The sequence below is a fragment of the Lissotriton vulgaris genome, chromosome 10 (assembly GCF_964263255.1).
Source record: "Lissotriton vulgaris chromosome 10, aLisVul1.2, whole genome shotgun sequence".
In the NCBI taxonomy this organism is placed as follows: domain Eukaryota; kingdom Metazoa; phylum Chordata; class Amphibia; order Caudata; family Salamandridae; genus Lissotriton; species Lissotriton vulgaris.
This window is the reverse complement of record NC_141698.1, coordinates 94,592,058-94,809,124: the sequence shown is the minus strand read 5'-3', so window position 1 is coordinate 94,809,124 and position 217,067 is coordinate 94,592,058. Positions and strand designations below refer to the sequence as shown.

At 44.5% G+C, this 217,067-nt stretch overlaps 1 protein-coding gene across 2 annotated transcripts; it reads left to right on the top strand.

Moving 5' to 3' along the window:
• Positions 1-47,218: 47,218 nt before the first annotated feature.
• On the top strand, positions 47,219-216,595 carry IL21R (interleukin 21 receptor). 2 transcript variants are annotated; one of them, XM_086940590.1, is made up of 10 exons: positions 47,243-47,316; positions 100,661-100,773; positions 104,042-104,127; positions 126,768-126,879; positions 127,887-128,089; positions 149,265-149,416; positions 152,713-152,890; positions 154,267-154,375; positions 162,343-162,427; positions 214,455-216,595. In XM_086940590.1, the coding sequence occupies exons 3-10, from the start codon at positions 104,043-104,045 to the stop codon at positions 215,331-215,333; spliced, it is 1,803 nt and encodes a 600-aa protein (XP_086796716.1). In that variant the 5' UTR covers positions 47,243-47,316; positions 100,661-100,773; position 104,042; the 3' UTR covers positions 215,334-216,595. The 2 variants fall into 2 exon arrangements, with proteins under 2 accessions (XP_086796715.1, XP_086796716.1); XM_086940589.1 differs by lacking the exon at positions 100,661-100,773 and having other exon boundaries at positions 47,219-47,316.
• The last annotated feature ends 472 nt before the right edge of the window (positions 216,596-217,067 follow it).

Here is a 217,067-nt window from a genome sequence, read left to right as displayed (position 1 = left end):
GGTAAAGCATGTGCACTGCTGCTCTGATGTGGTTGAGGGATGTGTGCTGAATATGGTTGTTCTCACGTAAAGAGGAGGAGTGTGTTCTGCAGTCTGTTGTGTGTATGAGGGATGTGTGCCACAGTGCTGCTGCTTCTTTTATGTGTGGGTGATGCATGTGCACTGCTGCTCTGATGTGTTTATGAGGGATGTGTGCCACGGTGCTGCTTCTTTTATGTGTGGGTGATGCATGTGCACTGCTGCTCTGATGTGTTTATGAGTGATGTGTGCCACAGTGCTGCTGCTTCTTGTATGTGTGGGTAAAGCATGTGCACTGCTGCTCTGATGTGTGTATGAGGGGTGTGTGCCACGGTGCTGCTTCTTCTTTTATGTGTAGGATGCATGTGCGCTGCTGCTCTGATGTGTGTATGAGTGATGTGTGCCACAGTGCTGCTGCTTCTTTCATGTGTGGGTGATGCATGTGCGCTGCTGCTCTGATGTGTGTATGAGTGATGTGTGCCACAGTGCTGCTGCTTCCTTTATGTGTGGGTAAAGCATGTGCACTGCTGCTCTTATGTGTGTATGAGTGATGTGTGCCACAGTGCTGCTGCTTCTTTTATGTGTGGGTAAAGCATGTGCACTGCTGCTCTCATGTGTGTATGAGTGATGTGTGCCACAGTGCTGCTGCTTCTTTTATGTGTGGGTAAAGCATGTGCACTGCTGCTCTGATGTGTGTATGAGTGATGTGTGCCACAGTGCTGCTGCTTCTTTTATGTGTGGGTAAATCATGTGCACTGCTGCTCGGATATGTGTATGAGTGATGTGTGCCACAGTGCTGCTGCTTCTTTTATGTGTGGGTAAAGCATGTGCACTGCTGCTCTGATGTGGTTGAGGGATGTGTGCTGAATATGGTTGTTCTCATGTAAAGAGGAGGGGTGTGTTCTGCAGTCTGTTGTGTGTATGAGGGGTGTGTGCCACAGTGCTACTGCTTCTTTTATGTGTGGGTGATGCATGTGCACTGCTGCTCTGATGTGTTTATGAGGGATGTGTGCCACGGTGCTGCTTCTTTTATGTGTGCGTGATGCATGTGCACTGCTGCTCTGATGTGTTTATGAGTGATGTGTGCCACAGTGCTGCTGCTTCTTTTATGTGTGTGTAAAGCATGTGCACTGCTGCTCTTATGTGTGTATGAGTGATGTGTGCCACAGTGCTGCTGCTTCTATTATGTGTGGGTAAAGCATGTTCACTGCTGCTCTGATGTGGTTGAGGGATGTGTGCCACAGTGCTGCTGCTTCTTTTATGTGTGGGTAAAGCACGTGCACTGCTGCTCTGATGTGGTTGACGGATGTGTGCTGAATATGGTTGTTCTCATGTAAAGAGGAGGGGTGTGTTCTGCAGTCTGTTGTGTGTATGAGGGTTGGGTGCCACAGTGCTGCTTCTTCTTTTATGTGTGGGTGATGCATGTGCGCTGCTGCTCTGATATCTGTATGAGGGATGTGTGCCTCGGTGCTGCTTCTTTTATGTGTGGGTGATGCATGTGCGCTGCTGCTCTGATGTGTGTATGAGGGATGTGTGCTGCAGTGCTGCTGCTTCTTTTATGTGTGGTTGATGCATGTGCATTGCTGCTCTGATGTGTTTATGAGTGATGTGTGCCACAGTGCTGCTGCTTCTTTTATGTGTGGGTAAAGCATGTGCACTGCTGCTCTGATGTGTGTATGAGTGATGTTTGCCACAGTGCTGCTGCTTCTTTTATGTGTGGGTAAAGCATGTGCACTACTGCTCTGATGTGGTTGAGGGATGTGTGCCACAGTGCTGCTGCTTCTGTTATGTGTGGGTAAAGCATGTGCACTGCTGCTCTGATGTGGTTGACGGATGTGTGCTGAATATGGTTGTTCTCACGTAAACAGGAGGGGTGTGTTCTGCAGTCTGTTGTGTGTATGAGGGTTGTGTGCCCCAGTGCTGCTTCTTTTATGTGTGCGTGATGCATGTGCACTGCTGCTCTGATGTGTTTATGAGTGATGTGTGCCACAGTGCTGCTGCTTCTTTTATGTGTGCGTGATGCATGTGCACTACTGCTCTGATCTGGTTGAGGGTTGTGTGCCACAGTGCTGCTTCTTCTTTTATGTGTGGGTGATGCATATGCGCTGCTGCTCTGATGTCTGTATGAGGCATGTGTGCCACGGTGCTGCTTCTTTTATGTGTGGGTGATGCATGTGCGCTGCTACTCTGATGTGTTAATGAGGGATGTGTGCCACAGTGCTGCTTCTTTTATGTGTGGGTGATGCATGTGCGCTGCTGCTCTGATGTGTGTATGAGGGATGTGTGCCACGGTGCTGCTGCTTCTGTTTTGTGTGGGTAAAGAATGTGCACTACTGCTCTGATGTGTGTATGAGAGATGTGTGCCACGGTGCTGCTGCTTCTTTTATGTGTGGGTGAGGCATGTGCACTGCTGCTCTGATGTGTGTATGAGTGATGTGTGCCACAGTGCTGCTGCTTCTTTTATGTGTGGGTAAAGCATGTGCACTGCTGCTCTGATGTGCTTGAGGGATGTGTGCTGAATATGGTTGTTCTCATGTAAAGAGGAGGGGTGTATTCTGCAGTCTGTTGTGTGTATGAGGGGTGTGTGCCACAGTGCTGCTGCTTCTTTTATGTGTGGGTGATGCATGTGCACTGCTGCTCTGATGTGTTTATGAGGGATGTGTGCCACGGTGCTGCTTCTTTTATGTGTGCGTGATGTATGTGCACTGCTGCTCTGATGTGTTTATGAGTGATGTGTGCCACAGTGCTGCTGCTTTTATGTGTGGGTAAAGCATGTGCACTGCTGCTCTTATGTGTGTATGAGTGATGTGTGCCACAGTGCTGCTGCTTCTTTTATGTGTGGGTAAAGCATGTGCACTGCTGCTCTGATGTGGTTGAGGGATGTGTGCCACAGTGCTGCTGCTTCTTTTATGTGTGGGTAAAGCACGTGCACTGCTGCTCTGATGTGGTTGACGGATGTGTGCTGAATATGGTTGTTCTCATGTAAAGAGGAGGGGTGTGTTCTTCAGTCTGTTGTGTGAATGAGGGTTGTGTGCCACAGTGCTGCTTCTTCTTTTATGTGTGGGTGATGCATGTGCGCTGCTGCTCTGATATCTGTATGAGGGATGTGTGCCTCGGTGCTGCTTCTTTTATGTGTGGGTGATGCATGTGCGCTGCTGCTCTGATGTGTGTATGAGGGATGTGTGCTGCAGTGCTGCTGCTTCTTTTATGTGTGGGTGATGCATGTGCATTGCTGCTCTGATGTGTTTATGAGTGATGTGTGCCACAGTGCTGCTGCTTCTTTTATGTGTGGGTAAAGCATGTGCACTGCTGCTCTGATGTGTGTATGAGTGATGTTTGCCACAGTGCTGCTGCTTCTTTTATGTGTGGGTAAAGCATGTGCACTACTGCTCTGATGTGGTTGAGGGATGTGTGCCACAGTGCTGCTGCTTCTGTTATGTGTGGGTAAAGCATGTGCACTGCTGCTCTGATGTGGTTGACGGATGTGTGCTGAATATGGCTGTTCTCACGTAAAGAGGAGGGGTGTGTTCTGCAGTCGGTTGTGTGTATGAGGGTTGTGTGCCACAGTGCTGCTTCTTCTTTTATGTGTGGGTGATGCATGTGCGCTGCTGCTCTGATATCTGTATGAGGGATGTGTGCCTCGGTGCTGCTTCTTTTATGTGTGGGTGATGCATGTGCGCTGCTGCTCTGATGTGTGTATGAGGGATGTGTGCCACAGTGCTGCTGCTTCTTTTATGTGTGGTTGATGCATGTGCATTGCTGCTCTGATGTGTTTATGAGTGATGTGTGCCACAGTGCTGCTGCTTCTTTTATGTGTGGGTAAAGCATGTGCACTGCTGCTATGATGTGTGTATGAGTGATGTTTGCCACAGTGCTGCTGCTTCTTTTATGTGTGGGTAAAGCATGTGCACTGCTGCTCTGATGTGGTTGAGGGATGTGTGCCACAGTGCTGCTGCTTCTGTTATGTGTGGGTAAAGCATGTGCACTGCTGCTCTGATGTGGTTGACGGATGTGTGCTGAATATGGTTGTTCTCGCGTAAAGAGGAGGGGTGTGTTCTGCAGTCTGTTGTGTGTATGAGGGTTGTTTGCCACAGTGCTGCTTCTTCTTTTATGTGTGGGTGATGCATATGCGCTGCTGCTCTGATGTCTGTATGAGGCATGTGTGCCACGGTGCTGCTTCTTTTATGTGTGGGTGATGCATGTGCGCTGCTACTCTGATGTGTTAATGAGGGATGTGTGCCACAGTGCTGCTTCTTTTATGTGTGGGTGATGCATGTGCGCTGCTGCTCTGATGTGTGTATGAGGGATGTGTGCCACGGTGCTGCTGCTTCTGTTTTGTGTGGGTAAAGAATGTGCACTGCTGCTCTGATGTGTATATGAGGGATGTGTGCCACAGTGCTGCTGCTTCTTTCATGTGTGGGTAAAGAAAGTGCTCTGCTGCTCTGATGTGTGCATGAGTGATGTGTGCCACAGTGCTGCTGCTTCTTTTATGTGTGGGTAAAGCATGTGCACTGCTGATCTGATGTGTGTATGAGTGATGTGTGCCACAGTGCTGCTGCTTCTTTTATGTGTGGGTAAAGCATGTGCACGGCTGCTCTGATGTGGTTGACGAATGTGTGCTGAATATTGTTGTTCTCACATAAAGAGGAGGGGTGTGTTCTGCAGTCTGTTGTGTGTATGAGGGGTGTGTGCCACAGTGCTGCTGCTTCTTTTATGTGTGGGTGATGCATGTGCGCAGCTGCTCTGATGTGTGCATGAGGGATGTGTGCCACAGTCCTGCTGCTTCTTTTATGTGTGGGTAAAGCATGTGTGCTGCTTCTCTGATGTGTGTATGAGGGGTGTGTGCCACAGTGCTACTTCTTCTTTTATGTGTGGGTGATGCTTGTGCACTGCTGCTCTGATGTGTGCATGAGGGATGTGTGCCACAGTGCTGCAGCTTCTTTTATGTGTGGGTAAAGCAGGTGCACTGCTGCTCTGATGTGTGCATGAGGGATGTGTGCCACAATGCTGCTGCTTCTTTTATGTGTGGGTAAAGCATGTGCACTGCTGCTCTGATGTGTGTATGAGGGATGTGTGCCACAGTGCTGCTTCTTCTTTTATGTGTGGGTAAAGCACGTGCACTGCTGCTCTGATGTGTGTATGAGGGATGTGTGCCACAGTGCTGCTGCTTCTTTTATGTGTGGGTAAAGCATGTGCACTGCTGCTCTGATGTGTGTATGAGTGATGTGTGCCACAGTGCTGCTGCTTCTTTTATGTGTGGGTAAAGCATGTGCACTGCTGCTCTGATGTGTGTATGAGTGATGTGTGCCACAGTGCTGCTGCTTCTATTATGTGTGGGTAAAGCATGTGCACTACTGCTCTGATGTGGTTGACGGATGTGTGCTGAATATGGTTGTTCTCACGTAAAGAGGAGGGGTGTGTTCTGCAGTCTGTTGTGTGTATGAGGGGTGTGTGCCACAGTGCTGCTGCTTCTTTTATGTGTGGGTGATGCATGTGCACTGCTGCTCTGATGTGTTTATGAGGGATGTGTGCCACGGTGCTGCTTCTTTTATGTGTGGGTGATGCATGTGCACTGCTGCTCTGATGTGTTTATGAGTGATGTGTGCCACAGTGCTGCTGCTTCTTTTATGTGTGGGTAAAGCATGTGCACTGCTGCTGTGATGTGTGTATGAGGGGTGTGTGCCACAGTGCTGCTGCTTCTTTTATGTGTGGGTGATGCATGTGCGCTGCTGCTCTGATGTGGTTGAGGGATGTGTGCCACAGTGCTGCTGCTTCTTTTATGTGTGGGTAAAGCATGTGCACTGCTGCTCGTATGTGTGTATGAGTGATGTGTGCCACAGTGCTGCTGCTTTTTTTATGTCTGGGTGATGCATGTGCGCTGCTACTCTGATGTGTGTATGAGGGATGTGTGCCACAGTGCTGCTGCTTCTTTTATGTGTGGGTAAAGCATGTGCACTGCTGCTCTGATGTGTGCATGAGTGATGTGTGCCACGGTGCTGCTGCTTCTTTTATGTGTGGGTAAAGCATGTGCACTGCTGCTCTGATGTGTGTATGAGGGGTGTGTGCCACAGTGCTGCTGCTTCTTTTATGTGTGGGTAAAGCATGTGCACTGCTGCTCTGATGTGGTTGAGGGATGTGTGCTGAATATGGTTGTTCTCACGTAAAGAGGAGGGGTGTGTTCTGCAGTCTGTTGTGTGTATGAGGGTTGTGTGCCACAGTGCTGCTTCTTCTTTTATGTGTGGGTGATGCATATGCGCTGCTGCTCTGATGTCTGTATGAGGCATGTGTGCCACGGTGCTGCTTCTTTTATGTGTGGGTGATGCATGTGCGCTGCTACTCTGATGTGTTAATGAGGGATGTGTGCCACAGTGCTGCTTCTTTTATGTGTGGGTGATGCATGTGCGCTGCTGCTCTGATGTGTGTATGAGGGATGTGTGCCACGGTGCTGCTGCTTCTGTTTTGTGTGGGTAAAGAATGTGCACTACTGCTCTGATGTGTGTATGAGAGATGTGTGCCACGGCGCTGCTGCTTCTTTTATGTGTGGGTGAGGCATGTGCACTGCTGCTCTGATGTGTATATGAGGGATGTGTGCCACAGTGCTGCTGCTTCTTTTATGTGTGGGTAAAGAAAGTGCTCTGCTGCTCTGATGTGTGCATGAGTGATGTGTGCCACAGTGCTGCTGCTTCTTTTATGTGTGGGTAAAGCATGTGCACTGCTGCTCTGATGTGTGTATGAGTGATGTGTGCCACAGTGCTGCTGCTTCTTTTATGTGTGGGTAAAGCATGTGCACTGCTGCTCTGATGTGGTTGACGAATGTGTGCTGAATATTGTTGTTCTCACATAAAGAGGAGGGGTGTGTTCTGCAGTCTGTTGTGTGTATGAGGGGTGTGTGCCACAGTGCTGCTGCTTCTTTTATGTGTGGGTGATGCATGTGCGCAGCTGCTCTGATGTGTGCATGAGGGATGTGTGCCACAGTCCTGCTGCTTCTTTTATGTGTGGGTAAAGCATGTGTGCTGCTTCTCTGATGTGTGTATGAGGGGTGTGTGCCACAGTGCTACTTCTTCTTTTATGTGTGGGTGATGCTTGTGCACTGCTGCTCTGATGTGTGCATGAGGGATGTGTGCCACAGTGCTGCAGCTTCTTTTATGTGTGGGTAAAGCAGGTGCACTGCTGCTCTGATGTGTGCATGAGGGATGTGTGCCACAATGCTGCTGCTTCTTTTATGTGTGGGTAAAGCATGTGCACTGCTGCTCTGATGTGTGTATGAGGGATGTGTGCCACAGTGCTGCTTCTTCTTTTATGTGTGGGTAAAGCACGTGCTCTGCTGCTCTGATGTGTGCATGAGTGATGTGTGCCACAGTGCTGCTGCTTCTTTTATGTGTGGGTAAAGCATGTGCACTGCTGCTCTGATGTGTGTATGAGTGATGTGTGCCACAGTGCTGCTGCTTCTTTTATGTGTGGGTAAAGCATGTGCACTGCTGCTCTGATGTGGTTGACGAATGTGTGCTGAATATTGTTGTTCTCACATAAAGAGGAGGGGTGTGTTCTGCAGTCTGTTGTGTGTATGAGGGGTGTGTGCCACAGTGCTGCTGCTTCTTTTATGTGTGGGTAAAGCATGTGCGCAGCTGCTCTGATGTGTGCATGAGGGATGTGTGCCACAGTCCTGCTGCTTCTTTTATGTGTGGGTAAAGCATGTGTGCTGCTTCTCTGATGTGTGTATGAGGGGTGTGTGCCACAGTGCTACTTCTTCTTTTATGTGTGGGTGATGCTTGTGCACTGCTGCTCTGATGTGTGCATGAGGGATGTGTGCCACAGTGCTGCAGCTTCTTTTATGTGTGGGTAAAGCAGGTGCACTGCTGCTCTGATGTGTGCATGAGGGATGTGTGCCACAATGCTGCTGCTTCTTTTATGTGTGGGTAAAGCATGTGCACTGCTGCTCTGATGTGTGTATGAGGGATGTGTGCCACAGTGCTGCTTCTTCTTTTATGTGTGGGTAAAGCACGTGCACTGCTGCTCTGACGTGTGTATGAGGGATGTGTGCCACAGTGCTGCTGCTTCTTTTATGTGTGGGTAAAGCATGTGCACTGCTGCTCTGATGTGTGTATGAGGGATGTGTGCCACAGTGCTGCTGCTTCTTTTATGTGTGGGTGATGCATGTGCACTGCTGCTCTGATGTGTTTATGAGGGATGTGTGCCACGGTGCTGCTTCTTTTATGTGTGGGTAAAGCATGTGCACTGCTGCTCTGATGTGTGTATGAGGGATGTGTGCCACAGTGCTGCTTCTTCTTTTATGTGTGGGTAAAGCACGTGCACTGCTGCTCTGATGTGTGTATGAGGGATGTGTGCCACAGTGCTGCCGCTTCTTTTATGTGTGGGTAAAGCATGTGCACTGCTGCTCTGATGTGTGTATGAGTGATGTGTGCCACAGTGCTGCTGCTTCTTTTATGTGTGGGTAAATCATGTGCACTGCTGCTCTGATGTGTGTATGAGTGATGTGTGCCACAGTGCTGCTGCTTCTATTATGTGTGGGTAAAGCATGTGCACTGCTGCTCTGATGTGGTTGACGGATGTGTGCTGAATATGGTTGTTCTCACGTAAAGAGGAGGGGTGTGTTCTGCAGTCTGTTGTGTGTATGAGGGGTGTGTGCCACAGTGCTGCTGCTTCTTTTATGTGTGGGTGATGCATGTGCACTGCTGCTCTGATGTGTTTATGAGGGATGTGTGCCACGGTGCTGCTTCTTTTATGTGTGGGTGATGCATGTGCACTGCTGCTCAGATGTGTGTATGAGGGGTGTGTGCCACAGTGCTGCTGCTTCTTTTATGTGTGGGTAAAGCATGTGCACTGCTGCTCTGATGTGTGTATGAGGGGTGTGTGCCACAGTGCTGCTGCTTCTTTTATGTGTGGGTGATGCATGTGCGCTGCTGCTCTGATGTGGTTGAGGGATGTGTGCCACAGTGCTGCTGCTTCTTTTATGTGTGGGTAAAGCATGTGCACTGCTGCTCTGATGTGTGTATGAGTGATGTGTGCCACAGTGCTGCTGCTTCTTTTATGTCTGGGTGATGCATGTGCGCTGCTACTCTGATGTGTGTATGAGGGATGTGTGCCACAGTGCTGCTGCTTCTTTTATGTGTGGGTAAAGCATGTGCACTGCTGCTCTGATGTGTGTATGAGTGATGTGTGCCACAGTGCTGCTGCTTCTTTTATGTCTGGGTGATGCATGTGCTCTGCTACTCTGATGTGTGTATGAGGGATGTGTGCCACAGTGCTGCTGCTTCTTTTATGTGTGGGTAAAGCATGTGCACTGCTGCTCTGATGTGTGTATGAGTGATGTGTGCCACAGTGCTGCTGCTTCTTTTATGTCTGGGTGGTGCATGTGCTCTGCTACTCTGATGTGTGTATGAGGGATGTGTGCCACAGTGCTGCTGCTTCTTTTATGTGTGGGTAAAGCATGTGCACTGCTGCTCTGATGTGTGTATGAGTGGTGTGTGCCACAGTGCTGCTGCTTCTTTTATGTGTGGGTGATGCATGTGTCCGCTGCTGCTCTGATGTGTGTATGAGGGATGTGTGCCACAGTGCTGCTGCTTCTTTTATGTGTGGGTAAAGCATGTGCACTGCTGCTCTGATGTGTGTATGAGTGGTGTGTGCCACAGTGCTGCTGCTTCTTTTATGTGTGGGTGATGCATGTGTGCGCTGCTGCTCTGATGTGTGTATGAGGGATGCGTGCTTAATGCCGTTGTTCTCAAGTAAAGAGGAGGGGTGTGTTCTGCAGTCTGTTGTGTGTATGAGGGATGTGTGCCACAGTGCTGCTGCTTCTTTTATGTCTGGGTGGTGCATGTGCTCTGCTACTCTGATGTGTGTATGAGTGATGTGAGCCACAGTCCTGCTGCTTCTTTTATGTGTGGGTAAAGCATGTGCACTGCTGCTCTGATGTGTGTATGAGGGATGTGTGCCACAGTGCTGCTGCTTCTTTTATGTCTGGGTGATGCATGTGCTCTGCTACTCTGATGTGTGTATGAGGGATGTGTGCCACAGTGCTGCTGCTTCTTTTATGTCTGGGTGATGCATGTGCTCTGCTACTCTGATGTGTGTATGAGGGATGTGTGCCACAGTGCTGCTGCTTCTTTTATGTGTGGGTAAAGCATGTGCACTGCTGCTCTGATGTGTGTATGAGTGGTGTGTGCCACAGTGCTGCTGCTTCTTTTATGTGTGGGTGATGCATGTGTGCGCTGCTGCTCTGAGGTGTGTATGAGGGATGTGTGCTGAATGCCGTTGTTCTCAAGTAAAGAGGAGGGGTGTGTTCTGCAGTCTGTTGTGTGTATGAGTGTAGTGTGCCACAGTGCTGCTGCTTCTTTTATGTGTGGGGGATGCATGTGCGCTGCTGCTCTGATGTGGTTGAGGGATGTGTGCTGAATATGGTTGTTCTCACGTAAAGAGGAGGGGTGTGTTCTGCAGTCTGTTGTGTGTATGAGGGATGTGTGCTGAGTGCTGCTGTTCCTAAGTGCATATGAGTTAAGTCTGCTGCAGGGCTCTGATGTGTGGGTAAGGGTTGTGTCCCACGGTGCTGCTGAATCCTACGCTGCCTTAGTCTGAAGCATTGTTCAAGTCATCTCGATATGAACAGTAAGAGAGCAATGACAATATCTTCTAAATGATTATGTAAAGGTCTTTAACACCTAGTCAGCAGTAGAAAGCGCTGTATAAATGCACAATCAATGCAAAATAATATTCAGGGACACTGGAATACTGCGGCAGGCGATGGGGAAATCATGCAGTAGGGTTCAGCAAATTGTGCAGCAAGAAAAGGCAAATTAGCCAGCATAATGTGGCACAGTTTGTGATAGAATTACTTCTTTATTTTGTCATTACAGAAAAGTGACCAGTCAAGCTTTGCAAAGGGCCTTCCACTGCCCGGCAACACACGTCGCTTTGTTTCTAGTAACTTTGGAACCGTTTGAACTAGACATTTAAAAAAATAAAGCAGATGACGGATTATGGGGCAAAAACGGCAAATATATAATTACGCGAATAACGCCACTGGCGCAGAATCGCATATTTCCAGTGGCCCTGATAAGAATATTCGAAGGACCTGTGTCTTCTAATGTGAATCAATGGATAGCTACCACTATCAGCTAAGAAACAGCCAGAGGAGGGCGCTCTGTGATCATAACTGTAGCTTCCATTGTCAATGATCTTGCATGAGATTGTAATTCATGTTTGTTACTCCGATGGCATCTCGGTGCAGTTCTGCATGCTTTCCGGACGACGGCGCAATGTTATTAACAGTTGCACCAAACTAATATCAAAACAAGCATTGGCATAGCCAATTGGTCTCGCCTTTGGGACCTTGTACATTTAGCCATGCAGCCGTTTATCCCCTATTAGCAGCTCAAACACTCAACATAGCCAATAGCCACATGAGCGCTGCAACTTCAATACATGATTACTGTAGCATGAACCTGCACGTATATTCGTGGTATATAAAGTGGTGACAACATGCTGAACCTTCCGAGGTGAGATGGACCGGGCTGAACCTGAAGCAGGTGGTGGCGGACTGACCAGGATGAGAGTCAGGCTGGGGCAGGTGAGAAGTAAAAGGTGCACTTAGTGGGGATGACAAGTGCAGCACGTTTTGTTTCTGTTGAGTTTCATGACAATCTTTGTCATCCATGATTCAATGGCAGAACAACTTCTAAGCAGGGCTTAATTTGCACCAGTGTTTGAAGGTAGTGGCCACCAAAGCTCAGTTCTGGAGACCAGGAATTATTTTTCAAAATCAGAATTAACCCAGAGTCAGGGCTTTAAGTGGGCTAGGCCCCTCCAGGCCTGAGACCCGGCAGTTATTAAAAACAGACATTTAAACGGGTCCTGTCTGGCTCTAGGTTTATGTCCTTAACTTTTATGCCATCAAACACAAATTAATTTCTGACAAACAATGTAAGAAACATTATGGAAATCCACAGCAGCGATTTAGTTTTGGTTTATATTCTACATGTTTACTTAATGTTGCATTCTTGAAGAGGGTTAACAATTTCCAGGATGTTGGGTTTCTATATGTTTTTTAGTGCAGCATACTACCCTGGGGTAGTGCATACTTTGAACTGAGTCGCCGTCAGGTGTTACAACGAGCCACGATTGAGAGCTCTGGATTTGAGGCTGAAGGCAGTGTGAGCGATTGTCAGTGGGTCAAAAACGTGTCCAGAGTACATGCTTATCCAATCCTTGGCCTCTCTGTAAAGTTCTCAGAGCTACGGTCATGTATTTCGGTTGTAATTGTGAGTCTGAGAAAACGTGTGTGAAAGAGGTACACAGCTATGAAAATATTGACAAGCGATAGAAAATGCAGTGCTTACAGGTTAGTGGGTGTGTGGTGGGTTTGTGGGGGGTGACATAAAGGAGATGGGAGGAAGTGCATTCAGGGGATAGTTTATGTTTTAAGCCGTGCCCTAATTACGTAGGCCACACCCCTTTTAGGGACCCCCTTCCTTTTTTCATACCACTTAAACCCTGTCCAGAGTACGAGAGAGAAAGGCAGAACATAAAGAGGCAAAGAAAGGATGGAACATAACTAGAAAGGGAGGAAACAGGAGTGAGAAAGCACCTGCAAGAGTGAGGGAAAAACACAGGACGAGTGGGTGTTGGAAGGAAGAGGCACGTGAAGGCATCAAGGCTGGGCAGCCTGGGTGCTCGACAAACCTCTCATACATCAGCTCTGGCGTCGGGATCCTAACAAAAAGTCTGGACCTTTCACTTTTTGTTTTACAAATTAAGCACTAGTGCTAAGGTCTGGCAATGGTTTTATTTGTTAGTGAAGTGGTGAGCCCCAAGGGGTTAAAGGTGTCCGCTTGCTTCCAAGGTTTGCATCTTTTGTTAGAAGCATTTTTCCTCTAGTTCGAGTCCCGCTCACGAGCGCCTAGATTACAGAGTGTCATCTGTTCTCCAATCACTGACCAGTGACTTTCAACAGGCCTAAGTCACCAGAGACTTGTAGAGGATCACAAGCGCGCTGGAAGAAGCGAGACTCACGCCGCAAGGCCAAATGCATTTTTCACTGTGGTTAGCGAACCTTGGATCAAGTGCCCTCTTTGCAGGCAACAAGAAAATCAGAAATAGCAAGTGGGCCGGTATGACCCCCTCCCCGCAAATAATGCACAAGTTGTTATGGCGACTGGGCAATTATGTTCTGCTGCTTTAGGGGAAAAAAAGCAAACATTGAGAGTAAAGTTGAATCCCGTTAACCCTTGGGAGAGTGGCATGGGGCTCCTATTGTGAGGAACGCAAATTGGCATGGGGGTGTCGGGGGAGGTGGGACCACACGTGAGTGGATGATTAGGATCCAAACAACTGATGAAGGACTATTGCCATGGAGACAACCGCCAAACGATGCAGATGCGGGAGCTGCTGGTGTGCACGCGCGGTTGCGAGCAGCTGCATATATTTCCAATTATCGCACCTGCGTCTGGGCACGATAATTGGAAACATGCTGCTGCTGTGCGTAACCGCAAGCATTAGGCTGTGGGCGTAAAATTTGGTGGGACAAAAAGAGCCTTTGGGCAATTGCGTGCTGTCTTTGTTAAAAAGTCACACGCAAAGGCCAATAGCCTGGGACAAAAACAAAAGCACAGCACAAGCATGTGCGAGCGTGCGGTGACCTTTCTGAAAGCCCTTACAGAAAGTCGAGCAGAGCAGCAAATGCGCGCTGTGCTAGGCTCGACCTAAACAGAACAACTCTGAAAAGCGACCAACGTTTACTTCTGGGTCGCCAATGGTTGAAGAGCTTATCATGCGCTAACATGATCTACTGGATGAAACTGAAGTAACCCAAAGTCACGCCTCTTGGGATGTTTTGCCTCCTGGGATGTTGTGTGCAGCACATGTTGAGAACCCGCTATTGCAATTAGACGAACCGCTTTGCAGGTGGAGGTGCAGCACCAGGTGCTACCATTCTTATAAAAGGGGGGGACCACGCTGGGTTGGATAGTGGAAAGGTAGAGGAGATCAATGTAAGGAATGGGAGAGGAAAATCGTGATTAAAACCTAAATGCACATTAACCGAGTTATCTAAAAACAAACATTTTGAAACAATTACAGGGTATGGATTGGAGTGCATGAACAGATGAAGACAGAAGAAAGAAGCAATTTTAGCAAAGAGAAATAAGGCAAAGCTTTTCTTAAATACACAGAAAAAGCATCACATTGTCAGAGCCTGTGTTCAGTGGTGCTTACAGAATAGCAAAAGGGGTTTAGAAATGTATACCGAATTGGTGTTTCTTCCAAATTACGACTAAAATGCAACTTCAGCTTCGGTTGCAAATCATTGATAGGTTACCAGCTCCTCAAAGGAGGAGGTAACCTACTTGCAAAGGGTGAAGGGTACCCGTTTGGGATGCCTTCCCCTTTGTGAATGTAAAAAAAAGTTTTGGGAGAGTGGGCAGTGGTTCCACTCCGAAACAGTCATCACTATCAACTCTTAAACAAACTTATCAACTCTTAAACAAACATTTTTTAAAGTATTTTTTTTAAATAGAGCCCTGTTTCTTATAAGAAAAACATACTGAAAAAAAACTTTATTTAAATGCAATTGAAAGCAGGATCGTCTCCTGACCCCATCAGGCTACCATCCCTGTGATGGCATCCAATTTGAGTGAGTTGCAGTTTGCGACCTACTTAATGAATAGTAAAGAAGTAGGCCAACTTGCTATCCACACCAATTGGTGATTTTGTGAACCGGTTAAGAGGACATAAATTGACTTGGAAAATCACGACCAGTTCACAAAAAACTGTTAGACAATTGGTTACTACATTTAACAAATCAAATCTTTGTACATTTTGCCTCCAGATACAATAAGAACTGGCAATGTCAATGGGCTCTGAGTGAAACATAGAAGGGAAAAGATCTTGCAATATTTAAAAGATGCTCCTGCCCAGATCATAATACTACAAGAGACCCATCTAACAAGTGAAGAGATGAAAGATGTGTTTAAATCAAGGAAATGGATACAGAAAGCGGTATTCACTGAGCAACAGCTTACCATTAGAGGGGTGGCGATTCTGGTGAAAACTAACCCCCATATATTAGGAGAGCACAGTAAAATAGATAGGGTGGGTAGATGGGCAATTGCCAAAATAAGATTTTATAATCAGACCTATAAAGTGGTTGGCTATTATGGTCCTAACCTAGATAACCCCACACCGTTCAGAAATTTGCTTTCAGAACGTTTCGATTTCCCTGGCACTGTCATTATGGCAGGGGATTTTAATGTGGTTCTAGATATTAATCAAAGACCAGTCCATAAAAAGTAGAGCTGTATTAAACAATAAAATGTGTTCCCTGATAAAAAAAACTCAATAAAGGATCGAGGTTGGTGTGATATTTGGAGAGAGAGGAAGGGATCCCTTAAGAGTTATACCTTCAACAATAGAAAAATATGGGCTCCAATCAAGAATAGACCTATTTTTAATCAGTCAAAATATAAAAGACCAGGTTGGAGCTGTTAATCATGTGGATCACACCTATCAGATCATTCAGCTATCACGTTAGCTCTCGTCCCCCTAAATAGTGAAATTAAAGAGAGCTGGTTAATGGATCACACTGTATTATTTGATGAGGGTATAGTAGGAACACTAGGGAAGGAAACTCAAGAGTTTTTTTAGAGTCATCTAGAATCAGCATCACTAGGCATAGTCTGGGATGTCTATAAGGCTTTTTTAAGGGGAAAAATAATATCCATTCAATCCTTCAAAAATAATTAACGGAGAGAAGAGATAGCTTGTATTGAGAATAAGATCCGGCTGTTAGAACAGCAGTCGCTAGAGAATGGGATAGAACAAGGAGCCTTGCAAAATTCTATTCTGGCTCTAAAAAATGATCTTGGAGGGGAGATGAAAGGCAGAATACAAGAAAAGTGGCAACCAGTAAACGTGCACATTTTAATTATGGGGAAGGATGTGTCAAACTACTGGCGTAGAAGGTGAAGACTGATCAGGTAAAATGTTTTAGTAAGGAACTAAAGCAAAGAGGTATAGGGAGTCCAATTTTGACAAGAGAAGGTATAGAGGAGGCTTTCTTGAATTATTTGGGAGAAGTCTACTCGGAAGATCTTACTATGAATGAGGGGGAGGCGGAAGAATGGTTGGCTCAAGAGACCCCACATAAAGTTTTGGAAGCCCAGAGGGAAGCAATTAATAGCTTAATAACAGAAGGTGAAATAAGAAACTCCATTAGAGCAGGGAAATCAAACACAGCAGCAGGTCCGGACGATCTTCCAATGGAGATTTATAGGAAGTTAGAGGATTATTTAGCCATGATTATGTCCAGGTTGCTATCAGCTATCGTTGAAAATGGTAGGGAGATTTGACCGTCCTGAGATAAAGCCACTGTGATGTTGATACTAAAACCAGATAAACCACCTAATTACTGTGATTCTTACAGGTCTATCTTGCTACTTAATTCAGATTATAAAATCTTTACGTAAATATTGGCCAATAGGCTAAATAGGGTGGTGGGCGTTCTGCTTCATGAAGATCAGAATGGGTTTGTACGAGGCAGGGGTATTAAAGATCTTACCTATAATTTAATTGAAGCCATACATATAGCCACCACGTACAAAGTACCATTGGCGGTGATCACAGTGGATGCAACTAAGGCCTTTGATAGGGTAAATTGGTCCTATGTACAGAAGATTCTAAAGCTATCTAATCTTGGAGAGAATTTTTGCAGGGCAATTGATCTACTGTATAGAAATACTACTGCTGGAATTTTAGTAAACGGAAATCTCTCAAAATCATTGAACATCTATAGAGGGACAAGGCAAGGATGTCCATTATCTCCCCTCTTATTTAATATATATATATTGAGCCCTTAGCGGAAAAGATAAGAACTGAGAGAAAAAAGTTGGGCTATATGCCGATGACCTGGTGGTTTATTCCTCCGAGGTTGCTACCTCACTACCAGTGGTATATGAATTGGCATCACGGTTTGGTGTTATCTCAGGGTATGAGATAAATGAAAGTAAAACGGTCGTAATGACTTGGAACATTAACTCGCAACTGAATTGTATCAAGGAGGAGATGAGATACCTGGGCATTAAGATTGTTTCAAAAGTAGAATGAATCCCGGAATCCAATTTTTATAAGATTAATAAAGAAGTGGGAAAATTATGACTAAGTTGGGCCCATCTTCCTTTGACATTATACGTCACAATTAACCTTGTGAAAATGTCCATTCTTCCCAAATACACTTTTATGTTTCAGAATATTCCTATAGCTTTTAAGGAAGAATGGCTCAAAAAAGCTCAATCGAAAATTACCAGCTTTATTTGTGCCTCAAATAGGGTCCGTATCACAGGGAAAAAGCTAAGGAGGCAGTATGATAAAGGGGAGCTACGATTGCCGGACTTATTATATTATGCTTGGCTATTTCTTCTAAAAGGAGGGAACATTTTATTTAGTACGTTAGATATTTCTGATGTCGGGAAAATGTTTAAGGCATTGCTCCAGTATGTGGAAGGGGGAAAATATGGTTTCATACATAAATATGGAGATCCGTATTTCTTTAAAAAAGTGATGCTAAAGATCTGACAGTTGTTGGACAGGCCTGCATTGAACTAGGCATTGCTACCATCGGTCTGAGTACGAAAGACGATTTCAAGCACGCCATTGAGTCATGGGCAGAAACCGGGGCCGCCAGACCCCCGGACCAAAATGTTGCAGCATCGGAGAGGAGCACCACGGCTCCCGAGGAGCGAAGAATGGGTCTCTCGCAGGAAGAGATCCAAGAGAGAGAAAAAAACAGACTACATGAGTTAGAAATGGCCCGGCTCAAAATGGACGGTGAACTCAAATTAGCAGAACAAAAATTGAACCTAGAACATCTGCGGCTCCGACAAGAACGAGAAGAAAAACAGAGACAAAGAAAACTCGAAGAAAAGAGACTAGCGTATGAACACGAGCGCAAGCTAGCGGAAATAGACTTACGAAAGCAGAACAAAGAACTGGGGGTGCCCGAGCAACCGCGCACTCCCGGAGCGACAGAAAAGAAAGTACACATCCCCAAGGATGTCGTTCGAGAGTATTTCCGAGATGACGACATACAACAGTGGTTCAAGGCCTACGAGATCGCCATGACCTCCCACAGGATCGATCGAAGTGACTGGGGAGCCGGTCTATGGGGGAGGTTCGTCAATGAGGGCCGCGATGCCCTGTTACAGCTCCCAGACCATCTGATGACCTCCTATGACCACATGAAGGCTGCCCTCCTCACCCGATATGGGCTCACACCCGAAATGTACCGCCAGAGGTTCCGAGACTGCACCCGGATCCTGGGTACAACTTGGGTGGAGTATGTAAACTATTTCAGCCGAGCCTTCGAGGGGTGGATCAAGGGGAGCCAGGTAACAACCTACGAGCAACTTTTTAATCTCATGGTGTGGGAGCACCTCTCCAACAACTGCTTCGTCGAGCTCAGGCAGCACCTCCTCGACAGCAAATTGACAGATCCACGGCAGCTCGCCGCCGAGGCTGACCGGTGGGAGATTACCCAAGTAAGCCGGAATGGGCCGCACGAACAGAACCGGAACCACCAAGGTCAGCACCGTCCCCGAGGAGGAGGCCAGGGACGAGGAAAAGACACCGCCCCGGCCGCTTCCGCGGCCAGCACCCCGCCCCCGGCCAACCGGGGCAACCCCCCGGTGCGTGTCACTGATGCCAGCGAGTCGGCCACTACGCAAATGACCCGAACTGTCCTCAGAATCAGACTCCGAGACCCCGCCAGATGGCTGCCGCCGCCCTGGGGGAAGAACAAATCTCCGAAGAGCAAGAGGAATGCGAGCAAGAACAACAGGAGTGGGAGCCGGCCGCCATGGTTCTAGCGTGCCTAGGGGGAAGGGAAATGGTTCCGCAGGGTCCCCTACCCGCAAACACCAGAAAATATGGTCAGTGGGTGAACATTAATGGGCGCAGGGCCGAAGCCCTACGTGACACAGGGGCCAGTGTGACAGCCGTCCACTGTCACCTGGTGACCCCAGAACAGATACTGCCGAACATTCTCTGCCCCGTCCGTTCAGCCGACAATTCCGAGAGTCTGTGTCGGATGGCCTGCGTCCCCTTCGAATGGGGAGGAGTCTCCGGCATGTTAAAGGTGACGGTCCGAGATGATGCCCCCGTGGACTGTCTCCTGGGGAATGATCTTGAGAGTTCCCCGTGGGCCGCCGTAGAGAGAAGGGAGCGCCTGGGGATGTTGGGCCTCCCGGACTGGGCGTGCGTAACCACCCGGTCCATGGCTGCCCGTACCATCCCCCGACCCGAAGAACCTGAATGGCCAGCACCTCCTCCCCCGGTCGCTCCAGTAGAAGACACCGACCGTGCCGACCCCCCAGGGCAAACCCCCGAAGGGCTCGCTCAGCTCCAGGACCTTCCCAACCTGGCTCAGTGGCGTCAGGAAGGGGGGCCCACCCAGGAACAGTTCCGTCAAGAGCAGAAGACCTGTCCCTCCCTCGAGGGACTCCGCCAGCAAGCCCTCGCCCAGAGCGCAGGGGACACCACCGGAAGCCATTGGATCTATTGGGACAACGACCGGAGTTAGTGGCCAGTCGAGTGCTAGTGGTGCCCCTCCGCTTTAGAGACTTCTTGCTAAACTTGGCCCACGATGTCCCCCTGGCTGGTCACCTGGGCCAAGACAAAACCTACAGTCGCCTGGTGACCCACTTCTTCTGGCCTAAGATGAGAAACGACGTCCTCAACCACTGCCGGTCCTGCCCCACGTGCCAGGCCAGCGGGAAGAGCGGCTGCAAACTTAAAGCACCTCTGCAACCCTTCCCAGTTGTCACCACCCCGTTCGAGAGGGTGGGAATAGACATTGTGGGGCCCCTGGACCTCCGTACAGCACAAGGACATCGGTTCATCCTGGTACTGGTGGACCACGCCACCCGCTACCCCGAGGCTGTTCCCCTGCGAACTGTGACAGCCCCGGTGGTCGGCCGGGCCTTGATGGGGATCTTCTCCCGGGTGGGCTTTCCCCGAGAAGTCGTCAGTGACCGAGGCACAAACTTTATTTCAAAATATATGAAATACCTCTGGCAACAGTGTGGGGTCACCTACCGATTCACGACCCCCTATCACCCTCAAGGAAACGGACTAGTCGAGCGGTTTAACCGCACGCTCAAAGGGATGATTGGGGGGTTGGAAGAGCCCCTCCGTCGCCAGTGGGATGTGCTACTGCCGTGCCTCCTCTTTGCATATCGAGAAGTCCCCCAGAAGTCCCTTGGCTTCAGCCCGTTCAAACTCATATACGGACACCCTGTGCGAGGGCCCCTCAGCCTGGTCAAAGAAGGTTGGGGATGCCCCCTCTGAAGACCCCTCCAGATGTCTTCAAGTACTTCCTGACCCTACGCAATCAGACCAGGCGATTCAGAGAAATGGCGAAAGCGAATCTTGAGGCCAGTCAGGAGGACATGAAGAAGTGGTACGATCAAAATGCCTCCTCCATCGAATTCGAACCTGGCCAACAAGTGTGGGTGATGTCCCCCACCGAACCATGCGCCTTACAGGACAAGTGGACGGGGCCCTTCAAAGTGGTCGAGCGCAAGAGCCCCGTCACCTATCTCATCGATATGGAATCTTCACGGAACCCCCTCCGGGTCCTCCACGCCAATAGACTCAAACCCCACTTTGTGCGCTCGGAGCTCAGCCTCCTGATGGCTACAGACACCGGAACAGAAGAAGACTCCGAGCCCCTCCCTGATCTCCTAAGGACCCGGGAGAAAGATGGTTCCGTAGACGGGGTCCGACTCTCAGAGGCCCTCACCCCGGAACAGCGCCAAGGCTGCCGGGACCTCCTGCTGCAGTTTGCAACTCTGTTTTTCCTCACTCCAGGGGTCACCCCCTGGTGCTTGCACGACGTGGACACTGGGGACAGTCCCCCTATCCGACATCGGGCATACCGCGTACCAGATCGGGTATGGGCCTGCATCCAAGAGGAGGTGTCCAAGATGCTCACGCTCGGGGTCATCGAGCCCTCAGACAGCCCCTGGGCCAGCCCAGTGGTACTGGTCCCCAAAGCTGCCGCCCCCGGCACCACTCCAGAGCTCCAATTCTGCGTCGACTACCGGGGCTTGAACACTGTCACCAGAACCGACGCTCATCCCATCCCCCAAGCAGATGAACTAATCGACCGCATGGGAGCTGCCCGCTACCTCAGCATCTTCGACCTGACAGCGGGCTACTGGCAGATCGGTCTCACACCCAGGGCCCAAGAACGATCCGCCTTTTCCACCCCTGATGGCCACTACCACTTCAAGGTCATGCCATTCGGCATGAAAAATGCCCCAGCTACTTTTCAGCGACTAGTGAACCAGGTCTTGGCGGGACTCGAGGAATTCAGCGCCGCCTACCTGGACGATATCGCTGTGTACAGCCGCCACTGGTCCGACCACCTCCACCACCTCCGAGAGGTCCTGCAGGCTCTCCAACGGGCCGGCCTCATGATCAAGGCCAGCAAATGCCAAATAGGTCAGGGGTCCGTGACCTATCTCGGACACCAAGTAGGAAGCGGTCTGGTGGCCCCTCTTCAACTCAAGATCGCTGCCATCCAGTCTTGGCAGCCCCCCATCACACAGACCGAGGTCCGCGCCTTCTTGGGGCTCACCGGCTACTACCGGCAGTTCGTGAGGGACTATGGCAGCATTGTGGGGCCCCTCACGGAACTCACATCCAAAAATCACCCAAAGAAGTTCAACTGGACCCCAGACTGCCAAGTGGCCTTCGAGAAGCTGAAGGCCGCCATGTGCTCTGCCCCTGTGCTCCAGGCCCCCGACTACAGTCGGGAGTTCATCGTCCAAACGGATGCCTCCGACCACGGCATTGGGGCATTCCTTTCCCAGTTAAACCCCGAAGGACTTGACCAACCAGTGGCCTTCATCAGCAGACGCCTTCTGGCCCGAGAACAACGCTGGAGCACCATCGAGAGAGAGGCCTTCGCAGTGGTGTGGGCCCTCAAGAAGCTCCGGCCTTATCTCTTTGGTTCCCACTTCCGGGTGCAGACAGATCATCGGCCCCTGCAGTGGCTCATGCAGATGCGGGGGGAAAACCCAAAACTATTGCGTTGGTCCATCTCCCAGCAGGGAATGGACTTCACTGTGGAACATCGACCTGGGCAAGACCACGCCAACGCAGATGGCCTGTCACGCTTTTTCCGCCTCGACGAGGAGAGTCCCCAAGAGGATGGGTGACTCTCCCTGCCTTCAGCTGGGGGGGACGCATGTGGGACAGGCCACGTGAAGGGCTTGCTTCCTCCCCGCATGACAGGGCCCGAGCCCGGCCCTCCAGGTGTTACCCACAGAACCAACCCGCACCCCGTCTCATACGGGACTCCTGCCCCGGACATCTCCGCATCATGGGGCCGAATCACTACCAGCTCCCTCGCCCGGCCCGGCCGCCATCTTGGACACTGCACCACGAGGCCGCGTGGCCTCAGATCGACCCTAACCCTGGGCCTGGCCAGGCCCCGACATCCCGGCACCACCATCCACCCAGGAGGTGAGCGGCCCACTTGGCAGGTCAATGGGAGAAAGAAGTGTCGATGGCTCTCCCCCGCCAGGTGCCGATCGCCCCCAGCTCCCCCGGGCGCTGGCTCCACCCCCCTGCTGGGTGTCTGGACTCCCTCATCCCGGACCTCCCGACCTCCAAGTGCGAGGGTCCGGACATCAAAGGATGCCAGACCTATAACTGGGGCAGCTCCAGAGCAGGAAGGCAGTTGTATCCTGGAGTCGAGAGACACCGTGACGAACTCATCCTAGACGGACTACTGGCGCTGCCGTAGCCCGGCCGTGTGAACTACTGTCCTGCCTGCTGGCGCTGCCGCAAACCTTCTGAACCCTTCATCTTCACCGGGACCTGCTGGCGCCGCCGCGGACCGTCGCTACCTACGATCATCTCGGGACCTGCTGGCTCCGCCGCGGCCCGACCATCTAAGAACGCCGAGCTCGAGGATTGTGAGCTATCCATCTTATCATCGCATCTACCAGATTGGTAACAAGACTGTCCCGCTACCCCCTTTCCGCCCAAGAGACTAGAATCGAGGGGACCCCTGAGTCCATACCTCCTTGTACCATTCTACCGTACTTAAAGATTGCTTATAAAGAACGTTAAACCTTATCCTTGTGTGGTGTACGTCTGTGGGGGGGGAAGTTATTCGTCTGTACGATCGCTGGAGACCTCTTCTCTTGTCCCCGGCCGACCCTCCCGGTCCGTCTAACAACAGTCTTTCGCAGAGAAATGGTACAAGATCAGGAAATAATTCAAACTAAATTACTATAGTGGAATGGCTCCCATCTGGAACTCTCCTGGGTCTCCAGAGTGGTCCAAGGATAGCCTGACTCTTCTGTTGAAAAATGCAGGAATAACCACCTGGGGACAACTGACAGTGGAAGGGGCCCTGATTTCCTGGGACGAGGGTCAAGGAATAGCTAACAATCCGCTATCAAAATTTAAATATCTTCAAATTAAAAGTTGGTTCCCCAGGGTCGGTCCTGGTGTGGGAATATCAAATGAACTGGAATCTAAGTTGATGTCGAATGTGACCTGGAAAAATGAGGTGGCGAGCTGGTACTGGCTTTTAATGGATTTTGCAGACTGATGGAAGCTTTATGGTAAGTATTGTGTAACGTTTTATACTCCACGGTTCGTGCTGCAAATTTAAGGTGGAACCACCTTTTTTGTCTACACAGGGTTTATTGGACTCCGTCAAACTGTCTAAATTGGGGAAGGATCCTACGCCGAGATGTCCAAGGTGTGGTAAGGAAAAAAGAGACGATACACACATGTTTCGGGGTTTTTGGCAGGATGTGAGTAATACTATTTCCATAATACTTGGAGAGACACTCCAGGTAAGCAAAATACTTGTTTTCTTTGGGATTCCGGAACATTATGAAGTTTTATCAAATAGCATTAAACAAATTATTTTCTATCTGATACTTGTGGCCCGAAGAGAAATTTGTAAAAAATTGGGTAACATCCACTCTTCCGAACAAAATAGAATGGATGAAGTCAATAATGCATTCTAATCGGCTGAATAGGGTAACTAAGAATAAGTGTAACGAGTTCTGGCTTCCCTATGAGAATTGGGCGAAACTTAAATCCAGTCCGATGATTAGGCCTCTATTCTTTCTTTGCTTAATCACTCCTTTGGTGGCTTCCCAGGTGGCTTTGTGAAACTAAGTTACCTTTGGTTGGAGTAATATAAGCAAGGCGTAGAGTGATCCATTCTTGGTACAGGAATAAAGCTCTCTGGTCGGTGCTACTGCAAGGGAGACCCCGGAGAACAGTTTACCACTTCAAATGAGGAAAAAAAAAATAAGAACTGGCAAAAAAAAGGTCTGGCTTTAATGAGGCAATGCCTGCAATACATTCACAAATGCTTTTTACGTGCATTGTGTGCACATATGCTTTTTATCACATTAAAGCCTGCCCTAGTAGCTTCGCCACTGCCGGAAAAAAGTTACAAAAAAGGACTGCTCTCTGCATTGAAAGCATATGGAAGTAAAGAAACGAATGTGACAAACAGTGAATTGATTTGATTAGTTTTCAGATTTAAAATAGTCCCTCTTGAATTCCAAAGGAAGCACATTCTAGAAGGTAGAATGATACACCAAACTGCAAATAGGATGAGGGTAGAAAGTGATACTCCTCTGGGTGGACCGAGGGCCAATTTTCTAGGTTTGACATTGACCAAGATCTATTGATCTTACTAAAATCATATGTACAAAATACTTATTTCAAGGGGCTTTCAGCCTACTCTTGCCATCCATTCGTCTGTTGTTGGGTCATTGGCATTTTGCACACAGCATGAGACAGTGGGTCAGTCTACTTAGGCCACTGGTTAACTTCACTTTTAGTGACTGCATTTTTCCCACAATGAGCACATCCACACAAAAGGTAGTTCCCTTTAGTGCTGGTGTTTTTGTTTAATCTTTATTATCATTTTAGCATTGCCTTTGTAATTGCAGGATGCTTTCCACCAGTTGTTCATGTGAGCACAGGGCACACTCCAGCTTTTTCAGTTCCTATCCTGCCAATACTGTTTTAAAATCCTTTGGAAGAGGCCTTTATTTATCTGGCTGCTGCTATTTCACAGGATAACATGTTGTGTTACTGGACTACGATTCACCAATGATTCTTTAGTAAACTTTCCTCAGAAAGAAAAACAAACTTCATCATGTTTAATTTGTAGCACATTCGTTACACTTTTATTTCAACATAGGTGGGGTGTAATTTGGGTTTTGGTTTCCAACATGTCATACACTGAACTCTCTTTCCCACCTTCTTTCCATCCTTTTTTTTCTTTGTTTCTTTCCTGCCTTGTTTCTTTCCTTCTTTCTTTCAATTTTGCCTTATTTCTTTTCTGCCTCCTTTCCATCATTCTTGTCTTCTTTCCTTTTTCTTTTTTTTAGCCTTTTCCTACCTTTTTGTCTTCTTTCCGCCAATCTTTCCTATTTTGCCCTTTTCCTTCCTTCTTTCTTTTTTGTCTGCTGTTGTTCCTTCTTTCTGCCATACCTTCTTTCTTACATTCTTTCCTTTCTTTTTGCCTTCTTTCCTTTTCTCTTTCTTTCTTTCCTTCTTTCGTTTTCTGTGGCTTCTTTGTGTTCATTGTGTCCTTTTTCTTTTTTGTCTTCTTTGTTGCCTTCCTTCATTCTTTCCTTTCCTTTCTTCTTCTTTTTTGCCTTCTTTAAATTTATTTCTCTTTGTTCCTTCTTTTTTGTCTTCTTTACTTCTTTCTTTACTTCATTGTTCCTTTTTGTCATTCTTAATTGCTGTTTTACCTTCCTTCCTTCATTGCCTTCCATCCTTCCTTCCTTTTTTGCCTTCTTCCTTCCATTTTTGCCTGCCTTGCTTTCTATTTTGCTTTTCTTCCTTCTCCATTTGCCTGCCTTTCTTCCATCATTGCTGCATTGCTTCCTCTCTTTCTTTCTTCCCTTCTTGCTTCACTTCTTCCGCAAAGGCAAGAGGCTGGTAGCTAATACCAGACTAACTCGCTTTTTACTAGATTTGTGCTAGCCACGACCTTTTGATTTTACTTAAAGTATACATAAACATAGTTACTTACAGGGGTTTTCAGCCAAACTTTATCCATTAGTCCGTGATTGTGGATTGACTCTCGGATGTAGGACACTGAGTACAATTGAGTCTTCACTAGAACCCTCAGAGAGCATCCCAGCATCCTTGTCCTTGTCTAGGCCTTCCCAGGGAGGTGAACAAGCCAACCTATTCTCTACCAAAGTGCTAACTGGGCAGCCCTACTAGGGTTCTTCACTGGAACAAAACAGAGGTTAAAGCCAAAGTGGGGTTCTAGACCTGGATAGACTTGGTTCCAGCAATTTGATATTATTTTGATGCAGGAGACCTGGGCTATGGAGAATGTCTTGTGGGACAACAATGTAACTTTTGCTCAACATGCCCTTCAGTCTTCTTCGGGCAGGCTAGTGCTGGTTTATTAGCCTGGTTTAAGGTCTCCCTTGGCTGTAGTATGACATGTATTGTTACCGGTAGCAGACTCATCCAGGCTTTTTTTAACCTGAAATAGCCTATAAAGGGTGGGCTATTTGTGGTTCATTTTTATAATGATGATTCTTCTGCCAAGGTTAATAGGAACTCTGATGCTTTGTCTTCCTGTATTGATTTATTGGCCTCTCTGTCATGGGGGGGGGGGGGGGGCGGGGGGGGGGGGTAGGGATTTTTAGCCTATTTGTAGCAGGAGATTTTAAATCAAAGCTGGGGGATACACCTGCTCTTATTTAGCTCAAGCCTTCAGAATGGTTTTGTTAACCTTTTAGTAGGGATTGTAATGCTGGAGGTTTATTTATTTTTCCCATTTTAGGTATTAATAATCTTTGTATTGCTTTTGATATTCTTGATTAAGATGTGTTTAATTTTGCCACATTCACTGGAAAAGGACGGTGCTTATGTCTTTGTTTCCAGAGACATGTCTACTAGAGTGGTCGAGGGTGGTGTTATTTCCAATGTCTTTAGTGACCACAATGCTTTACAAATATCTGTTAATTATCCTGTGTTGGTCCAACAGGGCACTTTGGTGGGTAAGTCCCAAATAAAAGTGAAGGATAACTTGAGCACACTAGTATGGAGGCATGCAGATACCAAACTAGTGCTTGCTAAATTAGTGCCAGATAAGAAGATTAATATTCTCAATTGTCGGTCTTTGCAGACTGACAGTTGCTTGGTTACCGATTTATTTGTGGTCATGGGAAATGCAAATAGATGGCTAGGGCCAATGATCAGTGATTGGCTTCCTGGTTTGATAAAACCTGTAGGATGCTAAGTAGGAAATTGCATCAAGCCTTTCGGAAAATCCCTAGGAACAGGGAGGAAATAGCTGGCCGTAGAAGAGATTCCTCAAGGGCACTGAAGAGGAGGAAAGCTGAAATATGCACTGGGATAAGTTGGGTGAAGTCTGCAATTTGAAACATTATAGGGCCTTCTGGAACCTCGTCAACAACAATTTTCTGGCTGATGCAACCAGGCGAGGCCTGCGGTGCAGCATTGCTCCGGAGGACTAGGTAATCCACTTCCCGCGCATTTACACCCTGAAGGCTAATGCTTCTAGGGAGATGCTTCCTGCCCAATCAAACTTCCCTGTGGAAATTTCCGTCTCTCTGGAAGAGTTCATTGCAATCATTCAGCTTAGCCCGGCCAATAAAGCTTCTGGCCCAGATGGCATGCCAGTGGGCCCGTACAAAGCCAATATTACCTTTTGGATTCTGCCATGGTCTGGGGACTATCAAACAATGCATTAATCTCCACCTCATAGTCTATAAATACAAACTGCTTAAGGGAAGTGCCATTCACTTCACTTTTATGGAATTGCCTAGCGTCTTTGATAGCGTTAAAACAGATCCAATTTGTGGGACCTCTTGACTGAAATGGGTGTGGAGAAGGGGTTAGTACGGTTCCTGAGGGAGCTACACTTGAATCTCCAGGCCAGGTTGAGGTATGGAAAAAAAAGGGAATGTTCTGACTCTTTGAGCCTGCAGAGGTGTGTGTTGGAACCAATCCGCTTCCTACTGTACACAAATGAGCTAGACTAAAGGCAGTCCTGGTAGGTTCAAGCCCTCTTGCCCCTCAATCAATCATTTGTAAAGCGCACTACATACCCACGAGGGTCTCAAGGCGCTGGGGGGGGAGGCTACTGATTGAACAGCCAGGTCTTGAGTATCCTCCTGAAGGTCAGCAGGAGGGTAATCCAGGTCTTGGCGGCGAGGTGGGAGAAGGATCTCCCACCGGTGGTTGTTCTTCGGATGCGCGGGACGGTGGTGAGTGAGAGGTCGGCGTAGCGTAGCTGGCAGTTGGGGATGTAGAAGGAGAGCCGTCTGTTGAGGTAGGCTGGGCCGGTCTTGTGGAGTGCCTTGTGTGCGTGGGTGAGGAGCTTGAAGGATATCCTCTTGTTGACGGGGAGCCAGTGCAGGTTTCTCAGGTGGGGGGTGATGTGGCCGTGGCATGGTACGTCGAGGATTAGTCGTGCCGAGGCGTTTTGGATGAGTTGTAGTCGTTTGAGGAGCTTGGTCGGGGCTCCCGTGTAGAGGGTGTTTCCGTAGTCGAGTCTGCTGCTGATGAGGGCCTGGTTGACTGTCTTTCTTGTATCTGTCGGGATCCATCTGTAGATCTTGCGGAGCATGCAGAGGGTGTTGAAGCGGGAGGAGGAGACGGCGTTGACTTGCTCGGTCATTGAGAGCGTTGAGTCGAGGATGATTCCCAGGTTGCGTGCGTGGTCGGTGGGTAACGGGGCTGCCTCCAGTGCCGTCGGCCACCAGGAGTTGTCCCAGGCGGAAAGGTTGGAGCCGAGGATGAGGACCTCCATCTTGTCCAAGTTCAGCTTCAGACAGCTGGTCTTCATCCAGTCGGCGACGACCTTCATTCCATCATGGAGGTTGGCTTTGGCGGTGATGGGGTCCTTGGTCTGGGAGAGGTCAGCTGAGTGTCGTCGGTTTAGGAGATTATGTTGAGGTCGTGCTGTCGGGCTACGTGTGCGAGCGGGGCCATGTCAGGCTGAGGGAGGAGCCCTGGGGTATGCCGCAGATGATCTCGGAGGCTTTGGAATGGAATAGGGGGAGGCGGACGCTCTGGGTTCTGCCGGAGAGGAAGGAGGTGGTCCAGATCTCTGCGACGTGGAGGCGTGCGCGTAGTGTGCGGTGGCAGACGGTGTCGAAGGCGGCAGACAGGTCTAGGAGGATGAGTGCTGCGGTCTCGCCGTTGTCCAGCAGGTTCCTGATGTCGTCGGTGGCGGCGATGAGGGCAGTCTCAGTGCTGTGGTTGCTGCGGAACCCTGACTGGGAAGGGTCCAGGATTCCATTTTCTTCGAGGTATCGGATTAGCTGTCTGTTGACGGTTTTCTCGAAGACCTTGGCCGGGAAGGGGAGCAGAGAGATGGTCCGGAAGTTCTTACGGTCTCTTGGGTCTGCCTTAGGTTTTTTGAGTAGGGCATTGATCTCAGCGTGATTCCAGATCTCTGGGAAGGTAGCGATCTATAGAGAGAGATTGATGACGTTGCGCAGGTGGGGTGCGATGGAGCTGCTTGCTCTGTTGAAGACATGGTGCGGGAATGGGTCTGACGGAGAGCCTGAGTGGATTGTGCGCATGGTCTTGATGGTGTCATCGATGCTCGCCCTGGCTAGCAGGGGGTCGTGGTCGATGGTGTGCGGAGGGTCTGTTGGGGCTGTCTATGTGTTGAAGCTGTCGTGGATGTCTGCTATCTTGTGTTGGAAGAAGGTGGCGAGGGAGTCGCACAGGGCTTGCGATGGTAGGATGTCGTTGATGTTGGAGCTGCGGTTGGAGAGTTCCTTCACGATGTTGAAGAGCTCCTTGCTATTGTGTGTGTTGTTGTTGAGGCGATCTTTGAAGGAGGTCCTCTTGGCCGCCCTGATGAGGTGGTGGTTGTGGATGGCGTCCTTGTGTGCTGCGTGGCTGTCCGGAGTTTGATCATGGTGTCATTTCTTCTCTAGTTTCCGGCAGGCTTGCTTGGAGGCTATGAGTTCTGAGGTGAACCAGCTGGTACTCTTGCTGGTGTCTCTGTTGGGGGTTTCTTCAGCGGGGCGAGGGTGTTAGCTCAGTCCTCGATCCAGCGTCTGAGGCTGTGGGCAGCGTTGTCGGTGTTGGAGGGCCCCTAAAATCAAGAAAAGGATGGCTACTGGCTGAAGACTCTCATTGACGGTTTTGTTGATTTCATAGCTGACCTCAGTTCGAAAACAATAGATCTAAAGCATTTATAATGGTTAGTGGCCACAGGACTGTGAAGGTTCATACTATTTATATTAAGGCCCACTGAGTACAGCAAGTGTGATCCTCCCCTTATTTAGGCATTACCTTTTGAGGAAAATATTAGCTGGATCGCATATTTGGCCAATAGGTGTTCAAGTTTTATACGTGCCACTGAATCGATTTTTAAAGTTTCAGCATGCATAGGTAACAAGCACATTCATCCACTTAATGAGATCTATAAAAACAGATGTGTTCCTGTTTTGACGTATGTTGCCGGGATTTGAAGTGGCACAAATGCGGGTTACCGACAGTTAGAAGAAAACAGGGTGCTGTGTGAGCTTTTTAATGGTTCCCCACCAGTAGTAATATTAAGGGGCGCAGAGAGCTTGGCATAGACTTTGTTAAAGATCATATTAAGTTAGCTCTGTTATTACAGTGGAGTTCCATCTGTTCGAATGCCCTGGCATTCTTTTGTAGAGCTGTAATTAAAGATTGTCTAGAGTGCGCCCATGGCCCTTCTTTGCCATGGTTTCAATACATTCAAACTAACCTCTCCAGTTTTGGCAAACCCAGTTTTTGAACTGGTCCTATATCCATCACAGAGGAGGTCAAGAGGTGGATTAAGCCAAAAATCCTGTTGGACTGGTCCAGGGCAAGGGACAAGGTCCTATCCTCCTCGGATACCTGTAGACATTATGTGATGATTAAAAGGCATCCCTGGTCTGACCCATACCTAGAGTGGGTTAATAGTCACAGGAAATAGTCACGCACAAGATTTTGCTTGGACTCTGTTAGATAGAAACTGTGCTTCCCTCTTGGTCAGTGTGATGTTTCTACTATCTGTCATGGTCCTTGTGACAAATCATCTGACCAGACTTTATTGCACTTCCTGTTTTTTCTGTAGGTTTTATAGAGAACTGAGTATGGGTCTACTCATCCCAGGTCTACGGAAAGCTAAGATAAAAACAAGTAGTGCTGGTCTTTATTATCTTCAGTCAATGCCGTCTCAGGACGTCTGTTTTAGAATGAGCCAGTTCCTATAGTCTGCCGTTGCACTCCGTAATTCCTTGGTGTTTTGACTGCCATTTTATGCATTTTATTAATTTGGTCATGGATCTTGTCTTTTTACCTGTGTATTACGGGTTTAATTTTAATTTTAATTTTATATTATCAAATGTCTATTGTTTATTTTAAGAAAATGAATTTTATCTTTTTTCATCTAAATTTGTAAAATGTATATGTATGCTTTATGGTTGTGACAAACCAAATAAAGTTAATTTTTGACTGACTGACTATTGTTTATAGTTTTTAAGGTGCTTTTATGGTCGATGTCCTTGGCCGAAATGAAGATTATTCTGATTCTGATTCTGTGATTGTGTTATTCACATTTTTCTTCCACCTACTCCAGCATATATCCGGGCGCAAAGCGTCAGCCCACTTCCCTATAACTTACGGCCTACAGCCCTATCAAAAGGAGCACATCCACACACAAAGTAGTTCCTGTCAGTGCCAGGGAATAATATGGTAATGGGTACTATTTTAGAGACCCGAAAACATTTTTGCTTTTAGCTAGTTTTTTTTTATGAGGGCCTGGTAGCTTCAAGAACAATCAAGCTTTGCAAAAACCATGACAAAACAAAACAAGAATTGTCAAAAGGATGGCGGATGACGCCAGACCTATTGGCTTTGCCAGTGCTTGTTAAAGGATTGGTAACAATTGGTCACATGGACAGTGGCACTGTTGTGCTAAACCTAATGTCAGCATAGAAGATTCAACCAGAAATGAAAAGCATGGGAATAAGCAAGGAGGGATTGCTGAATAGTAAAACTGGCCAAATCAACCAGGTGATAAACTGAAAAGTTAAAGCTGAACTGAGGCAAACAAAGGTACCTAAGTTTTGAGCTGAAGGTAGCTGTCCTAGAAAACAACCAATGAAAGGCCTGAACCAGATATCCTCCAGTGGTGCAAGCTCCACCTCCCATCCATAAAGGGCGCCCATAATCTAAAAGCATCATGGCACCGTACTAATGGCAATAGACACTACACAAATGCACACAACATTCCTTGCCTGGTTGCATGCATGCAGATTTGGCCTGGGTAAAATTGTTATTTCCCCTGACACATTTTGGTAATTTAGTTTTACTTTTCTGACACAAAGTTACAGAAAATTAGTTATCACGCCCTCTTACATAATGAAGAGTAATTTGGAGCAAACATCCTACCACAGGAGCGGAGGAGCAACAAATTTAGGGCCCGATGTAGGTAATTCTAATTTACCACTTCTTAAATACCGAATCATATCGATTTGGTATTTAAGAAGTGGTAAATTGGAGGGGGGGGGGGGGAATGTAGGTAATTCAGAATCGGTAAATACCGAATCGGTAAGATTCGGTATTTACCGATTCTGTAAATACCGAATCGGTATCCCCAATTGATTCCTATGGGCTTTGAAGCCCATAGGAATTAATGTGGAATACCGAATCAGTATTTACCGATTCAGTAAATTCCGATTGTTGCAAGGGTGCAGGGGGTGTCACTTTGACACCCTCTAGAACCCCAATTCCGGACTTGTGTGCCATGTGGCACACAGACATGCCCTAGGGGCATGTCTGTGTGTCACATTGCACAGGTGTGCATGCACAGATGTGCATGCACACCTGTATTCGGTATTTTACCACACAATAGGATTGGGTGGTAAAATACCGATTCTTAAAGCCCTGTGGCACGCTGACAAGCTACATCTGCATAAACAGAATCGGTATTTTACAGAGTCTGTATTTACCGATTCGGTAATTTTACCGAATCGGTAAATACAGAATCGGTAAAATACCGATTCTGTAAATGCATACCCTACATCTGAAAAACGTAATACCGGTCGGAAACGGACGAATTCGGCTGTTTCCGACCGGTATTAGGGCGCCTACATCGGGCCCATTGTGAGCAACTGCTGGCTGCTATTTGCGTTCTTATGCATTTAGTGCCATTTTCTTAGTACAAAAGGCATCCTTGAGTCCATTTTGGCCACGAGCATGCATTTTTTGCTTAGCAAATAACTCTAACTGCAGGTTTACACCTTCTCGCATAATTCCGCATAATCTTGCGTAATTCAGCATAATTACACTATGACAAATAATGTGAGTTACGCCCACCCGTAGAACAGATATCCGCAGCTTGGCTGCTGGTCTAGTTTGCAAACAGGCATCCTAAGCAGGGAACCACCTACATATTCAAACGGTCCCATCATGAATTGATTATTGATGCTTATTCTAAGACTAATGCAGGTGCTGTTAATTCTACGTATTTTCCATAGCGCCTTCATCAAAGCGCTTTCCTAAAGAGAATGAGGAGATACAAGAAATAGTGAAACATGACTGAGATTAGGGTAGCAACTCAAAGAATGGGTAGAATATCATGGTCAAAAGGAAGAATGAAACTCTGTTTTGCATAAAGAGGTAACACCTAAGTCAATCTAAATAAAGACATTGATTGCATTTACAGTTTAAGTTTCACAAACCTCTTACTAATGAGGACTGGAGAAAACTAACGTCAGATGCCAAGAATGTGGAACCATCTATGCTAATCCATGTTTCAGTGGTCTACCATGAAGACTAGACAGCAACCAGGAGAATTACTACTTCCATGTTAGGAAAGACATATAATGCTGCAAGGGCGGGGCTAGGGAAAGACACTGGATAGGTAGCCACTGGGTAGGTTAGCGCTGGCTACGGTTCCGACAATTAGGCGATCCCGCATCAGGGGTCGCTCTTTCAGACGTGCGGCGCCCCAACTCTGGAATGCACCGCCTTTGTCTTTGCGGAAGACAGACAGCCTTCTGGCTTTCAGGAAAGATCTTAAAAGTTGGCTGTTTGGCCAACAATTTCATTGAGTCCTCTTGTTCTGTGCCTCCTTGGTCTGATAGCGCCGGGACACTCTGCTTGAGTAGCTGAGCGCTTTATAGAACCCCTTGTAACATAAAATAACATATATGACTAGCTGGCCCCACCACTGTTCCGCAATCCCCGGAAACCGAGAATCGGAGGGTGCAGAAGGATCCCACTTAACAAGACTATAGATACCAACAACATGGAACCTTTTGTCAAACTATCACCGGAAGGAGACAACTTTACTTGCACAAGAGCAGGTCGGCAATAGAGGAAAACCGCCCCACACTGTGCCACCGACCAACACTGTGCTGTTCAATCAGGAAAGTAGCTATCACTGGGGAAGCAGGTACAGTAACACGGGGGCACAAGGGTCAGAAGGGTTCAGTGCACTCCCAGTTATGACTGTCCTTTAGGTTTAAAGTATTTTATTGAAGCAGGGTGGGGTAGGACACAAAGGGGCAAAAACAAGTGACCCACAAGATCCACGCATCAGTGCGCATCATACAGCCAATACAACAGTACAGTTACGATTTTGTAAGAGGCTCTGTCCGACTCGGGAGCCTAGCTTCAGCACCTGTGGGCACGGACAAACAGCGAGGGGGGAGGGGAGGGGGGGGGGGAAGGGGAGGGGAGGGGAGGGGAGGGATGAGGAGAGGAAAAAGAAAAAACCAGGAGGGAGGGAACAAAAGAAAGAACGAATGGGGAAGGAAAAAAAGAAAAAAAAAGAGGGGGGGGGGGTGAAGGGAGGAGAAACAACCCCGCTCCAAAAAACCTACCTAACCAAACTAAACCCCCAACTATCATACCCCGACCCACCCCCTGTACTGTGCCAGCATCTACAGTCTCCGCCACTGCGAACTCTCCATGAATCTCCACCATGCAACACCAACCCCACCCACTTAGGCAGGCGGGTCCGGCGGCGGCGTCAGCCTCAACAACCGAAGATATCTAGGGCAGGTAATCTCTCGAAACTCGGAACATAACAGGCTGTGAAAGGGCTCCCACAACTCCTCAAAGGTATCAGTATCCCCCAGGGCCACTAAGGACATCTTTTCCATTCCAAGAACATGCCATAATCTGTGCAACCAACCAACTACAGAGGGAAGTGTTGTAGTGCGCCAGTGTATGAGAATATTCTGTACCGCTGATCCCAGCGCAATTGCGATCTGCCTACCCCTTTTGGACCTAAGGGGGTACATCAACCCATTCGGCAACCCCAACAGGACATAGGCCGGGAACCTAGGCAGTTCTATCCCAAAGCATTTGTCCACCTCGCTCAGGACCTCTTCCCAGTACGGAGCCAGCAGGGGGCAATCCCACAGTATGTGTGTTAGTGTACCAGTGTGGCCACAGTTGCGCCAGCACGTCCCTGGTATCGCCCTGTCCATCTCGTGCAGTTTCTCCGGAGTGCGGTACCAGTAGGTCGAGATTTTAGTGAAGGTCTCTGTGAGACCCGTGTGGTAGGCCGAGTGGCGCGCGCGGAAGGAGATGTGGTCCCATTCTTTATGACTCAGCTCGCGCCCAAGCTCTCGCTCCCATCGTTCCCGACCAGGGTTGTGAATGTGAAATGAGGGGGGTTGCAGCATTCTATACAGGTCCGAGATCAGTTTGGCGTCCGACGTGCGAGTAATCAACCAACGCTCATACTCCGTGATTTCCCTGTGTGCCGCGTCGCGCACTTGTGGTTGTAACGCCCAGTGGCGCGCCTGCAGGTATCGCATGCGTTCCGTCTCGGGGAGGCCATAATCCCTCTGCAAGTCCTGGAAGGAGACAACTCCCTCGGGGGAGTACAAGTGGTACAGAGTGCAGCAGCGGGCCACCCGCCAGCGCTCATAGGCTCCCTGTTCCAGCCCCGGGCCGAAGTCCGGGTTGCCAATGAGCGGCGTGAAGGGAGAGGGGAAGGTAGTTAACTCGCATCTGGCAGCCACCGAGTCCCACGTCTGGAGCGGGACCCGCGTCACCAAAGACGCGTAAAGATTGGGGGGCCGATGGGCTCGCCTCAAGAATGGTACTTCCTGCAGCGTCCTACCCGCCACCGCCTGATCTTGGAACAACCAGTGTTTATCAGATTCCCACCGGCTCCATTCCACGAGGTATCGGAGCTGAGCGGCCTGAAAATATTTCCGTAAATCCGGTATCCCCAGCCCTCCGGATTCCGGTGAGAGCATAGCGATGCCCCTCTTGATCCTCGGCCTACGGCCCTGCCACACGAATCGTGCAATGGCAGTCTGAGTTTCCGCGAGCCACCCCGCAGGAGGGTGGAGCGGCAATGCTCTGAAGAGGTAAAGCACCTGAGGTAGAAGGGTCATCTTCACTGCGGCCACCCTACCCAGTAGCGACAGCGTGCCCTTATCCCACCGGCCCAGTTCCTCCTTGATTTTCGTGCCTAGAGCTGCGTAATTGGCCTTAACCATCTCCGGGAGGGAGGGCGCCAGCAGGATCCCCAAATACGGGATCCGGTCCTTGGACCAGCTCAGAGGGTAAAGCCTCTGCAGTTCCACTCTAGTGGCAGCAGATAGCGAGATGTCCAGGGCGGCCGACTTACCCAGGTTCACCTTAAAGCCCGCCACGTCAGCGAATAAGTTCAGTTCCTCCACACAGGCCGGTAGTGACCTCCGCGGGTCATCCAGTGTCAGAATGACATCGTCCGCGTACAGACTAATCGCGTGGCGAAACCCGCCCATCTGGACACCGATAATGTCAGGGTTCTGCCTAACCCTCTGGGCAAATGGCTCCATGTACAAGGCAAAGAGCAGAGGGGAGAGTGGGCATCCCTGTCTCGTGCCCCGTTCAATGGGGAAGGGTCGAGAGCTGCCGCCGTTCACCCGGACCACCGCAGATGGGAACCTGTAGCAGTTAAAGATCAGGTGACGAAACTTCTCCCCTATCCCAAATTTGCTCAGGACTTTCTCAAGGTAGGGCCAGTGCACCCTGTCAAAAGCCTTCTCCGCGTCTATGGACAGGAGCATCCTCTCACCAGGGATCCTAGAAGCCTTCTCGAGAATGTGCGTCACCCTCTTCGTGTTATCTACCGTTTGCCTACCGGGCACGAATCCCGCTTGGTCCGAGTCAACCATGCCGGGGAGATGCAACGCCAGGCGTGCCGCTAAGATACTGGTGAACACCTTCAAATCGGTGTTCAGCAGCGAAATGGGACGATAGGACCCACAGGCGGTCCTGTCCTTGCCTGGCTTAGGGATCACTGAGACCGTGGCCTGGAGAAATTCGGAGGGGATGGCTCCGGGTTCCGCGAAGGAGTTAAAGAGGTGAGTCAGTAGAGGTGCCAGTTCCTGACAGAAGGTTTTGTAAAACAGCGGGATGAAGCCGTCCGGACCCGGGGCCTTGCCCAATTTGAGCCGGGATATCGCCGTGACCACCTCCTCGATACGTATGTCACGTTCCAAATACTGAGCCTGATCCTGTGTCAGCGACGGGAGCGGAACCGAGTCCAGGTAGTCCCCCTCAGCCTGGGCCGAAGGGGGTTCCCCGGAGTAGAGGTCCGCATAAAAGCCGCGGAAGACATCCGCTATGCGTTCATCGGTCGTGACTCTGCCTCCGGCCGGGTCTAGCAGTTCCTTCACTCGGTGCTGCTGGTGCTGCACCCTGAGTTTGTTAGCCAGGAGCCGCCCACACCGATCGCCTCCTGTGTAATATTTGTGCTTCAGGCGGAGCACCGCGTACTCCGCCCGATCCGTATCTAGGGCTGCCAGGAGCTTCCGCGCCGCCTTCAGCTGCCTCCACACCCTGGGGGCCCCTGTCCTGTGATGAACCTGTTCCAGCTCCCTCACCTGCTGGGTGAGCTCATCTCTCTTAAGTTGCCGGTCCCTATTCTCGGCGGCGGAAATCGCGATAAACTCGCCTCGGAGCACGGCCTTAAGGGCCGCCCACTGTGTCGCGCGGGAGGTATCCCCATTATCGTTCACGGTCTGGAAAGCCAAAATGGCCGCCCTGATCTGATCCACTACCGACCGCCTGTGCAAAAGCGTATCTCGGAGCCTCCAAACCCCCCTCGACCGAGCCACCGGCGGGAGAGCGAAAGCGCCCTCAACTGGGGCGTGGTCAGAAAGAGAGAGGACCCCCATGTCCGCATTCGAAGCCAAACGGAGCAGCGGGCCTGACACTAGAAGGTGGTCTAAGCGCGCATAAGATCTATGGGCGTGTGAGAAATAAGAGTATGCGCGAGTGGTGGGGTGGAGGCAGCGCCACATGTCATGCAGGTCCAGCTCCGCAAGTCGAGTTCGAATCGAGCCCGAAAGCTCACCCAACTGCTGGCGCCGCTGCACAGACCTATCCAGCGCCGCGTCAAAAACCAGATTCAAGTCACCCCCCAACACTATGTGCCTATCAGAGGTGAATGCAACGTCGTCCAAGGCCCTGTGTAAGAATTGGTCCTGACGATCATTGGGGCAGTATACGGAGCCTACAGTCAGGGCTAAGCCCCCCACCTTGATTCTATACACCAGGAGTCTTCCTTTCTGTTCCGCCACCTTGCTCACAACCTCGCCCCTGAACCTTCTAGAAAACAAAATGGCCACCCCTGCCGTCTTGGAAGTGCTAGAGGAGAATAACTGTGTGGGGAACTTGGGGGTTCGCATCCGCGAGCAATCCTTAGCCAGCAAGTGGGTCTCCTGCAACAGGCAGATATCCGCTTGTGAGTTTTCCAGCAGGGATAACACTGCCCGCCGCTTAACCGGGTTATTCAGCCCTTTCACATTGAGAGTAAGCACCTTAAGAGCCATCAAAGAGAGAGTTCAAGGAGCACATATCAAAAGGCAAAGCCCCGTCAGCAGACACGGAAGGCACCCTTCGAGACCTCAAAACAGAGCGACGTTGAATCAACCATTGGCACAGTACAGTCCCCGAACCCCAACACCCCACGACCAAAACCCCCCCCCCCCCGCCCCTACCCCAACGAATCCACACCACCCCCCGCTACTGGTCCCCCCTCTAGGTCCCAAAATCAAAACAACTGCCCGTCCGCCCCGACCCCTTCCCCCGCTTCTCAAACTTTTCAAAAAAAGACATTGTCCCAGTCCGGCCCAAAACGGGCAAGGCCGTGGAAAGTCAACCTAGTGGACGTCCAGCCACCACCTTCTGCACTCGCCCTTCCTCCCGTGCCACCCCCCGAAACCCCGCACCTGCAATAAGAATGAGCTAAAGTAGACTCCCCCCGGAGTAAGTTCAGGCCGTCAAGGCCACTTCGCCATTCGCCGTCACTCTGGAGGCCTCCTGGATGGCAGCCGCCATTTCAGCCCGAACTGCAGGCGAGCCCGGGCGCTCCGCCGAGGGAGAGGCCCCCCCCTCAGCTCGTTGCCAGCCGTTACGAGTGCTGCGCCTCCGTCGCGGGGCCGGGGTATCCGTGTCCGTTGCAGTGAGGCCCAGCACCGCGCAGACATCTTGAAGGGACCGGAGTTGATGTAAGACACCGTTCCACCTGAAAATCAGGCGGAAGGGGTGCCCCCAGGAGTACTGCGTTTCATGCTCGCGAAGGAAGTCCGTAGCGATCTTGAAGGATTTCCTCTTCTGTAACGTGACTGTGGATAAGTCCTGAAACAGTGTCACAGGATGGTCCCGGAATCGATAAGGCTGCTGTCCTCGTGCCTCGCGGAGGATCCGCTCCTTCAAAGGAAAGTCCGGGAGGAAGGCCAGAATGTCCGGAGCGGGCGCCGTGGCTCTGCGGGGGCGACCCACCCGGTGCGCCCGGTCGATGCGAATCCGAAAGTCCTCCGGCTCACCCAGGATCGCTCGGAAGAGGGCCACCAGATATGCCGTCACGTCTTCACCCTCCTCACCAGACGGCACTCCGCGGACCCGTATGTTGTTCCGCCTGGACCGATTTTCAAGGTCCTCGGCGTGGGCCTGTAGCTCAATCTGTTGCTCCCGGAGCCGTAGGACCTCCTGCTGCAGATGGGTGATCTCCTCATCCCTGGAGTGGCCCGCTTCCTCCACTGTGTTCACCCGATCCCCCAGGGAGTCCATCTCTCTCCTCACTTCGCGGACCTCCCCGGCCACTTCATTCTTGAGTGCTTGGAAGTCTTCCCGCAGGGAGCTAAACAGGGACTCGAGAAAGGACCTCGTCACCGGGGGCTCTCTACCTTCTGCCCCCCTGGTCGGTGCCGGGGAAGTCGCGGCCGGTTGAGCGCCTCCGCTGCGCAGGGCGCCCCTTCCCAGCATTTCCGGCAAGGTCCGGTCTCCTCTCCGCTGTCCCCTGACATTCGACATTGTAGAGCAATAACGGACCCTGAGGCTCACTGAACAGCAGAGAAAGCAGCTATATGCCAGCCGGGAGTGATCCACACAAAGAGCACCAGGAGGGACGGGCTGCCCGGCCGAACTCCACAAAATGGCCGCTCAATAGTGTCGTAGGGACAGCGCCCAAGATGGAGACCCTCTCCTTCTCCGATCCGAGAACCAGAAATCCGGCTAGGGGGCTAAGTCCCAATGCAACAGTCACCAGTGTCCGCCACTTCAGGGAGAGATCAGCCTCGGGAGACTCGGTCCCCAATTCCGCACAGATAACCAGCCGAAGCGACCTCCTCCAGCAGGCCTCGTCAAGCCACGGGCTGGCGTAGCGAGGTGGCGCCGACTCCGCCACCGTTCTGCACCTCCGCTCCGCTCCGCTCCGTACAGCCGCTGCTGGACAGCTCCAAGCCGCACGCGGAGCCGTCGCCGGATCCCTCTCCAACAGTACATGCACCACAGCGGGCTTCACACCCCAGAGGCCGGTCGCCCCGTCGCGCACTGAGGGTCGGGAGACTCGCGGCTTCCAGCTCTCACTCGGGTCGTACAGCGGGGTCCGACCTGGGCTATTCCGGCCAAAATCTCGTCCCCGACGGCGCAAACCAGGCTCAGCAGGCTCTCCACACCTCCGCCGCAAGCACCAGGCTCAGTGGCCGCGTGATCCGGGGGGGAATCAGCGGTTCCGAGCGATGCAGGAATTCAGGGGTCCGGGAGCCCTCGGCAAGTGCGACCGCTCAGCCCGCCATCTTGGCCACGCCTCCATGACTGTCCTTTAATACCCAACCCAGGCAGAGGGACACGTTTATTGGGGCCCATTCAACCCTTGGTACACCACTTGGTTCAACCTCAACACGCAAGCATGCTCCCAGGCACTGTGCCCTCAAACATTGGACCCAGCCTGCACAAACTGGTGTCAGCCACTTAGGGTTCAACATCACCCACACCTTGCATCCAAGGTTTGACGGAGTATTATGGACCACTTCATGTCTGCATTCAGGCACTAGAAAGCTTATGGCCAGTACTATAGAGAAACCAAACCAGGATTGATTGATCGATCAGTAATCAGCAGGCCAGCATTGACAAAACACTTTGAAAAATATGATGAGGATGAAAAGAAATGCAACTAGACTTGACCTGCATGTAGTTGGTAGACATCCAGTAGTTATTTTGGCATGCATGTAGTTGTCCAGTAGTTATCTTTTATGTTGTGTTTAAGTAGATGTTATCCTGTGCCAGGTATATGTTATCAGCCCTCACCACTTCACAGCCTGATTTCTGTAATATAATCTGAATAGGACCCCTCATCACATGGTTCCCCGTACAGCATGTCGGTGGCGCTGCTTCGAATAGAGCAGTTTTGTATGAAGTGCTGCACTGCTCCTTCCAGTGATAATTGATCAGTATCGGTTGTCCTTTACCTCAGGTCATATTGCGGCTCTTGTACTATCCTTACCTGTGAATGCACAAATTGGCTTGTATCATGCTTTAATCTGTAGCATGAGTAATAATCTTTAGAGTATCACATATTTTTAATGTTGCTATTTTATCTGTATATATATATATATATATATCACTGAAAAAAGCAAAGGTTACAGGGACGTTATAGTTAGGTTCACGTTTTACCCACTCAAAACCACAGAAATTTGACAGTTATAGTTATACTTATAGTTCTACTTATGCTAAGAAGCTATAACTTGTGACCTAAAGTTACTTAACGGCACGAGTTATAGTTTCTTCAAATAAGTATTACTATAATTATAACTAACGGCTGAATTTCTATGATTTTGTGTAGGCAAATCATGAACCTAACTATTACGTCCCTGTAACCTTTGGGTTTTTCAGTGAATTTCTATGTTTTTTAGCGTAAAGTACTATATAATTACTGTACGTTAATACAATCACCGACATACACAGCCTGTGGCTAGGTCTTACGGCCAACCCCCCTGCCATGCATGCACCCAACCCCACGCTGCACACGGTCTTTGGCTGTGCGTGACAGAGTAGAATGTGTGAGTGGATGAGGGTTGTTTTTTCCATTAGGCTTTGGATCCAAGGGTACCTGCTGATTCCCCATGAAGGATTTCCATCCCTAGATATCTATAAATGTCTTTCTTTGATAACTTCCAAACTACTGAACACATTGATCAGAGCACAATAGAGAAAGGCAGAAAGGGGAGAAAAAAGAAGAAACGAGGTAGGAAACAGTGGCAAAGGAAAACAATGGGAATAAAAAAGAACCTACGCTATTAAAAAAAAGATTGGAAGTGTTGGGAGGTGGAAGTAAGAGGCATGAGTTGGAATTAACACTAGGCAGTCTTAGATTTCAGCTACGCAAAAATTGAGCAGTACTGACTGCGAGTTCCTAAGATAAACTTTGGGCCTTTGCACTGTTATTATTTTATTGATTCATTCATTTTTGACACATTAAACACTGTTTAAAGAGAGTAAAGCCTCTCTATGACTCTGGCTTGCTTCTTCCCGAAATATTATTGGTCTACTTAGTTTGAATTGCCTCTTGGTTGTTAAATCTTTTGAACGCTACCTCAGTGCCCCTCTAAAGTATATTACAATATAACTGTTAAACAAGTATTTTTCCCTTCCACCCACTCAGAGTTTTGCATTTTGTTTTGTTGGCATTATTTAACTTTTTTTTTTTTCCCAAAACCTTTATTGCTCCTTTTAGTCTTACACAGCATCTGGCCTACAACCCAACGGGCCGGCCGCCACATCATTGCTGAACTAGCCTCATTATTGTAAAAGTCTGTATATCTGTTGCTGTTTTCGTGGTCTGGTTACTTCGTACTTAAGTAAAGGAGCATCATTCACAAGTAATGTTCTAATTTGAATAGGTTTGGTTTTTTGTTTTTTCAACAATAAACAACGTGCAAAATCAACAAAGAAATCACAGGTAGGTCGTCATGTGCTGAAGTGAGTCCGCATACACTATGCCGTGCAAAGTTTCTTACTATTTAACTTTTTTTACATTTTCTTTGATCATTGATTTAGCTAGTTTGTTAACAGCTACGTCCAAAGTTTTCGCCATTTTAGACTGCCTATGACGCAAGCAGACATTTTAATGATGAAAGCATAGTTCTCCATTGAAAGAACCAAAGTGAACATTTGATCGACTAATATACTCTTATCAAGAGGAGTCCACACATTTATTAGCCTTTGTGTAAATCCATCCTGAAAATGGTGATCTGGATTACAAAATAATCCTTTGACCCATGTTTTCTGGTTCTGTAGATCATGTATGTCTGGGTTGGAACCAAGCGTCACTGCTCTCTGCTGTGTCCGCTCTTGTACTCTTCGACATATCAAGAGCCGTATTCCACCTCTATGTAAACCCAAGGAGTGGGTTTGGAATGGATCAGAGTAAAAGAAACATCAGGGATCAGATCCTTCCAACCCAGTCAAGGCCAACTAGTCAGTTTTAGAGCCTTTCTATCATTCTGATGTTTTCTACTTGACATATGCATCAGAAAATTGAACCTCTAGATATGTACTGACTCCACCCTAATTTCAGCTGAAAAATGGGCCAGACATCCAGAATAGCATCCCAACATGCCTGAATCACATGTCCCTCTTGGCGAAAGAGCTTATCCTGTCCATCAACAGAGCCAAGGCTAAGGCAGTAGCACTTTCAGGAGTACTCACAAACTAGGTAGCATTCACCATGCGTTCAAATCTCAGTCCACCTCCTTCCACCCGCTTTCATTACCCAATTGAATGTATTGGCAGGCAGCATCAATTTGCAGATCTTCATGCTTCACAAACTGCTTCAGCTTCTCCAGATGAGTTGAGCTGACAAGAGCTGTGGCAATATGTCTTGATTATTGCATCATCATCTGCATTGAATACCTGCTAAAACCTAATTAGTAGACTAGAAAGGCTCCAGAACCAAACTGCTAGAATGTAAATAATATACTATTGGATAGACTACACCTATCCCTCCTGAAAGTGCTCCTCAGGCTCCTGGAACATATGGGAATAGACTTCAAGATTCCCAGCACTGTACATAAAGTTTACTGGTTCCAAACAGATCACTTGAAAAACGTAGAATGGTGCGGCAAAGCAAAAATGATAAGCCACGTTTGCATTCCACTCTACTGTTAATTATGCAAAAAACACCGTTAACAAAGCAAAGCAATACTGCTAAATTACAAAAAACTTTCCTCTTGCAAGATCTGAAGAAAAGCACTATATTTTTAACTGCCAAAAAGGATTCTGACTGACTGCAGCGCCATTTGCTTAGTCAGAGTGTCATGGGCCCCAGTGCAAGGAAGGAAATGGGCATCCTTGCTGTGGTTTAAATTGTAAAAACAGCAATGATGCGGATTCAGTTGGCACAACAGGCCTCAGGACCCCAGTGCCATTGTACCTGCTGCACCATTTAAAGCTACGCCCTTGTGCAGTTCAGTATGTAGTCACTGCTTGTCTACCAATGAACCCCTCTTTGGGCTTTTTGATCTTCAATATATTCAATAACTCGACCTTGCCACAACTATTGGGGAACCGTGGTACCCAACAAACTCTGCCAGACTGTTTCCAAGAGATCTTTAATTCGCCCTCTTCCTCCAGTCCTATGTTAGCTTCCATCCATGATGTTATTGTTCCTTACTCCTCATCTCTCCAGGCAGTGCCAACACAGCGCTTATTTGCTGCTCATTTCATCTGCAGTGCGTTGCATGCCACATGGCCACTCCCTCTAAAGCAGGCGGCCATTATGGAGTGCCGTTGTCAACGGCGTATCATTGGTTTTTTTCAAAAAACAAAATGGAGAGCTAGGACACTAGGACGGCCGTCCTTATCCCTATAATGTATGATATAACCAAAGAATACGGCCAGTAAATTGACTATCTACCAATAGAATGTCTGGCACCTCATAGGTTTGTTAAGAAAACCCTCACACACCAACCTGGTTGGTGTCATTCTTCATCATCGGGTCCAGCCAGGTAGCTGAATGCTACCCGGCTGTGCTTCGACACCTATTTACAGTGGAGCAGGTTTGAGGTGTACGTGAGTGTGATGAAGTGAGTGAAATATATAAAAATACCTCCAGATTTCTACCTGTTGCTTTATTCGTGGTGATCTGGGGTATGATTAACCCTTTCGATGCTCATGACGAGCTCAGCTCGTCATGATGCACAGTTGAGCTGTGCTGATGACGAGCTGAGCTCGTCATGAAAGCAGCAGAAGAGCAATTTTCAGCACGGGGGGGGGGAAACGCCTAGCAGCCAAGGTGTTAAAAAGGACAAGAGAGTGAATAATGGGACTACAGACACTATGTGTAGTTGGTTATTATCCTCAGGTCGACATGTTTCAGCCCATATCAAAAAATATTTGGGCTTTCTTCAAGACCTCTCTGAATAAAGTGGGTGATGTGAAAAATAGTGAGTGGTAGAAAAATTACCATGTGAAAAGCATTTTTAACACTTACACTAAGGAGTGCTCTTTATGCGACGAGGACTCCTTAGTTCCTCATAAAATGCAGAATACATTAATTCTCCTGTGAGCGTTCATATCTGGTCCCGGGTGGGAAGAACACCTCTTTTCGTTCACATATTGTGGTGATGGCGTCTTCCACGAAAAACCTATTGTGGGTCCCTAGGATCAGGATGGTATCATTGTTTTACCATTTTGAGATGACCCGCACATTGGTTCTAAGCGAGGCCACCATGCTGGAACTTTAAAACATCAATAGATTATGTACAATACCTCTGCAAGACTGACACCTGATGCTATGTTTAGTTTAGTTTTTACAAGTATGTGCCCGACATGTTTAGATGGCAGCATGGTGTATTTATTTTTTCTACTTGTGTTCTTTTAATTTATCTTGCATATGTTGTTGAGCCTGAGTGTGTTTTATTGCAGGTGTGTCAGAGGGTGAATGCAAGAATGAGCCTGTGGATGGCTGAACCAATGCATGAGTGCTAAAATGAGTGACAGAGTGGACGTATGATGACTTGTTGAATGCCTAAACCCATCCATGACACAAAACCTTGGGAAACATCCTTTACAACGCAACTTTTACCACGCAGTGCTTTTACATCGCAACTTTTACAACGCAAACCATGCTGCGGGGCGCTCTAGGATAGGGAATAGATTTAATTTACTATCCAACACCTTCCCTACTGTCCACGGGGACTGGAGTTGGAATAGTAAATTAAACTATTCACTATACAGCACCCCTCAACACTATGCGTTGTAAAGGCATGCGTTGTAAAAGTTGCGATGTAAAAGTATGCGATGTAAAAGTATGCGTTGTAATGTCATACATCCCAAAACGTTCCTTCATACGAAAGGCCTCTAGCATCGACAATTCTTGGATGATTGTTTTCCCCCAGCATGTCCTGTTTTTGTTTAAAGAAAGTAAAACAGCGGATTTGCTCGATTTTAATTTATAATTTTTTTTTTTAGCAAATCAGCCACGATAGCAGCCAGCATATCAGACTCTAGGCAGGATGCAAAGGATGAGAATGCTGCCAAGGTTTCCAGTTGATGCCGCTAATAATGAGGGGTTGAAGTGACGGAGATGCTTAGTGAAAAAAAACCTCAAATTAAATCACTATTTCAACTCAATCAGGCCTGCACACAGCAACCACGACAAATAACCTAAAGACGACATTACACCCACTGACGTGGAACAGTTTTAAACAATCAACCCACTCGTTCGAATGGCGCGAGAGCATTCATGCAGAGAGAGGAGAACAAAAATACCCCCGGCACACAAATGTACAATCCCACCGGGGGCGTGGCTAAGAATTCTGCTGCAGGAAAGTGACACCAGCAGCTGACTTACACCTAGTTTCTGTTTGTCGGTTTCAGAATGATCATTCATGTTCGATGTGAAGCAGAGGCTGGATGTCTGCAGATGCACACTTGGTCATCTGGAAAGAGGAATCACTTTTAATGGTAAGATCTCATTTTATCTCTGTTCTTATTTTTGTCATGCATAAGAGAATCCTGCTGAGCTGACGCTGTATGTTACAGACCTTAAATGGCAGCTGGACTAAAATTGAGAGTATGTGACGCATGAGCACCAACTGAGAAACAGGTGTCCCTAACTTGAAGATGAGGAGCTGGGGAAACATTCTTTATTTTATGCAGGTGGGAGGCACCGACACTCATTCACAGGGCCCAGTACTTCATTTCATCGTCAGAATTTCACCCAGAGAAAGGGAAAAACTTTATAGTTTTGGAATATAATAAGGCCACCATCCCTGTGGTTGCAGCTAATCACACAGGACGCAAATTGTGATCTGCCTCATGAATATTAATTAGGCAGGCCCTTCTGCGACTCCCTGCGATTTAGTATTTTGTGAACTGACCTATTGGTACATAGGTTGGTTCGCAAATACCATTTCAATCGCAATAGGTGTGCAATTTGCAACCACTTTTTGCAAATCGAATACTAGTACACCAGGGCCTAAGTTTTGGACACTAAGCAATTTGTGATAGGGATTTCCATATTCTGCTCCACAGTATCAGAATTAGTGAAAGTTTGCTCTTATAAATTGCACTTGCGAATACAGCAGGTGGGCCAGTACGGTGGCTTTTCCGTATTCACACATGCAGGGGTGAGAAAGTTGGTATTCAGGAGCAGGTGGTCCTACAAATTACAGTGAACACCCACAAACTAGTAGGTTTCTAGGCATTCTCAAATAAATTACAGATAGTTTCACACCCCAGAAACGCAAGCAAACCGACTTCTGTGCCAATTAACGCAGCACCTTCCTGTCCTTTCCAGGGTGGGGAAAAACAGAGAAGCCCCCCATGTGTAAATATGTAGGGTAAGACGTATTTCGACAGGGAAAGATATTTTTCCTGTGGAGAAAACAAGTAATCATTTACATCCCATACTAAAGTTGAATTTTACTTCTAAATTAACAATGAATACATCATCAGTCGTGTGTGTCTCATTTAGTACAGATATTAATAATGACCTTTAATTATAGGATAACTTGCACTAAATCATTTCCAAGTGCTTAAACAATAGGGGAAAATGTTACCTAACCGAATGGTACTTGTTTTTAGACTTCTGAAGGATCAACAGTTGAGTCATTCTTGAAAGTTTTAAGTTGTGCAGGCACTTAGCAGATTAAACTACCTCCCCCTTTTACATCAATGGAGAGAATGTGTAGCGACATATACCGTACATGTGCCTTTCTGCATCAACTACACCAAAATCTCACTTTAAATTGTACCTGATAGAAGTGCTCATCCGTGGTGTATCTTTTACAGTGTCTCTGGGCTATCTCATGGCTTTCCTGATGATGACTTACTTAGCTCATAGCCCATCTACCGCAGTGCGTGGAAGAAAAGCTGGTTTTACAATACGTTGGGCAGTTTTAAAATACTTAGAACCAGATTTACCAAGGACCTGCACCAGTGCAAAGTGACGCAACGTGTTGCATGTTACTTATTTTTGCATTTTGCAATGGAAAGGTGTTCTTTTCTCAGTACTTTGCGCTGCTTTGCGTCACTTTGCGTCAAGGGGGCATTATTGGAGCGTTACTGGGGCTGATCGGCACAAACACCATTGGGTTTTGATGCAAAGCCTGATCTAGTCGGATAGCCAGACCATGCTCTGCATCAGAGACTGACACCTCTTTCAAGCAGGCACTAACAAGGAGAAATATTTTCACTTCTCAAAAAAGAAATTCATTGCATGTGTGATGCAGTGCTCTACACACATCCAGTGTGTGGGATCCTTCTATGTTTGTCTACACGTAGAATTTTGACTGGAAGGGTATCCTTTCCCTTCCTGTGAATTCTGTACTTGACAGCACGCATTGACCTCCACAAGGCTATGTTTAATGTTAAGCAGCCTTTTAGAGAACCAGTGTTTTGTATCACAATGGCAGCAGACCAATATTGACTGAACAGTTCAGCACAAAAAATGTGGTTGCTGAGCTGCGTTGCATGAAAAACGTTTAAACTTTAGCCATAACTTTCAAGCCTCCAGCCCAACATAGATGGGATCCAACATGAAACGATAAGCAACACTTTAATTTTCAAGGGATATTCACCATTTCAAAGTGAAAAGCCGGTATACAGTCAAAATATCGAGTTTTTATTATCGATTTGCATTAATATCGATTAAAAAATATAGAATGGACAGAATATAGACTGGGCAGAATATAGACTACAAAAATATCGAATAGGATAGCATTAATATCGAATTAAAAAATATAGAATGGACATAATATCGAATGGACAGAATATAGACTACAAAAATATAGAATGGACAGAATATAGACTACAAAAATATAGAATGGACAGAATATAGAATACAATATTATAGAATGGACAGAATATAGACTACAAAAATATCGAATTTGAAGTAAGTAGGTTAATATCAATTTTTTAAGTGTTTTTTATGATAGTATATGGTTGAAAAGTGTATATTTATTTTGTTATTTATATTAATTATTTATTTTGTGTGGTATTTAATTTTTGCGTAATATAATTCTGTAGCCGGTTGTGGGTTTATAGGGGAATTGGGTGGGAAGTAATTTAATTATAATTAACTAAATATGTTAATTTATGTATTGGTATTTATTTTGAATTAATTGTTAATTAATTATTAATTGGTAATTAATTAAAATATAATTGGTAATTATTTTTAATTAATTGATTAATTGATAATTATGTTAATTTTAGTAATTTATTTTCTGTAGCGGGTTGTGGGTTTATAAGGGAATAGGTTGGGAAGTAATTTAATTATAATTAATTAAATATATTAATTTATTTATTGGTATTTATGTTGACTTACTTAATTATTATTTGTTAATTGGTAATTAATTAAAATATAATTGGTAATTAATTAAAATTAATAGATTAATTGATGAATATGTACATTTTACTAATTTATTTTCAGTACCGGGTTGTGGGTTTATAGGGGAATAGGGTGGGAAGGTATTTATTTATAATTAATTAAATATGTTAATTTATTTATTGTTATTTATTTTGAATTAATTGTTAATTAATTATTAATTGGTATTTAATTAAAATATAATTGGTAATTATTTTTAATTAATTGATTATTTGATAATTATGTTAATTTTAGTAATGCATTTTCTGTAGCGGGTTGTGGGTTTATAGGGGAATAGGGTGGGAATTAATTTAATTATCAATAATTAAATACTTTAATTGATTTATTGGTATTCATTATGAATTAATTATTAATTAATTATTAATTGGTAATTAATTAGAATATAATTGGTAATTAATAAAAATTAATAGATTTATTTATTTTCAGTAGCGGGTTGTGGGTTTATAGGTGAATAGGATGGGAAGGTATTTAATAATAATTAATTAAATATGTTAATTTATTTATTTGTATTCATTTTGAATTAATTATTAATTAATTATTATTTGGTAATTAATTAAAATATAATTGGTAATTAATGAAAATTAATAGATTAATTGATAAATATGTTAATTTTAGTAATTTATTTTCAGTAGCGGGTTGTGGGTTTATAGGGGAATAGGGTGGGATGTTATTTAATTATAAATAATTATGTTAATTTATGTATTGTATTTATTGTGAAATAATAGGTAATTAATGATTAATTGGTAATTAATTAGAATATAATGGGTAAATAATTTTAATTAATTTAGTAATTGATAATTATGTTAATTGTATTAATTTAGTTTATGTAGTGGGTTGTGGGTTTATAGGGGAATAGGGTAGGGAGTAATTTAATTGTAAGTAATTCTATTTTTAAATTATTTTTTTTATTTTATCCAATTTTTTATTATTTTCTAATTGTTAATTAATTTATTGTTAATTGGTAAATATTTTGTATTAGTAGGTAATTATTTTTTATTAATTTTATATTTTTAATTGATTAATTACTATATTATATAAAAAGTGTTAAGTATTTTAATTAATTTGTAATTGATATTATTATTTTTTTTATTTTTATTTATATATGAAGTATTTAATTTCCCTACTGTTGGACTCACTGGAGTGGGAATAGTAATTTTTACCCTCCTGCTATCTAATGCTTTCCCTACTGTTGCACTCACTGGAGTGGAAATAGTAATTTTTACCCCTACTCTATCCAATGATTTCTCTACTGTTGCACTCTCTGGAGTTGGAATAGTAATTTTAACCCCTACGCTATCCAACGCTTTCCCTACTGTTGCACTGTCTGGAGTTGGAATAGTAATTGTTACCCCTACGCTATCCAATGCTTTCCCTACTGTTGCACTCTCTGGAGTGGGAATAGTAATTTTTACCCCTACGCTATCCAACGCTTTCCTTACTGTTGCACTCTCTGAAGTGGAATAGTAATTTTTACCCCTACGCTATCCAACGCTTTCCCTACTGTTGCACTCTCTGGAGATGGAACAGTAATGCTTACCCCTACGCTATCCAATGCTTTCCCTACTGTTGCACTCACTGGAGTGGGAATAGTAATTTTTACCCCTACGCTATCCAATGCTTTCTCTACTGTTGCACTCTCTGGAGTTGGAATAGTAATTTTTACCCCTACGCTATCCAACGCTTTCCCTACTGTTGCACTGTCTGGAGTTGGAATAGTAATTGTTACCCCTATGCTATCCAGTGCTTTCCCTACTGCTGCACTCTCTGGAGTGGGAATAGTAATTTTTACCCCTACGCTATCCAACGCTTTCCTTACTGTTGCACTCTCTGGAGTGGAATAGTAATTTTTACCCCTACGCTATCCAACGCTTTCCCTACTGTTGCACTCTCTGGAGATGGAACAGTAATGCTTACCCCTACGCTATCCAATGCTTTCCCTACTGTTGCACTCTATGGAGTTGGAATAGTAATTTTAACTCTACGCTATCCAATGCTTTCCCTACTGTTGCATTCTCTGGAGTGGGAATAGTAATGTTTACCCCTACGCTATCCAGCGCTTTCCCTACTGTTGCACTCTCTGGAGTTGGAATAGTAATTTTTACTCTAACGCTTTCCCTACTGTTGCACTCTCTGAGTGGGAATAGTAATTTTTACCTCTACGCTATCCAACGCTTTCCCTACTGTTGCACTCTCTGGAGTGGGAATAGTAATTTTTTCCACTACGCTATCCAACGCTTTCCCTACTGTCGCACTCTCTGGAGTGGGAATAGTAATTTTTACCCCTACGCTATCCAATGCTTTCCCTATTGTTGCACTCTCTGGAGTGGGAATAGTATTTTTTACCCCTACGCTATCCAGCGCTTTCCCTACTGTTGCTCTCACTGGAGTGGGAATAGTAATTTTTACCCCTACGCTATCCAACGCTTTCTTTACTGTTGCACTCACTGGAGTGGTCATAGTAAATTTTACCCTTTCCGCTATCCTACGGTAGAAATATTGTAATTTTTTAATTAATATTACGTTTATATATCTATACTACTATTATAAAGAGAGAACTTGCACCTTTTGGCAAGGTAAACTCGGGAACCACAGCGCCAATCTACACACCCGATACATCTATGAAAATGTCAGGGTGTGTAGATGGACATAGGCTATATAAACAAAAAAAACAAGTAAATTAAAAAAATTAAATTTGTAAATAAAGTAGTACCCTGAAAGTTGCGCCGGCCGGGACCTAGCGCTGGCCGTGACGCGACGTGACGACGTGCGTGATGACGACGTGTTGTAGCGGCGGACATGGAGCTGAGGAGCGTAATGTAAACATTGAAATCGGGGCAGACATGGAGCTGAGGAGCGTGGGCGCGTCATGGCGGAGAGGAGCGGAGCGGCAGCTCAGGTAATGTAAACATTGAGAGAGAACTTGCACCTTGGCGCGTCATGGCGAAGAGGAGCGGAGCGATTCAGAAAAGGGGGTGGTGATGGACAGAGTATCTGAATTAAGTCAAGTCAAGTCAAGTCAAAGAATTTATATAGCGCACTACATACCCAGAGGGTCTCAAGGCGCTTAGGGAAGGGGGGAGGATTACTTGTCAAATATCCACGTTTTAAGTTGCTTTCTGAATGCTAGGTGGTTCTGGGTAAGGCGAAGGTAAGTGGGGAGTGAGTTCCATGTTTTAGCTGCCAGGTATGAGAAGGATCTTCCTCCCATAGTGGTCTTGTTAATGCGGGGTACAGTGGCGAGGGCTTGGCTGGAAGAGCGTAGTTGGCGGGAGGGGGTGTAGAAGGACAGTCGAGAGTTGAGGCATTCTGGTCCCATGTCGTAGAGTGATTTGTGTGCGTGGGTCAGCAGTCGGAAAGTGATCCTCTTATCGACGGGCAGCCAGTGGAGGTCTTTCAGGTGGCCAAAGATGTGTTCGTTACGCGGGATGTCTAGTATGATCCTGGCTGAGGCGTTTTGGATTCGTTGGAGTTTCTTCTGGATTTTAGAGGTAGTACCTGCGTAGAGGGTGTTTCCGTAGTCCAGTCGGCTCGTGACCAGAGCATGGGTGACTGTTTTTCTGGTTTCGGTGGGGATCCAGCGAAATGTTTTTTTGAGCATGCGAAGAATGTTGAAGCAGGATGAGGATACGGCACTGACTTGTCTGTTCATTGAGAGTGAAGAATCCAGGATAACGCTTAGGTTCCGTGCGTGGTCTGTCGGGATGGGTGCTTTTCCAAGGGCTTCTGGCCACCAAGAGTCGTCCCATGCAGAGGGGGATGTACCTAAGATGAGGACTTCTGTTTTATCTGAGTTCAGCTTCAGACGGCTGTGTTTCATCCATTCAGCAACTTCTTTCATTCCTTCGTGTAGGTTGGTTTTGGCGGTGCTGGGGTCATTGGTGAGAGAAAGGATCAGTTGGGTGTCATCCGCGTAGGAGATGATGTTGAGATTGTGTTGGCGAGCGATGGCCGCAAGGGGGCTCATGTATACGTTGAAGAGGGTGGGACTGAGTGAGGATCCTTGTGGTACGCCACAGATGACTTCAGTGGCCTCGGACTTGAATGGTGGAAGGCGGACTCTCTGGGTTCTTCCGGTGAGGAACGAGGGGATCCATTCAAGTGCTTTTCCTTGTATTCCGATGTTTCTGAGGCGTTGTAGAAGGGTGCTGTGGCAGACTGTGTCGAAGGCTGCAGAGAGGTCGAGGAGGATGAGGGCGACTGTGTCTCCATTGTCCAGTAGAGTTCGAATGTCGTCTGTTGCTGCGATGAGGGCGGTCTCAGTGCTGTGTTTTGCTCGGAAGCCAGATTGTGAGGAGTCGAGGGATTTGTTGGCTTCGAGGAAAGCGGAGAGTTGGTTGTTGACAGCTTTCTCGATGACTTTGGCCGGGAAAGGAAGGAGCGATATGGGGCGGTAATTTTTGAGTTCGGTGGGGTCCGCTGTGGGTTTTTTCAGAAGGGCGGTGAGTTCAGCGTGTTTCCAGCTCTCCGGGAAGGTGGCGGAGTTGAAGGAGCAGTTGATGACGTCTCGGAGGTGCGGTGCTATGACGGAGTCTGCTTTGTTGAAGATGTGGTGAGGACATGGGTCTGCGGGGGATCCTGAGTGGATGGAGATCATCAGGCGGATGGTGTCCTCAGTGGAGATTGGGTTCCAGTCGTTGAGGGTGTTCAAGGGGGGAGAATGTCCAGCATATGGTTGGGTGGGTTGGTCTCCGGGTTGGTTGTCGAAGCTGTTGTGGATGTCTGCAATTTTGTTGTGGAAGAATAAAGCCAGGGAGTTGCAGAGGGCTTGAGAGGGGGTGATGTCGTTGGAATTGGCCGAGGGGTTGGTAAATTCCTTGACGATGTTGAAAAGTTCCTTGCTGTTGTGGGCGTTGTTGTCTAGTCGATCCTTGAATGCTGTTTTCTTGGCCTTTCGGATTAGTTGGTGGTGTGTGCGGGTGGCGTTTTTGAAGGCGTCCTTGGTGCTAGTGGTTGGGTCTTTTTTCCAGGCCTTCTCAAGGGAGCGGCAGAGTTTTTTGGACTTCTTAAGATCATTGTTGAACCATGAGGCCTTCTTGCTGCCAGGTTTGCTTTGACGTTTTTTCAGTGGTGCTAGGATGTCGGCGGTGTTGGATAACCATAGGGTGAAGTTGGCGGCGGCTTGGTCTGGGTTAGAAGAGTGGGCTGGGGTGTTTAGAAGGAGCGATGAGGAGATCTGGTCGGTGGTGATTTTGTTCCAGTTTCTTTGCAGAGTTGGTTGGAGGTGGTTGGTGAACACTCCTACCCAGTCCAAAGATCAGGGCTTGATACATCACCGTTTTTAGCTCACTGCACCATCCCAGCTCAGAACCTGGCCACATGCAAATTAGTCTGTCCCTGGCCCATGTGCATCATGGGAACAGGGCAGACCAAACTACCAAGCCAATTCTTATACTGGGAAGGACCAAGCTTCCAGGGACCGGTTTCTGGCATTTAAGCCGTCTTCGGCCCGGCTTGCTTGAATCCTGATGGCGCAGTGAGCAAGGGACTCACATCTGAGTATACCCTTCCACACTTATGGTGGACAAAACGATTCAGAAAAGGGGGTGGTGATGGCAGAGTATCTGAATTAAGCAGAACACTCCTACCCAGTCCAAAGATCAGGGCTTGATCCATCACAGTTTTTTAGCTCACTGCACCATCCCAGCTCAGAACCTGGCTACATGTAAATTAGTCTGTCCCTGGCCCAGTACATCATGGGAACAGGGCAGACCAAACTACCAAGCCAATTCTTATACTGGGAAGGAAACAAGCTTCCGGGGACCGGTTTCTGGCATTTCAGCCGTCTTCGGCCCAGCTTGCTTGAATCCTGATGGTGCAGTGAGCAAGGGACTCACATCTAAGTATACCCTTCCACGCTTATGGTGGACAAAACGATACAGAGAAGGGGGTGGTGATGGACAGAGTATCTGAATTAAGCAGAACACTCCTACCCAGTCCAAAGATCAGGGCTTGATCCATCACCGTTTTTTAGCTCACTGCACCATCCCAGCTCAGAACCTGGCTACATGCAAATTAGTCTGTCCCTGGCCCAGTGCATCATGGGAAAAGGGCAGACCAAACTACCTAGCCAATTCTTATACTGGGAAGGAAACAAGCTTCCGGGGACCGGTTTCTGGCATTTCAGCCGTCTTCGGCCCGGCTTGCTTGAATCCTGATGGTGCAGTGAGCAAGGGACTCACATCTGAATATACCCTTGCACGCTTATGGTGGACAAAACGATTCAGAAAAGGGGGTGGTGATGGACAGAGTATCTGAATTAAGCAGAACACTCCTACCCAGTCCAAAGATCAGGGCTTGATCCATCACGTATTTTAGCTCACTGCACCATCCCAGCTCAGAACCTGGCTACATGCAAATTAGTCTGTCCCTGGCCCAGTGCATCATGGGAACAGGGCAGACCAAATTACCAAGCCAATTCTTATACTGGGAAGGAAACAAGTAATGTAAACAAACATTGAAATCAGGGCGGGAGGGAGTCAGGGCGGGAGGGAGTCCGGGCGGGAGGGAGTTGGAGCAGGAGGAAGTCGGGACCGGAGGAAGTCGGGACGGGAGGGGAGCGGGTGTGCACAGAGGGGCAGGCGGGAGGAGTGGGGGCGGGAGGGAGTCGGGACGGGAGGGGGTCGAGTCGGGACGGGAGGGGGTCGGGGCGGGAGTGGGTGTACTGCCCCCAGCCCCTTTCTGCCCCAGGCAACGCTGGGGCGGGCTGCTAGTATATATGCGAGAACTTCATTGGCTGTCGGTCCATCTGCGGGTGCGCTACAAAGCAGCGTGTATCGTGTTCAGGGCTATTCATGGCCTGGGCCCAATTCCTTTGCGGCGAATGTTTGCCTGGTATTGTCCATCTCAAGCTTTACGCTCTTCGTCGTCCAGGCTACTGGTAGTTCCGCGCTTCCAGAGAGTGAGGATGGGCGGACGCTCATTCAGAGTAGCGGCGGCCAAACTCTGGAACTCTCTGCCAATATCCTTGAGAAGCCTTGAAGATCTTTTAGCCTTTAGAAAGGCTTTGAAAACTCACCTTTTTCCCAGGATAGGTTGAGCTACTGTTTTCGCTGGATCATGGGTCAAAAGCGCCAGGATGCCCTTGGTGGTGACAGGTTGCGCTATACAAGTATGCTACAATACAATACAATACAATATATATATATATATATATATATATATATATATATATATATATATATATATATATATATATATATATCCATCACCACCAGTTCCCAAAAGTGAAGGGACCACCAGGAAGATTCTTGAGAAAACACTGGTTTATTAACAGCATGCTCGTGGCAAGGAACAGGTAACCATTCCGCAAAGTTGTTCCAGTAAGTGCTCACGCGGACACTTTTGACAGCGATAAAGCAGCGTGGCATGAAGCAAGTCACCCCCTCTACCCACTTGGGACAAACATTTGTGCCATAACAATTGAACCCTGCACCCACTTGGGATTTATAGTGCAAAAAACTACAACACCCACAATGCCGCAGGAGCGGTCGCGTCCCCGCCCAGGGGCGTGGTGGGCAGCAAGTAACTTAACCAGCAGGTTCACCTGACAAGCACTTTTAGCCACAGAAGAAGGGAGTTGGTTCCTCCCGAAACGCGTCTGGCTGCCACAACTTTGCGGAATGGTTACCTGTTCCTTGCCACGAGCATGCTGTTAATAAACCAGTGTTTTCTCAAGAATCTTCCTGGTGGTCCCTTCACTTTTGGGAACTGGTAGTGATGGATGTTAGCGGCCGCCCTGGTCGCGAAGGTGACCCCCCAGCTTCTGGATTCGAGTCAGCTCCACCCGGATGTCTGACGTCATCGGATGGGAGACGTGTGAGCACAATTCCAGTAAGTGCTCACGCGGACACTTTTGACAGCGATAAAGCAGCGTGGCATGAAGCAAGTCACCCCCTCTACCCACTTGGGACAAACATTTGTGCCATAACAATTGAACCCTGCACCCACTTGGGATTTATAGTGCAAAAAACTACAACACCCACAATGCCGCAGGAGCGGTCGCGTCCCCGCCCAGGGGCGTGGTGGGCAGCAAGTAACTTAACCAGCAGGTTCACCTGACAAGCACTTTTAGCCACAGAAGAAGGGAGTTGGTTCCTCCCGAAACGCGTCTGGCTGCCACAACTTTGCGGAATGGTTACCTGTTCCTTGCCACGAGCATGCTGTTAATAAACCAGTGTTTTCTCAAGAATCTTCCTGGTGGTCCCTTCACTTTTGGGAACTGGTAGTGATGGATGTTAGCGGCCGCCCTGGTCGCGAAGGTGACCCCCCAGCTTCTGGATTCGAGTCAGCTCCACCCGGATGTCTGACGTCATCGGATGGGAGACGTGTGAGCACAATTCCAGTAAGTGCTCACGCGGACACTTTTGACAGCGATAAAGCAGCGTGGCATGAAGCAAGTCACCCCCTCTACCCACTTGGGACAAACATTTGTGCCATAACAATTGAACCCTGCACCCACTTGGGATTTATAGTGCAAAAAACTACAACACCCACAATGCCGCAGGAGCGGTCGCGTCCCCGCCCAGGGGCGTGGTGGGCAGCAAGTAACTTAACCAGCAGGTTCACCTGACAAGCACTTTTAGCCACAGAAGAAGGGAGTTGGTTCCTCCCGAAACGCGTCTGGCTGCCACAACTTTGCGGAATGGTTACCTGTTCCTTGCCACGAGCATGCTGTTAATAAACCAGTGTTTTCTCAAGAATCTTCCTGGTGGTCCCTTCACTTTTGGGAACTGGTAGTGATGGATGTTAGCGGCCGCCCTGGTCGCGAAGGTGACCCCCCAGCTTCTGGATTCGAGTCAGCTCCACCCGGATGTCTGACGTCATCGGATGGGAGACGTGTGAGCACAATTCCAGTAAGTGCTCACGCGGACACTTTTGACAGCGATAAAGCAGCGTGGCATGAAGCAAGTCACCCCCTCTACCCACTTGGGACAAACATTTGTGCCATAACAATTGAACCCTGCACCCACTTGGGATTTATAGTGCAAAAAACTACAACACCCACAATGCCGCAGGAGCGGTCGCGTCCCCGCCCAGGGGCGTGGTGGGCAGCAAGTAACTTAACCAGCAGGTTCACCTGACAAGCACTTTTAGCCACAGAAGAAGGGAGTTGGTTCCTCCCGAAACGCGTCTGGCTGCCACAACTTTGCGGAATGGTTACCTGTTCCTTGCCACGAGCATGCTGTTAATAAACCAGTGTTTTCTCAAGAATCTTCCTGGTGGTCCCTTCACTTTTGGGAACTGGTAGTGATGGATGTTAGCGGCCGCCCTGGTCGCGAAGGTGACCCCCCAGCTTCTGGATTCGAGTCAGCTCCACCCGGATGTCTGACGTCATCGGATGGGAGACGTGTGAGCACAATTCCAGTAAGTGCTCACGCGGACACTTTTGACAGCGATAAAGCAGCGTGGCATGAAGCAAGTCACCCCCTCTACCCACTTGGGACAAACATTTGTGCCATAACAATTGAACCCTGCACCCACTTGGGATTTATAGTGCAAAAAACTACAACACCCACAATGCCGCAGGAGCGGTCGCGTCCCCGCCCAGGGGCGTGGTGGGCAGCAAGTAACTTAACCAGCAGGTTCACCTGACAAGCACTTTTAGCCACAGAAGAAGGGAGTTGGTTCCTCCCGAAACGCGTCTGGCTGCCACAACTTTGCGGAATGGTTACCTGTTCCTTGCCACGAGCATGCTGTTAATAAACCAGTGTTTTCTCAAGAATCTTCCTGGTGGTCCCTTCACTTTTGGGAACTGGTAGTGATGGATGTTAGCGGCCGCCCTGGTCGCGAAGGTGACCCCCCAGCTTCTGGATTCGAGTCAGCTCCACCCGGATGTCTGACGTCATCGGATGGGAGACGTGTGAGCACAATTCCAGTAAGTGCTCACGCGGACACTTTTGACAGCGATAAAGCAGCGTGGCATGAAGCAAGTCACCCCCTCTACCCACTTGGGACAAACATTTGTGCCATAACAATTGAACCCTGCACCCACTTGGGATTTATAGTGCAAAAAACTACAACACCCACAATGCCGCAGGAGCGGTCGCGTCCCCGCCCAGGGGCGTGGTGGGCAGCAAGTAACTTAACCAGCAGGTTCACCTGACAAGCACTTTTAGCCACAGAAGAAGGGAGTTGGTTCCTCCCGAAACGCGTCTGGCTGCCACAACTTTGCGGAATGGTTACCTGTTCCTTGCCACGAGCATGCTGTTAATAAACCAGTGTTTTCTCAAGAATCTTCCTGGTGGTCCCTTCACTTTTGGGAACTGGTAGTGATGGATATATATATATATATATATATATATATATATATATATATATATATATATATCCAAATCCTGGTACCGCAATCCTTTAGGACAAACCAGAGTCGGAGCCCAAGTCAATTTCAAAGTGCTTAAAGATTTATTTTGGCAGAAAAACAACCCTACGCGTTTCGAGGTACGCCTACCTCTTGCTCACGGGTGGAGTGTAAATCACAACGCCAAACTTTTAAAGTGACAGATTCATGTTTGCACATATCACGTGGTAATTGACATGAAGACAGACTAACGTAGCTACTTTGTTGCTACCGCTTTACATTTTGTTACAGCACGTATTGTCAAGTGACATATTTAGCAAATAAACAATGCGTTGATTCATATGTTCACCGCGATGCCTTGAATGTAAATAAACAATCAATTATGCATTTCAACCAAAACTGATGATGTCTCAAAATTGGCGAGTGTGTTAAAGTTAAGATCGAATGTCATTATGATATCTTTGCCAGCCATAAAATAAAGCCTCCAAGATACTAATGCGTATTGCACACAATAGAAATGCGATCAGGCAATATTTTCGCCATGATCCATGGTTGTGACAAAGTTTGTAACGCCCCAGTGGGCATAAACAGTGGGAGTCCGTATTTAACACCTTCTTCATCAAGCCCCAGTGGGCAGGCATTCATAATCTGTAACAAAGAGATAACGTGTATATTTTAGCATTTGTGTCTTTCAATAACAATCATTATTGTGATGTGCATGTGCAGAGAAGTAACTCAGTTAAAAGTTAGCAGATATTGTCAGCAGGTGGTGACAGGTAATTTTCTTAAAAAAACGCACATTAGTATGTTACAATGCAGGCACGATATGCAACATCAGTTCCCAAGGTGAAGAATATATCATTACATTCAATCATACAGATGTATTGCTAACTCTTCCCCGAGGTTGTGGCCCCCCGGTTGGATTGTGTTGTACTTAATTATATATTTGGACTCCAGTTTTCTCAAATCTAGCCATCTGTTGCCACCCCTTTCCTTGCTCTCTACACAATCAATTACTGCGAATGTTAGTAGATTGGGGTTTTGATTATGTTCTAGGGCAAAATGCCTTGCTACTGGGTACTGTTGATTCAAATGTTTTATGGCTCTTAGGTGTTCTATTTTTGATCAATACTTCTTCACCAATTGGGAGATCCTCAGATTAGACAAAGATCTAGAAGAAGTAATAAATGTTACTCCATCAGTTACCTACAAAAAAGCAAGGTCTTTGAAAGACATGCTGAGCACAGCATTGATCAAAAATTACCCCAAACCAAATGCAATACAAGGATTTTATCCTTGTAAAAAGTGCAAAGCTTGTAAAACAAGTAAAAATTGTAAATCAATAAAACTTTCCCCTGATCAAGATGAACACACCATCATTAAGCATCTGAGCTGCTTCACTGATTATGCCATATACGCATTACAATGCCCGTGCAAAAAATCCTATATTGGGTGTACGACAAAACAAGCAAAACTCAGGGTCTTAGAACACCTAAGAGCCATAAAAAACTTGAATCAACAGTACCCAATAGCAAGGCATTTTGCCCTAGAACATAATCAAAACCCTAATCTGCTAACATTCGCAGTAATTGATTGTGTAGAGAGCAAGGAAAGGGGTGGCAACAGATGGCTAGATTTGAGAAAACTGGAGTCCAAATATATAATTAAGTACAACACAATCCAACCGGGGGGCCACAACCTTGGGGAAGAGTTAGCAATACATCTGTATGATTGAATGTAATGATATATTCTTCACCTTGGGAACTGATGTTGCATATTGTGCCTGCATTGTAACATACTAATGTGCGTTTTTTTAAGAAAATTACCTGTCACCACCTGCTGACAATATCTGCTAACTTTTAACTGAGTTACTTCTCTGCACAAGCACATCACAATAATGATTGTTATTGAAAGACACAAATGCTAAAATATACACGTTATCTCTTTGTTACAGATTATGAATGCCTGCCCACTGGGGCTTGATGAAGAAGGTGTTAAATACGGACTCCCACTGTTTATGCCCACTGGGGCGTTACAAACTTTGTCACAACCATGGATCATGGCGAAAATATTGCCTGATCGCATTTCTATTGTGTGCAATACGCATTAGTATCTTGGAGGCTTTATTTTATGGCTGGCAAAGATATCATAATGACATTCGATCTTAACTTTAACACACTCGCCAATTTTGAGACATCATCAGTTTTGGTTGAAATGCATAATTGATTGTTTATTTACATTCAAGGCATCGCGGTGAACATATGAATCAACGCATTGTTTATTTGCTAAATATGTCACTTGACAATACGTGCTGTAACAAAATGTAAAGCGGTAGCAACAAAGTAGCTACGTTAGTCTGTCTTCATGTCAATTACCACGTGATATGTGCAAACATGAACCTGTCACTTTAAAAGTTTGGCGTTGTGATTTACACTCCACCCGTGAGCAAGAGGTAGGCGTACCTCGAAACGCGTAGGGTTGTTTTTCTGCCAAAATAAATCTTTAAGCACTTTGAAATTGACTTGGGCTCCGACTCTGGTTTGTCCTAAAGGATTGCGGTACCAGGATTTGGATACATTATGGGTTTGGCGACCCTGTCGAATGCCCGCTGTACAAGCGGCGGGAGCACGCCATTCTTGCATTTTTATATATATATATATATATATATATATATATATATATATATATATATATATATATATATTAACAAATCAAGTTGTGTGGTTTTTCTTTTTACTTACATTAATTATTTATTAATTTTAAGGTTATTTAAGTATTTTAAGTATGTTTAAGTTCTTTATACTTATTATTTAATTAATTTTTAATTAATTTAAAGCATTTAAAAAAATTCGATATTTTGACTAACTATGTTTTTTACATCGATATTTTTGATTCAATATTTTTGTACTCACCTGTTTGGAGATAGGAGGTCGATATTTTGGCATTCTATATTTTTAACTCGATATTTTGGTAGGTCGATATTTTGGCATTCTATATTATGTCAGTGATCCTGAAAATCAAATGTTAGCGGCACATTCAAGCATCTCGAAACTTTCCTTTTCCTAGCACCCTCCCAAGCGCTCTCCAATGGATTTCTTGCTCAAGCCTTTGCAGTTCCTTGATCTTCTGCCATTCAAACCGCCCCTCAGGCTGGTTTTAGTGACACAAAGGTAAGGTTACAAGATGACTACCTGTCACCAGTGACTCAATACTCCAGCCCTGGGCTTATATTTAACAGCCTAGTGCATTCTGGTAATTGTGGGATTGATTACCATCAATTAATACTATTGCACACAACTGCCAGACTACAATGTTGTGCACAAGGCAGTCCAGGGCTGGGACATCGCGTACTTCATGGCGCCACGTCCTCTGGTTACCTTAAGCACAGGCTGTGTTTGTTCGTGGAAGGTAGTGGAGCCAGTAAAACACAGTGACGAGTTGGGAAGAGGATACACACTAACACAAGGCGATTCACAGACTCACACAAGGGGATTCCCCTTCAACATGTCCATAGGATATAGCCTTGGGGACACTGAGATCGCAACAGATTCAGAAAAGTCCAGGAAGGAGCGTGTTGGGGAGTTTGGAAGGGGATATTAGCTGTTGCCTCTTAACCCCTTCGATGCTCATGACGGAACGGTTCCGTTATGAGCATCGGTTGAGCTGTGCTCATGACGGAACTGTTCCGTCATGACCACGCCCATTTCTATTAGGGGTCAGCACCCGGTGGTAAATCGTACCGCACCAATGTGGTTAATAGAGTTGTTGTGATCAAGGTGAGCTTTAAAACCGTGCAGTTCTCAAGCAGGATTTCAATCAAACAGGATTTATAAAGCGTGGCTAATCACCTGAGGGGGTATCCAGGTGCTGAGAACCTTGCTGCTAAGGGAGGGTTAGTTGAATATCCAGGTCTTAAGTCCTTTCCTGAATTCCAGCAGTGAGGATGAAGTCTGAAGGTGAAGTGGGAGGTTGTACTTTGAGGCAGGGTAGGAGACTACCAATGTTATTTCGGCGGATGCTGGTGCGTTATCAAAGGAGAGGGAGGTGGAGCGCAGGTACCGGGTGAGTTGATGGAAATGTAGGCGGTGGTTGATGTACGCTGCTCCTTGTTTGTGTAGGGCTTTGTAGGTGTGGATCAGCATCTTGAATTGACATCTCCTCAGAATGGAGAGCTAGTGGAGCTTCTTGAGGTGGGGAAGGAACTGCCTTTGGTTTTTCTTTGTTCGTCATAAGTTGGCAGGGTATGCTCAGACGTGAGTCCCTTGCTCACTTTGCCACTGGATTCAAGCAAGCCGGGCTGAAGACGGCTGTAATGCCAGAAACCGGTCGTAGGAAGCTTGTTTCCGGTCCAGGGAAGGCATGGCTTGGCAGTTCGGGCTGGACTGTTCCCATGAGGCACAGGGTCAGACTGATTTGCATATGGCCATGTCTGAACTGGGGTGGCAGAGTGGGCTAAAGAACGGTGATGAATTCAACCCAGATCAGTTGACTGGGGGTGAGTGCTTGTATTGTCAACGCTCCGTTCATCATTTCCTTTGGTTTTACTTTCAAAAATGCACACAATCTGTCCGCAGCCACGCTCTATTAACAAAAAGCATGCAGCAAGCTCAGGGCTTTAAGTGGGCTGGGTCCTGCTGATGATGAGTGTTTAAGCAGGTGCTGTGACAGGTCCCAATCAGGCTCTTTGCTTTTGCCCTCACCCTTGGGGTATAAAAAAATCTCAACTGCTGAAAGCCTTTGGTGTAACTTCAGAGGACTTTTTATAGATCATTTCAGAACGAAGGCATTTTCTATATATTCAACAAAGCTGTAGTTGTTGCTTATTTATCCTATGTAACTAACAACCATTGACCAAGTCAATAGTCCTGGGTTGTTGTAGGTATTTTGTTACTTATTGTATTATATATCTGGATGCAATGACAGGCAGCACAATAACGGTTGGGCGGCACACTGTGCTAAGCAAAGATTTTTAGCTTACGTGTTTTTACATCATGCCTTAATTACATCAGACACGCCCCTTTGAGAGACCCCCCAGTTTTTTCATCTCACTTAAAGCCCTGAGCAAGCCTAAAAACACCAATCGTCCTTTCAGAATCACTAACATATATTAGTGACTCTGAATGCACACATGGTGGACTTCTGTGTACATTCTCCCCCTGCGTATCCAAGAAACCATCTTCAGAGCGGATAATGGAACTCATGATTATCAGTTTTAAAGAGTGGAGTAACCCCCGCCTTAGTAGAGCCAGCTCTGCTCTGCAGAGTCTTGCCCTGATGACCTTGAATAATTCTTAAACATATTATTGCAAATAGCATTCTCTTTTCATTTATTTTTAATCTGGGTAATGTGTGAGATTTTATTATAGACGTTTTTTGACACATGTGGTTTTGTTTCATGCAGCATCCATAAAAATATTTATTTCAGATTTAACCCCTTGTGTGCTCATGACGAGGCCAGGCCATCATGAGTCACAGTTGAGCTGTGCTCATGACGGCCTGGTCTTGTCAAGACCCCGCCGCTACGCCCACACGTGGTTAATTCCCCGCCTGTGCGGGAGAATTAATGAGTGGGCGGGATCGTGACGAGGCCAGGCCATCATGAGCACAGCTCCACCGTGACTCATGACGGCCTGGTCTCGTCACAAGCACTGCGGTGCCGCGCTTACCCCCCGCACCATGGGGGAATTAGCCCCGCAGGGAAGGAGTTAAACAGGATTTCGGATATGAGAAATGGGAGGATGTCACAGTGATTATTTGCAGTAGTATTAGTGGGTTTCTACTGTGTTACAATATTGGAAAAATACATCCCTATCCCTGATTATTAACTATAAACACATTTGGAATTTGAACCAGTGTGTCTGTGCACTGTTTGTGATCTGGCCAAAAGGACACGAGAAAGCTGAAACTGGATCATAAATTCAGAGCTGATCCGCACAGAGGCTCCCAAAATACGTTTGGCCGATGGCGCTCAAAGTCCTTAAGATGTCCGTGAGCCGCCGCTGTGTAGTTAGTTAGTAAATAAGAGGTTCACTGGCACTGTGGAATGAGGCCGGTTGCCCCGTTTTCCTAATATATATATTAGTGTAGCTTTGTCGTGGTTGCAGATGCTCGCACTGCACTTTCTCATTTCAAACATGACACAACCATTGTCACCAATATGAAGGCTACCCCCCTGGCTGAACTGGCCTTAGCAGACATCAGGCATTTGCCTGGAAGACTGGAGGTCAGTTTTGGAGCAGTGGGGGCCAGTTGTGTTACTAGGGGCAGTTTTGCAGCGATGCTGCAATATGGGCCCTCACTAACAAAAGCACCAGTGCTGGGGACCGGGTTTAAGCAGTAGTGCTTGACACCTGCCCCCCTCCACCCCACCTCTGGTGGGTGGGAGCCAGTGTGGCAAAATTGCCAACGCTACTTTGGGTTCCCGGTCCGGCCCTGCCTGCCCTATCAAACAGGCCTCCTCCGTTCCAGTACCTAGGTCATTTATCTGCACAAACAAGCAGGGACCCCGGTGTCAGAATCCCTGTCGCTGCACCCACACACACGGTCAGGTGCTTGGTGCACATTGCCATGGCTGGAGCGCACAGAGACCTCACACTGCTGCACGCAGAGGAAAAGAATTAGAGGGAACATTGCTAGTGACTAATGAATCCTATTCCATCGCAAGCTGTTTTCAGTTTTAGCACAACAAAGCCGCTGTTGCCGACCAAATACACTTGAAATTAAATTTTCATTAACGTAACCAAAACCAAGCAAAACAGGTAAAATAAACTTAATCAATTGAACCTAAAAGGTATCATTTTTAGGAAAGCTCAATCTTGGGCTCAACATGAACTTTTATGGACTAGCAAGATTTTATCTTGATCTAACCTTTCTTTATTTTTGACACAATCTAAAATCATTTGATTAGAAAGCACCCATATACTCCCACATTTTAAATTGGATCAGTTTCTTCGATCAGTCACCCAGCTTTACACTCCCATGAATTTTGAAGGCTCTGCGTCTCCGCAGCGGAGGCACTTCCCACCCACCATAGTCTCACCCGCCAGAAGAGAGCTATCTCTATGAGCTGGCCCTGTGGGCGTGCTGTTGTTGAGGTACCCGCCGCCACAGCCTTTGATCTGCACAGGAAGGCAGACTGCAGTGGCAATGACGCGCCTCCGCTGCTCTGCATACAACATGGTATGGTCACTTGTGTCTGTCACCATCATTGTGGTTCAGCAGAACTCATCTTTGTGTCATGTGCTGCTATAAAGATCCCACTGCAGTGCAGCACTTCGATGTTCTATGGCAGCAGGCACTTCTGCAGCAGGGGTAAAAACACTCCTTGGGTGCAAAATAGACAACTGAAGTGGATCCAGCAGGTAATTTTATTTTTAATTCAAGCTGAACGTTTGACCAGCTGTGAGCTTTTCTCTACCATCTGTGCTTCCTGATCTTCTGTGGAATGTTGGAAAAAATATATAAAAATGCAATTCCACCCAACCTTCCACAAATGCCTGGATGCATTTGCATGTTTGCTGCATAAAGAACTCCTCATATGTTTGATTTAAATAAATGTGCTACTGTTGTATCTCTAAGATGACCACAAATTAGTGGGCAGAATGACTTTATCTAAAGAACATTTGGGGAATAAACTTAAATGTTCCTTAAAACTGAAGAATGCTGCTGTAATTTAGCACTCTGCGTTTCTTGTTTATTTGAGTTTTTCAGAGATTTATAATTTCAGAATAAATGACTCACATTAGTTGCTAACCTGAGTGTCTTCCCAGATAGTTAATGTGATTATGATATACTAAAAATTTAAGGGCCCTATGAACAAAGGTTTTTCTCTTAATCAGTTTAATTTACTCCTAAAAATTGTCGCAAGGCAGGCATGCATTACTTGGATGTGATTGACAAAGCCAAAACATGCTATCTGCGTGTATGGAAATTATTCAAATCGTTGTGCACAGACAGCGCATACATGAAGTTAGGAAGCATAACATCAGGACTGACCAGGGCAAACGATTTGATACAGGGCCCCACATAGCATGAGCGCCTGTTTCTCCTTTCCGGTGAAGAATTGGCTTAGTAGTTTGGTCTGCCCTGTTCCCATGATGCACTGGGCCAGGGACAGACTAATTTGCATATAGCCAGGTTCTAAGCTGGGATGGTGCAGTGAGCTAAATAACGGTGATGGATCAAGCCCTGATCTTTGGACTAGGTAAGAGTGGTCTGCTTAATTCAGACACTCTGCTCATCACCACCCCCTTTTCTGAATCGTTTTTGGCCACTATAGGTGTGGCAGGGTATACTCAGACATGAGTCCCTTGCTCACTGCACCATCAGGATTCAAGCAAGCCGGGCCGACGACGGCTGAAATGCCAGAAACCGGTCCCTGGAAGCTTGTCTCCTTTCCGGTGAAGAATTGGCTTAGTAGTTTGGTCTGCCCTGTTCCCATGATGCACTGGGCCAGGGACAGACTAATTTGCATATAGCCAGGTTCTAAGCTGGGATGGTGCAGTGAGCTAAATAACGGTGATGGATCAAGCCCTGATCTTTGGACTGGGTAAGAGTGGTCTGCTTAATTCAGACACTCTGTTCATCACCACCCCCTTTTCTGAATTGTTTCTAAGTTAACCTCATCACTGCAGCGCGAATTCCGCCGCAGTGCCGAACATTCCTATCGCGGGCGTGGTCATGACGGCTCCCGGCCGTCATCAGCACACACCCACCGTGACTCATGACGGCCGGGAGCCGTCATCAGCATCGATGAGGTTAAAGCAAATATCCCACAGGAAAAGAGAACGCAAGGCAGGTCCATAATCTGGTGTCATTAATGCATAACTGTGTTAGCTGCCTATCACCAATACACTATGTAGGCTTTCTTCAGAACCTATAAATACATTTTGCAGCATCAGCAGAGGGGGATGAAAAAGCGCAGAAACTGGGGAATAATGCCCCCTCTGGTCCCTCTTATTGCCCTTGATCAGGAATGTGTATGGAAATGATGCCAGTTTATGGTATTTTACAGCATGCACAATTGACTAAAGGCTAGGTTGGAACGTTTTGTGAGTAACCCTTAAACTCAGAATTACTACTGTACATAAGGGCTTTCAGGTGAAATGTTTTTTTGAATCTGGTGCCTAGGCGAAAAGATACTTGCGACAATATAAGTACACTATTAAGTTGAAATTTTAACTCCGTTGCATGTAAGGCTTTTCTCAAGTTCCTTGAATCTGAGGAGGATTTTTTATAGGGTGCAAGACAGTGGCATGGGGAGGTCTCTATGCCACTGGTGCACCAGTGTTAATCTGGACACAAAGGGCCAGATGTATCAAGGCTTTTGCGACTTGCAAAGGCCGAAATTCGCAGAATTTCGGCCTTTAAGACTCGCAAACGGCCTTTTAGCATTTTTTCATATGTAAGAAAAAATCGCAATTTAAGGAATCCCAATAATTTGCGATTCCTTATTTTGCCATAGCATTTAAGGAATCGCAAATTTTGCGATTCCTTAAATGATATGTATGTAACATTTTGAAATTGCGATTTTGTGTTAAGAAATCGCAAATTACCACCAACTTGTAGTTGGTGGTAATTTGCGATTTCTTTTAAAAATGCCCTATTTGGCATTTGTAAGGGTGGCATGTGAGGCACATACATGCCCATAGGGCTTGTATGTGCGCCACATGCACACACATGTAAATTTCAGGGGTGCAGCAGGGTGTCTTTGAGACACCCCTGAACCCTTGAAATAATTCTCAAATTGCAATTAGCTAATTGCGAATTCGCAATTTGAGAATTATTGCACTATCATTCCTATGGGCCTCCTGGCCCATAGGAATGCATTGGAAATTATTCTTTATTTGCGAATTCGCAAAATGCGAATTCGCAAATGAAGTATAATAAGGAATCGCTAAAAAATAGCGATTTTGTACATACATTCCATTTTGCGAATTCTAAATAGCGATTCGCAAAAAATCGCTATTTAGAATTTGCAAATCGGAATCTTGATACATCTGGCCCAAAAGGTTATTGGGGCCGGTGTACGTTCTGCACCTTCCGATTGCAGGAGTCTAAACTTCTGTTCAGGGCCGGTCTAGCCGTAGCAGGCACCGGGCGTTTTCCTGGTGGGCTGGAAGGGTGGGGGCCAGTTTTGGAGTGGCGGGGGACGTTTTTTGTTACTGGGTGCAGCAATATCGCCCCCTATAACAAAAGCAGCAGCAGTGTTTCCCACCAGCAAAAACTTCCAAAGTTTTGGGGCATAAAAGGAGTAATCCAGCTGCCATGTACATTACCTGGTGCTCTTTGAACATCTAGCAAATGCTGAGCCTCTAGTTGCGTTGAAGTCCCATCAGATTATCAGTTTGTTTACAAGAAAACTGCATATGTTGATGGGAAAAGCTTTGTGTATGACAAAGAATATGTGAAGTATTTGTGCTGGGTGGTTGGCTTTGTAGCTAAGTTAGGTTGTGTGGTGGGGTGGTGTGATCAGACTTCGTTTGTAATGATCCACGCTTTTCCGCTTTTGGTGGGGTCAGGGTACGTTAAGTGAGATACTGGTTAGCAAAGCATTGCCAACAGTAATGACTGCTGGAGGAGCAGTAATTAATGGGAGCGGGAAAGTCTCAATTTCTTGGAGTTTGCTGAACTGTGACCCGGATATTTGGGATCGCTTTTGACATTATATCTTCATGACATGAAGATATAATTAATGAAACAAGCAACCAGACACCAACAAACAAAGGACTATTCTGGTAGCTGTATTGCTGGTGATTGGTGGCAATGTGAGAGGGTGTGTCTTCTTTATTTCTACATCCGGTGTGATCCAGTAGTGCTCCTTATCCGCTTGCCAACTGCTCTGGAGGAAACATGTCTGTTGCTTTACCATCTTGATTTCCAGTTTGTCTGTTTATTCCAGGTGTGGCATGTGTTTTGCGACCTTGCAATTTCTCTGGTTTCTTATTTTGTTTGTTCATCAGGTAGGAACTTAACTCATCCTGCAGTTTGCTGTTATAACGACTTGCTTTAGGGGGGCATAATGGTGGAGTGGTGTTAGAATTAAAGTCCAACACCTTCCCGGCTGTTGCGCAGACTGGAGTTGGAAGAGTAAATTAAACTATTACAATATCCAGCGCCCCCTAAGGCAAGTCATTAAAACGACTTGCGTGCAGAACAAATGCGTGCTAAAGACGCTTTCGTTCACATGACGGAGTTCCGAAGGCATGCATGAAAAACGCATTCCTAATTATGTCATGCATTCGCCTGGGAAAGCCAGAGGCAGAAGTTGTGGAAGAGGATGATATTATGTAAGAGACTGACAATAAATTTTAATAAGTGACAGATAAAAAAAATTGTAGTACAAAGTACATTTTGTATTTGCTGGTTTAAATTAATCAAAAAATACCATCCCCCTCCCTCCGATTCACCCCCGCAAAAAAAAGCTTTATTTGAGTAACAATATGTTCCCCCTTAACTTCTGACTGTAATGTGTATAGAGAAATTGTTACCTGCAATTTGGCATATTTGGGGATTATGAGCTAGTTTCCCTACAAAAAAGTAGAGTAAGACCTTCTTTTAAGACTAATTTCCTCCTCATTGAACACTAAAACACAGCAGCGCGTTTTCGTGATACTCTTTTATTCAAAATTAGACAAATTGGGAATAGTGGACCATATACATTTGGTTAATCTAGCCTGTTCGAGAAACTCCATGCGCAGAAATAAAAACTCTTGCTTGTTCTAAATCCAGGCCACTAAAGGTCTGTCCATGCTCAATAACAACTCACACTGTTTTAACCAAGGAGCACATCTTCAAAAGTAGGCTGTTACACAGGAATACAGCAACATTTATTTGAAAGCTGAAGGCCATGGAAAGCAGCATCAGCAGGAGGTAAATTACTTAAATAAAAAAAACATACCAGGCTTGGACCAGATTAATTGCTGTTATTCCTTTGTGGGATCTTTGCTCTGCGATGTCAGGATTTATTTATGATGTTATGCTTATGAGTGCTGGGGAGTATAAAAAAATAGATTGTGTGACGTTGGCCTCCATGGCTTGGTATAAACTTTGTTTCAGAAGTGAAAGCATCACTGGGCGGTCAACAATATGACTAAGAGGAATCATTGTCCATAAAAGTAAGAAGAACTCTATTACTTCAAAACATTAGATTTCAATTTGCCAGACGCCCAGGCAGATTCTGGGAAAGGGAACTAGAGGTTGCAAAACAACCAGAAATACAAGAATCAACTCTACTTTAGGAATCCAGGGCAAGATACACATTGGGTGTTAGCCTCCGCAAACCCTCTGAATCAGTAAATCAACAGTTTGCCAGTGCTAAATCCCCTTTTCCCACATACTAACACCTTTCTAAATTCAGAAAAGTGTTTCTGAACCCCAAAATGTGTTTAGAAATGGATACAAATTCAGTACTTGGAAGGGGTCCCTACCAAATCCCAAATCATTATGCTACGTAAGAATGTTTTGCGATCAATAACTGCTCGCAAAACAGTGATATCCTCAAAGGGTCCGCTATGGACCCAATCACCTGTGTGAATTTTCTTTTTGCATGGAACCATTGCCTCCTCTTAAACAAACAAACAAAAAAAGTCACTTTTTTAAAGGCAGTCCTGTTTCCTTTAAAGCAAAGAGGCTGCAGAAAAAAAGACTGCAGGCCACCATCCCAGTGATGGCAGTGAATCATAGTGGGTCGCAGTTTGAGACCTACGTAATTAAAATGTAAGTAGAATTGCGACCCATACTAATCTTTTTTTTGTGAAAGACCTTACTAGTACATAGGTCAATTCACAAAAAAGCACACTGGTCCCCAAAAAACTGCTGCTAGCAAATTACACCAGTACTTTGCAAACAGCGTTGAGTACATCTGCCGCCCAATTCTTTCATCAACATGTATTACTTTTATTTGAAGGCATGAGTAGGGCTAGTGCAATGGTTTTTGCCACCCTGGGAGAACATCTCTTGCCAGTCTTGAGCATATGCAACTGGTGACTGCTTACCATTGCCTGCCCTAGGGACCAATCTTAGGGTACTGATGGCAGGTTGGTCAGAGTATATGCGCCGTACAGTGTTTACTTATGTTTTTGAGGGTGTGGGTTGGATAATTTTTGTTCTTTGTCGATCCCAGACAATCCAGATTTTCGACATTCATTTCAGAGAGACTTGCTGGAATGTCAGAAGAACTTTTGTTTTCATGCTTTTTTTCAACTCAAGCTGTCCACTTCTCCTCCTAGTGATCCATATGAGAGTGGTCTGGCTTCATCTTGTCTATTGCAGAAGATGTGAGGTCAATAACACTTTGGGTTCTATTAGGATGGCGGTCGCCTGTGATCGCAACCCAGAAACGCGCTGGCCCCATTAGCATGGAGGTGACGACCACGGCGGTGCGATTTTCCGCCTGCCACTTTTCTGCCGGTAGCTGTCCGCATGCTTGCCTGGTGGGCGGAGCTGGACCGCTAAAATGGGGCCGGTGCAGGGCCAGGCTCCGCTGGCATGATTATGATGCCGGCAGTAGCCAGCCTTTCTGCAGCGGTGGAACCACCATGGAAAGGCATGCAAAGAATGTCTCTGAGGGCCCATTGCGGGCCCCCAATGAGTTTGGGGGTTGTGGGTGCACTCATGATACCCCACTACATGTCCCTGTACCAGGTGGCAGGCACTGTGCAGTGCCTGCCACGCAGTGTAGGAATATGCAGGACATGCTTTTTTGGACATCCCAGCAGTGCTGCTGGCAGCAGCAACCGCCGCAATGTTAAGTGCTGCGATCCGACCGCCGCGTTTGGATTTCGACTGCGGAGCATACTAATGGGACCGGCAGATATGCTACAGTCCTAGCAGGAGGTGTTTTCCCGCTACCATGGTGGTCGGAGTGATTTTCCGACCCCCCATCCTAATGACCCCCAATGTGTGAGTTTATAGTCAAGCACAGAGGCTCCGTTAAATTTAGGGAGGTTTAGATTTCCTGTATAGACACCTGAGATATTACTGCAGGAAATTTCAATGAAATGCAATGTATGGATTTGAATTGTAAAGCTGTGTTTAATGCATGCTATTCGTGATGCATAACAAATTAGTCTACATTTTAATTTGTATTTAATTGTGATTTGTTTGACACTTTATGTGCTCCTTCCTCATCTTTCATTCAACTTTCTTTTCTGTGTTTCTGATTGGCTTCTGCTGTGGGGAGTGATTGCTTGTAGACAGGACATAAGAGGACTTGAGGAAAGAGAAAAGAAAGTACTTTGAAATTCCTCGGTACATGAAGGTGACATTTCGATTTTATGGCTCAGAGCAATTAATGTTTGTTATAGGCCTTTATTTTTATTTAACAATTTTTTTTTAAAACAATGAAGGTAAAAATACCTGAGAATGTCTATAGATGATCAATAGTGCACTTGTCAATCTACCCATGTACACTGCCCTCTCACTCTTCATGTCACATTTCAAACACAAATTTTTATTGAATGTTATACTCCATGATCATTGGTAAGGCTTTCAATTATACTCCTCCTAGGAAGCCATTCGCTCTAGACTTGAACAACAAATTACCATTTTGGGTCCTTGTACGAACTTTTACCCCATTGCATTTGCCTCTTTCTCTTCCACTTTTATGATTAACAAAGAGCTTGCCACATCCATGACATCCTGACAAATTGTGTCTTTTGTGGTTCTTCATTCTTAGAAACGGACCACAGTTTCTCAAACTTCTTGCTCTTTGCTGCTCGGTATGCTTTACCCATGTCTCATGCTTTGTGTGGTGTCTCATATTTTGGGCTGCTTATCAATCATCTTAAAAGAGTTGAGCATCTTTCATCCATAGAGTGTCCAAAAAAAGCACTCTAGCTCCTATTAATTGTGTCCATCACTTATGTCTTGTCCCTTTCTCTTTTTCGTAGAAGGCAATATATGTGACTGTTTCCGCCACCCAGTGGCTTTTAATATGGGAAAAAGTGACATACCGGTGGCGCGAGGGGCTTGTTATAAGCCCCCCATTTTATAGATTTTCCGCTCTTAGACCAATGAGAAAACATGCATGTGTAAGAAAATGCACCCTTTTCTCTTTGTAAAATAACTGAACACATGTGCGTATCTGTCCATATCCTCGCCAGTTCTAAAAACAAAATACCAAAGCCGGATTTTGTTTTTAAAAATGCAAAAACTAATGATCCTCGCTGAGTTTTTACACATGACGTGGGTGGAGTCATTATTTTTTATGTAAAACCTGGAGGTAAGAGGTAGCAAAAAACTACATAGCACTGTCCACTCTAAATAGGGCAGACTGTTATATGTCCACCTCCGATGGTACTGAGTTGGGCCATCGGAGAGTATGGAGCAACATAGCCGGAGTAGGGTTCGTTGTCGGCATACTTAAGGTCTGCCTGCCTGTAAATCACGCGGACTGACCGAGGGTTTGGCAGAGAGGGTACTCCGTTGTAGTTGTCACTCTTCACCAAACTTTGAATTAGGCCAGTAATTTCCCATCCTCTAATAATATTATTCCCACTCTGCTCTGTCCATTGTTACTTTTACATCTCCTCCCAATACCTCTTTCAGTTTGGAGTTTCCACAATATTTTGCTCTGGTAAATAATGCATTTCCACACTCTGCCGCTCCCTTCATCTGTCCTCAGAATCTCTTTCTAAGGGTGTGCCTCATGTCTACCCCCTTGCAAACAATATGAACAAACTTTTGTAGCCTGAGTTAGTTTTTAGCCTACTTGTGCCACCAACGGATCTTATATCTTTATGTTCAGGTACCTCTAGATTGTCATCTTGGCCCCTAAATTCACTGAATATAGCCTTATAGCTCGACGTAGCTGGCCATACCGGCTATTAAAGGCCCGCTGAATCGTTAAAGGCCCGAGCCGAAGGCGAGGGACTTTAACAAAACAGCGGGACTTTAATAGCCGTATAGCCCTGCTATGAAGGGCTATAATGCTATTAGAACATTCTGCCACTAGAGGGCAGAATGTTCTAACAAATTAAACAAAGGGTTATCGAAGCTCGAGGGGATATAAATCCCCTCGAACTTCGAGAAGCCTTTGTAGAACATTGGAATGTTGCTCTGCGGGCCTTTACCGGCCCGTAGAAGCCGGGAGCACTCCATTGTCTGCAATGGAGCTCCCAACATTCCAATGTTCTAATATCCTAATCCATTCGTTTGAAGTCAAATACCCAAAGAACTTGCCAGTACTGGATTGGTCTCCACAAGTAATGCGCTGATAGGCTTGCAATGAAGGACATCACAAGCCCCCATCACCCCCAACTTTTAGCAGTTTTGCTGCCACCGGAGAGTGTGTGAAATCAAACTTTTAAAAGTTGTTTGACTTTTGTCGGAGATACTGGTCCCCAAACAGAAGCTCATAAATGTCACCACAAGAGAATAGAATGATAAAGCTCTGTGGTGGGGGAATAAATGGATGGATAGATGGATAGGTGAACGGGTGAAGGGATGGAGGAGACAAAGGATGTATTGATGGATGATGTGAGAAAGGATGGATGGATGGAAGAATGAGTGAAAGGCTGAATGGATGAGTGGAAGTGTAAAAGGATGGATGAGTGGAGGAATGGATGGAGTGAAAATATGGATGAATGAGCGAAAGGATGGATGAGTAAAACAATGAATGGAAGAGTTAAGGGCAGGGTAGATAGATGTCTGGATGGAAAGATGGATGGATGGATGGATAAGTGAAAGGTGAAATAATGGATGGATGAATAGATGGATAGATGGATGTGTTAGTGAAAGAATGGATGGCTGAGTGAAAGGATAAATGGAGGGATGTATGAGTGGAGGGATAGATGGATGAATGGATGGATGGATGGATGACCAAATTCATTGGGAATTAAGCTGTAAAGAGCCCCATTTGGTAACATTGCCTACAGAATTTCCTCTTGGAAGCAACAGAACGAGTGCTGGGCTCCCTCTACACCGGGTGTGATTGAAAGTGGGGGTATTTCATTGTTATAGGGGCTCCTTTACTTGTAATTTTTTCTCCATGTATATCCAGGTCAGCATTGCTGATTTGTCGCTCAAACGTAGCAAGCTGAGGTAGATGGAACCTCGATGAATCCAGAACTGGAACTGCCTCAACTAACCTCTTACAGGTCTGGCTCTCTGCATAAGCACGACACTGAACCCAGGCAGTAGTGAGTCTGTTACTGAAGACCAGGTCTCATGTATGTGCATGGCTGGGCCAGTGCTATATTCCTGCCCACCCCTTTTAGTGGATGCCACCAAAGATATCCCTTGCCAGAGAGAAGGACATCAATGTCACTTCTTAGTGACATGGAAAAGGTCCCCTTCTGTGTAGACTGAGTCTTTTGTGAATGACAGCACAAGTGTGAGCTTGCTGACTGAATAAAAGGGACCTTCTCAGCTGAAGAGGGTGGGATTACATCTCATGTTTGGGGAAAAGTTGTATTTGAAGCTTGGGTGGCAAAACTTCTGCATCATGTGATCATTTTTATTTTCTACAGATCTGAGGCAAGGGCTGTCCACAAGTAAACCATGCCATCTCCCCCTCAGGCCAAGGCAATGGGATATTCCCTGAAAAAGCAGACTAGAGCCCTTTTTATTAATACTTTTATGCAAACTTTTTAGTGGCTGGATTGTTTTTACTATTGTTTCTGTATTTTTTTTAACGACAATGTTATTATCCAAAAAATCCATACTGAATGATCTATCATCAACTATGCTCACATTTTATGGGTACATTTTTCTAATTGTAGTAATGCAGTTGGATGTCATTTTAGAAATTAATTTACTCCCAAAATAATGTGCTGGCTATGTGCCAGAGCTTGTAGTAAATGTGAAATTATCTGTACTTTTATATTGATCATGCGTATTTGTAACATTTTAGGCTCACTATGGGAGAGTTTTAAACATATGCATTGGCCTTTTGTGCCTTTATGGATTTCTTGCTAAAATCCGAAAAAAGTTATTTAAAGTTAAAATAAAGTTAAAAAAAGATTATTGTAAATGTACTGTGAACCGTAAAACACTCCTGATAGGGTTTGATGACATGTATTTGCAGAGGACAACTTCTGCCAAAGTCCTGCCCATGTACACCAGTGTCCAGATCTCTCAGTGCCTCCCAGTGACTGTTTTACGATTTTACCTTCTGTGTCCCTCACTTCCAGGGCACCCACTGTTCAGATTCGTGTATCAAAGGATCCCTGCTCGACGCTGAACAAGAAGTACAATCAGTGCCGCCTTAACGTATGGGCACGATGGGCAGTTGCCAGGCGCCCACTAGCATAGGAGCCCCATGCAGACCAGAATTTAACACTAAGTGGGTGTGTTGAACTCTTTAGTAGGAAAAAAGTGACAGGACCTGCTTGATGACCTGTGTTTAATTTGAGCCGGTGGTTACAGGTGGTGGGCACCCGCACTCATTTTTTGAAGCTGGTCCAGAAGAAGAGCGAGAATGAAAGAAAAGGAAGAGGAAGGAAGAGAAAGATAGGAACACATCGCAAAAGGGAGAAGGCACAGGTAGAAAAGAACATGCAAGCCTGGGGTAAAGAAACAAGAAGTGTATGGTTGTGGAAGAAAGAGACGTGAGGTGGATTCAAACCTAGACATTCTTGGTACTTGCCTATTACAGACTGATGACTGTTGACTACAAAAAAGAGAGAACAGTTGCTACAAAAAAGAGAAAAGGTGCTCTCTAATTGTTTGGATCGAAAGCAGCATAAAATGTTCACACACATATTTTTAAAGTATACTTTAAAAAAAAAAATGTCGTTCAGGCAGTACAAAAGGGTGACACTAAAAGAAAATGAAACATAGGTGGGCTTAAAAAAGTAGTGAAAATGTTATGTCGTGTATAGCGCACACCTCACCCGCAGGGTATCCTGGGCTTCGTAGGAGCTGCCAAAAAATCCAGACTATAGATAATTCATTAAGACTATTCCGCACTTCAGTATTTTGAAATCTTAAAACCATCATTAAACTGTCCGAAATCGATTCCTTTCACAGTACTAGTGAAAATTACCAAATGTACATATTCGCGTCACTAAAACTGCCCTAATACCCTTCGCCGAATGACGCTCGCTCTAGGGAACACATTCTACTATTTTGAGAGCGCAACCTTTTTTTTTTTGATTTCACAATTTTTTATTGGGAGTTTCCAAAACAGAATCAAAGACATACATGCAAAGAATTTAAAAAAAACAACAAAAAAAAATCAAAGCATAAGTAACTATGCTGTGAGCAGAAAGTATGGTAATGAGAGAGCGCAACCTTTTTTAAGATTAAAATTAAATGTACAGTTACTGTTAAAAAATTACCTAGCTAATAATGAGAATTAATCTCGGCATCGGTCCGCACACCAAGGGACTTTTCGGCAGCTGTGATAATGACTCGTATATCCTTATTTCTGCAAGTCTGGAAACTTTGAAAAATGTTTCATAATTTACAGGACTAGAGTCTAACGGCCAGATTCATCAAGCTTAATTGCGCTGGCAAAGGGCCAGATTCTGAGAATCTGGCCCTTTGCGAGCGCGATTTTTGCACTTGGGATTCATCATCCCAAATGCAAAATTCGCTAATAAAGAATTCGCACATTTGCGAGGAATTGCATTTAAGGAATCTCTATTTGAGATTCCTTAAATGCAAATAATGAACCGTTTCAAAATTGCGAAATCGCAATTTTGGGCCGCTATTTACCGCGAGGTCAAACCTCGTGGTAAATAGCGAAAACTTAGAAAAATGCATTTAAGTGCATTTTTCTAAGTTGCATGTTACACGCACACATGTCCTTTGAACATGTGTGTGCGCAACACCAATGTAGATTTCATTTCAGTGGTGCTACAGGGTGTCCTTTGGACACCCTGGCACCCTTGAAATCCCATCCTTATTTGCGATTAGCAAATTGCTAATCGCAAATAAGGAATAACTCCCCATTCATTCCTATGGGCTTTTAGGCCCATAGGAATGAATGGTGAGTTATTCCTTATTTGCGATTAGCAATTTTCTAATCGCATATAAGGAATGTGTAGGAATCGCAATTTATTTTGCGATTCCTACATGAATCCCGTTTTGCAAGTCTGTAATAGCGATTCCTTAATAATCGCTATTAAGGACTCGCAAAACGGGGACTATGATGAATCTAGCTGTTAGTCACTTGTCCTAGCAAAGTACATATTTGGCACGTAATGAGAAAGTGCTCTTAGTCATGTGCATAGTAATGGTCCGATTTTTACTTACGTCATTTCCGTTAACAGCGAGATGTCTCTTCCTCATGCAGAAATCCTGTCCGCCTGCCATACGGAGTGCAATAGAGTTGCATGGGTGCCAGCAATGGGCCTTAATGTCCCAAGGAAATGCGTCCCCCAACCTCTAATTAGGTAGTAAAGTACAGACTTCATTGGTGTTTCGTGGGCACCTCATCTCCTATGCCCCGGTGCTACTGTACCTGCTTCATTCATGGTAAATACGCCTCAGTTTCGGTGATTGGGGCATACAGAGCTCGCAGGGTTGACTCCGCCATATGGGTGGAGGAGCACCGCCCTATTGCTTTCTCGCAGTGTGAGAAGCAGAAACATAAAATGGTTTTATGAATACGATTTTATGTTTCTGCTTCTCGCACTGCAAAAAAGCAGAAGGCAGGGTTTGGTTGTCGGCGGGCGAGTTGGCGGTCCTGCTCAAGTGTAGGGAAGGAGTGGCTTGCCCACTGTTGTGGACGCTGACGGTTTGGTCGGCCCGAACAAACTAGTCACACTCACTCTGCATTTTCTTTATGTAGGCTAGGAAATTGGCCTCCCCATGGACGCCTGTGGGGTCGGCGTCCCAGCCAATCACAACGCTGCCATTGCAGCGTTCTGATTGGCTTAGGGGAGGGGAGGGAGGCTGCCTGAAGCTGCTTCCTGATGTAGAGAGGACGATGCAGACTGACGACGTGTGATGGGCCAGCAAAGGTAAGTTAACCGGATTTTTTTTTATTAACCCCCCTGAGACCTCCTTCCAGGGGGCCCCCCCACCCCACTCGCGAGTCATACCAGCCCCGACTGAGAGCTTGAGTATCAAGCAAGGAAGGTCTGGGGACTAGTAAACTATCTTAGAGACTCAGGGGCAGAATTATCAAGATTTTGCACCAGTGCAAAGTGACATAAACTTGCACAAAGTCTTGAGAAAGTGTTGAGAAAGTATTTACTCTCCAGGGCAAAACATTTTTATGCTGGAAAGTTGCCCTGGAATGATTGCACATAGTGCGTTCCATTAGTTGCTTTCGATGAGATGTTCCACTGATGGTAGATGGGTGACCTTTAGCTACCACCCATGGGTTCTGAGGCAAAGCTCTATTTACTCAAATCTACTAAGATTGACAAAAAATAACACCTCGGTTGGACAGGTGTTAATAAGGGGAGATTTTTTCATTACTCCTAACTCATACATTTAATGCGTGCTCCATTGTTCAGCACACAGTCAATGTGTGAAACGTTTGAAAGTTAGTCTAAGCTTAGTATTATTACTGGAAGGTTATCCTTCAAGTACAAAGCCTATGCTAGACATCTCAGTAGTGCAAATGTGTTTGCCCGGCGCTAGGCAGCCTGTTTGCGCGCCAGGGAGAAGAGAGCAGCAGCGCCGTATCTTAGTAGATATGGCTCTGTGATGCTCTCTTCCCTTAGGAATAAATTCCCCCAAATTGAACAATGCAGAGAGGAAGATAAAAATCAGTGTAATGGGAATTATTGGAAGATACAGTCATTGCCCCCACCCTCCCACCTCTTTCATTCAGTGTTACCTTCCTTAATTTGGAGAATTAATCAAAGCTATTTGATGTAGGTGGTAACATCATAGGCAGCAAAGACACCAAGTCATCATGATGCAAAATCAGTCTTTTATTATTAAAAAAGCTGTGCATGCAATCACCTAATCAAATACAGAATTCAATGAACAGCGGCTCATTCTACTGCTGTTGTTTTTCCTACTTAGTCAGACAAAAGTGTGTGCAGTTCCCAAGGAAGGGGAACATGAGATCAAATGGGAGGCGGAAGGCCAGGTGAGAGAAGGACTAGGAAGGGGGCAGTGCTCCAATAAGGATCAAAGACCCTCACACGCCCCGAAGGATGTCATGCTTCATCATAGGGCAGCTCCTCGTTGGGCCAGTGCTGCAATGCCCACGGGCCCCACAGGGGAGCTCTTTGCCGGAGGTCCTCCGGGTTTTAAGCCGAGGCCCTATGTGATGGGGTGGTGGGGCAGATGCGTGGTGAGTAGAGTAGGTTTTTCCTACTTAGTCACAAGGGTATTGGGAGATACCCATGTGGCTGCCCCCCAAATGATTGCCAACAGGGTCCTCACTGTTCTGCCCACAAGTCTGCAACCCCAGGAAGATGCATATCCTGTGGACCAAGCCTAAATCAGACAGGGCAGCACTACTATGACAATTCACATGCCCTCTGAATGAATACCCTGTACCACCCACCCAATACTGACATGGCTGGCTTCTGTGCCTTTCTCTGTGGGCAATATTCACAAAGGATGGCCCACAGGTTTGGAACTCTGGTTTTCTAGAGATGTATGCCAAACATTCATAACATTCAAACACTGATATCCCCCTAGAACTCCCACCTGGAAGCTCTACCTCCTGTCACAGACGAAAATGAGATTATATATTGGGTAAACAAATAGATGAACCTGACCAAGGTGTCGGGCGACAGACTCAACTGATATAAGGTCCCAGATCCATCAAATGCCTGCTAGAAATATTGCTAAAAGTTATCCTAATGTGTTAAGAAACCCAGCAAGGTCTCTTCTAGTGCTTTGAAGGTCAACACCCTCATTACTAAGGATAAGTCCCACGAAAAAAACATTGATTTATTTGGAGGTCTTAACAATATGGAGCCCTGAAGATCCTGAGAGACAGCAGGCTTAACATGGGCGTTGGCTGTACCCCCTTTAGCACAGTAGGCATTGGCCGTACCTCCTTTAGCACGGTGGGCATTGGCCATAACCCCTTTAGCACGGTAGGCTTTGGCTGTACCCCCTTTAGCACGATAGTTATCGGCTGTTAGCACTTTAGCACAGTGGACATTGGCCGTACCCCCTTTAGCATGGTAGGCATGGGCATTGGTTGTGTCCCCTTTAGCACGGTAGGTGTGGGCAGTGGTCATACCCCCTTTACCACAGTAATCATAGGCATTGGCGGTACCCCCTTTAGCACGGTAGGCATGGGCATTGGTCGTATCCCCTTTAGCACGGTAGGTGTGGGCAGTGGTCATACCCCCTTTACCATGGTAAGCATAGGCATTGGCGGTACCCCCTTTAGCACGGTAGGCATAGGCATTGGTCATACCCACTTTATCACGGTAAACATGGGACTTGGTCGTACCCCGTTAGCACAGTAAGCATGGGCAGTGGTCATATCCCCTTTAGCACGATGGTTATCGACTGTAAGCACTTTAGCACAGTGGACATTGGCCGTACCCCCTTTAGCATGGTAGGCATGGGCATTGGTCGTATCCCCTTTAGCACGGTAGGTGTGGGAATTGGTTTACCCCCTTTACCACGGTAAGCATGGGCATTGGCCGTACCCCCTTTAGCACGGTAGGCATTGGCATTGGTCGTACCCCCTTTAGCACGGTAGGTATGGACATTGGTCGTACCCCCTTTACCATGGTAAGCATTTGCATTGGTCGTACCCCGTTAGCACAGTAAGCATGGGCGGTGGTCATACCCCCTTTAGCACGGTAGGCATTGGCCATACCCCCTTTAGCACGGTAGGCATGGGCATTGGTCGTACCCCCTTTACCACGGTAAGCATGGGCATTGGTCGTACCCCCTTTAGCAAGGCAGGCATGGGCATTCATCATACCCTGTTAGCACTGTAAGCATGGCCAGTGGTCTTACCCCCTTTAGCAAGGTAGGCAATGGCCGTACCCACTTTAGCACGGTAACTACCAGCCTCTTTAAAATATTCTAAAAAGGGAATTCTACATTGCAGGAGGCAGGACAACGGGCGCAGCCCCTTTGTGCATACCATGGCACAGGTTTACAAAGATGTCATGAAATGCAGTGCAGCAACCAAAGTTGCGACGTTGCGTTGCATGAGAGGGAGCGAGCAGGGAAGCGCGATATCTGCCTGCCCAGTTCTGTTGTATCACTAGCGAAGGTGTACAATCAGGCTGCCTAGAGCCATGCACACACCGTTGCACTGGAGTGCACAGGTGTCTGAGTCATGGCTAGCATAGGCTTTGTACTGGAAAATGTATAGGCAAACTTGAACACTTTTCCCACTTTGGATGTGTGCTGTATAGAGCAGCAATCATGCAGAGTCGGAAAAGAAAGGAGAAATAAAAGCATTTCTCCTTTTTACACCTGCCTCAAAGAGGCATTAATTTTTAGGTTAAAACTCTGTCAACTATTGTTAGTTGACAGGGTTATGCGTCACAAACCGCGGGTGCTTGCATGGAAACGACTACGTGTCAACCATAGAATGCCCCCTTGACGTAACGTACAGCAAACCAGTTTGCATTACCTTCAGGCAACTTTTCAGCGCAAAACATGTTTTGCACTTAAAGGTTAATGACAAATAAACACTTTGCGCCACTTTTATGTCACTTTTGTGATGCAAACCCGGTGCAAAATTATCAAGTAGGGAAGCTGAGATTCTAAGCAGGGATACCAAGTAGCCTTTCAACTGCTTTACATTCTCCTTTCCAACACTGTCATGTCTGTTTAGCAAGTCAAGCAAAAAGAGGCTGGCAAAATAATGCAGTATGTGTGTGTGATGAAGTGGAACTGACCAGGCAAAGGGCCACACCATGAAAGAGTGCTTTTGAGCAGGGCACAGCTATGCACCTGCTGCTATTATGCAATTGCACTGTCTAAAGTGCATACTTTTAACTTGAAGTGCCAATTAGGTGGCAAATGGACTTTTAGGTGCGATATTCGGCCTTGTATAAAATTAAACTTGAAGGGGAAACCCACCAAAGTCCCCTTAGCATGGACAGGCTCTCACACTGCTGCACCTGCCTGCTCAGTCACACTGAGACAGGGGATGTCCCAGATTTGGCTGATAAAAATATGATAACCTTATTAAAAGTGCATGAGCAGCTAATGGGCAGAGACTGTGCAGAAAACTGGGGGAGCATTTCAGATAACGAGGCCACACTAGTTTCAGTTCTGCAGCACAGAGCTTTAGTACAGCCCAGGGCTCACCCCACCCGCCCCAGACCGAAATGCCAAGGGTGGGGGGGAGGAGGGGGGGTGGCAAGCAGCCATTAAGCTGCAGCACCCCCAATTACCTTTGCTATCCCACCTCCCCCAAACCTTTGTCCCCCACAAGGACTGTCCTAAGATCCCAGGTTAGTGAAGCTAAGGGTGCAGGAGTCGACCTTTGTACTGCACAGCCCCCCTTGACCCCCCCCCGTACAGAGTGCCCTGAAACAGCCCATTGAACACATGGGGGCAGAATTACAAGAAAGTGACGCATCTGTATAGATGCATCACTTTCCCTGCGCCAGCATGCAAAATCCTTGCGTCACCATGGATGCGCCCTATTTACAATACGGCGCACCATGGCGCATTGCTGGAGTCGTGTCGCGAGCACGACACAACTCCAGCAGTGCATGTTGCAGCCTATTCCAAATACACTGCGTCACTCAAGCAGGCGTAAGGTTTTGACGCAGTGGTGTCCTAAAAATCACGCAGTGAAATCTTGTAGACTTCACGGCGTCACATTTAAGAGGCTTTCCTCCATGGGAACGCCTACCCTGCATACACTATACCTGACACAGGTATAATGTCATGCAGGGCTTTAGAACGTGACGCATCTCCCTAGATTCCATATATGTACAAACTCCAATTAGCACAGGGATCAGAGTCTTTTCCTCCCGAGCCTAAATAGCTAAGGATTCACAACAAATAAGTCCCCTGTTTTGCGCTCAAGATTAATTATGATCAGAAGCCTGTTGATTAAGAAGGATATTGTTCTAAGCCTAATCGTCTTTGTTCGAAATCTCCAATCAGGAGAGTGCTGTGAAGGTGTAGAACAAGCATGTGTTGTACAAAGAAAGAGGTGTGCCCTGAGGAAGGTCAGCTGTGTACGCCCCACCACTGACTGAAACACGTTTCTCAGAGGAACAAATAAACCACAAAGAGTAGTGTAATGGAAGCGATTGACATAAAAGTGAATCAGTGAACAATGTGGTGAAGATGTTAGAGCAATATGAAGGACTGAGTGAGTATATTTAAACAGTGAAATGAAGACATAATAGTTTCAGTTGATTTTGTTACTCTTTTCTATAATCAAAAGAATGTGTGTGGAATAGTGCATCACAAACAAAAAAGTTCTAAAGGGAGAGACAGGAATGTCTATAAAAAGAGAGAAGGTCTGTGAGATGTACTGTAGGTACAAAGACTGATGTGGTGACAGGCAGTAGGAGGTAAAGAAAATGGGCAGATAAGTGGACAGTAGCAGGGAGAGGGGGAAATAGACGAGAAAGATTGGGGGCAGAATAACGAAGAAAAGGGAGGGAAAGATCTCAGAGACAGGTAGGACAAAATGGCAATTGTCATCAGAAGGGGCCAGAAATGGCTCTGGTGAGAGTGAGAATAGAGGAAAGACAGATGATGGAAGAAATGTACAATAAATAGCTGTAAATGGAGGAGGGGTTGCTGAAGGGAAGAATATGAGGAGGTGGTTAAAGGTAAGCCAGATAAGCAGACCTGGGCTGAGTCAGGCCAATTCTCTGCAGCTTGCACAACTCAGTGTCAATAAGCATTGCTTGTAGCAAGTGTTGCCCCTGTCCCTGGAAATGAAAAAAACGGATATGACTGAGAGCTCACGAGGTGCTGAACACATCCTATTTAGACTTTGACTTTTAGGGAATAGGGGAGCTGAAGTAGAGAGGTTTACTCTTTGAAGATGTTGGTGGGTAGGACATCTAATTCAGACAGCATATATTTTAATGCACAACAAATAGGTTGTCCAAGAAGTTTTATTGTTTGAGAAACAAATATAATACTTTGATTTCTATCAAGCAAATATGCCTTAGTAATTTAATAAGTAATATGGGACCAACAACTACACTTGACAGTGTATCCTGCCTAATGTCTAACTATAGTGGAGAAGTGTGGCTCACTGGTTAGAGGAGGCAGACCCTGATGCAGAGGTCAGACCCGGGACCAGGGTTCAATTCCCGACGCGGCAGGGTCTTGAGCTCAAAATGTCCCCGGACTTGATAATTCTCGCCTCAGTGCCTACTCGAATCATGGGTTCACACTCTGCAACTCTGGGTAATAGCTTGCTTAATCTCCACTACGGCCCCACCGCGATGGGATGCCTGGTCTTCACCTTGGGAATGCCCAGTAGGGGCTATCTCGCAGGAAAAGCCAGGACGGGTTCCCAAAGCAAGCGCTAAGAGACCTGTCGGTGATTTGGCGCTATATAAATCGAAATTAACATAACATATACTAAACACTAGACTTTACACACAAATCAAGGCTTACACACAGGGGCTAGTCCTGATAAGGTAGCCAGACACAGAGCAGGGTCACAAGGGATCTAGTTTGCACAGTTCATTACCTGACAGTCCTAGTTGTCCTTTTAAAGGATATGTCACATGATATTAGGACTTGGGTGGTGGTAGTCTCAGGCCGGTCCACGTGTAAGGACAGGCAGTGATGAAGATGGCTGAATGCACCCACTTGTTGAGCTGGCCATAAGTAGATGGAGGAGGGCAGCACTGGCTGGTGGCAGTGAGTTACACACACACAACAGTCGCTTGAAAAGAAGTGATGGGCGCAGTCAGCCGCAGGCACAAGATATGGCTGGCCATTCCCAAACTTCAGGCACAGAACAAGAGGTGGTGATGCAGGATTGACAGACATGCCTCTTGCAATCATCTGGTGCAGACAAGATGTGATGACAACATCGGCGCCCCCTAAGAATTTTGCGCCCGGGCAACCTCCCCTTTGGATCCATGCTACGTCACTGGATGATACAGGTGGAAGCATACGGATCTCTAATTCTCACTGAGCACAACTGCACTCACACAAATTTTGCAACTGCATGGGGCTTGCAAATTGCCAGGTACACACTTTGCGTCCGATTATTGCAGAAATGTGGAATAACGCGTGTGCAGCGCTTGTTAGCCCACTTTCCAACTTAAGCAAACTGTACTATTTGCTCCAGCAATTTGGGCCAGGACTCACCAGCTGCATATGGTAGTAGAAAGCACTGCAATGTATACATAGATTATCATAATCCTGATCTAGGGGGCCACTTAAGGAGACATGGAAGGAAAGGGGAGACATCCAGCTCTGTCCACCACTATCCTTATGTAGCATACTACAACTTTAAGAGCTACGTACACGCAGGGGTGTCCCCGAAACAAGCACAGCACCTCTCAGGTACCCAGCCCATGCAAGTGCCTTTCACAGAAACCTTTAACATGTTCAGGGGGAATGCAGTAGCATGTTACAGGAATTAATCAGCAAGAACCTGTAAGCGACATTCCCAATGGGGCTTAGGTAAAAAGGTCTATAATTCAGCTGCATCCAACCCTTAGTAGTGTCATGAAATGGTCACAGGGGTGGAAGTCATCCTTGCTAAAAGGCCCTACTTTTGGTGGTTTCCTATTTATTTATAAAGTTTTATATAGCCCGAACTAGACCCTGTAAGGGTATCAGTGCTCTTTACAAATGTTACATTAACAAGAAAGCGGGATAAACTAGAAACAAATGTGAGTCGCTAACAGGAAACATAAATGTTGTTAATACTTGTTGTAGATCCGAAAGATACCCAAGAGTGCGTTAGCCATCCACACTTAGGTCCTCATTAGGATGGTGGGCAGACTTTGCCCGCCCGCCATCCTCATGGTACTTGGGACCGCCCGCCATAAGGGCGGGGGTCCCGTGGGGGGTATTAGGATGCGCCCGCCACAGTAGCAGGCGCATCGTGACTTTTTGACATTGTGGCGGGCGGTGCTCTCAGCACCGCCCGCCACAATGCTAAAAATGCATGCATGCATTTGCATACACAAAGCGTCAGGCACCGCATGGTGCCTGCCGCATTGTGTATGCAAATGCAGGGGGGTACCACAGGTACCCCCCATGTGAACCCCCCAGCTCACCTTCACCATGGGGGCCCACAGGGGGCCCCCGAAGTGAAGACCGCCTGCCTTTCCGTGGCAGCATTGCCGCCACGGAAAGGCATCTGTTTTAGCCCATTGTAATATGGCTGGCGGTGTCTGATAGACACAGCCACCATATTAAACCTTTTCCGCCCCGGTCGCAAGGCGACCTGGGTGGTAAAGCGGTGGACGGTCTTTCCGTCCGCCGCGGTCCCCCCGCCATGGCGGGGGTAAATGGGTGGTGGGCGGACCAGTATATCAGGCGGATCGCCACCGCCCGAATGGCGGTGGCGATCCGACCGATATCCTAATTTGCCCCTAAGATTAAAGTGCAGATCCTTGTTGGTGAACAGCGTCTGATCAGTACCCAGCTAAATTAAGCGTTGAGCTCAGGGTAAAGTTTTGTTCATTAAAAGCAGTTTGACTCCATTTTTGAAGGAAGAGCTTGAAGGATTTATTCTGATTTCTGGGGGCAGGACATTCCAGATCCTAGGTGCTAGTCTGGAGATAATATGGTTGTAGGTTTTCTTTTTCTGAAATTTTTGAGGTTTCTCCCAGAGCCACTGGGATTATGCAGCTGGAGAGGGCCAAATTATGCAGCAGGGAGTGCCTAAATTATGCAGGCAAGTAAAGGGAAATTATGCAGCATAATGTGGCCCATTTTCTGATAGTTTTTCTTGATTATTTTGTCCTTTTCACACTTGTTAACACTGTCTTGGCAAAAGTTACCCCTCCTTAGTACCATTTTAACAAACAAACATAGCAACAAGCAACAGAAATGTGATCAGTCAAACTTTGCAAATGGCCTTTCACTGTGCAGGAAGACATGTTGCTGTGATCTTATGAACTTTTGAACTATTTGAGCTACAAACAAACCCCCCCCCCCAAAGCAGATGATGGATTATGTGGCAAATGCTGCCTGATCCATAACTATGCGAACAACGCCACGGCCACACAATCACATTATTCCAGTGGCTCTTCCTATTCCCCAGCACAGGATAGTACTCTGTTGGTAGCAACATGCTATGATCATGTACGGCGTTGGCTTAGAGACTGGTGAAGTGGTTGTAATTTCTGATGGGTACCCTGTGGCGGGCACTTCTGCTCCTGCGACAGGAAAGATAAAGAAAGCAGGAGGATAGCATAGTGTTTGTTGGGTAAGAGACACAGGAAAGACCTACTCTAAGAATGGGGAGATATTACCAAAAGCAATGGAAGGATCATGGGGGCAGGGAGATATCGAAGGAACAGGAAAGAGATTGGGAGTGGAGGAGATGGAATTCTAGGGGGAGAACCGAGGAGCCGAGGAGAATGCGAAACAAATGAGACATTGTAAGGGCAATGTCGTAAAGTTACCAACGAGGGGCGCCCAAACCAACTGAGTTTACTTCATTAAGTCGATGGATTACAAATGAGTAAGCAACAAGTCAACATTCTCAGGCTAAACATAACAAGTCAACAGCAGACTAGTCTACTCTGAAAGATCTGGAGGAAGGAAGTGGCTACAAAGTAGATGCGTGATTCAAGCCGCCACAATGAGCAAAGGAAACAGACAAAACAGACATAGATGTGTAGCTGCTAATAACACGAGTGACAAAGGGGCTATAGTTGACGCCAACATTCGCCTGCTGATTAACTCATCCTACTGAGTGGCACCTCTGGCAGAAACCAGGTTTGCTTCCTCCTGTTTGGAATTATTTGAAAAAGCAGACGTGAATCCTGCCAGGACCAGCACTTCTCATTGCTGAGCTGGAAGGGTTAAACTTCAGCATGAACATCTGACCATGCTTTTTGAGGAGAGCCAGATTTTATGCCATTTTATCTGATGTATATTTATTTATTTGTAACATTTTGCATAAGCTTTATACCACCTACATGCCTTTGCCAACATGGATTCTTCTCCCTCCAAAAGAGTCCCTGAATCCCACAGCCATCCTCTCACACGCTCCTTTACTCGCCCTTTTTTGGGTGAATGGTACAGCTCCTGTGGGGAGTCAGGCTACCTCAAACAGAAAGTATGGTAATCATGAGATTGGTGTGGAGATTACTACAGTGGTACTTTCCGAGCATCAGATATGAGAGAAATGTTGTCCAATGAAGTGCTGTGTCCTGTACGTCCCCAATCTATTACCAGCCCTCATCACCACTCACCATGAAGCCCTAATAAACTTCTTAGTAAACTTATCCAATCAAAAAATCAAATTCATCAGAGCACTGAAGGCACACCCAGCGATACGTGAAAGTCTATGTCTAAAACAGTTCTATCTACAGACCCAAAGAGTGTCTCACCATCATGCAAGTCTAGATGTCAGGTGTGTGCATAAAACTGAAACAAGTCAGCGTTCATCGTTATTGCTATCGGTTCTAAACACTCCTGCCTCTAGGAGTGGTTCTCCAACAAGTCCTGGAAGAATTCAGATAATCACGTATTGTAAACGCAAAATCACTTGGGTTCATCCCTCACAGCAGCCTCTGTAGGATCCACACCACCAAGAAAACTCACCATCAGACAACCTAGTGCTCCTTTTCAGATAGGATGATACTCCCACACAGCAAACTAAAGATCCACCATACCTTGTCATGGGCAAAGCTTACTAGATGGCATGTCTGAAAATAGGCCTGGTTGCTGCTTCCTGAGTCATCAAAGATATAAAGAAATAAGACAACATTACCCACACACGTTTGCAACTGCAGTGGCTACAACCACTGCTACACACCATCCTCAAGGTCTGCTGTGTTAACCACAGAGCAGTACCAACCAACAGTTCTCAGTTACTCATCAATTAATCTCGATGCAGCATATGCAGGCATGACACTGCCAAGCCGGAAACCAGAAGATACGAAAAGAAAAAGGCTAGAGAGACAAGCCTTTTCAAGCTGTGCAGAACAATATCCACCCACAACAGATCAAACTCCCTTCTTCTGTCCTCCACTTTAGAAAAGGAGTTCAAGATGCTTCTTTTCAAAGATATTCGAATTCTCCCAACCTAAGGATAATCCTGCCTTCTCCCCTCCATTGAACAAAATTATGAATTGTTTCTCACCCTTTCCCTAAAAATATGTACAGAAGACCTTCTTACTGTTTCTGAGTTAGGTTTCGGGATATAAGTTATAGTGCATACAGTTCGTGCATACATAGTGGCTACTTCGGCTTTGCAAAGGTGGTCTGTGAGATCTTATCCACGGTATCAAAAATTGTTAATCCGAATGTGATTTGAGTTTTGTGAGTCAAAAATATCATGGACTAGGAAGAAAAGTAGCCATCATCTCTTGCATCCATGGAAGAGTGAGATTGTGAATGCCTGTGACCTAAACTTCGCGTTAGCAGCTCATATGCCTTGTTCACTGGCAGAAGCCCAACCCAATGACCAAATAAAAGTGTTTGGGAGTGTTGAGGGCAACACTAGCTGGATTCAGTTCTTCTCACCTTTAATTTTTTAATTCATGAGCCCAGGACATTCCTTTCCAGGACAATATCTGGTACCCTGAACTGTTAGGGGATGCTTTTTATTGTGGCTTGTACCACAATCCACTAATACACAAACTCTGAAATGTTGGTGTACCCATACTATTTCCTCACTTCTGATGACAGAAAACATTCAATTTGACATGTCCCGGAACTGCAACTCAAAGTTCCTTAGCTTCCCTTGGCCACGGCGGTTCAGGGAATCAAGGGAGATCGAAGCTTAGTCAGCAAATGCGATTGGTATTTTCGGAGTGGAGCTTTTGCCACTTGCAAATGTTTTAACCCCTTCGATGCTGATGACGATCTCAGCTCGTCATCAGCTACGGTGCTCGTATGCTGATGACGAGCTGAGCTCGTCATGTAACGCGGGTTTTTGAAAAATCCAGCGCACAGCGGGAAAATCGCTAGCGCACAAGGGGTTAAAAATGTGGCCAACACTGCATTTACTTGAAGGTACCCAAGTACATGGGTTAATATTCCTCTGTAGCAGAAACCATCTCTGTTTCTCTCTCTCTCTCTCTCTCAACATCTTGTTCTCACAAAGCAGTAACCAAAGCTTGAGTTTCATTTTTAGACATAAAGTAGGAAAATTCGAGGCCCCAAATTTTGGAAGTCTTTCCACATCTCTGAAGATATAAATAATTTCATGCAGAAACTTTTCGGATTAAAAATATGAAAGTAGTTAGCTTTCAATTTTTAGAGCCAATTGGAAGACATAGCAGCCAATGAGAATCATATGAATCCAAATATGGGCATTGGTCTTGGAAGGAGACGGGCTCCTACTTCGGATTTATTATTGGACCGTCTCCTGTTGTCGCTCTTGTCCTTGGTCCACCATCTTGCGAAACGGCAGACATTCTACTGCGTCCCCCCTCCGACCCCACTTAATGGAACTCTGCTCTCCTGTTTTTTTTGGGTCTTGACCTGAGAAAATCTACTATTTGTGTATATATATATATATATTTATATATATATATATATATATATATATATATATATATATATATATATATATATATAGAGAGAGAGAGAGAGAGAGATAACTCTAACCACTAGTATATGTAGTAGACCTTTGTACTCTCTACCATTCCTATGTGACTCTTAGAGTTTATCCATTTGTATCTCTCCCTTGAGTGACTTTACAACTTGTACATTTGGAATTTTTTTTTTCTGTTTCATCTCTTCCTTGTGTGACTCTACAACTTGTACGTTTGCAATTTTTTTCTGTTTCTAGCTCTTCCTTGTGTGACTTTACAACTTGTACATTTGCAATGTTTTCTGTATGTATCTTTTCTGTAACTCATGTAATCCAAAATCCTTATGTAACGCAACTGGTTCTCAAGTAAAGCGCTCTGACACCTTCGGGTAATGTTTGCGCTATGTAAAGTCGCATTAAATAAAATAAATAAATAAAATAAAAGAACCAAGCTTGGAAGTCATCATTTAAGCATGATGCAAGATAGGTGTGGTATCCGGGAGACTGGCCAATGCAGTGGAACTTTAAATGGAGTGCCAATGCTGGAAGATGCTACTCTAGAATGTAGGGGGTGGTTGGTTTTGATAAAGGATACTTGGAGTTGGCAGTTGCTGTGGATGAGATGCCAATGAAGGTATCTTCTGGAAAAGCTTACAAGTTTGCATAATTTAACCAAGTACCACAGCAAGGAAACATTTATTGGAGTTGTTTTGGGCTTTTCTGGACTTAAAGTCATCCACAAAAGTCTTATCTGAAGCAGTGGCAGTAACTATGTCTTGCAACCATAAGCTTTTTATGTCTTCTTTGTACTATGTACATGGCAGGGACCAGGGTAAAAGTCTGGGGTACACACGGGTACATGGTGTCCTTCCACCCACTATTTTCACAGTGTGGACACGGTCCACCCTGCCAAGACCCTGGACCACTAAAATATGCTGAATTCGTCCCGGGGTAGGTTTCAGACACCGGTACACCTTCAGCAGCACCTGCACGTTGTTTGCTTTCTTTCTGAGTAGCAACCTGCAGGCAGCGAGGGGGCTTTCTTATTTTAAATTCCAGCTGGCCCAAAACGAAGGCTGAAGTTAAGGGGCCATCAGGCCTACGTTTGTTCGAGAATCCCTGATGCGAACTAGCTGGGGCCTCGCACCTAAATGCAAAGGAGGAGAAACTAAGGCACACAGCTTACCACTTCACATATATATTTAAGAGAGGAATGCTTTTGACTTTGTTCAGTCCCTGTATAAAAGAGATATACATTGCAGGAATGTCAGATATGTTGGTCCCTTCCAGTATTTACACAAATAATAATATAAATACCACTATTTTGCTGTATTTCTTTTATAGTGCTACTCATCCCAGTGCAGGGAGTCAGAGCGTGTTACATCATACGTAAACATTATACATTGACTACAAATCATATGCGTGTAAATCAATGTACAGGATGCGTTATATACATTGAGGGTTACAAGGTATAGGAGTCACATATTCTGCATAGCTCACTGTGCGATATTAGAAGCATTACAATTTATGGAATGTGTGACAGAATATCGACAGACAGAAAACTGACCTGCAAAAATATCGACACAGAAATATAGAAGTCAAAAATATCGAAGTCCAATCTACATAAAGGTAAGTACAAAAATATCGAAATAATAGATAGTTATCAAAAATATCTAAGTTAAAAATATGTTTTTTAAATGTTTTAATAATAATGTAAAATGAAGTAAATAATACATATAATTAAAAGAAATATAGTTGCAAATATTAAAAGATATTTAAAAATAATAAATAATACATTAGGGGGCCGATTCCTAATATTCCGTACGACGAATCGAATCCGTAGCCCTTTCCGTACGAATCGTACAAATCAGTCCAAATTGCGTAGTACGATCCGTAGGAAATAAATATGTCCGAATCTGTGCAAACCATACGAAAATTAAGGGAAAATCCATACGATACGGACCCTCATGGTGAACCGTACGAATCGTAAACACGCTGTACGACCAGACAAGTACGATCCGGGCTGGGGAACGAGAATGCGATTCGTACGGAAAACATCGTATGAGCAATTCATACGGAGAGCCACACAATACGCACGTACCCCTGCAATCATGGGGTATACGCACCATACCCCTACGCACCGTACCCCTACGCACCGTAACCCTAAGCACCATACCCCTACGCACCGTACCCCTAAGCACCGTACCCCTAAGCACCGTACCCCTAAGCACCGTACCCCTACGCACCGTACCCCTAAGCAGCGTACCCCTACGCACCGTTCCCCTAAGCACCGTACCCCTATGCACCATACCCCTAATAACCGTACCCCTATACAATGTACCCCTGCAATCATGGGGTGTACTCGCGTAACCTGGGGGGGCCGTTTCGGACACGGTTCGAATCGAAATCTGCTTTTACGAACGTTTTGAGCTCCCGTAACAAGAGAGCCGTACGGAGTGTTGACAAGACGAATCGTACTTGCTGAGTCGGAAAATGCTGCTTCAATCCGTACTGACGTCGCTTACTGCGTGTTCCGAATGCGATTTGTACGGATGTTTGAGTCGTATGGTCTTTCGTATGGAGGTCTGCTTTGGGTTTGAATCGTACTTCATCATACGTACTGGGACGTTTAAGGGTACGATTCGTATGGTAAATATGCTCCGTACGGCTATTCGTAGGGGATTTTACCGAATCGGAATCGGCCCCATTCCAGAGAGTGCAACAGTAGGGAAAGCGCTGGATAGCGTAGGGGTAAACATTTCTATTTCCACTCCAGTGATTGCAACAGTAGGGAAAGCGCTGGATAGCGTAGGGGTAAAAATTACTATTCCCACTCCAGAGAGGGCAACAGTAGGTAAAGCGTTGGATAGCGTAGGGGTAAAAATTACTATTCCCACTCCAGTGAGTGCAACAGTAGGGAAAGCGCTGGATAGCGTAGGTGTAAAAATTACTATTCCGACTCCAGTGAGTGCAACAGTAGGGAAAGCGCTGGATAGCGTAGGGGTAAAAATTACTATTACCACTCCAGAGAGGGCAACAGTAAGTAAAGCGTTGGATAGCGTAGGGGTAAAAATTACTATTCCCACTCCAGAGAGTGCAACAGTAGGGAAAGCGCTGGATAGCGTAGGGGTAAAAAATACTATTCCCACTCCAGTGAGTGCAACAGTAGTTAAAACGCTGGATAGCGTAGGGGTAATAATTACTATTCCCACTCCAGAGAGGGCAACAGTAGGGAAAGCGTTGGATAGCGTAGGGGTAAAAATTACTATTCCCACTCCAGTGAGTGCAACAGTAGGGAAAGGACTGGATAGCGGATGGGTAAAAATTACTATTCCCACTTCAGTGAATGCAACAGTAGAGAAAGCTCTGAATAGCGTAGGGATAAAAATTACTATTCCCACTCCAGTGAGTGCAACAGTAGGGAAAGCGCTTGATAGCATAGGGGTAAAAATTACTATTCCCACTCCAGAGAGTGCAACAGTAGGGAAAGCGCAGGATAGCGTAGGGGTAAAAATTACTATTCCCACTGCAGAGAGTGCAACAGTAGGGAAAGCGCTGGATACCATAGGGGTAAAAATTACTATTCCCACTCCAGTAAGTGCAACAGTAGGGAAAGTGCTGGATAGCGTAGGGGTAAAAATTATTACTCCCACTCCAGAGAGTGCAAACAGTAGGGAAAGCGTTGGATAGCGTAGGGGTAAAAATTACTATTCCCACTCCAATGAGTGCAACAGTAGGGAAAGGACTGGATAGCGGATGGGTAAAAATGACTATTCCCACTCCAGTGAGTGCAACAGTAGAGAAAGCGCTGAATAGCGTAGGGGTAAAAATTACTATTCCCACTCAAGAGAGGGCAAACAGTAGGGAAAGTGTTGGATAGCGTAGGGGTAAAAATTACTATTCCCACTCCAATGAGTGCAACAGTAGGGAAAGGACTGGATAGTGGATGGGTAAAAATTACTATTCCCACTCCAGTGAGTGCAACAGTAGAGAAAGCGCTGAATAGCGTAGGGGTAAAAATTACTATTCCCACTCCAGAGAGGGCAAACAGTAGGGAAAGAGCTTGATAGCGTAGGGGGTAAACATTACTATTCCCACTCCAGAGAGGGCAACAGTAGGGAAAGCGTTGGACAATGTAGATTTTAAAAATAACATACTTATAAATGAAATAAATGTTGTCATTAAATAGTGATTTATTAATAAATGTAGGGAAAAAAATATACAAATATATAAAAAAATTAATAACATTAAATTCTTCCCACCTATTCCCCAATAAACACACACTGCACATAACATTTCTCAGAATTAAATTAATTTTCAATTAATCAATTGATAAAAATTAATTTGCAATTAATAATTAAATTTAAACAAAGTTACTATAAATAATATGTAATAAAAAGTAATAGCCAATTAATAATTAAGTAACAAAAATGATTATCAATACCAATTAATAATCTTTAATAAAAATTAATAACAAATGAATAATTAATTAACAAACAAAAAAGATCAATACCAATACATAATATTTCATCGCAATTAATAACAAATTATTAAAACAGATATCAATACCAAAAATAATATTTAATAAAAATGAATAACAGATTAATAAGTAATTAACAAAAAAAATTCAATTTAATACTCAATTTTTCTTACTTAATAACTTAATTACATATAACTTACTTACCACCTTATTCCCTTAAAACACAGAACCCACTCCAATAATAAATTAATACAAATACAATAAGTATCAATTAATCATTAGTTACCAATTAATAATTAATTAACCATGAAATAATTATTAATAACAAGAATATTAAAAATGTATAATTACTTAATTAAAATTAAATAACTTCCCACCCTATTCCCCTATAAACCCACAACCTGATACAGAAATAAAACACAAAATGTAATTAAAATACATTAATAATGCCTAAAAATTCTTATTTTATTTACTATAGTTAAATTACTTCCCCCCCTATTCCCCTATAAACCCACAACCCGCTACGGTACTAAAAAGCAAAATGTACTTTAAAAAATGTTTACTAATTTCTAACAAATGTATACCTATATTTAAAAAACAGTACAATACTTATCAAAAAATATAGAACACATACATTTTAAATACATACTAAAATACATAACACTCATATAAATATCGATATTATTAACATTGATAATTTATCTATCGATAATACTAGCATCTATATTTGCAGCACCGATATTTCTTACCTTAACTTCGATATTCTGGTTGTAGATATTCTTGACTTCGATATTTTGTCCCTACGATATTTAGAACTCTGTATAACTGTGCTTCGATATTTAAAAATCCATATTTTGACTGTCCACCCAGTTTATGAACTGCACGTAACAAAAGGATATTTGTGGTAAAAGCTGTAACCCACTTATAGGTGCACAAAATAAAAATCTGCCATCTGCATGTTACCTGGCGTGATTTGCAGGAGACATATTACCTCTCTATGCTAATTTGGTTCAAAACTGGGAATAGACAAAACACAGATCTCTCCAGCAAATGAGTTAACCTCTAGAGTTATCTTACCATTATTATTATTATTCCTTGAGCTTTACTGGGCACTCACAGATCTCTGCAGCAGGTGCCTTAACCCCATAAGATATTTTTTAATACAGACTTTGCACCCAATTGAGCAGAACAGGTTTACTGACACACTTCTTGCTGCTAATAAAAAAAGATGTATACTTTGAGGCCCATAGTTTGTGTCAGGGTTGCATCACATTTTTGGTACAACCCGGACGCAACATTTCATCTCGTCCTGTGCAACCACTTGAAATAGTACATTACAGGCAGACTATAGCACTGCAACCATTGCTTAATTTAAGCCAGTGGTTTCCGGTGCTCGGCATACGCACTTAATTGTCAACACTGGCACTTGTGATAGTCTGCAGCAAGGTGGCGCTGTCTGGCTAATTTAGAGATGACCACACAACAACAGTCAGTTATTAATTCTATATATATTTAAACAGTCTTTACCTGCTGCCCAAGTCATTCTTATAAATGTGGGGGCCTGGAATTGTCTGAATTGTCCCCCTTGTAGGAGTGTGATTATCAGTAGTTGTGTTGTTACTATCATTGGCAGCATACCAGAGGCCATGTGTGGTGCAAGCTGCAGTGGACTCCTGACAAGAGCCCTGGCACTTATGTTTTTTTTTTACTAATTAAGCACTGGCTGAAACCTTCCCTCTTTCTACTCTAAAACACCTGTGGCCCTCGCAATATCCACTAAGGACCATCCATATAATTCCAAGGCATTTCCCAGTTGTATGTACACACTTTACAAATAAAGTAACGGCATAGTTAAAATAAAATGTTTTTTTTGTACTTCCCTTGAGTGAAAAGGTTGAGTTGGAAGGTTGTTGGACCAAGCCTAGCTGTGCTATGCTGTTAACAACATGCAAACTCACATATGTAATTGCCTGCTTTTGTACAGAAGATAAAAAATGATGCAGCAGTTATTCAGGAAATGAAGCTATCACAGGTTTATTGTGGGTTGATTTTGACACAGCGACGGTAATGCTTCTTGTAAGGACTACTTATTACTGACAGTTTGCAAATAATTTCCTGGTATCATTTCAGATTGCTAACCACAAAATATGTTAAGCAGCATGACTGTATCTATTAATATGTGGAACCTTTATCATTGCGCACCTCTGGTGAGAAAGATGCCATGGGCAAGGTTATAGGACATGGTAAATATTTATGTTTTTATTCATTTTATGAATAAGCATTCCTTTGTACTTTTGGTTTTTGATCTGTTATTATGTTTTCTGATGTTGGTGAAATATTAGCGTATTATTTATTTATTTATTTTTGAGGTCATAACTAGGCCTGGCCCTAAAGCGGGTGTGGTGGAATTCAGACCTTCCTGTCCAGAGAATTGTTAGAAAACATCTTAGCTATTTTGATTTGTTTTTATGCTCTAAGCGCCTAAAACTGCTTGGGTCAGAGGACAAAAGCACATGTCGGTGGCCTAGGCTAGAAACTTAAGAGGCGTTCTCACCTCTATTCAACTTCTGCCAATGGGTGGAGGAGGAATCACTGACTGACAGGAACCCCGCCCGGCCTCCCTCCCCTTACTTCTGGGGCCAAAGCACCCAAAGTCAGTACGGATTGTCAGTAAGGAGCTCATGAACGGTGTTGGGGCAAGGTGCTAGCTGGGGGTGTGGTGGCTGGGTGGGTGGTGGGTAGGTGTGGGTGTTGGCTGGGGGTGTGGCGGCTGGGTGGGCACTGGTTATGTGGGCACTGGCCAGGTATGCAAAGCCCATAGGGCTAAAAGGGCTTCAGCTACCCCCCTCAATGTGTGTCTCAGCTCGACCTGAGCCCTTCCGACCAAAATCGGAAGCGGCCCCTATATAGGGTTATAATTAAAAAATGATGTATTCATTTGTAATGTGACTTTTCTGTCTTCATTTCTTTCAACCAGTTAAGTGAGCCCGTCGGCCAACGGCCGTCACAAGCTCTACCTTGGTAGTGCTGCGCACGCCTGTTGGCCGACGCGGCCCCGTCCACAAAATAGAATGGCCCGCACTGTGGCGAAATTATCTCTGCGGTAAATGGGTTAATTAGCAGTCATGGATCATTCAAACAGCCCTAGGAGACAATTGAAAGTGCTTTCTATTTATATTTGCTGTTCCAAGTATGCACAGATAAGTGCTGAAAATACAGCTTTAGGTAACTGTTTATTTTTGGGACATCAAAATAATGAGCTGGCAACCCTAATCATAAGACAGGAAGTTTGTTGCAGGATCCGCATATTATTTATTTTCTCCACCCTCAATCCCTGATTAATGCCATAATAGCAATAGTTTTACTTATATCTGAAACCATACACCGCCATCAATAACATGCTGTTACTTCAAGGGGCCGATTCCGATTCGGTAAACTAATCCATACGACGAATCGAATACGTAGCCCTTTCCGTATGAATCATAAAATCCGTCCGAATTGCGTAGTACGATCCGTAGGAAAAAAATTTGTACGAATAGCAAGGGAAAATCCATATGATCCGGACCATCACGGTGAACCGTACGAATCGTAAACATGCCGTACGACCCAACAAGTACGATCCGGATCGGGGAACGAGAACGCGATTCGTACGGAAAATGTCGTATGAGCAATTCGTACGGAGAGCCACACAATCACATACGCACCGTACCCCTGCATTCATGGGGTATACGCACCGTACCCCTACGCACTGTACCCCTAAGCACCATACTCCACCGCACCGTACCCCTGCACACCGTACACCTGCGCACCGTACCCCTAAGCACCGTACCCTATGCACCGTATCCCTAAGCACCGTACCCCTACGCACCGTACCCCTGCAATCATGGGGTGTACTTGCGTACCCAGGGGGGTCCGTTTCGTACGCGCTTCGAGTCGAAATCTGCTATTACGGAAGTTTTGAGCTCCCGTAGCAAAAGAGTCGTACGGAGTGTTGACGAGACGAATCATACTTGCTGGGTCCGAAAATGCTGCTTCAATCCGTACGGACGTCGCGTACTGCGTGTTCTGAATGCGATTAGTACAGATGTTTGAGTCATATGGTCTTTCGTACGATTCGCACGGAGATCTGCTTTGGGTTCGAATCGTACTTCATCGTACGTACGGGGATGTTTAAGGGTGCGATTCGTACAGGAAATATGCTCCGTACGGCTATTCGTAGGAGATTTTACCGAATCGGAATCGGCCCCCAAGTGTCTGGGAATCACCCTGCATTCCGACAAAACACTCCTCATTCTCGCCCTTCACTTTCATGCTCACCCTGCATTCACTGCAATCACAATGCACTCACACTGATCACCATGCACTCACACCATTCACCCGCTCACCCTGCTCTCACAGTGATCACTCTGCACTCACAATGCACTTGAGCTGTTCACCCTGTACCTCACCCTGCAGTCACACTGGCACACTACTAACTCTGCACTTATGTGACACTTCACTCACCTGTCCCCATCGCTGCTCAATCTGTAATTTCATTCAAACAAGCCCATCACTAACCATGCATTCATTCATCCCACATTCCCCTTACATCTGCCAAAAAATTAATATGGCAACCAGACTCACCCTGCAGTCACCCACACAGTGCAGTGGGTTAATGTTTGAAAAAAGGGGAGTGTGTACTCCGTGAAAGGTCAAATATTGTGCTTTTTGGGATGAATATCCGTTCTTTCAGATTTTCTTATAGAAGACACGACTACTTCGAGTTGCAGTATGACATCTTTATTGTTGTGTTATGAAACATAGACAGCCGACACGTGTTTCGACCCCTAATGGCGAGTTGCGCCGGGGCTTTTTCAAGGCTGTGGAGAAAGATAGATGAATTATTTTAAGCACTAAGAGATTGCATTTGACCCCAAGAGACGAAGAGAGACCACCTAGAGTGAAAAAGTGGTTGGTGTATTTTCGACGGAGAAAGGCAATGGGAGCCCAATATTTTTACTATATTTTCACTATATTTGCATCAAGGCTCACTTTTGGGTGTACATTGTATAGTTCGTGGGGGAAAAGTGTGACATACCACAGCGAGCATGGTTATGGTTACAGATTAGCGTATAGTCTTAAATAGGTCCAGTGGGTTAATGTGCCTGCTACAAAGAAAGTGTACCATGCAGATCACAGAGCTGAGTGTGAGTAAACTATGAGTTGCGCTATAAAAAAATGAAATGTTTGTCAGAAAGGTGCTACAGAGAGATGAGATGCATTGTTGGTGAGTGGTAATGAGGGAATTCATGGAGAAGGAAGGAATAGGAGAGGGGGTGCCAAAAAAGACTGTTACACCATGTGTGAAGAGTGCTAGGGCCAGCACAGGCTGGGTGTGTTAGACCCTCACCCCCCGAATTTTGGGTCTAGTTGAAGACAGTGAGTAAGAGGCTTGGTAGATCTGCTACTTTCAGAAACCTGTTCTTGAATAGTTTCAATGTTTCAATAGTTTGTGTTTTTGTTATTTAACAGGATGGCTTTCAGGATCAACATGAGGGGGACCCCAGATTTACTCTCTGTTTTGCTGTTCTGCCTAATTTATGGCTTCATTCAAAAGCGTAAGTGTTTTTTAGAAATGATTCCTATTTTTGGTTTCAATTTATGTTATTAATTTCCACACATACATAAGGATAAAACAATATTACATTTTGAAGTTTAACCATCTAGGACCATTGAAAACATTTAGATTTCCATTAAGAATGCTTGCAATTCATAAAGTAAACTTCATGACAAGAAAGCAACTTCCCAGCTCACCCCCTTCTCCACAAAGCTAGAAGTTTCACATTTTGTATAAGGACCCACCTCTCTGTATTACTTATTAGTTCCAGCTTGTCCAGGTACTTTCAGGGCCGGACTGGGAACTGAAACAGGCCCTGGCAAACAGCACGGCCGTCCTGGGGGGGTGGTGCTAGTTGGAAGCGACACTCCCATCTCACCACTACCGCTTTTGTTAAAGGGGGCCCATATTGTAGCTATGTTGCAAAATCGGCTCCCGGTAACAAAAATGGCCTCCCCTGGGGTCCAAAATAGGCCCCCACCCTTGCGGCCCACAGGGGAAATGGCCGGTGCCTGCTATGGCCAATCCGGCCCTGGGTACTCTGTAGCTCATTAATATAGATCCACAGCAGTCAGCCTTTGAGAACAGGGTATTGCTATATTAGTTCTAGTTGAAGAGGTCTATAGAGGAGGCCATGCTGAATGTATGTCTCTGTTGATGCATTGCATATGTCTGCTTCTCCACTGCTGAAATATTCCAGGGACTGAGTTGTCGTAGTACCCAATTTGGACTTACTCTTTCATTCCATCGTATTGACATCAAGGTCATACCAAACCCCTAAAACTGGGTGAAGATGAGCTTATCAAATATTGGCATATCTGGGCTAGTAATTTCTCCACCACTTGATCTTCTGGAATATTACATCCTGAATTTTATTTTGTGTTTAGCATCTTTTCCAATTATATGATATGAAACCAGATCAAATGTGTTGGGTGGTTTCGCCAAATGAGAGAACGTAGGTGTTAAGAGGCAACTAGGAGCCGGGCCTTGCACATGATGCAGTCATCTCTTCGCATCCTCAGACCTGACCAATGTAAGGCTCAATAAAACATGGGATTGCTGCTCTCTTAATTTTATTCTCAAGTATAGTTACCTGAAAGTAAGCCTTTGATTGCTTGCTGCCCAATATGGATGCTGAAGGAGCTCAGGCAATGGGTGCGTGCTCATTTTTGGATTACCTTATACCAGAGAATCTAGCAAAACCTAGACTTGTGAACGGGAGCAACGCCATAAAGATTTGTGGGATGCAGTTGTTGCTGTTGAAAAGTGCTAGATTCAGGGTACATGACCGGTAAATCCTCCATTATGAATTGATTATGTACAGTGGGCGCTGACTGCACAAGCTTCCTGCGCTCATCTACCCCTCCATCTTGACTGAGCCAAGTGCAAAAGGATGAGAGGGGCAATATTTGCTCATACAACAAGGGGTGGGTAGCTAGGCAGAGCCACTGCTACCCCTATATGGATGGTTTGGTCCACCATTGGCTGCTTTTCCATCACTATGATTTACCCATTTTGAGCACAGAGCTACGAAAAGAATATATGCCATTAGCTTTTGATAGTTCAGTATTTGTATGCTTACTCCAGTTTCAATCAGTATTTATTAACATTGTTCAGCGTTCAGTTTTCCGTAAAAAATGTTTCAACATTTACCCTGGCCAGTCAATGAAGGGAAGGGTCTTGTGTTGTCACTTCCCGTTACTTCCTTGGAAGTTTGTGGGTTTGTGCTTTCACTTTGGGAGAAGGGTGGCTCACCGGTTAGAGGAGGCAGTCCCTGATGCAGAGGTCAGACCCAGGACCAGGGTTCAATCCCCGACACGGCAGGGCCTGAGCTCAAAATGTCCACGGACTCGATAATTCTCGTCTCGGTGCCTACTCGAATCGTGGGTTCACACTCGGCAACTCTGGGCAATAGCTTGCTTAATCTCCACTACGGCCCGACCACGATGGGATGCCTGGTCTTCACCTTGGGGATGCCCAGTAGGGGTAAGCTCGCAGGGAAAGGCCAGGACGGGTTCCCAAAGCAAGCGCCTTGAGACCTATATAAGAACGTATGATTTACGATTTATTTACGATTTACTTCTCACCTCCATTATTGTATTGAATTTGATTAAAAGAGGCCACTGCCCACTGTCCTTGGCATCCATGCATAGTCTCTTTAGTGATGTAAGCACCTGCCCCAACTTCTTCCTTACACTTCCCATGCAGTAAACAAGCGTCGTCTGAAACTATTGTTGCCCCTTGACTGGTATTTTACCGGCTTGGCTGGTATTTAATGTCAAGACAGCTAAAAACATCACTTAATTGTATTCATTGTCCTACTTTGGAAATATAAATTTAAAAGCAACAAATAAAAGATGAACAGACATCAGAACAGAGGTAATGCACACTCTGATTTACACAAATGGATTTTAAGGCAAGTAGAGGCAACCTTACTGTGTTAAGAAAGAATGCTGAGGGTTTACACAACTGCTATCCAGGTTACACAACCTGACAATACACTCAAACGGGGAACATCCATTACGACACGGATTTTACTCCGCAGTACTTTTACAACGCGTCCGTTACAACGCAAGTCGTAACCACGACTTGCGCTGGAGGGCGCTAGAGGATAAAGAATAGTATATTTACTATTCCAACACCTTCCCTAGTATCCACGGGGACTGGTGTTAGAATAGTAAATTATACTATTCACTATCAGCGCCCCCCAACGCAAGTCGTTGTAACGACTTGCGTTGTTAAAGACGCGTTGTAAAAGCACGCGTTGTGACGGTACGCGTCGTACCGTCATACATCCCACTCAAACAGTCGGTACCAACGTGAGCAGGATTTGGGTCTATCTCTGCGAGTGAAGGCTTCCAACCCTAGTACAAAAGGAGAGTCCAATGGCGGTCGACGAGGCTTTTTACATTTTTTATAATTATTATTACCAGCCTTATTATTGTTGTTGATATCGTTATTATCCGCGTCTCTACAGCCCCCAAACGCAACACAAAGCTGCCTCAAGGCACTCTACGGACGCTGGGCCAGTTTTATGTAGAAGTCACGCAACGCAGCGTCGCAAGTAAAGTCACTGTGTTTCATGAACTGGAGAGAGCTGAACTCCACCATACCTACAAAGAAGGGATACAGTTCTGCTCTCTCCTTGCGCTGGCCCTCTTTTCGCAGCCGGGAACTAACGAAGGCCCTCTTTCTCCATAGTGCAAGGGTGTCTGTGTTGTGATCAGCATAGTTTTTTATAGGCAAGGATCCCATTCCTGTATAAAAACTGTGCTTCGAGACGTTTCCCACTTTGCATGTGTGCTGTACAATGCATCACACATGCAAAGTGGAAAAAAACGAGGCCGCGGAACAAAAGCATTTCTCCACGTTACGCCTGCCTCAGGAAGGCACAGGATGTGGTGCATATACCTGTGTACAGTTCTTTGAAGGTAGGGATTTGAGCCAAATTCCATGGGTGGCTGTAAGGGAACACCCATGAAGTACCCATGGAACACCCCCTTGACACAAAGTATCATAAGGCAGCGAATTGTGCTGCTTTGTGTAACTTTGGATTATCTAAGGCAAATCCCAATTTGTGTTGGATTGAATTGTAAATCCCACCATTAGACTTGCATTGGGTCTGCATTAACAAAGTATCACAAACCGAGGAAAAGTCTTTGTAATTCTGGGCTGGTCTTTCAATGCATTTTCAACTGCAGGTTCCATAATGTGCTGGGTCAATCAGTGGACATGTTCACCCGAGAGAACAGATTACACTGATCAAAACTGCACTGGGGGAGTGTAATGGCTGGATTTTCTGTTTAGATGGGATCAGCCCCCAGGGGCCCCTGTGACCCAGCCAAAACGTACTCACCTTCCGTCCTCAGGACTCCTCTATATCCAGGCACCTGGTACCTACCTGAGGATAGGGAACTCGCAATATACAAGCTCATATTATTAAGAACACCACTAAATCTATAGGGATACTAAGAATACTCACTGATTACTAGGGATATCCATACCCTACACCACACTTATTCACATCAGTTGGTCTCGCGGCCACCCTGACCCAGACCGTTCTACCCTAGGGCAGATCTGACACACAATCCGGTGTGTCTACACACGGGCCTGCAGAACCCAATGCTCCCTTTTCCAAATTGTTCGCGATCCTGCGAACCTACACGTCAGTGTCCCTCCTGACGCTCTCACTTATTTAAGCCACAATCTGGTGGATTTACACACTGGTCTCCCACCCAGTGTTCTCATTAACGCCGCATATCAACGACGACCACATTCCTATGAACACCTATACATATATATATATATATTGGGATATTATCTCAGCTGTCTACTCGGGATGAAACTACAATAATAACTTTGAATATGGGTCCGGATTGTATAGTGTACTCTCTGCTCTTGGCATCAAAGGTTCACTCACTCCCTATTTATGTGATCACCACTTACCTGATTGGGATTACTCATCCATTCACGTGCCTAGTACTCACCTAGAAGCTTCATTTACCTTCAGTGAACAAGAATAGGGGCTACACACCAGTTTGTTATAAACTGGGGTTCATTTATTTTAGTAATATAAACATTTATGCAAATCTAACAAAGGCTATAGGTAGAACACACCACTTAAAAGAGAAGGATTACACATAACAGGAACACTCCGCTGAAAGGGAAAAGATTAAGTGTAGCTAATGTGATGAAAACAATATCACCTGATTAGTGTGAAGTCTTGTTCTAGCTGTCATCTGGGTTCCTCTCTCGTCTGTGCCTTGGCTCATCTCATGCTCTCTCTCTCTCCTGCACTCTTGGGTACACCTCTGCGCTGATCGCTCTGTCTCTGGACTCCTCTCCCCCACACGAACTGTCTCTCCACCTTGCGTCTTCAATCTTAATGGTTCCTGCCGCTCTGATCACCGTTCATTCCACTATCTTATTCACTCTGTCTCTGCGCCAATGTCCAATTCCATCTGCTCCCATAGGTTAATCCACGAGCTCTCCTCTATCTCTTCTAAAAGGCATTACTTCAGACTCCAGCTATTCACACCTCCTCCTGATAAGCAACTGCTTCTGACTGCTTCCTTCAGTTCCAGCTCACTATTCAACTCAGCTCTTCTCCAGATTGAACCCTCTCTCTCTCTCTCTGCCAACTCCACTCCACTGCTCTCCTCTCTGCTGGACTCTCTCCTCGACTCTCTCCTCGACTCCCCTCTGCTTGACTGACTGACTCCGCCTCTGCACTTCACAAATATAGAATGCTGTTTCCTCATGGAAAGTTCCAGCCAGCAGCTTCTTCCCACCAATCCCATGCACCAGGCTCCTTGCGCTAGACGCTCCCACAGTGACCAGTCTGCTTGTTTCGTCTAGAGACCTGAGCCCGGGAACAATTCCTGATTAGATTCAGCTCTGGCCGGTTCTCTCCGGTCCGCTTAGGGCGAACAACAGTTATAACTATAAACATTGCTTTTGCCCTAAAAAGCCTCTCTGCTTCCATCAAGATGCAGTCTCTCTAGCTTTAGGCCTGAAAGGGGTGAAATGCTCCTTAGCTCTGTCAGAATACCTACATAAACCATACCAATATGTCTAATATGTCAAAGCCAATAGGCAATAGACAGGTTAAAGTCAAGAATAAAGGCACATTAAGCAGCTATCCTCTTCTAGGTCTGGAAAAAGGGCTTAAAAGGGCCAACACAGGCTAAGAATACCTATACTAGATGCGAGCAAGAATAATGATCTATATCACTGCTAAATAAAGCCAAAAACACTGCCATTACACTGCACCCTAGATCCTTATCTTGCGAGCATCTTATAAACAACAACAACCATCTAAACAAACATCAACATAATCTATCCAACATAGGCTAAGAATACCTATCCTAGATGTGAGCAAGATTAAGATCTATATCACTGCTCAATATCTCTGCCATCCACCCTTAGATCCTTATCTTGCGAACATCTGACAAACAATAACATCTAAATAAACAAACATCAACACAATCTATCAACAAATCAAAACCTAAAAAACTCCCTAAAAACAATGACAACTCAAGGAAATTCCACCTGAAACTCAATTGTAGGGAATAAAAACCTAAAAACAAATCAAAGCACCCTTGACTTGAATGCTGAAAATATCTGAGATTGGATCTGATAACAAAAGAAACTAACCAAAGCATCCTCAAACTAAATGTTCCTCAACTTCTAATGATAACTGGTGAAATCTAGTGATGTAGGGACTTATGTGTTGAATGAAAACAGCAAGGGGCCTAAATGGGCCTACTTCGGACAACTTAAGGCTAAATGAGGCCTACCTACTAATGTCAAGTTAAAAACTAAATGTGCTTCAACTCCTAATGAGAAAACAAAAAAGGGCCTAAATGAGCCTTACGTACTATAGGCAACTTAAGCTAATGATGACACATGAAAATATTGGTGTAGGTGCTAGTATGTGAGATGAAAATAACAATAGGCCTAAATGAGGCCTACCTGCTGACATTTGTCAATTTAAAGTGAAATCTGAGAAATACAATTGCAAGGTCTGGGCAAACATTAATACATAATCATACTAAAAGACACTCTACCCAGAACAATCCAAATTTTAAGGTAACCACCCATTGATCAATCAAGGTGAAAATATAAGAACAGTAAAAATACCCCATGTCTATAAGATAGCTAATATAACATCAAGCTTAAAACAACAAAAAACATTTTAAATCGCACGGTGAAACACATGTGCGCACCATCATTGAAAAAAGTCCTTCATTTGGAAAAACAATAATAGGTGACATATTTTTTTTAAAAGTGGGGCCTGCTTGTAGTGATGTCAAAAGTGCAGGCCAGGGAATTAAATAACTTAGTCATAATAGGTGACAACGTTTTTTTGCTTTAAAAGTGGGGCCTGATTGTCCAAGGGATTATTTAATGTCCAAATTCTTCAGTGTAGGCCACCACCCTGCATCCTCGGTACTTCCTCCAATGCGGCCATCCATCACCCGGTCTGGTCTGGTCTGGTCTGGTCTGGTTCCATCATATAAAACAATAAACTAAAATAATAACATGAAAATAAAAAGCTAAAACAAATAAAGGGAGTGGGCAGACGCACGCACGCACCCCAACTGCAGCAATCCTAGAAACAAGAGAAGAAGTATCATTATTCTTGTAAAATAAAATTTTCCATTTAAAAAGCACCCCGGGTGCCTTTCATTATTGAAAAGAAAATATCCTAATTAATTAAAAACATTCAAGATTTAACTTTTAATAACTTTCATCGCAGGGCCTAACATACCCTAATCCTAACTAAGCCAGTCCCACCCTTCAGGGCAAGAGCCATGCTTACAATGTGAAAAAAATTTTTTGGAGTACCGCCCAAATGGTGACAGCATCAGCAGGGCACTGCAAGCCTCCCATTTTCCCAGGTCTGAGAAGCCCGCCCAGGCCCATCAACTAACTAACTCCAAGGGAAGAGCCAGGCCACCCCGCCCTTAAATAAACAAGCCGTGCGCGGAAGAAAATTGAACTGTAGCCAATCATAACACACTGGGACGTGATCGAAACTTGCAGAATGAAAAAGCTCGTCTGCACAGACCAGCTGGTCTGCCAAGGTCAAAAAACAAATTTCACATGCCTTATTTTGTAACTAACAGAAGCTCGAATTTAACAAAAACAATTCTGTTACAGTGCATTGCCAATTAAAAAAGCTCCAGTTTTTTTTTTAAAAAGACGTTTGTCCAACTAATTAAACTAAAGGCAAGACATTTAAAGGGGAAACTACCTTTGGCATACAATATTATACATGCTGCATTTGAGAAACGAATTAACATGGTCCATTTGTCAAAGAGAAATAATTTGTAAAACAACATAAAATGCAGATACATTTCAACATTGTATTTAAGTTCACATTTATAAAAACATACATTTTCATTTTAACATTTTTCATTTCAAAGGCAAATAATTGCCTGTCACTAATTAAAAGCACATGTTACCATGCACAGTCGGGCAAGATTTATTATTCTTAGACTAACACATTCCTGTCTAGATGGAAACCCCTCACAGAAATAATTAATGAAAACAGCTCGTAGCGTGCACTCTAACGGGCTATCTTTTTAACATTTCACTCATTTTAAAAGAACACAGCTTTCTCCGTAAACAGGCTGGTTGATTTATAACCACTTCAGTTCCAAGGTGAACCCACACAAATACGTAGACGCATTTCAAAAGGAATGTGAAATGAACAAAACCCTTCTCAAAACACAAGATGTTACCTTTCCGTCAAGAAACTGACAAAGCACGTAGGCTGACCAAGGAACCAAAAAGAAAAAAAAAAAAAAAAGTCAAAATCAAACCATCAAAAAATCCACTGACTTTTATAGTCAGGTCAGATAACCATGCATGTTGACAGCATGTAAAAAATAAAGGCTGCCATCTCAACTCAAGATATTAACCCTTTGGCAGCTCAAATAGAAACATTTCCCAACGTCCATTTATACATGGGAAAATCATTAGCACTTTTCTTCACGTTTACAAATGACACGTACATATTTTCAAAAACGTTATCCCCAAGCACCCGAGAAAGATCCAGCTCTCTCCTGCCAAACGTAATGATAACATGCCCTGTCCAAGCCATGACCACATGGCGCTATTCACAAGCCATATTTACAAGACAAGCCTTTCACAAACAACATTTCCAAGGCGCAATGCACAAGGAACACAATAAATCAACATGAGAACATGCACCTCACAAATCACAAAAATATGGCGCTATTCACAAGTCATATTTACAAGACAAGCTTTTCACAAACAATGTATCCAAGGCGCAATGCACAAGGAACACAATAAATCAACATGAGAACCTGCACCTCACAAGTCACATTAATATGGCGCTATTCACAAGTCATATTTACAAGGAGCTATATTCACAGAACTCCACAGATCATAGAACAATGAACACATTTCACATTGCACAGCATAAGCAGATGCAGCAAGCAATTGAATGGGCAATTTAAAAGCATTTTTTACACACATTTATACAATTGGACCATCACATAGATGTAACTGGCTTCCTCATGTAATGTCATCCTTCCACTCTGACAGTTTAAACACCTAGGGCCTCATTTATGAAAAGTGACGCATCGCTGCGTGAAAACAGCGATGCGTCACTTTTCAGTGCGCACTCCTTGCGACACCAATGATGCGTCATATTTAATGTATGACCCATCATGTCGCAAGGACTTACAGATACGTCAGTATTTCTGACGCATCTGTAAGCGCAAAAGTGACGCATTGCTGGAGTGTGTCACAAAAGTGACGCATCTCCAGCAATGCGTCCTTTCACATGGGGAGAGCCCCATGTGAAAGTGCTTGCATCAGTCTTACGCCTGCTGTGAGGCAGGCGCAAGATTTTGACGCAACCGCATCCTAAAAGTGACGCAGTGAAATCTCATAGATTTCACTGCGTCACTATTACGAGGCTTTTTGCGGGGGAACGCCCCCTCTGCATACATTATACCTGACGCAGGTATAATGTGGCGCAGGGGTTTAAAAAGTGACGCATCTACCTAGATGCGTCACTTTTTAAATATGGCGCAACAAGGCGCATGTTTTACGCCGCAGATGCGTCACAAAAAGTGACGCATCCGCAGCGCAAAACTGACGCAAGGCCTCATAAATGAGGCCCCAAGATGAAAACCATTCCTTCCACCCTGAATAAACCAAATACCATGATGTAATACAATCTCCTCACGCTGCAACTGTTCAAGCCAATAGGTCTAACAGGCTACATAAACTGCAACATTACGCCAGATGGAACTAGCGTTCAGGGCACTCCCTCAGAACACATAGGCAACTCTCTAAGCACATGGCCAGGCACACAGAGTTTGTAAACTGTCCGACTACGCCAAAATGTAATGGCTGGATTTTCTGTTTAGATGGGATCAGCCCCCAGGGGCCCCTGTGACCCAGCCAAAACGTACTCACCTTCCGTCCTCAGGACTCCTCTATATCCAGGCACCTGGTACCTACCTGAGGATAGGGAACTCGCAATATACAAGCTCATATTATTAAGAACACCACTAAATCTATAGGGATACTAAGAATACTCACTGATTACTAGGGATATCCATACCCTACACCACACTTATTCACATCAGTTGGTCTCGCGGCCACCCTGACCCAGACCGTTCTACCCTAGGGCAGATCTGACACACAATCCGGTGTGTCTACACACGGGCCTGCAGAACCCAATGCTCCCTTTTCCAAATTGTTCGCGATCCTGCGAACCTACACGTCAGTGTCCCTCCTGACGCTCTCACTTATTTAAGCCACAATCTGGTGGATTTACACACTGGTCTCCCACCCAGTGTTCTCATTAACGCCGCATATCAACGACGACCACATTCCTATGAACACCTATACATATATATATATATATTGGGATATTATCTCAGCTGTCTACTCGGGATGAAACTACAATAATAACTTTGAATATGGGTCCGGATTGTATAGTGTACTCTCTGCTCTTGGCATCAAAGGTTCACTCACTCCCTATTTATGTGATCACCACTTACCTGATTGGGATTACTCATCCATTCACGTGCCTAGTACTCACCTAGAAGCTTCATTTACCTTCAGTGAACAAGAATAGGGGCTACACACCAGTTTGTTATAAACTGGGGTTCATTTATTTTAGTAATATAAACATTTATGCAAATCTAACAAAGGCTATAGGTAGAACACACCACTTAAAAGAGAAGGATTACACATAACAGGAACACTCCGCTGAAAGGGAAAAGATTAAGTGTAGCTAATGTGATGAAAACAATATCACCTGATTAGTGTGAAGTCTTGTTCTAGCTGTCATCTGGGTTCCTCTCTCGTCTGTGCCTTGGCTCATCTCATGCTCTCTCTCTCTCCTGCACTCTTGGGTACACCTCTGCGCTGATCGCTCTGTCTCTGGACTCCTCTCCCCCACACGAACTGTCTCTCCACCTTGCGTCTTCAATCTTAATGGTTCCTGCCGCTCTGATCACCGTTCATTCCACTATCTTATTCACTCTGTCTCTGCACCAATGTCCAATTCCATCTGCTCCCATAGGTTAATCCACGAGCTCTCCTCTATCTCTTCTAAAAGGCATTACTTCAGACTCCAGCTATTCACACCTCCTCCTGATAAGCAACTGCTTCTGACTGCTTCCTTCAGTTCCAGCTCACTATTCAACTCAGCTCTTCTCCAGATTGAACCCTCTCTCTCTCTCTCTGCCAACTCCACTCCACTGCTCTCCTCTCTGCTGGACTCTCTCCTCGACTCTCTCCTCGACTCCCCTCTGCTTGACTGACTGACTCCGCCTCTGCACTTCACAAATATAGAATGCTGTTTCCTCATGGAAAGTTCCAGCCAGCAGCTTCTTCCCACCAATCCCATGCACCAGGCTCCTTGCGCTAGACGCTCCCACAGTGACCAGTCTGCTTGTTTCGTCTAGAGACCTGAGCCCGGGAACAATTCCTGATTAGATTCAGCTCTGGCCGGTTCTCTCCGGTCCGCTTAGGGCGAACAACAGTTATAACTATAAACATTGCTTTTGCCCTAAAAAGCCTCTCTGCTTCCATCAAGATGGAGTCTCTCTAGCTTTAGGCCTGAAAGGGGTGAAATGCTCCTTAGCTCTGTCAGAATACCTACATAAACCATACCAATATGTCTAATATGTCAAAGCCAATAGGCAATAGACAGGTTAAAGTCAAGAATAAAGGCACATTAAGCAGCTATCCTCTTCTAGGTCTGGAAAAAGGGCTTAAAAGGGCCAACACAGGCTAAGAATACCTATACTAGATGCGAGCAAGAATAATGATCTATATCACTGCTAAATAAAGCCAAAAACACTGCCATTACAGGGAGTCAATAGGTTACTTTATAAAGGTTGAAGACGCGCTTTACATGGCTTCTTCGTGTAAAGGAGACCTTGGTTTTCCTGACTCATGCTTTGGTTACAGAAGGCAGAGAGCATGGTAGACACCCTCATCCTGTCTGCTGTGTCTTGGGTTGAGGCTTACCTCAGTGAAGATGCAGCAATAGAGACAGGAAGAAGGGGTGAGCATTGACATTGTGAGATCGCATGCACCGGATGCCATCTGCCAAAGCAGGCCTTGTAAGGCACCAGCCAACCTGACATCTGGAAATAGGCCCTGAGGATTGTGTTTTTGGTGCAGACAAACTTCCAAGCCCAAACAAGTCACAAATCGGGGTGCCAGATTACCTGATCTTTAAAGCGGTGTAGTTCAATTCTGCACTGAATATCAAGTTATAAAACAAGCCTTACTGCATCCCAGTGCTTGATTTGAGACAGTGGTTTCCAGTGCTCGGCACCAGCACTTAATTGGTTTCCGGGGCTGGCACACTAAATTGTTAACACCGTACTTAGCACAGTCTGCCACATGGTGGCGCTACTCATCTAATTTAGAGATGAGCAGAACAACCGTTGTATATGAATACAATGTAGATTACAAATTACTAATACCTGCCTCCCCAGCCATTCCTTTAGTTTTGGGGACCTGGAATAATCTGAACTGTCGCACTTGCAAGCGAGAGAGATGGTTAGTAGCTGTTTTGGCAGTGATGATAAGGTAATGGGTGGTGCAAGCTGCAGTGGGCTCCTGGTCAGGGGCCTGGCACTTATTATTTTGCAAATTAAGCAAATATATGGCGTATATACTATTTGCTCTATGCAAAAATGGCATTTTGGAACTTTCTCACAGACGCACCCTCATAAATGCTTCATTTGCAAGGAATACTGGTGCAAAAATTCAAATTGTGCAAAAATGGTGACTTTGCAATGATTCAAAGGAAGGAAGCTGCACTACATCCCTGCAACATCCCACATTCCATTCCCTCGCGTGCAGCACAGAAACCTACCAATGCGATGAAATGAAATGAAATGAAATTAGATTTCTTAAGCGCATGGCTGCCCAAGAGCGTCCCAGCGCTGATACACACAGCTAGCTTCCTAGATCCTCAGACAACGGACTCATACTCCTCGTGGAAAAAGGAATGTCTTTAAAGATTTCCGAAACTTCTGGAGACAGGGTTCCAGACGGAGAGCGGCAGGAAGATCATTCCAGGTCTTGGCTACATTCACAGAGAACCTCCTACCTCCTGAGCGAGCTCTCTTTACTCTGGGGATACGAGATGAGCATACAGCATCCTAGTTTCAGCTGGTTAAGGAGTGGACATGCTAATGTTCAGCCAAAAATCTGACGTCATCCGGATTGAAATGATCCTTATGACATATTAGAAATGTTTATAAGGTAACTTGGGCTTCTGCTGAGAGACTCAGGAAACGTAGTGCTTTTTCAAAAATGTGGACCGTCAGATTATTTTCGGGGATAGCTTGCTTTCTTATTTGCTCACCTGGGGGTGTCACACGAATATCATGGTCCTCCTCTGTAAGCCTGAGTCTGATCTGACAGTCCTTGACTACCCTGCACACCCCATCATCCTTGCTTTGAACAGTGTTTATTGCCACATTTTGAGGACGTGTGCCCGAATCTGCACAATAAATGGCTACATGCACCTCAGTTAAAGGCCTAGCATGCTCCAACCTGTGCTGTTGCCCTCTGTCAGGGTAGACCACTCATGGACGGTTGATAAAGCAGAGGAATTCTGCTTGGCAGGTATGTGGTTGGGGCTGGCCTAGTAGAACCAATTCATTGCAACCGTAAGTCTTGTTCTTGCTCCCTTCACTTCCCTACAGCACCTTCTACTAGTCTTGCCCTAAATCCTGCATCATACAGTTCTCAGGCTTAACAGCCAAAGGTTATTTGGGCCTTATGAATTACATCCATGTACATGAAAAGTGCCCAACTGTGCTCCCGGAACCTCTCAAAGTATACGCTTGAATTGATTAAAAATGCAACCGTCCATTTTTCAATCTTAACCTGCACTCTAGGCCCTCCAAAAAGATTCCATTCCTTCTCCTGTGACACGTCCTTTGATCTCATTTCCCTATGGAGTAACTACAAAATGTTTACATACTCATCTTTCCATATCTTTCTTTTGTTGGCTCATTACATGATCTCTGAGTACTCTTTCCCCCCCATCTTTGGCAATTTCCTGTGCTTTACCTCTTTACTCTCCTTTTTCTGCACATCATCAGTGTTATTCATTGCTCGGGCACAAATTCTGTCTTTACACTCCTTTTTAGAGTCGCTTACCACATGTTGTATGATACAACCATGCTTGCCCTTACCATGCATGTCTTTACAACGAATTTCATTGTAAAGGCATGATTGCTAAAGTGATATGCGTGGTAAATTGCATATTCCATCCCACCTGCCCTGCGCCCTAACACCCGATACCCCAGCCCTATAATCTACCTTGCCCCAGCCCTTAAAACTACCCTGACCCCTAACCCTAAGCTCTAACACTGGGTTACAGCCCCAAAAACTATCTATTCCCTTCCCCCTGTCCTGAGGCCTAAAACCCTGCCCCTGCCGAAAGCAGAAACCAGAAGCAGACGTACCCGTGGTCGGATTATATCGAACAAACGCGAAGAACGGACATATCCACGTCCAAGCCACCTACCACTATCCAGAGGTATATGGGGAACGCATGAAAGAAAGAATACCACGGGGAGGAGGCATCCCCCCACGCCAGTAGGGGCCCCAGCTACAGAACTTTCGTATCCTGAGGATTGTTCTTCATATTCTTTAAAAAGGCGACCCTATAAATCAGGATCCCATCCCTAAAACAGATGCAACTCCTATATCCGAAGGATCGTCCATCTACCCGACAGGGCACCTATTTGAACCTGAGAATATAAAAGAGCAGGGGATCTGACTAAAACGACCGCGGATACTCCAACGGTCGAATTTAAATATCCAGGATAACGTGAGGTCCTGACTTCATCCATAAGACAAGGAACCTTATTTTTAAAGGAAGGACACATGAGGTTAACCCCAACTATTCCAAAATTGTCCTGAGGAAGGTGTGCTATTATCGAAAGGCAGAGACACTGAAACGTGAGGACGCTCTTTCTTGTTCCTTAGAATTCAAGCCCAGGAAATCTCTGTTACCAGGTCTATTTGTGAAGTGGAGATGTGTTCCAAAATATAACAAGGGCTTTTGAATCTTGAAATCAGTATCATTTATAGATGTTTTTCTCTTTTGGGGTCTTGTTTCCAATTACAAATGTCATGTGCTTTATTTGAAATCTAGCTTTGATGAACTTAGACAGGATGTGTTAAATGTGTGCTTCCTTTTCTGTGGATATTTTTATACATTGATGAATTATTTTTAACATTGTTATTATTGTATTAATAAGTTGTCTCTCTTATGAGTATCAGAATTTATTATGTAATGAACTGTGTTTTATTTATATGTGACAATGTTTTTTTAATAAAAAGTCTGTGAACGGCATAAATTAGTTTGTGACCAGTGATTATGAATGAGGTTCAGAATATCTAGTGTGAGTGAGTGAATACTCTTCTCCAGGGATTCTTCTTGACTTTTTTTTCCTGCCGAAAAATACCCCGACCCCAGTCTCCTAGCCTGAGCCCTAAAAATGTCCCCCTCTCTGCACTTAAAACTACTCGGACCCTTGCTCTGAGGACTAAAACCCTGACCCTGCCAAAAAACGACCCCAATCCCAGTCCCCCTGCACTGAGCTCTAAAACTGCCCCCACCCCTGAAGACTACCCCCACAAACCCGGCCCCAGCTCCACTTACCTGTCTGCGACAGGAGCTTCCTGTCTCTACCCATCCAGACCTCTAGCCCATTCTAGTGCATATGCGTAGTTAAGGCAAATGCGTGGTTCAGGCAAGCGTTGTTCCGCTTGCAAGGAAACAGCACACATGGCTCAGCCCACGTTGAAAGGCCATTTCCCCTTACCACCTTCACATCCTCCATGCCATTCCTTTATCAATGAGATATTTTCCGTTTTGATAACTGTGTGTTTCAGCTTCAGCAACTGCCATTACTCCCTGACCCCAAAATGTCAAGTTTAACATTTTTTGACATACCTGGTTTAAAGACAAGGCGGCCCTGACGCCTGCCACTCTGTAGCCACTTTCTGCACAAACTTCTCGCCCATTTTAGGCAACAAACCTGAGTGCTCCTGAAAAATCCCAACTTCGCTTTTCACATTAGACCCAACCTGCCACTGACAGTCCTTCACGTTTGTCGACCACAGTGCCTTTTATCTTTTTTATATATTTTTCACATTCACCACCCCACAATTTCGCCTTCTTCCAACTCCAAATACTCGTCATTTTGATCCAGATCTGTCTCTCCATTACTGTCCTCCCAATTCAAACCAACACCGCTTGTGCCAGAAATTACCCATAACCAACACTACCTTCTAAACAGCAAAGAGACCTTATCAACAGATATCCAGTCTTCTGCTGGGGGCTTATAACTGATGTTCATTGCCATCCCAGGCCTGACACACATGACAAGCCCCTTCTTGAGGTTGAAGTTGTGAGGCCACATGAGTTCCACCCGGCTGCAACCAATATGCTACTATCCCACTTGTTAACACAATATTCATAGGCTATTCTGTTTTAGGTTTAAACCTATAATAACTGATTAAACCCCACCAAAAGGAAAAATAGCCCTCACCACTGTAAACATATAAACACAGAAAAACACCTTCCCAACCACAAACTAAATGCCATTCAAAGAAAGGAAAAGGTGAGTGAAAGAGTCATTTTTATTTCTTCTTGAAGGGAAAATATAATGTAACTTTGTTATACTAGACAGCAGAAAGCAAGACTGTGCTAACATTATTCTGCTTGGGTTCTGTTGTTTACAGATGTTACTAAAATATTGTTTCCTCTTCCTTTTTTCAGTTTTGTGGTCATTGGTATAAAGGTTTAGAAGCCAGCTTTAGGTCTCATTTAATTATTTTATAAACTGTAGAGAATCAGGAAATATCAAAATCATATTTGATATTTTGGCTACGTTTGATTCTTTCACTGATAGGTAATTTGGCTGGTTTCATGGAATCTTTCCCAATATGTACCATTGAATGTACCCACAGACAGAGAATGGGTGAAACCCTTTGATACATCAACCCCCGTTCCACTGAGTCAGTATTGATAGTAGGTGAATTGCCAAACAGCCCAGGCCTTAAACACTCAATGCAAGGTGTAGTGACAGGGATATGTGAAAAGAATGCTGTCACCAGGCATCTGGGATACTGGTGAAAACATGACACCAGACGTTTGGAAAACATGGAATGCAGTGTCACTTGGAATGCTGCAGCATAAAGTTCTTACCGAATTCTACAAAGATTGGAGTGATATTGTTTGTATTTGCAGTAATTTAACTATGTATATGAAAAAGTTGTGTGATGACCTGTCAAAATCGATACCTGAGCTGAAGTGCTTCCCTGTAAGAGAGTCTTGCCACTTGCTGGATGCTATGTTGAAAGCATCTTTACAATCTTAAAGTTAAGGAAGAATGCTATTGACTCTGTAGTCCATATTTCTCATTTTGTGCTTTTTGTGGCATCAAAGAAAGAGTCATCCCACTGTGCCATTTAGCCAAGGGTTCTCGGTCCTAGAGGACGTGATTGCTTTATTATCCATGTGGTGACCGTTTACAGAGGTTTTGCTTAGTGATGATGCCAAAGGCAAGAAATGTGAGGATCTTTGGTCACATACTGATAGTGACGTGAAAAAAGTGCGCTCTACTGCATTCTTTGATTTTTCAGGAAAACATGACTAATGTAGTGGACATTTTAAAAAAACTAGAGCTTGAAAACACCCTTGCCTACCAAGTACTTTGTGTAATTGGTGTAGATGTGAAACATCTCCTTGAGAGTAGACTAGGTTATGTTATGTTATTGTTATTTATCTAGCGCCAAATCACCAACGGTCTCTAAGCGCTTGTGAGAAACGTGAACCCCTACCAGAGCTACATGGCCCCAAACTCGGTCAGTCTAAGTAGGTTTAACCAAAAACCTGAATAAACAAAAACTTCCCAATGCAAACTTTCCGATAGCTTGTTCCAAAGCTGAGGCATCATCACAGAAAAAGCTCGACCCCCCAAGGTGGCTTTATCAAACCGGGGATAGGCCAACAGACTTGCCTCGGATGAACGGAGGCATCGCCCTGGCACATAGCTCTTCAGTCGTTCCTTGATGTATTCAGGTGCCGTTCCTTGCAGGGTTTTATGTGCAATACACAGGCCCTTGAACTTAGCCCTCTGCTTGATTGGAAGCCAGTGAAGTTGTTGCAGCAGTGGTGTAAGATGTGCTCTCCTAGGGAGTTTAAAGATTCATCTCGCTGCATCGTTCATAACCACCTGAAGATTACCTGAGAGTTTATCAGATAGCCCAATATCAAGTGCGTTGCCGAAGTCCAGTCGTGACACAATTAGTACTGATACTATGGGGCACATGGTGGAAAAGGACAGGAGGGGTACAAGTTTCTGGATTTGCCTCATAAGGCCCACACAGCTCCCCACCACAGCGGTCACCTGATTGGTCACTGTTAGCTTATCATCCAACCTGATGCTCAAGCTCTTCACAATTGGCATCGGTATTGGAGTAGTACCTAGCTCTTGAGGCCAGAAGGAGTTGGACCAGGGGTCGCCCCCTGTGGTAATAGCTAATACCTCCGTCTTGTCCGGTTTTACTTTTATTGAATTGGTGGTCATCCAGTTCATAGTGAACCGGAGGATATTCCGGTGACACTTTTAGTGATCTTGGCACTGCGACATGTTCCATGGTAGAATTCTTGTCACTTAGTAAGCAAAGAAATTTTGAGGGGCAATTCAGAACATTTTGTTTTACAGTGCATGAGAAATGGCTTGCAATTATGCATAGAACTGTCCCTTCACCAACCATGGCATTTAAAGTCAGTGAAGCCTCACTAAGGTACTCTGCACAAGTTCTAGATTCCTTCCATAAAGGGGAATTTTCTCCATCCAATTCAACACATCTGTTGGAGAACCTGTCCCAGAGAATCGCAATACTCAGGTGCACCCATATTGGCATGGAATGCTATGTCAGTGGCCAGAGTCAGCAAATTATGTACTGGCTGTTTTAGTTTTGCCCTTCACAAATGCAAATTTTGCGAGGGACTTATCACAGATAAAAGTTTACATGGGAAGGAAAGAGCAGGCGCACATGACCAAATACTCACTAAAGTATTGTATGGTGTACTACAATAAGTTTGATTTGTAAAAATGTATTTGGACCTCATATACCCTGTGTGCACACTGTCTATACACATGCTCTATCAGTGCGGAAATCATGCAATAATAAAAGCAAAACATTCCATAAACACCAGAAAAACACTGTTTCTGTTGTTTTTAATGGCGTGAAAATGTGTAGCCACTGATAACCACTGATTTTTTAAGGTATTGAAAACACTGGAAAAAACCCACCAAAATGTACCCAAAATAAAAACGGGAAATAGAAAAGCTTAAATATTGCTAAGAACTCGCACTTACCTGATAGGCTCACCTGCTCCTTCTCTACCATAGAAGACAGAAGCCTACTCTCCTCTTTTGCTAAAACTCACATCCATTTTACCATCACTGCCCTTTTCGCTGACTCTTCCCAGCCTTTGGCACCTCAAATACTTCTCTTGCCCCAAAGATGCAGTTCCTGTTCCTGTTGCAGGCCCAACAGGTAAAATGCCCCACCCAGCAACTTCAACTACACCACTGTTCAGTCGTATTGTGCCTCTTAACAATGTGCTGATCCCCCCAATACTTTACCTAAGGTATTGGCCTGAGCGGGCTTGTTTTCTGCTCCAAAGGGGACTGGGAGAATACGAAGCACAGAAAGAGTGAGGAGAGGGTCCAAGGGAAAAGTTTAGAGACCTGCGAGAAGGGATTCCCTAAATACAATAACCATAGCACAATACTTCTCGGGTCTAACATGGAGTGAGGTGAAAATGTGTCTCTCAGTAAAGCCCCTCTGGGGAGCAATACCTTTCAGGATGAATGCCCTCACCCACCATAGGTGGCATGCTTCATCAGATGGGCTTCTCCTCCCAGTGGGAAAACCTAGTCCCACTGAGGGCTACAACTCCCTCACTGTGAGGTAGGAGCTCTGGGATGTGTTCTTGAATGTCCTAAGATGTTAAGGATGGTAAGATCCCATTTGTGAGTACTCGGCATTGTGAGGGTGCAGCGCTGGATGTGATTGAAGAGATAAATGTGATTCTAAAACTACCTAGTGAGGACAAAAAAACTTTTTATTGGCTTGTCCAAACTGGCAGGATTAAAAAGCAGTGCAAAGCAGTGTGAATTAGACTGCTAAGATGGTAACGTCGGTCGACATGTTTCAGCCTATCTGGTCTTTAACAGTGTCCAGGCTTTCATCAGGACCATAAAAAATAAACAATGCTGCTGCATACATTAGGAAAGTATAGAAAAACTAATAAATATAGTGATACCAAACCAGTAATCCAATGTTAAGCTCGATATTACTGGAACTTATCCAAATCAGTGGATAGGTAGACCCACCTTTACCTGGTAACAACTCAGGGAAGGGGCCCAGCTCTCTCCGTCGGTACCCCGTTCCGGCTGCAGCTCATATACCACAACGAGAAGTGCTGAACCGAGAGATGACTCATTGTATCCAATGCCTCAGAGTCATGAACCAGAATGAAGAAGAGGTTCATGGTGAAGGCTGAGTTGGAAGTATCAGACTCAAGGAAAAGGAACATGGACATCTTTCAGCCGAAGACCAGGTGGCGGGCTGATACAAATAATCCCCAGGGAAACTGAAACCATAGTAAAACAGTAACCAACCACTAAGCAGCCTGCTGGAAGCCACCTGGTGATTGACCAATGTGTTTTCGGTCCTGTGTCCTCAATGGAATTGGCATGTGTGAGCACAGGTCTTCATTTAAAGCACTGACAGAGAGGATTTGGCCTAATAGCTAGAGCTGTCGACCTCGAAGCTGGGGAACCGGGTCCGAGTCTCAGCAGGGACGCTCAACATCCTGTGATGAATAGGACACTTAAGTTCGTAGGCATTTACAAAGCGTGCCATTACCCCGCATTTTTTACTCCACAAAATCTTTTACAACGCAGGGCTTTACAACGCAATCCATTTAAATGCATTCCCCAATACAATGCAATTTACTATTCTAACTCCACCGGGGCCTTGCTTTGGGGAATGCGTTGTAATAGCTTGCGGTGTAAAGTCTTACATTGTAAAAGATTTTGCGGAGTAAAACATCCGTGGTAAAGGATGTGTACCGGTCATGTAAAGTGCTCTGATACCTTCGGGTCGAGTTCAGGCTATATAATACTCACCCCCAAAATTTTAGATTTACATTCTCTTTGTCCGAACAGTGTCAACATATGTTTAAATACGTACATCTGCATACTAATCTGATAGGAGCATAGTCCCTTTACATACAGTGATAGTTGTTATACAGCTACAAACGCAACCTCCAAAGTCCCCAAGTGACCAGGAGCTATCTGGCTGTCCTGGTAGGTTGTTTCAAACTGTCAGGACTGCAGCACGAGGGGCCTTTTATAAGTCCCCATGCGTAGACTTGGAACATCCGTTCACATAGAACTCATTTTGAAGACACACAAAAAATTATGACAGGAGTTTCCTGTCTCGAGTAAATCAAAGAAAAAATCTTCAATTATAAGACAGAAGAATACTGTCAAGAGTTAATCTAGGCAAAAAACATGCAACTCAACCAGTATGTCATTGTCATCATAAATTCCTCTGAATTGAATCCTATTTAAATATAAATGAAAATGCGCAAAAATCAAGATTATGCAATCAGGTGAGTAAAGATAGTTTTTAAAGAAGCCTCAAGTAAAAAACATAACCCATATCCATAACACAGAGGGAGAAGTGACACAAATGTGTGAACATGAATGGTATATTGGTATTTTACATAAAACAGCCTGTTGAGTTGAATAAAGTTGACCACACCATGGATTATCCCAAATATATAGCTAAACAAGAGGTCTGTCTTTAGGTAAGGGCGCAAAGATGACCGCAAGTCTTGAACCCAGGAAGTAACCTGTATGAAATAACAAGTGTTATAGATGTTGGAAGGGGTTGGGTATCTTCTGATGGCCCCCGATGACCCAGCGACCTACCACTAACCGGAAACCTGTCCGTCTTCAACGTCAGCACAATACACATTGTGTTCTCTCCAGAGCAACTTCTGTCTCAAGAAAGAAAAACTATAATGGAATATATATAAAATATTAACTTGCATACATTTCACAGGAGCCCCATCCAGGTAACGAAAAGAGCTTAAAAGTTAATTCCATGTCCGATGTCTGCTAGAAATGTAATACTTCAAGTGATCCTTCCCTCATAAGATAAAGCATCAAACACTGGAGCCCTCGTTTAGAATTTGACAGATGGGTTACTCCATCACAGATGTGATGAATATCCCGTCCACCGTATTGCAGGTGCATTGAATATAATAGACATGGAATACGTGGATGGTATATCTGTCGTGTTTGTGATGGAGCTACCCTGACCACCACACTCTAATTTAGGCCCTTTGTGTTTTTAGGTATTTTCTCCCTTTAGAATTGGAAATTGAAACATTGACCACCAATAATCAAATATTCACTAGGATGATCCTCATGTCTAACCACCACATCATGGCCTTCTTGTCCAACATTACAAATGATCAAATATTCTGTCCCGTTCTACTGACAGGTGCCCTCTGTGGGGAACTGAGCTGCTATATGGACTTTATTGAAACATTGATATGTACCTATGAAGCGGACGATGGCTCAGAAGATGAGCTGACTGAGCTTTCTGCAACTTGGTAAGCATTCCATCTAGTATCAATATTATTGTGATAACCTACATGCACATTGTTAGTCCTTCTACCATATCATTTATAGATGGCACTTCAATTTGTTTATTTCAAGTTCAACTTTTATCCCTTCCATTAGACCATGGGCTTCAGGGATTAAAGAATTCAAGACCTGATGCAGAACCCTCCATTCGATTGATGTGGCCTTGATGAAAAATAGCCTTGAATTGTGTCCCTAGGTTGAGCAGAATTCCCTGTGGAACATCATCCGGGAGATGATGCAGATTGATGCTCTGGCAACCAAGGGATGGAATCTTCCATCGAGTGCTGCTGGGTGGCATTTTTTATATCAATGGTGCATGAAACAATAATTATAAAATTCTCCCACTATATTTCAGTCACTACCTGGCAGACCTTCATCTACTGAAATTAAGGCCTAGACAAAAACTCATAAATAACAGAAGACAATTACTATAACCGACCAAAGTGAATCTATACTGCAAGGTAGAGAATCTTTTGAGGCCTATGAAGGCATTAGGTACATGCTGTAAGACCACACGTGTTTCCCCTTACCGGCCTTTTGTAACTACCTGCCAGGGTGTTCTCTGAGCAGAAATGAAACCAGTGGAGGTAGACTCATATTGGTCTTGATCATTACCTCCAGTGTGACCTACCTGCATTCCATCTCCCTTGTGCTCATGCTCACCCCGTTTATCCTCAATGAGAGAAAGAGCTTGTGACCATCATAACTTCGTTAATAATGATGAAAATGCTGATGTATCCCTGAAATCTTAAGAGGACATACAACAATTAGATACTGTCAGACAGGTTGTACAGCCCTTTGTACCGTTATGCTCTACTACCCCTCTGAGCCATGAACACGCTTGTTTTGAAGTGGTTTAGAGCGGCATTCAGAAAAGTGCAGATAATGAATAGAATAATGTACTATTGATGGAAAACTGAAAGAACAAATTATTTTGATTTGAAATGCTAAATATGTTTTACTATATTTTAAGGTTTATTGACTACGATGATGACAGCTTTGAACATTGCATTCTAACCAAATCAGCCAAAGAAAATCTCCTCACAACATATGGATGCCAAATGAACATGGGATTATTTTCAGCAGGAGACACGATCAGTATTAATATGACAAAAACTGTAGGTAGACAACCTGAAGAATCAAATGAATGTAAAGTGTTCCATCTAAGTGAAATATGTAAGTTTTCCTAATAATATTATTTATCTTAATTACTGGCAATCATATTTTTTTGGATGCATGTACTGCTCATATTGGTCTGTTGGAAATTCTATAGTTCCTTACAGGTAATTTTAACTAAAAGTTTTTGTCATTTCAAATCTTAACTTTATGAGGTTGACTCCACATCATCCATATTGGCATCCCAGCTCCCCCTTTGAATTTCATTGAAAATTATACGTCCCAACATCTTATTCTCAAGACCTTTATACCCAAAAACCTCACCTAGAAAGCCCTGTTTTCTCTACTTATTCAATATCATATGGTTGATGAACTAGACTGTACAGGAAAGTGGGAGAGAGGGAATCCAAGATCATTATGAGGAAGGGTAGGGCTCTTTTAGGGGGATTATTATTAAGTAATCAGAGATTTACCATATTGTCTTATTTCTTCACCACAAACCATACTTTCATGCACAGTTTGTGTATTTCACATGTTGGTATCTAACATGACATATTACACGAATTGAGCATTATGGAGTTAAGCAGAGAATGACATAGGAGCTGATTCACAGAACTAATCTGAGACAAAATCCTAAACTTACTACTTTTGGTATTCACAGAGGCATTTTATAGTAGTAAAGTTAGGACTATTAACTTTATTACTACTAACTTGAGCCAAAATCCTAAACTTACTACTTTTGGTATTCACAGAAGGCATTTAGTAGTAGTAAAGTTAGGACTACTAACTTTACTACTACTAACTTGTTAATAGTCCTATCTTTACTACTACTAAATGCCTTCTGTGAATACCAAAAGTAGTAAGTTTAGGATTTTGTCACAGATTAGTTCTGTGAATCGGCCCCTTAGACATTTGCAAGACTGATGCTGAGACTGTTCGTAACCAAATATTGTTGACAAGGAAGCCAAGGAACAACAACACAAATAGAGCGGCTTCCAGTCTGCATGAACAGAGATACACAGGGAAACCACTCTGAAGTGAATGAACCATGGGTCCCTCAAGCAAGAACAAACTGAACACAAATAGAAGAAGCAAACTGGCTGGCACCGATCAGGCACGAAATCAGTGGAGACCAAGATCTCCTAACACTTCAAACAGAGAGAAATAGAACCCAAAATACCCTTACTGCCAATTTTCCCATTAGACAATGGTAGCCAGGATGATGATCATCCCACATTCTTTTTTTATTATTATATACATTTTGTTTATTTAACCAAATTCTACATTATACAATCAAAATAGTTCACCATCCAGAGAATTTTTATATGGCAGATAAAACAAGTGTTTACATTAGCAAAAGCAGTAAACTATCAAAGGCTTGATATTTTAGAATCATAAGTGATTCTGAATATTCTGTGACCAAAATCTCAATTTAATGAACATAACTCACTTGCACCAAGACACACGTTACAGATTAATGCACTTTCTTAGATTTCTCATTCAATAAGCCTAAATGTACAACTAAATACTGAAGGGTGGACCCTGAACCAAGTGTGCTCTGCCTACATTTCAAGTTTTTCTACTGTCTGTTAAAGGCATCTTCCTTTTTTCTACATCCGTTTGTTACTCTTTTGATGTTTGCCAGATCGCTCATTTCGGAAATCTTAGATGATATTGTATATTTTTTAAATCGTAGGATTAATCATTTTATTGTGGATAGGGCTTTCTTGACCCACAGTTTGTTATACTGGTGATATCTGTTTGTCTCTCAGATATAAAAATAATAAATATTTCACATTTTTGGTAGTTGCATTCCTGAGACATTTAAGGGGCCAGAAGTATGACCATTTGCTTTCGCGACTCGCAAATTGTGGAAAATTGCAAGTGGCAATTTGCGAGTCGCAAAAGCAAATATACAATAGTGTCAGACCACTCCCTGCCCTTAAAAAATATTTTTGGAGCCAGTCCCATTTGCGACTTCATTACCACCCTCTTGTAGAGGGCGGTAATTTGCGAGTGTTTTGCGACCGCAATTGTGGTAGCAAAACATTCTGACGTAAGGTAGAGACTCGCTATTAGGAAGGGACGCCCTTGGCACGCCCCTTCCTAATAGCGAGTCGCAATTCCCAATTAGCGAGTCGCAAATAAATTGTGACTCGCTAATTCGGAATTGTACATGGCCCTGTAACATTTTGCATGTGCAAACGGGTCGCAAACCTGTTTGCGCATGCAATTTAGGGTCATACATCTGGCCCAAGATTCTTTAGATCATCTCATTCCACCACTCCTCAACAGCTCTGCATGCCGTAATGTAAGCTGTAGGTATATTCCCTCTCTCTTACACTCCTGCGCGGTCTATTTGCATGTATATTTGAGGACCTCAAAAATGTGCATGTCGCTTTGCTAACCATGTTTATATAAATATGAGACACAAACTCTTTTCTCTGTAGCTGAGAACATTTTATCTGAAATGATTTCCTTAATAAGGCATTGACCCGATGCCACATACAATGTAATATAGTAAATAACACATTTTTTAGAAATTCACGAAAGATACTGAATACTGTGCTTAAATAAATTGATCTAATGAGTGATTGTCTTCTCCGGATTGTGAATGTATTTATCACTGCAAATAATTATGTAATTGACTGTGGAATTATTAAATCCCAGTTCTTTGCTAATCTCCCGAAATGGAAGGTTACCAGACTATCATTGACTAATAATTTTTTGGTAAACATATTGTGTCTAAATATCTACAAAAATATTGCCAATTGGAGTTAATATCAAATCTATATCCAATGGCGCTATATTTTTCTAAACGATACTTAGGCTCAAATATTATTGTCAGATACTGTTTAGGCAACGATAGTCTGATATACAAGCTTCAGATATTCTGCATTATTTGCAATCTCTAGGTTCCCCATATGTATATTCTTCCACATTCAAACAGAAAATTAAGAACATCTTGAGAACAAACAGATGATGCAAACTCTAAATGATCCAAGGAGATTCCTGGAAAATTCTTCAGCACAGAGCTTATAAATAAATATGCATTTAGAGATATGCAGCCAACAACAGTCTCAAAAGGCAATCTACACAAAGAGTGACTGCTGCAGCAATTGTTGCCCTATCATGCAAACAAAAAGCAGTTAGTATTGTACACTGAACTGGACCTCCACATCCAGCATTCTGGAACGACTCCAGGCGAAGGCTTTGTTCGAACTTGAACTTATTTTCTGACATCTGTGAACCATGAACAACATACACTGACCTAAAGGAATCCATCCCACAAGAACAAAGGGAGAGATAAAACGTTGGCCTTCCTTTAACAGTGTGTAGTCAGGAAGAAAATAGGCTTTCCCGGGGTGAAGATATCAAAAGAACACCATGCATTCTTGCTACAATACATGAAAAAATACAGAAATCACCTAAAATTCAAAATAGGTATAACAGTATCAGTATTTATGTTAAACCCTTGGCATCTATTGTTGAACAGGCAGGGCTAACCCTGTTTTCCTACGCAGATGACACCCAGATTGTCTTCTCCCTATCAGGGAGAGACGAGAACTACATCTCCGCACTCAAGTCGGGCCTCACTCTTGTGGCCGACAGGATGCGGAGAAACTGTCTCAAACTGAATGGGGAGAAGACTGAGGTGGTCATCTTGGGTCGGAATAAACATCTCTGGGGTCCTCGCCATTGGCCCATCGAACTGGGTAATGCGCCAATACCATCCACTGCGGTTCGTAACCTGGGTGTCATTATTGACGACAGGTTAACTATGAGACAACAGGCCACTAAGGTTGCGGCCATTTGCTTTTCAACGCTGCGGTGGCTTCATAAGATCCTGTGGATGCTCCCACTCTCCTCCCGTAGAACCGTAGTCCAGGCGCTTGTAACATCACGCCTGGACTATGGAAACATTCTCTACTTGGGCGCAGATAAAGCCACCTTACATGTGCTGCAGGTAGTGCAAAATGCGGCTGCGCGCCTGTTAAAAAACATCCCCAGACGCACTTCAGCCAATGCCGCCTTGCGTGACCTTCATTGGCTGAGCATCCCTGAACGTATTAAATTTAAGGCACTCTGCTACATGTTCAAGGTTAAGCAGGGCAGTGCCCCAGCCTACATCCAAGGGCTGATAACACCCTATAGACCCCTACGTCCACTAAGGTCATCGGACATGGGAAACTTCACTATGCCTAGATGGAAGCTGACAAAAATGGGAGGTCGTTCCTTTTCTACTCTGGGCCCTAAATATTGGAACTCCCTCCCACTGGCTCTAAAATCAGAGACCAACCTGTTCCGCTTCCGTAAAGCTTTGAAGACTTTGCTTTTTATTCAACGTGGCCAATAGTCAGCTGTGGCTTCAAGTCAGGTGATATTCCCTCCTTTCTTCTACAGTCTATCCCTAGCGCCGGGAAACCCATTGTGGGTAGCTGTGCGCGATATAAGCTTAAATAAATAAATAAAAAGTATGTATTTATTTGTTGACGTTCGGGAGCTTACAGCCAGCATGGTCCCCGCAGTGGTGGCCACCTAAGTTGGGCTCCCCCCCCCCAACCAGTGGTAAAAGTCCGTAACCTAGGAGTCATCTTTGATAATAAGCTGACTTTCCACCACCACGCCAATGCTGTCGTATCATCCGCCTTTTTCACCCTCAAAAAAATCAAAAAACTTCTTCCTTACCTACCTCAATCAGCCGGCAAAACACTCATCAGCACCTTAGTCTTTTCAAGAATGGACTACTGCAACTCACTCCTTCTGAATGCTCAGGAAGGGGTTCTTAACAAGCTGCAGACCGTGCAAAACGCGGCGGCTAGAACCTTACTTTCCATCCCTAAATTCACTTCCACCTCCCAGCACATCAAAAAGCTCCACTGGCTCCCAATCAGGAGTAGAATCAAATTTAAGGCCCTGTGTATAGCCTATAAGACCCGGAATAACACAGGACCACAGTTCCTAAAAGAAGCTCTTCGCCCAGTGGAGCAACGCAGGACATTACGATCCTCTGCAGCCCTCTTGCTGAACGTCCCTCGGACAAGAAAGGCCACCTGGGGAGACAGATGCTTCACTACAGCCACAGCTAAACTGTGGAACACCCTCCCACTCCATATCAAATCCGCTCCCACGCTTCTTAAATTCCGAAAAAGCCTAAAAACATGGTGTGAGAAGGTGGCCTGATATGCAGTGCTCACTATTCTAGTGAACACTATGTATCAGTCCAGCAACCCTTATTGATGATTGGTTGTAAGTCAACCTTATAGACCAGCTATCCTAGTAGCGTGGATACGAGCAGTCTAAGGCTAAAGACTCGAGAGGGCGTGTTAAGCCAGCTGTTATACCACACATATATCCCTTGAACACCCAGTGAAAGGACACCACACAAGTGTTATGAAAATAAACAGTATATTTATTAAGAATCACAACAGCCCTGTACTCTTTATGAGGACAGGGTACTAAGCACAAAACAAAACTCTTACGAAAATACTTAAGTTACCACAGTATATACAAATGCCCGAGGGGCACGGAAAACCATATACTCTGGAAGTGGAATGCGAAATTACTAGCAGGTAAGTACAGTACTAATAGGCTTTGGAATCGCTAGATCTTGACTATAGAATCTTCAGATTACTTCTACAAGAGCCAGGGGACTCGGGTGCAGAGTGTGCACTCTCACGCGTGATGCGGGACAAAGTCTATGGTAGCTAGATTTCACAGAGTTAGTGTTCTCGGGCGAACCCGACCTGGTGGGAGGAAAACGAAAGTGGATTCTGACCCTTGGATAGTGAGGCTATGCTGGGGCACCGAAATGCCGAAGTTACCTAGCCCAGGGGCTGCAGCTGCATAGGTCTCAAAAGACGTCGGGAATCCTCGTAGACGGACCAGGAGCCTGGAAGAAAGATGCTGGCAGGCGACCAGTGAAGAGAGTTCGAAGTGATCCAAGCCTGGATCTTGAAGATGGACGATACCTGAAAGCAGAGGGGACCAAGTTTGTGACTACTAGCCAGTAGTCAGGTGGCACCAGGAGGGCACCGGATGGTAGTCACCTCGACTAGGTGTGTGGGCGACGCTGTGCTCTGCAGATCTCACGGACCAGGAGGCGTTGTCGGCGACCAGGATGGAGGAGCGAGCTGTCCCACGATGGATGAAGCTGTCGGCGTCGCTGGACCCAGGATTGGGCAACAAAGCCTTGGCAAATTCAAGCCCACGCGGTGGACTCAAAATGGCGTCTGGAGTGGACCAGGAGGGTCCGGGGTGCTTCTCTTGAAGAAGGAAGCAAGGGCCAGTCTGGAGCAACCAGACCAGCAGCAGTGATGTCGTCGGGCGTCGTTAAGAAGGCCACAAGCCAGCCGGCTAGTAGCCAAACAACGTGGTGAGCAGGCAAAAGCAGAAGGGCCCCACGCAGATCGTGGAGATGCTGGAGGGCTGATCTTCGGTGCTGGAGCTGCTCAGGGTTGGGGCTTCTCGGACCCCAAAGCACTCACCAGTTGAACACTCGGTGGGCTTGTTGCAAAGAAGTCGTGCAGTCTTGGCGATCGTCGGTCCCTCAAGGTCTCGTCGCACTCACGGTTCTCAGCTTGGCTGTAGAGGTGAGTAGAGGTCAAGGTGCCAGGGAAGCCGGGTCTCGTCGAGCTGGGCAGTCGGATTCCGGAGGAAGGACTTGCAGCAGACCGCAGTGTTCTTAGGATGGTGCCCGCTTGATGCAGGGTGACTACTCCTTAGCCACAAGGGAGAATCTTGAAGAAGAAATCTTGATGTCCTTTCGCAGAAAGTCGTGTCTTGATTCCAAAGATGATCTAATTTTAACAGGGGGCCCGCTCCTATCTTTATACTAAAAAGGGGGCTGACCCAGTGACTAGGTCCTGCCTATGGGTGGGACTAGGAGGGGGGTGGTTACACCCCTCTCCCATGCCGGACTTTCCCCAGGCCAGGGGCTGGTGCTGTGCCCCTGGAACTGGTTCTGACCGGCCTATGCGTAGTGAGCACCGAGGTGCCACTCAGCAGTCACCTTCCTGTAAAGCCCTGCCTACCCAGGATACACAAAACCCTGTCTGGGACGGTGCTAGCACCGCCCTCGACAGGAAACCCTTTGTCCAGGCTCCCCTCGCTGGAAGGACTCCCAGCTGCAGGGGGTCAGACTCGTGTCTGTGGTGGCAGCATCCATTTTGTGGAGCTGAGGCTTCGTTTAACTTTAACCGGGGTTCACAGTTATATACATGTCGTGTCCCTCTAGAAGGGTGGAATGCTAACCCCGTCGCCAGAATTGGCGAGGGGTTAGTATTCCAATTCGTATGACACCTTACTCGACATGTTTTGATAAAGCAATACCAAAGATAGCATTTAACCGCGAGGATTATAATGCACTTAGGAGTATATGGTATGCAATATCATGGAACAGCTATTAGGACTTGGTTCCGCAAGCTGCAGACAGGCTCAGCTCATGCCAGAGCACCATCTCACACGATTCCAAGCACTCTGCCTTCAGGATTGACAAGGCCTGCCATAGGAGTGACTGATAGGAATCTGTGTGTCCATTTTAGGGTTAGATATAGGTATACTATATCTACAGCAAAGGGTGATTACACGACTTTGCCCCAGCTGTCATGCAGCCAGTTGTGTCAAATTTAGGAGGCCAGCCAGGGGTGGCATAATACATGCTTCAGCCCCTGGTAGGCCCTGGGTACACCTATGCCCTGAGTTACAGGGTCTGATAAGGTGGCCCAGTACCAATTGGTAAATGCACCTAGGGTACATGTTGTAATTTAGAGAGAGAACAGCCAGGCTGTGGGTCTGATTGGCAGGCCCACAGCCAGAGAAAGTCGTAAACCAGTGAAGCAAAAGCAAAAAATCTGGGTGATCATAGGATTGCAGACCCTACTCTCCTACATGACCCCCCCCCCCAAACTTTGGGACAATAAGCTAACCTTGACCAGGTGAGTCTTCTTGTTCTAAGTGGAAATATCTGGAGAGCCCATCGGCATTGCCATGATCAGTACCAGGTCTATGTTCCACTGTAAAGTCCATCCCCTGTAGGGAAATGGACCACCTAAGCAGTTTGGGGTTTTCACCCTTCATCTGATTTAGCCACAAGAGGGGCTTATGGTCGGTCTGAATCTTGAAGTGAGTGCCAAACAAGTATGGCCTCAGCTTCTTCAGGGCCCAAACCACAGCAAAGGCCTCCCTCTCAATAGCTGACCAATTCTTCTCTCTGGGGGTCAGCCTTCTGCTTATAAAAGCAATGGGCTGGTCTTGACTATCAAAATTCAGTTGAGATAGAACAGCTCCCACACCCAACTCAGAAGCATCTGTTTGGACAATGAATGGTTTGGAGTAGTCTGGACTCTTGAGGATAGGTGCTGTGCACATGGCCTGCTTTAGGTCATCGAATGCTTTTTGACAGCCTGCTGTCCACTGAACCTTTTTTGGCATTTTCTTACTTGTCAGTTAATTTAATGGAGTCACAATTGATCCATAGTTCCTGACAAACTTTCTGTAGTAACCAGTCAGGCCCAAGAAAGCTCGAACCTGAGTCTGGGTGGTTGGAGGAGCCCAGTCCCTGATTGACTGTATTTTGCTCTCCAGTGGTTGAACCTGGCCTCCACCTACAAGGTGGCCCAGGTATACAACCTGTGTCTGCCCTATCTGGCACTTGGTGGCCTTGATAGTGAGGCCTGCTGCTTGCAGAGCCTCTAACACTTTCCTCAGGTGGACCAGGTGATCCTCCCAGGTGGAGCTAAAGACAGCAATATCATCAAGATATGCTGCACAGAAGTCATCCAGCCCAGTGAGAACATGATTCACCAACCTTTGGAAGGTGGCAGGTGCATTTTTCAGACCAAAGGGCATTACCACAAATTGATAATGCCCACCAGGGGTTGAAAATGCTGTCTTGGGCTTGGCATCCTCAGCTAACCTGATTTGCCAATACCCAGCTGTCAGGTCAAATGTGCTTAAGTAGTTGGCAGAAGCCAATCTATCTATAAGCTCATATGCCCTTGGTATTGGGTGGGCATCAGTCTTAGTGACTGCATTGAGACCCCTGTAGTCTACGCAGAACCTCATCTCTTTCTTACCACCCTGGGTGTGAGGTTTTGGCACTAGAACTACTGGACTAGCCCAAGGGCTATCTGAGGGTTCAATGACTCCCAACTCCAACATTTTCTGCACTTCAGTTTTGATGCAGTCTCTAACATGATCAGGCTGCCTGTAGATTTTACTCTTGACTGGCAGGCTGTCACCAGTGTCAACCTCATGGGTACACCAATTGGTCTGACTGGGTGTCAGAGAGAACATATGTCTGAAAGACTGAAGAACCTGTTTACAGTCTTTCTGTTGATGCTCAGAGAGGCTGCCACAAAAGACAACACCATCCACTGACCCATCATCAGGATTCTGAGTGAGCAGGTCTGGGAGAGGGTCACTCTCTTCCTCCTGTCCCTCATCTATGGCCATGAGCAAGCTCATGTCCTTCCTGTCGACATATGCTTTGAGCCTGTTGACATGGAGCACCCTGTGGGGGCTCCTGGCAGTTCCAAGGTCCACCAGGTAGGTGACCTCTCCCTTCTGCTCAAGAATTGTGTGAGGCCCAGACCATTTGTCTTTGAGTGCTGCTGGGGCCACTGGCTCCAACACCCACACCTTCTGTCCAGGCTGATAAACAGTCAGGGCAGCCTTTTGGTCATGCCAAGCTTTTTGAAGTTCTTGACTGGCCTTAAGGTTTTCAGATGCCTTCTCCATATACTCAGCCATCCTGGAGCGGAGACCAAGTACATAGTCCACTATGTTGGTTGCAGGCTTTTTGAGAGGTCTCTCCCATCCTCCCTTCACCAAACACAGGGGGCCTCTCACAGGATGCCCATACAAAAGTTCAAAAGGGCTGTAGCCAACCCCCTTTTGTGGGACCTCTCTGTAAGCAAACAGAAGGCAGGGAATCAGGACATCCCATCTACGCCTGAGCTTTTCAGGTAGTCCATGAATCATCCCTTTTAGGGTCCTGTTGAACCTTTCAACAAGCCCATTGCATTGTGGATGATAGGGTGTAGTGAACTTGTAGTTGACACCACATTCCTTCCACATAGCAGTTAAGTAGCTTGACATGAAGTTTGCACCTCTGTCAGAGACAACCTCCTTAGGGAAGCCCACTCTGGAGAACACTCCAACTAGGGCCCTTGCCACTACAGGTGCTGTAGTGGTCCTAAGTGGAATAGCTTCAGGATACCTGGTGGCATGATCCACTACCACCAGTATAAACTTGTGCCCTGATGCTGTCTGGGGTTCCATTGGACCAACAATGTCAATCCCCACTCTTTCAAAGGGCACCCCCACCACAGGCATTGGTATAAGGGGGGCCTTTGTTGTGCCACCTGACTTACCACTGGCTTGGCAAGTGACACAGGAGCGACAAAACTCCCTGGTATCCTCATTCATGTGAGGCCAGTGAAAGTGTGAGACACGCCTGTCCCAAGTCTTTGTCTGGCCTAAGTGACCTGCTAAGGGAATCTCATGGGCCAAGGTAAGGAGGAAACCTCTCTGAGTCAAGGGTACAACCAGCCTCCTGGTCATGCCAGGCTTGGGGTCTCTTGCCTCAGTGTACAGGAGTCCATCTTCCCAGTATACCTTGTGGGTACCTGTGGCGTTCCCAGCAGCCTCAGCAGCAGCCTGCTGTCTGAGGGGTTCAAGGGAAGGGCAGTCTAACTGTTCCTTCCCCAGGTCTTCTCTTGAGGGTCCCCCTGAGCCCAGAAATTCAGCTTGATCAAGCTCAAACTCTTTAGGCTCAGTTTCCCTCAGTTCCTGTAGGTCAGCCTCCTCTGAGACTTGATCCACAACCTGGGGCAAGGGGGAAGGCACAGCCTTAACCCTACTGCTCTTCTTCTTGGAAGGTGTCTGGTCCATTGTTCCAGGATCCAGCACCTGTTCAGTGGGGCATTTCCTGACCTGTGACCTGGTCACAGCAAACACATGTGCTGGCAAGCCTAACATTTCCATGTGAGTCCTCTGCTCCACTTCTGACCATTGTGATGACTCCAAATCATTGCCCAACAAACAATCCACTGGGAGGTCTGAGCTAACTACAACCTTCTTTTGGCCAGTTACCCCTCCCCAGGAGAAAGCTACAATTGCCATACTGTGACTGGTAGTGACATTGCTTGCATTGGTCACCAGGAAATCTGTACCTGGCATGATCTGTCCAGGGTCCACAAAGTTAGGTGTCACCATTGTGACACTGGCACAAGTGTCCCTATAGGCCTGAGCCATTTTTCCATTAATGAAAGGTGTCTGTCTGTATTTGCCCAAAGTATTGGGACTTATATCAGGGGACATATCCACATCCCCTGTACAGACAAGGACAGCCTGAGTGAGTGTGCCAACTAAGTTGTCACACCCCTCAGAACCCAGGGTTAACCGAACTAAACCATTGGGAGGTGCACTACCACTGCTGACTGTACTAGGGGGCACAGGTGCCTTAGGGGCTGCAGTGGCAGGAGTCTGCCCTCCTCCTTTCTTGGTGCACTCACTAAACCAGTGAGTTTTACTTTTGCAGTATTGGCACCACCTTTTAGATTGGCCTTCTTGATTTTTCTTCTTCTGGGGAGCCTGACCCCCACCCTCTTTGGGTTGTTGGGGACCTGTCGAAGACTTCTGGTCATTTTGTTCCCCCTTAGAATCTTTACCCTTCTGGTCTGCTTTCTTCTGACCACCTTGATTCTGGCCCTGGTTCTGCTTAACTCTTGTTCTGACCCATCTGTCTGCCTTCTTTCCCAATTCTTGGGGAGAGGTCAGATCTGAGTCAACAAGATGCTGATGCAACAACTGGTTCTGACAATTGTTTAAAATGTGTTCTCTCATGATCAAATTATACAATCCTGTGTAATCACTAACCTTACTGTCCAGCAACCAGCCCTCCAAAGCCTTAGTGGCACAATCTACAAAATCAGACCAATCCTGAGACTGAATTTTCTGGGTATCCCTGAACAGCAACCTGTACTGCTCAGTGGTTAGGCCAAACCCATCAATCAGTGTATTCTTCAGGACTTGGTAATTGTTAGCATCCTCTACTCTAGTAGTGAGGAGCTTGTCTCTACCTTTACCTTCAAAGGAGAGCCACAAGATAGCTGCCCACTGACTCTGGGGAACACCCTGCACAGTGCAGGCCCTCTCCAAAGCAGTAATCCATTTGTGGATGTCATCCCCTTGCTTAAAGGGGGGCACTATCTTATTCAGGTGCTTTGTATCAAAACTCCTTTCCCTATTGCTAGGTATAATGCTGCCACCAGTGGGGACTACCCCACTTAACTGTTGCTCTCTAGCAAAGGCAAGCCTCTCTTTGGCCAGGGCAAGTTCTTCCCTTTCAATCCTCAGATTGACTGCCCTTTCTTTAGCTTCATACACTCTCCTCTGAGGGGAAGTCATCCCTCTGTGAGAAGAGTTGTGAGAGCCATTGGTTTGAATGGATCTGCCAGAGCCTCTTGATAGAGATCTAGCTCGTCCATTCCCAATGTTAAGCTGGCCTGAGAGTGGCCCCAGGGGTCCCCTAGTACCATTCTCATGTCTGCTTAAGTTGGACCTGGTTAGTCTGCTGACTTCTACCTGTCCCTTATCTGCCTCATCCCCAGATAGATCCTCATCCTCCTCCCCCTCTTCAGTCTCAGCTGAGAGGTGGATTAGGTCAGGGTCTCCTCTGGTTCCCTCTAGGGGAGGCATGTTCCCATCTGGATTAGAAGGGTCTGGGTTACCAGCCCTCCAGGCATCATAAGCCTCTAAGAGACCAATCAGAATGGGAGTTGTAGGGTTAGCCCCTTGTTTTAGTTTCCTGGAGGTACACAACTGTCTCATCTCCTGGAAGCTAAGAGCAGCATATCTGGAAGCAGGGACCTGTGGAGGGTCCACTGACACAAGGGGAGACTCAGAGTTTCCTCCTTTGTCTGACATGCTGATTCTAGTGTGGTGTAAGTGATGCACCTACCTACACTATGTGTTTACCTACTGATCCCTTGCTAAGAGTTGTAGCCAAGGTGTGCTAAGCCTTGAGGAGCTACAACAGCTGGCTCAGTAGAACTCAGAGTATTCTAAGCTAAGTTATATGTACCTGAAGTACTTATGTGATCTTTCAACAAGATATTCTTAGGATACGTGTGGTAGAACAACAGCAAGCTCAAATCCCAACCGCTGCTCACCAATGTGAGAAGGTGGCCTGATATGCAGTGCTCACTATTCTAGTGAACACTATGTATCAGTCCAGCAACCCGTATTGATGATTGGTTGTAAGTCAACCTTATAGACCAGCTATCCTAGTAGCGTGGATACGAGCAGTCTAAGGCTAAAGACTCGAGAGGGCGTGTTAAGCCAGCTGTTATACCACACATATATCCCTTGAACACCCAGTGAAAGGACACCACACAAGTGTTATGAAAATAAACAGTATATTTATTAAGAATCACAACAGCCCTGTACTCTTTATGAGGACAGGGTACTAAGCACAAAACAAAACTCTTACGAAAATACTTAAGTTACCACAGTATATACAAATGCCCGAGGGGCACGGAAAACCATATACTCTGGAAGTGGAATGCGAAATTACTAGCAGGTAAGTACAGTACTAATAGGCTTTGGAATCGCTAGATCTTGACTATAGAATCTTCAGATTACTTCTAGGAGACCCAGGGGACTCGGGTGCAGAGTGTGCACTCTCACGCGTGATGCGGGACAAAGTCTATGGTAGCTAGATTTCACAGAGTTAGTGTTCTCGGGCGAACCCGACCTGGTGGGAGGAAAACGAAAGTGGATTCTGACCCTTGGATAGTGAGGCTATGCTGGGGCACCGAAATGCCGAAGTTACCTAGCCCAGGGGCTGCAGCTGCATAGGTCTCAAAAGACGTCGGGAATCCTCGTAGACGGACCAGGAGCCTGGAAGAAAGATGCTGGCAGGCGACCAGTGAAGAGAGTTCGAAGTGATCCAAGCCTGGATCTTGAAGATGGACGATACCTGAAAGCAGAGGGGACCAAGTTCGTGACTACTAGCCAGTAGTCAGGTGGCACCAGGAGGGCACCGGATGGTAGTCACCTCGACTAGGTGTGTGGGCGACGCTGTGCTCTGCAGATCTCACGGACCAGGAGGCGTTGTCGGCGACCAGGATGGAGGAGCGAGCTGTCCCACGATGGATGAAGCTGTCGGCGTCGCTGGACCCAGGATTGGGCAACAAAGCCTTGGCAAATTCAAGCCCACGCGGTGGACTCAAAATGGCGTCTGGAGTGGACCAGGAGGGTCCGGGGTGCTTCTCTTGAAGAAGGAAGCAAGGGCCATTCTGGAGCAACCAGACCAGCAGCAGTGATGTCGTCGGGCGTCGTTAAGAAGGCCACAAGCCAGCCGGCTAGTAGCCAAACAACGCGGTGAGCAGGCAAAAGCAGAAGGGCCCCACGCAGATCGTGGAGATGCTGGAGGGCTGATCTTCGGTGCTGGAGCTGCTCAGGGTTGGGGCTTCTCGGACCCCAAAGCACTCACCAGTGGAACACTCGGTGGGCTTGTTGCAAAGAGGTCGTGCAGTCTTGGCGATCGTCGGTCCCTCGAGGTCTCGTCGCACTCACGGTTCTCAGCTTGGCTGTAGAGGTGAGTAGAGGTCAGAGGTGCCAGGGAAGCCGGGTCTCGTCGAGCTGGGCAGTCGGATTCCGGAGGAAGGACTTGCAGCAGACCGCAGTGTTCTTAGGATGGTGCCCGCTTGATGCAGGGTGACTACTCCTTAGCCACAAGGGAGAATCTTGAAGAAGAAATCTTGATGTCCTTTCGCAGAAAGTCGTGTCTTGATTCCAAAGATGATCTAATTTTAACAGGGGGCCCGCTCCTATCTTTATACTAAAAAGGGGGCTGACCCGGTGACTAGGTCCTGCCTATGGGTGGGACTAGGAGGGGGGTGGTTACACCCCTCTCCCATGCCGGACTTTCCCCAGGCCAGGGGCTGGTGTGCCCCTGGAACTGGTTCTGACCGGCCTATGCGTAGTGAGCACCGGGGTGCCACTCAGCAGTCACCTTCCTGTAAAGCCCTGCCTACCCAGGATACACAAAACCCTGTCTGGGACGGTGCTAGCACCGCCCTCGACAGGAAACCCTTTGTCCAGGGTCCCCTCGCTGGAAGGACTCCCAGCTGCAGGGGGTCAGACTCGTGTCTGTGGTGGCAGCATCCATTTTGTGGAGCTGAGGCTTCGTTTAACTTTAACCGGGGTTCACAGTTACATACATGTCGTGTCCCTCTAGAAGGGTGGAATGCTAACCCCGTCGCCAGAATTGGCGAGGGGTTAGTATTCCAATTCGTATGACACCTTACTCGACATGTTTTGATAAAGCAATACCAAAGATAGCATTTAACCGCGAGGATTATAATGCACTTAAGAGTATATGGTATGCGATATCATGGAACAGCTATTAGGACTTGGTTCCGCAAGCTGCAGACAGGCTCAGCTCATGCCAGAGCACCATCTCACACGATTCCAAGCACTCTGCCTTCAGGATTGTCAAGGCCTGCCATAGGAGTGACTGATAGGAATCTGTGTGTCCATTTTAGGGTTAGATATAGGTATACTATATCTACAGCAAAGGGTGATTACACGACTTTGCCCCAGCTGTCATGCAGCCAGTTGTGTCAAATTTAGGAGGCCAGCCAGGGGTGGCATAATACATGCTTCAGCCCCTGGTAGGCCCTGGGTACACCTATGCCCTGAGTTACAGGGTCTGATAAGGTGGCCCAGTACCAATTGGTAAATGCACCTAGGGTACATGTTGTAATTTAGAGAGAGAACAGCCAGGCTGTGGGTCTGATTGGCAGGCCCACAGCCAGAGAAAGTCGTAAACCAGTGAAGCAAAAGCAAACAATCTGGGTGATCATAGGATTGCAGACCCTACTCTCCTACACATGGCTCTTCTCCTCTTCCTAACTCCCCCGTCATACTTTAGTGAGCTCTGAGATCACCAGCGCCGAGACACCCATACGGGTATTTGTGCGCTTTAAAAATTGCAAAAAATAAAATAAAATAAAATAAATTGATGATTAATTAAAAGCATTGCAATTTAAAATTTAAATGTAAATGGTGAAGAGTGATCTAAATATTTTATTTTCGATTCTGTATTTATTCACTTTTAACTTATTGTATATCTCATAAAGCTGTGTTTTAATGCATTATATTATACATGTATTAACTCTTTTTAAATACCAATAAAGATATTGGAACAAAATAATAATAGCTTCCTTCTTTGTTCAAAGAGGGCTGGACATGTGGATAAAATGTGGATCACCATTTCTTGTTTATACCCACATCAGCGGTAGCTTAAGCTTGTTGGCTGGCTCTTCCAAGATGGAATATAGGTATAATAGATACATGGCAAGATACTAGAAGTCCCAATGAAACAAAACATGAGCCACCACCAACCCACGCATGATCATAGACTGAACTCATATCAAAATATATCTCTACTGGAATATGTGTGGACCAAGTCAGAGCAGCTCATGCAGAATTCCTCTTTGACAATGATCAAGGCTGATCACACAGTAAGTCCATCTTCAGAGAATTCTCACAGCTGAAATCATAACATGCTAATCCTGACATGAGATCTCAGCAATCTAGGAATAATTCAACCTATACCAGCACAGTACTCAACAGTGTAAATGTTTGACTCCATTCTGAAAAAAAAGTAGGTGCTAGGAAAAGACTGTGCACTGTACCTATCATCTGAACACATGATACACCAAAAATGTCCGGCAATGTCCAAATTCCGACTTCAAAGCGTATTTGCAGTATCTAGATATGATACATTTCTTGGCTAAGGTAGGTAGTGTTGCTCTGAAAGATATATGTTGTGAGAATACAAGTTTGCATTAAGTGTTATGGGGTTCTCTTGGGTGGGGAAAGTTCCTTAGACTTTCATTGCACAACTGCAAACCTGTTGCAGCCATCTCATATCCTGTAAGCAGAGCAAATATTAATTTAGGAACAACTGTGAGAAAGGCATAACTAGAGTCAAATCTGAATAGAATAGGTGGCTGTACTACAGCTTGGAACAGGATGAGAGGGATGACAATTTTCATTTAATCAGCGACATCCCCTGTACTTTGCTAGAGTTGGTCATTGGTAATCTAACATGAAGTTAAGTGAATTTGCTTCACAAAACATTTTAACTCTTGGTAGTTGATGGTGGACATGTTTTGATCCCTGAAGTAACTCTGACTTATAAAGGCAAGTTAAATCATGACAAATTAAGCGAAAACACTAGAATTGATATTAGTAAACCTGGTTTGTGCATATCTAATTGCTGAATATCATGGCTGCTACAAATAAATCTCAGATTTTACACTGTAGCATTTCTGCAACTTTTAATATGTGTATATTTAAATTTATATATATGTCTTTTTGTAGTTTGGCCCACTAAATAGATCCTCAAAACCACAATTTTTACCCACCAAAAAAGAAGAAAAAATGAATAAAAAAAGTTACAAAATATCACCCAATGAAATGCCTTATTAAAATTACAAAGTGGAACAAGCATGGACATCAGTCATTTTGGTATTAATTTGTGGAAAAGCAACTCTTACCAATTTAATAAACACAATCTGGTTAGGCCTAACCAAAAATGCTCAGATAATCTTTGTCCAAAGACTGAAATGTATGGTACAAGCAACAGGTAGTCCACATTGAAGTGTGTGTTAAGTTCAAGCAGTACCAACAACTCTAAAGTTAAAAAAACACATAATAAAATTCACAAACCAATTTAGAAAAATATAGAAAACATGTAAGGAGTTTAGAATAATATAAAAGGAACCAGAGATATGATTGTATATGTTTTGAAGTGAAAAGCACCCAGTTAAGGCATGATTGGAAAATAACAGTTTGCGGTTGACCAAAACGTAGAGGTGACTTCAGGCTGATCATGATGGAGCAGAGTTTGTGTGCATGAGGCAGTTCACTTTGCTCAAAGTTTTTACCTTCTGACGTAATCTTTTTTTTTTTAAGTCAGAGCTTCGAGAGGGGCAAGGTCTAGGGCTCAGGCCAAAGAGTGTCCAACGAACTGTCATCAAGCTCCCATTGATTTTGACGCCAAAAGCTCAAACTGGGATAAAGAGGAATTTTGTAGCCATCAATACTGCTTTGCCACTCGGATGCATTTAAACCTCACCTGATCCAGCGTTTTACCTTCAGGCTTAGTGTTTGTTTGGTTCCCAGAATTTTCCAGCAAGGATGGGATCGAAGCTGTAACAAGGCAGTGGCTCACTCTGCTGGATCCCTTTTCTATGAGGTCCCACTGACCCTATTTTCAGCACGTCAAGAACTCCAAGAGAGACACACCTGATTTTGTTGCCATCATTGAGTGCAACCACCCACAGCAAGCCTCAGTACTGTGTCCAGTTCCTTGGGAGGTGTAATAAATGACTATGCCCACTTTTCTCGACCTGTGGGAACAAAAGTATTTCTGGTCAGACATCAGATCTCTTTCCAGGCAGATCTTCTGCAAGTATCAGTCCTCAGTAGTCAGTTAGGCTCTCTTAGAGTCTGGGAACTTTTGCTTTTAATGTCCTTGGTATATCTCAAAATATATCGGTGTTCATCCAAATTACCCTCCTCAACCTGGGTGAAGTACTCACAAAGGGAAAGAGAAAACAGCTGGAAAGGACAAACAGATATATGTAAATCCATTTCAACATAGGGAACTGTATATTACCCTATTCACAGTACAAAATCCTGTTGTTAGTTCATTGATCTTAGTTCAAAAGAATCACATCCCACAGACACATTTTAGTTATCGTTGTAATGATTGTTTTGTCATCAATATTTCAATATTCTTTTTTCTATTGGATATCAACCTTTTAGACAAACAAATGCATATACACATGTATAAAATACAGAAAAATTACGGAAAAAATACACATCACAAACGCAATTCATAAATTCCTTCTACCCCTTAGATAGAAAAAGCAGTGTTCGCCTATTAGGTAAAGGAGATCCAAAGACAGTCTTTGATATGAGGCTCTGAGTACAATTTATATATTTCTCTAACGAGTGAATGCACATTTCTGAATTACGACTTATAGAGGGGTAATTTCCTCGTGTGCAGGTTTGACTACCTCAAAGTGGATCTCCTTTACCTAATAGGCAAACCTTGCATTTTCTAAGGGGTAGAAGGAATTTACGAATTGTGTTTGTGATATGTATTTTTTCCGTATTTTTTCTGTATTTTGTACTTGTATATATACGTTTGTTTGTCTAAAAGGTTGATATTCAAAAGAAAAAAGAATATCGAAATATTGATAACAAAATAATCATTACAACGATAACTAAAAACGATAACTAAAATTCATAAAAATGTGTCTGTGGGATGTGATTCTTTTGAACTAAGATAAATGAACTAACAACAGGATTTTGTACTGTGAATAGGCTAATATACAGTTCCCTAATTTGAAACAGATTTACGTATTTCTGTTCCTCCTTGCCAGCTGTTTCTCTTTCCCTTTTATGTCCTTGGAGCAGACAAAAAGACAGCCACCTGACATTTTGAGAGGAGTACTAGTCTCTGGTTCCAGTCGGAATCCTCGAGTCTTCTTTCTTCCAGCAGAGACTAATTCTTCTTGCCCTTTGTCCACCTCCTTGTACATCACACACTCTTTGATTTCTTGTCAAAATTCCCTGAAGGCCTAAATCCAAAATGGCTAATCCATCCTTCCAGTAGGAGGTTCTCTTACTCTTTCAAAATTATTTTCCTATTTAGATGAGGTAAGTCCTCTCTGTCAGAGTCAAAATTGGTTCTCCTTCCTCCTTGTGTGGAGCTAGAGGGTTTAGCGGGCCCTGAGAAAGAATCAGAGCAAATCCTTTCAACCACATGTGGCATCTACAAATCAACTGAATCCCCCTTTGTTCTGCCAAATGTACATCTCCCCTCATAGATGGACAATTGAGAATACCCTGCCTTCCAGGGCCTAGAGGCCAATCCGCTGACCTCTAAAAGGCATCATCATTAATTCCTGTTAGGAATGTGTATTGAGCCTCTGGAGGTGAGATGAGTGGCAAATGTGGGACTAAGACGAGGCAGCACAAAGTACATTTTTAGAAAGTTTATTTCACACCACGGGTTTAAAAAATCTGATTTTACCTTAAATTAGATTTTGAAAAGAGGGCGAAAAATACTGTGAATCATTTGGCTAGCATTATCCCATGCAGATTTGAAATGTAAGGATTTTTGTTATATCTGGGCCTGTTTCTCTAGGCTGTAGTAAAATGTTTCAAAGTGAAAACATCTTTTCATACTGTGAGGCTACACTGCTTTTAATATGTTGGATGGTACTTTTCTACATACACTCTCTGCCTGTGGGCTTTTAGAAGTAATTTATTAATATATAAAATAGATTTTCCTGCATGGCAGGCACTTTTCCTTTCCTTGTGTCACTGCAGTGCTCTTAAACTGTCGCCAGAGCTCACTGCTGCTCCTGGTAACTATATATTTTTGTCAGATATGAGGTTAATGTAAATACATACTGCAGTCCACATATGACATGCATCTTCTGTGTCACTGGTGCATTGTCTATGCCATCTACAATGGCTTTGCAGGAAAGTAAACAGTAGTTTACACAGGGATCGAAAAAAAATGGGTGACTTTTAATAAGGACCTTTTCAGGTACAGAGGTTGGAGATCTGAATGTCACTAGTATATTACCACAAAGATGAGACCATGGAGTAACTCAAGCAAACTATGGCTAAACTATGTGTGCTATCCATGCAAATACCACCAGGCGTTCTCTCGCAACCCATTTTCACACTGTGCTGAGCTGTACCTCACTTCTTGTGTACCACAATACATCTGTACTATTCATGGAATGCTATTTCTCCTGTGGTTTAAACATGTTATGCTAAAGGTGTCTATATGGGCTTTGGCTAGCCACTGCTGGATGTAGGGGGTCCTCTGTGCCACTTTTTATTTCAATTTTATTTTTAAATTGTATGTCATATTCCAAAAAGTGAAATTAGTAGAAAAAACTTTAGGAAAAGTATGAATGAAAATTGCATTTAACGGTGTAAGTGTCCAGAACAGGGAGACCTCTCTTGTACAGATGAACTCACACATACCCAGAAACATGTACCTTCACTAAATACCTACTGGACATGCATGTTATAATAATCATATCTTGGGGTTACAATACTTTAAAATTAATAGGAAGCAAATAATTAAAAAGAAAGTAAATAAAATGGTTTATTCCTACAGTCATGCCGTATCCTCCTTTCAACCTGAGTGTATCCCACTCTGACGGTTACAATTTCTCCTGGAATACAAAGTATGAAAGTATCGAGCAATACTTACTGCATGGTGAGCTGCAATATGAGTTGAGCTACAAGAAGAGAGAAGACTCCTGGGAGGTAAGAATGGGAATGGACATATTGTGGATTCTTCTATTGAAACTGCTTTTTACTTGATCCCTTTGATTTGTGTACATTAGTAATTTGATTATGATTCTTTAAAAACCAAGTCTCTACGTAATTACAAAGAATGGATTCACAGAGAAATAGCTTTACAGACAATTCAGTCCTGAGAACCTTCTACATCATTTACTCACCTAACATTAGAGAGATTTTTCCAGAAGACAGTTGGAACAAATTTATGTGCAACAAAATGTATTTTCTTGTGTCATGTCTTAAGCTTACCTTCACCCTACCCCTAGACCTAGCTCTAAATTGAACTCAAGTATTACTCCTGCCCTTAAATTTGCCTTAAATATAAACCTAAATCTTACTCTGCTCCAATTTTTAAATCCAAAACCGTAAAAAATTGAACAATGACATCAGCCTTCACTCTTACCTAATCCTAACCTTGAACTTAAGCATGACTCTATTTATTTCCTCCCACCATAACCTAATGCATTGTACTAACCAGTAGTGTATCCCTTTTTGGCTTACTTATTCATTTATTTGTATTTTTCTGTCCAATTAAATTATTGTTCTGTGGGCAAACGTTTAATTTTAAAATGGCTTTTATTTTGTTGGAACTTCCTAAAATATTTGTTTCTTTTTAATACTGTTTCTTTACTGCATGCTCTGTGTAGGTAATTCTCTGTAAAAACATATTGCTGTAGTATTTTCTCTTTGGACGTATTCCTCTAAACCTGGTTCTCTGTACTGGCTTACTCCCAAAAAAGTACAGCTCATTCAGATTGATACTTAGATGGTCTATTCTGTTACAAACACATTTGACTGTTGATGCTTCCTCTACAGTTAATGGGATTGAAGGTGGTCTCGGAGATTAGGAGTAAGCCAGATTTATATGATATATATGCACGGGAGACATTTTCATATAAATATTGTATATGGCCAGTAAGTATCGAAAAATCTGGCACATATAAGGTCCTTGTGAATCAATGTTGAACGCCCCTGTCCATAGAGTGTTTTGATAGGGTACTTCATGATTTATACTTGAATAATTCTTATTTCTTGCCAAGTTCCCTATAATGTGGCCTTCTGGGCACTCTTTCCCACAATGACATCGGAACATAATAGAAATGTGAGTTCAAAGAGAGGGGTTAAGCACTGGCCAGATGATGTAATAGCCTGGCAATGCAATGGAGTTGATGGACTTTTTTTAGTTAAATTTGAGTTTTTTCATCAAAGTAAAGCTGCAAATATTTTTGCAGATTGGATGGGTAGAGGGTGAGATTGTGGCATACATATGTTATGCTTTAGCCTGGCTCCTGCACACTATTCAGTTATTTCACATGCCCTCTAGGTTTTGGCTGCTTTTCCTTTGAGGAGAGCATGCCCATAATTCTACAGAAATGAATTTAATATAGTGCCATACTTGGATATAAGTATATTGTAGTAATAATAATAAGAAAAAGAATCATAATAAGAATAACAATAAGGTTTAGTAGACTCAGTGTCAGGATTAATTCATAACAAAATAACAAGTGTTACAAAAACATAGAGTTTAACAATTTATAAAGTTATATGTTTCAGTGGCCTGTTCCTAAATCAATGGCATTTATTTAGAATGTTTCTTCAAATTTACATTTCACTTACTTTCATTTTTCCATCTTGCGCCCTGTGGCTGAGAATCCAATGGGAATACTCATGGTAGAATAGCAAAACATGTTTGCAATTCTCACATTATCAGGCCATAGACAACAGAGCCAAACAGAATGTAAAGCCACATAACCCACTGCTATAGTACAGGTTACAGGCAATTAATAGTTTGGACAGCAGACATTTTTCACCAATCTTACAGGCTAATCATGGAATGCAATTCACATATGACAAATCAATGAAAACGTAAAGCACTGAAAAGGGATTAGTGTACAGGTACAGGTTTCATTTTGATTGTAGGATCTGGGATCTGTGTTAGACTTGGGAATAGAGATAGAAATTTTGTTGGAATAACTCAGAGTGCCCTACTGGGCACTTTAAACATAAAGTATTAACATTCATTGTTTTCATCACAAAATAGATCTCAGAAAAAGAGTTTGCAAGGCTATTACTCAATGTATATATTTGTTCTGAAACACAAGTAACAACAACGTTCTGCAATTTAGGTCTCTTTTTGCTTTTAACATAGAGTTTAAAAAGATTTGAATCTTTGTGAAACTCTGGAGAAAACTTATGCAATCAAATTCAACCAAATTTAAACTTGTTTGGTTCTCTTAATCACCCCATGGAACCCAGAGTTTGGTTTGCAGCTGGCTGGCCATGGAAAATCCTCCAATTTATGAGAAGGCGCTGAATCTGAAAAATTCACCAGTAGTAATCTACACCATAGAGCCACTATGGTGGAATAAATTCCACTGGTGGATTCTTCTCCTAAATAAGCAGTTCCTCCAGAAGCTGCAAAGGGTTGTCTGCTACAGCCCACTGATAAATCAGGCTTTAATCTTGCAACATCCCCATATCTCCCTGTATGCAATGCGAATGTAAATATATATGCTTATCTGTCTCACCTGTATGTCTTTATAGTCTCTGCAATCTTTCCCTATGGTCTTGTACTATGGACAGCACACCGCTTCTCTTCAGGGTCCGTAAGTGCCCTTTAAATTTCCTAAATATATATCAATAGAAATAATCATATCAATTACAAATTAATACTGCATGAAGTTCAAGGAGTCTTGATCTGTCTGATTTGGCTGTCCCATTGATATCCAGATGAATGCCCCACTGAATCCTTCAATTCCTTTAATTTTAGTCAGCAGTTACCTTTTGGGTTCAGTCAGTTCAATGTTATAGTTTTTAATTCTTGTTTGATATCATTCAGTGTATTATCTCAACAACACCTGTCATTGCCATGTCATGTGGAGAAGTGTGGCTCACTTGTTAGAGGAGGCAGACCTGGAAGCAGAGGTCAGCCCGGGACCAGGGTTCAATTCCCGGCTCGGCGGGGTCTTGAATCCTAAAAATGTCCATGGACTTGACAATTCTCGCTCTGGTGCCTACTCGATTCACGGGTTCACACTCTGCGACTCTGGGCAATAGCTTGCTTAATCTCTACAACGGCCCCTCGCGACGGGATGCCTGGCTTTCGCCTTGCGGATACCCTGCCGGGGTTATCTCACAGGGGAATACCAGGACGGGTTCCCTAACCAAGCGCTTAGAAACCGCTCGGTGATTTGCGCTATATAAATTCCTGTACATTTACATTTACAAGATTGGCTCTCACCAATCCTTTGTCTTCACAGAACCAAAGAAGTATTGTCACTCAAGTGGACAGGAAGAACTTGCTCCTCGTTCAGACCTTATTTCAAGGTGGCACAGACTATATGTCCCGGGTACGTGCCAAGCCGAGAACCGCCTCTTTTTACAAAGGCCGCTGGAGCGAATGGAGCCCTCCGCTGGTATGGAAAACTGAGGACAATGGTATGCAATGACCCATATATCATAACTTGGAGGAGACAGAATGTTAAAAACTTGATGTATTCTGATTAGCAGATGTAGTAAGGATTGTGCAAATCTGCAGCTCTGGGGTAATATGTACAAATAATATTTACTAAGATTTTTTTTTGCAAAGACTGAAGTCCTGTTTCAATGGGTTGTATGTCAGAGTATAGTACATAGAAAGAATGTCTGACATTAATATGCCCTATCATTTACAAAAAGATTGCCCCATTGGGTATAGATTTTCTATTAGACCTTCGTAATGTTCTTCACTGAAGATAGTAGTGTGGCTCGGAGCCAATAACGTCTTGTACAGACCTTCTGCTCCAACATTCCAATGTTTGTTTTCTGTTTCTCCCGTTTAATTTAGGCCATTCTACCCTCAGGTGGTTGAATGTTCTAATAGCAATATAGCCCTTTTGTAAATTATATTTATGGCCTAATGTTATGTCAGATGATATTGTGATCACTAAGTCCTGATACTATACATTCACAAAGGGTCTATGGGATGCTAAATCCATGATTATAATTTGCAGCTGGTGCTGCAAGGAGCAGGATGTGTGAAAGCCACAGAGCTGTTTCTGCACAGTTTTGGGTCGGCATTCCATTGTTCCAGCTACTGCAGTGTAGAACAGGCTTGTTTGTCAAATAGAGAATAAAACCACAGCTGACCTGATTTCAGGACAAACCGCTGGTTGATCCCTCAAAGTCTCCCCACCGCGCAATTGAATCTGGCTAAGTTGTGTTGAAAAGAATTTGAGAACAAGTTCCAGCTCATAAAAGCTTCCCTTGCTGTTTAAAACATGAGTACAGGAGCTATGAAGATGCTTTACAGGAGTCTTGTGTTGCCTTGTGTATCTCAGTTTGTAAGGAAAATAAGGTGCACAATTATGTTTGGATCTAAACAGCCACACACTAGTTTCTCCAGGGGATAGAACAGACCAGCTTGGTGCTGGGAAAATAGCACTGAATGTCATTATGTATATTTTACACCAACTGGAATACTGTTTCCCAATGCCTGTCAGTAAAACCTTCATCATTGATGCACCAGCTTTTTAGGTCTAGGCTACAGTAGATGTCTGTTGGCCAACCCTATTGCTTCCAATATAGAAAGAGTGTGTTTGGGTCAGCCCTTTGCTCGTGATTGGATGTCTTTGTTGTCTATTACACTTCCTTGCTCCTATTTGATGGCTTTCCTCCTTATTCTTGTGTTTGTCCCACCCGAAGGATTTTGGGATCACATTGTACTGATTTGCTGAGTTGTATCCGTCATTCTATCTTACACAACCATTCAAGCTACCTAGTAATTGCAAAGGTCCCTTGTGCTCAATCCATTCCATTTGGTTTTGAATTTGCAGATGATCTTGCAGGAAAGATGTTGGTATTAAAATCTTGGCTACCTACCACAGCAGTCTGCCTCGTCGTTCTGATAGCACTTATCTTCGCCTACTGTCACGTGCCACAAAGGTAAGCTCGGGGTTTACACGCTGATTGATTTCAAAATAATATTCTGGTACGGTTTCCCTACAAGATCAGGGAATTTGTATGAAGCAGGGATGAGCATTGTTTGGGTTGCACTGAAGGATTCCTAGTTCCTCGCATACAGTTAATATCTGTTATACGCTTTCCCGAAATGTACTGTTGTAAAGAGTTTGTTTGTTTTCTGCAATCTATGGTTTTTAATGGTTCTATTATTGAGACATCTCTGTAAAGCGCTCTGATACCCCTTACAGGGTCATGTTCGCGCTATAAAAAACACGAAATAAATAAATAAATAAAGACTGTTGTCATTCCTCATTCTAAAAGCAGAGCAATGCAGTGGATAGGCAAAATATCCACCTCCATAAACTATTAAGATAGGTTTCCTAATCCTGAAATTGATTCCTAAATTTCATATCCCAATAATTTGGAAGCTGGAACTAGGCCACATTTCACTAGTTGCAGGCACAGTGTGTTATGAGGAATGCATTCAAAATGATGTGTTCCGAAGTGACCATACCCCAACACAGATAATTCCCTTCCGCTGGCAGACTGTACAAAAGGCTTTCAAGTTATACTCCTCCTTGAGGGGATGATATCTAAATAGCCATACTTAATAGTAGAACCACAACAAAGGCGGACTATTGAGGCCGCACTTCACTTTCTGTTTCTTTTTGGTCTATACAAATGTGCACAATTCCTGTTCCCGCCGTCGTTCTATACAACTGCAACGCAGAATAGAAATTTGAGTTTACTTAGGAATGGTGTACCAGTAAGCTTCTTATCCACAACAAACGAGAGTAGACGTAAGTATTCCGATTTTTTATGTCCATACAACACATCCAGTCAAAGCGTTTCGTTCAGTTAACACTTGAACTTCATCAAGGCTATAAACAATACATATAGATTTACATAAATATACACACATAATACAAAATAGACATATAACATGTAAACAAATATAAGGGAAAAGCCTTCCTTACACAACGAACTTAATGAACATTTAACTGGCACAAACAGTTAAGTCAGTGAAACCCATATATGGACAAGACACAAATCTTTACCCAGGTAGTATTAAAAGCAGGCATTCTACATTAAACACAATAATAGCAACTCATAACCTCTTGGACAGTTATAATACACTGAGCCATACCACACTGACCAAAGTGTGTGTAGAATGAACCTGAAGAGTTTTTAAAAAGAAACACAGCAGAGGGTAATACTGAGAGATTAAAACCTTTAACAAGTGTTCCCACAGATAATTGGACAAGGGGCCAAGTTATATTTCTAATATACATTTAAATAGTGCAATAACTCACGTAAAGCCAGGTCATAGTAGTGCAAGCCTCTCTTTTTCTTTTCTTTTTTGGTTGATATCCCAACCCGTAGAGTGACAGCTTATCATATTTTTGGCCACTCTATAAATGGGTTTCTATACATGTACTCAGGATGAGTTGCAATACTGTGACCTCTTAATGTGGGTGCCTTTGACAGATGGCTGGGGGTTTAGTACATACTGTGCACTGGTGCCATTGCATCTGACCATCCTCCTTGGCCACTTTCAAAATGGGCTTTTATATGTGTACTGACGACGTGTTGCATTTTTGTGGCTCCCTAATATGGGCACCACTGCCTAACAGTTGTGGTTCAGTACGCATTTTTCATCGGTGCCGCTACATATGACCGCTTGGGTTGACATTTAATGTGTGCCAGTGATTATTAGCAATTATCATTTTGCCAACACAGGCATGATGAATAGGGCTTCCTCCTCTGATTATATTCTACTATGCCAGGTATGATGGAATATGTTAAATAGCTTAGCCTGCTTTCTCTTGTGCAGCAACCCGCACTCTCATCATGTATGATCTTTCCATCCTGGCCACTGTAGTTTGTCTGGACATCAGTGACATGTCAGCAGTTTTACAAGAAAATTGAGAGGTGCACTCAGTGAAGTCAATAGTACAAAGAGTTCATAGATTTTGTGAATCTTCTGTTCTTTCTTTAATGGGTTCTTTATTTTCTCTTTTTTAAAATACACAGGCACAGCCAACGCGTTTCATTCCCTTTAGTGCCTTGGGAATTTCATCTGGGCATAGAAATGGATCATTTAAATCGATGGTCCAAAATGTGGTCGCACCTTGAAGATCGGTGCTGTAGGAGTATTATCAGTGGTATGACCCTGGTGTTCCTGGATAGTATAGAAGTAACGTTCCAGGAGTTGTTCCTGATCGTCGTATCACAATTAGGCCGCAGTGGTGCGTGGAAAGGAAAACAACAGTTTGTCCTGGCCCCCTTCAAAATTCAGTGTAGAGAGGGGGGGGGGGGGGGGTGGCATGTACTGGTTGTCGGGTAACATCCAAACGGGTTGCCAAATGGATCTTCAGGTGCGGGACCTGTGATAGGGTCTCCGCAGTCTCCTGCTCCTCCCCGTGGAATTTTAGAAGCCTGCTATGGCCCCAATGTAGATACTTCCGAGTTCTTCCCTAGCCTGTGGGGGAAAATACTGAATGTGGGGTCCACTCACATCATCAGGGGGGGGGGGGGGGGGGGGGGGGGGGGATTTTAACGGCGCGCTAAACCCTGCGCAGGACAGGTCCAATACTGCCACGCATCATTATAATAATTCCCAAGAAGTATTGCAGGGCATATTGGAAGAAGGTGGCTTAATAGACAGCTGGCGCCACACGCATCCACAGGTGAAAGAGGGAACACACTTCACATCACGCACCAGGACATGGGCAAGGATTGACTACTGCTTGCTTTTGAGGGGGTTCGGATCTGTTAACACCCTGCCAGCACCTACTCAAATCACTGCCCTGTAAAAATTTCACTGACACCCCCGGGGTAGGGCAAGCCCAGGCCACCTTGGCGATTGCAACTGAATGCCTTGTTAGATATGGTCTTTCAGACCGAACTGGGGGAGGAAATAAAGGACTTTTTTCTTAGAAATAAAGACTCTGTAGACAGTGTGGAAGTTATCTGGGAGGCATTCAAAGTCACTATCAGAGGGTACTATATCTCCAAAAGCGTCGTAGTACTAAGGGACATATAGAGAACAATTAAAAAGTTGGAACAGGACCTGAAGAGGCTGAAGGGTCGGATGGGAGAGGTGGAAACAGGACAGGTAGAGAAGGAATTCAGGGAAAAGCTACCCGAATATGAAGAGACTGCAGCTAGGAAGGTAAAATTCTGCACTGGATGGCTCGTAGGTATGGAGAAGGAGAGCGCCCAGGGAAAGCACTGGCTGAAATTACACGATGCCCACAGTTTAACACTCATATACTAGAACTAGAGGGACTTGACAGAACAGTCTGCCAGGACACACCTGACATACTCGAAGCATTCACCTGACACTATGTTACACTATACTCTACGCAGTGACATGGGCCGGTAGACCTCGCTGCATTCATGGGGGATGTGGCGCTTAGTTGGCTCAGTGATACTCAGAGGGAATTCCTAAGTGCCCCATTTGAGGTTGATGAAATTAGGGACGCAATCATGCAATTGAAGAATGGGAAAGCGCCAGGCCTGGATGGACTACCAGCTGAATTCAATAAGAGCTACATTGACATGATTGCACCGGTCCTCAAGGAAGTATTCAAGGAATCCCTAGAAGTCGGGATACTACCCCCCTTCGATGAGGGAAGCATTGGTAATATCCCACTTGAAACGGGGCAAACCCCCCCGGCTCCTGCGACTACTATAGGCCGTTGTCGCTCATAAATTGCGATACGAAGATCCTGGCCAAGGTATTGGCCAATCGCCTGACTCTCCTAATGGATAAGCTCATCCTCCCCGACCCGTCAGGTTTTCTCCCTGGGAGGGCCACTACCAATAATCTGCGCACTCTGTTCTCCCTGATTCAGACCGTAGCTCCTGAGTTCCCGCTCGTCGCGTTTATTTTGGATGCCACGAAGGCATTCGATTCTGTGGAGTGGGATTATATATTCACCGTGTTAGAACATATGGGCTTCCCGTCATTATTTATTTCATGGATACAACTGCTGTATCGCCAGCCCACAGCCAAGGTATTGATAAACGGGCATACGTCCCCAGCATTCTCTATATCGAGGGGCACCCGACAGGGGTGCCCGCTATCCCCACTACTATCCGCCATAACGATTGAACCATTGGCATCTAGGCTTCGCCAATGTCATCAGGATAAGGCATTCAGGTGTTACTTACGTCATTTTCTGATTTCGTTATAAACTGATGATGTAGCATTATACATTAGAGACCCCCAACAAAACATTAATCCCTTGCTGAGAGAGTTCATAGTCTTTGGCAGACTGTCTGTGGTTAACATAAATTGGGGGAAATCACAAATATTCCCTCTCACGCCAGCGGTCCCCGAATTCCAGCCGGATTTTCCACTCCAGTGGTGTGACTCTGACCTCCGATATTTAGGCATACAAGTGACTAGAAACAGGGAAGAAACAATACGGCTCAATTATGGTACGGCTATCAAACGCCTAGCCAGTAACATCACACACTGGATCTCTTTACCCATATCATTTGCAGGCAGAGCCTCCCTCATAAAAATGATCATACTCCCCCAATTCCTATACCTGTTCCTAAACATTCCCTATCAACCTGGGGCCTACTTCTTTAAAACCCTACGCACTGAATTGATTAGATTACTCTGGGATGGCAAGTAGCCACGGCTCAAATCGTCCACACTTATGAAACCATATGACCAAGGGGGTTTCAATATCCCAGACTTCGAGGTTTATTATGTAAGCGCACAAGCTCATTACGCGTACTATTGGATACAACCCATTGAATATATGCCTTAGGTAGCCACTGAGGAAAGGCTTGCAGACCCTATTCCACTGAACCACTCATACATGGTCCTGCTTATTCCCGGGGGACGCCACCCACAACGGTCACAAGTGCAGTTGATGCATGGAAACACATAACAGATCTTCTTGCGTCACCCCTTTTGTACTCTTCGCGACTCCCATTGACATATCACCCAACTATGGAACTGCTACAGGAAAGAGGCTTCCAGACTCTATGCAAGCGACTTCATGTTGCCACATGGGGGACCTTTTCCACGAAGGTACGTTCCGCTCCTTGGTGCATCTTTTTCAAGGAATACAGCCTACACTGCTGGACGTATTCTTATATGTGCGGTTGAGGCAAGGGATGAGGGCGGTTATCCCTGACTTCCCCCAGGAACCGGAGAATCTTGTCCCACTTCACTTCATGCTCAGTTCCACAGATGGGAAACACTTGGTATCAGGTATATACTGCTGCATACGCACACTGCAAAAGGGCATCACTAGCTCGGCCCGCGCACATTGGAGTGAGGAGTTGGGGCAAAAAGTGACGGATGACCAATGGGCATATTGTTGTACACAAACCTCGCAAATTTCTGCCAGCTGCAGATTAAAGGTGATACATTATAAATTCCCGCAACGTTTATATTACACGCCTGTCAAAAAACACCGATTTAAGCTGACTGATAATGATAGATGCGAGAGGTGCGGAAGACCTGGGGCGGGCTTTCTGCATCTGGCGTGGGAGTGTCCGGCAGTGCAGGAGTTCTGGTTACAGGTACATGAGGCCCTCTGAAAAATGATAGATAGCACACTGGAGAGAGACCCCCTGATGGCACTCTTGGGGTACACTGCGCAAATACCCAAAACATATAGGAAATTCATTGCTACGTCACTATTGTTGGCTAAGCGTAGGGTAGCCTGCAGATGGGGTAGGGGGCGAGTCCCGAAGTTTAAGGATTGGTTGACAGACATCTTATATTGTCAGGAGCAAACAACTACATATGCGGAAACGTTGCCGAGAGCCTCCAGACCAAGGATATCTGGGGTCCTCTGAAGAACTATCTCCTTCAAAGAGATGTGGAGGACACAGATACCTCTCCTGCAAGTGGCACATGCTTGTTCTATGATACATGCTTCTCTCCCTGTAGCCCTGGGAATACTCTACAGGACAGATGTTGATTTGCATTTTGGGAATTGGGATCCGCATCGAATATGCATGAATTGCTATTGACTGACAATGGGCCTCTATGTCTGGCGTTTTTACTGTCTACCAATGTACTGCATCTGGATAATTGTTAATACTAAACATGAGCAATATATAATGAACATTGTAGTAACTGACTCCACGCAGGTTGGTGATGTTCAGATAGATTTATTGAAGATAGATGGGAGACCAGTAGTACATCAGTATATAGCCCCACCAGGAGCACCCAGCTAGGTACTCAGCCCTACTCCAACTGACTGCTTCATAGAACAACATTCCAAATGACATCATACCAGAGTGTTCTACAGATGGAGTAGTGGGAAATATGCATACACACAATATACAGGATATTACAAACATATTCATTGCAATATAAATGCGAGAATTGTATAGAGAGAAAAATAACGATTTCTGAGACTTGCTATGTGGTTGTCAAGCTGTATTGCTATGTTTCGTGATAAAACAATAAATAAAAGTTACACTTTTTTTTTTTAAAGCTGTCTGTGGGTAAGATATAAAACAGGAAATGTGTGTGTGACCGGGGTGGGGGAAAGCTGTCTGACTAGGCAATGGATTTTGCTGCAGGACGGTCCCTGGGTTTGGTTGCTTGAATAGTATAGAGTTGCTGCAGAATCTTTCAGAAACCTTCAACAGAATTTGCTGTGCCTACAGAAGCATCACAATGTAGGCACAGAAGAAAGTTTTTTTAAAATGTATATTGTAATCCAATCATGAATGAGGCTTAGAACAGTAGTTCCCAACCTTTAGTCTTCTGGAGACCCCCACTTAATCATTACTTGAACCTGGGAACACCCACTGAATCATTATTGAATCCCGGAGACCCCCACGAGTCATTACTAGAAGCCGGGGACCCCGTCCTAAGCATTGCCGAAGATTTGAACTGCAAAACAATACACAAAAAATACAGAAAATAGACTTTGTCAAACAAATGCAGACATTATGACACATTATTGAATCTGCAAACACATATATATATATTTTTTAAATCAAAATGTAATTTTATCAGAAAGTTTGGAGCTTTTCTAAATTCAATTGAGACCACTCATCATCCATACTATATTCTGTTTGATGCACCTGCATTGCTCCCACGAATCATATTTGAATTGAATTTTAATTTGAATTTTTAACATATTTGTAGAGCGCTCTTATACCGGGACGGTTTCATGGCGCTAGGTAGCGGTGATTCAGTGGACAAAGACAGAGACTAGACTGCAAGGGATCTGGAGAACAAGAAGGTCTTGAGATGTTTGCGGAATTCCGCATAAGAGGTAGAGGCTCTGAGGGCAGAAGGATATTAATTTAATGTTTAGCTTCCAGTTTCAAATTCCTTCACATTTACAGTACATTTTAAAATGTTCAATTGTACATTCAGCTTCTTTATTTATATACACTTTATTAATCTGTTAATATTATTTTCTTTTATAAGTAGTTGTGGACCCCCAGGGAGGCTTTACCGATACCCAGGGGTCCCCGGACCACAGGTTGGGAACCACTGGCTTGAGAATATTCCTTGTGAGGATGGATGACTTGTTTGATGGGTGGATGAAATTACCAAGGGCACCTGAAGGATACTGGGTCTGTCAAGTCACATGGCAGGCTTGTCCTCTTAGTCAACCCTATTACATCTTGACTCTACTTTCTATCACACCCGGCACAATATGCCCCCTGGATGGTATGCACCAGGGTTTGTGGACGATTCCTGCACATCACGCCTTTAGGCTATTCATCATAAATGTTTCAGATTTTTAAAAATACATTTGCAGACCTTATCTGTGGGTAAAGATTTTCCTAGAGGAAGAGCGTGTCAGTTTTTAATCAAAAAACATACATAAAATATAGATATAAAAGTATGTTTATATTTTCGATGGAAACAGTTGTATTTGCATCATGCTATTTTTTATACGCTGATGAAAAGTTTAAGTATGTCCTATTTTAAAACATTTCAGGCTGTGGAAGAAGATGTCTGTTCTAATACCAGACCCCGCCCCTTTCTTCAAGCCTCTGTACCTGGGACATGACGGAGACTTTAAGGTAAAAAATAAATATGTTAAGGGGGTAAGGGAATGATTCTCTCAAGGGGCCAAGCAGCTCTGCTTCACTTTTTCCAAAGGCGGGACACCAGTGGGAGGACCGGAGCACGCGAGTCCATGACGTCACCAGTATGAATGGCGGTCTCTGAAGCTGCCTGCCTCTGTTACTGTGGTGACGCGGTCTGTGGAAACTACAGAAGCGCGCAGGGTCGAGCAGTGCCGACCACATGTGCAGCTGGCTGCTCTTTTCAAAGTTTCCAGTCACAATGGGTGGCGGGGGTGCTTTAGACGTGAGAAGAGTTAGTTGCTCAAAGGAGAAGGGCCGAGTGGGATTAACAACAGAGACTAAAGTTAGCAAACCCTCGTGTGTTTTCTGTGCATAATAATAGTTGAATGAATTTTCATTTCAGAAGCATTGCCTCATAACTGCATGAAAAATGGTAACCAATATTTCGAAGCCTCCCTGGGTGGTTCACTTTACTTCCTCTTCCCTGTGAATTCAGTAAGGTTTGGCTTCAGATGTGCAAAGTAAATGTGTATATGTCGTTTCTCTTTACAATCTGAAAAAAAATAGCAATGCAATTGGGAAAAAATAGCAGAACTGAGAAGAATGCGGCAAAACATATTTCCTCACCTCAAAGGCACCAAACCAGGTGGTGAACTGACACGAAGAAGAAAAGAGCGCGTGCTTTATTACTGATTTGTTTATCCTGTACATGGCTCAAATCTCGTCTTGTGACCACCTGTAGTGATAAGAATAAGGGGCAGATGTATCAAGATTCCTATTTGCGATTTCTAAATAGCGATTTTTAAGGAATCGCTATTTAGAAATCGCAAAATGGAATGTATGTAGAAAATTGCTATATTTTAGCGATTTCTTACAGCCTGATTCATCACAGTGCCGTTTTGCGAGTTTGAAATAGCGAATCATAAGGAATCGCTATTCCAGACTCGCGAAACGGCATTCATGTAGGAATCACAAAAACAAAAGCGATTCCTACATATTCCTTATTTGCAATTAGCAAATTGCTAATCGCAAATAAGGAATAACTCCCCATTCATTCCTATGGGCCAAAAGGCCCATAGGAATGAATGGGGAGTATTCCTTATTTGCGATTAGCAATTTGCTAATCGCAAATAAGATAGCGATTTAAAGGGTGCCAGGGGTGTCCAAAGGACACCCTGTAGCACCCCTTAAAAGTAAATACGAACAGGTGTTGCGCACACACATGTCCAAAGGACATGTGTGTGTGCAACATGCAACTTAGAAAAATGCTTTTAAAAGCATTTTTCTAAGTTTTCGCTATTTACCAGGTTTGACCTCGCGGTAAATAGCGGGCCGAACTTGCGAATTCGCAATTTTAAAATGGATGATGAATTGCATTTAAGGAATCTCAAATTGAGATTCCTTAAATGTAAATCATCGCAAAATAGCGAAATTACTATTACCGATTTTTGCATTTGGGATGATGAATCCCAAATGCAAAAATAGAGCTCGCAAAGGGCCAGATTCTCAGAATCTGGCCCTTTGCGAGCCCATTTCGGCTTGATGAATCAGGCTGTTAGTCTTCCTTATTTGCGAATTCGCATTTTGCGAATTCGCAATTAAGGAATAATTTCCAATGCATTCCTATGGGCCAGGAGGCCCATAGGAATGATTGAGAAATAATTTTCAAATTGCGAATTCGCAATTTGCTAATCACAATTTGAGAATTATGTCAAGGGTGCAGGGGTGTCCCAAGGACACCCAGCTGCACCCCTGTAAATTACATGTGTGTACATATGGCGCACATACATGCTCAATGGGCATGTATGTGCGTCATATGCCACCCTTACAAATGCACAATTGTGCATATTTACAAGAAATCGCAAATTACCACCAACTACAAGTTGGTGGTAATTTGCGATTTCTAAACCTGAAATCGCAATTTTGTAATGCTTCATACATAGCATTTAAGGAATCGCAAAATTGCGATTCCTTAAATGCTTAAGCAAAATAAGGAATCGCAATTTTTTGCGATTCCTTATTTTGCTAATTTTTAATACATTCCAAAATCGGTGAAAAGGCCTTTTGCGATTCGCTAAGGCCGAAATTCGCAGAATTTCGGCCTTAGCGAATCGCAAAAGGCTTGATACATCTGCCCCTAAGTAGAACGTGAGGACAAATAGACATATTCCATCAATGTTACAGAATGTCTCTTGTGCAGGGCTTAATTTGATCCGGAAGTTTCTGGGGCTCAGCAACAGCACTTAATCATCAACACCAGCGCTTTTTTTTTAAAGTTTCTTTTTACTGTTAATCAAAACACATTGTCACAGTATACACATTGACAGAAAATGCACAAGGCATGGCAGTTTGCGATACAGTTCACATTATCCGGCTAAACAGACAATCTAGTTTGTAATAAACCATTAGGGTAATAAGTCCTCCAGATGCCGCTGTGTCAGTAACGCAGGTGGCTCACAAATGGTATCTCTGTATTCGTTCCATTTCCCCCATATTTGCATCCATTTCCTAGGGTACCCTCTTGTGCCATATACAGTTTTTTCTCGAAACATGGACCAATCCATGTCCCTTTTCCATTCCCCCAGCGTCGGGTTATGTGCACTCCCCACTTCCTAGCAATGTACCTTTTAGCGACTAGTAAGCCTAACGTTACCCAAGTTTGTTCTATACTGTTTGAATCGGTCGGTTCCCATATATTGAGGAGATACCCTTTGGCCTCCATTGTTATTGTTTGCCCCAGAGCTTCCCCCATACATGAGGTGACCCCCCTTCAATATCTCGCTATGCAGGGGCATTCCCACAGAACATGAAAAAGGAGCCCTCCCGGCCACACCGCCTTCTGCAGTTAGGATCTGTTCCATACCCCCTTCTAACCAGAGCTGGGCTGGTAACATATAACATATATCCTGTGGAATATTTTCAGCGGCACCAGTTTGAGCTTCGAGGATATTGCCCCCTCCTGCAGTGATGCCAGCTCTTCCATCCACTCTTCCTCATCCAGATCTGTTAGGTCACTTTCCCACGTTGCACGGAGCCGAAGGAGGGGGTCATGTGAGTGATTTAGGTAGGTCAGGGAGATTGCCTTCTTGGGCATGTAGCCGTCCAGGAGCCTATCCTTGAGATGAGAAGCCTCAGGAGGGGTTCTACTTCGGGATAACAGTGTATAGCGCGTGCCGCACCTGCATGTATCAGAATCTCTCAGTGTCCGTGAGTTCAAACTTTTGTTGGAGGGCTGTAAATCGTATAACCTCTTTTTTCTCCCAGAGATCGGGAGATCACTATCATATCCCATCTATCAAACCCCTTCGTTTTCCAGAGATCCCCCAATCGTTCAGAGTCCCATAGTGGGGTGAGTCACGTTATAGTTGTCGCCCATCCTATCTCTTTCTGGACCTGGTGCCAAACCTGTACCGAGTGCTGTGTGAGGCCCATAAGGGGAAATTTGGCCAGCTTAGAATACAATGCTCTTGTGTAATTCCCCCTGGGGAGGAGCCACCTATCCATGGCGTAGCCAGGATCCATATGGGGTGGGTATATGCAATCGTTAATAGCAGCTAGGTGTGCTGCCCAGTAGTATATTTTAATATTAGGCACACCAATCCCCCCATCATACCAGCTCGGCAATAACCGCGAGAACTCGATACGTGGCCAACCATTCCCCCAAAGCAGCATTCGCGGCGCACTTTCCACCTGCCTGAAATATGATGCGGGAAACAGGGCAGGCGAGTTTTGTAGGACACACAAAAATCCGGGTAGAGACATCATTTCAAACAATGTGGCTCTCCCCAAGAGGAACAAGGGAAAAGATTGCCAATGTGTTACATCAGATTTCAGTTGCTGCAACGGCCGTGTGAGGTTAGTACTGTAAAATTATTTGGGATCCTTGGTGACAAAAATCCCCAAATACTTAAACCCTTCCGTCACTCGCTTGAGTTGATATTCTCTCGGTATGACTGGAGGCTTACCCTGAACCACATGCATTAACAACTTTGACCAGTTAATGGTGTATCCAGAGTACATGCCCAAATTAGTGAAGATGTTAAGGACTCTACGCAGGGATCTGTTGGGGGAAGCCAAGTATAACAAGATATCGTCCGCGTATAGCGATATCTGGTCCTCCCAGACATTAGCCCGGCACAGTCGTCGTATGATAGGGTCACGTCAGATCCGGCAGGCTAAGGGTTTCTGTGTTAGAGCAAACAGCAGGGGGACGGGGGCAGCCTTGTCTAGTTCCCCTGTGGAGTTGGAATATAGCAGATTTTTTTATTGTTGGCCACTACCTGCTCTAATGGGTCAGTGTACAAAAGTCAGACCCAGCTAATAAATTTAGGGCTGAACTCCAACCGTTCCAGAATGGCGAATTGGTATGGCCACTCTATGGTGTCAAACGCCATAGTAGCTTCCAGAGACACCACTACTGCATCTTTCATGATGGTGTCAGCCCTTCCTAGAACACCCTGCACCCTCCTTAAATTCAGGGATGTGTTGCATGATGGCATGAAGCGGGATTGGTCCAGATTGACCAACTCTAGAGGAATACGAGTCAGGCGGGTGGCAAGCAGTTTGGCCAGAATTTTGGCCTTGGCGTTTAATAGCGATATGGATCGATACGACGTACAGCTGTCTCTTGGTTCCCCTCCTTAGATATCACTACCAGGGAAGGCAATCTTTGGTTCTGGAGAAGGGATCCCTTTTCTAGACTTTCCACAAATATGGCTCTAAGGTAGGGGGTTATTTTATCAGGCCTCAATTTGTACAGTTCGATCAAGCCATTAGGGCCCATTGCCTTTCCGGTCTGGAGGGAACGAATAGCCTGTGCTATCTCGTCTGTGGCAATGTCTTCATCCAGTGAAGTGCTATCTGCGTCTACCACTACTGGTAGATGAATTTCTAAAAGTGTAGACCCAGTCATAGTGTCGGCAGAACTCGTCTGCGATATCCTGCGGGTCAGTAAGCTTTTCCCCACCCACTGCCCTGAGTTCTGTGACCAGTCGGCTCACTGCTTCCCTCCTGTCCAACCAGACTAATAATTTCCCGGCCTTGTCCCCTAGCTCGTATACCCTCCCCAGTTTTTGAGCATAGTTTTGGAAGGGCAGCTTCTCGTGCCTTGAACCTATATTCCTCTTGCTTCAAGGGGAGAATGTGTGATACGTCTTGGTCTACGGACACGGGAGGCCTTCTTCCAATCTAAGAATTTCCTCCTCCAGTCGGAGAAGTGTGGAGTGTTTATCTTTTTTTACCCCAGAGATCTGGGACAGGGCGTGTCCTCGTATCACAGTTTTAACCCCTTCGATGCTCATGACGAGCTCAGCTCGTCATGAGGCACGGTTGAGCTGTGCTGATGACGAGCTGAGCTCGTCATGAACAATGGGATTTTCACATCAATCAGCACAGGAGGGGAAAACCATTAGCAGCGATGGTGTTAAAGGCCTCCCAAAGACCTACACCGAGACAATCGTGCAGTCGTTTTTAGTGTTTAATCTCTTGTTCCAGCTTCAATTGAACTGCTGGGTTCCGAAGATACCAGGGGCTAATTGGCGCAGCCCGAGTACAGTCCTCCCTCCCATATACCATGTGTAACCAAACTGGGGAGTGGTCAGATGTTCCCCCTGGCCAGGTGTCGTACTTCTCTGACATAGCCAACCTGTGCCGCAGGGGCGAGGATATAATCCAGGTGGGAAAAGCTTTTGTGGATACCAGAGTGGAACGTGTATTGTGTCTCTGCAGGGCGATACACCCTCCACTTGTCCACCAGCCCCATGGCTTCCTGGAAACGCGGTAGGTGCATTTGTGAGGGAGGCATATCTCTAGGAGGGTGGCAATCCAGAGTCCCCGAAACTACTGAGTTTAAGTCGCCTCCTATTATCATTCTACAGGTGGAAAACGTAAGTAGTGCCCTCCTCAGGTCTCTGAGTGTAGTGTCTTGCAAGCCCGGTGGCAGGTACAATGACAATAACGTCAGCGCATGTTTTTCACTTTTTCACTTGTGTTTTTTAAATCAGTCCGTAGCAATGCCATGTCGATTGAAATGGTGTCCATTTGGTGCTCCAGCAAGGTACGCACCCCCGCTGGGGCCACCATTACGTCCACGAGGATTGGTTCTCCATCTGATGGTGTCAATGATTTCTCAATCTCTCTTTTAGTGGTCCCCTCCTGTTTGCCTCCTTTGGGACTTGTGTATTCATCCAACTTCGTTTGAAGGGAAGACCGCTGCCCCTTCGGTTCTGACATGGCGCAGCGTTGCAAGCAGAGCACCGTTCACCAGCACTGCACACACCTGGTTCACTTGCTACTCACAACACACCAAATCAAACACTGAGGGTGCTGCCAGGGCCGCCAAACATATCACGCACTGACCCCAGTGCTCCAAAAAAAGGGTCACCTTGTCCACTATTTGATGTACCACTAGAGACACCCCTGACAGAACACACCTGGTTCACAGTGTTATATGAGAGTTGTGCCCATGTGCAACTGTGAGATACTCCGCCAACCCCACTTCAGTGTCCTGTTATTACTTGCTGGGAGGCAAGTTCTCAGCAATGGTGAAAACTGCCGGCTTCCTTGCACACAAGGTGAGAGTGGCCCCTGATGCGTCGACGGGAGTGGAGACAGTCCGACGCGCACCTCACACAGCAGCAAAAGAATGGGGCCAGAGTTCACTGCTCCAAAAGAAACTCACGCTGGATTGTCACTGCGTGGCTCCCAGGCATCGGTCTCATTGGCGGTTGGCACCCGGTCTTCCTCTTCGAAGGCCGCCCTCCGCAGAAAGTAGCACACCAAGCCGCAGCCCTGCCCGTTAATCTCCGGCAGGGCCGCTAGGCAGTAGACAGGTCAGGAAACACGGATTAGTGCCACCAACCGCCAATATGCCTCTCGTCCTCACAGCTACCGCACCCGTAAGGCTTCAGCAGGTAGAAGGGGGAATGGGGAGGCCGAGCAAGGTGTTAACAGAGGCCCCCTGTGCATAGTGGAAGTCGGGGCGAGATGTTAGGCACAAACGTCCGGGGCGCCGCCACAACTCAGCATCCGCGGCCGCCTCTCATGGAGATCCCGGTCAGCCACTCTATTACTCGAGCCGGGGGATTCAGGGCCCGATCGTCACTCCTTTCTGTAGAGATGACGCTGCACAGGAAATAGGTTCAGTAGATTTATTCATGAGGAAGACAGCTTAACAACCACAGGTAGGAAGGGATCACCTCAACATCAGATAGGCAGTAACAGACACTGGTCAAGGGAAAACATTCCAAGAACCTAACACTCTACTGAGTGACATAAGAAGGTTCTAGATGACATAGGAATACCACACACCTCCCCCCCTTTAAAAAAAAATAAAAAAGAACAAGGAAAAAAAAAAAAACCAAGATAACCCTTAAAGAGAAAAAAAACACTTAGGATCTAACGTAATCTCTAAACTTTGAAGGAGCATATTTCACACGCTCACTGCGTCTTAATAAGGTATCTTCACATTCTGCATTAGATTGATTGTCTACAGAAATGCATGGAGCAGGTGGAGAATCAGAATTAATAACAACATCAGAATTATTTACAATCTCCCTTTCTAAATTGTCATAAACTTCATGCATACCAGAAAAACCATCTGGATTATGGTCTGAGCCAAAGTCTGAAACCAGCTTGTCTGAGACAAATTTCTCTGGGAAAGTAGTCTTTTGTGAAGAAGAAACACAAGGTTTGCATAAAGAGACCCTTCTGAGATTCCAAATTTTCCCACCTTCGACTCTGACAGCTTTGCTGAAAATTTCAATGACCTTGATAGGATCAGACCATCTAGACACATTCTTATGGAACAACCCACCCATTTTTACACGAACAAGATCGCCAATTTTGACATTGCAGGTATTGTACTTCTTTTTAGAAGAATGTTGAATCATACTACCCTGGTATTTCCCAATTTTATCTCTTAATGCCTTAAAGTCTACTTCATAGGAAGTATCGCCTTTTAACCACCAAGGTAAAAGACGAGAACCTGGTTTCCTCCCTCGCAATAGTTCAAAAGGGGATAGACCAGTGACTGAATTGGGAGATAACCGGTAGGTTAGCAAGGTTGCTTGAAGAGCTTTCTTCCACTTCAGACCGCTTTTGATAGCCAATTGGCAAGATTCCTTAATGACTCTGTTGAACCTTTCAACCTGGCCGTTGGCCTGGGGAAAATAATTAGAGGTCCTTTTGTGGGTAATACCACAATTCCTAAGAAAACACTCAAATTCATTGCTGATGAACTGTGGACCATTGTCTGAAATAAGTTCCTTCCGTAAGCCTTCCCTAGAAAATATCTCGTCAAGAAACTCAATTACATGCTCAGAAGAAACTTTCTCAACAATCTTTAATTCAGGCCACTTAGAGAAGTAGTCAATCAGAACTAATGCAAACATAACCTTACCAGACTGATAGCTAAACGGTCCAATGATGTCAATTGCTAACCTTCGCCAAGGACCATTAGCATACTCAATGGGAGTAGTATCAACGGAAATGCCCTTTGCAGACTTGTCGCTCAAGGAGCACGGAGAACAATTCCTGACCCAACTATCTACCATGGCGTCAATACCAGGCCACCAGTAGTGTTCCCTGATCCTTCTTTTAGTGGTGGACATCCCCATGTGTCCCTCATGTGCCAATTTGCAAATTCTTTCTCTCAAACTAAAAGGAGGTATGATTTTATCTGATCTGACAATAATGTCTCGACATAACATAAGATCATCCTTAACTTTATAAAACGACCCCAACTCTCCAGAAAGTTTCCTTTCTTCAGGCCAACCTCTAATCAAGAATTGCCTAACTTGAGTCAAAACAGAGTCATTCTCCATAGCTTCTTCCCAGTCCTTCTCTGAAAGGATTAAAGAACTTTCCTGATCTGAAATAATGTTGACATCTGCAAGTGAATAAGCAACATCACAATCAACACTGTCACCAACTTCTACGCTAGCTGGAAAACGCGACATGCAATCCGCATGAACGTTCATACGTCCTGGAACGTACACAACCTCGCAACGGTATTCCTGTAATTATGGCTGCTAGTCTCGCTAACCTAGCAGTAAGAACTCTTCCACCACCAGCAGCTAACATAGTGATCAGAGGCTTATGATCAGTTTTCAAAAGGAATTTTGTGCCCCACAAAAATTGTCTGAAGTGCTGGGCAGCCCACGTACAGGCAAGTAACTCTCGCTCAATGGTTGAATAGTTTTTCTCGGCGTCACGTAGAGCTCGAGAGGCATACGAGACAACAAACTCACCAGATTTATCCTTTTGCATTAAAACAGCCCCTAACCCAATGTTGCTTGCATCAACATAAACAATACATTCTTTGCCCACTGAGTAAGGTTTCAAAAATGGGGCCTCAACAATTTTTTGTTTCAAAATTTCAAAAGAATTTTCTTGTTCCTTACCCCAAATAAATTTTGCATTTTTTTTTAAAAGAACCCTCAAAGGATGCACAATATCAGAATAATTTTTAACAAATTTGCCATAAAATTCGGTCAATCCTAAAAAAGAAAGTAACTGTTCTTTTGAGTTGGGAGAGGGTGCATTGACAATGTTTTGAACATGATTAACTTTGGGTTTGATTCCGTAACTAGATATTTCGTGGCCCAGGTACTCCACTTTGTCTTGCCTGAATTTACATTTGTTAAATTTCAAGGTAAGACCCTTGGACCGAACTCTTCCCAAAACCAAAGCTAGATTCTCATCATGTTCAGTATAGTCTTTTCCAAAAATCAAGATGTCGTCTTGGAAAGCTATGGCCCCCTTGCAATCTGTCAATAGTTCTTTCATAAGGCGCTGGAAGACGGAGGCCGCACTTGCCAATCCGAAAGGCATGCGTAAGTACTGAAACATGCCCTCTGGGGTGACAAAAGCAGTAAGTTTCCTTGAGTCTTCATCTAACTCCACCTGGTGGTAGGCACTAGCCAAATCAATTGAGGAGAACACAGTAGCACCTGACAAAGCGGAAATCAACTCGTGTATATTAGGCAAAGGATGTTTGTCTATCCATATTTCCTTATTGAGACTGCGCAAATCTGCACATAAGCGAAGTTCGCCTGAACTTTTAACTGAAATTACAATGGGCGAAACCCAAGGGGAAGATTCAATAGGCTCTATTATACTCCTTTTTACTAAATCGTCTAGAATATCTTTTAATTTGGGTCTGTAAGCCAAAGGAACATTTCTCACTTTATGCCTGACAGGAACAGCATTGTCATTTAAAACTATTTTGTGCTTGAAATCAATGTATTTTCCCAACTTATCATTAAAAATTTCAGGAAAATTCTTGAGTATGCTTTTAGTGAAGTCAGAATCACAAGATGTATTCAAGGTTAAGTTAACTAGAGAATCAGTGATGTGCTTTTCAAACCGGGGCTCCTCAACATAAACTGGTGGAACAGAATTTGGATCTAATTTGATCCCTAGCAAGCGTTGATGAGGCCAACCCAGAATGGAGACACCCTTGGTAGCAACATAAACCTTTGCTCTGACATCCCAGTTCTTAAAAAACAATTTGGTCCAAAAGAAACCCTCTAATGCAATTTTTCGTCCTGTATACCCACCAGGGTATATGTCAGGACTTAAGAGTTCCCTTTTGTGCCAAAGGCGTTCAAAAATATCCTTACCAATAATACTATACCAAGCACACGAGTCAACAAAAATTTCAATAGGTTTGTTGTCCATAAAGATAGTGCAAGAAGGGAAGTTATTTTGAATACATTCATCAATAGACAGTATGCAATTTAGACTATTTAGAACTTCTTCTTCTTCAGGAGAGATATAATTAATTCTTTGACCAGATCTGCACACATTGCCAAAATGCCCTTTCTTTTTGCACTTGATGCAAATCTTATCCCAAGCAGGACAACCTTTATAGTTGCCCACATGGTTAGCACTACCACATCTGTAGCAAACAATAGTACTTCTTTTGGTAAAATTCTTATTATCACTAGTGTTTCTTACATATTCTTTCTTAAAGGCAGGTTTGGGAATAAAAGTGTTTGAAGTGGAATTACTGAAATGAGTTTTAACAACGGCCACTTCAACTTCAGGAACGTTGGTTTTAAGATTTTTCCCTCTGATCTCAGATACAAACATTTCAGAATGTTCTATACCCTTAGCTATATTCACAACTGCGGCAAGAGTGGTCTCAGTATCCAACCAAAGTCTTTCTTGGATCTTTTTGCTTTTTATTTTCATCATGATTTGGTCTCTGAGAACCTGCTCATATGATATAGTTTCGAAAGAACAAGTGCAGGCAAGTGAACGTAAAGCTGCAACGTAATCCTCAATGGTTTCATCAGATTTCTGTTCACGAGAATAAAATTTGAACCGTTCCATAACAGTATTTATCCGTCTGCCAAAACGAATTTTCATTTGCTTAGAAGCTTTGTTAAATACATCCATATCACCTGCGTCTTCTAAGGGTGGTAAATTATCGAATTCTTTTATTCCTGCACCACCAAGACAATGTCTAAGAAGGGCAAGTTTTCTTTTTGCTGAGCAATCCTCTTTTTCTAAAACATCCACATAAGCAATAAACATAGGAAACCACAGATCCCATTCTATAGGAGGATTGCCAGCAACTTGAAGAAAATGAGGTGGTGCTGCAATATTAGACATTAGAAAATGAAGAGAAAAACAATGTAAGCAATTAAACAAGTATGGAACCTGAAAAGGAAAAAATATTAATGTAGAAGGTGTGCAAATCACCGTAGAAAAGGATTTGCTGCAATGAATATTAAAGTTTCAAGTTTCGTTTTTTTTTTCTTTTTGCTGTTCTCTCTTTTTTTTTTTAAATCAGAGGTTAAAATGTCTATTTCACTTAAAGTCGCTTTACACCGCTGTGAAATTGTAAAGGTAGCGCTGTAAACTGTGAAGATAACACACAGAACTGAAATCTTCAAGAATTTTGCTAAAAAGCGAACATTCCGCTTCAACCTTTAGTAAGATGGCCGCCGAGAGCGTCGAAGCTGCGCGATGACGTGCGCAGTGACGCGTGTGACCCAGAATGCAATGCCGTGGAGTCGATTACAATGGAGTGAAGGAGACTCGAGCAATGCCTCGTGAAAGGTTCGGAAGAAGAAGAAACTGCCAGGCGCTCGAGGTGGGTCTTTTCAAATATAAACAAGCAGGAAAGTAGGTTTAAGCTTGTGAACACGCAAAATCAGCAATTTTCGGATTAAAGTTTGTAATGCCCATACACCGCTCGATAATGCGGTCGGAAGGTAAAGGCACAGAGTATAAATACTTAAATCCTTAAAAATAACTCACGTTTAGGCTGAAATGCGGAAAATCCAGTTGATGATGATGAAAAATTAGTTCTGTTGGTTGAAGGTGATTGCAGGAGTTCCTTACGAGTAAGAAGAGAAAAAGCACCTTCTTTTAAATTGGCAAAAACGGGTTTTGCGCGAAACAGGAACAGTAGTAAGCGAGTGAACGCTGTCTTCATGAAAATTCACTGCTCCCAACGTCGCCAGTAATTGTGTAGAGATGACGCTGCACAGGAAATAGGTTCAGTAGATTTATTCATGAGGAAGACAGCTTAACAACCACAGGTAGGAAGGGATCACCTCAACATCAGATAGGCAGTAACAGACACTGGTCAAGGGAAAACATTCCAAGAACCTAACACTCTACTGAGTGACATAAGAAGGTTCTAGATGACATAGGAATACCACACTTTCCACCTCTGCCCAGGATTTTCAGAGAAATCACTTTCTTGTGGTCAGCACCACAGCCGAGGTGTCACACACACCTCTCTGACAGTTTGGGAGGGAGCAAACGGATATGTGACGGATATTCAGGCAGTTTTCGGCCATCGGCATCAGGAGCTTTTCCGCCTCGCAGCCATCGTGCTCGGTGGTAACACCAGCGTTTTTTAGGAGCACCAGTTAAGGATATATTGATTTACAGGAAGATTAAGTGATTTGCCCAGAATCACAGGATGTTGAGCCGAACCTGGTTTCCCAGCTCTGTAGTCAGCAGCTCTGACCATTACGCCACATACTCTCCCCACTTTCTAGTTAGTAGTTGGTCCTGTTTTAGGCGATGCTTACAGGAGTTATGAGCTATTGCAAGCTAATAAGTGCACCAACACTTATTTGTTTTCAAATTAACCGCTGCTCTTTTGTGCCAAGCGTGATCACGGGGTTCACACCGAGGTGAACTGGCCATGGTCCACGTGGTGGGGAGGTGGAATGAAGGTGAGTAGGGTGACCAGACTACCCGTCTGTAATTTTCATGGGTTGTCCATAAATTAGCCTTTACGTCCATTGTGCGTGATTGGAGTGGATGCCATTATTTCGACCCTCTCAGCTCAAGGACAAAAGTTAATTCCCACAATTGAGATTCCCCAGCTGAAGTGGAAGAGAGGGATTCTCCTGTGCTGCACTCCAGAGGGAGGGGCTGATAGCTCAAAATAAACAAGACTTCTTGTCAGGGTGTCTGCTTCTGCAAAGAGATGCAAATGTGTGCAATTTGTTAATCAGCAAATGTAAAGGCTGCTTAGGAGGCCTTAATTGATGGAGTCACTTGAAGCTTCCTGATGGCAAGATATTTTCTTTTTGAGAGGATACAGTAAGGGAGTTCCAAGCTGAGCTGTGGAATGGGAGCTTTTAATGGACAGTTATAACAATTGTTTGCACTAGGTATAACCTGCATATTACTGAAATCTATACTTTAGAAAGAGCACTTTTTATCTTTAACCTAAATGTATATGTGCATATAGTGGCATGTTATATTATACTGTGCAGGATCTCCAGGCACTAAAAATATACAAATCACATTAACCAAACAGGATTCAATTATGTGGGCCTCTGGTTGCACAAGTCACATTAACCAATGGAGGTTTCCTAACATAAAATAGTACATTGCCCTCTGATTAGTTTCACTTTTATTTAATTTTCTGTCAGATTTGCGTTATTTTATATGTAGTCACCATAAGGTGAGAGATCAACAAAATAGATACAGAATATTTTACTCTTTTTAGCCATGCTTTTGATTCCACCTCTGCGCTCACTGACCCTGTCCCAATGGCAGTATCCATACATGTTTTAGTGCACTTCAGCCCCTGCATTGAATAGTTTAGAGATGGGCAAGCCAACAAATTAACAAGGAGAGCCGAGCCAAGGGTCTGGCTCCAATCTAAGAGCCTGTGAATTAGCCAAGCAAGCCCTGATGTGTTTGTTATCTCAATCATATAACAAACATCATGTGAAATATAACATTCAAGAGAAGTTTATTTCTTTGACATGTGAAGCATTGAGGTTAATACGTCACATTAAAGTCTATTGAATAGGTGTTTGTACAAATGATATTCGGAACTCACATATTTGAGAGTGCTTTCATATGCATTAATGAAGAAAAAAGAGTTTGGGTCAGGTAAAAAATTTGCCTATGGTCATACAATTTAATCAGGGAAGCCGCGATTTATCCCAGTTTCTTAATTTAACTTTGTACAAATCAGTCAGGAAATGGGTATTTGTTGTTCCTTATGTTAACCCTTTCGCTGCGGCGGCTATTCCGCCGCAGCGCTAACGGTCGCGGGGGGGCGCACGGGTGAGCTCCGCAGGTGACAGAACCATTCCGTCACGGCTCGCGGGTGAGCTGTGCTCATGACGGAACGGTTCCGTCACGGCCCCGCCTGCTCAATTAAACGTGTCGCGCAGGTGCGAAATCAGCGCAGCGGCGGCCAGGCCGTGACGGAACCGTTCCGTCATGAGCACAGCTCACCCTTGAGCCGTGACGGAACCGTTCCGTCAATAGCCTGGAAGGGGTTAAGGCTTTCTTCTTTGTGCATTTTTCTGCTGCAGTTTTTCCCGATATTGGAGCACTTTCCATGAGCACCATTTACATTACACACGGCCACATTCATTGTTTATAGGCGTGGGCAGATTAAGTCGTTTGCCCAAATTCACATGATGTTGAGCCAATGCTGAGAATCAAACCTGGTTCCCTAGTTTCCAAGTTGGCAGCACTGGCCCTAACACCACATCCTGGCTAGAAGGAAGGAGGCAGGCAGAAGCCACATGAAGGCTCTGCTTGTTTTGAAGCGGAGTCAGAGCCAGGCTTCAGGCTCGAGCCTGGCTCAAACGTTCAATGGCTCACCCACATGTAGAAAAGGTATATAGGGCCATATGTATCAAGCAAATTCGCATTTGCAAAGGCCGAAATTCGGCCTTTGCGAATTCGAATTTGCTAAATGGTATGTATAAACCAAAAATCTGGTGCAAAACAAGGAATCGCAAAATTTACAATTCCTTATTTTGCAATTGCAAATTTTGCAATTTCTTAAATGCAATGTATGAAGCAAAAAAAATTAGCAAAATGTCCCTAAGGAATCGCAAATTACCACCAACTTCTAGTTGGTGGTAAGTTGCGAATTCGATGAAAAATGCAAATGTTTGCATTTATCAAAGTGCCATGTGACACACATGCATGCCCTTAGGGCATGTATGTGCGCCACATGTGCACCCATGCATATTTCAGGGGTGCAACAGGGTATTTTCGACACCCCTGCACCCTTGAAATTATTCTCAATTTGCGATTAGCAAATTGCGATTCACAAATTGAGAATAACTTCCCATTCATTCCTATGGGCCTCCTGGCCCATAGAAATGAATGGGAAAGTATTCCTTAATTGCGATTCGCAATTTGCTAATCGCAATTAAGGAATTTTAAGAAATCGCAAAAAAAAGCGATTTTGTACATACATACCTATTTGCGATTCTCAAATAGCGATTTCTTAAAAATCGCTATTTGAGAATCGCAAAACTGGATGATGATACATATGGCCTATAATGTCTAAAAAGTCAGTGATATTAGCATATGGTGTCCTACCATTCTTTACCTTCATTATAGCCCTTTGTTTTAGATTTTGTGTCAGATTAACCTGCGATCTGTACTCATTTAGCACAGTATACTATTTAGGTAACAGAATTGTACAAAAACACTGTCTTTTGGTTTTAAAGGGGATTGAGAAAAATACATTAAACTGGTTAGTGGCTTAGGTGCACCATGTGTGACTGGGAAGCCTGGGTTCAAATCCCGAATTTCCTGCATGGCTAAATTGTGTGATCTTAGTCAAATCAATTTACATAATGTGTCCAAATTACTTGACAGTGACATTTGAGAGTACTTTCAAATAATTCCGTTTAAGATGGTAAGTGTACCAAAAAATCACTTGTGTGCTTTATTAGCCTGGTATGTTCCACCATCCATAACAATAATATTGTCCATGATGTATGGGGCACGAATGTCTGACTAAATATCGAAATCAAAAATATCGACCTACAAAAATATCGGGACAAAAATATCGAAGTCAAAAATATCGGAATCCTATCCCTAACAAGGTAAGTACAAAAATATCGAAAAAATAATATCGTAGTACAAAAATATCGGAATTAAAAATATCGTTTTTTAAATGTATTAATAATAATGTTAAAATAATTATAAAATACATATAATTTTACAAATATTAAATAAAAATATTAAAACATAATAAAAAAATTAAAACTAATACATATACATTTAAAATAAATTAAAAACGTAATAATTTAATGTAATTTTATATTTTATAATTTCATTTAATTGATTTAATTTAAATTTATTTAATTTTTACCCTGTACGACTGTACCCCAAAAACCCAAAACTGACCCAGAACCCTAAAAATACCCCTTTACCCATGAACTGAAAACTGACCCTGAACCCTAAAAATACCCCTTTACCCATGAACTGAAAACTGACCCTGAACCCTAAAAATACCCCTTTACCCACAAACTGAAAACTGACCCTGAACCCTAAAAATACCCCTTTACCCACAAACTGAAAACTGACCCTGAACCCTAAAAATACCCCTTTACCCATGAACTGAAAACTGACCCAGAACCCTAAAAATACCCCTTTACCCATGAACTGAAAACTGACCCTGAACCCTAAAAATACTCCTTTACCCATGAACTGAAAACTGACCCTGAACCCTAAAAATACCCCTGTACCCATGAACTGAAAACTGACCCTGAACCCTAAAAATAACCCTTTACCCAAAAACTGAAAACTGACCCTGAACCCTAAAAATACCCCTTTACCCATGAACTGAAAACTGACCCTGAACCCTAAAAATACCCCTTTACCCATGAACTGAAAACTGACCCTGAACCCTAAAAATACCCCTTTACCCATGAACTGAAAACTGACCCTGAACCCTAAAAATACCCCTTTACCCATGAACTGAAAACTGACCCTGAACCCTAAAAATACCCCTTTACCCATGAACTGAAAACTGACCCTGAACCCTAAAAATACCCCTGTACCCATGACCTGAAAACTGACCCTGAACCCTAAAAATACCCCTGTACCCACAATTAATTAATATTATTTAATTACCAATTAATTATTAATTAACAATAACAATAAAATAAATATATTAGCACATTTGCTGTAATTAATTTAATTTAATAATTAATATTATTTTGCACAATTAATTAATTAATAACAATAAATAATATATATAAAAATTACTTTAATTAATTTAATTAATTAATTAATAATAATTAATTACCAACTAATTAATAATTATAAATATGATAAAAAATTATAATAATTAATTAACTAATTAATAGAAATTAATTACCAATTAATTATTTAAAATATGTACAAACATATATCAATTAATTAATTATTATTAAATTACTTCCCACCCTATTCCCCTATAAACCCATAACCCGCTACAGAACATATTTATCAATTAATAAATTAATTAAAATAATTTAAAATTAATTCTCAATTAATTTATTAATAATTCCTAATAATTAATAATTAATTTAACATAATTAAATTACTTCCCACCCTATTCCCCTATAAACCCACAACCCGCTACAGTAGTAAAACACAATATTTAATAAAATAACATTAAAAAAAATATTAAAACATAATTAATACAATATAATATACACTAAATTTATTTAAAAATAGATATTAGTAACATCAAAGTTATTAATTTCGATATTATTAACATCGATATTTACAACTTCGATATTACTGATATCATACCAATATCGATATTTAGACTGTCGATATTACTTACCTTCGATATTTCTGTATATCGATATTAAAACTTCGATATTTTTGCTTATCGATATTAAAAAATCGATATTTTGTCTGTGTACCATGGGGCACCAGATAATTGGTTCACTTTATTCACTCCCTGTGTTGTGAAAAGGCAGAGTTAGTGAATGTTTAAAGTTCATGTTTAGAAATGTTCACTTCAAATAAATGTCAATGCAATGTGGTGATTTAATTCACTAAATCTAAACACTACCAAATGTTTTTTTAAAGATGTTATTGTTGTATGACAAAAGAAGTTACATTGCATGATATTAGCCAGGTATGTAGCAATAGATTTCATCCTACAATTAAAGAAGAACAGTGCTGGGCTATTTATGAAGCGTTAGCCTACAATGTAAAAATGTTTCTAAGTAACAAACTAGGGAGTTCATTAGTACAGAGGCCATTGTGGTCGACAGCACCTTGAAAACTCTCTGCCAGTATGAAAGGAGTGTGGGGCAAGACCAAAGCATATGAAGCTAATCGGCATCCGATTACATACAATGAAACATGCAGCTGTAGCTTCCAGGTGTATTTTGATAATACAGGCTGGTGTAAGGTAGGCTCAGTTCAGAATATTAAACTGAATATACTTAAAACGGGAGTCGTGGGATACTTTGTGGGGATATTTCAACATTTTAGTCCAGTCTGTATTGTGCAGACGTTTGGCCATGCCAGTCTCCCAGTTAGTATAGATAGAAGCCCTTTAGTGGTCCCCATGTTGCAGGAAAGCTCTGTACACTCATCTTATTAGTTTGTCACATGTCCCTATCGTGAGAGTGTCTGGTACGCTTCATGTGGGGTTGGTGCTAGGTGGCGGACATGAAATAGGGCATTGAATGATTGTTTAAGGTGTTCGTAAGATAGGAATTGACCCGGGTGAAGACTTTAGTCTGCCATAAGGATTTGAAAATCTAGTAGCTTGTTGTCAACAAACAAATACCCCAATTTTGCGAGGCATGCAGCATGCCCCTAATGGACTAGCTCTGTGCGAAGTTGTCCTGTGCGAGTGGGGATGCCTATTAAAGGTATTACTCTAGTGTAGGGTTTCTTTGTGTTAGTGAGTTTACGGGTTCTAATAAGGTAAGAGAAAGCCAGGTGGAGTAACCCTGGGTGGTGTTGGGTAGAATGGTGAGTAGGAAACAATGGGTAGTGCTGTGAGCCCTCCTTAAAGTGTTTTTGGATAAACCTCGTCTCATGCGTGGGACTGCCAAACAGCCAGCTAAAAACACTGATTGGAGCTGTGCCGCTAAATAATGGCGTTCTATGTCCAGGCGGGAAAAAACACCCACAGTCACAGCTTTAGAGTGGAAAGAGCTACCCGGCAGCCCCCCAGTCCCAAACCAGACATGTCGAGGTGTCTGAAAAAGGAACAAGGGATGAGAAGGCAAACCTTTGAAAAATAATGCAATAACTGGGGTAGCACCTCCAGCTTCACTTGCGCCATGTGGACCATTACTGAAAGTGGAAGAGAAGACAAAAAAGCAAACTGGGCTCAGAGGGACCGGTATACACCGGCCAGATTTCAATCCTGCATATCAGTGGGGTAATGGTAGATATGAATCCCTTAGTATCAAAAGGTAACAGATTCCTAGTTCGATATGGGGTCTAATTGTATATAAAGGGGAGAACACTACCATATGTTAGCATTATAAAATCTGTATCATGTTCTTACATTTTTCTTGTGTAATTTGCATCCCAAATAATTTCAAGATAGTGCATGTACCTTGGCACTTAGGGATGAGCCAGATCACTAGTTTGTCATAGGCTCAACTGCAGAATCATTTTAACTCTTTCGACGCTATTGACGGAACCGTTCCGTCACGCACCTCGGGTGGGCTGTGCTCATGACGGAACGGTTCCATCACGGCCCGCTCGCCGCGCCTACCTGGCGCTGATTTCGCGCCTGCGTGGCGCGTTTCATTAGGCGGGCGGGGCCGTGACGGAACCGTTCCGTCACAAGCACAGCTCACCCGCGAGCCGTGACGGAACGGTTCTGTCACCCGCGCAGGGGAGCCGCACGCCCCCCGCGACCGTTAGCGCTGCGGCGGAATAGCCGCCGCAGCGAAGGTGTTAAGACATGGAAACAGTGGCCAATTGCCCAGCACTACCTTTCAAGGGTCTGACCCCTGCTCACCCTTCACAAGCCCGGTCAGTGCACAATTGTACCGGCAGAGTTTGCCAGGGTGGCTGCTGCTTGTTCAACCACTTGACAGTGCCGCTTCTGGTTCTCTCTTTTCTGCTGAGACAAATCCCCAGGTACACAATACTTTCTGACACACATGGCAAGTCCATCTTGTCTGATTTTAGGAATTGTCCTACCTTGTTCTTCTCTTGCTTGTTTGTCCGGTTCTTAGCAACAACTCTTTGAATCAGATGCTGTGGATCTTGTATCTGACCTCGATTTTATTCTGCTCTTTAATTCTGTTTGTTTGGTATTCTGGGCTCCCAATTCTGAGCTAATTATAGAGTCATGGAAGCACCCTCTAGTGCTGTGAGACTACAGAGAAGTTGTGACTACCCCACATCCTGATATTTAGTGTAAACTGTTGCCCACGCCATCTGGCCTGCCACATTATTTTGCTTTAGGTTTCACGTTGTTTGAGGTTGAGGTGAGCTAGATGTTTTTTCAACTTCTTTAAACTAACAGATGGTCACTTACCATACTGTTTCCAGAACTATTTGCCATAGGTATTAAAATGTTTAGAAACATAATCAAAATGTTGCTGTTAATATCTCTCTAAGAAAGTCTGGATGCATCTGAATAGTGGTGATGCCTTTGACACTGTGCTTGAGGGCATTTATTTACTATTAAACAACGGCATAATGTGCCACCTGAAATTAGCATATCTAGAGGTAATCGCACAAAGACCATAATGAATAAATAGTGTAGTAAGGTATGGCCTCTCCCGGATGTGTCCGTAAAATTGACCTTTTGTCCTACATTTATGTCCTGAATTTTGACACTTTGTCCTGAATTTTGACCCTTTGTCCTGAATTGTTTACATTCCTGTTCAGGATCTGCCTCCATGTCAGGTGGTCACCCTAAAAGTGGGCAGGCATGTTGATCCCACCGAACGCTGGCTTGAAAAGCAAGACACAGGCTTTCTGAAGGAATGAAAGCTGACCGGGTCCAGTTTGCTCTAATTCATGGCCATGCACACTGTACTCCAATGGATTTTTCTAGCATGATTGCCCCTCTTGAATTAATCGGTTTACAGCTGCCAGATCTCAGGTTTCACCTCAGGAGGTTGTGTTCCTAAATCGGAAGGTATTCAAGACCTTCTCCCTCAAATGCAATTCAGAATGTGCAGAAGGTTTTTTATTTGGATCACTGACAGAATTTCGACCTCAGAAATATCGACCTACAAGAATATCGAGTCAACAATATCGAGGGCAAAAATATCGACATCCTATCTACAACATGGTAAGTACAAAAATATCGAAAAAATAATATCGATGTAAAAAATATCGATGTTAAAAATATCGATTTTTTTTTTTATATATATAAATGTAAAAGTATGTATATAACACTAATAAATAAAATATACATATTTAAAAGTATCTAATAATGTTTAAAATTAATAAATAATACATATATATTAATAATACATTATTAAATATATACAGTAAAGATATAATATATATGTACTGAACAATAAGTATTAATAATTAATTTACTAATTTATAAATTAATGAAATATATTCTAATTTACTAATACATTTACAAACATAAAACAATAACATAAATAAAATGTAAGTAATATAAAATTAAAATAAACATGTGATATTTTAACAATTAATTATATAAAACGTTGGATAGCGTAAGGGTAAAAATTACTATTCCTACTCCAGAGAGTGGAACAGTAGGGAAAGCGTTTGATAGCGTAGGGATAAAATTACTATTCCCACTCCAGAGAGTGCAACAGTCGAGAAAACTGACCCTGAACCCAAAAAACACCCCTTTACCCACGAACTGAAAACTGACCCTGAACCCTAAAAATACCCCTTTACCCAAAAACTGAAAACTGACCCTGAACCCTAAAAATACCCCTTTACCCAACAACTGAAAACTGACCCTGAACCCTAAAAATACCCCTTTACCCAAAAACTGAAAACTGACCCTGAACCCTAAAAATACCCCTTTACCCAAGAACTGAAAACTGACCCTGAACGCTAAAAATACCCCTTTACCCAAGAACTGAAAACTGACCCTGAACCCTAAAAATACCCCTTTACCCATGAACTGAAAACTGACCCTGAACCCTAAAAATACCCCTATACCCAAGAACTGAAAACTGACCCTGAACCCTAAAAATACCCCTTTACCCATGAACTTAAAACTGACCCTGAACCCTAAAAATACCCCTTTACCCAAAAACTGAAAACTGACCCTGAACGCTAAAAATACCCCTTTACCCAAGAACTGAAAACTGACCCTGAACCCTAAAAATACCCCTTTACCCATGAACTGAAAACTGACCCTGAACCCTAAAAATACCCCTTTACCCAAGAACTGAAAACTGACCCTGAACCCTAAAAATACCCCTTTACCCACGAACTGAAAACTGACCCTGAACCCTAAAAATACCCCTTTACCCAAAAACTGAAAACTGACCCTGAACCCTAAAAATACCCCTTTACCCAACAACTGAAAACTGACCCTGAACCCTAAAAATACCCCTTTACCCAAAAACTGAAAACTGACCCTGAACCCTAAAAATACCCCTTTACCCAAGAACTGAAAACTGACCCTGAACGCTAAAAATACCCCTTTACCCAAGAACTGAAAACTGACCCTGAACCCTAAAAATACCCCTTTACCCATGAACTGAAAACTGACCCTGAACCCTAAAAATACCCCTATACCCAAGAACTGAAAACTGACCCTGAACCCTAAAAATACCCCTTTACCCATGAACTTAAAACTGACCCTGAACCCTAAAAATACCCCTTTACCCAAAAACTGAAAACTGACCCTGAACGCTAAAAATACCCCTTTACCCAAGAACTGAAAACTGACCCTGAACCCTAAAAATACCCCTTTACCCATGAACTGAAAACTGACCCTGAACCCTAAAAATACCCCTTTACCCAAGAACTGAAAACTGACCCTGAACCCTAAAAATACCCCTTTACCCATGAACTGAAAACTGACCCTGAACCCTAAAAATACCCCTTTACCCAAAAACTGAAAACTGACCCTGAACCCTAAAAATACCCCTTTACCCAAAAACTGAAAACTGACCCTGTACACTAAAAATACCCCTTTACCCAAAAACCCAAAAATGACCCTGAACCCTAAAAATACTCCTTAACCCAAAGTTAAATAATATTATTTAATTAGCAATTAATAATTAATTAACAATAACAATAAAGTAAATATATTAGCACATAAGCTGTAATTAATATAATTTAATAATTAATATCATGTTTCCCCAATTAATTAATTAACAGTAACTAAAAATGATATATATAAATAAATTACTCTAATTAATGTAATTAACTAATTAATATTATTTAATTACCAATGAATTACTAATTTAAAATATGTACAAAATTATATTAATTAATTAACTAATTAATATTAATTATTTGCCAATTAATTAGTTATAAATATTTAAAAACATAAAATAATTAATTCATTATTATTAAATTACTCCCCACCCTATTCCCCTATAAACCCACATCCCGCTACAGAAAATATATATCAATTAATCAATTAATTATTTCCCAATTAATCAATATTAATTAGCAAATAATTATAATTAATTAATTAATCCTACTAATTATTAATTAACTTACCATAATTAAATTACTTCCCACCCTATTCCCCTATAAACCCACAACCCGCTCCGGTACTAAAACATCAAATTTCCTTATAAATTTATATATTATTATAGAAAATGTATACACATATAATAGTAATTATTTTAAATACTTAAATTAAACATATAACACATACATAATAAAAAACTATAAAATAATACAAATATCGATATTAGTGCCATCGAAATTATTAACATCGATATATATGCTATCGATATTACTAACTTCGATATTACTTACATCGATATTAAGTATTTCGATATTACTTACCTTGGGTCGATATACTGTCCTACGATATTCTTGCCTTCGATAATATGCTCCTTCGATAATTCAGACTCGATATTATGGTAGGTCGATATTTCCAACTCGATATTTTGACTGTCTACCTTTTTATTTAATCCTTTACGCTACTTTGGAGAGGGGTGGGGGATGCTCAGGCCAATACTGACATTGCTCTCATGCTGTGAGAGCAGCACAGTATTGGCCGAAGGGCAGGCCAGGAGCAAAAGCATAATGATTCAGAATCATGAGCAATAGCAAAGGGCCTAGCTATCACTGGTGCAAAAGGTGCAGTGATACCAGGGCCCAGAGCCCTGATGGGACCATTGAACCCTGATAATTGCAGTATTTACTGCCTCAACAGCAGTCAAGGGGGCCATGTTCCTTGCTTGCTCCATGGTCCATGGCATCCTTGCTATGCCACTGAGTAGCACAGGATGTAGGGCTGGGGGAACTCCTGTCTTCCTGGCTCAGTGGCCACCAGAGTTAGCGGGATCCTAATCGGTTGTGAATTTGGTGTTCCTTGTAGCGGTGGGTCTTTAACTCCGCCCTAAATTTCAGAAATAATGGCAGGACCATGGTTTGAGGAGGAATGTTACTCCAGGTTGTTTGAGCATAGAGGGGAAAAGCTTGACTTTTGATTTCGAGCCTAGACATATAAAATGAAACTTTTCACCAAAGTCCAAGAAAGGAGTTCAGTAGAATGACCCCCTTCCGCGTAAAGCTGTGTGTGATCTACACGACACAAGTTAGTATGTAGGAAAACTGAGTTCTGTCCTTGGCACGTGCAGTAGATGTTTATGTCGTCAAAAATCGTGACTGAATTTTGCCCTGTGACCTGCACATTGACAAAGATAGCAGCATGTATTTTAAACCACTGGCTATCAGAATTGGCTTTCTCTGTGTGACCTTGCGCAATCACAAGATGAAACAGGGTCGGTAGGGGAAGAGGGGGCATTATGGCCCATGCACAGTAGTTTGCAGGGTCGCCTTGCGCAATTCAATTTATTTATAGATTTTGATATAAATCAAGCCTGCATCTTCAAAAATGAGGAGGCAGTTTAACAGGCAATACCACTAGATGGCGCCAGGTGCAGTAACCGCTGTGTTTGCTGTTTCCCTGGAGGGCATGTGTTTTTTTTGTACTAAGTAACAGGCGCGTATGGCTCTTGACAAAAACTGAAGACGTGTAAATGCGCCTGCAACAATTCCTTGACCGAGGCCTGTTAAAAACCTCCGACAAGCCTGGCATGAGAAGGATGATTTATTTCTCTGTGCATTCTAATCTGTCCTGTGAAGATCTGCTCCCCTCCTCCCCAGCCATACTTCATGCTACCCCCACACATACACACACTGTCTCTTCATCCTTGCATTGCCCTCCCCACCCCCTTCCTGGCTGTATGTTGAATCTGAATCAAACCAGTGCTTAATTTCAGCCGGTGGTTTCCGGTACTCAACCCCGGCACTTAATTGTCAGCACCAGTAATTATGACAGTCTGCCACATGGTGGCACCTTTTGTCTAATTTAGAGATCTGCACAGCAACAGCTGTTTATTAATTCAATTTACTTTGAAAATGACTACTACCTGCGACCCAAGCCATTCTTATACCATTGGTGGCCTGGAATAGTCTAAAATGTCACACTTGTAGGTGTATGATGATAAGTAGTTGTGTTGGAACTGTCACTAGCAGCACTGGCGGGGCAACGGGTAGCGTAAGCTGCAGTGGCCTCCTGACGTGGGCCCTGGCACTATTTTTTTTACAAAATGTACAACTGAATCAAACAGTGCATTTTGATTGGCATCCGTGTGTTTGAGATGACATGATTTCAAGCCTCCATATGCAGCCGTGGATCCATCATTTGTCTGGCCATGGAGGTAGACCCAGTCCTTCTAGTGTGGTTAATTCAGCCAGGTAGGATTTTGTTGCCCAGCAGAATTTTCTTTATTAACTTTGAAAATATTTTGCGGAACACGAGCTAGGTGGAGCTGTTGTGCAGCATTTTGTCGTTTACACATTTTTTCATTGCGACTTCTGACTGCTCAGATGAACACTGCTCCCTCCAGGTCACTCTTGTGATGGTTTCATCCTTGCACTGGAGGATACTGACATCTAGTGGAGCAGCTCAGAATTTCTAGGTTCCAGAGTTCCATTTCTGTTTCACGGTTAGGTGCCTTCTGCAGGGAAGCTTTGTCAAGAAATAGATGCTTGTAGCTCATTATGTTGCTGCTTCTCTGGTCTGTCCTTCTTAGCTGACTGGTTATTTGCTTCTGGTCTCATTTCCTGTTTACCTCACCCACAGCTATCAATTCTCCTGACCTGTTAGCTCTGCCTTTCAGGCAGGGCCAGACTGGTCGTTGTGGTCACCGGGCCTTTCCCTGGTAGTCGGAGGGGTGTTGGCCAGTTTTGTGCCTATTGGGGCCAGATTTGTCACTGAAGGCCGTTTTGCAGGAGTGATGCAATAACGCCCCCGTAACAAAAGCAGGAGCGGTGCTTCTTGCTTCGCTACTGGAAAGCTGTTCGACACACCCATGGTGTCTGATATGTGTGCATGACTCATTATAAATGTCTTTGGGCGAAGATTCAAACCTTTTAGGTAACTTTTTATTCAGCCCTAAACCTGGAATCAATCATTCAAGATCTTATGAAACTACAGCAAATAAAAGAAGCATTAGCAAAGCTAATAGGTCTCGCCTTTTAAAGTCAATAGCCCACCTTTTGGCTTTGGCAAATGTTGTTGTCAATGCAGAATAGCATTGCAAAAAAGGCAAAATGTGGTCCCATAGTGATGACATGTACATTTGCCACCATGCACCTGCACACATACATCAAGAAGCGGCGGCCATTTTGTCTTTTGGCACCAGTGTGTTGATGTGTGTGCTTGCATGTCTCATGATGAAGCAGCTGTTTTCATTCCAAGATGGTTATGGACTCCCATCTTGCAGTGGTGATTAGAAAACATAAAGGAGAGAAGTTGGCCAGTAGCAAATTGCAGCTGCCAGAACCTCCGAAAAAGTTCAAAAAAACTAAATTAAAATAAAATGAGACACGGAAGGTTGGAGGAGTGGGGATCGCGGGAGAACGTTAAGAGTAATGAGCATGGATAGGAAGTAGTGGATGGATTAAAAAAGGATCTGGAGGAGTGGAAGTGGAAAGAAAAGTAATTTATGAGCTGGTGGTAGGAGAGGAATACAAAATGCAGAGAAAATGATAAGGTTAAATAGACAACACTACAGTGAGAATGTAAATGGAGAATCAATACACTGGCGGGAGGGGAAAAGAACTAAAAAATACTTGTAGTCTGGTGGAGTACTGATAGCAAAAGAAAAATGTAGTTCCAGCGGAATAGTGCATGCAAGTCATCCAATCAAAAGAATGGCAAAGAAGATAGGCTCAAGGGGAGGGATAAGTAGAAGAATAAGAGAAAGGAAAGCCATCCAATAAGAATCCAGCAAACAAGATTGACAAAAAAGCCAACCAGTGATAAGCAATGGGCTGCATTAGTATTGTACACAATATGTCTTTCCACAACAGACACAAAAGCTGCTTGCAGGGGAGACCAGGAAAACAAAGCCTCAATTCTGGAAAATCCTGACCGTGGCTTCCTTTGCCATCATGAGTGGCCGAGGAAGCCTGATTTAGCTGGTAGTAGGAGTTAAAGGCTGCCATTAGAATGCAAGATTTGTGTTACATCTGCATTAATATTCCTGCTCACAAGTTTCCACCCAGACGTTTCTCCTGCTCAACAAAGGTGAAATGTCCAGGTGAAAATATATTTGAAATTGAAGAACAACATAAAGGAATTTGCATCTTTGCAGAAAACCTTTCCCGCATATTATTCTCCATTCCAATGTACAAGCTGTAATAACTTAGAAAAAGTTTAGTAATACCACATAATATTGGTAATACCTTACTTACTACCCTGGGTAATATTCTGCCTTTTCTCTGTGTCACATAAAATGGCGTGCTAAATTGGTTATTGCCATTTTTGTACCCCTTTCAATGAGGGCAGTTTTAAAGCCTCCTTGCACTTTTCAATCATTCAAAAAAATAATTTATAGGCCGATTTCATTAGAATTTGGGTCCAGTCTCTCTTGCAATCAGTTTAGACTGCAACGGGCACTGTCGGGCAACATTCTTAGTGCCCGCCGCCCTGCTATTTATATGGCAGAGGAATATGAAATTAATTTGATTTGAGTGGTGGACATGTTTAGTTTGTTATTTAGATTGTAAAAAGGAATAGTGGAGGGTTAGAAGAAGGAAGAGTCTGGAAAGCTTTTGGAGGTTTTTTTGTGGGGGAGTTTATAGCAGTAGGACGGGGCTTGGGATGAGTAAAGGCAGGGCTCGAGTCGGGGTACCACGCGTGTGGACGGCATCCCCCCACTTATTTTAGTGGGGGGACGCGATCCCCCCTGCCAAACAGCTGGACTTCACTCTTTGGCCTCTCTGGGACGAGAAGCTCGGCACAGTTCGTGACGTCACTTCCGGTTGTGACGTCACTTCCGGTGACAGCGCCCCCCCCCCCCCACACTTCTTTTTTTACGACTTTTGCCCTGAGTAAAGGGTAGGTGGACGGGAACCATGAGTCTGTACTAACTGGCAGAATGTGAGCAGAGAAAGAACAGTACACCCAAATCGGGATTCCAAAAGTAATCGGAACGAGGAGCTCAGAGATAAAACTGAAGGAACTCATTACCCAAAAAATCAAACTATCTTTGGTAACCTTTGTGGCTGAACGCTGACGCCTACTATGCTCACGCTTCAGAGCTACGGGTTTCGGTTTGACAATAACACTTCATCACCCCGTGCTGGTGTTTTTGAAAACCAAGTTTTGGATTATTTTTTTACAATTTTGAAAGGGTGCGGCAGAGCAGCTGTTAATTTCTTCCTTTCTCATGTTTGATATGATGCTCACCTGAAGACCACTTCCTCACTAGCCTGGCCTTTCGAGCTTTCACACTAATCTTTGCAAATAACTGATGAGGTGTCAATAAACAGAGTCGACACAAATATTTTTCAGAGAAGGTAAAGCAGCTCTTGGGGGCTCCAATCAGGCTTGCAAAAAATCCAGTTCAACTAAAAGCGCTTTTCTTGCCTTTGACCTAGTACACAGTGCCACTGGAATTATGCATTGCTGGACCAAGTGACAGCATTGACTTAATTATACGGCAAGAACTGGAATCTTCTGTACTATTTTCTCATTTTAACCCAGGTTATATTATCTGAGCAAAAGTCTTACTTCATTAGTCACATTTTCTGCATACATTCTCAGTTAAAAAGTGACCAGTTAACTTTTATAAAGGACGTATTAGTGCGCAGCACCACCTTTTGCCCTTTTTATTTTTAGTAACTATTGATCTCTTTTAGCTCTGTATGCTGCAAACTGAAAATCATAGAGCAGATGGAGGATTATATGGCAAGTTCGGAAAGTCCATCACTCTGCAGAAAATGCTGCCGCCGCAGAATTACTTTACTCCAGTTGGCCCTACCAACACCTCATCAGGGGAGCAAGCGCTATATATACATGCAAACCTTCCCTCTTCCATCCTTTTCAATCCAAATAACAGATTAACATGTCGACCACCCAAATTAATTTTATATTTCCCTATACTAATTCACCACTAATCCTTTTCTTATTCTGGAGTAGCATGCTACTCGCAGAAAAACACTTTAACAACTCATCAGTGATAGCAAACACTATACAAATGCAAACCTTTTAATCTTCTATCCCTCCACTATCCTTCTCAATCCAAATAACAGACTAACATATCCACTGCTCAAATTAATTACTTATTTCACTATACTAATTCACCACCAATCCTTTTTGGGATTCGGAGTAGCGTGCTACTCGCCGAAAAAGCACTTTGACGCATCGTCAGGGATAGTAAGTGCTATATAAATGCAATTACAATCACAATTACTTGCCAACTCACATGGTACCACTTGTAAAGTATGTGGACTCTCTGCCCACATACTTGAAATGAATACACGCATACACAGTAGTAAGGTTACTGGAATTTTCCCAGGGCACGTGCGCCTGGCACCTTTTATTAGCAAGTTCACCTGACCAGTAACGCCTCTGACAGTTGTATGTACAAGAAAACTAGAATGTGCCCAGCAGGACACTACATCCCTCCCAAACTTTAATGAAAAAGAAACGGACAAAAGTACCACTCAGGCCATCCGCTGGCCAGTACCGGCTCTCTTGATCACCGGTCCATGAGTGTTTCGTCCACCTCGGCAATGTTGTCCAGACCAGCCTGGTCTCACAGTGTACAAGACTACGGGGCATAGTTACAAGAAAGTGGCGAGCGTGGGTTAGCTCCAAAATGACTAACGCCACGCTCCGTCACTTTAGAAAAGCAGGGATGGCGATTTGTATTGTGCAGCACACATAAAAGTTGCAAATCATTTTTTTAAAATTACTGTTTATGTGCAGGAAGGTGCCTCAATCATTCATGGCAATTTGCTGTTTCTATATGTGGTACACAATGCAGCACACATTGAAACAGTAAATCAAGGAGGAATAAAGCATTTCTCCGCATTTCGCCATGTTAAGACCAGGTTTTCCCTGGTCTTAATTTTTGGCGCTGCCTCCTATTTACGCCAGCCTTGTAAATAGGGGTCAGCGTCAAAATCAATGGGGGTTGCAGCAGAACGCCCACCGCAACACCCATTGCACACTCCTTTTAAGCTAAGTTTAGTGTGAAAGGGGGCTTTATTTATAAGGCGGTGTCAAGCCACGTTACGTACCTTAACTTAATGCCGCCTTGTAAATAAGGCAAAGACACTATTGCCAATGGAACATCACAAAAGTGACTTTCCTGTGGCTATAAGGGCTTGTAAACATGCTGCTGCTATGTACATAGTGCATTGAGGGGTGCATCCGGAGTGGTGGTGTAGTCCACTGCAGAGATCTCTTTGAAGGCTCTCAGGCTCCATGGACGGCAAACCTGCAAAGTCTGAGGATGACATTGATGAATAACAGTCTTCCTTGAAGGCCTAGTGGATTCCCAGTGCCTGCTGGTGGAGCAGCTTCAGACTTCCCTCTAATGCCAGGACTCCCCTCTCACTGGAATGTCCTTGAGGCCCTTTCTTTCTTTCAACCACAAAGGGTGGTTGTCTTAGGGTCTGTGTGCTCTGGCCATCAGGACTCAGGTGCATAGGTCTTCATCAGATAGTCTTCGGGTGATCAATCTCTATCCGCAACCTCAGTGTTTTCCAGTGACTGTCATGGAGCTGCTGCAGACGCATCTCTCTTGCTAGGAATTCCTTTCACACTGGAATTCCTTTGAGGCCCATGCCCCTGGATTGCCATGGGACTGCGTGGGCTGTGCAGGTCTCACTTAGGCCATGCAAAGGGGTCACTGCGGAACTCCCAACAGTGCCAAGGCCAAGCCTCATGCAGCTCTAGGATGGATGGTCCATTGGTCGAGTATGCTCTCTTTGGCTGGTCTCAGGTCCACAGGAGCTCACATAAGATATCTAGGTGGCCAGCCTCCCATGGTACCAGGGAGGCCTTGTTAACCTCTGGTTCTTTTGCAGGCATATGGCTGCACTCTGGTGGTGTGATGCTTCTTAGGTGGTTCTTGTGATGCACCTGGTAATGATGACGATTTTACCCTCTAACAACTTGGAGTACAGGTGGCAATGACTTGCTCAGAGTAAGGGTGACTGGAGGGACTTCGAGGCCACTTGCAGTTCGTCTTCAGCATGTGCAGTTAGTAGCAGGGATGCCATCTAGTCCAAGCAGCCAGTGTCAGGTGAATGGACGGTCGCACTGTGAAGCGTGGGCCTGGATGCGGTTCCCGTTTGATGGGGATTTACAGTTGGTCCTCCGTGGAGCTGTCTCCAGTGATGTCTCTGCACCCCTGTGGCTGGCTTGTATTAATGCATGACCTCTCCGGTATAGGCACAAGTCCTCAGTCTTATCGCTCTTCTCCCTTTTCTCTTGCGCACCTGTGGTGATTGTTTTTCATGCTGTGGCAGCATACCACTCTTTTCTCCACTTCAACTCCTTTGTGATGTAGCGTCATGACACGCTCTTCTCTCCTTCCGACCAGGTTCCTCATAGTGATGTGGCATCATGCCAAGTGTTGCATGTTGGCTCCACATGGACATCTCTCTGGTTGTGTTCAGTTCTTAGGACTGTGTTTTTTCTTTGCTGCGGACCATTCACAGGTCTGTCCAATTGTTAGAACTTGACTCCCCTCTTTTCACTGACCTCTCGCAGGTCTGGTGTCTGGTCTCTTCATCAGAGATCTTCCTGGTGCTCCACCCCTTGGATAGAGGGTCACTTTCTTTCTGCTTCTCTTCCTCGCTTGAGGGCATAGTGCTTCAGCCTCAAGGCTGCAACTTCATGGCGCTTGCACCTGCCTCCGTTCAGGCATGCTTCGCAGGGTAGGTCACTTTGTTTGACATGCTCAATGCTGGGTCAATGGGGTCCATTATACAGTCTGTGAGTAGGTTTTTTAGTGTTCAGAAATTTGGCGCTCAACTTCTTACGTTAAGGTTTCAAAGTAACGTGGTTTCAGGGTAGGTGCTTCTTGGTGAGAGGTTCAGGGACCTCCCTCTTTTGTGATTTAGCAAGAATCCAGAGCACACTATGTTATCAAATGAAATTTCAATCTTCAAATTTGTCATACATATGGGATAGATCAGACAAAACGTAAATTTTCAAACGTTTTATTAATTAACAGTGATCTCTTCTTGGGAATCACTGTACCTGTCACTATAGCCTACACGTGTTTCATCACAGCATGTGGCTGTGAATCTTCAGGGCTGATCGTAATGATCGAGGCGCGTTATCGGTTGACCGGTGATAATTCCGACCCGGTCCTTATCGGGTAGTTTCTGTTGAAACGAGAACGAGAACGGCACCGATGGTATTCGGTTGCCGTCAATCACAATGTTGGGTGTTGGAGTTCACAGCGTTAATAATCTGTATATTCTGGGCCGTTTGTTGCCGCACTTGGAAACCGAAGCTGCACCAAGCATCGCCACGGGCAACAAACGGCCCAGAATATACAGATTATTAACGCTGTGAACTCCAACACCCAACATTGTGATTGACGGCAACCGAATACCATCGGTGCCGTTCTCGTTTCAACAGAAACTACCCGATAAGGACCGGGTCGGAATTATCACCGGTCAACCGATAACGCGCCTCGATCATATCCCATATGTATGACAAATTTGAAGATTGAAATTTCATTTGATAACATAGGGCCCGATGTAGGTAATAGGGAAATACCGATTCCTAAATACCGAATTTTACCGATTCGGTATTTAGAAATCAGTATTTCATATGTAGGGAATAATTCGGTAAAAAATACTGAATCATTAATATTCCTTATTACTGAATCGGTAAAAAGGAATCACCTACCCATTCATTCCTATGGGCTTGGAGGCCCATAGGAGTCAAATGCAGAGAAATTTGGTAATACTGAATCGGTATTACTGATTCGGTAATCGCGGGAGGTATTTCAAGGGTGCAGGGGTGTCCAAAGAACACCCTCTGGCACCCCTGAAATGTGCATGTGTGCACATGTGGCGCAAATACATGTCCTAAGGGCATGGATGTGTGCCACATGGCACACTTCAAAAAGCAAAAAAGTGCTTTTTGAAAGGAAATCGCTATTTACCACCAACTAGGAGTTGGTGGTAAATAGCGATTCCTTAAGGCTGAGGTGCCCTGTTTGAAGTGCTACCTACATTAAGGAATCGGTATTACTGATTCCTTAAATGCAAGGCCATAAGGAATCGGTATTAAGGAATCGGTATTTATCGATTCCTTAATACCGAATCCTCCCTACATCTCAAATGCCTACATGCCGGTCGGTAACGGTGAAATTTAACGAATTTTACCGTTACCGAGCGGTATTGGGCCACCTACATATGGCCCATAGTGTGCTCTGGATTCTTGCTCAATGGGGTCCATTAAGTGCTAGTTTGGCTGGCGCAGCCTCTTCTCTCTCGGGGGCCGTCTGGTGCAATCTTGCATTGTCTCTGTGCCCCATGAGATCGTGCCTTCTTCCGGCTCCTTGCGCGCCTCCTCCTTTTTCTTACGGTGGCATCAGACATCCACAGGGCCGTGTACTTGTCTCCCATTCTCCTTCTGCTTTTTGTGGACCTGCCTTTGGGCTTTGCTGCTTGGGGCTTGGTAGCCTCTGGTTCTATAACTTTGGCTTTCAATCAACTCTTAGCACCTCTCTTGGCTGGGGTAGCTTTGGGCTTCTTGTGAGGGTTTCGAAAAGACTGGCCAGCAATTTAATGGAAATGCACGAGAAAATATCTAGTATTGATCATAAAAACAGCTACAAGACTATTAGAAGAATTGACAATCAAAATACAGGTGATGGAAGCCAAACTCAAAACAACAGTGTAGATCTCGGTTTATAAAAAACAACTAGAAGTGGCTAACACAGAGATGACCGAAATGCAATACTACATTACTAAAAACAAGATACAAAAATTGGGCGAAGATCTCAAGCAGTTCTCTCAAGAAAAGATTTACCCCATATCTCAAATGACTTCACCCCATCAGAATCCACGAATGATAATGATTCATCTACGGGCAACTCTTCAAACTGCTCAGACAGTGAAGAGAACAAACAAAAACGACGAGGCAGAACAAGAGGCAGATACCCAATGCAAAGACGCAACATGCCTTGGAGAACACCTAATTTTGGAGACCACCAAATGATGGCATTTCAACCATATCATTCTCAATTCTAAGGGTGGATCAATCCCTTCATGCACAAATCAGCCGTCACAACCATTCCCTATAATACAACCACCTTTTTAAGGGGAAGATCAGAATCAACGAAGAGGAAGAAAGAAAGGAGTACACGGGCAGGAAACAGAATGCGTACAAACCCGGAGTATGTCCAAGGACCGAGACAGACCAAGCCTGAGCACAACCAAACACTTGTTGTCAATTAACCAAACATGTACCCACAGAGGACCAGCAAAAACTACTGAACAAAGGACTAGGTTTCGTGCCCACACCAAGACTCATCCAATTCAAACGACACTGCGAGATTGCCGGGTTTTGTTGAAAAATAAAATTGAAAGCTTACTTTAAAGACAAACAAGAACCCCACAAAGAAGGAAACACCAACTTAAGAATTAAGTCCACCTTTTGTCCACCAATGCATTTAATACCGGTCGATGTACTGGCCTTTGAACAGGCGATGTTCAAAGAAGTGAAATCATTAAACATAAAGACAAAAAAAACATTAATGAATATCACAAAGAAAGAAAATCAAGCTATGAGGGAATTACAACAAAAGAAAGGTAATGATCAAACCAGCAGATAAAGGAGGAGGCATTGTACTCCTTTTGAACATCAGCTTACCATAAACAATGTACAGATCTTCTAGGAGAAGAAAGACACTTCAGAATCATTAACATCATGACAGAAGAGGCAACATCTGGATCACAAAAAATGATGCAGATTTTCTAAGATCCACTAAGCCACGGATACCCTATTTCTATTCCCTACCAAAGACCCACAAGAACAGGAATCCACCTCCAGGGAGGCCGATAGTATCAGGGATAGTCTCCGTGTTGGAACCCCTGTCACAATTTGCAGACTACTACCTGAGACCTCTAGAACAACGACAATCCACTTACTTAAAGGACACACAGGATCTTCTGAATCTTTTGAAAGATGTATCATATCATCATCATCATTAAGTCTTTATTGCAATTTTTCATCATAAAAGACAGAAATTGTCAATTATTTACAAATTTCTCCCATAAAATACACCACAAAATTTCAGAAGTCTAAAACTTACTACTATTACATCAACACAATTAATAAATAGGTACATATATATTTACATTTTAAAGCCAATTCTAAAAAAGATTAAATATATGACCAGCATAAAGACTTAGCAAATATCATAGTTAAAAATCTATTAAATATTTCCAACACCAAGCGCTAATTTCAATGGCCCAGCTTAGAACTTTACATGGCTATTTCGCCCCCCCATTTTTCTCATGTAGTACCCATGCCCAGCTCAAAAACTTAGCTACTCCTATTACTGCGAGGTCAGAGGAGTCAGATTTCAGTATTCTCTTTGCGACCATCGCTGAACTTGTTCCCAGGGACCGGCATACTGGTGTTCAACCAAATACTCCTTGGTTTGTGGTAAACCGGGCAAACAAATAGGAGATGGTCAATGTTTTCTACGTGGTCTTGGCAGAATAGGCACTTATTACTGATAGCGGGGTTCCATTAACTTGTTAACCAACGAAGGGGTAATGTCCCTACCCTAAACTGATGGTAGAGTTTACGATCTTGTTGCATCGTTATAAGATCCCAATAGCTTTCCAAAAGGGGTTCATCCTTGATCTCAAGGTAATCCCTCGACAGGGACGAGCTGATATGGGAGGAGAATCTCCTGACTTTAATCAACTCCCAGTACGCTGCTCAAAAGGACCTTTTTGATGGAAATTCCACTGTCTCTGGGTGATCCCAAAGATTCCTCATACCCATATCGATCAACAAAGATTTAATACCAATCAACCATGGGATCTTATGTGAGCGGCTTAACCCCCTTACTTCCAACAACGCCCTTGCATAAAGGTGGACCTCCGGAGTGATCCAGAGGCGCCTCCAGAATGCCAGCGGTCTATATCGTGCAACATCCTCAAGTGCCTGACAACCAAGGTCAAGAAGCAATGGAATACGAGGGGATGATTGGGGCAACCACACTATAGATCTCATGAATTTATTCTGAGCTGAGGATAGTGGAGTTAAATTACAGAAGCCCCAAATTTCGGCACCATATAAAATGGCTGGGCAGATTTTGGTCATATAGATTTTTACAATATGGGCAATAGGCTTGGTTAGGGACAACCTGTGCTCCTTAATCAGTGCACCGCTAGCTGAGCATGTTTCAGCGCTAGAATCTCAACTTGGGGCTTCCAACTCAACTTGTCGCTAAATGTGACACCCAAGTAGGTAAAAACATCAGTCTGCTCCAGTAGTTTGCCATCCATAAAAACTCGTGCTTTGACTGGCTCTGACCCATGGAGCACCATAAACGTTGTTTTCCCCCCATTGACCACTAGCTCATGTTCGCGGCAAAACACCTCAAAACGAGACAGTGCTAACTGCAATCTCTGTCTCGTCCTGGATATTAACAGGGTGTCGTCTGTGAACATGAGCAAAGGCACTTACATGCCAGCTAACATTGGCACATCTTGTTGGGTGATTCACAAAGTACTGGACCACCCCATTGATAAATAAGGAAAACAGGGTGGGAGCCAGCACACACCCCTGTCGGACGCCTTTGCTCACCTCAAACTTTTCAGTAACCTCGCCTGGTTTGCCCCAACGAACCTGCGCATGGGTATATTCATGAAATTTGACCAGAATGGAAACTAACTCTGTGGGCAACCCTATTTTCCATAGAACTTCCCACAATTTTGCCCTTGGGACAAGATCAAAAGTGGATTTTAGGTCCACAAACGCTGCAAAAAACATACCCCACCTAAAATAACCTCCTTCCAATAAATTAATACAAATCTAAAGGCTTGGCCAAGAGTCCCTATGTGAGATCGAAACCCTGCCTGCAAAGGTGTCAAAATATCGGCATCAGTCATCCATCCCTGTAACCTGCCCAATACCAATCTTGCAGCAATCTTTTGTGCAGCGTCAATTAAACTGATGGGTCTATAGTTGGACGGAGCAGAGCGATCTCCCTTCTTGTAGATCGGTATGATCTCTGCTCCCTACCAAGATGCTGGGAACGGAGCTCCACAAGCTATAGCATTAACAAGTATCTTAATATATGGGACCCATAAGTCTTGATCCTGTTTAAATAAGTCAGCAGGAATACAATCTGGCCCCGCAGCCTTGCCACTCGGAATTAACCTTAACACTGACTCCACCTCTCTGTTTGTAAACACCAGTGGATCATCAATTATGATGAGCGGGGCAACCTCATTACTACAAAGACTTGCTTTAAACTGTGCTACAAAAAATTACACCCATTGCTGGGGATCGACGTGGTTACTCTGGGTTTTTTACTGCTGCCTATTTCCCCATTTGAGTAAATCCCAGAATTGGATCATGTTTCTACCCTTACAGGCATGTAACAGATCCTTCCATCGCTCTTCATCCCAGCCTCTCTTGGCGTGTCTTAGGGCTATTTAATATTTTGCTCTACACAGCTTGATATTGCCCTGGGACCTTGATTTTATAGCTTCCACCAAGGCTTTATGGGTTAATCTACACGTGTTGTTATACCACGTGCTTGGCTTCAACGTACTAATCTTTTTAGATGGCTTTGCATTTATAAAAACCTTTTCAGCCCACTAAAAAGTTCATTGTGGACACCCAGTAAGTTCGCATTAAGCACCTCCTGAGACTCACATTCAGAAAGTTTCTCTAAGGACGCTGTTACCATGGCCCTAATCTGCTCCACATTCCTTTCATTAGTAACTACCCGTGCCCACCGTACCCTTCTTAAGTCATTGGAGATGGTTAACATATTAGGGCAGCTATCGCCTTCCCTCTGTAGGAGACTAGAGAAACTCCTATCATTAATTTTAAGGACCAAGGGGTTATGGTCACTTTCAGGTCTACTCTGTACCTCCATGTCTAGGACTATAGACCACAGCTCCACATTCACAAGAATGTAATCTATACAGCTATTAGACCTACCATTATCAAAGGTGACAAAACCCTGACTATCAGACTTTGTCCTTCCATTAACCGCCCTCAAGCCCCTTTCCAGACAAAACCGCTTCAATTGAAGTGCTGCCTCAGACCATTTCCTAATAGGTTGGAGATCCAAGTGAGGGACACCCCATAGTGCATCCACATGATCACTTAGCCTTCCATCTTCAGAATCTAGAGGTTCGAAGCAGGTATTAAAGTCGCCAGCGATGATCAGATTGCTAGTATTGACCTCTTGAGACAAGTGGCTTTCTAGGGTTGTAATAACAATAGAGCTCCTGTCACCAGGTTGGCCCCTCGAGTACACATTATAAATGATTATATCGAGGCCCTTTGTTGAGCTGACCCTTATGGCCAGGATATCTGGGCTATCAATAAAAAGCTTGTCCACCCTTATCCTCTCAAATTGCCGTACCCAACAGGTCCAGCCCACCCACTGGTCTACCCCTTTGTCCCCTTGATGCTGCTTTGAAGAAGTTTAAATAACCTTCATGGAAAACTCCTTCTACGGACCATGTCTCTTGAGAAGCTCATACATCCGAACACTCTATATATGCAGACCAATCTGTAGACATTAATTTAGCTTTAAACCCGCTACATTCCAAGAGGATAGAGTCAAAAATGGTCTCGAGGGGCTAGGACCACCATTCCCAATGCAAATCCTAACCTCGTTTATGTTAGTTTCCATTATTGGTGAATGGCTTGGGATAGGGATTCTAGAGGGAGGTTGTACCTCAGAAGCAGTTGGAATGTCCCGCCCTTCACTTCCCATACGTACATTCCCTGAGTCAATTGTTAATATATCCCTAGGTAAAGCACACCCCCTATCCAGATTGCTACCGGTGCCAATTTATAGATTCTTAGCAACCATCGTTTTATCCCCACTGCCTGTACCCCACTGTACTTTATCACTCCCTCTCAGTCAGTCAATGTCTTCGAGTGATGAAAGTAACTCGAAGCGGTTGTTGGTCTGAATGGGGAAGACTAACCAATTGTGTATATGGTGGGGTACCCGTACTTCCCTATTTCTAGACGACATGTGTCGGTTGTAAAAGAATCCAAGGGGGAGTAATCTAATTCCTTCTGCAGTAGGGGGAACATGCCCAGCCATCTCAAGAATATAACGAACCAATGGGGGTGACCTAAAGCTCAATACCAAACAATCACCAGGCATGGATTTAAACGAATGGCCAACCCAGTTGATGCGTCGCACCATTTTAAATTCATCAAATAGTTCGTATCCAATGCCTGTCTTCTTACTCAAGAAGTGGAGAGCCTTGTTTTTAAGTGTGGACCAATGCTCTCGAGTTCCCGAGGGGAGAGCGGGTACATTCGCAAGGATGACCGTGTATGGTGTGGCTTCAGGGGGAAGATGAAGACTAGGTAACGTAACTGGACCCCTTTCTATGCCATGCTCATCCTGCCTCCTATTCCCTTCTGCCCTATATTGCTGTAACAGTGGGGCAGAACTACCATTACTAACACTGGTAGGGGGTGGACAAACTACGCTCACCACTGAATGTACCCCATCTGCACTTATTTGGGCATTCACCGTATTTTCCCGCTGTTCCTTGTGTGTGTTCCCCAAGATGTTACATTGGCCACCCCCCCCCCCCCCCCATTAGGCTGAATAGTAGGTTGTGCAGGAATCCTTTTAAAGGTACAAGCTAGGGATTCTTCAATCTTATTAAGCCTAGCATCAACTGAATCTAATCTTATCATCATGAGATCAAAAAGGGCAGCTAATTGTTCTCTTAGTAGGGAGCACAGGTCTCCTTGATTAAGCTGGAAATTTGGGCGGACAACAGGGTTAGGGCCTGAGGTATTAACACCTGTATTTCCAAAAACAAAAACCCCACTTGATTCGTTTATGGCGGACAATGGGTTTTGTTTGATTGTGCCACGACCTTTCCTTTTTTTAGTGGGCGGTTCCGCACCTAACCCCCCCATAGCTTTATTCCCTCTGGTCTTTACCATAGCAGGGCTCTCTATACTGCGCTGAGTTTGCGGGGAACCCAGGGAGGGAGTCATAGGCAACACACATGATAACCTGGGGGATATTATATCGCATACAGGTTCGATTTCAGTGTTAGTCTGCAGGTGGGGTATCTGGGCGCTAGGCAAGGAGCCTCCCCTAGATGGTATGGGTTCAAGCGAGAGTCTCCGCTCTGTTGCCTGTATCTCATGTATTAGGACAGATTCGGCTCTGTTTAAAAAGGCATGTAGGGTGCCCACCACCCCAACCTTCCTTTTACTCATAATATTAAGTATCTCGAAGCCACACAAAAGCAGTGCTCCAGCTAACCTTCAAAGGACAAGAGCCCAACAATAAACACAAGCTCACAGTCCAGCACGGAAGGAGTCAATATCGTGGCCCGGCCCGGCCTCTGACAGGAGCGGATGGACCTGCCCTCAGCGCCCGGGCACGCCCGCGCATGTCTCACACTACGGGAGGGGCGAGGCGTTTTTAAGCACCTCCCGGCTCTGTTGGTGATGCTGCAAGGACGCGCCCCCGGAGACTCTGGGTACTGAAGTCCGGGCGCGGAAAGCGAGCGTTGCAGTCTCCCACGGACTGGTCAGTGGCGGCGAGGCGAAGTAGCAGCAACAGGGAAAAGTTCAAAGGGTAAATAAATAACCAGCGGCAAAGTTAGCGTCCCACGCTGCGGGAGGGCCGAGGCGTTTTTAAGCACCTCCCAGCGCTGTTGGTAATGCTGTTGGTAATGCTGCAAGGACGCACCCCCGGGGACTCTGGGTACTGAAGTCCCGGCGCCAAAAGCGAGCGTTGCAGTCCCCCACAGACTGGTCAGTGGCACTGAGGCGAAATAGCAACAACAGGGAGATGTCAAAAGGGTAAATAAATAACCATCGGCAAAGTTAGCGTAAGTATCATATCAACAAGGCAGTTCCTGTCTAGTTGGCCTAAACATAGAGAGCTTATATATACGAGCCTCCCCCAAGAAGCCAATTTACAAACTATCAAAGAGATGTTATTCAGAGAAAATTGGCCACATAAGACATCAAGACATTTCATCCTGTTATTATGATCTGGGGAGATAAACCAAAAACCTTACCAGAATTCCATACATGGATCAATATCAGAGATGACTTTCTCAATTTCACTTACACCGCAGATGAGAATACACTGGATTTCCTAGACATTACCATCTACACCGAAAACACAAAATTATCCACCAAGACCTACAATAAACCCACTTACAGAAACAATCTCCTCATATATAATAGCTTCCATGCCAGATCACTGAGAGAAAACCTACTGTACAGTCAATTCCTGAGGATAAGGAGGAACTGTAGCAACATACAGGTAACCAAACAACAGGCAGGCGAGTTAAGCGTAAAACTCAAGGATAGACAATATCCCAAGACCATCATTAACAAATGCCAGAAAAGAGTGAGAAACCAAAACCATGAAAACCTTCTTGAGGTGACGCCCAACACTGGATAAAGATATCCTCACCTGTGTAACTATGTACAAAATAGCTTCAAACCAGGTAAAGAAGTTAATTAACAAAAACTGGAACATCCTCACTTCAGGAAACCTACAATGGCCCAAACCCAGATTTGCCAACAGGAGAACAAAGAACATTGAGAACATCCTAGTCCACACAAGATCAAGACTAAATCAGAGGGAGTCTAACCTGATACAGTGGATGTCTTAAGCTATAAAAGGACACCACCCTTGTGGCCACTATTCCGTGTGTCACCTGACCAAAAAACCCAACACTTTACAGTTGACTGATGATATTGTTTGGTTACTCAGATGACACACAAGTTGCAATAGGATCCATATGATATACATGATCAAATGCCCTTGCCAATTGAAATATATAGGCATGATGTGTCATAAAAAAAAATGAATTTGTGAGCACCGCAGTACCATAAAGTGTAAAAAATCAACCAAACACATGAGCACCCATTTTCTAAACATGAACCACACTATGAAGGACATGGAAAGGGTTGGAATTGAAACTCTAGATAACAAAAGACACCCAAATGCAGAAAGAATTCTCTTCGAGATGGAATAACGTTGGGTATACTGTTTACAGACATATGACAAAGGATTAAATGACAATATTCCTTGGTTGTCGTTAAAACTCTGAACAACTAATGCTAACATAGCAGAGTAACCCATGTGTACACAAAACTAAATATCACCAGTAAACATGTTTCTTAACCCGTATATTATCGGCGAATAGACAACACAGAAACAATGACAACTTCATCATAATGGGCACTCAAAATAATGCCCTAGCATTTACATAATACTGCACATTGCCATGGTAAACCTATCTTATCCCTTCATAGAGGATTGCATTGACCACATGAAGTGCAACATCGAGGCTCGCCTTTTGTCCCTAACACCACCCTCTTAACAGTAATTTTATAACAGCACTTAATATAGGGGCCACATAAAACCTCATAGGAACAATTACACCTTCACACCCCTAGAGAATTTTCAAGTCTGTCTTCATCTCGAAATTGGCATTGGAATAGTCTTTTTTCAGTTTCCATACTGCATCATCACTATAAAGATGCACTTCCTCCCGGAGCGCAGGTGATAACTTCTGGGTCGCTGTAAGAAGCTACAACAAGGACATGCAAGTAGCATTCTAGAGGTAATTGAGAAAGAAATTACTCCAACAACCCAAGGTAATGGGAGCAAAGAAATTATCCCTGTCATGCCTGTTTCCATTTCTTATTGTGGAGCTCCCGCAGCATCTGATGGAGTTTAATCAAACTCCCATAAAGGTACCATTAAGTTTATTAACATTTGCATTTTTTTCCTTTTGACCTACAAAGCCCCAACTATAAAATGATACGAACGTTAAGGCTAAAGTAATACTGTTTGTACAGCATGCTTTTCTTTCCTTCTCCCCCCGGTAAAAATATTTAGAAGGGTGAGAATTTTTCAGAAACCATTTCAACACGGTGATAATCTTTCAAGACACGTTTATTGGACATGTTCTTGAGCACACGTTTGATGACATCCTCAATGCAGGCTCTTGTGCTGTAGAGTAGGTGTAAAATTATTGATATGCTTCACACTAACTTAATCATAATTTAACAGCCATAGACTTTTTTTTCTTACCAACCGAGCACAAATCACTGTATTATTATTACCTCCTTTTGTAAGCCTTTGATGCCAACAAATATAACTGCATGCCTTCTTGATATCAATCCCTGATTGATTATTAATGCTTCACTGTCATATGTAACGAAAAATTACATGAGTACAGCACACAAATTGTGTCACATATGCAAGTAGCATTACACATCCAAGCACCTAATTCGGCAACACTATATGAAATTTATATAAAGCAACAATATGCATGTTTTTACTTTCCCCTTCTTCTTTTTCTTTCCCAAGTTATAGGTAGAACCATAACATATAAATCCGTCGATCACATGAAATAATGACGAAGATAGGTAAATAACATTAACTTACCCAATGTGTCAAAGTGATCTATGATGTTATCGCTTTGAATAAGTTCCTGATGAAAGTCCACCGATCTTTAGAGACACCCATGGACTGAAACATGTCAACCACTGAAATCATCATTATATAGGTGCAGTGGACGATTCACACATCCACCAGAGCACCACACACTGCTTTTAATCTTACCCCACCCTGACTAATTAAATAAGAGTACAGGATAGGAGGTATTTTTAATGTATCACTTTTTTCCGCTAACACTATCGAAATCATGACCATCAAAGAACCAGATGGTCGCCCTCCAGTTGGAGGAAGGGGGACTGCCTGGAGAACGGGAAACTCAGGCGGAAAAGGACCCAATGATAAAACAAATCACCTAACTTTCTCAAGCGGAGAACCAAGATATACCTTAGAGCATATGAGGGCCTTTGTACAACACTTATAGACCCTGGCTTTTTCAAGATACGTGGTTCATTCTCTTATGATTATAAACTATTAAGCATGGAAGCAGAATGAATCACTGCTTCTTCCTCCTTTCTCTTGATTTTTGGGACATTCTTGTGGGGGTCACCAGTCTCTCCTCTCCGAAACGACAGCCAGCCACTAGTGGCATGTGAAGCTCTCCTGGCCAGTCTCTTACTGTGGTGTTGGAGACAGGGATAGCTCACAACATGCAGGGACCATGTGTCTGCACACTGGGTTTGTGTACAGTTCTGCCTCAGCAGGCAGTGCAGGGTGTCGCAGCAGGGCATCTCTTACTCTCACTCTGATGGGGCACCACATGCTTGCTGGTGATTTGCACATGTCGGGGCAAGCATAATAATCACTTGCTTGTTTGTTTTGGTGCAATTCAAATGGATTGTCACTAGGTGGCTCTGCAGCTGCTTTCTCAACCAAGCTTTGCGTGTTCTCCTGACAATGGTTTCCTCATGGGGGACATGGCTATGATTCAGTTCAGCCTTCTCACCTGTATGCGGTTGCTGTTTGGCCACCGGTGTGCACGTCGGCGTGCCCAGGGCCGGTCCTAGCCATGGGCGGTATATGCAGGTGCCCAGGGCCTCGCGCTCAGGGGGGCCCCGCCGCCGGCCCCGCAGTTGCGGGCAGCGGGAATAAATAAATTATAATCATGGGAAAAGCGCTGCACAGTGCGCACAGCACTCTCGTCGCGCTCGCGCAGGGTCCTGGGCCGGGCCGCAGGCAGTAAAAGTAAGGCAGGGAAGGAGGCCGGGAACTAAACACTGTCTGCGCAAGCACCGCACGCACTGTGACGCACGCACCCCACCACCTAGCTTGGTGGTGGTGGTGGTGCCTTAGTGGTGGTGACGTGACGCCGGCCTTGCTCATGATGCGGGTGACAGTGGGTCCCAGGCCGTCAATCTGGTAGCGCGCGAAAGCGCTACCAATGACGGCCCTGGACATGATTTTATGGCCAGCCCCCGCTCAGTGTGACGCACTCAGCATGCGCAATCGCCATTCGTGAGCAGTCAGTCACTACTTGGATCGGGCCGCGTGGGCAGGGCTGCAGGCAGGAGTCGGTCGGGCCCCGGCCTCCTCGTTGAGTCGTCGTTGAGCAGTTATGGTAAGACCTGCTTCGTATTTATATTAAAATACTTAGAATGTTTCAGACATACGATTCAAGATGCTTAGTCACCTTTGGCACAACATTAGCAGGAACCTGGAGACATTAAGTGCAAAAATGCATTTGGGTGCAAAAAACAGAGTTAGGAGACTAGTCACCCTTGGTACTTCATCAACTAGAATGTGGGGACACTTTAAGGTACAAAAACATATACAGGAGTAAAAAATCAATACAGGTACACAGACACATGTGCATGCAAAATTAGCAGAATCGTGCTGTAATATTTAGGGGGGAAAGCACAATTAGGAGCAGAAATCACTTCTAGGAACAGAAGCACGTTTAGACACAAAAGATGCAGAAGTGTGGTATCCAATTTAAGTGCAAATGAAAATCCTGCACAGCCCCGATCAGTCCAAATCCACCAAGATGTGAATGACACTGTGTTAAAAAAAGGTCCAAAGCAACCAATATCCGAAGAAGGCTGAACCAAAAGTCCCCTCTGTGTCATTTGTCACAAACAAAAGGGCTTCGCGTGTCTCACCTAAAAGAAGTTTGGAGGAGCTGTTCTTCCCTGACATGGGAGGACTCTGACACCAACATGAACCCACCTGCTTCTTACATCAGTGTGCCCTTATAGTACATTTCCATAGGCCACTACTTTACATAACTCTTTGCCCTCTGGTTCGCATCATTGTAGGCCCTCCTTAGCCAAATAGCCTTTTATCCCTCAAATGTACATTATCCTGATTCCCAGATGCACAGCAGCGAGTGTCCTATGGAGGCGTATCAATTAGTGGTGGCCTGAGTTGCATCACTCGTTACCACCCCGAGGCACATCACCCTGAGCCTTCAGCTGTATAGTGTTCTGTGTGACTGTTGGGGTGTGGGCATTAGTGAATGTGTGTCTTTAGGCTCTTGAGACAAATTCTGAGTGTGTGTGTTTTGGTGTGTCTGTGCATATGTGTGTGCTTTATGTGTGCATGTGCCAATAACTGCATTCTTTATGTGTGCTTGTGCCAATATTTTTCATGTTTTATGTGTGCACGTGCCAATATTTGCGTGCTTTATGTGTGCATGTGCCAATATGCAAGCCTACTTGGTTTGTCAATTCTTAGTTTCTTTATCATGATATTTAAAATGTTTCGTTTTTTTTTTTTGATAGACATATGTATTCTGGTGCCAGAGCCTCCTGGGGAACTCATGTGCCCTGTCAAAAGTGGAAAACAGACTCTCACAATCTGTTGGTCCATGGGCTACAACGCAGGGATCAGTGTACGTTTATGTGCTGCTAATGTTTGGAAAAGTGCATGACTTGGGCAGGGATATACAAATTCTATCCAGTTCTTTACTGGCAAAAGGACCATTTATTTTCCAATGCTAGCTACTTGGCACAGTAATTGCTAGCTGTTTGGCACAGTGATTTACATACAATAGCACACGCGGGTTGCATTTCAGGACACAGCGTTTTATAAAGCTCGCACCTGAGCCATACTATGCTGAAATGTTGCTTCGAGAAGCACGTATGCTGAGAGCCGAGAGTATAGTTAATTGAGTGGTAGTTGGTGATTTGCCGAAGTCACTTTCTGTGATGTCACTTAGAGGGGCCTCACATCTTCCCTTTCGCCCAGGGCCTCAGAAGGCCTAGGACCGGCACTGGGCGTGCCCCTCTCTCTTCGAGGGCACCGCTGGCTCTGTGGAAGCGGTATAGGAGGAAGGTTGGTCTCTGATACTTTTCCCGAGGAGGGCAGAGTTCTCCCCTTTCACAGCACACAGTGGACCAGTGCCTGGGGGGGGGGCACACGGCTGCCGCCCCGGTTCATCCATCTTTTACCCTCACTCGCTTTCCTTAGGCAGCACAACAGGTGGGGCTGCATCTGTAGCAGTGCTTCAGCTCCGCTTTCACTTTGCCCTCAGACCTACTGAGCTGGAGGTAGTGCTGTGGGTCTACTGGCCAACCTGATCACATCTTCCCTTTTTGAGTGGGTTTGGACACATCACGGGGGCACATATGGGTAACCTCAGCAGGCTGGTGTGCAGGTAATCTGCAGTTCACTGTGCGAGCCTGTCAGTCTCACTGATCCTGCAGCTGCGGGCAGCGCGCGACAGCATTGCAGCTTCTCATACTTTCAGGACACTTGGAGGCAGGTGGATGGCAAGGTGTTGGAGATGGACATTCTCTGTCCTCTCGTCCGTCTGGGCAAATCCAAGGTTTACCTCTTTTAGGGTGTCCCAATCTCTGCAGGGGACACTTTACTACGGGATGCGGCAGGGCTGATTCGCACTACCCTCACCTGCAGACACTTCGGCTGCCTCAATGTTGTCACAGTTCCTTAACCCATGTGGGCACTTCACGGGTGGGGGGGCTCCTCAGTACCTGCAGTAAGGGTTGGCAGGATAAAGACACATTATGCGTAGTTCTGCTGCGACGCTTCGCCCCCCTTTCACAGCTCTCGGTAGTTGTCGCGAGGTTGCCCTATATGTGGGCTCCACTTTCTCTCAAGAAGAACAGCGAAGTAGCTGCCAGCACACATGCTGGCATTGCCCTTCCAACATTGTAAGGTAGTGGGTTTTAGGCCCACATGCTTGGAAGTAATGCACACAGACACAGTAGTAACGTTACTGGAACGGGCCAGGGCACGTGCGCCCGGCACCTTTTATTAGCAGGGTCACCTGACCAGTGACGCCTGTGATGGGTGGGTGTAGGGTGTATGTACAGGAACACTAGAATGTGTTCAGCAGGACACTACACCACCGTGTGTCACAATATCAATTCCCTTCACAGAGTCACCCACTGAAGAGCCGATAGTATGAGGTTGGAGCAACGTCATCAAGAGTTTGTTTGTTTTGAGGTGGGGGAGAGGTTGGTGGGGAGAGGGTGAAGAAGTGCCCAGTGTTATACTGGAACTTCAGGAATTTGGACCAAGAGGTACTGTGAGATGGGTGAGCTTGAAAGGGCCAATGGGTCTACATAAGTCAACTTTTCCATCTCTGAATGTGGGAAAACATGTAGAAATTCATATTGCCCCTCATTCTGAAGCACAAACCACGCCATAAAGTTTGGCACAATGAGATCTGAGGGGCCTATGTACAAGGAAATGACAAAGCGTGGAACTGCGGCAGATTTTGCAGCGCCACACTACACCATTTCCAAAACGCAGGGATGCGCCGTATTTACAACAATACGACACACCCCTGCATTTTACCTAGTGCTGGCACTAAAGATAGCTGCATAGCGCCAACACAGACACCCTTACGCCATAGTGCACAGGTGCCTGCGTTGCAGGGAATAATTGTTTATGTGCAGGAAGGATTTGAAACTTCAATGTGTGCTGCATTCTGCAGAACACATAGAAGTAGCCAATTGCCATTATTTAATGATTGTTTATGTGCAGGAATGGACACCTTCCTGCACTTAAACAAACATTAATTGTTTTTTGCTCCTTCTATGTGTGCTGCAGAATGTAGGGTTGCACGGCCCCCCTCCTTGAGCCATTAAATGCCCTGGGGATTCCACATCTGCGGCTGATTACTTAAAGGAAGAGGTGTCATGCGGCCCCCCTCCCTGAGCCATTAATGGCCCTGGAGTCCCCTAGGGGCTCGCCCAGTAGCTGTGTCCTGCAGTGCCCACCCAGAACATAGTGGTTTCCCTGCCTGCACCAGCACAGGCAGGGAAACCTGTGTTTGCTCTTGCTTGGCGGGAAAAAATTTTAATCTCCCACTAAGCGGAAGCAAACACAAAATCCGCTCCCAGCGGCGGGGGCTTTAAAAATGCTCCAGCCCGCTGGGAGTGGACGTTTGTTGTGATTCCCTGGCTGTGCTGATGTGGGCAAAGAAACAGATCAAAATATTGCTTCCGCCCGAAGGGGCTGCGGGGAGCCAGTTGGGGCCACTGGGGCATTGGGGTTCCCCCCTGCGGCCCTCAAGGAGAGTATGGTGGGCACCAGGGCACCTACCTTATAGAAATGTTTCCCCCAGGGGATGGGGTCTCTGGGGCCTAAAACAGCTTGGGAGGGCTACTGCACGTCCCCTCCACTTTTAACGTAGGCCATGAGGGATGGGGTCCCCAGGGCCAAAAGAGGGTCAAGGAGTGGGGCCGCGTTACCCGCTCCCCTTTTTTAGATATATGCACAGCCCTGGGGGACAGGGTCTTCTTGGTCTAAAGAGGCTCGGGGAGGGTGACTGTGCAATTCCCCTCCCCTTTCCATTTAGTAATGGCCCTTGGAGATGGAGTCCCAAGGACTTAACATGGCTCAGGGAGAGGGCCACGCTGCCCCCTCTCGTTTATTTAACAAAAAAAGGCCCTGGGAGATGGCCACATGCAGTGTAGAGTTGTGCAGCCCCTTCCCTTGATTTTTTTAATGGCCCTGGAAGATGGGGACCCAAAGGATAGCAAGGCTTGCGAAGTCTGAGGTGCATGGCCCCTCCCCTTTTTTAAATAGGTGGCCCGAGGAGATGGGTCCCCGGGTCCTATCAAGGCTTGTGGTGGGGGGCCGTGCAGCCCCCTCTACTTTATTTTAATGAGTGGCCCTGAGGGGTGGGGTTCCCAGGGCCTAACAAGGCTCGGGGAGGGCACCACGCAGACACCTCCCCTTTCATTCAAATTAACGGCCCTGGGGGATGGGTTCACTGTCTACATTGAGAAATGAAGTTGATATGAGTCAAAAAGTGGTTACTGTAAACAGTTTTCACTTCATGGATAGTGTTTACCCTGTACCACACTATTTGCAGACAGTGAATCTTTTATGAGAAATACACAACAGAGTATTACAAAAGTATCTACTAAGAACAGTGTACACCCGTTCCAACACTTTGTAAAAAAAGACACGATTGGCTTAAAATAAGCAACTTCTGAAAATGCTAAAAATTATAATACCTGCAACCTTCCTACTGTGTTGAAAACTTTACAAATAGCCCTTCTTCTGAAGCAAAACAAGCACATGTACATCCTAATACCTGGGGCTCACAGTTTTCTATATCATGTCGGAATTTCCATGCTGAGGCGATTTTGAATACTAACTCAAAGATGCTTACAATACTAAATATGTTGTATGTAGAATCTTTTCTCTGTTGCAAACTTTTTCTGAAGTGCCTAAAAACTTGTGTGGAGCATAACGGGCAGAAATGTCAACTGTCACCTGCACACAGGGTTTCTCTTTAATGTGAACATGTATAACAGGTTCAATACCTCTACATACCTATGATGCATTAGGAGCACAAGAGTTTTGTAAACACTTACACCCATTAGCTGGACTCAGGCTGTACAAAATCAGGTAGAATAGTAATATGGTCGTTTCCTGCCACTAAGTAAACTATAAAACAAACTAACACACTTATTGGATGATGCCATCAGTGATTTCATCAATTATGTCATTTGAGATGTCAATGGTGATGTCGTAAATGATGTCATAGAACATGGCATGAGTGATGTAATATGTGAGGTCATAAACAGTGCATGGCGGAGGTGCAAGTTATAGTTAGCTCTGCTAACTATAACTGGTGAATTTCTTGGGGGGGTTTTAAAGTTCAAAACATTAATGTTGTCACTGACAAATTCACCTATCAAAACCTTTACTCTTTTCAATGAATTTCTAAGGTTTTTTTTTATCAAAAACATCTTTTTTTATCACACCTAGCTATAACTTTACTTTAACCTCTGTTTTTTCCAGTGAATATGTATGTAAGTATATACATACAGATAATGATGATAACCTCTTACTATCCCTTACCCATTGCTGAACCCTAAAAGCCCCTTACTACCACTTACCACCCCACACCTTACCCTTCACTGAACCCTAAAACCCTTACTACTGCATGCACTTACCCATACCCAAACAATATCAATTCCTTACAGTCCCTTGCTCCGCCTGCCCCTCATACCCCTTTAAGTCTCTTAAAAACACACCTGTGTGGTACATTCCCATGTTATATAGTTCCATAAAATGGTGCGCCTGGTCCTTACCTGAATGGTAAGTGCTCCGTTGTAAAATGCAATGTGCGGTAATGCCTGCATTTATGGTTCCTAGTCACCTTTTTAAGGAAAATGTTTTAAATTGAAATAATGAGCTTACTTTTTCTCCATTTTCAGAGCTGGTTGGGCACTTCCTACACCCTTACGACAATGGATTTGTTTGACTGGGGTGTTACCCTTCCAGATGTCATGGAAGTGTGCAGCCAGCACCTTTCGATACACCCTACAGAGGAGGAGGCGACCGAAGATCACAAATCAAATGCCTGCTCTTCTGGGTTTGGAGTTCAGCATCAAGAGCAGAGCAGATTCCTCATCCCCTGTCAAAGCAGCATCAGTAAAGTTGGGGCACAGTCATATGCATATGTTAGCAGTGACACCGCAGCAGAGTTTGATGACGCTACTCTTTGTTGCCCTGAATTGACCACATTCAGAATTAAGGTAGAAGGCTGTACAGAGCTGGACCTTGAAGATCAGACACGTGAGCTTGATAAAGATTTGTCACTAGCCGGTTCTCCTGAACAAACTAATACTTTTGCACAAGGCTCTGTTCAGTTGGATCAGTCAGCACAATTTGGAAGATGCCGCACAACTGAGGCAGCCAAAGATCCACTAAGGAGCTTACTTGAGCCAAACATGAGTGTATTAGATCTTCTTCTTCCTAAGCAGCCCGACAGCTGGGATGATGTGGTAGCTCAGTCTTATCCTCCACGTGACGAGGCCACTCACGGGGAGGGCCCTGATGATTCATTCTCTTCTAACTCAGGTAATGGGGAGGAGTTTGGTTATCCAAGAATGAAACTGGATTTAGACACCATTGACAGTGGGTTTGCAGACTCTGAATGTGGAAGCCCAGTAGAATGTGAATTTGACAAAAATATGTTGGCCCAGGCACAGTCAGGTTTTAGCTTTGGATCAACAGTTCTAGGTGCAGATGAGCAGCCTACCAGAAACTATGTCAAGCAGTGGATCTCTCATAATTCCGTCTCTGAAGACTGATCACAGCAGAAATAGAGGTTATATTAGTCTGAATATAAGATCTGATTCATTGCAGGGCAGAGTCACCTAAAGAATTGTGTGAATACTATCTTTTAAAAGATAGGCAATAATTAAACTCCCTTGTCAGCTAAGGACACATTGCCTCCAACTACTCTGATTTGAGATCAGTTGCTAAGAGCAGTCTCCAATTCCAAGCAACCATGACTGGCCTCTTACTTTCACAAACTGACAAAACTGCAAGACCGTGGACGTGTATTCCATTTTTTTTATAGTTCTATATGTCTTTAATAAAGAAAAAAACATGATGTGACAAGCTTCACTGTAAGGATATTGTTGTAGATGATGGGCAATTGTGTGATTCACAATTAGGATTGACTGAACCGTTCTTTTTAGTACATTTTTGTTGGAGGTATACATTTTAGGCGGTGGGACCCTTAATCATTTCAAGCCCAGAATGTTGTTGGGGATACTAATATTATTCTTTATCACTGTAACCTTGAGTCATAAAAAATGCAGAATTGCAATTAGTAAACCAGGCATGGTAAGGCAGACAGGGAATGCCAGACTTGTGTTGAATGGGATTTCCACTTTGCAAGCAGCAACTATTCTAAATGCCTGGAGACATCAACTCTCCATATTGATTCAACCATTGGGATTAGTTAATTTTCTACATCATTAGCTACCAGGCCAGACAGACTTACTACCACATTTATTTCATGGAAAAAAAATCTTCTGAAGTGATGGTCACAACCCAAAACATCAAATCTCCTAAAATGTATAAGTTGAGGTTGCCACGCAACTGTAACTGACATCTATTCCATACCATATTCATAATCTCACACATAACATCACAGATGACATTGCAAAGCAAACCATCAATGGCATCACTATGACATCACATATAACATTGCAAGTTACACCATTGTGTGAGTGAGTGTGTGAATGAATGAGTGAGTAAGTGGGTGGGAAGTGAGTGAATGAGTGAGTGATTGATTTTTGGCAGCTTGAGTCGGCAAATGAGTGAATCCCTAGCTGAATAGATGAGTGTGTGAGTTGGGTAATTATAGAATCTCAGTGTCAGTGACTGTAATGTATCATGCTATGTTTAAGAAATGCTGCCAGTTGGCTATTAAACAAATGTGTGACCTAGAAATGGATTAATCCACACAAAAAATGATAAAAAAGTGCACACAGTGCCTTGTTTATCCCTACAGTGGTATCTTGTGCCGAAAGATTACATCATACATTCAAGTAGTGCCATCATATGTTATGTTATGTTAGTATGAATTTGTAGAGCACACGTTCACCCCGGGGTTTATTGGCGCTGTGTACCGCTGGGGAACCCGCCCTGGCTTTCCCTGTGAGATGGTCCCTATTGGGCATCCCCGGCAGCGAGGGGGCCGTTGTGGAGATTAAGCAAGCTATTGCCCAGAGTTGCAGCGTGGGACCCATGGTTAGAGTAGGCACCAAGGCGAGATTTATTGAGCCCGCTGACATTGGTTCCGTACCCTGCCGCGTCGGGAATTGAACCCTGGTCCCGGGCCGACCTCTGCTTCTGGGTCTGCCGCCTCCAACCGGTGAGCCACACTTCTCCATATGTATATATATATAAGACATTCCAGTTTTGAAATACTTGCACTTGAGTGATCTGCCTCCATGATTTATTTGCTTGTCCGTCATTAACTTTGACTAGTCCCTAAATGTCATACCACTACTTGTGGTGGGCTCAGGTTT

Excerpts from the sequence above, each read along its gene's own strand:
- IL21R (XM_086940589.1), top strand. The coding sequence starts at position 104,043 with ATGGCTTTCAGGATCAACATGAGGGGGACCCCAGATTTACTCTCTGTT. Across the intron at positions 126,880-127,886 it reads ACTGAGCTTTCTGCAACTTG|GTTTATTGACTACGATGATG; the intron begins GTAAGCATTCCA and ends CTATATTTTAAG. Across the intron at positions 128,090-149,264 it reads GTTCCATCTAAGTGAAATAT|TCATGCCGTATCCTCCTTTC; the intron begins GTAAGTTTTCCT and ends TTATTCCTACAG.